A 288,358-nucleotide genomic window follows, 5' to 3' on the forward strand; every position below is an offset into this window, starting at 1 on the left:
TTACTGAGCATGTTTTTAATATTTCATTATTAAATGTGACTTTGCATCAGTTTTTACCAGATAGCTTTAATGCATTAAGAAAGTTCATACTTCTCATTTTTTGAGTTGTTACCATGAATGCATGTTAGATTTTATAAAATTTTTAATCAGCATCCATTAAAATAATCATATAATTTTTCTCCTTGAGTCTGTTAACAAAGAGATTTACCTTGATAGAATTTCTCACTTTGATCCATCTTTACAATACATGGCTAAACCTTCTTGGTCACTGTATCAGTTAGGGATTTTATTCAGCTGCTAGTAAGAGAGACCTGGCTATGGCGGTTTAAACACACGAAGGCCCATATTTCTGAAATAATCAGGTCTAGACTAAAGCAGTTGCTGGCATTGGTTCAGTAATATAAGGATATAAGGGAGGAAGTCTTTGTCTTCTCTTGGTTTTTCCTCGTTGTCCCAAGATGACCACTAGAGATGTAGGCATCATGTCCTCATTAGAGGCAGGAAAAATGAAAAAAAAGGGATTTGGATAACAGTAGTTTCCAGAAGTCCTAACCCACAATTTCTCCTTGCATTTTGTTAGCCATCCAACCTCCAAAAGATTGTGAGGGAAAGGAGTATAATTTTTAATCTGGTTATATTAGTGACTGGATTAAAATTAAGGGTTACTAGGGAAGAAGGAATCTGAGTATTTAGTAGATAACTAATTATCCTCACCACAGTTGTGATACATTGTCCTTTTAACACGTTGCTTGATTTGAATGTGGTATTTTATTGGTAATTCTGCACTGTCATCATTGGTACAACCCATCGAGCTTTTTCAGATTTCACCAGTTATACATGCACTCATTTATGCATGGTGGGAAAGGGATATAGCTCTATGCAGTTCTATCACATGCATAGCTTTAAGTGACCACTACAACAATCAAGATACTTAATTGAACCATCATCACAAGACTCCTCTATTCTACTTCTTTACAGCCACACTCACTCCTGCCTCCTCATCTTAACCTTCAACAATCACTAACCTGTTTTGCATCTCTGTGGTTTTTATTTCACAAGTGTTGCATGAATGGAATCATGCAGTATATATCCCTTTGATATTAGCTTTTTCTCTCAACCTACTTTCTTTTACGTTCATGCAAGTTATTGCAGTTTTCAATAAGAAGTTATTCCTGGGTAGTATTCTATGGCACAGATGTATCTTACTTCATTAACCATACAGTCACTGAAGGACATTTGGATAGTTTCTGGTTTGGGGCTACTTTATTAAAGCTGCTAAGAATATTCATGCACAAGTTTCTGCATGAAAAAAAGTTTTCATTACTTTGGCATATATACACCATAGTGCAATTTCTAGGTTGCATGGTAGTCCATTTTTAATTTTAAAGGGAACTACCAGACTCTTTTCCAGGGTGCCCACAACATTTAATGGTTTGCTATATCCTCACCAACATTTGGTATTATCACTATTTTTAACTTGGCTCTTCTGATAGTTGTTTAATGATACCCCACTATGGTTTTAATTTGCATTTATCTACTGGCTAATGATGTTGAACATATTTTTATATGCTTATTTTCCATTTTCATATTCTCTTTTGAAAAATGTCAGTTCAAGTCTTTCAGCCACTTTCTAATTTGATTGATGGTTTTTAAATATTGAAGTTTGAGAGTTCTTTAGATATTCTAGATACAAGTCCTTTATCATACATGTGATTTGCAAATATTTCTCTCACTGTCTGATGTGTTTTATTATCCTTTTTTAAAAATAGATTTATTTATTTTTGGCTGCGTTGCGTCTTCATTGCTGTGTGTGGGCTTTCTCTAGTTGTGGCGAACAGGGGCTACTCTTTGTTGGGGTGTGTGGGCTTCTCATTACCGTGGCTTCTTTTGTTGCGGAGCATGGGCTCTAGTTGCACAGACTTCAGTAGTTGTGGCTCACCGGCTGTAGAGCGCAGGCTCAGTAGTTGTTGCACACGGGCTTAGTTTCTCCGCAACATGTGAGATCTTCCCAGACAAAGGCTCGAACCCACGTCCCTTGCATTGGCAGGTGGATTCTTAACCACTGCACAACCAGGGAAGTCCCTATTATCCTTTTAACAGAGTCTTCCACAGAGAAAAGATTTAATTTTCACAAGGTTCAATTTATCAATTTTTTAAATTTTATGGATCATGCTTTTTGGTGTCAAATCTAAGAACTCGTTGGTGGATGTCAGCAAGAATGGTGCAGTAAGGACCTCCAACAATCCTTTCCTCCATAAAAGCAGTGATAACACTCAAAATTGTCATAATTAACATTTTCAGAAGTGTGGAAATTAGCCAAAGATATTCAGCAACCTGGAGACTGTTTATTTAAGAAAATTGGCTGAATCTTGGTAAGAACATGAGCTTTGTGTTATTTTTACTTTTCCTAGCCTCATGACTCTTCATCAACCCCACAGTAGCCTTGAAAACCAATACTTCCACAAGCATGCTGAAAGCAGCAGCCTAACAGCCTAAGAGGTGAAATAACAGGGTGGGATTGCCTTTAAAGCCCAGTTCCCAGATAGGTGTCATTATCTGACCTGTCTGGCAGTTTCCTGGGCAATCGCACCAGCAAGGCTTGTCTTTTCTTTGGCCTGACACCGAGCTGGTCCAATGCAGACAGCCTTTTCTCTGGGGGTGTTTTTCAGAATCAATCAACCACAATCATTTAATATCCCAACCTCTTGAGGCAGCAATAACAATTGAGAGAAACATCAAACAGATTGAAATTCTTAAAATAGAAAGCTTTTGAATGAGATATGTGTAGGTGACTTTGAAAAGCTCTGAAATATTCCTAGAAATCTGGAAGGCCATGTGCATACACAAGGCTGTGGGCACAGCTATGAAAGAACTGAAAGAAATCTCTGCCCAATCATTAGCTAATCATTAAGCTAACTGAGCAAAGACATCAGTGGCCACATTAAAAAGAATACAGACTGTAAAAGAATTTATCCAGGAAAGCTGCTAAACAAGGAAACAAACAAAAAAAGACAATAACAACAACAAACAGCAATGACAAATTTTAATGTTTAAATGTCCCATTTTCAAAAGAAATTAATTATAAAAACTGTAGATAAATGAGAAAATATGGCTCATACTTGGAGGAAAAAATCAATTGATAAAAATTTTCACCGAGGATACCCAGATATTGGATTTACTAGACAAAGACTTTAAATGAACTGTTTTAAATATGTTCAAAGAATAAAAGGAAACCATACCTGAAGAATTAAAGGAAAATATGCACCTGTGCTTGTCTCATAAATTTTTATTTTACTACAGATATTATACATTATGTAATGTATATTATATTATTATATATATAATGTTATTTATATAATTTTATATATTATTTATATAAATATATAATTTTATGTATTATAAATAATATATAATATTTATATATTATAAATAATATATAAATATAATAATAATGTATTATTATATTATTTTCTTTTCCTTTTATGGAAAAGAAATGCCTCTCTTTGATCCTTTTAATGCTTTGTGCCTTGAATTCTGAATGTTGTTGATAGAGTTAAACTGTTTTCTCTTTGTTAGTATTTGCTAGAATCTTTTTTCTTATTTATTTATTTTCCATCATCCTGTGTCACTTTGTATTAGACATGTGTCTAGAAAATAAATTATAGCTTTATTTTTATTTATTTATTTATTTATTATTATTATTTTTTTTTGTGGTACGCGGGCCTCTCCCGTTGCAGAGCACAGGCTCCAGATGCGCAGGCTCAGCAGCCATGGCTCACAGGCCCAGCCGCTCCGCGGCATATGGGATCCTCCTGGACCGGGGCACGAACCCGTATCCCCTGCATCGGCAGGTGGACTCTCAACCACTGCGCCACCAGGGAGGCCCTATAGCTTTATTTTTAATACAAAGAACTAATATTCTTTAAACAAACTCTATTTATTGTTATTGTTAATTTATTTGAACTTATTTCTGCCATCTTATTTCATGTTTCATATTTACAATACTCTCTTTTTCTTTCTCATTTTTAACATTTCTGCCTGTTATTGGCCTGATTACATTTTCTTTGTTCCATTTAATCCTCTATACATATAGAAGTTTTACAGTCTATTTCTAGAATGGTGGTTTGCTTTAAATTTTTAATACACATACAGGATTGGAATTTTTAATACATCAAGATTTAATCTGTTTTCAGTCTTCCTCTTATACTTAGCCTGCCATCTTGAAGCCAGATGTCTTTCCCAGATATGATACACTTCGCTGAACTTTTTGGGGAGATACATTTTATTCATATGTCAGCAATCATTTATGCCTTTAAAATCCTCTTCTTCAAATCTGCATTTCAGTTCCCAGTGCTTTGCTAAGTATGTACTTTGGTTCCTGACCTAGTAAAAATGGCAGTGAGATAAGAGGGAAATTTCTCCTCATCCTAATGAGATAGGTACTCAGAGCCAAAATTGTGGCAATTAATAAAAAGGAAAGAAAATGAGTAAGTAGGTTGTTTGACACACAAGTTTTTGGGTTAAGATAATTGCTTGCTACATACTTAAAATTCAGCAGGAAGATGTTTCAAGGAAAATATATCTTTCCTGCAGGTTGTATATAAGGATGAAAGTGAAACACCCCTAAAATTCTAGGAAGTAACCCAAAACTCAGAGATTCAATATACATTTACCAAGGACCTTTGATAGTTCAAGGACTGTGCTATGGCTGGTTGTATGAAGTAAACAAAGCAGGCATGGTCTAAAGACTTTAAACAATAATACAGAAACAAATACATTTGTAACAGGATGCCCCAGCATACATGAAATGTTTAGGGTTTTCTACTCTTTTCTGTAAAGAGAGACGCCAAAAACCACAATAGAATCATGGAAGAAAGCATTTTCTTTTCCTAAAGAATAAGTTTTGGGACCTTGTAAGCAATGAACTATCCAATTCAGTTTCCTGGGGAAAGTTAAAGTAATTTAACCTTTTGTTTCTAAGGCTTGAGAAAAAATAGTTGTCTTACCTCTAAAGAGAGAATTCCCCGGGGAGAATGTTAAAATATATATAATTCCACATTCTCCACTCCCCTCCCATAGCAAATGCATGTTCATCTGAGTTACTGAAGGTACTTCTTTTCAATAGTGGAATTGATGCCTGTGCGTACCTAGGCAGAACTTGCTAGATGTTAGTCCTTTGGAAATGTTTAGACTGAATAAAAGGCTGAGAACAGAAATGAATATAGCACTGTTTAGAGAGTATCAAATTAGCAAATCAGTGCAACATGAAATGGTGACAGGTGGGCCATGCCTTGCATTGATAAAAGATTTGCTTTCTGGGTGGGATTATGAAAAGCTGTGAAAACAGGAATCATGTATTTGTCGACATGAACAATTAATTAAACTAGTGTGGTTAGCAAATAATTAAACCAGGAAAACTAAAGCCAATTTCATTAATCATTTTAAATTAATTATGACAATGATGTTAATAACAATTTGTCATTCACATTTGTATGAACATTTTAGAAAAGAAATATGTGTATATCAGAGACTTAGAAGTGGTGGCTCACAAGATGTAACATGGATCATAATCTCCTTGGGAGAGGAGACTTGTTCAAATGTAAATTATTGGGTCCCAAATCCAGAAATTTAAATTCATTAGTTGTGAAAAAGGCCCATGAACATGGATTTAACAACCTCTCCCCTCCCTGTACACACACACATACAGACACTCACACACAGAAATGATCATTCTGATGCAATTTGCCGGGTAGATGACACTTGGAAAACATTGCTCAAGAAGTAAAACATTGATAAAAATAAGAATTGTTATATTATCTATTGTGAGTTAGCATTTGTTTGAATATTTACTTTATATATATTTTATTTTAAAATGGTTATTTCAGTGTTAGATAATGAACTTTAATTATCTATAGATGGTAGTATGAGTAAATCAATAAACAACATTATTAAAAAATAAACTAATATAATTAAGTTAAAGAGAGCTCTAGATCTGTTTTCTAGTAAGACATTAAAATGGCATTATAGTTGATTCCCTTCCCCCAAAGTAACCACAGAGAAACTAGACAGGGAAAATACCAAGAAAAGAAGAAAAGTATAAAGTTCCTCTAGGGTAATAGGGGAGATTGTTGTAAAATGGTGGGTTTGGGGGGGTCAATTCTAGACTTTAACCAGGACAGGGTTGACAGCCTGGGGTTATTGTGAGAGGGAAAGTAACAGTGGTAGAGCTAGAGTTCTACTATTGCTTCCTCCCCACCATTGCCGTGGTAAAAAGAATGCCTGTCCACAACAGGGGTGATACAGAATTCTGGTGCAAGCGTCTGCAGGAGGCAGTTCCCATAAGGGAAATAGCAGGACTTTGGGTCATCAGATTAGCTGGAGTGCCAAAAGTGGAGACTAGAGGAGCCTCAATACATGGCACATTTGCTGAATTTTGAAGCTATGTGGGGTGGGAAGCAAACGAGCTGGAATGGAAACCAGAGACGAATTGTACACGATCTCAGGAAACAAAGACCTTTCAGGGGAAGTGACTCCAGCGAATATACCAAAACCACAGTAAACTGATGATCTGAAGCCAATTTTACCATGATGGTATTTTACTGATTTGGGGGAATTGGTGCTATAGACTGAGACTTCTGGCTTGGCAGGACAGAGGGCCTCTGCAGAGGAAGCTGAGTTTTCAGCCAGCACACAGGATAGAGAGAAAGGTAGAAAACTCTGAAGTCACAAATGAAGACATTTTTTTAAAAAAATTTACATAATTCTAAAACACTTCAGTGTAGAAAACTAAAAAGGTAAGCCAAAAATCTCTCAAAAGATCACAGTACTCATGTCATTCTGCTGAGAGGACAAAGACTAACTACAGGAAGGGCCGCAATTAACATAAGCATACTCTCATTGAAAAGCTTCAGGGCTTCCCTGGTGGCGCAGTGGTTGAGAGTCCGCCTGCCAATGCAGGGGATGCGGGTTCGTGCCCCGATCTGAGAAGATCCCACATGCCGCGGAGCAGCTAGGCCCATGAGCCATGGCCACTGAGCCTGCACGTCCAGAGCCTGTGCTCTGCAATGGGAGAGGCCACAACAGTGAGAGGCCCACGTACAGCAAAAAAAAAAAAAAGCTTCAGAAGGCTAAGCCCTAATGACAGAACAAACCAGCTGTAGACTAAGCCTTATTAAAATGTCAGCCAAGCACTCAACTCCATCTGCCTAGCATAAAAAAGGGAAAATATTCTCAGGATGTGATAACATTATCAGAAAGATTCAATAAAATAGTAATTGTTATGCCAAGAAACAAGAGAATATGACCAGGCTAAGGAGGAATAAATAGACAATAATAAAAGAATAAAATGCAGTCCAGATATTGAGGTTATCAAAAACTTTAAAACAATTGTAATTAATCCACTCAGGAGAATAGAGAAAAAGTTTTAGAAAACACATGAAAATATTGACTTTCACCAGACACTTGGACTACACAAGGAAAACATATATAACGGAGATTCTAGAATTTAAAATATAATATCTGAAACTAGAAATTTATCTAATAGGTTTAACAGCAAATCAGATGTAGCAGATGACAGGATTAGTAAACTGAAGGACAATGGAGACCCAAACTTAAGCACAAAGAAAGCCTATCAAATATGTAATAAGAATCCCAGAAGAAGAAGAAAAAAAAAAAGAATGGACCAGAAGAATCACTTGAAAAAGTCATAGCTGAGTATCTTCAAAAATCTTTAGGAATCCCTGGAAGGATCTATGAAAAGATAACCTATCCCAGGCATGTCACAGTAAAACTGCTGGACAGCAATGACAAAGAGAAAGTCCTAAAAGCAGTAAGAGGTGAGAAAAGACACATTACCTTCTAAGGAGGGATAATAAGACTAATGATGGAAGCTGGAACACAGTGCAATGATGCACAATTAAGGAACTGAAAAGAAAAACTGCCAACCTAGAATTCTTTACCCAGTAAAAATATTCCTTACCTCCATGAAGGTAAAATAAAGAGGTTTTTAGACAAGCAGAAACTGCAAGAATATGTTGCCTGTAAACCTGCACTAAAAATATAAAGCAATTAAAATTTTAGAGCTCTGCTATGTAAAAAGCTTGTAAGTCATCAGTCCTGTCCTTACAACAAGACAAAAGCTAAACATACTGAAAACCAAGAATTTTTCTTAGACTCATCAGAGAAATGGGGTCACAGAGTAAACTGCCACCCTGAAATCTGGAGAGAGCCACAGCTGAGACTGGTTTATCTGGAGCAGAAGCTGCTACAGCCACAATGTAATGGAAACACTTAAATGACAATTTTGATGAATTGTTGGAGGCTGAGAGTGCACTAGCTTCAGAGTGAGAAACACTTTGGGACCCCACATTTTCCTGGGTTTTCCCTCTAGGAACCCTGCCAAGTTCTAATGGTAAAGCAGAAAAATTCCCCCTTGTTTCTGGCAGGAGATGAAGAAAAGTATCCATTTTAAAATATATCCAGAGCATTCTGCTTAAAAAAGAACTACTCTCTAAGAGAAAATATTTTACCAGAGCTTTATCTCACCTTAGGAAACAGAAATTATCCAATTCCAACCCCCTCTCGTTGTCCTGTCTCATGTCAGGGGTAGGTGGAGAGGGACTGAGAAACATTTTGAACATCATAGCCCCAAAACTCAGTCCCATAAAAAAACCAATTTTAATAAAAAGATTATAACAGACTTCCTCTCCTCACTTTACCACTACATCAATAAGCCTACAGTATAAGAACAACGAATTGCAGCTGAAAGAGCTGCAAGACTCAAATCTGATACAGAAAGAGTTCTTAGAGAAATCCAAAGACAACAGGGAAGAAAAGGACACTAGAGAAAACTGAAGCCTCTTCACCTACCTGTACAACAAACATTAAACACAGCCCAATTTTGAGCCAAATTAACATAAATCCTCACCCTTAAGGCCTATTTATCTCAGATCCTATTATCCAATATACCACACCCAGTTTTTAACAAAAAGTTACATGTATGCCAAAGAGAGGAAAAATAGTCTGAAAATGTAAAGCAAGCATCCAAACCAGACCCAAATATGACACAGATTTTGGAAATACTAGACATGGAATTTAAAATATCTATGATTAAAATGTTAAGGGCTTTATGGAAAAAGTAGACAACATGCAAGAATAGATGGGTAATTTATGCAGAAAGATGGAAACACTGAGTCAAAAGGATATGCTAGAAATTAAAAATGCTGGAAAGAATGAAGAATGCCTTTCATGGGCTCATCAGTAGACTGAATAAGGAGGAAACCAGCAGTGACTTTGAAGATACATCACTAGAAACTTCCCAAAGTGAAATGCATAGAGAATAAATGATTTAAAAAAGAATATCCAAGAATTATGAGATTGTGAGGTGTTTACAAAAGGTGTAACATATGTGTAAGTGGAATACCAGAAGAAAAAAACGAGACAGAAGAAATATTTGAAGTAATAATGGCTGTGAATTTTTCAAAATTAATGACAGACACCAAACTACACATCCAGGAATCTCAGAGAACACCAAGCAGGATGACTACCAAAAGATATAAAACTTATGCATATCATATTCAAACTTCAGAAAACCAAAGACAAAGAAAATCTTGAAAGAAGCTGGGAGGAATGTGGGTACACCTTACCTACTGAGGAAAAAGGATAAGAATTACATCAGATTTTCTCATCAGAAACAATGAAAGGAGGAAGAGAATGGAGTGATATATTTAAAATGATTGGAAGAAAAAAAGAAATACCAAACTAAAATTCTATATCCTTCTGCAATGAAGAGAAATAATGACTTTCTCAGATAAATGAAAATAAGTGAATTCATTGCAGTAAAACTTCCTTGCAAGAAAGGTTAAAAGAAGTTTCTCTGAGAGAAGGGAAATTATGTAGGTCAAAAACCCAGATCTACATAAAGAAAGGAAATGTGTCACAGAAAGAATAAGTGAAAGTAAAATAAAGCCTTTTATTTCTCCTATTTTTGAATTATCTATTAAATAACTGTTCAAAGTAATAATATTTATGGTAACAATATACTAGGTGATTATAGTTTCTGGATAAGTGAAATGAATGGCAGAAATCTTACAAGGGACGGGAGGGAGGAATTGGGACTACTCTGTTATAGTAGAGTAGTGTATATATATATATAGTATTATAGTATTCAAATGTCCTGGGATCTATTATAAAGTACCTGCACTACTCATGAAGTATTATGGTGTTATTTGAAAGTGGAATTAGATTAGTTTAAAATGTATATTACAAAGCTTAGGGCATCATCTAAAAATTTTTTTGAAGTATAATTGATGTACTAAGAGAGGATAGAAAATGGAAACATGTAAAATACTCAGTTAAAACCAGAGAAGGAAGAAAATGACAGAAAGATTTTAAAAAGAACAGTTATAATGAATAGGAAATGCTTACAAACATGCTACTTATCAATCTAACTATATCAGTGATAACTTTAAATGTGAGTGGCCTAAATTTGCCGTTATGGGGAGTGGAAAAAGAAACAAGACCCAACTATGTTGTCTACAAGCAAAAAAAAAAAAAAACCTGCTTTAATATAAAGACACAGGTTAAAGGTAAAGGAATGGAGAAAGATATTACATGCTAACACAATCAAATCAAAGTTGGAGTAGCTATGTTAATTATACAATGCAGACTTCCAGAACAAGGAAAAATTATTAAGGGTAATGAGAGGTATTGCACAATGATAAAGGGGTCAGTTCTCCAAGAACACGTAAAAATCTTTAAAGTGTATGCACCTAACAACAGAATGTCAAAATACATAATTAAAAAACTGATAGAACTGCCAGGAGAAATAGAAAAATCCACTATTACAGTTGGAGACTTCAACACCTCTTTATCAGTACTTCCAACAGTGAAAAAATCAGTAAGGATGTAGTTGAATTGAACAGCACCATCAATCACTTTATTCTAATTGACATTTATAGAATATTCCATCTGACAACAGCAGAGTACACATTCTCCTCAATCTCAAATGGAATAGACCACATTTCTGGGTTACAAAACACAGCTTGACAAATTTAATACAATAGTAATCACTCAAAGAATGTTCATAGACAACAATGGAATTAAACTGGAGATCAAGAACAGAAAAATAGCTGAAAAACAAACAGAAAAATAATGGAGAGTAAATAATACTCTTCTAAATAATGTGGGGGTCAAAGAAGTCTCAAGCAAAATTTTAAAATATTTTTAACTAAATGAAAGTGAAAATACACCTTATCAGAATTTGTGTCATGCAGCAAAAGCAAAGCTTATAGGGAAGCTTACAGCATTGAATATATATATTAGAGAAGAAAAATATCTAAAATTTAAAAATCTAAGCTTCTATCTTAGGAAATTAGAGAAAGGAAAACAATTTAAGCCAAAAGAAAGCAGAAGAAAAGAAAAATTAGGCAAGAAATCAATGAAATTGAAAACAGGAAATCAATAGAATCAATAAACCAAAAGCTGGTTCTTTGAAAATATCAGTAAAATATATTAACCTCTAGCCAGACTAACCAAGAAAAAATTATTCAGCAGAAGGAAAAGATTCCAAACAACTACTTGGAAACAGAGGAAGCAGTGAAAAGCAATGAATGGTAAATAGGTGGGTCCTTATAAAAGTATATTAACTGCACGAGATGATAATAATGTGTTGCAGAATACAAAATACATGCAGAATTGACATGCATGACAATAGTAGGGCAAAAAAGGAAAGGTAGGTAAATAGGATTCAACCATTCTAGGATCTAAGCATTATCAAGGAAATGATAAAATTAATAATTTTATTAGATTCATTAAGCTATATATCTGTTCTCTAAAGTAGAGATCTTTAAAATGACCATTAAATAATAATGAAAGAATCTATAACCAATTAAAGATGGAAAAATAAAATAATTTAACATATTAATTCAAAGAAAGACAAGAAGGGATAGAAAAGTGAACATAAGGAGATCAGTCACATATAAAGCAAACTGCAAGATGGTAGATATTGACCCAAGTATACCAATAATTAAATTTAAATGGAACAAATATTTCAATAAAAGAGTAAAATTATCAGACTCAGTATTAAGAAATAGCATGGTAATTAGAAGTAAATTCTATGACACAGAACGTTTGAGCCTAAAGGAATGAGAAGCATTACCAGAATTACGTGGAGACGTTTGGTAATGTTGTCTAATCCATTGGTTAGAAATAAAAACCCTAAGTCTATGTGTGCACAATTACATATTTGAAAATGTATCAGACAAAACCTGGCAAAAGTAAATAGTGACCTAAACAAATCTACAATCATATTGGGGATTTTATTTCATCTCTTTTAATAGCTAATAGGACAACATAAGGAGTCATCCGTCTTAATTCAACTTATACCCAAAAGACAAAACTTGAAACTCTAGTGAGAAAAGTTTTCCCAAATGAAGAATGATTATTTATGGTTTTTCTGGTCTCTAGACCTCTGTAGTCAAAGACTGTATCCATTCTCCTCCCCTGGAACGTACAGGGCTTTATAACCTGAGATCTGACCTCCCATACTCATTATCTGACAGGATATCTGATACCCCCAGAGGAAATGTCCTCAAAGAATAAAATAACAATCTATTTGAAGAGAATTATTTGCAAAGAAAAAGAACACACTGCATAAAAGTCCTTCAGAAATAGAATCATCAGAACAAAAAAAAATCAAAAATTTTAAATTAATCTAATAAAGTATATTAAAATGTAAAAACATATTTTTAATGTGAAGTAGAGTAAGACAACATTAAAAGAACAAAAAATGATTTGAAAAATAAGATAGTCAACATAAAGAGCACAATGGTTATACAGATTTGAACTGATACAACTGTGGGAAAAAATTAGTAATTGGATGACCCACTTGAGTAACTATCCAGAAGGAAGAATTAAAAGATAAAGAATAAGAAAACATTAAATGTTAAGCTATCTGGAAAGTAGAATTAGAGTAGAATAAAAAAACACAGATAATAGGGCTTCCCTGGTGGTGCAGTAGTTGAGAGTCTGCCTGCCGATGCAGGGGACATGGGTTCGTGCCACGGTCCGAGAAGATCGCACATGCCACGGAGTGGCTAGGCCCGTGAGCCATGGCCGCTGAGCTTGCGCGTCCGGAGCCTGTGCCCCACAACGGGAGAGGCCACAACAGTGAGAGGCCAGCTTACCGCAAAAAAAAAAAAAAAAAAAAAAAAAATACAGATAATAGAACCTCAAGGAGACCATAATAGAAATTGAAAGAAGGAAATGTTTTCTTAAAATAATAGAGAAGTATTTCCTGGAATTAAAAAATAAATGAAAAAAGTCATATTGCAGGCATTCATAGATTGTTAAAAGTGACAAATTAGTGGGGAGAAACACCTGGGAATTAAAGAATGTATCAAAGACAACAAGAAACTTCTAAAACTTCAGAAAGAAGGAGCAGATCAAGGAAATCATCAGATCAGCAACACATTTTTCAACAACATTCCTGGAAGCAGTATGAAGATGGAACAATATTTTCAAGCTATTGAAAGAAAAAAATTTGGACATAGATGCTTAGACCCAACCAAACTAATTCACGTATTACAGCATGATAAAAAATATTCACATGAATTCAAAACCGTAGCTTTTTCCAAAAAACACTTGCACTGAAAATTGTTTTGGATAATATTTTTAAATAGCATTTTATATATTTTCTTTAAAGATTTTTTTGATGTGAACCATTTTTAAAGTCTTTATTGAATTTGTTACACTATTGCTTCTGTTTTATGTTTTGGTTTTTTGGCTAAGAGGCATGTGGGATCTTAGCTCCCCAACCAGGGATTGAACCCGCACCCCCTGCATTGGAAGGCAATGTCTTAATCACTGGATGGCCAGGGAAGTCCCTAAATAGCATTTTAAATAATAACATTTTTATTTTTCAATAAATCTATGAGATGCTACAAGAAATATGCAGAAGAAATTAAATATGTCAGTAAAGTTTATTTTCTTTAAAATCACAGTGAGCATAATAGAAAGAAAATATATACATATTACCCCAGAATTAAAATCTAGATCACATCAAACTAAAACGGAAAGAGGGAGGGTGTGGCAAAGGGATGAGAAAGTTAGTAAGTATACCATCCTGTTTTAAATGAGAGATAAGAGTTAAAGACAATAAGTAAAAATAAGTTTTTAATTAGACACAGAAAACATGGAAAGAGAATAAACCAAAATATTAGAATTACATACAAATATACGAAGAATTAATCTGAATGTAAATTTTCTAAACTCACTATTCAAGACACATTTTCAGATTGGATTTAAAAAAAGAACAAAATCAAGATATATGTTGTTTACAAGAAAAAGATCTAAAGCATAAAGACATATGAACACCTGAAACTTTTTAGTAAGTGAAAACATTCTATCAGACACATAGTAACCAAAACCGGTTTAGGTAAATAACTATTAGAAAAGTGTACTTAAAATCTACTACTGCATACAAACAAGGTATAATCTGTCTTGGTATGTGCTACCATCTTCCAGCTTTTTGCCTGGAAACATTTTTGACCTGTGACACAGGGAAGTGGAACCAAAACAGTGGAGAGCAGTCTTACTGAGAGGAGGAGAGAGAGCTCAGAGTTCTGGGAGGCAGAAGTAGCTGGAAATCTGCAAGGCATTGTAATGAAGAAGAGAGATCCATGCAGAAAAATGGCTCCAGAAATCTTCAAGTCTCTTCAAAGAATAACCAAGACAGTGTAAACTGCATACTTCACAGAGCTCACACAGAGCTCACACAGAGCTGGACACGCGTGCATTCCAATCAGTCAAAATAGAGACTCCTTGGAGAACACCCTAGGAATTCAAAAGAGACCCTTGAAGGGTCATGTATTAGTAAACGGCTGAAATCCAGAGAAAAGCACTATAAATGCACCATAAGTCTGAAAAACAAGCTTTCAATGAAAAAATGGAAAATCTGAATAGCCCAATGTCTCCTTACAAAAATGGAATTTATACGTAAAAAGACTTTCACAAGGAGATTCCATCCCAGATGGCTTCAATACTAAATTCTATGAAATGTTACATAAGGAATAATACCATTCTTATACAAAGTCTTTCAGAAAGTAGAGGAAAGGGGGACACATGCCAGCTCACGTAATGAGAAAGCGTTGCACTGATACCAAAACCAGAAAGCTATATTACAAAAAAAATTTTTAAGGGAGAAAGTTATAGTGCCCACTTCAGTAACACATATGCTAAAATTGGAAAGATACAGAGAAGATTAGCGTAGACCCTGCCCAAGGATGACACACAAATTCGTGAAGCGGTCCATAATTTTTCAACTCTACTTCAATAAATTTTTTTTTAAATAAAAAAGTTACAAGCCAGTTGCATTCATTTATATTTAAAGGACACTTCCCTGAAACGCTATTTTATAATTGTCTCTTTGTTAAATATCCAGATTTGATGTCCTCAGGGCAATGCACCGTGTAAAATTATGGATGAGAAAAGAAGAATCAATGATTTTAGGAAACGGTATATACGGAAGTTTGTGGCCACGAAATTGATATCTTTAAAATTCTTGTTACCTCTGATGTCCTAATCTTGTAATCCTAAATTAGATTGCTAAGTAATGTACAGGTGTCTGCCCTGTTGCCTGAACAGTGTTCAAAGATTCTTTAGAAAGGAGATCTCGTCTCCAAGGACTCTCTTCTGCTCTGCCTTTTACTTAGCTTACGATTGTGCTTTATTTACCTTTCATTTCAACTAGATTGTTTTTATTCACCAACTTAATAAGCATAGAGATCAGTTCATTTTAAAAATCTCCATTATAATTTTATCTTGAAATATTTATTATAGTTGTTATTGTTAGTTCATTTAGGCATGAGAATTCTGTTCCCCATCTGATTAAATGATTATCTGATCTTGTTGTTAGAACACTGGAGCATCTGCCTCCAATAAAAGTTCTGTGCAAAGTACTTATCACAGTTCCTTAAGGATAAAGTGGAACTTAAGCAAGTCGGAAAGAATAGGTTGTTTAGTATTTTTACGCTTGCCTGCTAATAAGTATTTAATTATGTCAAAATTTGTCTGAAAATTGCTTCTATTATAATATACAACCTAGTTTAATATTTGTGTGAGAAGTCCCTAAAGCTCTCACCTACCTCGGATTATTGAAGAATGCCATAATTATAGACGGACAGCTCAGGTGACAGCAATACCTCCTTAAAATCAGAAGTAAGAAATCTGATTGTTTTTTTTACTCCTTTCTTTCCTCTTCTTTGTATTCCTTCTCCTTTCTTCCAACAAGACAGATATTTCAAAGTATGCATAGAGATATTCCCATGTATGTAATCCCTAGTAAATAGCTTCTTAATGACTTTTCTGGCTCTGAACAACCTCCTAAAAAATACAGCATTTTGGTCATTCATAGCTGGGCCATCTCTGCAGTGTTATAGTAGTCTAAAAATATACCAATATTTTTATTAATTTAATTTAATTTTTAAAATATTTAAGCATTAGTAAAATCAGTTTTTAAATGTTGATTAATTGCACTGATTTTTCAGTACCTCATTTGCAGTGATACTGCTCCTTCAAGTAGAAATCAAGAATATTTCTTTACATAAGAACACATGCCACATCTATTTCTTCTTTGAAAATGCACCCTTAGCTGCCAGCAGATGTTCCTCAGGGGTTTTAAAAATATCAATCAGTTTCACAGCTGGAGAGAAAGTACTTTCTTAGAGAAGTTTTACCCATAAGAAGAATAGGCTTTGTCATTTTCGAAGGCAGACAATGAGTTAAATTTAAGAAATGCCAAGAAATAGCGTTTCCCTTCAACTGACTTTATTTGAAGAGAAAAAGAATAGAGTAGGCATAGTGACTAAACACTTTACATCCCAGGTACTCTCAGGAAGCACACAGTGAACTGTGGTGATAGCCACTGGACAGGCTGTCTCGGGGGGACACTGCCCCTCCAATCCTGCAGAAAAGCCCTGATATACCAGTGCTTAGACAAAAGCACTTTATGACTCCTTCTTCTCCCTGAGTAAAAAGGTATTTCAGTCTCAGGTCTGAGTCTTGACAGAAAAAGAAATCTAAAATCTCAAGTGAAGCATTGCCCTTTACTTATTTTATAACTTGTGTTTTATTTACCTTTCACTTAAACTAGATTGTTTTTACTCACAAATGTAATAAACACAGATAATTTTATAAAGAGATCTAGATTATAATTTTACCTTCAAATATTTGTTATAGTTATTACTAGTTTAAGCAGAACATGTAGTGAATTAATTATATCTTCTTGGAATTTAAAGGAAAATATAGTTTTTAAAAAATGGATGATTATTTGACATATCTAATAAAGCTTGGTTCAGAGTAACTTTGTTTTTACCAGTATTTTAAATAGGATAATTTCCTTCTCTATGTCATTGTCACAATATTTTGATCAATATGCAGAAGAATCAAGGGATACTTTTAGTCAATTAAGATAAATGTAAGAATGTACTGATGAATAAAGCTTGTTCATTTTATATTGGTTCATACTTATGAAAGACAACTATTGTGCCGTATAACAGTCGAGCTATTGCTTTTTTAGAAGTTTATAAATCTGTGTGCAAAAGTGCATTCATCTCTGTGGCTAAAACATGAAATAATAATTTGGTAATTAACATTTAATTTCACTCAAAGAATTGTTTTAAATAAACCCCAGAGATTTCCCTGAAAAAAAAAAAATCTATCAAACTTGGAAGCCAAAAGAATGCTTTATTTCTTTTGTAACTTTAAATACCTTCTATAGGGCCTCCCTGGTGGCGCAGTGGTTAAGAGTCCGCCTGCCGATGCAGGGGATACGGGTTCGTGCCCCGGTCTGGGAGGATCCCATATGCCGCGGAGCGGCTGGGCCCGTGAGCCATGGCCGCTGGGCCTGCGCATCCGGAGCCTGTGCTCCGCAACGGGAGAGGCCACAACAGTGAGAGGCCCGCATACCGCAAAAAGAAAAAACAAACAAATAAATACCTTCTATGTCTGAAAGTGGGATAAAATAGCACCAATTGTGAAGATGGATTAATGCTAATAAAATCTTTTGAAATCCTCATTTATGTTGATTGTATAAATATAAAGTTATGACTACTAAGAACTCAAGTGTACTCTGAAAGAACAACTTGAGACTTTCAGTTCCCTTATTGCAAATAATTGCTCATATTATTTGTCTTGTGTTATTTGTTCTGACTGGCTTTAGTCTTTGAAATTATCCATTTTATCCAGAATTTATTTGCCAGGATTCTCTTTAAAATTCAAATGTGCTATAATTGTCATCATTTATTTAAATAGTTTACTTTTCCCATTAACAAAGAAAATATGGACTGAATTGGAAATAAAATTGGCTGATGATGAGTGAGCAGCCAGTGGGGAAGGGCAGGAAGAATAGCGAGTGCTGTAAAGAAAGAGAAAGGCTTCATTAAGCATCTATATGAAATGATTCTGGCCACTTCATTTTTAACCCTCACAGACATGTTGTCAGATAATCATCAGCTTCCAGTTTCAAAAATAATGGGGCTGGGGATGAAGATTAGGTAACTTGCCCCAGAGCTATGACATGTAAAGCCAGGTCCAGCTGACTCCAAGGCCTATGAGATGAGTAAACACAAGATTTTGACTTCTCTACAGAGTCCTGCAGAGATGAGCAAGGACCATCTCCAATAAAATATGTGAAGTGGACAGCATTTTGATTCAGTATCTCAAGGCTTTTTAATGCTTTATTTCCTGTACCATGCCCCAAATGTAAACATATCCGTTCTGACATTCACTCCAAGAGCCAGCAGAAATGCCTTCCCAGTCTTCCTATTTCTTCCTGCCCTGTCCTCCACTATTCATTCATCTAATTGTTCATTCGTTTATGTGTGCATTCATTCACCAAATATTGAGTGTTTACGATGTGCTAAGGACTGTTTTGGCACTGAGGCTACAGATGTGAACTAAAAGAACCCCATCCTTGCCTTCATGGAATTACCTCCTAATAGGATCTGAGAACAACTTTATGGAGATACTCTAATTACACAAATAATAAATATTTAAATTACAATCACCCCATTCTCCCCATCTCCATCATCAACCCAGTCAGTGTCATCTCTCAGGAAACAATCTGAAAACTCAAGTCAGATGTAAATCTCTAAATTTTATCCAACCACATTTTCATAAGAGTCTAGATACCACTTGAAAGTGCCAAGGGTAAGGGGCGGGGTGGGGAGTAGGGGAAGAAGAAGCACAGATGAGGAGGAGCCTCTAGAGTAGGGCAAGAAAGGCAGTACTAATCAAAGGAGCAAAAAGTGATAGAAAATGCATGGATAATTGGCCAGGGATGAAAGAGAAAGGCAGAAATAGAGATTACCTAGAGAAATGGATTAAGGAAGAGTCCTGATTGGCAAAGTGAGCTATGTAACATCTGTCTCTCTGCAAGACTCTAAGCCCCTTGAGGAAGGAACTAGGCCTTTTTACCATTTCCATGTGCGTCATCGCCGTTTCACCTAGCATTCTGTCTTGCACACAGTCTGCATTCCATAATATTTGCTGAAATGAAGGAAGAAAGGAAGGGAGAAATCCAACATATTGGCCTAATCTGACTTATTAATTTTAAATACTACATGGTGATAACTGATAGGCAAGTTGTTAAGTGCATATAGCTCCATGCCTTCTGACCATGCCACAGCAGCAGTGACATGAGGGATCTGCTTGTGGCTTTTAGCTCTTTGGCCTATTTTCTGTGATAATGACAAAGTCCCTGAATTAGCCAGTGCTAAGATTTTTTAGCCATGGACTCAGCAGAGGAACATGAATGTCTATCATATGTAAATTTCATAAAGCCCATGTCGGACACAGGTACCTCTTGACTCTCTACACTGATTTCTCAGAACTTTCATATGCCCAGCTGGATACAGTGCATTTAAATCAGGCTGACCCACTCAAAGGCACACTAGCCTTGCTGGAAGTAATCCCTTTGGTACTCTGCCCTTTCCAACAACCTCTACTTCCCTGTGCCTGTCCAGTACACCCCTGAGTTTTGACCTTTTTACTTGGCCTCTTGTCTCAAGCCCCATGCTCAAGCATTGCACAGCACATAATTCAACTCTCATCCTTGGACTGTAGTACTCTCCTGAACTTGCCCTTCCATTCTTCCTGCTCTTGGTTGCTCTGGATAATCCAATAATGTATAACCCAGGGCCTATTCCTGGAACTGCATTTCAGCCATTGTGACCTGATATCCTGCTCAGACCTACTCTAACTCCTCAGGAAGAGGAAGTAAACTCTCACATGCCTAGGCCTCTTTGAATTTCCTGCCTATGTGGATGAATAGCTTGAATCTTGAATGTTGTTTGGATTCTACTGTTGGATTCTCTCACCATGTATTAAGCTCATCCCTGCCTTTGTGGTCAAACACTCACTTTTTCATCTTGCTCCCTTTATCTCCTCAGGTTTGGCTTAACTGTTAGGTCAGCTTGAGAACAGGTGTCTGGCTTTTCTCAGTCAGAATTTTTCACCACCCTGGAGTCCCTCTGCTTCTTAAACTTTCTGCCTTCACACCTTATGAAAATATCTGGAAAACCAATTGACTCTCAAGTTGAGTAGAGTTGGCCAATAGGATTTCTTATACCTAAGAATTTCAGACTTCCCTCATCTATCCAGAAGTATTTAAGAAAACTTCAAATCAACCAAAGCAACATCTTTAGAAAATCTCTTAGATCTTGAGGATTCAACCTAATCCTCCCAGGAAAAATTTAGCAAAATATACAGAGTAGTTTCTACTATTTTAGAAGAATATGAATATGAGGCTTTAGCCTTAGAAAAGTGCTTGATAACTAGAGGAAGAAAGAGAAACCCTGTGCTGTCTCTTCTCTCAGATGGTATCTTGTGATCCTCAGATTAAAAAAAGATATAAGAGAAATACCAGAACTTATCTCTTTCATGACTTTCAGTGTTAGTGAGTCGAATGTTGGCCTGAATGTCTCTAACATCATTGTTGTCACTTCTCTCTCTCCGGGGATGCAGGAAATGGAAAAGAATTGACTCAATGCAGCTGTTACTTATTTCAGTGAGGCTGGTACAAATTTATCAAGGTGCAAAAATGTCTTCTTGTCCTACCTGGCATCAGAATTAAGATGTCTAAATACTTACCTGATGGACTTTATCAATTAAGACATATTTGCTTTAAAAAAGAAAAAGAGGGCTTCCCTGGTGACGCAGTGGTTGAGAGTCTGCCTGCCGATGCAGGGGACACGGGTTCGTGCCCCAGTCCGGGAAGATCCCACATGCCGCGGAGCGGCTGGGCCCGTGATCCATGGCTGCTGAGCTTGTGCGTCCGGAGCCTGTGCTCCACAACGGGAGAGGCCACAACAGTGAGAGGCCCGCGTACCGGAAAAAAAAAAAAAAAGAAAGAAATGCAAATTTATCCAAAAAATCTTTTATTTTGAATTCCAGAGTATCATCATGCCAGTGGACAAGTTACCATTTCTTCAATATATATCCATATATATATATTTATATTTCTTTATTGCCTAAGGGGAATGTTATGTCTCCTTTTCCATTGAATAAATGCATATTTGGTTGTGTTTATATAAGAACAGAAGAACTTTGGGGCAGAAAAAAAGGAGGGACTCAAGGACAAGTGTGACTTTCTGACCTAAGATTTACAGTCTCTCCTTGATGTGGAGACAGTCATGCACGTAAATCTTTGAGCACTAAGAAGTGAATCTATTCCCTATGCTCTGTGTTGGGGAGGAGGGTAAGAGAGCTCAGCAAGAACAGATGTGGCCATTCGCTCAGTTACCCAGTGAAAACAAGTAATTGCCATGGCAACTGGAGGATATCATGGGGTACACAAACTGACCTCTAAGACTCAGCGTGCTTTATGCTATAGGAATTGCATATGTATACTTGCTTGTGATGTAGATTTCCTTCCTACGTGAGAGTACTACAGCGTTAAAATACTAATTTTTTCCTGCCTCTAATACCCTCTAGTTTTATTTTGATCTGAACCTAAACACACTGGAAAGAACATATAGTCCTTGATGTCGGAACTACAAAATATACTATTAAAAGATGTAAATAAATGCTGAACTACCATAAAAAGATGAAAGGACGCCTACTTACAAAGAACTCAGGGAATAAAAAGCTCAGGTTATGCTTGAGCATTTCAGCTCCCCTTTAAAATAGGTACACACCGATCCAAAGCTGTACTCTTAGTTATATTTGTTTAATCCCTGTACCAACCACAGGTTATTTCAGCTAGAAAAGCAACAACAAAACTGAATGGATAAATTGATTCCTGTAGCAAATGGATGTGTATGTATGGTGTAGATGCACTAAAGGTAAAAGTAAGTAGTTAAGCATATGCAATGTTTACTGCTCTTCCTTTTATGGGAATTTGTTGTAAACATACGACAAACATAATTACACTGTAATTATTCTGTGGTCAACATTCTCCATATTATGAACAATATTTAAAACTTAACTTTTGCACATGGAAACCTGGGATTAGTTCAGCCTTACTAGAGAATTTCTCTAAATGACAGAACAATTTTCTAGGCGCTGAAATTCGTAACACTTCTGCCAGTTAGATTTATTTCCAGTCCCTGCCACCTGCTGAGTGGAGTTGCCAGGAAGAACAATGATGTGGTGTGTGTGCCCTTCTCACTTGTTTAAAGAGCCTAATTGAATCACGTTCTTACCTTCCCCCGTTACAAAGAAAGTTGGTATTATCGAAAATCTGAGAACTGACGGTCCAATGTTACTCATTTCTGGAAGGAAAGGAAATATGCTAGTTAGGAATACCATTAACTTTAACTCTGAAAAGTGAAATTCATCTATTTGCTCTTGGAGCTGCTTTGACTGTGGTTCAGTGGAAACTACCCCAAACTAGTAATAAATAGGCATTTATTCTGGCTGCATGTCCCCATGGATACTGGGGTTTTGGTCACTACATTCTCTGGATTTTAGTTCCAGCCTGTGTAAAGCAAGAAAAAGATGATCTCTAAGGGTCCTTTCAGTGCCAAAACATAGAAACTTTGGGAAACTAGTCCTTAATCAGTACCATATATAGTTCCATATCTTTTAAGAATTCAAAGCTCATTGATGTCATTGATCAAAGAAGCATAATAATTACAATTATTCCCAATAAGGTCAGTTTTCCAAATACATTTTTCCTAAAAGTTAAATATTACTTCTCAACTTGAATATTAAATTAGAGTTATAAGTCAAGGAGAATTGGAACACAAATTATTGATATTATACTTCTTGGTAAATCAGAAGAGACATTATAATTAACATGTTTAATAATTAACAAGTTATATATATATAATCAAAGTTAAAAGATAAACAACATACTAAAAAATATTTGCAACATATTAAATAATGATACTATTTAAATCTATAATACTTAAAGAACTCATGCAGATAAACAAGAAAAGACAAAAGATGCCATAAAACATAAACAAAATATGAATAGGGAAGTCACAAAAGAGAAAATCTGAGTATCAGAAACAGTGCAACTAATACCATAAGAAAATCTCTCACTCATTATGCTGATAAATGTTATATGTCTACCATCATTATATATTGACTAATGAATAAGGAAACTGAAACTTCATTCAGAGCTTGTGGAAGTGTGCATTGGTATAACCACGTTGTTCTACACTTTAAGGGAATCTAGTCACGTTGGAAATATCCATACCCTACAACACAACAAGTGTCATGATGTCTATCCTATTAGAAAAATACCTCCAACAGGGTTATAAAGAGACATATACAAAGTTGTTCACTGAAAAATTGTCTATAACAGCAAAAAAAATGGCTGTCAATACAGAAATGGGTTTTAAAATGTAGAAGATTAGCAGAATGGAATAGTGTACAGTAGTAAATTAAATAAAACAAGTCTATACTTTGGCGATTAAATAATAGCCATTTATATAAAATTTTTGAAACAGCTACAAATTGTATTTTATTCATTGATGCACGTATATATATGTTGAAATATAAAATAAGAACTGATAGAACATATATCAAATTTATAATAGTGAAGAGTGGAAGGAATGGGAATGGTGGACAATGGAAATTTTTTTGACAATGGAAATTTTAACTGTACTTATAATTTTTCTTTTATTAAAATTTATGAAGCAAATAACACAAAATGCTAGTATTTATTAATTTCTATATGTAATTGTCTATGATATTTCTGTGTACTTTTCTCTATTTTTAATTTTTTCAAAAATAATTTTGGAAATATGTGGTGTATAAGAACATCTAAGTACTTATATACTTTGAAGTAAGTATGAATATTTAGGAATTTAAAAATATACTTGATTGAATCAGTCATAGAATCTATGCTAAATTCTTATGTATTTGTTGACACTATTAGTTTTTGACCATACAAGTGACAACAAAAACTAAATGAACACACTGCCCCTTTACTTAATTTAATGCAGGATAGAATGAGTTCATTCAACAAAATTAATGAGAATTAAACATTAGCATGAGATACAAAATCTAAAGACTGCCAGGAAAGTGTCAGAATTCTCAACTGCACTGAGATGGCAGAGGAGGTATAGGATAATCTTCCATATATTTGCACATTAAAAAGAGCACCTACAACCTGAGGGACCAAACAATTAGTGTTCTGATAAATGAATATTTCAGATTTTTATAGTATTTCAAACTTAAAGAAGTGATAGATGTGTGACATTTACATTGTCTAAGAAAATGTAGAGAGAAACATTGCGATCCTTTGTAGGGTATTCGGATATTAAAACAGCAAATGTTAAAGTTGTAATTTATATATTAAAACAGTGAAAATTACAGCATTTCTTGGATGTTATGCACTTCAAAATAATCTGAATAATGTACCTTTAAAAAGCAAGGAAACAATTACCTGTACTTTGTGAAGAATGATAAACAAAATGACAAGAGGTGGGTGGAAGCCCAGAAGATAGCTTTAAACCTTTCTGGCTTTAAGAACTTACCTTCAAAAAGTTATAAACCATTAAGTAAGCAAGGGTGGGGGGGGAGTCCAGCAGATCCTGTCAATAGGGCAAGGTTTTTACTTTCCTGATTATCTGAAACCAGAACCAATAATCTTATTTATAATGTCAGTAAGAGTTTCTCTGAATAAGAGGAAAGAATGTCAAGAAATAAAATTGCCTATATCTCCTTCTAGAATTTTATTCATTAAACCAATAGGGGGAAAAAGTCCTTCCACGTTAAAGTTACTTGTTCTAAGACAGTGATTTTCAAACTTGAGCCTGCATCAACATCAACTGGAGAGCTTATTAAAACATAGATTCCTGGGTTCCACCCCTAGAATTTCTAATTCAGTAGATGCCGGGTGAGGTGGAGAATCTATTCCTATGTGCTGCTGCTTCTGCTCCAGGGATCTCACTTTGAAAACCATTGATGTATGAAATGCACAGTTAAACATGGTCAATTTTGTAATGGAAATTCTAAGAATTTTACCTAGATATATTAACAGAATTTTGTTTTTTCTGTTTCTAGCCTTCTACTTTTTGGTGGTGATAGTGCAGGGAACCAGAGGGACACCTAGACAGAATATCTGAAGAGTAAGGTAATTCTCCTCATTGAAGGATATTTCTCAATAATTTAACACAAAACATTTTACATTTCCCTGGTCTTAAACTGGTTATGGATTAGGTGAAAAATATCAGGTGATCCAGGTAAAATACAAAATCTAAATCCAAAAGTATATTCTCCACTACCCCTTCTCCAAATGCTACCCTTCAGACCCTTGGAAATTAATGGCGACTTTCAACCAGTAATGTGCTGGGGCTGAATCACATCGGCCCATGAGAGCTGATTGTGCACATCTCTTCCCAACTCTGAGTTCAGTGATAACCATGTCAGAAGTTTGAAACTGGCCATGGTGAGAATATCTACAAAACAGAGATGGCAAACCCTACAAATCAGGATTTCTGGTTTCCTAGAGAGCCAATTGTTAAACAATTGCCAGCACAGAACTTCTTCCAACTCAACACAATAGTACAGCATGTGTTTGTGGCAAGTCAACAAGTTTCTGGACTGATTGTCCAGAGGGTGTCCCTGTTCCTTATCTGTGTTCAAAAGAGTTCATAATATTTGGCGAAAGTACATATGCACTTCAACTAATGCACTGCTGAGCCCTGCCCAGCGGTGCTAGAAATATCAGGAAAACTCTCCCCTGCAGCATTTGTCGATTCAGCAAAGGTATGGTAGACTATCTAAATTAAAGAAGCCAATGTCAGATGTTTGTTTTATGTGTGTAGCAACAATTTATCCCCAGACTATTTAATGAATCAATTTTATTTTATACAGAAGCACTTTAGTTTATAGGAAAAGCTCAGCAATATGATCTTATGTACTTAACTTCTTTTAGATCCTTTGTTTTCCTATCTTTAAAACAGAAAAGAAAATCCATTCTTTGTTTATCTTGAAGATTTGTTGTAGGAATCAAGTAATAATATACGTAAAATGTTATGTAAACTTTAAATCAATATGCAGATATTTAGTGTGAGAGGTATTTCTTAAAAGTAGGAAAGATAGCCATGCAATTCCTCTTAATTCTAATTGACATTTTGAAAACAACACAAGTATTCCTGTAGGTAATATAAGTAAAAAATATTGCTTTTTCTACTTTACTATTTGGATACATCCATTATTAAAGTTACATAGTAACATCAGGTACTAATTATATATGGTTTACGTGAAATCATCCTAGATCAAAATAGAAATAGATAAAATAAATTTATCAATCCAATATTCATGGAGATAAGACATAGAAGGAAGGGATTAATGACAGGAGTGACATTTTCAACTTGAAGGATTTCAAAATACTTTGTAAACAAGAAAATTACTCACACCTTACAGTATTTATTGTGTTTATTCTCTTCCAACTTGCCTCATTCAATGAAATAAGCCACTTACTTAACTTCCTAGTGCACTTCATTAAATTAACTCTAAAATATCTTGTTAGAGGTATTTTAGCCAACAAAAAAGCTCAATATTGTATTTATTAACAACCATTTAGTCAAAGAGACTGTGGTGGATTTACCCATAGGCTCGTCCAGAATGTGTAGCAAAACTTCAAAGACAGAGCAGTAAATTGATTAGGGCATGAGGGAAAGAAATTAGTTTTTAAAACCTGAATCACCTAGCCAATTAGCATAAAGTCAGGCTGTGGATATGACTTTTGCAGTCAAACGATTCTTAATTCAATTTGCCAAAAGACAATTTTGCCTAAGGCTCTGAATTTACAGCTATACTCTGTATTCTGAATTTACAGCTACACTCAAATATAATTCAAATAGTGGAAATGTATGTTTTCTTTTAAACTACCACATGAATGGCACAATTATGACAAGGAAGTTTCAGAAATAAAGTGAATAATCGCTCTGATACTTCTAGACAGTCACTACGATGCTATCGACGGTTCTTTATATATTAGGGATACTAGTCTTTAGCTATGCTGTACATTTAAATTTTTCTCCAGTTTGTCATTTTTTCTTTTTCTTTCTTTTTTTTTTTTTTTTTTACATTTGCTTTATTGTGTTTCCACCATCCAAAAGTTGGGCTTTTTCTAGTATAGTAGAATTCAACAATTTTTCAATATTACATCTGGATTTTGAGTCATATTTAGAAAGCCTTATCTACACCCAGGTTTTTGAGGAACTTACACATCTTGTCTTTTTCTATTTGTATGCATTTTTTATATGTAAGTTCCTGACCCATTTGGAGTTTTTTCTTACATATGGTGTCTGACATGGATCATCCATCCTTTTTTTTTTTTGCGGTACGCGGGCCTCTTACTGTTGTGGCCTCTCCCGTTGCGGTGCACAGGCTCCGGACACGCAGGCTCAGTGGCCATGGCTCACGGGCCTAGCCGCTCCGTGGCATGTGGGATCTTCCCGGACCGGGGCACGAACCCGCGTCCCCCGCATCGGCAGGCAGACTCTCAACCACTGTGCCACCAGGGAAGCCCATCTCCATCCTTTTTAAAATGGCTAGCCAATGATCTCAGCACCATTTAAGAAAAGGCCTATCTTTGCCCAGTGATTTGTGATGCCGTCTTTATTATGTACTTAATTTCCATATGTAACTTGGTCTGTTTCTGAAATTCCTGTTATCCACTGATCTATATTTATGGGCCAATACTATACTGCTTTCATTATAGAGGCTGTTTTATGTTTTAATATTTTGTGAGTCTGTTATAGTTACTCTTTTTCTATTTTTTCCTAGTTATTCTTGCATGATTATTTTTTCGCATGAAATTTAATATCAAGTTTTCTAGCTGCGTAAACCTAGTTTATTGGTACTTTATTGAACTGTGTAAGATTTACAAATGACTTTTGGGAGAAATGACATCTTTATAATGTTGACTTCTGTTGAAGAACAGGAATGTGTTTTCTTTGTACAAATCTACATTTGTGTTTTTTAGGAATATTTCAAGCTTTTCTTCATGTTGGTTTTGCTCATTTCCTAAGTTCATTTCCAAATATTTTAATTTTCTTTAATGATTGAAAATGAGGTAAATGAGGTGATTGCTAACATTTTATTTTCTAATTGGTTATTAATATGTATGAAAATTACTGATTTTTTAATATCATTTGTATACCCTGCTACCTTACTTATTTTTTTTTGTTTGACAGTATTATAATTGATTCTCTCATGTTTTCTAGGTGTACTATTGTATCTTTTACTAATAGAGAATTATTACTTCTTTTCTAATTCAGATGTCTCTAACTGATTTATTTTATCAAATTGCCTTAGGTAATCCCTCCAGTACAGTGCTAAATAACTAAATAATAGAGAGGCAATAGAGGGGAGAGTGGGACTATTTCTCTTCTCCTAACATATATCTATATCTATATTTATATCTATATTTATATAAATAACCAATCTTGCATTCCTGAAATAAATATCACTTACTTTTCATTATATAGTGGATAATTAATATTCTATTTACTGGTTTGTAACTTTTTGTGCTATCTTTATTTGGTTTAATTATTGATTTTAAACTAGCTTCAAAAAAAAGTTGGGGCATTTTTCTTCATTTACTCCACTCAAAACATTTTATTTTGCATTGTGATTATCTGTTCTTTAGAGGTTTGTAGGTTTCTTTTGGCAAACTAACTGGGCCTGGTGCTTTATTGTAGAGTAGTTCCTTAGTAACTTTTAAGATTCCTTCTACAGAAATTAATGTTCTAAGCTTTTTGTCTCTAAAAGATCAGTTTTGGTAAAAGTTATTTTCCTAAATGTATTAACTTACACTGGGCTTTTAAATTTATTTGCATAGAGGTTTTTAAAATAGCCTCTTCAATTTTTTTTAAATAGTTCTTCTGTTTCAATGTTATTACCTTTATGCCATTTCTTACTTTGTATGTCTGTGTTTTCTTCACTTTCTTTATTAATTAGGTAGAAGTCTAGCACCATTACGTAGAAGTTCATTAAATTAGGTAAATATTCTGTTGTTTTTTCAAAGAACCACTATATTTATTATAGTTAAAGCTATCACTTTTTGTGCTTTATCACATTAAGTTCTTTTTTAAAAATACACTTTATTAAGGTATGATTGACGTACAAAAGGTGTACATATGGGCTTCCCCATATGTATATACGGACTTCCCCATATGTACCAAAAAAATAAAAGGCGTACATATTTAATACATACAAGTTAACGATTTGGAGATGCATATACACAATGAAACCATCACAATCTTTGTCATAACTGTATCCATCACCTGTATAAATTTCCTCTTGCCCTTTTTATTTGTTGTTATTATTATTTTTGTGATAAAAGCACTTAACGTAAGGTATACCCTTTCAGCAAATTTTTAAGTTGTAAAAAATTAATAGAAACCTCAGTTAAATAGAATTCAGATCAGAAGAGATCTGAAAGGGGAGATCAGAAAGGGGAGCTCTCACATCCTGTGCTGATAACAGAGCCCCACAGGAAGAAGAAAGACTCCTCCTCCTTCCTGGCAAGGATTCGGCCAATGAAAAGCCATGGACTCTTTATTTACTATTGTCACCCCAACTTCCTTTTACCCTCTGTAAAAGTGTTCTCCTTCCCTTGCTGTGTGGCAACTAACATGTAGCTTGTCATCATTGCAGATCCCAAACTGTATTCAATAATTCTCTGCTGATCCCAGATAAACTCATCTTTGCTAGAGAAATATCTGGCAGGCTATTTGTTTTAGGTCAACATTTGGTGGCCCCTGCAAGGACGGGAGAAGACCCCCAAGAACTCCGAGACCAGTGAGCAAACAGGTGTGGTACTCAAAATTGAGCCCACTGTTGCTCACCACTTTTCTCTTTGACCCTGGATTTTGAAGGTAGCTCTTTCTTTTGGATCCAAGCTCCACCCTCTTTGCTTCTGGAGCTCTCCAAGTTTTATTTGAGATCTATTTTAAGGTTTTATCTTTCTAGTTAAGGCCTTGTTCCATATGCAAGTATTCATTTGGCACTTTAGTCTGATTTTGAGATCAAACTGTTTCAACCAAAGCTGGCTGAAAATGCCTTTTTTGCTCTTTGCTTCTGGAGCAGGGGCTGCTTCTCTGAATCTGTGCCAGTTTTTCAGCCTTTGGCCTATTCTTTTGGAAGGGGCTGTTCTCTGGAAACTGGCTAAAAAAGCCTTTGGCCTGACTTCTCCCAGACTAAGCTGTCTCTTTAGAACTGGCTGGGATTAGCTTGTTTGAATTGAGCTGTTTGAGCTGTAAACTGTTTGAGCTATTTGAAAATTGTTCTTTACTCTAGAGGAAAAACCTCTGAGAAAAGAGATCACAGTTATATAAATATTTTAAGGGTGCCCCCCTACAGGGACTTGGCCGATATTCTTTTTAAAAGCCACAGTCCTTCCTGATGTGCATTTCTAACAAAATGGACCAAGGAGATCAAAGGCAATTTAGAATATCAATGGCCGTTATGGGAAACTTTTGAAATACCCAAACTTAATTTCCTTAAAACCAAATTGGACTACAGTAGCTCAAAAATTTCCAGAACTGAGTAGGATGCTTATTTCAATTGATATTTTGAGGCTTTCCAATCAGGAATCTAAAATTCCTTGCTTCAAGAGAAGATTTTAAGGTTAACTGAGGCAAACATACTATTAGAGGAAGATAAAATGGATCCTGTAGGCACGGGCTCTTCTTCCTTGGCCTCTTGGTCTCAAGCTCTGCCTCCCCTGCTGTCTTGTCTCTCTTCCTCGGCTCCGTGACGTCAGAGTCACCTCTGGCACCATCTTTCTCCTTCCCTCTACGCTATCTACACCTTCTCTTTGCCCTCAGTTTCCCTAAACTATTTTCCTATCAAACTTCCCCTTTTCTCTGAAACTCTTTCCACTCCCTTTTCCTCTGAACTTGTCAGAACCTGTCCCTTTAAAATTAAGCCTTATGAGAATCCAGGGGGGAAACCCTTAATTTCTTATATTCCCTGGACTAAAGTTGAACTGTGAGCCATAGTCAAAGATTTTCCCAAAGTAACTGAAGATCGTCACAGATTTGATGAGGATTTTCATATAGTCGTTCAAATTTATCAATCTTGTTTCTCTGACTTTTATCAGCTAGTTCATATACTTGTGGATGAATGTCAGGCCCAACATTGGATGACAACTGCTAATTGGGAAAATCCTGAAAGGCCTCTAAAATTACTACCGGGAGACCAGCCCGCAAATTATTATATGATCACACCAATATCGCTAGGCAACTCCATTGAGCAATTCCCAGGGCTTTTCAAAAGCCTGTTGATTGGAACAAAATTCAGGCTTGCATGCAAAAATCTGATGAACCTGTTCATGAATATTACAATCCACTTCAGACTGTTTTTAAAGAAAATTTTGGTCTTTCTGCAGATGTTGATTCCACCTGGGTAGCTTTTAGTTCTTATGTTTATTAGTGGGCTGAATCATGACCTTTCCCTTGTAGTAAAAAAGACCAAGATGAAATTGGAAACGGTGTGTACTCCAGATTTAGTTAATCTGGTGAGCTCTCGACCACTCTAGATGATTTATCTCAAAGGAAGACCACTAGAATACTTAATCAGCAACTCCAGCAAATGAAGGCTCCTAAATGAAACCAAAACCCTCCTAGTTTCTGCTATCATTGCAAAGAGCCAGGACATTGGAAAAGAGATTGTTACAAATTTAAGCACTTCAGTCACATTTAGCCCCCTAAACAGCCTTTCCAGCGTCCTCCCTATTCTCAATGATATGGCTCTGAAAAACTACAGGAGCTTTTCCCAACCTTCCTTCTTTTTTTTTTTTTTTTTTTTTTTTGTGTGTGTGTGTGTGTGGTACACAGGCCTCTCACTGTTGGGGCCTCGCCCGTTGAGGAGCACAGGCTTCGGTCGCGCAGGCTCAGTGGCCATGGTTCACGGGCCCAGCCGTTCCGCGGCATGTGGGATCTTCCCAGACCCGGGCACGAACCCGTGTCCCCTGCATTGGCAGGCGGACTCTCAACCACTGTGCCACCAGGGAAGCCCTCAACCTTCCTTCTTAATACCTTTAGAGAAACATTTCTCCAGATTAGGGATGAATCTCTTTCAGTCCTAATGGACATCAGAACCACACTCTCGGTGCTCAACCCCACTGCTATAATGCAGCCCCTACCTCAGAGTACGGAAACAGTTCAAATAGTTCAAATGAACTTCAAGATCTTCCTGTCTCTGATCCTATTCCTATTTTTTTAGGCCCTTTGAGAGATACACATTCTTTTCTCCTTAGTTTCTCCACCCCTATCCATTTACTAGGCCAAGAATTCTTAGAGAATTATCATACTGGAATTTATCCCAAAAGGGGACAGTAATTCTAGAAATTGACAATAGTCATCAAAGTAAGCAACCAAGTGAACGAAATGAACCTTTGACATATTTTATTTGTTCCATCTCTGATGATACTAGAACAGTTTCTGGAAACACTGATCATTTGTCCCTATTAAATTAGCTACCATTTTTCTTATGGGCAAAATATCTAACTGGTACTAGTGAAATTCACAGAGCATCTCACATCAAGATTCAAGTAGATCCCTCAAAACCTCTTCCCCAAATTAATCAATAACCTGTAAGTAAAGAAGCCCATTACAGAAGATTACAAGGGTCAAGGCCTCATTATCCCTTGTACTGGTCCTTGTAATTATCCTCTTTTACTGGTGAGAAAACCTAAAGGCTGAGGGTGGAGGTTTGTCCAGGACTTCTGAGCAATAACATTATTATCTTTCAACACCCTATCTTTCCTAAACCTCATACATTACTAACATCCATGGGAATTACCGGAAGTAAATTCTTTACTGTAATTGATTATGCAATGCATTCTTTAGTGTTCCAGTTGAGAAAGCTAACCGATACCTTTTTGCCTTCACTTGGGAAGAAAAACAATTCATCTAAACAGTAATGCTTCAAGGTTTCACCAAGAGTCCTTTTTATTTCCTGCAAATCCTGAAGGCTGATATGGATGATGTAAAGTTCCCTAGTATCTCTGCTTTCTTGCAACATGTGGATGATTTGGTTCTTTGCTTTCCTTCTCAAGGCTCCTCACAGGAAGACAGCATCCACTTGCTAAAGCTTTTAGCCTTAAAGGGACCTAAGGTCATCAAAGAAAAATTGCAGTTTGACCAAACCCAGTTTCGATATTTAGAGCACCTGTTATCAGAACAAGGGCTACACCTGGATCCAGATAGACTTCATGGTGTCCTAAGTTTCCTAAAACTTAAAGATAAGCACCAAGTGTGAGGTTTTCTCAGACTAGTTGGTTATTGCTGAAATTAGATTTCAAATTTTCCCTTATGGCCAAACGTCTGTATGTGCTATTAAATAAAAACAACCCAGACCCAATTTTATGGGTTACTGTGTCTAACACCCTCAATCCTCTGGTTTAGTTGAATTCACCAAAAGCATTATTAAGACTCATTTGGCAAAATTTGTAGAGACCCTCCAAATACCCCCAAAGCATTGTCACTGGTCCTTCTAAATCTCAAATCCACCCCTTTGGGAACTCCTAATCTCTCACCCTTTGAGACAGTCACAGGATGCCCAATGCACTTGGCTCCTGCCTCTTTTGAAATACAACCAACAGAAGGAGAGATAACTCCAATATTGCAACGGCCTAATTGCTTCTACTAAAAATGACCACATTTTGGTAGAAAAATCTTTTCATAGTTTGCTCTCAGGAGATGAAGACCCTAAGCATCACACCTTTCAAATTAGAGATTTCATCTATTGGAAAAGCTACCTCCAGAAGAACACTACTCAACCTCACTGAAAATGTCCTTATTAGGTATTCCTAACCAACTATTGTGCCTCCAAACTCCAAAGTATAGACTCTTGGATTCACGTGACATACCTAAAGAAGATGCTGAAGGCTGTCTGGACCTGCACATCATTGGGTGACCTGAAAATAAAGATTTCCCAGAATTAAAGCAGAGGACATCTGATGAGAAAGCTCTCTCAAGACAATCGGACCAGGCCTGTTGGAATTTTGTTGCCAAACCTTTGATGATGCCATAACACTTCAGGGGATATCCATTGTTTATGATCTTGATGACATGTAGAGTTTAGACCAAAAAATGCCTGAGTATTCTCCTTCCCACCCCTCCTTGTTACTCAAATGTGACATCACTAGGTTTCCAATCTGTGCACTTTCCCTCCAATGTGAGACACAACACGCAGGAAAGGTCTTTCCTGGTATTGGGATAAAAAGTCACTGAAAATAGAAAACCTGACACTCTTGATGCTTTCAGGAAAAAGATCTTGATCAAAGGGGGGAAGAGGAAAAAATTAATAAACAGAAACTTCAATTAAATAGAGTTGGGAGACCAGAAGAGGGAGCTTTCATGCCCTGTAAAGATAACAGACCCCAACAGGAAGATAAAAAGTATTCTTACCTGACAAGGACTTAAGCAATAAAAAGCCATGGATTAGAGGAGACCTTCAAGATGGCGAAGGAGTAAGACGTGGAGATCACCTTCCTCCCCACAAATACATCAGAAATACACCCACAGGTGGAACAACTCCTACAGAACACCTACTGAATGCTGGCAGAATACCTCAGACTTCCCAAAAGATTTTTTTCCTTTTTCTCTTTTTGTGAGTGTGTATGTGTATGCTTCTTTATGTGATTTTGTATAGCTTTGATTTTACAATTTGTCCTAGTGTTCTGTGTGTGTGTGTGTGTGTGTGTGTGTGTGTATAATTTTTAGCACTTGCTATCATTGGTGGATTTCTTTTTTGGTTAGGTTGCTCTCTTCTTTCTTTTTTATTACTTTTTAATTTTTAATAATTTTTTTATTTTTTATTTTAATAACTTTTATTTTATTGTACTTTTTCCTTCTTTCTTTCTTTCTTTCTCCCTTTTTTTCTGAGCCGTGTGGCTGACAGGACCTTGGTATTCTGGCCGCTTGAGTCCTGTGCCTCTGAGGAGGGAGAGCCAAGTTCAGGACATTGGTCCACCGGAAACGTCCCAGCTCCACGTAATATCAAATGGCGAAGGCTCTCCCAGAGATCACCATCTCAACTCTAAGACCCAGCTCCACTCAATGACCAGTGAGCTACACTGCTGGACACCCTATGCCAAACAACTAGCAAGACAGGAGCACAACCCCACCCATTAGCAGAGAAGCTGCCTAAAATCAAAATAAGGTCAGAGACACAAAAGAACAAACCACTGGAGGTGGTCCTGCCCAGCAGAAAGAAAAGATCCAGGCTCATCCACCAGAACACAGGCACCAGTCCCCTACACCAAGAAGCATACACAACCCACTGAACCAACCTTAACCACAGGGAGCAGATGCCAAAAACAAGGGGAACTATGAACCTGCAGCCTATGAAAAGGAGTCCCCAAACACAGTAAGTTAAGCAAAATGAGAAGACAAAGAAACACACAGCAGATGAAGGAGCCAGATAAAAACCCACCAAACCAAACAAATGAAGAGCAAATAGGCAGTCTACCTGAAAAAGAATTCAGAGTAATGATAGTAAAGATGATCAAAAGTCTTGGAAACTGAATGGAGAAAATAAAATAAACATTAAACAAGGACCTAGAAGAACTAAAGAGCAAACAAAGAATGATGAACAACACAATAAATGAAATTAAAAATTCTCTAGAAGGAATCAATAGCAGAATAACTGAGGCAGAAGAACGGATAAGTGACGTGGAAGATAAAGCAGTGGAAATAACTACCACAGAGCAGAATAAAGAAAAAAGAATAAAAAAGAATTGAGGATGGTCTCAGAGACATCTGGAACAACATTCAATGCGCCAACATTTGAATTATAGGGGTCCCAGAAGAAGAAGAGAAAAAAAAGGGACTGAGAAAATATTTGAAGAGATTATGGTTGAAAACTTCCTTAATATGGGAAAGGAAATAGTTAATCAAGTCCATGAAGTGCAGAGAGTCCCATACAGGATAAATCCAAGGAGAAACATGCCAAGACACATATTAGTCAAACTACCAAAAACTAAATACAAAGAAAAAATATTAAAAGCAGCAAGGAAAAAACAACAATTAACATACAAGGGAATCCCCATAAGGTTAACAGCTGATCTTTCAGCAGAAACTCTGCAAGCCAGAAGGGAGCGGTATGACATATTTAAAGTGATGAAAGGGAAAAACCTACAACCAAGATTACTCTACCCAGCAAGGATCTCATTCAGATTTGATGGGGAAATTGACACCTTTACAGACAAGCAAAAGCTAAGAGAGTTCAGCACCACCAAACCAGCTTTACAACAAATGTTAAAGGAACTTCTCTAGACAGGAAACATAAGAGAAGGAAAAGGCCTACAAAAAGAAACCCAAAACGATAAAGAAAATGGTAATAGGAACATACATATCGGTAATTACCTTAAATGTAAATGGAATAAATGCTCCAACCAAAAGACATAAACTGGCTGAATGGATACAAAAACAAAACCCATATATATGCTGTCTACAAGAGACCCACTTCAGACCTAGGGAAACATACAGACTGAAAGTGAGGGAATGGAAAAAGATACTCCATGCAAATGGAAATCAAAAGAAAGCTGGAGTAGCAATTCTCATATCAGACAAAATAGACTTTAAAGACTGCTACAGGAGACAAAGAAGGACACTACATAATGATCAACAGATCAATCCAAGAAGAAGATATAACAATTGTAAATATTTATGCAGTCAACATAGGAGCACCTCAATACATAAGGCAAATGCTAATGGCCATGAAAGGGGAAATTGACAGTAACACAATCACAGTAGGGGACTTTAAGACCCCACTTTCACCAATGGACAGATCATCCAAAATGAAATAAGAAAACAAAAGCTTTAAATGATACATTAAACAAGATGGACTTAACTGAACTTTATCGGACATTCCATCCAAAAACAACAGAACACACTTTCTTCTCAAGTACTCATAGAACATTCTCTGGGATAGATCATATCTTGGGTCACAAATCAAGCCTTGGAAAGTTTAAGAAAATTGAAATCATACCAAGTATCTTTTCCGATCACAATGCTATGAGACTAGATATCAATTACAGGAAACAATCTGTAAAAAATGCAAACACATGGAGGCTAAACAATACACTACTAAGTAACCAAGAGACCAGTGAAGAAATCAAAGAGGAAATCAAAAAATACCTAGAAACAAATGACAATGAAAACACGATGACCCAAAACCTATGGGATGCAGCAAAAGCAGTTCTAAGAGTAAAGTTTATAGCATTACAATCCTACCTCAAGAAACAAGAAACATCACAAATAAAAAACCTAACCTTATACCTAAAGCAATTAGAGAAAGAAGAACAAAAAAACCCCAAAGTTAGCTGAAGGAAGGAAATCATAAAGATCAGATCAGAAATAAATGAAAAACACATGAAGTAAACAAGAGCAAAGATCAATAAAACTAAAAGCTGGTTTTTTGAGAAGATAAAGCTGATAAACCATTAGCCAGACTCATCAAGAAAAAAAGGGAGTAGACTCAAATCAATAGAATTAGAAAAGGAAAAGAAGAAGTAACAGCAGACATTGCAGAAATACAAAGGATCATGAGAGGTTACTACAAGCAACTCTATGCCAATAAAATGGACAACCTGGAAGAAGTGGACAAATTCTTAGAAAAGCACAACCTTCTGAGACTGAACTAGGAAGAAATAGAAAATATAAACAGACCAATCACAAGCACTGAAATTGAGACTGTGATTAAAAATTTTCCAACAAACAAAAGCCCGGGACCAGATGGCTTCACAGGCAAATTCTATCAAACATTTAGAGAAGAGCTAACACCTATCCTTCTCAAACTCTTCCAAAATATAGCAGAGGGAGGAATACTCCAAAATTCGTTCTACAAGGCCACCAGCAGCCTGATATCAAAACCAGACAAAGATGTTACAAAGAAAGAAAACTACAGGCCAATGTCAATGATGAACATAGATGCAAAACTCCTCAACAAAATACTAGCAAACAGAATCCAACAGCACATTAAAAGGATCCTACACATGGTCAAGTGGGGTTTATCCCAGGAATGCAAAGATTCTGCAATATACACAACTCAGTCAATGTGATAAACCATATTAACAAATTGAAGGATAAAAACCATATGATAATCTCAAAAGATGCAGAAAAAGCTTTTGACAAAATTCAACACGCATTTATGAAAAAAACCCTGCAGAGAGTAGGCATAGAGGGAACTTCCTCAACATAATAAAGGCCATATACGACAAACCCACAGCCAGCATCATTTTCAATGGTGAAAAACTGAAACCGTTTCCTCTAAGATCGGGAACAAGACAAGGTTGTCCACACTCACCACTATTATTCAACATAGGTTTGGAAGTTTTAGCCACAGCAATTAGAGAAGAAAAAGGAATAAAAGGAATCCAAATCGGAAAAGAAGAAGTAAAACTGTCACTGTTTGCAGATGACATGTTACTATACATAGAGAATCCTAAAGACTCTACCAGTAAACTACTAGAGCTAATCAATGAATTTGGTAAAGTAACAGGATACAAAATTAATTCACAGAAATCTCTTGCATTCCTATACACTAATGGTGAAAAATCTGCAAGAGAAATTAAGGAAACACTCCCACTTACCATTGCAACAAAAAGAATGAAATACCTAGGAATAAACCTACCTAAGGAGACAAAAGACCTGTATGCAGAAAACTATAAGACACTGATGAAAGAAATTAAAGATGATACCAACAGATGGAGAGATATACCATGTTCTTTGATTGGAAGAATCAACATTGTGAAAATGACTCTACTACCCAAAGCAATCTACAGATTCAATGCAATCCCTATCAAACTACCAATGGCATTTTTCACAGGACGAGAACAAAAAATTTCACAATTTGTATGGAAACGCAAAAGACCCCAAATAGCCAAAGCAATCTTGAGAAAGAAAAACAGAGCTGGAGCAATCAGGCTCCCTGACTTCAGACTATACTACAAAGCTACAGTAATCAAGACAGTATGGTACTGGCACAAAAACAGAAATATAGATCAATGGAACAGGATAGAAAGCCCAGAGATAAACCCACGAACATATGGTCACCTTGTCTTTGATAAAGGAGGCAAGAATATACAATGGAGAAAAGACAGCCTCTTCAATAAGTGGTTCTGGGAAAACTGGACAGCTACATGTAAAAGAATGAAATTAGAACACTCCCTAATACCATACACAAAAATAAACTCAAAATGGATTAAATACCTAAATGTAAGGCCAGACACTATCAAACTCTTAGAGGAAAACATAGGCAGAACACTCTATGACATAAATCACAGCAAGATCCTTTTTTTTTTTTTTTTTGCTGTATGCGGGCCTCTCACTGTTGTGGCCTCTCCCATTGCAGAACACAGGCTCTGGATGCGCAGGCTCAGCGGCCATGGCTCACGGGCCCAGCCGCTCCACGGCATATGGGATCTTCCCAGACCGGGGCACGAACCCACGTCCCCTGCATCGGCAGGCAGACTCTCAACCACTGTGCCACCAGGGAAGCCCACAGTAAGATCCTTTTTGACTCCCCTTCTAGAGAAATGGAAATCAAAACAAAAATAAAGAAATGGGACCTGATGAAACTTAAAAGCTTTTGCACAGCAAAGGAAAACATAAACAAGACTAAAAGACAACCCTCAGAATAGGAGAAAATATTTGCAAATGAAGCAACTGACAAAAGATTAATCTGATTCCAGTTCTTTTGCCTTTCCATGTAAATTTTAGAAAAATTCTGTCTATGTCTACCAAAAATCTTATGTTTTTCATGCCTTCCTGTGCATATATGAAGAACTTTTAGCATTCTATTTTGATTTATTCATAGTGTTTTTTAGTGTCTCTGTATACCTTTTTTTTGTAGTTGCTCTAGCTATTACATTATATATACATAACTTGTCACAGTACTAGTGTTGAAATTTTGCCAATTCAAGTGAAACTAGAAACTTCACCTCCCTTTATTTATAATACATTCACCTTCCCTCATTTATAATAAATTGTCTCTAATATATCTACATACTATGAGAATCACATTAGACATTGTTAAAATTTTTGCTTATAATGTAAACATAATTTAGAAAACTCAAGAGAAGGAAAATCTACTGTATTTATCCCTATTTTTGCTTATTATGTTCATCCTTCCTGCCTGATATTCAAAGACTCCATCTTTTATTATTTCCTTTTTGTCTAGAGAGTTTTTATTAGGTGTTCATTTTGGGTAGGTCTGTTGGCAACAAATTCTCTTACATTTCCTCTATCTGAAAATTGTCTTCATATGGATTTTTACCTGATATGGGATTCTGGGTTAACTGTCCTTTTCTTTCAGCACTTTAGAAATATGTGTCACTTCTCTCTGGCCTCCCTGGTTCTTAAGGAACTTTGCTGTTTATTCAAATTGGTGTTACATTATAAGTAATGCATTACTTCTCTGGCTACTTTCTAAAAAAATTTTTTTTGTCTTCAGTTTTCAGAAGTTTGACTATGGTGTATTTTAGCGTGGGCTTCTTTGGGTTTGGTGTTTACACACCTTCTTTAATTTGTAGATTTTTTTCTTTTGCCAAGTTTAGGAAATTTTCAACCATTATTTCATCGAGTACTTTTTGAGCTCCACCATATTTCTTCTCTCCTTCTGGAATTCCAATACTAAATGTTAGATCTTTTGTTAAAATCTTACAAACCCTGAGTCTCTGTTCATCTCATTTTAGTCTGTTCTTTCTGTTTTTAGATTGCATAATGTCTGTTGTTCTACCCTTGAATTCTGCTATTGAGCACATCCACTGAATTTTTTATTTCAGTTATTATATATTATAGATCTAACATTTTCATTTGGTTATTATTTATATATTGTATTTCTTGCTTAGACTTTTTAGTTTTTCATTTGTTCCAAGTGTGTTTATAATTACTACTTGAAGCATTTTTATGATGACTGCTTTAAAATCTTTGCCAGATTATCCTGACACATGTGTCATCTCAGTGTTAGCATCTATTGATTGCATTTTCTTACTCAATTAAAATGTCCTTAGTCTTGGTATGAGTGATTTTTTTATGCATATCTAAAAATTTTGGCTATTATGTTAGGAGACTCTGGATCTTATTTAACTCAGATCTCTCTGACTCCAGAGCAGCTTTTACTCAGTAGTTTGCTTACTTACTGAGTTTTTGGATCTTATTTAAATTTCATGTTTTAGCAGGTCTCTTCTGTCACAGCTTTCAAGGGGTAAATGAGGACTCAGCCTTCTCACTGCCAAATAGTAGTGGAAGGTATAGGTTCTCCACTTAGCCTCTTTAACACCTTGTGGAAGGAGGGGTTCCTTGTTACTTCTGGACAGGGTGGGGGTTCAGGCTTTCTCTCCATGTAGCCTCCATCACAAGAGTATGGCTATTATCCCTGAGCTCTGGCAAAAGTCCTGACTCTTTCTTAGGCCTCTTCTGACACCATCCCAGCAGGGGAGGAAAGGGGTACCTTGGGAGTAAAGGTTCAGGCTCCCCAAGGGGTCTCCACTAACACCACAGAAATAGAAAATTTTTAACACCTGGCATGGATGAAAGTTCCAGATCTGCACTCAGTCTTTTCCGAAACAACACTGGCTTGAGGCACGGGAGGTAGGGGACAGGAGAACTTGGAGTATCTCATTATAATCAGGTGATAGGGGAAGTATAGGTTCCCCACATGGCCTTTTCTGGAATGGGTGGGGATGCAGTCACAGTTTTTTCCTGGTGGTATTTGGCTGCAATAGCATAATGATTGTCTAAAAGTGTTCTGTCTTACTAGAGTACCCCTTTCCTGTCCCTTTGGTGCGAGAGAGCAGGCCTTTGGTGGGGGGTTTTCCTGCACTCTTTGGCATTTCTGGGTAGTCTACTTCTCCAATACCCTGTTTGGGATATGTGAGAAAAAAACAAACCCAGGGAATTCATCACTTTGGGACTTGTGTCCCAAAGTTTCTAGCCAATCTTCCTCCTTCTCTCCACATTTCAGAGTCTTCTTATGTTTGTTTGTATATAATGTCCAAGGTTTTTAAACTGTACTTAGCATGAGGAATAGGAGAAAGTATGAATAATGTACTCTATCTTCCTTAAGTCTGCTGTCCTCAGAAAAAACCTCTTTATTTTATAAATAGTTTCAGTATAAGTCTAGATAGTTGGTTTTAAAAATATAAACATTTGAAATTAGATATACTTCTTCCTTTATTTACCAAATATTGAGACCTTAAAAGTAATAATGATAACTACCAGTTACTAAGTACTTAGAGTATGTTAAACACTGTGGTAAGAACTTTAAAAATAATCTATTTAATCCTCAGAGCAAATCTATGAGGTAAGGATTCAGGAAACTAAGACTCAAACTTGTTATACAACTTTCTTAGTTCACACAGGTTGTAAATGATGGAATTTGGTCAGAATCTGAAGTCTTGTTTATTCAGTAGCCCCTGTAATTCCTTTAGGAATCATAACTTAGTAGATAAAGATAAGCATGTAAAACAACTTGATAGTTACACTGAATATGAAGCTTGACTGAGTTGGTAGCTTTCATCATACTACCAATGGCTCACATTTATAATAATATCTTACAAAAGGTTAGTGCATTTATTTTCCATATTTTAATCGGCCTCTTGTTTCTTCTCTCACATGCTGCAGGCATAATAATCTCCTTCAAATTTGGAACCAGTCTTGAGTGAGGAAACAAGTATATAGTACAGCCACTGCTGCATCCTCCAATGGGTGTTGGAATAGTCACACTCATACTTGGGATATAATGGCCCGTCATGGCTACTGTGTTCCTTCATTCCCTCCCACTCCTCTCCCATCAAACTTCTCCATTATGAACTAAAACCTGATTAGGTATGCCAGGGCAAGCCCCACATGCACACTTGCCTCCTGGTTTTCAGCGTGGTCTATCTGATTGCGCTCATCTTGATTTCCAATCCGTGAGTTTCGTGGTGCAATACTCTGTTGTAATATGAATGACAATTTCTTTGAATTGACTGTTCTTGCTCTTTCTTGCCCAGTCCTCTTTCCAAAGGGCTGGATCTGCTGGGTTACTCTTAATCCTGGCAGATCTCCTGGAAAGATGCCTTCCTGAGCCCTGACCCAAAGTAAGACCTCCTGAGATACATGTTCTTCTGGGCGTATTGTATCCTGTTACTGAAGACTGCCTGAATCACACCCAAGTTTGAAAAGTCCTTTATATTTGTGGTCTCCAAAAAAAGGATGCACATGTCTCAAGGAGCATGTAAAATCACGTATTGAGGACCTGGAAACACAAATTAAATTGTCCATATTTATAACTTTTTCTGATAAAAGAAAGAAAAAGAAATAATAAATGCATTCCTATTTCTAATACTTAGAGTGATAAGGTCATGAAGAGAATGTCAGGTATCCTGAGGGAAGAGAATAAATGAAATTATATGACATGAAGAGCCTGATAGTGGCCTTCTAAATCATTGATTCAGTTTCGAGTCATTCGGTCTACTGTGAAGTAACAGACTGATGTAATAGAGTCATCCCTTGGTATCTGCAGGGGGATTGGTTCCAGGACCTCCACAGATACCAAATTCTGCAGATGCTCAAGTCCCTTATATAAAATGGCAAAGTACCATAGCTTACTGTATCCACATGGATGCAGAAGCCGTGGAGCAGAGGGCCAAGTGTACATGATTTTAAATAGCGGAATCTTGAGAACACCTTGTAAAGAAATCAGGAGTGACCATGAAAACCTTTTGTACGATACAGGAGTTTGAAGGTTATCTTAAAACAGACATTGAGCTTAAAGATGAGTTACACATTTCTTTTTTTTTTTTTGACATCTTTATTGGAGTATAATTGCTTTACAATGGTGTGCTAGTTTCTGCTTTATAACAAAGTGAATCAGTTATACATATACATATGTTCCCATATCTCTTCCCTCTTGCGTCTCCCTCCCTCCCACCCTCCCTATCCCACCCCTCTAGGTGGTCACAAAGCACTGAGCTGATCTCCCTGTGCTATGCGGCTGCTTCCCACTAGCTATCTATTTTATGTTTGGTAGTGTGTATATGTCCATGCCACTCTCTCGCTTTGTCACAGCTTACCCTTCCCCCTCCCCATATCCTCAAGTCCATTCTCTAGTAGGTCTGTGTCTTTATTCCTGTTTTACCCCTAGGTTCTTCATGACATTTTTTTCTTGAATTCCATATATATGTGTTAGCATACGGTATTTGTCTTTCTCTTTCTGACTTACTTCACTCTGTATGAGAGACTCTAGGTCCATCCACCTCATTACAAATAGCTCAATTTCGTTTCTTTTTATGGCTGAGTAATATTCCATTGTATATATGTGCCACATCTTCTTTATCCATTCATCCGATGATGGCCACTTAGGTTGTTTCCATGTCCTGGCTATTGTAAATAGAGCTGCAATGAACATTTTGGTACATGACTCTTTTTGAATTATGGTTTTCTCAGGGTATACGCTCAGTAGTGGGATTGCATTTGCTCTACTTTTGCAGGTCTTTTATGTGATATACATGGCTATGAACAGTTATAACTATATGTATATAGTTTATACATATATACATATAGTTATAGTTATTGTTTTAAGGGAGAGATATTTTTTAAAAAATAATTGAAAAAATAGCTGCTTTTCCAAAAGAATGTCATAGAATAAAAAAGATGTTGAAAATAGATGTTTGAAAATGTTCCTGTCATTAGGTGAATTTTGTTGCTGACATGATATTAAGTATTTCGACTCTAAATAAAAGATTTTCATCCTTGGTCAAATATTTAAAAAAAGAAACTTGGAAACATAATTTTCTAACCTGTTAATCTTCCAAATGAAGAATTTCAGGAATTTATTTTTAACCAATTTGCTAAAATGATTAAAATCCAGCATCTTCCAATTAGTTGGCTAAAGCAAATCATTGGCCTTATATGGAAATACATTAGTTGAACTAACACAAAACTTTGCATTCATTATTGATGAATGTGGTTGAAAATGTGCATTATCTTGGGATTGACATGTACACACTGCTATATTTAAAATAGATAACCAACAAGGACCTACTGTATAGCACAGGGAACTGTGCTCAATGTTTTGTAATAACCTAAATGGGAAAAATATTTGAAAAAGAATGGATACATGTATATGTATAACTGAATCACTTTGCTCTACACCTGAAACTAACACAACATTGTTAATCAACTATACTCCAATATAAAATAAAAATTTAAAAAAACAAAATAAATAACAAAATGTACATTATCATTTAATAAGTGCAGCCAGTGAAACTCTTCTTCCATTAGTTTTATGTGTATTTGTGAAATACCTTTTTCAGTTCTATAGCCATTAGAAACAGGACTTGAAGTAAAGCTAATTTAGAACTCAATTAGCTTTATTTCTAATTTAGTTAATTCATAAATTTAATTCAGATTTAAACTATATTTTAAAAAAAAATAAAATATTTTTAATTACATGCTGTCACTAAATCTAATTTTTTTTTTTTTTTTTTTTTTTTTTGCGGTATGCGGGCCTCTCACTGTTGTGGCCTCCCCCATTGCGGAGCACAGGCTCCGGACGCGCAGGCTCAGCGGCCATGGCTCACGGGCCCAGCCGCTCCGCGGCATATGGGATCCTCCCAGACCGGGGCACGAACCCGTATCCCCTGCATCGGCAGGCGGACTCTCAACCACTTGCGCCACCAGGGAGGCCCTAAATCTAATATTGATTAGTTGATATTTCAATGAGAACAAAAATGTTTAATATCCTTAATAAATTAACTAAATGAAAAAAGGACAAATATCTTATTTAATCTTTAGAACTTTCTTTTTATTTTGTGACTTGTGTATGTTTGACAATACATAAATCTGCTACTGTGCTGATATTCTAGACAGTACTATAGTATCACATGTAGTGAATTTCAAGATTTTAAAAAATTCTTTGGGGTGTGCACTTGGGAAAATATATTGTAAAACCACTGCATTTGAACTTGTAGATGCCCTCTAGGTGTCCCCTGAGGCTAACTGTACCTAGGACTCCACACCAATGTGAACAGGAGACCAAAAAATGCTCTTCCTCACAAACTCACAAATTTATAGCTAAAGCTATTTATACATAAAGACATAAACACACACACACAGAGCAAGTGCAAAAGTAACAATATAGCAACAATAATTATTAAATATAAGTGAACAATATTATGTGTTAATTCTTTCAACGTTTAGCTTTATTTAAACGTTTTAAGGTAAAAAGTTTGAAGAATAAAGCTCTCTATGTATACTTTATGAAAAATTAATTTTTCAATATTAATTTATTTCCTAAATATCACTTCTAGTCAACAAGTAATTATTCGGCTCCTGTGATATGAAGACATACACTTGAAAGGAAATTTTTCTATTTGCCTTAATTTCTCACTTTAATCTGCATACATATATATACACGCATAGATATATATACATATGTGTATGTATATATATATTTCTAAGTTTCAACTACAGCTGGAGTGGAATCTTCACTGAGTAAGAAATGTCATAAAAAGCATTTTTCCCTATAAAATAGTTCTAATACATTAGCAATTCTAACAGGGATTTATTCTTGGCAGAATACATTCTACAGCTGCTATTTATATTTGTTCCATTTTAATATTTTCTTTATCAATTTGTAAACAGGAGGCCAGATAAAAAAGATGAAAAATTCAAGAGGGTTGATGTTGGCCGAAAAAAGGTGCTGAATACTCTTCACCATGGGAACCATCCAGAAAAGAAAAATGTACCCAGATTTCCAAAATAGCTTTCCAAACCTTCAATGGAATTAAAGTTGAATTTTATTGGTTTTCTTCCTTCTGCATATGTATAAACTGAGAATAGAAACTATTCCCTGTAAGGAAGCTTCTATACATATAGCAAAGGATTTTGATGACATTATAATAACCAGTAGAGTGAAGCTGGGGCAGTTTGTGATGATTTTGGAATCTCAAGACATTTACTTTCTGTTATAAAATATTAATGAAACAGCTGACAAGCCAACAAAATCCTAAAGGAGCACATCTCACAGGAGAGAAATTTGTTGACATTGATTTGGACTGTGAAGTGGGTTTTATGAACTCACTTATGGACGTGCCTATTACCTTTGTGTTAATTGTGTATTCAACGAAGAGATGCAGCGCTTTCAGAGGTAGACATCATCATAACCTCTTTCATTATTCAGTGCATTTCAAAGCTGTGAGGCAGGACGGTGCTTGGGCTGGTACTATTTTTATTTGCTTTTATATAGAAGTGACTTATCCTGCAAAATGAATGTGGATAGGTTATTGTTGTTTTAGTATTAAGCATTCGTGGTTTAATTTTTTTTTTTTTTTGCTGCAAGAATTGCAAGGCATGTGTTTTTTATTAGGAAGGAAAAACTAACTGATGATGATCAGAAATACTTTCATCTAGTAGTAGTATAAGTTGCTGTAACAACAAAGTTTAGGGCAAGAGGATGACTCCTAACTGCTGGGAAAAGTGCTGGCAAAAAAAGCAGAATATATATATATATATATATATATATATATATATATATATATATATATATATATATATATACACATACATACATACATACACATATTTCTTATTCAGTTCTTCATGGCACCCTTTCCTCTAGCTCTAAGAGCTAGGATGGTGAGCTGAAGTATCAAAAGTAGCCTAAATTCTACTGAATACTGAGAAATAACAAGATGTCCAGAGTATTTAATATTTATTTGGCTACTAATCCAGCACATGTTTACGTATCTCCCGGGTATTTTTTGTTATGTTTTGTTTTCTATCAACAGGGCAATAAAGACTCACTATTTTATAATATTTTCTTTGTGGTGTTAGGTTTTACCTGAGTAAGCTATATAGAATATTTTATCATGTTATAAGCAAGTATGTGCATCTGCATGTCAGCAGGCAGAGTTAGAGTAGAAAACTGGAGAACTCCCAGCATACAGAGGCACATGTACCCAAACATTTAGTTTGTATGAATCCAAATTATTTGTCTAAGATTTAACTTCAATATTGACCTCATTAGCACCATCTTTTCAACAAGCGAGTTAACTACATACACATATTAAATAATTGTGTCTCAAATGATCTTTGACAAAGTTTCAAAGATATTTCAATGGAGAAGGAATAGTCTTTTCAACAATTGGGCATCCATATGCAAAAAAATGAACCTAGACATATTGATAGATCTTACACCTTTCACAAAAATTTCACAAAAATTAAGTCAAAATGGATCATAGATTGAAATGTAAAAGGCAATACTATAAAACTTCAGAAAAAAATAAGAGAAAAAGTCTATGTGACCCTGGATTTGGTGGTGAATTTTTAGCTACACACACACACACACACACACACACACACACAACCTACAATACATGAAAGAACAAATTGGTTTGGATTTAATTTAAAATTTACAACTTATGTCCTGAGAAATACTCTATTAAGAGAGTAAAAAGACATGACACACAGTGGGAAAAAATACCTGCAATTCATATCTGATAAAGGACATGCATCCAAAATAAACAAAGAACTCTTAAAACTCAACAATAAAATAATCAACAAAAATTGGGCAAAAGATATGCACAGACAATTCACCAAAGAAGGTATACAGATGCCAAATAAAAGCACTTAAAAGGATGCTGAATCATTTGTCATTAGAGGAATGCAAATGTAAACAACAATGAGATACCACTACATTCCTATTAGAATATCTAAAATCCAGGGGAAAAAATGACAACTGGTGAGGATGCAGAGCAACAAGGAACTCTCATTCATTGCTGGAGGGAATGAAAAATCTTACAGCCACTTTGTAGGAGAGTTTGGCTGTTTCTTACAAAATGAAATAGTAGTCTTACTGTATGATCCATCAGTTGCATTCCTAGGTGTTTACCCAAACGTGTTGACAACTTATGTCCGCACAAAACCTAAGTTTTTATGGATGTGTTCATAATTACTAAAAACTAGCAGCCACCAAGATTCCCTTTGATAATCAAACTATGGAACATCTGTATAATGGAATATTATTCAGCAATGAAAAAGGAATTAGTTATCAAACCAATAAAAGAGTTGGATGAAACTTAAACACACATTGCTAAGTGAAAAAAGCCAGTCTAAATAGGGCATATACTGTATGATTCCCCTTACATGACATTCTAGCAAAGGCAAAACTGTAGAGACAGTAAACTAATCAGTGTTTGCCAGTGGTTCAGGGGGGTTGGGTAAGAGAGGTTGGAATACATGAGGCACAGGGTATTTTTTTAAGGCAGTGAAAATATTCAGTATGATACATAATGGTGGATACATGACATAGCATGACAAAGCGGAATGTGGAATATAACAAAAGAATCTAACTTTATTACAAATGTGTGAAAGAATATCATTGAAGAGGCTGGATGGAAACATTGTTAACCTAACTAACTTTGGAGATGTGTGGAGTCTGTAAGAGTAAAGGAAAAAAGAATTGTACATGAGGATTGTACTCTACTTGTTGAAGTTTTTTTTCGCCTGGGGGTGCTGGTTAACAATTCTAATATAGCTATGCATGTATACTGGAATTGAACAATTAAGTAGATGGCAGATGGTGGGAGCTAGGTTTCTAACTGTTGGGCTGGAAGGTTATAAATAAGCAAGGAGAGGAGGCTAGAATTATTGATGTGGTAATGAATTAGTTGAAGACTAAGTGTATGAACTCGTGTTTAACTTAAATAGGTACAGATGGGTACATTTAGAAATATAGATAGTATTTATAAATAGTATATAGGTTAGTATTCACACATATATTTCCTTGCTCTTTCAGCTGAGAAGGGCTAGAAAAAAAGACCTCAGGAGCAACAAACACAGATAACACTCAGATCTTCGTTTTGCATACCCTTTTCCAATAAAAGAACCGGAGCTTCTTGGAGAAATGGCTGATTCCAAGGTTGGAGCAGGAAACATACAAGGTGAGCCTGGAGTATCTTGTAGTGTCAGAAGGAAAGGATGTAATTAAAAAAAAAAATAACCAACAAGAAAAAACAAAAAATACAGTAATAGGGGTATATCAAAAGGACACATAGGCCAACTGAAAGACTTCCCAGTGGCCAAAAGTGGAACAATTTGAGCACCAAAATAAACAAATTTGTATTGATTTGTAACCCAAAGTATAAAATATCCATGACTCCATAATGATATTAATAATGATTGAATAAATAAAACATGGAGAATGAAACAAACATTTCATGCAGAAGAATCCAGTAATGTATGCCCACCTTTCCTTAAGTGTGGGTTGCACATAGTAAAGACTTTCCAAAAAGTGCGATATGGAAAGGAGTGGGGAGAAAAGGAACTTTGCAGTGGAGAAATCTGACAAAAACTACCTCAGCCGGGTGATCAATCAGGTTGATAGTGTATACTCTGGATACAATGTGATGAAAATGGCAGTTTACCTCTGTGGTCTTAATCACAAAAACCATAACTCCAGTCTAGTCATGAGAAAAACATCAGACAAATTCCAATAGAGGGGCATCCTACAAAATACCTGAAAATATGTGTGACCGGAAGTCCTCAAGACTGTCAAGCTCATCAAAACCAAGGAAAGTCTGAGGAACTGTCACAGCCAAGAGGAGCCAAAGGAAATATGATGACTATGTGTGATATGCTATCCTTGATGGGATCCTGGAATAGAAAAAGAACATTAGGTAAAAACAATGGGAACATTTAAAAAGTATTTAGTTAATAACAATGTATCAATATTAATTCATCGATTGTCACAAATGTACCATAATGATAAAAGATACTAATAATATGGGAAACTGGGTGTGGGCTTAGGAGAACTCTTTGTAGATCTTTGCGATTTTTTTGTAAGTATAAAACTGTTCCAAAATACAAGGTTTATAAACAGGAACTTCTCAAAGGTGCTCAAGAAGTTAAGCACATGTTAGGTGTGCTTTTCTAAATAAACAGAGATATTCACACACAAACATGAAGAAAACACGGAGCCACATGCTTCTTTTACAAATATACATGGAAAATTATGTCAATAATTTAACTGATTCTGTATCTTTATTTGTGGGATATATATTTCAGTGGAATCCTAGATACAATAAGGCATGTAGCCTTAGTTTCAGTTTTTAACAAAAGAAGGAATATTTTATACTAGAAAAAAAATGTACACCGTTGTGCTGAGGTGTGTTTAGTTGGAGTAGGTAAAAGTTAAGGAATTTTGACTCACATTGCCTCAAGTTTCATCTCAGCTCTGTTACTTGCACGTTGTATGAACTTTTGCAATTTACTGGATCTCTCTGCAATCAAGCTCCCTCATCTGTAAAACAGGTATGATAATTGTACATAACTCATAATGTTCTTGCAGATAGTAAGACAAATTCTTATAACAAACCCCTATGGCATAAGCAGTGCTCAATCTATGCTGCTGTTGTTATAATTGGCATAATGCCAAGAACCATCCATTTCCATATATGTATTGTCCTTAACATAGGCAACTATTTGACTATATTGATACATAAAAATAAGTCAATAAAATTTCTCTAAATATAGCCTTGTAGATGTGACAGTCAGACAATTCCATATTGATCATTAAGAGTTTGAAAGTGAGAATCCAAGTGGATCTCCTCTCTTCTCCCCCTCCACTCCTTTCTCTCTCACTCTTTTTTCTTTTCTTTTACTTGCTTCTTTCAAGGGTGCGAGTGACAGTGATTACAAAAGAAATATAAGGAAAAATGAAGAGGTCATAGTAGAGTGTCCTGGCCTGAGATGGTTGGACTTAATTGCACAAGCTTGAGAATTATATTAATCCAAACTGGTGGATATAATCGCTTAATTATTCATAACTAATGCAGTGATATTTAGGGACACACTGCTTAATCAAAATGAGTCCAACAAATGCTGTCTTTGTTGCTTGGAAGTTCATGCAATTAGTTCATTCATATGTTATCTAACAACTAATATGTACTAAACCCTCGGCTAGTCATGGTGCTACAGTGCTGGCAAAAAAGCCATCGTTCCTTTCCTTGTAAAGAATCCAGTTAGACGGGAGAATGGCGAGGGTTAAATACTGAACAAAAAAGCCATTTGAATATATGGTTGAATTATTTCCAACTTTGGTGAAAACTATACATTCAGATGCAAGAATTTCAATGAACATCACATACAAGAAATATGAAGCAAACTCCACCCAAAAAAATTTATAATAAAATTGCTTAAAACCCACTAATAGATTTATAAAAATTTTAAAACAGTCAAGGGAAAAAAGACTCCTTATGAACAGAAGAACAAAGATGAGGATTACTGCAGATTCCTCATCAAAAAATAATGCAAGTGAAAAGACAATGGAGGGATTTGATAGGGGTGGTGTACCAGTAGCTTCTTCCCAATCCTTTCTTGGCAGAAATTGACAAACTGATTCTAACATTTATGTGAAATCTGAGGAATCTTGAATAGATTAAACAGCTTTTAAAAGGGGGAAGAAAATTGAAACTCTTACACTACCTGATTTCAAAATTTATAATACTGCAATAATTAAATCATTGTGATATTGATATAAGGATATTGGTATGTGTCCTATTGGTATGTATGTGTGTTTATAAAATACCTACATAACTATGGTCAATTGATGTTCAACAAATGTGCCAAAATACTTCAGTGGGGGAAAGGACTTTTTTTTTCAACAAATGGTACTAGAAAAATTGGGTATCCATATGCCAAAAATAATAAACAGATACCTTTACCTTACACCATACCCAAAATCCACACCATAACTCAAAATTAATCATATACAAATATTTACAAGCTGCAACTAGAAAATTTCTAGAAGAAAACATGAGAAAAATATTTGTGATCTTAGGTAAGGCAGAATTCTTAGCCATGACACCATTAAGGATACTACCTTAAAAAATTGATATATTGGATTTTATCAAAATTGAAATATTTTGCTCTTCAAAATATACCAACAAGAAAATAAGAAGATAAGTCATAGACTGGGAGAAAATATCTGTGAATCATATATCCGATAAAGGACTCATATACAGATTATATGAAGAACTCTTAAAACTCAATAATAAGAGCTTAAGTGACATGATTTTTAAAATGGGTAAAATATTTGAATACACATTTCATCAAATATAGTTTCACTTTGGAAACCAGTCTGGCAATTTCTTAAAAATGTAGACATGTACTTAAAATAAGGTGCAGCAATTTGCAAACTCAAACATATACTCAAGATGAGACAGTAATTCCACTTATAAAGCAAAATGAAAACATTTGTCTACCCAAAGATTTGTATACAAATAGTCATACAATATTATTTATAATAATTGAAAGCTGGAAACATTCCAGATGTCCTTTAACTGGTGAATGGATAAACAAAATGTTGTATAGCCATACAGTGTGGAATACTACTTAGCAATAAAAAGAAACAAAATACTGATACATGCAACAAAATTGACAAATGTAAAACAGACTATGTCTAAGTGAAAGAAACCAGATATAAAAGACTACACACTGTGTAATTCCATGTCCTGGAGGTAGGACTGGTGTTTGACTTCAACTGGGCATGAGGTTAATTTTGGGGGATGATCAAAACTTTCTAAAATTAGATTAGGTGATGATTGCACAACTGTCTAAATTTTCAAAAATAAAAACATCAGACTGTACAGTTACATTGGATAAATTTGTGGTATGTAAATTATACCTCAGTAAAACTGATAAAACTTCAATAAAATAGAATTCAAAGGAACAGTGGAGTGAATTAATAAACAGCTTTTCATATATTACAGAAATAGAATTTGCTCTCAAAAACATTTACACACACAATTATAACTCTAGTTCCAGGTGATTTTACCAGTGAATTCTACCAAATGTTTAAAGAAGAAATAACACTAATCCAAAAGAAAAAAAAAATTCTCTCAGTATTTTGGCATACAAAGGAGGAAGAAACTTTCAATTCATTTTATGAGTTCATCAATACCATGATAGCAAGATATCTCAAAAAAGCTCAAAAAATAAAATTAAAGAGCAATATTCCTCATGAACATAAAGACAAAAATAATTAACAAAATACTAGAAAAATGAATCCAGCAACATATAAAAGTATAATAAAAAAGACCAAGTGGAATTTAATGTAGAAATGCAAGCTTGATTTAACAGTAGAAAATCAGTGTAACACAGTATAACAGAATGATAAAAAATCTTATGATCATCTCAATAGATGCAGAAAAGATCTTGATAAAATTTAAAACTCACTCATAATGGGGAAGGGCAGAATTCTTAGCTTTCTAGGAAAAGGAGAAAACTTTCTCAATCAGATAAAGGGCATCTACAACAATCACACAGCTAGGATGATGCTTAAGTGAAACATGAATCTCTTTACTCCAAAGTTTGGGAACAGAGTAAGTGTGTTTACTCTCACCACTTATATTCAGAATTGCTGCAGAGGTCCTAGCCAGTACAATAAAGCAAGAAAAAGAAATAAAATATATTAAATCAGAAAAGAAGTAGAACTTCTATTATTTGTAAGCAACATAATTATAGACACAAGGACTCTACTTGAATCTGTAACACCAGTAAATGAATTTAGTGAGGTGACAGTACACAAGATCAATATTCAAAAACCAATTTTATTTCTATATATCATCAGCCAATAATCCAAAAATAAAATTAAAATATTATTTCCCAAAACATAAAAAATATCAAAACTGGGAATAAAAGATAGGAGAATATCTACTTGAAGTTAGGATAAGCAAAGATTTCTTAGACAACACTCAAAAGCCCTAATCATAAAAGAAAAAAAAATCATAAAATAGATCTCCTTAAATAGACCATTACAAAAATGAATAGACAAGCTACAGCCAGGGAAAAATATTAACAGTCCATTAACAGGCCAAACTCTTCTTTGGTGATTGAATTCTGAAAGTGGTTATTTTTGTGAGGGGTGTGGAATGACTGGAAATGACGTAAGGAAACATTCTGAGGGTGATAGAAATGTTCTATACCTTGTTGTGGATGATAATTACTGAGAAGTATACAATTATCAAAAGTCATCAGACAGAACACTTGAGACCTATGCATTTTATTTTATGATAATTATACCTCAAGTAAAAATAAAAAAGAATACAAATTTTAAAAAATATTTAAATTTTACAAAGCAAACCCTCCTTGCCTGGAAAGAGAAATCAGCAATAAGCCCACAAATAGAAAGGAAGAAGGAATTAGATTTATGAAATGGAAATTAAATAAATGATTATGGGTTAGGCAGAAGAGTTGTGATCTAGACATTTTGGATCTACTACAGAGTTAATCACCTCTGGGTGATTAAGGGGGAGAGTCTCTAGAGAAAAGAATTTTCTACTAAAAAATGCGCATTGATCAAAATTCTTACAAGCAACTCAATCCAGGTATTGTGGAAAATGCATGATTCATTATTTTGACACCTAAATGTCATAACTATCTTTGATCCTTTTCCTTGGGGATACCTTACCTAAATGTGATAGAGTGGAAGAAAATCAGGGGGAGTGGGTGAGTAAGAATCTCTTTTTCTGCATCTCTCTATTCTCACACAAAAGGTAAATATGCTTAGCTCCACCACCACCGCAAGCCTCAGGGAGGTTTGAAAATCCTGGACAGATTTCAGACATTTCAGGGTCATTGTTCTCTGAAATGCAGTCCTGCTGCTTTTCCTCACTCCTAGGTGGGTCTCTGAGTGGAGGTGGCAATTCCTGAAAACACACACACACACACACACACACACACACACACACACACACACACACACACACTTCTTTTCTGTCGTCACATAAACCAGTAGACAATTAGATGGCATTTCCCTGGCTACAATGGGGCTCCTAAGAGATCTTCCAGTTATTCCTGCTATTTAGCTAATCAATCATGTCACCCCATGGTTACTGGAAGTGTGTTGGCTAAGATGATCAGCCATGTCCCCTGCAATAAACTCAACGGGAAAGCAATAAGAATTCTTCAGTTACAAAAGGAGCCCTATCTCCCCATCACTTCAATCCATCCTTGTAAAAGTTTCAGAATGGCCTTATATCTTCCTTTGAGCTTTTAGTGCTGTGAATGGAATACAGGGGAAGTCCTACTACTAGATTAATATCCACAGTGTATACTTTATATACCTTACTGTACAACTTAAAATAGCAGCTAGGTGAAAAATTACTGGAATAAATTACTTGTTAGTGATTCCTCAGAAGCACTTTTTCTGGGAGTCTCAATTACAAAAGTTACTCTTCTGGTAAACATGGAAACTGAGGCAAGCAGAATATCAGAAACATGGCCAATATTCCTTTGAATTAGAGTCTGAGGTAGTAGTTGTAATCAGAATTCTAGTCTTCTCCCTTGTGAACTAAGAACACTCTTTCTACACAAAGATGAATTTAGCAGCATGTAATTTTCCTTCTTATCCACTAAATGTGGGATTGAATTAGAGTTTACCTAGAGAAATCTAATTTGTAGTTTTGAAAATAAGCAAAAAGCTGTTAGACTGCAATGTTGATATTCTGATCACATTACATATGCATAAGAAGACAGTATCAAGCAAAGCTTTATTTACATTTCCTAAGTGGTTTTTTTTTTTTTTCATTTTGTATAAACTAATGAGTGGTGCTGTTAGGGAATATGTGTATCCCTCTTTGTGTAATGGATTAAGTGTGAGTCCTGTTAAACACTAGGCCATAAATCAGACTGTGTTCTCTATGCCTAATTAAGGGTTTACAGGGGGAAAAGGTAAATTCTTGAATGCAGGGCTCTACTCAGAAGCAGAGTTTGTTATTTCACAAAGGAAGTAGAGAGAGAAAGCAGAAAAAGGAGCAATTTAAGAGAATGAAAGAGAGGAAAACTATGAAAATGTTTTAGCCATTTTATTCTACTTCTCCTCAGATTTAAGAATGAATTAGTTGCTAAAGGGGCTGGATATAAGGTGAAAATTTTTATTTTTTAATTAGTGACTGAAATGCAATAATACTATTAATTGACCAGAGAATTTAAAATGAGTGTCAAAATAGTTCTAATCAATTAAAAAAGGAAAACTATATGCATTGACAGGGCAAAGAAAACCAGTTACAGAAAAGTTTTGAAGAAAATTTACAATTTTTTTCTTTTTAGCTACATATATTCCTATAATTAGAGTGCATTAAAATCTTAAAATATTAAACTGTTGTAGATTTCAAAAACAAAAACAAAATAATCAGTTAATCCGCTTATTTCCTAGTGGAAGAATTGTCAATATTTTAGATAAAATTAGTCTCATAATATTATTAAAACACTTCTGTATGTTCCTGGAGTGTGGCTAATGTTTATCAGCATTCTGACTGTACTTGAGTAATAATGCTGATATTTGGCATTATTTCACTTTGCTTTGTATTACTCCTGAACTACTCAGTGAAAAATTGGTGGAGGTGGCATTTTGCTATTAAGAGAAAAAAAGGAAATATATCTTGATTGGCTGGACTTTTATTGTATTTACAATAAAAGGAATTGATTTCCTAAATTTCCGATCATTTATGTTTTACTCAGTAAATATTTACTGTGGCTTGGATTATGACAAGTAATTTGCTTAGTGCTGGAAATTCAGTCAGTTGGGCAGGGGAGAAAGAAGATAAGGTAACCACCTTCATGGAATTTCCAGACTAGTTAGATCTTAATTGAGCATTAACAAAAGATGTTTAGGAAAAACAGAATTATTAGATGTTCTTATCTGTAGAATTCAGAGATTCTCCGCGTAGGCATAATACATATATTTCAGAAATAAATATTGCATGGTCATCAAGACCACCTAAAACTTCTCCCATTTCCCCTGCAACCCTTGACTCTATTCTCTCCCTTCAACTTTTATTACTCCTTCCCCACCCCACCTTCTGTTCTGTGTTGTGCCTGCTGGTGGGCATGTATGGGGGAGGGGTATAAGAGATTTTCTTTCATTCCAGACTTCCACAGGCAATGGGCATGTGGAATGGCAATGGAAGCAATCTCAGTCCCTTATTCCTGCCTGAAACACCTAAACTCCAATCTATGGTCAACACTTTAATTAGGATCCAAGGTGAAACCTTGTATTTCCTAAGAGATCGGTCATGACACAACAACTTCTGTCCCCAGATTCTGCAGTCTCTCTTCTCTTATTATTGGAGTCTCATAGGAAGGTGAACCCTTTCCCAGTACAGCATCACCTCTATTTTGTTTTATACAAGCTGATATTGATTACTGTTTGGATTTGGTCTGTACTGAACGTTTATCAATGGTTAAATATCTTACAATATAAAATAACATTCCAGGAGACAAAAAGATCTGCTGGAAATGATGAGGAGAGACATGCACACCAAAAGGTTGAATTGTTGAATTCTGAACCTAAAAGCAGGAATGGAAATTTAAAAAGCAGGGGAATGCAGAGAAGGTGCCATTACATGCCAAATGAATTTTTGAGCTACCCCTATTGCTATATAATTGGGATGGAGATCTTAGAAAAGGAAGAATTTATAGGGCAGTTCTAACTGGAGCCTGTGCTCTTTGAGTTACCTTTCCCTCCTCGTTTAAAGGAACGGTTCTTGAAATACATGTGATCTTATATGAAATTTAAATGAATGCTAGCAGTGCTTGGTGGATGTCATCTATCTGTTTGAATATTTTCCTAGTTCTAAACTATCCTGACTATTACTTCACTTATATTTGGAAAAGCTTCTCTTCATTCCTACAAATTTGAATGTTCAAATCCTACCCATCCTTCAAATCCCATTTCAAAGGACATTTCTTTCTTAAAGCCTTCTTTAATCTCCCCAGTAGAGAGTTATTTCTCTTATTAATTTTCACAAAATTTTACTTGTACATTTCTTGTGACATTCATCACTCTCTACCTCTGTTAAAAAAGATATACATGGAATTTAGCAAACTATAAAGGATCTATAATTGATCCATATGTTTCTTCTTCTCACCACATTTATCTAGAGACTGAGTTAGTCCTAAGGAAAAGTATGGTTGAATGTAGATAGATATACGTAGAAGAAAAGAATGTAACAACAGCAACAGCATCTCTGGAATGGTGACCCATTTCTATTCTAGTGCTATATGAAATATATGTTATTTGGGCATAGAATATTGATCAAATCTTTAACCACACTTACTTACTATGGACTATTTATACTCAAATATCCAAAAGTAGAGGTAGAATCCAAAGAGTCAGTTCAGAATACTTGTCTCACTGTCCAAGAATGGATATATAAACAACAACTAGTTTTTTAAAATATAATCAATTTATACCTGCTTTAAGTGGGATGATATATTTTCTCTTCTTTAATAATCAGAATTGGTTATTAAAGAATAATAATTTACTGCAAAGCCACTGAACATGTATGTTTTCCTAAAGTTCTTAAGCACTATTTCACAAAAATAACAAATTATATGTTCATATATATATATACATATATATACATATATATGTATGTTATGGGCTGATTGCTTAAAATAGGTATTCCTTAATAGAAGAGAAAACATTGGAATGAGAATACAGATGTGAGCATAATTCAAATTTAATGTATTTGAAATGTAAAGTAAAAATATAATACTCTGGAATAGAGTTATGCAAATTGCATGGGTACATTTTTGACCTAGGGATAACTTCAGTGTGTCCTCTAAATCCATTTTAAAAAAGAAAGAAAAAATGGAGATAATCTTTTGATTTTTTTTAAAAGATGCATAGATTTTTCTTATTCTAATGAATTAATAAGTTACATATTTTTAAGAATTAGCATAATCTGCTCTTTATGATTACATACTGCCTCTGCTTAATTTCAAACATTTTTATTACTTCAGTCATTTGACACTGTTCTCAAAGGAATCACCTTACTATAATTGTTTTGTTCTTAGACATGTCTTTTCATTAGATATAAATGTTCAAGTTAGGATTATTTATTTTTAAACATTGCAGTTTAGAATAATAGAAACTATGGGATTAGGGTCAAAAGACTTGGGTTTGACTGATTTAGCAAGAGATCTTGAATGTAATGTAATGTTTTTAAGCTTCATTTCCTCTTTTGTGCAGTAGAGGGAAAACTGTATGTTTAACTGCGTTGTTTCGAGGATCAAATGATATAATGTATATGAAAAAATACGAAGTACTATTTACATACCTTATTATTACAGCCAGGAAATAACCTTACATAAATCATCCAGAATGAGTGTTCTTTTTGTTTTTTAGATACTCAAGATAAATACACACATAATTATTGTGTGGGTCATAGAGCCATTTTTTTCTTTGCCTAACAATAACTTTATTGACCTAAACACTTCACCAGCGATCTAAGAAGTTGGAAAGGTTACAGTAAACTTTCAAGGCTTAACACTTTTTTTTTTGTAGTTCGCTAACAAGGTTAACAGTCCAACTCTTCGTGCACACCAAACCTGACAATTACAAATAATTTTTAAAATACATAAGCGTTAGTTGTGCTGTTTTTTACATATTCATCATGTTTTAGAAAATGATGACGCTATCAAAAAATAACCAGTGCTAAGACACTGCATGGCATTGATCCACGGCTACGGAGCTTCGGTCTTGCATTGTTTAAGATGATGTAGGTGGCTCAACATTGTGTCAAGTTGCACCTTTAACATTAGTTGTGCATCAGAAGAGGCTTTTTTTCCCCCACAGTTTCAACAAGGCTTTAGGAATCTACTCAACCCAGCCGAAAAGGGTTAAAGGAGTCCAGCAGAGGGGAGTAGTGCAGAGTAAGTGTGTGTGTGTGAGCGCACAGGACAGAGGCATCGAGTTGCGGAGCGGACTCGTACACAAGTTCCAAAGGCCACCATGTCCGCGGTAGTCGACCCTAGGGGGGCCGGAAAGGCACGGCCTTCGCGGAGCTGGCAGCGCCCTGAGGGTCTAGGGGGCTGGGTTGGAAGGAGAGGGATTTCGTGAGGGTTTCAGGGCGTGGCTGGAGTGGGGGGGCGCGCGGCGAGTGTGCGCGGGTGTGCGCGCGCGAAAGGGCTAGTGTGAGCGCGGCGAGTGTGAGCGCGGCGAGTGTGCGGCCGCGTCGCCATTCCCCGTGACGTCAGAGTGTATTGTTGTGAGCGGGGCCGAGCGTAGCATCCCCGGAGCTGTCACCGCGGCGGCCGCGGCGGCGGCGCAGCGCGAGCCCCCGGCGAGCGAGCCAGGCCGGCGCCGCCCCCGCCCCTGTCCCCGGCTCCACCGCCCCCGCCCCCGGCCCGCCCGCCGCGCGCCGCCGTCGCCGCCGCCCGCGCGCCCCCACCCACCCCACCCCCTCGCTCCATCCCTCCCACCCGCCGCCGCCGCCCGCGCGCCTCCCCCCGCGGAGCGAGTGCGGGTCACCGGGTCACTGGGTCATTGTCTCCGCGCCCGAACCCCGAGCACCCCGTGGAATCCCCCACGTCATCATCAGAACCATCAATGAGATGCAAACATGAAAGACAAGAGGAAGAAGAAGGACCGCACCTGGGCCGAGGCTGCCCGCCTGGTACGTACCGCTCCCCGCCCGCCGCCCGCCGCCCGCCGCCCGCGCGTCCCGCCGGCCCCGCCGCACGCCCCGCGCCGGCCTGCGGCGGCGGAGACGGCCACTTCCAGCCCGAGCCGCCGCCCGCTCGCCTGGCTCTTGCTCTTTGTTATTCTGCGGGAGTGGGCTCGCCCGGGGGCCCCTGTGTGTGTGTGTGTGTATGTGTGTGTGTGTGTGTGCGTGCGTGCGCGCGCGGAGGGGCGCAGCGATTATCTCGGGGAGCCCGGCGCCCGCCGCGCCCGGGACACTTCTCCCGGTACTTCGCTCTCGAGGCTCGGCTGTACCTCCTCCACGGGTGAATTTACGAGCGCTCGGCCCCGCTCGACTTCCCTCTCTGCTGCTCCGGAGACCTTTGTGTGGCAATTACCACTCCCTCCCGGCCCCTCCACCCCCCGGAATTTCATCAATAACTCTGTGCACGGTCTGTGTGTAGGTTCGGCGTTTGTGAGTTCATACATTTTACACGTGCATGCACGGTGTGTGTCCGACCCGGACTTGTGGAGCGTGTGCATGTAGCCTAGGTCGTTGCGTGTCTGTGTGCCGTGTCGTGTGCATTATATATGCACACTGATACGTGCATGTTTTGTGTGGATCAAGTTCGTTGGTGTTTGTAGGTATTGTGCTCTGCCCGATGTTTGTGTGTACATTCCATGCACGTGTGTACAATTTTGTGAGTGTGTGTGTGTTTAGTGAAGTTGGGTCAGTGTCATTTGTAGCGGGAGGTTATTAAGAGTGTACAGCTAGGTGTGTTTCACTGCTGACTTCCTGGGCGGTGTTACTTGGCTGCTTTTCCTTTTCTTTAACCTTTCGGAGCTTACGTTTTAATCAGCGAAAGAATGTCTCTATAGAAATGCTGGTTGGCAGAGGGGCGTCGGCGACTTTGGTTTGATGCATGTGTATGTGTGGGTTTTTCTTTTTTTTCCTTCATCTTCTTCTTTTAACGGACAGCTGTAAACGGTTGTTTTTTTTTTTTTTTTAAAGGATATTTCTGTACAGTGTGTCTCACGGGAATGCAAGGCATTACATTTGAAGCTCAGCCTTTCAGGGTTTCGGCTGCATAAATTAAATATTTATTCACCAACTTACTATCAGTTATAAATTGACCAAAAGAAAGCAGACTGCATGCAGCGGGGGTGCGGGGCGGGGATGGGGGGGGAGACCCCAGGATACGTTACTGGGTTGACTTTGTAAGGGTTGTTTTACTCTAACTGTGGTCGGGGTTTTTGATTGTTTGTTTTTGCTATTTTTTTTAAAGCTTTTGAGTAACTACATCATGTTCAAGGAGAACATTTGTCAAAAGTAATTATCTGAGTTCGGTTGAAGGGCCTTGCTGGTATGTCTTTGGATTCTGGCAAAGGGTTTTAGATAATTGACCCTATTGCCCTGCGAAGAAGTGGCAAAAGTCCTTTTTAATTGAGGTCTAGTTATTGGTAGCTGAAGTGGCCAGGCCCCTTTACTTCATCTTTTAATTTGTAACAGTGTATGTTATTATTTCTCCCCTTAATCTGTGATCGTGTTAATCGCTAAATCACTCACTGTCTATGGATGAATGGGCAGGTGATAGTCATTCTCTAACGAACTACATCTGGGAGAGGAAACTTATTTGTGAGGAATACGTGAAGAGTAAGCAGGAAGCGTTAAGTAGATGCCAGATTGATGTTATCACTGAATTTTTGCTAAAGCAGAGTACATTACTTATTGTTTGCTGAGCCATTAATTCAGAATTGTGTGAGGGTGTGCAAGGCTTCTGAAAACGCCTTCTTCAGTTTCCTTGGAGTGACAATCGAGTATTATTATAGAGCTCCAGTGTATGTGTTTTAAACAAGTGAACAATGAGTTGATTTATAAATATTTTAAAATAATGATTGATGAATTAGCTGTATCTGCCTGCAGAGAGTTCTTTAATAAGTAACAGTATTCTGATGGAATTTAAAGCTAACCATTTGTATTCAATCAGTGTATGTTGCTATTCTTGAAAGTCCTGTGCTTTATTTGATCTAATTATATTGTATTGATAAATCTTGAAATAGGTTTCCGTGTTACAATTTTTTGTTAAAAGTTGTGTTTTCCTCTTGCAAAGTTCATTGGTGGGAAAAGACACACTAGGAGTCATCAACACAAAAGAATTAATGATAGACCAGATGTCTGTATTTTAACCAGACATATTGAACTAGTAGTTATGGTAATTTTTCAATTTGGTTCAAGTTATTTTTCCCCTGGTAGTTGTACAAATGTGTATGTATTCAAAATGTGACAGTTGAAATAAAATACTGAATAAAATAGCAAGTAATTGTTACTGGAAATATCTTTTTCAGAAATTTGCCGTTTGTAGTAGTGACTTATGAGCATTCTTAACTTATTTTGTGAAAAAGGAGAAATGGTTCCATTTGGGTAATAGTGACAGTTTTTCACATTTTCTTTATGGTTACATGAATGCATATAGACTTAAACTCTCTTCCAAACTTGCATGAAAAACATTTTACTCTTATAATTGATAGTATTAATTTATACTCAGTGAAAAAGGGATGCCTTTTTTTAGCATTTCTGTCTTAGAAATACTATTATGTATTTTTACACTGCCACTGCTGATTTTGCTGTCGTTGTTGTTAAGGATTTTTAGCCTTTTCTCTATCAAATGTTAAACCAGATGTCTGATTTTAAAACTAAAGACTAAAGATGGATGGAAAATATGCAACTCAGTATGTGGTTCTTGCAATATATGAACTAAAGAGAGAGTATCCAAATTAATGTTAAGAATAACCTTCCAAATCATCCAGTGTACACTATGTATTATATATCTATATCTATATACATTTATGTGTGTGTGTGTGTGTATATATATATATATATATATATATATATATATATAACCTACTGGTGTGTGTGTTTGCATGTGATTATCTTGAACGAGAGGATATCAAAGCAGAGGAAATGCAAAATAGATTTTTTGAACTGAGACCAAAAGCTTATGCTTAAATGTAGCTTGGTATTCACTTTTAAGAAAAATGTATATGGAAGAACAATTCTTTCTAGAGTAACTGAGAACTTCCATTTGACAACAGAATTTTGGTTTTCTTTGTGAGAAAAGTATCCAGCCTCCAAATCTGTAAACTCTGAGTGTCAGCTCCAGGGATTTTATTTTAGATGGAGATGCAGCTATCAAGCTCTACCAATTTTCTCATAGAAGTATGTCCTGTTTGGATGTGGTGGGCTTTTTTATCTTAGGAAAGGAGGGATGGTGGCATAATTCCCCTGTATTTTCACGAATGCGGTGATTATTAACAGGCTGCCATTTTAAAATAGTAATATGACATCTTTTATTTTCTTTCTGCCCTGCATCAGTTGCAGAAATTTCAGCCTTCAGCCTCCCCCCATCCCCCTCGGCCTTCTGCAGTTGTGGTTGTTACTTAGCGCAGGGCCATTTAATATGGAGTCTGCTCCCAAACCAGATGCATTTTCATCTGTTTTATCTGCTCTTCTGAGGTTGTAGAGTCTCAGAGGATCCCACAATCACATGGAAGTATCTTCTGTCTTAATATATGTAGCCCACAATAAGAATAAAAATCAAAACCATAACTCATGTCGAGCTGGGGCTTTGACTTTAATCCTTTTGACTTTTATCTCAAGTCTTCACTCTGTTACTATAAATACAGTTTAAACCATTGTGAAAGCATCTTCATGCTTCTTTGTAAAAAATGAGGATTTGACAGGACTTTGTTTCACTGCACTGAGGGGTTTCTTTGTTACTGGCTTACCACAGAACATACTGTTATTTATATGTTTATTCTAGGTTAATTCTTTTTTTGACATGCAAAAATGTTGTTGCTTTGAGAAGTGCTTTTTGATAGTTTAATCAGTTTGTTCTATAGGGAATGCTGCTGTTAAGATAATGGTTCAATGTATTAATTTGTTCCCTGAGTTTCCTTCTATTTGTTTCATTCCTTACAATCTTTGTTTAGTCTCACTGGCACCTGAAAATAAATCTTAATCTTCAATAGCTTTGTGCTTGGTAACATGGCTGATTTATTTGCTCATAGTTTAGATACATTCACACAGATAATGAATATCAGTGGGTGTTTTTTTTTTTTGGTAGTTCAAGGTGACCTTTGGAAAAATTTTTAGTGGCAAATTTGACTCATTGTTGGGAGAAAACAGGCACATACCCCTTTATGCCACAGCAGAGTTACTGAAGATTTTAAGTAAATTGAAGTTTTGTAAATCATAATCTATTAAAAATTAAGTAGGGGTTTATTGATTAAAGGAAATCTGTGTGAATCTTTTGCACAGTGAAGATTCTTTTGCATAATGCATTATATTCTAAACAAACTGTTAGGGTTTCTGTCAAATAAAGCTGAATGGTAATGGTAGCTGTTAAACTAGAAAACAATTCATAATTGTTAATGTACTGCTTGCCTTGCCTTTTATCTTTGTATTTCAGAAATAAATATAATTTTTCGGGGGCGGTGAACATAGGGATGGAGGGGAGAGCATTGGTCTTGCTTTTGGCATTTTCTCACTGTTCTAGTGGTGCTCAGATTTTAGGTTATGACCAGGCCTTCATAACAGTTGAGAATATTTTGACTTGTGATTTGGGGTAAGCCCCAAAGGTGCACATGAGCCATAACGGTGACAGTGCTTACTGGTTTAGGAACCTGGCTAATGTGTTTGGCAAACGGAGTTTTATTTTCCAAAGCTTACATTTTGGTTGGTTTGATTCAGCTGTTTTCTGTGATTCACACATAGCATCATCTCTTTACGTCTATATCTCATCATCTTTCTTTCAGATATGGAACCTAAATTTTCATTTTGCAATTTGAAAGATGGAAAAGAGTTGAGCAAGCTGTATGCCTCTCGAGAAAAAAGAAGGAGTTTCAAGTTGGAAAAAAAATGTGTTTGAAATAATGAGGAATGTGAACTTGGGCCCAGTGTATAGGTTGTTAATTTTTTATTTCCTGCCGACATGTAAGAGAATTTTAAGAATTCTTTCTTAAGTTTTTCTCTCTTTGACAAATTCTTTAGTAGCAGATGAGCATATGGTAGCTTTTAGACTTGGAATTTCACTACAGAAAAACTAACTGATAAAGTAATTAAATTTAATTTTTAATAATGTAATCATTTCAACACTTCACTGAACTGCATTGGAAATGTGACGTATGGTCCCTAAATATTTTGAGGGCCCCTACATAGCATATGGTTCAAATGCCAGGGACGATACAAAGATATATCCTTAAGGAGTGTAGAGTTCAGTGGTGGAGACTAGAGAACTTGGAGGGTGACTGAGCAGACACCAACCGTGGGCATCGCATGAATGGTCAAGAGGCACTAGTTTACAGATTTACAGAAGGGAGAGGTGATTGCAGAAGGCTTACTGGATTAGGCGAAGCTTGGTTTCTCCTTGAAATCTGAATAGGATTAAACAGGTGACGAGAAAGCATTCTAGGAAAAGAGAACTGCACGGGCAAAAGGTGTAGTGTCAGGTGAGAGGAAGGGTTCAGGGGACAATGAACAGGCCAGTCTAGAAATCTCAGAAGGCTTGAGGGTGTGGGCACTGAAATAAAGTTGAAAATAAAATTGTGACCCAATTGGGGAGGGTTTTGAAAGTAGTATTAAGACAGTTGGACCTCGTAAATTGTAGCATGGATCTGGTGGGGTGGGGGTGGGGTAGTAGAAACACACAGCACACACACACATACCCCACAATGACTCTTCCTTACAGAGAGGGAACCCCGGTGGTCTGAGAGTGTCTCTGAATGCTTCCATTACTTAGAAATAGAGTCTAAAAGCAAAATTGTTGTTAGAAATATTTTATTTTAAATAACACAACTTTGTTCTGTCCCATAGCCTTTGCCAAATGAGGGAAAGTAAACATTAGTAAGTACTATACATTACAGTTGTAGAAAATGTATACAGATCACTCATTTGCCAAAAATACTCTCTTGAGATCAGTAGATAGCTAGGGTTATCTCAGTAACTCATTCTCCTAGTGTGGGGTTTAATGACGTGCCCAGTATCTTCACCTTGTTTGTAAGGAGCAGGGCTGGCATAGATCTTTTTTAAAAATTCTGTGCTGTCTTTCTGATTTTTTAAAAATAATACAAGCATTTTAATGGATGTGAATTTAACAGATTTGTTGCATGGAGGCATGGGGAGGATCCAAGCCTACATCACACTTACTGCCTGCCTTTCATTTCTCTCTCTTTCTCTCTTTTTCTAAGCATCAAAACTTTGCATGGTGGTGGTGGTGGTGGTTCATTTATAATTTAAAATCCCTTCTCCCCCACCCTTGAGGTCCTCAGTTGCAGATCCTGGCTCCTTCCTGCCGGGCTGGGAGGAGGGGCATCTGTACAGAAGGACTTTCCGCTATTTGCCAGCACTGAGTGCCTTGATTGTGCTGCCTTTGTCCCGGCACAGTAGGTAGCTGTGGAAATCTAGCCCTGACTAAAACTTTCCCTGAAGAGCCCTTGGGGAACAAATAGAAACATTATATGATTAGCCACATTGTTTTCATTATTAAATAAATCTACATAAAAGGATAGCAATTAACAGCTTTATCTGCCTGAACTTAGACACCTACCTTTCCTCTTGCCTCCATATTCCCGCTTGAATTGGTAACAGTTAACTGTTGCTGGTTTTAATGTCAGCAACTGACAAAGCTAAATTGGGAATAGGCACTTCTCCTGGTTGATTGACATATAGCCCTCTGACACATTCTTCTGTAGTTTTAAGGCAAATTCATGCCCTGGGGTTAGAGCCAAAGGGCTTGTCAGAACATTGACTTTAATAGCTGAAATATATAACTTAAATGACATCCAAGACCTTAGCTTTGGTGGAACTTTTAGAACCTGAGGAATTCTCCAAGGCAGTGCAATTTATACTTAATGGACAAGCTTAGAACTTGTAAGATTTTTGTCTAAGTATAGAGATGTATAATTTACTTTATGATGCAGTTATTTACCATGGGTTTATTTTGCTTATATTTAGCATAAATTAGTCCATGAACAACTTAGATAATGATTTTTTAAATAATTCCACAACTGATTTTTTTGGCAAGTGCTCCATTCTTCTTTACTAATCCAATAGTTGATTTCGGAATATATTATTTATGACTTAAAGAAGGAAATAGGAAGGACCCTCTTCATCTTATTCAGAAGACAGATGGCATTTTCAAGATTTTGTTAACTATCATGTTTTGAAACCTGTCTTAATAAATTCAGGGAATTAGAAATTGAGATTGGACCTTTGCGCTTGTTTTTCAGCTCAGTCATAGAGAAGACATGATATAGTGAGGCTGCTGGTTATTCTTAGGGTTTTCTTTTTTAATGTCAAAAATAAATGGCTACACATGTAATTTGTGCATGTATGGAAACCTTGTTGACATAGCTGCAGAACTAAGTCGCTGTCTGGACCATCAGGACTCTGTATGACCCTCCCTGCTTCCTCTCCCTACCATGCACAAGCAATAGACACTCTCTTATTTGAAAATGTGTTTAATAAGAAAATCTCCTTCCTTTAAAATATGTGTTATCGTATCTTCAAAATATCGCAGTCAGAAATTGTCATTCCTAAATTCTCTGTTTAGTCTAATTTCTTATCTCTTTTAAGTCAATCCTAGAAATCAATTAAACTTTTTGAATTAAACTTCTTTGATATTTTCCTTGTTCCCTTTCCATCACTCTTGCTCTTTCCTGCTTGCTTGAGGGTCTCCTTTCAGTTTCCCTCTTAATGCTGGTATATCTCAGAATTCTGTCTCCCCCGTCCTTTTTATTCTCCTCTCCTTGGGCAGTCTCATCCACCTCAATGGAAGTGTCCCAGGATAAGGACTCTAGCTTTGATCCTTTCCTTAAATTTTGGACTTACACTAACAATTTCTGTTGTTTATCTCTATGTACTATGGATATTTCAAATGAAATTTATGCAGTTCAGTTAAATATTCATTAGAGACCTCCCACAACTGTACCATGCATTGGGTCCACAAAGATGAAAGGACAGCACTCCTGTCTGGAGGAGACTTATCTGTATGCACGTAAACACATGGTGTCTGTGGAGAGTGGTAAATTCTGCCTTCTAAATATAGCTCACATTTAGCTCCTCCTCTTTTCATTCTCTATATTTTACTGAGTTCTGACCTTCCAACTAATTTCATCACTAATTTATTTTACAAATCTTACTTACTGAAGCTGTATTTATCTTTCTAGAACAGACCTGATCTTACTGAATCATCCCTCTGCTTACACTCTTGTGATTACCTGTAAGTTAAAGTCCAGCAGGTCATGGGAAGCCCGTTTCAATATCAGAAATCCTTTTGTTAAGTGATGTATGATTGCTTTCCCTAATAATATGCAAAATTTAGCATGTTCTGCTAAACCTTCCCATTGTGTAATAATCTCTGCAACCTTAGATTTATTTTAAATTCTTTGAAACATAACAAAGTAGTTATTTTTAATATGAGATAGTTAAATTCATCAACGTATTTTATCAACTTCTGTGTTCAACTTTATTTCTTGTATTACACTCACTCTCCAAGTTGCCTCCTTTAACAGCTTTTTTTTTTTTTAATTGAGGGTCTCCAGGTTCATAAACAGTCTTTGTATTTCTGAAATGTTTTTGTTTTGCCCACCCCTTAAAAATTTTTCTTATTAAGATTTTGTATTTTGAGTTACTTATAGATTCACATGAAGTTATAAGAATTAAAAAAGAGTGAACAAATGGCCAAATCCTCTCCGTATCATCCATACCTTTTCCCCAAACCCTCCATATTCTCATAATTTTAATCTGAATACAGTCAAGATTGGGTATACAAAAGTGGTCAACATCAGCCTTTAGGAAGCATTATCACCCAAATATGTGGGTTATAATTCAAAAAGAGATTTTTTTTTTTCACAAAGCTCAGCACATCTTCCATTAAAAAAAAAATTGGAGAAACTTGGTAGGAAAAAACTAAGAGATCCTATGTTGCTCTCACCTTTGAGTGATAATTTAACTAGTTGTAAAAGTCTTAGTTGACAATTTTTTTTACCCTTAGTACTTCAGAAATGTTTCTTCATTATGTTCTTGCATCAGTGGTTGTAATACCTTGTCTGTGGTGAGTTTCATTGTTTATTTTTTAAGAGGTAATATGCTTTTTGTATATGAGAGTTGTTACATGTTCTCTTTATCCTTGAAGTTCTGAAGTTTTAATGCTGTGTCTTAAATGTTTGTGTTTATTCTACCTGGTACCTAGAGTATACTTTTTTTTTAGAGTGTACTTAATTGTTGCCTTTTTATGCTTTAAAATTTTAATCATGTTTTGGTATAGAACTTACTTATTGTATTGTGTCCCCAGAAGGCCATGAATTCTTTAAAGTCTTCTAAGAATTCCCACAGCATCTCATAGTTTAGCTTATGGGTTAGCATTAAAAACAATGTGGAAAGGACTCCCCTAATACGGAACAGGATACAACAATGAATGTGCTGGCTTTGTCGGTCAGAATTATGGATTGCAAGCAACAAAAAACAATTCTTGCTAACAAGCAGAAAATGAGTTTTTTTTTGGAGGCCATAAAGTAGTTTGTATAATCATCAGGAAGGATCTGGAAAAAAAAAAAAAGGCTGGAAAAATAGGCAGGGATTGGTAGAGGCTGGGCAGCAAAAACACACACAGTCATGCTATAAGAACATTCTACTTGGGATATGGCTGTGGTACCACTACCACCACTCGTGTCACCACTGTGACTTAGTGCTGATATAGGACACTGCTATTGCTCCCAGTGTATCATACGGATGTATCATAATCCACTCTGTCTTTGCATCCCAGACTCAAGATTCAAATTCACAGGCAGATGCATCTAATTGTCAGACTGTGGTTCCCAAATCTATACCTTAGCTGCTAGGGACTGATGAGAAGGTGTACATGGCCTCTTCACTACTGTAGTGGAAACATCTCCATTCGCGTTTTCATAGTGACAATAAAGTCAACAAGGTTAAAACTGAATGCCACATCTCTTCCCACCTCCTGTTCCCAGCAAGTCTGCTCCCCCTTTCTTTCTTCTCTATGAAAGCCGTCACCATCTTCATAGTTCTTCAAAGCAGGAATCTTCTTGTCATCATTAATGCCTTTTTGTATCTTTTTCCTTTTTATCCAGTAATCACTGAGTTCTGCCAGTTTTACCTCCTTTTCTTCAAGTATTCAAATTCTCAAATATATGTTACACTTATATCCATTTCCACTGTAATTTACCCTGACTCAGGCAGTATGTGGGTTTGGGAAAGAATATAGATTAATGACAGGCCTAAAAGTCAGGCAGATGTATGTTTGAGTCTCAGTTCTGCTACTTACTATGTGTTTGACTTTAGGCAAATTATTTAACATCTCTCAATTTTAGTTCAATTGTCTATTAAAGGGAATAATGGCATTACAGAGTGGTTGGAATATTTAAATAAGATAATATGCATAATGTACTTAAGTACAGTGTCTGACAAAAGAAGGTGCCAGTTAATGTTAGTGTCTGGTAGTTCCCATCTTCTTGTTAAGTTGATACAAGCACCTTGTAAGTGGTTTCACTGACTCCAGACTTGCCTCCGCTGAGAATCATTCTCCTTTTTACATCCACAGCTGCTTCTTCAAAGGTAGAACTGGTTCATGGTATCCCCTTGATTCTGACTTAGTTCCTGTGGGAAACAGATGGCATTATCTTAAAATGGGTGATTGAAGAAAGTTAGGGCACAATAAAAGAAAAGAACAAGGGATAGTGAGACAAATCGGGGATATCACCAGCAGGAAGATGTAACTATCCTTAGACTGGAAGGGCCAAGAAGAGCAAGGAGTGGTTATTGCAGTGATGTGGGCTCTGATTATAGGAGAAGGGTGACTGACAGACACTGTGACCATAGGTGGTAGAACATAGCCACTGCCAGTCCTCACCCCTGCAAGAGGGGAAAACATGCACATTGACACTCGCTCTGCTCTTCTTCCATCCACTGATCTCCAGTTGGTGCCTCCTATTGGCTGAACCCACCCATTAGTCAGAGGACAGAGGACCTCCATTGAGGAAACTCAGTTTTCAGCCTACTGGGTCACAAAGCTGGGTGGAGAAGGGTAAAAAGTGAATCTGGAGTTGCTAATGGGGAATATACAAAGTACCTCTTTTTCAAAAACCCTTTAATAGCTTCCCATTATTCTAAGAGTATTGTGCCACTTGCTTCAAGATCCTTCAGGTTTGTCTTTTGCTTATATCTCCAGTTTCATTGCTTGATTCTCTTACCATTGGCATTCTAAATGACAGTCATATAAAAGTACTGTTAGATCTTTGAATTTATCATATTGTCCCATATTTTGTCTTGACTTTGTACATGTTATTCCTTTTCTTTGTAAAATCCTCCCTCCCTACCCTTCTGTTTCTTTTCATTTGGTAAATTCCCACACTTTCTTCAGATTTCAGCTTCCTTTGATAAGTTTTTATACGTTCCCAAAGCACTTCATAGTTGGGACAGTATATTATAATTAGTTGTTTACTTTCTTGTTTATAATTTTTCCCGAGTGCCTGATACACTACCTCATGTTAAGATGGTGCTTATTATAGTTAAATAAAGTGAATGAGTCAAAGAAGATTTTTCAGAGGAGCTGTTAGAGCTAACTTTTTTAAAGTTTTCAAAAGATCTGTAGAACTGCAACACTTCTGTCTTGATTTATTTCCATGTCATTGCTGAATTGTCATTGTACAATCTAGAGAAGGGATCAAATTTCCTGAGACTCAGTTGGAACTGATAGATTTTGAAAATCTGTGTCTACTGTCAATTCACTAGCCTCTTTTATTACTCTGAGATAATAATTTAATGAAATCAATGGCAATGAAAAATATTCAGTTCCTGCCATTAATATGTTAGGAGGTACCATGTGAATGCAATAAGATATGAACCTTGACCTTTGGGAAATTATCATTAAAAAAACAAAAAACCCTTAGGGCCCAAGAAATACTTTTTTTGTAAATTTAAAGTTGCAAGGTGTAGTAGAAATTCAGTAACCTAAAAGTAATCTTCTTTTATGTTTGATTTTAGTAAGGTACAGTGATGATCTATGAAGGCTTTCTATGACTCGCAAACCAAAAAGAGAATTATCTAGTGTATTGATTTACAACACAGATTGGAAATGTTTGCAAAGTAAATAATCTCCTTTATACACATAAGTAAAATATTTATAAGCTTAATGTCATAGCCTCCTTTTGAGAGTGTAGAAATCTGATATAATGATGGAATAGACTTCGTATATCAGTTATCATAAAACATTACTATTACTAAATTAACTAATAATTAACATAACAATTACTAAAGTAATGACTAATAATGGCTAATAACAGCTAATACTTATTGGGTACTTGTATACCTGATACTACACTAACTTGTTATATGCATTATATTGTTTAATGCTAAAAGCAAACTTAGGAGACACATTGTAGTATTATCTACCTTTTTAAATAAAGAGATTGAGATTTAGAGTGTCAGTTGAGTTTCTCTCAGTTGCAAGTGAAATGAATTTAGTGAAAACTAGTTTAAGCAAAAAGGCTCACAAAACTGAGAAGTCCAAGGGTGGACTTAGGTTGTAAGTGGATGTAGAGATATAGAGAATGTCATCAAAGTATTTGCTTTCTCTCCATCTTTTGTCTTTGTTTTTTCTTGGCCTCATACTGCAGACAGGGTCCGATAGAAGTCTTGGTCAAGATAAGATGGTTACTGCACCCCAGACCTGCATCCTCCAAGCTTAGCACACCAGTCTAAAAAGAATCTCTTTCCCTCCTCCTCATTATTATTATTGTTTTTGTTGTTGTTATTTTATTCAGTAAATGCCCTCCCAGGGAAGTCTTTACTTTGTCCTACTTGGCTGATATACCCATCCCTCACCGACAGCAATGGCCAGGATGAGGTGACATGATTGATTACCATACAGGGATCACACGCAGCAGAAGAAAATTACACAAAAGCACCAATAAAGATGGAAAGTATACTGGGAAAACATTATAAATGCCATTGTCTGGGCTTTTGGAGAGGGTGAGTTAATTTGCTGAGCTAGTAAGTAGTGGAGCAATGATTAAAACCCATGTCTGCCCAACTTAAGAGCTCTAGATTAAGCATATTAAAGTTAGATACTTTCTTATTCACTTTCTGGTATTGTTTTTATGATATTTCTTTCACATTTTCAAGATGTTAAAGCCTAGGCAGCCATTGCGAAGATTCCGAAGATTTCTTTGGGGTGTTTGCTCTGGAACTAACTTTCCTGATTTAGAGGCTAGAAGTTACAATGGATGGTTTCTGTTCTGTTTTCCCTCACAGACAAGTTTCTTTAAATAGAGTTATATTCTAATGGTCTTTATATAATATTTATAACGTAGTTTAACACAATTCACAATCTGAATTCACAAAATACATAATTCTGGATGAAGCTTCCAGGTACTTTCTGGCGGCAAGTAAACATATTTATTCGCTGACTAAATGCCAAGTTTTCTTCACAGGGATGATCATGACCCTTAGAGGATGTTAGTTCAGCGAAATAGAGCAAACTGTTCTTTTCCATAATGTAAATCCTCACTCATTTCTCTGAATATTGAGATAAGATCAGCATAAGATAATGACTCCTTATTTCATATAGAATTCTGTGGACATCACAATCTTATTGCTGTCACTTCTTATTTATTCATTTAATGTCTCTTAGCCTTGTGGAAATTTAACCATACCTTTTCATTTTCTTTTTTTTTTTTTTTTTTTTTTTTTTTTGCCTCACCACACGGCATGTGGGATCTTAGTTCCCTGACCAGGGGTCGAGCCCATGCCCCCTGCATTGGAAGCGTGGAGTCTTAATCTCTGGACCAACAGGGAAATCCCCATACCTTTTCATTTTGGATGAAGGTGGATGGCACTGAGTGTTGATGTTTATTCATGGTCTGCTCTAAGCAGAGATGCTACTGTGTATAAAGAGAAAAACACATTTAACCCACCAGGATCTTTAATGAGGAAATGAGAAAAATAAATAAAGACTGTTAAATATAAACAAAAATATTATCTATCTCCTGTTCTCATCCTTTCTCCAGTTTTTATATGTCTGTTTTACCACTTTTAGCTAATGCTATCTTCACAAACCAAGTTCTAATAACTAAATGGGAATAGAGGGACTGTCAGTAGGAAAAACAAAAATCAATGAGCAAATATGGATACTGTATTACCTTTTAATCTTCTAATGACTTTTCCCCCCCTTTTTCCAGAACTCACTATTAAATGAGCTCAGCTTCATGGCAGGAAATGCAAGATTCATGAAAGTTATTTTCATTTGTTAAAAGCTTTAGTGGAGAATGAGGCCCTTTTAAAATTAGTCCAGTCTTCCTGGTCCATCTTTTCAAGAATTGTCTCTTATTCTCCTGGTACTAGGTGATAGTCATAGGCAGCTTTTAACAAATGAAAGAAGCAACTTGAAGCACATTAAAGGTGTCATCCAGAAAAATGAATGATGAAGAAACAAGCAGTAGGACTTTAATAAAGCTTAGTGTTTTGTCATAATTTTCTTTTTCTTTGTGTTTCCGCATATACCCTTGATCTTAAACACCACAGAGGTTAGGGGCACAGACCAACCGCAGATTCGAAAATCTGTTTAACTTATAGTTGGTGCTCCCTACCTGCAGTTCCTCTGCATCTGTGGTTCCATATCGATGGATTCAGCCAGCTGTGGATTGTGTCGTACTTACTGAAAAAGATCTATAAGTGGTCCTGCGCAGTTCCAACCCATGCTGCTCAAGCGTCAGCTATTTTCAGTTGTGTTGGAGAGACCCTACAGAGAGAAAAAGATTGTTTTCTACTAAATTATTATTATTTTTTAATCTCTTCCTCTGTCTTTAATGAATGGTTGACTGGCTATTTTGTTATAGGCAGTAGGTTGGCGCAGGGTGGAACTTCTTTGCCCCTTGAAGTCAGGTGTTACCAGGTGCATGGTCTTATTCCCTCTAGTCAGGGTTTGATTCACCTTTTTCTTTCCCGGCTGTGTTGATCCCAGAAGCTGCTGACAAGGTGAAATTTCCGTCATCCTGTGTCTTGATTGGACATGTAGATGTGAATGAGGAATCAACATCTGTTTTAATCCACTAAGATTTGGGGGTTGGTTTTTACTGTTTCCTATCCCTGCCTGTCCTGACAGATACAGTCCTGATAGCAAAACAGATGTTTTTGTTCCAGGCCACCTTTTCCCTTTGTTTATGAGTCACTAAATGCTTCATTACATGCTTAAGAGGTAAGGAAAGCAAACAAGGTTAAGTCCCTGTTTTCTTCTTCATTGCATTAAATTGCTTTGTAAAATCATCCTCTCCAGTAAAAATCTTTGATATTTTTAAACCAGAAAACAATAGAGAATTTTCATTCACAGAAAATTCTTTTATATTCTCTCTTAAGATAATTCTGTTTATTTTTTTCCTGATAAAATAAGTGCTTTTCCTTCCATCTGTCTACTGAGGAGGACAGTTTTCTAACCAGAAAGAGTGGAACAATTATTGTTAACAGGGAATTGAATTCTTAAATAGTTGAAGAGATAGAAAAAGGGCACCTGGACATTTTCAACAAGTTCAGGTTCCCAAGTCCAGACAAAGTCTGTTTCACATTGAAAAGGTATGGCCAGATTTCCACACCACTGAGAAAAGGAAAGCAGATACTGTAATAGTATCTCCTTTCTTTCTTTTTCTTTCTCTTTCTCTTTCTTTCTTTCTTTCTTTCTCTCTTTCTCTTTCTCTCTCTTTTTTTTTTTTTTTTGCCTAGAGGAGTGCTGGTAGAAAGGAACACCCCCACTAAGGGATTATATTTCCCAGTCTGTCGCAGAGAGTTCTGTCTCCATTTCCCTTCCATGGAGGGCTTGGTCACCCTCGGGCTATTTCCCACCAGTTTCCACTCTTCTCTAGATACAGCACACAGAAACTCCTGACAGCTGACAGATTCCCCATTGAGCCCTACCTTTTCATGTAGGAAAAGGGGGAAAAAATGAAGAAAACTTGTCTTGAAAGCCTGCAGACTTTCATACCACAAGGAATGTGTTGACCATATGCATCTTAAACCAGGCAAACAATGTTTGTCCAGCCCTTGAACTCACCAGTATGCAGCCCTATCCATTCCATGCTCAGAAGCAAAAACTCAAAACCAGATTTCCTAGAATTTTCTACCAGTCTTTTGCTCAAATGGCAGTGGAGTTGTTGATGCACAGTCCCTTACGTGTTAAACTGTAATTTTCAATACGGCATAATTTATCTGTAGGAGACATTGATTTTCACAATGAATTCCTTATCTTCAAAGTTTTTTGGCCTTTGTATGGGGATGTACCTACTTCATTATAATTATTATAAGCAAAGCCACCACTGAATTGCTAGGGTCACAAAGCAGACTTTCATCTTCTCATTTTAATTCCCAATAATATGGAGATGATACATTTTGTTTTTATCTTCCCTTTGTACCAGGTAACCTACAGAATATTCCAGTATTTGTTCTCCTATAGGTTCTCTATACCTGATGGCAGGTGTAATTAGCTCTTAAAACCTGCACGTCAAGGTGGTTAACAGAACTCTCAAAGCTTTTTCTACAGATAGTTTCTACAGGGAGGATTTGATTCCTTGTGGGCTTAGTGCCTACTGCCTTTAGTTGAGTGAATCTAGGAGAAAAACATCTGGCCTAATTTATCTGCAGGAGTAATTAAATAATGCTGAATGGCAACCTCTAGGAAAAATCTAAGTAAGAGTTTCTGTAAGCACTAATTTAGAGTTGGTTAATAGGTAACTCTTATTTGTATTTCTTTCAAAGGGATAGATATTTTGATCACATTGGAGCTAATCATTTTTCTCATTCTGACATAAACGTGCCATTGTGGTATAATGAGCTCCCAGCCTGGTTGTATGCAAAACTCAACTGGTAAAATCAGGACTGAGGATGGCTAAAAAGCAATAGGGACTATCTGATTTCATAAAGAATCTTTTGTTGGCAAAGGTAAGTTTTAATGTTCCATTGCCCCCTTAAAGAGACTCAGCCCATACTTCATATCAACAAATATGGGCTGATTGAAACCAGTTCTGTTGCTTTGTGCCCTGATAAATATGGCCTTCATTTCTCTAGCACCTAGTTTAAGAAACAGGACCAGAAAGGAGGGTTGGACGCAAACCTGGAAAATTTGGCTAATATTAAGGTGAGTAATACATCAAGTAGAATATCAAAGTAATTGCCCCAAGAATGTATTTAGTATAAACTGTGATGCAGATACTTTAATTATATCTTAATTACTTGAGTACAGTAAATCTGGTGGCAGATCTTTGACTTGGCTTTTAGTATAAATAGTTACAGTAGATTTTTATGTATGATTCCAATTAGAGACAGGAAAGCACATGTCACATTAACCTTTTGGTCTATAGAAAGCCTATAGATCGTATTGTTAAAATATTAGGATACCTGCTTCATATTTTTTAAATGTTGGCCCTCTTTCTGAAGCCTGGGATTCAGAAGTTCTTTTAACTATTATTCATCAGAGTTGAGTTCTAGGTAAAGACTTCTTACTGCTAGAATTATTCATAGCTTTGCCTGGTGAGTTCCTAATTTTATACAATTGTTTAATTTTTTAACTGTTGTCTCTGGATGTTCAAAGTGCATGCTTGACAAAAGACTAACTCTGCATTTATGATTTTTATTTGGTTAAGAATTTTTAGTAATAGCTACTCTTCTATTCATCTTCTAAAGGAATCAAAAATTAACATCAGGTTTAGAAACAATCTATTTTGTACATTTTTTTTAGGTCCTGTGAAAGGAACTGACTGAGGGCTTAATAATTGGTATAGCAGACACCTTGGTCATGAACATTTGGTCACAAACAGTGACTAAAATCCAATTCTTACCAATTTAGTGAGAAGGAGAGTTTATTAGAAGACTTGTATAAACATAACCAGTATAGGTGAATGACGGTCCTCAGTAACACCTGGAAAGAAGGAATGAGTCTTTCAGGGCTCTCTGATCTTTGCTTCTGTCTGTATAGATGCCTTATTTTCTGTGTCTGGCTTCTTCTACATGACTAGGAACATGGCTTCCAGCAAGTCTCATGGTTTCATCACATGGCGTTATTACCAGAAAGCAACCGATATTTGTTTTCTTGAGTTTTAGGCTAATGTATCCTGGGGAAGATCAATGGTTAACCCTCCCTGTGTCCCCTCCCCTTGCCATCACACCACCCCATCATTAGTAGGCAACTCTTCAGTATCTACAGGAATAGAATGGCTCCCATTCAAATAAAAGTATAAAATGGTATTTTTCAGAAGAAGAGAATAATGTGTCCACAAAACAAGATATTCAGTACATCACTTTTTCCTTGCCATTTATTTATCTTGTTTTCATTCATTAGGCAAGTTTTATTAAGTGCCTACCATGTGCCAGGTAATCAGAAATATAGCAATGACCAAAAAGAAAAAATACCATGGTGATCATCACTTCTTCCATAGAATCTGACATATAATACCATCCATCACTGGAATATGGTAGGAAAGGGTCATTTCTGTGTAGACTAAACCAGCATTTTGAATGGATATGGAAGAAGACATGGCTTAGTCTCCTTCTTTTTAAGTCATTTGTAAGTAAATTAGATGTTTCTCACCCTTCCCTCCTCAACTATAGTAAACCAGAGGTTAAGTGTCTCCAGAGATGGTGATGGCATGTTTTATTGTATTTCATTTTGGGGTGTGTGTATGTGTGTGTGTGCGTGTGTGTGTGTTTGGTAAATATTTGTTAAATCAATGAATTATCAAGGAGGTGATGCTATTGTCTAACTACAGTCAGGAGAAGAGTTACTATTAACTGTAACAAAGCAACCATCATTGTTTTTGTCATTCTTCAACATTTAAGTGGTCAGAGTCAAATAATCCCATATAACAAAGTCATTTTCTACAATTATCTCAAGATATATTTTGCAACTAATTCCTTCTGGCAGCTACATCTGGATGCTGTGTCATTTCAGGCTAGTCTTTGAGAATAACACTGAAGAATTCCCCTGACTCAGATTGAATGATGAGTAATCTTTGCTTTAGAAAAAATTCAATATACCTGCATTTTATTTTCTCCATTGTGCTTTAGAGTATAGGGCATATAACTCTTTCTTTGGTGTTTGAATATTTATTTGTATTTTGTTTTGGAACTGATTTTAAGTTAGTTATTAATATTATATGATAGATGTATCTATTATATAAGTTGCATAATATAGAGATTATCTTCATATACAGTTTAAAGATTATGAAAGTAATTTGTGCTTCTAAATACACAGATATTTTAAAAGTATAAAATTTCCTCCTTCTGCTTTTGCTTTTCTGCCACTCTCCAGGGTAACAATTGTTAAGTGTTTGAATATTTTTATCTGGTGTGAATGTGTGTGTGTGGGGGTTTGTGGGTGTATTTGTATGTATACCACATGTACTTGAATATATACCTCCTCTATACATATTGTTCTTTTTTTAAAAAAAAATTATTTCTTTGACTGAGTCGGGTCTTAGTTGCAGCATGCGGGATCTGTCGTTGCAGCGCACGGGCTTCTCTCTAGTTGCAGCACCCGGGCTCCAGAGCACATGGGCTCAGTAGTTGCAATGTGTGGGCTCTCTAGTTGTGGTACACAGGCTCTAGAGCGCATGGGCTCAGTAGTTGCGGTGTGCAAGCTTAGTTGCCCTACGGCATGTGGGATCTTAATTCCCTGACCAGGGATCGAACCCGCGTCCCCTGTGTTGGAAGGTGGATTCTTTTTTTTTTTTTTTTTTTTTTTTTTGCGGTACGCTGGCCTCTCACTGTTGTGGCCTCTCCCGTTGAGGAGCACAGGCTCTGGACGCGCAGGCTCAGCGGCCATGGCTCACCTGCCCAGCCGCTCCGTGGCATGTGGGATCTTCCTGGACCGGGACACGAACCCGTGTCCCCTGCATCGGCAGGCGGACTCTCAACCACTGCGCCACCAGGGAAGCCCCAGAAGGTGGATTCTTAACCACTGGACCACCAGGGAAGTTCCTATTGTTCTTCAGCTTGCTTATTTTTAGTCATCACTTTCTTGTGGATATCCTCCTGTATCAGTCAATACATATTTTCTTTCTAATGGCTGTGTAATATTTTGTGGTATGTATGTGCCTTCATTTATTTAACCGTCTCTCTCTTACATTATGTCTTTCAAAAAAGTGTTTTGAATGATGCTTTATTAAACATGCAGGAAGAGCTGAGGATTTCTGTAAGAAAAATACCTAAAGACAGACTAGGTTCAACAAATGGGACCACCTACCTTTTACATTTTAATAGTACTGCTAAATTACCCTCCAAGTAAGTTTGGACTGTTTGCTACAAGGTAGCATATTGTGGTAGCATATTGTGGTGGTGAAACACTTGGAGTTCAAGGGTGTGAGTTTGAATCTCTGCTCTGCTTGTTACTTGGGACTAGCCTGGAATAAGTGAATTAAAATATCTGCATCTTAATTTTCTCATCTACAGAAAAATAATACCTACCTTGATAGGTGATTTTGAGAACTAAATATGCTAACATAAGTCAAGTTCTTAGAAAAGTGCCTCGCCTATTTTTATTACAAAATGCTTTCTGGCGTTATGTAAGTACTACTTGCTATTATTAAGGTATTACTGAGCACCTTGTAAGGATTTCCAAGATAAGGAAATTTGGGGTCTCAACTGATTGCTTCTTCAGAATGTTATCCTGAGGAGAATGCTGGCTTTGACCAGAGACTTCCATATGGACAGGTGTTTAGTCTCCCACATGTGGACAAATATACACATTAAACTTCTTAATTTTTGTAATATCTTATTCTACCATCTGCAAGTCTGCTTTTCAGAGTTGTCATATCTACCTATAGTAGTAAAATATAAATAAACTCCAAGTCGTCATTAGGGTATATACTCTTAATTTAATCATATTGGACCTTGGGAATACTACCTAACTGCATTATTTCACCTAATTAGTCTCAATTATTATATTGTTATGTTATGTTTAGATTTTATGAGAGGTTCAACAATAGAATTTATATGTGTTCTGTGCTTGCCTTTGAAGGTCCTGTCTATTACCACCCAGTGCCTCTGTATGAATTTCCATATGAGATGATTCTCTTAGTTTAGGAATAGGAAAACCTATCTACTCTGATAAACCAGTGTCTCTATGCTAACAGGAGTTAACTGATTGTCTGCCTCTGCATTTTAGCTGCCTTGGAATTGGTACCATGTTCTAGTTCACAGTCACTGCAACTTGATCATCAGGCATGATTTCTCATTTTTGAAATATTTCACTGTACTTTTCTTCTTTAAACTAATGCATAGTTTTAAAAGAAGGTGTGATAAGGAAAGTAATATAAAAGTTATATCCACTGTGTTTTAGATGGGATAAGAAACGATGAAATATGAGCTTGATGACGAACAAGACACTGAAAAAATCTGCATATGTGATCAGGAGTGCTGTTGATAATCATGGGGAAAATCACAGAGAACAGGGGATCAGTTGTCCAAGAATTGAACCACTTTGTAGCTGTGTGACTTTGGGAGAGTCAAATTTAACACTTCTGCGTCTTAGTTACCTCATCTGTCATCTGTAAAATGAGGGTGATAATGGTGTCACCTAAGTATGATAAGGTGGTTGTTAGGAGGATTAAGTAAGCTTGTATGTTAGAATAAAGTTTGATGCAGAGTAACTGTTGTGTATTTTCTATTGTTATTATTATAAAAAGAAGGAAAGGAAATATTTTGAAATTACAGACTGTAGATCTTTATCTCAACTCCCAGTAAAATTCTAGAGTGCATTATTAAACAGAAATGGGAGTAGTGATCCCTGGAAGGCATTATGGATTCTCTAAGTTAATTCATGTCCAATTAAATTTATTTATTTTTGATAGGATTGTTAGACGTACAGCAGGAGGATGCGCCTGTTGGAGCTAAATTTCAGCCAGTCATTTGATGTGGTCTCTTGTGGGACTCTTTTAAAAGTGATGGGCAAATATGAACTGGGCGATAGTATAATTAAATGAATTTTTAGCAGATTGAACTTCTGTAGATGAATTATACCGATTGGCTAATGAGTATCATTCTGAAAGGAGATCCCAGTGGCAGCCACATGGTTTGTCGCTTTGTTTTTCATTGCATTATTCACCTGTCATGAATAACTTGGAGGAATCCATCAACTCATGCTTGTCAAATGTGTGGATATCAGAAAATAAAAAGGGAAACTGAACAGTTGGACAAGGGAATAATGGTTCCAAAAGAAGTTTATAAGCTTGGATGAACAGCCTGCACCTAAAAAGATGAAATTTAACTGGGATAAATATTTCTCAAATTTGTGGATAACACAAAATTTACCTGTTACCTTAAATAATCAGGTATTAGGGAATAATAGGATTTCAGAGCCTGAAAAAATGGATTGAAACAAACACTAGTGCATTAGAGATACATTTATGTCTGGCAAGTTTGGAAAATACACCACAGAATTATGCATGTGGTTTCAGAAGCAAATGTTGAACGATCTGGAAGTTTTAGTTGATTGACAGTGTGAAGACTGCTGAAAAAGAGCAAGTGTTGTGTTAGGTTGTATTAAGGTAATTATACGAGTTAGAAAAAGAGAAGTAATAGTTTTACCCTACAGATTGTTTCAATCAGACTACATTTAGAATATTTATCAATGGTATTTAGCTTATTTATCTCAATGAGTATAATTCTTAAAGATGTGATTTACAGGTGACGTTGGCAAACTCAAGAATATTCAAAGAAGGGTGATTGGGAAGGTAGTCTGCAAGCTATTTTATATGAGGACTGATGGAAGAAACCAAGGATCCATTAGCCTGGGGATAAAGGGAGGCTGGGCCCCTAATAGTGTTTTCAAATAGGTGGCAATATATCCTGTGAATAAATTATTGGATCCCATTTTAGAAATTCGTGTAACACAATTACCTTACTTTAAGCTTTTATGATAGCAAAGTGCTTGTAATTGAATATTAAATATATGTCACATTCAAAGGCAAAAACTAGGACTACATAGTAGAAGTAATAGGAAAGCAGAATTTTTACTTGACACACAGAAGAAACTTTTTTAACAATTAGTAGGTTCTGAATAGACTATTTGCATATTTTTGTGGTATAAGTATTTCTTCTTCATTAAAGGGCTGTCTGACTTTTTAAAACAGGTTTTGTATGTATCATCATTTAAATAATTATTAATATTGTTCTTTTACCTGTTTTAGAACATTGTAGAAATTCTAGGTGTCTTTCACTTTCATGTTCTTTCTGTGTGTAAAAGGAATATAAACTGTTTGTAAAGCTTAGAAACTTACTGAGGTAGAACAGGGTTGCCAAAATCCCATAGGAAATTAGAAGTCAACTCTCAATTGCATAGAATTTTATCTTCAAATTCAGGTAGTGATCACGCTCTGAACTGTTCCAGGCCTCAGAAAGCCATCTCTCTACTCTCAGCTCTCCTCGGGTTTTACAAAGCTGGGCAACCAAAATAATTTAACTGTAAGACAGAATTTCCTTCTGATGAATATTCTATGATACTATGTGTCATAGTTGCAGGAAAGTTTGTCTGTACGTATATATTGTTGGAAGTAAGTTGTTGCTGCTGATATTCTCTATTTTTACTTGATTTGTAATACATGCATAACAGGATAATTTGTCCCCGCAGGGTGCTTGTCTTCCTAGGTAACAGAGCAGTGTCCAAAAGAGTGCCGTGGTGTATAATCCCTCTTGTTAAACACAGGGAGGAAGACTGTGGGTTGATGAAACCAGGCACCACATGGTGCAGGTTTACGTCTGAATCCAGAGGGAATAAATTTGGCTGTGATCAGGTGACAGGGGGTGGCGATATGTGTCTAACCTGATTTGTAGAAACCCTAGTGCAGTTTACGCAGGAAATCTCAGAGACACCCCAGGTAATGCCCATCATATTTTTTTTATAGCTCTCTTCTTTGTGTTGGAAAGATTCCTGTTTCTAAGCCGTGCTCAAAGGGGGCTTTTTCCCCCCCAGCCAGTAGTATTAGCCAGTGTTTACTAACACATGTTGCTGTAGGCAGTCAGTTGGCATACGGAAATAATCAGTACTTTTACACTTACAATCGCATTTAGTCCTCACAACGATTTTATAAATGAGGAAATGAAGAAACTGAGTTCAGGAATGTTAAATATCTAAGATCAGACAGCTAGTGAGTAGGTGTTCCTGCTTCATCTGACTCCAAAGCTCATAACCTTCTTTATTATTCTATAAAAATTCCTAATATAAGGCAACTCCAAACTAACTTGGTCTTCATGGAAGCCTACTTAGTGGTGCTATAATCTGATGCTGCAGACATGAATGAGGACCAAGGACTTCGATCTCATGAGGCTTGCAGTGTAACTGGAAGAATATCCTTAAACAGATAATGTTAATTAACGACAGGTGCTACCACGGGAAAGTACCGTTTAAAACATTATCTGAGAGTTCAAGGAAATATCTGATTGTTCTTAAGTGTGAGATTGCTGAAATGGGGATTGTGAGGTCGATATTGCATATAATATTTTGACTGTAGGCCCACAGTTTCTGTAAAAGCCTTGTGCTCAAGACAATAAGTAACTTAACTTAGTAAAAGGAGCAGACTTCAGTATTGGCTAGACCCATCACTTCCTAGGTGCCAGGTCTCAGAGGCACTCTATCTTCTTGGACATCTCTTTTTTCTGGGTGAAATAGGCCTGATTCTCAAGGCTATTATAACAAAAATCTTTTAAGTCACACATTCACATATATTACTATAGCATGTGATTTCCCCATAAAATGCATGCAAGTAGAATAGAAAAATTGTAAACATCACCCTTAAACCCTTAACTAGTAACCACATATGTTAGGAGCAGACAGCAACCTAATTGAGGTACAGATATTAGGTGGTGGGCAAGGTGCTGTTACTTTCTATGTGTTTAATTTTCTCATCTGAATACTACCAGCCATTCAAATTCATGTCTCATCAAAATGACATGAACCTTTGAGGTATCTCAAGAACAGTGGAAATAGGGAATGTTAAATATATGAATCCAGGGGTCTATTGTAATACAAGCAAAACCTCTGGAGACTTAGCACGGAAGAGTTGTCTAATACGTATTAACTGCTTTTATTGTATTTAAACATTGTCATCATCAATATCATAATGTGTACAAGTCCTGTCCTTCCACTTGGTAGCTTTATGACCTTGGACCAATTATTTCAACTTAGTGCATCTCAGAGGAGGTTAACCCTGCCTCTTATATGCATCTCACTGAGTTGTTGTCAGGGTCAAATATATATATATATATATATATATATATATATATATATATATATATATACACACATACATACATATGTATATATATATATATGTTGTACATAAGCAAATGAAATAATATATGTTGTGTGTAAACACTCTGTAATTGTAGAGAGCTATATAATGGTTTATTGTTATAAACTCCAAATCGTTTACCTAATACATGAGACCTTAAGTAGCATTTTAATGAACTGCCAATATGGATTAAGGGAAGACACTTTAATGTTAGAGAAAGAGCTAAACATGTATCATTGCTGTGATTTTAAGTTGTAGAAATATTTTTATTTTGCAGTCGAGTAAGTAAGCTCAGAAAATTTTCTTCAGGGCCTGAAGGACCAAGACTTCAACCATTAGATGAACACTGGTCTAATGTGTTTATCTTAGGGATACTGGAAATGACTTTTCTGAGTCAGCCTGAGTAAGCTTTAAAATGTTTGATACATAGTATTCCTGGACCAGAAAAATGCTGAAAGGATGAACCTAAAACAGAAAAATACATTCTTAACATGGCCTGTGTCCTCAGTGATTTAGCAAATATCTCTTTCCTTCTCTTAACTATGTTGCTATCCTTGTCTGCAGGTTTCTTTTTCTCCTCCTACTGGGGCATGTAGAAGTCTGGGAGAAGAGGTTTCTGGGACAAGAGTCTGTCTTGCCTCAAAGTTCTATGAATCTAAATGTCTTTGAGATAGGCTCTGATATAGTTAGTCACATTAGCAAAGAAGATGACATCCAGTGGTGTGTTTGCCAGTTCTGCACATGTGTTCATATCCTCTGAAATGTACAAGCGAATCCATTGCTAGGGAGGCCACTGATGGTGTGTGTGCTTTGTGTCCTTAGCCATGGAAATTCCGCTTTTGGGAGAGCAGTGCTGAATTTGCAACCTGTTGGGAGTAAAAATGCGGAAGAAAGAAGATAGTTGAGAATTGCGAGGCCTTTAGTGCATGAGAACGAAGCATGAGAGATATATAAGACACAACTCAGGGAGACAGAGTCAAGTGGAATCACAAATATAGCTCTAACACGGCGGAACAATTTGTTTCACAAAGAAAGAAAGGGCATTTTATGTAAAGATTGAACACTGTGACAGACTCTGATTTGTATAGAAGAGACAGTGATATCTGGCCAATGGTTTCTGATTACAGCCTTTTCTTGGCAGTGCGAGCTCTAATAATTCTAGCTACAGATTTTCTTAGGGAAACAGCAGTTTTAAGAGCCTGTTTTTGAGGAAATAAATTATAAAGCATTTCCATTTTCAGCAAAAAATTTTTTGAAAGGGACTAAAAAAGATCACTTTTTTAGCCAAAGTAAATAATGTAGGAGAAAGAAAACAGAGCTATTAGAAAGGAGAAACAATTCACGGTATTTGTGGAAAATATGATCCTGTACTTCTATACTATTAGAACTATTATGAATTCAATTAGCTGTTCATATAGATAATAATTATCACAGTTCAATGGCTTTTGTATGTATTAGTGATAAAATGTGAGGATAATTTATAAAAAAAGTGTATTCATAGTTGCAACCCAAAATATAAAACACTTAATAAAAAGCTTATTACAGCTTATAAAAGAAAACTTTAACACATGGAACAATGTGTGTACATTTCCTAAAAATTTAATTAGATGTCTCGTTTAGTTCCTATCTAAATTTCATCTGGAAATATAAAGAAGTGAACAATGAAAAATTTAAGAAGGAGTAATGAGAGCTGTGTCCTATCCAGATAGTGAAGTGTATTGTAATATTACAGCAATTTAAACAGGGTGGTGCTGGCACAGGAATTGATTGAAAATCAAGGGAGCATAGCAGGACCCCTGGATGAGCCCCAAGGATAGTGGTTTGCAGTTTATTTCAGAGGCCCTGAAAATTCCCAGAAGTGCCTTCAGCCATTAGAGGAAGTAAGTTCTGGGGGCTCTGAGCCCTCTCATCTCTACCTCAGCAGCAGCTCTGCTTTTATGCATTTTATATACTGGGTTCCCACATTTATATATTGGTTTCACATCCAAAAGAGTTTTCATTGCCCTAATATTAATGTATGCCAGAGGATGCCTCACTAACCATGACCGGCTTATGAAACAAATTATGTTGGGGAATCTTGACTTAACATTAATAGGAGGTGAGAGCTTAAGTTAGTTCTTCACCTGGGTACAAAAAGATACATTCCAGATGAATTAAAAAATGAAAACATAAAATACCGGCAAGAAACATTTGCAGATATTTACATGCTCTTTGGATAAAAGGAACTTCTAAATATGAGAGCAGGTGAAGTCACGATAGAAAAGTCTGAGGAGTAGTTCATGTGAAAATAGAAAACTTTATGTATCTCCCTAAATATCCAAAAAATAACCAACAAAAGGAATAAAAATCTGTTATTAACATGCACAACAGTGAATATGTCTTACTGTATAAATAGCTTTTTACACATTAATGAGAAAGACAGAAATATCCCATGTCATATCCCATATGATATTCATTTGAAATAAAGTTTTTGTTCTCCTTAGTATTTACAAAAATATAATTAGAGTAACAATGAATTGCAACTTCTTTGTCCTACTAGGTTTGCAAATATTGCTAAAAAGATAAGATTTAATACTGGCATATTTGTGGAGAGAGAGGCAGATTCATTTCTGCTTGGTGAGAGTATAAATTGTTAAAATATTTCTGGACACAGTTGACAGTGTATCAAGAGACATGACAGAGCTCACATCCTTTTGACCCAATAATATTCTAAGAACTTTACATTCAATATATTCTTTGGAAATTTATTTTTATTAATGAAGTTTTAAAACAACATAAATGCCTATCTTCAGTTAAGTGTTAATTATGATGCCCACTTTGAAGAATTTAAATTACATGAAGAAAAGCAAGACAGCTAACTATGCATACATGTACTTTATATAATTATAATTATATTTTAAAAGTATGTATGAATAGAAAAAACCTAGAAGGAAAACACAGATATTAGCAGGGGTTAATATTCTTGGTTGTAAGCTTATGAGTGCATTTTGTTTTCTATAATATAGGTATGAGTTTGCATTTTTCCAGTTCTTACAACCAGAAAACAAGATGATTTTATTAATAAATAATTATTATCCATGGCAGACTTGGAAATTGGATTTCCTATTTTGTTACAATTGAATCATTATTGACCAAGTCAGTTTGAACCTGTTTTGATTATCCGAAATATTAATTGACCCTCTTTCTAGAAAAAGCTTATTATGATACATGACCTTAAAAATTGTGGATAACCCTACTCCCTTCCCTGCTCTATTGCATCCTTGACCCCTGTTTCTAAAGAGGTAGGTACAAGGTGGAAAACAATTGGAAGAACACGTTAAATTCAAAATAAGTGTTACATAACCAGGAAGACATATTCAAATACTGGTTGTATTTGAAAATGTCAAGAAAGATAATCCAGGGAGTATGATTTTGCAGGACGTATGAAACCGTTAACACCTCATAGCCAAGACATCAATCGTTGGGGCGTGGGCAGTTCCTCAGTTTAACATTTGGGGCTGTAGTTTCACTCTGACTGTGGCTTCTTCCCACCGTCCTGTTGGAGTATGGCTGCCTGTGAGTCTGATCCATGTCTCTGCCATGTGTCATATTATTTTGATGCTATCCATGTTTTGTTCTGTGAAAGTAATCTTTCTATCTTTTGTTCTCTAAATGTTCCCACAGCTAGTTCAGTGAAGCTTGTTCACATCCAGGACCCTCTTCTTCTCTGTCCCCTTTCTCTGTCTTGCAGGAACTGAGGGTGGCTTCTGGTGTTTGTGTGGCTTCATCATTTCCTTCCTGCCTCTCATCCACTTCACGATGTAATTCTTGGCACTTTTACTTCCTTTGTAGAGTAGGATGTGATGTCATAGAGAAGGGGACAGGGCTATCCAAATTCTCTCAATTTCTGGGAGGAGCTGCCCAGGTGTGCTGAGGGGCCTGTACTCAGGAAGAGAAACAGGGAATCCTCCACAGTGAGTAACCCCACTTTCGAGTGTGCCCAACTTTCCATTAAAGCGTTACCCAGTACACTGGAGTTTCCTCTTCGGCCCTTTCTAGATTTAATCAGTTTGCCTTTTGGACATTCCCAGTTCAGCTCAATTTTCCTCCTTTCTCTCCCTTCTCCTCTGTGTCCCTCTTTCTGCCATCCCATGCCTCTCCCCGCCAGTTTCCCTCTTCCTTGCTTGCTTACTTGTGTATGTCTGTGTCTGTTGACCTTCTGCCCATATCTTCTGTGAGAGACCATTAGTGTCCCCAGCGTTGCCTATCATTTGGGATGATACCCACCCTGTATATAGTCCATGTGACCACAGCATCTCCTTTCAGTAATTCGTAAGTATGCACTGTTCTACTTACAGTTCTTCTTATTTTAAAAATTCTGTCGGCTATTTCATTTTCATGTCTGTATCTTTCCTGCCTTTCTTTGTGACCTAATCTTTTCCCCTTTACAGCTCTATTATGCAGTTTCCTTCTTGCCTTTTTTTTTTTTTTTTTTTTTTGTGGTATGCGCGCCTCTCACTGCTGTGGCCTCCCGCGCTGCGGAGCACAGGCTCCGGATGCGCAGGCTCCGGATGCGCAGGCCCAGCGGCCATGGCTCACGGGCCCAGCCGCTCCGCGGTATATGGGATCCTCCAAGACCGGGGCACGAACCCGTATCCCCTGCATCGGCAGGCGGACTCTCAACCACTGCGCCACCAGGGAGGCCCTCTTGCCTTTTTTTTAACCAATATTTTTACCCTTTAGTCCTCTTCCTATACAGCTATGCCTATGTGTCTTCCCCCCTTGACCATTCAGCTCTCTAAAGCATTCTCTGTGAGGACAGTTTTCCTTCTTTCCTACTGACATACTTGTTGCTACACTCTCTTTCCAGCGTAGCTCATATTTCGCTATTCTTTAAAGATTTACCAACTGCAACTAAGAGACTGATCCAGACTAGGAAAAATGGGGAAATTTCCTGGGAACTAGAAAGGGGAGAACAGGAAAGTGGCCCTAATGGTGAGGTAGGGCAGGCTGTGTATGTAACTCAATGGAGAGCCTTGAGGAGCAGGACCTTTGCTAGTGACCTAGCTGAAATTTAGCCATTGATCGTAGAAGAGATCACAGAGCTCTTTTGAACATATTTGGAAGCCTTTTTAATTTTTAGTTTTTAGAGTGACCCTGTTAATTCTTAATAATTATGAGAATTCTGGTGTAATATTCATAATAATCATAAATTAGGACTCTAGAATTATTAAGTTGCATGGGGCCATGACTTGTGCAGAAGCTCCTGTACAGAAAATTTAAGTAGGTGTCATCTACCCTTGGAGGAAGTCATTGTGAAGATGTGTGTGCACTTGTTTCTTGTACCCAGAGGTGGTCCTGTAGACCTTGTTGGTGAGCAGTGTGGGCACCGTTGTTTACGGATTTCACTACATGTAAAGTCCCTGGGTAAATAAAAGGGTCTTGCTTTCCAGGGCTGATGGTCTAATGCCTGTGGAAATAATTAACTATGTCCCATATATTCCCCATACTTTGTTTTAAAAAGTTCACTTCCACTCAAAAATAAGTAGGACAGAATGGGAGAGAAAGAGAATAGGACTCAGTTCATAAAGCTGAGATGGGCTGAATGGGAAGAGGAAGGGATTTACTTGAAATGAATTGGAAAAGGCAAAAGAAAGGAAACTGAGCTGAACTGGAAAAAACACTGTAATGAGATACTTGGGTTTCTGTATGCTTTTTTTCCATTTTGGCCATGAAGTGTTTTTATTTATTTTATTAATATAAGAGAAGTTGCTCAAAATATGAATCCAGTGAGGTTATTTCTGACCAGCACTTTGTTCTCTGCTCTTGGTGGTATTCAGGCTCATGTTTCCAAGGTCTTAGAAATTTAAGAAACATTTTAACAGCCTGAAAACATGACTTTAACCATAAAATGTCAGCAATTTTTAATAAAGGAAATTATATACATTTATTAACTTGGTGTTTTTAGGTTTCACATTTCTTTTTTTGGTGTGTATGCGTTTGTGACATTTTTGCAGAATGACCCCTATATGTTGCAGAAATTGCCATAGATGTCCAGAAAAAAAATTATGTTCTCACTTTGGACACCTGATCTGTGTGATGGAACCTAATTTTGGCATAACAGCCTTTTTAAAATTTTAAGGAAACATTGCATGATTCACACACATTTTCATCTTGTATGTTTCTATGCAGTAATCTAGGAATCTTATGCTTATTTTTATTTTTTTAGGCACTAGAAAAACACCCCAACTCACCAATGACAGCAAAGCAGATATTGGAAGTCATTCAGAAAGAAGGGTTAAAAGAAACAAGGTCAGTATTCATATTTACATTTTTTGTTTTCATTGATTAATAATTGCTACTGATTGCGAAGTAATAGGGGTATCTAGATTTTGATGTTGTAGATGATTGTGAATTAAGTAACTACCTGCAGATTCTTTTGTGACTACCAAATATTTGGGTGACCCAAGATTTCCTTGGAACTACCTGTTTGCTTAATAAATTAGACAGATTGATACAGAGTGTACTTCATGAACAAAGAGCAGCACTGTGTGAATTAGCCTCTAATTGGAGTTACTCATCTTTCTCTTTCTTGTAAGAGGAGACTTTCGTTTCTGAAAGTGAGTAGTGAAAGAGAAACTTTTTTACAGTCTTAATAGATAGATCCCAAGATATAAGATGAGCTCACTCTGATAAAATTCAAAGTGCCAACGAATATGGTTGAAAATTTAGTCCTCGTATTTAGAATTACTCTACTTGGAGCATCATTAATCAATTATTGAGTCTTTAAAAAATAACAATTTTTTTGAGATAGTCATATACCATAAAATTTGCCCTTTGAAAATGTACAATTCGTTGGTTTTCAGTATATTCACAAAGCTGTGCAGTCATTACTGCTATCTAATTTTAGAACATTTTCATCACCCTGAGATGGAACTCCATACCCCTTAGCAGTCACTCCCAATTCCCTATTCCCTCCAGCCCCTGGCAACCAGTAATGTACTTTTTATGTCTGTGGTTTTGCCTATTCTGGACATTTCATATAATTGGAGTTATACGCTATGTAGCCTTTTGTGACTGGCTTCTTTCATTTAGCATCATGTTTTCAAGGTCCATCCATGTGGTAGCATGAATCAGTACTTCATTTCTTTTTGTTGCCAAATAATATTTTATTGTATGGATATACTATATTTTATCTATGAGGATTATTTTTATTTAGTGATGAATTTTACAGTTTTGGCTTTATCCAGCAGTTTAGGGTCATATAAATGATATTACTCAAGGAGGAAAAAAAGTTTGTTACAGGGTAAAATAACCATAAGGCTGTCACATGTGTATCTACTCATCCTTGTTACATAGAGTGAATTTTTTTAATTGTATGAAGTTGTCTACCTGTAAGCCATTGAGAAGGCAGTGGTCTCAGCTTGGTGAAAATTAAATCTGCTGAGTTACCTTTTGAATCTGATCTTGAGATAGAACCTGCTGAGAGAAATCAATGTCCTCCCGAGGCCAACTTTTCCTAAAAAATTGGTATTACCTGTAACTCCCATTACTGTAACATGTGAATCACATCAGCTTCTAGCTGTTTAAAATGCATCTCTTGCAAGTTTAATCCATGAACATCACAATTTAGTGGGGTAGAGGATACCTAGGCTCAATTTTTCATCTCTGTTTTGGAGGCTTTTTCTGCCTGTTCTGAAGAAAGAGCCTGAGCTAATGTAACTACCCTGTTTGCAATAATTGTTCCTCCACAACGTGGAGGTAACACTGCGGAGGGAAGTTGCTGACAGAGCCTAAGCGCTATTCAAGGGGATCCTTGCTTCTAAGCCAGACGTCAGTGTGAGGAGGTAGGGAACAAAATGGGGACACCTGGAAATTAATTTTCCCCTTACTGCCTGTCAGAAACCCTGAAAATATTTATGCCATTTAGAAAGCACTGGACATGTTTGTGCTACAGCCAAAAGAAAAAAAATGGGGTAAAAATCTAGAGATCTCAGCTCCTGTCAGATGTGGGCTCTGAGCCAGAGGAACCCGAGAATGCAGGCATAAAAAGCTTCTCCTATAAGCAGACATTTGAAATTTGTTCATCATGATATTCTTCTCCAGAGGAGTGACTAGGCCACTATCAGCTATTATGTACCTTGAGATATAAATCCCCTGTACCATGGCCATGAACAGCATCTTAATTACACTTATCATTGTAACAACATTTTTCGTATTTTTTTCAAGATGCTGGTCTTCCCAGAATGGTATATTAAAGGGCTCTAAGTATATGTTAACAAACAAAACACAAAGCAGCTTCTTTAAAGAGTAAGAACATTGAAAAGGAAAACATACCCTATTCCTCTAAATACAACCCTCCCTCTTCATCCCCTCCCCCATTATTGTGTCCTTCTGTGAATAAAAAAAAAAAAATTTGTTGTTACAAGTACTGATGAACCCGTATTGGACTATTGAAAGTACCTGCAAGGAATTCACAAGTTGAATAGGAAAGGGACCAGGCAAAGAAAGAGACCATAGTTCTATTTTAAGTTCTACTCTGTAAAATCAGCTCTGTGCAAGGGCTCCAGAATATGCATTTTATGTTCTCATTTCTTTCTGTTTCTTTGAATTCTCCCTCCTGTCAGTTGTGACAGTTACTTATGGCTGGTATATCTGTGACTACTCTCCCCTTGTTGTCTAGTTTGCTTATTAGACTCATCTCTAAAATGAAAATAGTGGGAGGGTGGGATAAATTGGGAGATTGGGATTGACGTATATACACTAGTATGTATAAAATAGATAACTAATAAGAACCTGCTGTATAGCACAGGGAATTCCACTTCACTGTACAGTAGAAACTAACACAACATTGTAACATAACTGTACCCCAATAAAAAAATAAGTAAAAAATAAAAGTAGTATGTAGATTCTGAGTGAGTTTCAGCTTTCCTACCTGTTGTGTATATTGCTTTAGGGAGCAGATTCTGACATTTATTTTGCCTACTTAATGTACTCTTTTGCTACCTTCCAAATTCTTAAATGTTTTCCAAGTATTTATGGTAGCTGAGTAAATTAAGTGTAACTGTATCTATTTTTCTTAAGTAAAGTTACATTTAGAAAGTCCATCATCATAAGGTCAAACATAGCTGTTTCATTTCTAGATGTTTATTAATGATGTGTTTTTCAAGATGTGCAGGCTTTCAGATATGCCTGATTAACTGTAGGGGAGTGACGTGTGAAAGTTACTGATGTGTCCATAACCTTCCAGTGGTCTCTATGAACGAGAGGTCACGTTAGTGGCCCTCCTCCAAACAGTCCACCACTGCGCCTGGCATTTCTGGAAAAGAGAAGATTGGCCCCTTATCCATCATCATTCCAATGCCATTTGTTTTAAAATAACACCATTTGTTTCAGATACTGGGTTGGGGGCGTGCTGGTGGCCCTTCATTCTGTGTGTCAGGCAGATCTCCTTTAACACTGACCTCACTGGACTGTACATTTGTCCTTGTTTGTCTTCCCGCTGGTCTGTGAGCTCCTTAAGGGCAGGGTACCCAACACTCCTGGCACTCAGAAGATGCTCAGTAAATATTTGGTGAGTAAATAATCTTCCTCAAGATGTTAACTTGCTGGTCCTTAGTGATGATTTTGTCTTGCATTTAGAGTTAGAAGCTTCTTTTTAACATTACAAGTTGTATTTTTCATCCTATTTTTAATTGTTTGTTTCAATCAAAAGGAATCTACCAGCTTTGTGGGAATTCCATTAAATAGATGCATGCCGATAGCCTCTGGCAGATTAGCTGTGAACTTGAAGAAGGTTATTGTGCTGTTGCCTGTTTTCATACACTGTAGGTGCCTCTGGCTTAAACTTGTAACTTGCAATAAAAAATAAACCAATAATTTTGGCAAAGCTGATATGAGTATTTGAATGTGTTCAGTATATGTGATATTGTTAATTTATTTGACTGAGATGAAATTCTTGACATTTTATGGTACCTTTTCCTCTTTTCCAGTGACACTTTAAATTGCATAATTTTCATGTAGACAGGATAAAACGAGGACAGCTTTTTATATCATGTTCTGTGTATCTTCTTCAAGTTATTGATGAAATGTATAGTATATGATTAAACTCTATTTGGAAAAGCCAGACTGAAATAAGTACTCTCTGTGTGGTTTACAAAAAGGTATATAGATAAAATAAATTGTCAGAAGGACATATGGTTTTTGTTGGGAAAAAATTAATAATATGAGCATGGCATGATTTCCTAGAAATTGTTTTAATAAAAATATATTTGGTAAGTTTTAATTCCCTTCTGTATAATAAGATAGAAGATATTTGTCAATATAATTTTATTCTGGTCCATCTACATTGTACTTGCTTTACTGATTCTGAGTATTTCCAGGCTTCTGTTACTTTGTGTTTATGAGTTGTCAACGACTGATAAGACACTGCTATTTGGAATGCTTTTCAGATGATCAGAATCTTATAATCAATCAAAGAACCGTGTTGCTTGCATAGAGAGGATAGAAGTGTGCATATTCCAGACTGCGGCTTTTATGGATGGATATTTGATATGCCTGTTTGGACTGCTTGGCTAAACATTCCCACTTCCTCAGGGAGAGAGGGTGCTACTGTAGACTATAGCCTTGTCTGCAGTAATTAAACATATGTCCATAGCAAAGGAGAAGGACTCTGGGGGTTGTCCTAATTCTGCCTTTCTGTTTTTGGTTTGCTTATTCAGAAGTTATAGTTCCTTTACAAAGAGGACTGAGGGAGTTTTGATGCCTGAGGATATGTTTTTCTCTGCTCATGTAATTTTTAAAGTGATGCTTTCAAAGAAATGTGTGCTCTGTTTTAGTGACACACCCGGGGCAGCAAGGTCAAGGAGTGAGGTCTGTAACACTTACCTAGCAAGAGCAGAGCAGCCATTTATCAGTGGGGATAATTTCTTATGTGCCAGGCATTATTATCACAGGATACCTGTTATTAATGTAGCAAGAACTGTGATATAGTTGTCATATTACTTGATAATAGGTAAATTGCTTTCTAATGGAGGTGAGGCAGTCACGAAATAAAGGCCAAAAAATCACAGAGCAATTAAAAAACCCTCTGTTGGGTTGGGGGCAGGGCAATATTTATAAGGTACACTTTTACAATACTATAGATGCCTTACTTTAAAAATAATATATGTTAGATTTCATTGACCATTTATAGAGCAGCAACCTATAATTAAATATCACAGTAGGGACATTTGAAAAGACTTATAAACAATCTCTCTCGTGCTTGGTATTATTCATTGACATATTTTTGATTTTGCAATGTGGAGCATGCACTTGACAACCCAAGATTTTGTAATTATGCCGGTATCAATGAGAACTTTTTATTCCCCCTGTAATTCATAGAATAAATTTGTTTTAAGCTACTGGTCTTAAGGTCTTTCATGATTTCTGTTTTGCAGTCTCTGTCATGATATGCTGAAATTAGGATCTCCACTTTGTACTGTGGTTTATTAAAGATTTTTCTAGGGGGATAAAATGTCAGAAAATTCCATTACCATGTATAGTGACAAACAATAAAATTTCTTGGCATTTCTCTCGGTGAGATTTACGTTTCTAATTAGCACTTTAGGAGATGATTCTTTCTGGCTGCTGAAATGTTTTGTCTAAAGATAAGAAAGAAACACAAATAATTTCAACTGCAAAATCAATTCTTATCTCCAGACTCCATGTTGGCATCGCTTCTTTCATACTGAAACGGTGGTCTCGTTTGTTTGTGTTGGGGCATTTTAGAATTACAGCGTTAACTCATGGTGTCATCCTTGCCATTTGCCAACGTCTAATTTTCTGATTGTGTAAATGGTGTGAGGGATTCATCCTTAGAGAAGGATGAATGAAACGGTGTTGTTAACCAGAATCATAGGGGAATCTGCATGTATTTATGTGTGTATATTAGGTGTGTATACATGAGTGTGTGTAAGCAAGTCTGCATGTACTTATGTGTGTATATTAGGTGTGTATACATGAGTGTGTGTAAGCAAGCCTTTAGAATAATTTATCTCTTAGTTGACATAAACTTTTACTTGTCATTACTCAGATTAGAAATCTCAATCAGGGTCATTCCTAACTCGCTTCTCCCATCCCCCCCCACCCCCATGACCAGTTGGCTCTTGCGTAGTGTTAGTTCTGTGTCCTAACTACATCTTTCTCTGTATCCCTACTCTTTGCCATTTATTCTTTGCACTTAAAAATTTTCAACTAGATTAATGCAGTATCTTCTTATCTGGTCTCTTTAAACCTGGTCTCCCGTTTTTTAAATCTATTTTTTTCTCAAACAAACACTACCCCATTTATAGTAGCATTTTTTAACTGATAGTCCAAAATATCCCAGAGAATATATTGTGCCTAGTAAGCTATGAATCAAAAGCTATTGTCAGTTGTATGTTTGGATATAATTAGAGGAAATCAAGCATGATACTTTTTTCCTAATCACATGGTATGTGAATAAATGCATGATATTCTGATTATGTAGGGTTTATGATGTGAATGGTGAATGCATACATTATACCTTACATTTAGATGAGATTTGGAATTTCTAATCTGGTCATTTTTATATACATTTGGTTCTTCCCCAAATATGTCACTTAAAATGTTGTTTGTTAGTATTATATGCTTTGTTTGTGCATAATTAATTAGTTTTAAATTAAATGGTATAAAACGGATAAAATAAGTATTCATAACTTATACATGGGTATCACTAATTGTTTAAAAAGCAACTGATGTATCATAATTAAACTTTTTTTAAACTTAAAGTTACTTTTTTTTATAGTGACATAGTGATTGAGGTAATTCTTCAGGGGATGATAAGGCGATATATTACTGTGAAAGCATTCTCTGAGTTAGAAAATAATTGTGTGAAATATTACCCTACAAGGTCAGATTTCAGCCCCTCAGCACAACCCTAACCAACCTGGACTTGGGCAACTTGAAAGCCTTTGTAGTCAAGCATCTGATGTTGGGGCCACAGTTGACTACAGCTGACCCTTGAACAACTTGGGATTTTGAAATTTGTGGGTCCACTTATACACGAATATTTTTCAATAGTAAATCCTACAGTACTACACAGTCTGTGGTTGGATGAATCCGCAGACATGGAGGAACCACAAATATGAAAGGCTGACAATAAATTATATGCAAATTAACTCCCATGTTGCTCAGGGGTCAACTATACTTGCCTTTTGCTGTGAACTCTCCCCCATAATCTTTTCATAATATGGAAAGTAGAAGTAGAGCCCACGAGTCATTCATGGAACTGTGTTTTGTGTATGTGTGTGTGTGTGTTGCGCGCTCAGCTGGCAGTTTTCACTTTGTTCCATAAAAGGACTGCCGAATGGGGAGGGAGCACTTTTCAGGTAGAATGCCTCAAACTAATGTATGAAATTTGCAACAGGACTCCTCTTGGTTCCCAGGTTGAAGTTATAATAACAGCGATTGGTTAGTCTGCTCAGGCTGCCATAACAAATCATCATACACTGGGCGGCTTAAACACCAGAAGTATATGTTCTCACATTTCTCTCTAGTTCTGGAGGCTAGAAATCCTAGATCAGTGTCCGGCAGGATAGGTTTCTGCTGTGGCCTCTCTTCCTTGCTTGCAGACAGCCACCTTCTCACTGTGTCCTCGTATGGGCTTTCCTGGGTGTTTATGTGCAGAGAGAGAGAGAAAGCTCTTCAGTGTCTCTTTTTGTGAGGATACTGCACCTATCAGATCAAGCCTCCATCCTTAGGACTTCTTTCAACCTTAATACCTTCCTTAGAGATCCCATCTCCTAATATAGCCACACTAGGGCTTCAACATAAGACTTGGGGTGGGGGAGACACAAAAATTCAGTCTACAACAGTGATTCAGAATTTGGAACTTTATTTTTTTAAAAAAGAATTCGGAACTTTACATTTCCAGAGTTCGTGGCATACCATAGAATTTTTCTAGAATTTTGAGTATCTGATTCAACTTAGAAGGTATTCATAACAATATGCTTAACACTGTACTGTGCTTCTGTTTTTACATACTCCTCATATGTGTTTTCATATATTATTCCTAACATATAAACCGATAGAATACTTGGCTTATGTTTCGTGTCCAAATATAATGTGTAGAGTCACATAACATAAATTGATTTGGATTTTATTTGAAGGCTTTGGTAAAAATAGCTGTGGTGACTGCGTATAACCCTCAAGGCATCAATATTCACTAAGGTATGCAGTAATAGCTGTGAAATGGCCATTTCTTAATACAACTTTTTATTCTGTCAAGCTTCCTTTCTCCATCCTTCCAAATAATTGAACAAAAAAGGTAATTTAGGTGATTTCAGCTTTTTTGAGATCTAGGTATAATTTACTCCAGAAATACTGAGCACTCTATAAATATTTCAGTGCAGGAATAGGAGCAGAAATGGATATAATATTACATTGTATGTGAGTCTTTCTAAGTATCCTATGCAGGTTAAGATCTTTGGGGAGAAATAGGCATTTAACTGGGGTGGTATTATTTAATTTTTTTTTCTAGGTGGTGTTTTTCTCCTTATCTCCTCATTTCATTGCTTGTGCTCTTAATTGCCACATGCCTAAATGATTTTAAGTTTCACTTCATTGTTTTGAACTTGACAACATAATTGAAATGCAAAACTGTTGTTATGCTGACATGGGGACTTTTTATAGTTGATTTGTTCTCAGAGGAATAAAAATTATGACATTTTGTTAAGCCAGGTTTTCTAAAAGCTACAAGTGCATAATTCCTAAGAATAAGTCCTAGCTCTTTCAGGACAATTAAGGACTATTTATCCTACACCTCCCGAGATGCCTTATGCAGAATCAAATAGATAATTCTGCCTGAAATTCAGATGATTTTTATGAACAGTTTTTTAAAAAGTTAAGTCCTGTTTTAGGTGCTGCATAAGGCTTGTGTTTGAGCTCTGCTCTCTCTTCAGTTTGTTGGTAACCATCTTCTGGCCAGGTTCAGGGTACTCAGGTGTGTGGGTAGAGCTTTTCCCAGGTGCTTACTAGTCAAATGAGAGAACATCAGAGAAAGGAAAACAATTGTGGACATGTAGAAGTTAATCAATTAAATACCGACTAAGTGCCTCCTTTTTGCTCACTGTGTAAAGTCCTGGGGGTTTTGTGGAAGCTTTAAGGCATGTCTTCATTCCATTAACATTTATTAAGTACATGCTATGTTCTTGAGACTGGAAGCTGCTGGGTTAATAGATGAGTGAAGTTCCTTCTTTTGAAGGTTTAACAGCATAGTTCCAGACCCTTCTCTGAGTCATTCATTTACGTCATATAACCTCTCCTCTGTGGAGTATGTCTTCAGCCTAGTACATAATGGCTTTTTATTTTTATTAAAAAAATTAAACTTAGGACTTTCTAAATTCTCTCTTGAATTCTTAATAGAATATATGATATTCTAACATAACGGGAAGTGTTGTCTTTGCATCACAAATACAAGCTCATTAAGATTAGGGACACAGATCTTTGTATTCAGTCATTTATTTTGCCTGGTGCTGAGATACCATGCTTTATGCAGTATGTCAAGCAGATTAATGAGTGGGGGCTTGATGATTAAAAGAATACCTATTTTTTTAAATCATTTACTTACACTGGACCCAATACTAAGGACTTTACATGAATTATCTTTTTAAAAAAGTGATATCAAATTTACCATTTTACAGATAGGGAAACTGAGGCAGATGAGATTAAGTAACTTGGGATAGTTCATTCAGCTAGCAAGTGACATATCTGGGATTTGATGTGTGATTCAGAATCAATTGCATTTAACCTTTTGAAATATTTGTAGCCTGAACCTAATAATATTTTGATTTTAAAAGTATTGGTTATATGATTCTATCGAGTAAATACTCCCCCACCCCCTTAGCAGCTTTTCTGGCTAACTGTTGATTGTCTATATATATATTACTCACTGGTATGAAAGTCTAGCCTGTAGATAGGTGTGTTGAGACTCTCGATTTATAGCCTATTTGTAAATAGGGTTGAAATTTTTTAAAAAATTCCATTTCCATAACCCAGATTTGGAAGATACAAAGCCTTTCCCGAACTTTCACTGTTACGCTTGTCCAACATGAAGAGGATGATCTTTAGTGAAGATTTGGGCTTATGGATAGCAGCAAGATATATTTGAATTGTAACTTCTTACTGTTTTATTTAGAAGGTGATGCTGTAAGGGTGGGAAACATACTTTAGGTAATGGTAGAACCAAGGACTTTGTAGGATTCTCACTGTTTTGTTGTTGATATTGGACTTATAGATTGTTTCTGGGGAATGCGCTAACTGACCAGTCAAAGCATTAATTGCTAACAAAAGGCAGTTTTAGGGATTGGCAGTTAACTACCTTTATGAAATAACTGAATGAAAATAGATGAGACTGATTAAACAATGCTTAGGTGGGGGGTAGAGGAGGCTAAGTTATTAACATTGTCCTGTTTTTAAGATATGCATCTAGGGAAAGGAAAAAAGGTACAAATGAACAGATAAGTAGCGTCCGAACCAACATTACTGCGTTCTTTAGGACATTTTCTTAAGCGGAGAATAATCAGATAAACTTTACTGTTATTGGTAATCTGTATCCTGACCAATTATCCATCCTTCCTCATCTCATCCATCCATTGTATTTCCGCTGGGAGATAGAAGAACACCACTCTTTCCTTTTTATTTTTATTTCTTATTTTTACAAAAGACAGATGTAAAATGTCTGGGTAGATCACTTTCTCCATCAGACCACTGCAGATAGCCTGAATCCATGACTTCATTCCTCTCTAACCAGTCTGAGTGAAATACAACATTTGTACAATGATTAGTTTTCAATTTGTTGCTTAATTTGCGTTTGTTGAAGGTGTCCTACTGGTTGCTAGATGTAGAAAAATGGCATTCACGAATATTTTTTGGAATAAGTTGTTGCTAGTGGGATAGTCTAAAGAATGGCTAGTAAATATGTGACTCATCTTTAACTTAGAAGAGGGTGATCATTTCAGAATTTGAGAAGTGCAAAAGAATGTGCAAAAGCTCAGTAGTAAGTGAAGGACAGACCATAAAAAGAGAAGAAACGTAGATAAATCTTCTATTCTAAGGTACTATTTGAAGGGACATGTCTTTCAATTGATTTTCCTGAAGTGATGGGTTTTCATTGATCCAGTCACCCTTTATTATCTGGTTTTATTTGCCTCCCATAGTACTTATTTTGGCAGGAGTTAGGGGTGCAAGAGAGATTGTACTGTAATTTGTACTTCTGATGGTTATCCAGTGTTCTTGATTCTGGCCTCGTTGGCTTTTGGTTGCCATCAAGACCTTGCCCAAAGGAGGACTATGAGAAGAACAAGGGGAGGGGTCGTGGCTGCCTTTCATTCCTGCCTCTGTGGGCTGATGTAGAGAGCCAGTGAGCTCAGTAAGACACAGTGCCATGGATCACTTTATTGAATATGCTTAATCCAGTTATTCTTTAGAATGTCTGTAATATGCGTAATTTGTGAAGCAAGGGCGAATAGATTTGCCTGCAGACAATTTGATGCACACAGTCCATCCAGCCCCCATTTTCTCTTTTCAGATTTTCCCTCTGGACTCTTGCAGCCTGCTCTGTTTCTTCATTCACACCATGATAATATATTTAATTTATGTTTACTTATTAAATTTTCCTCTGTTCTCTGTAAAAAAATGAATAGCAATATTTAAATGTAATCACAATAAAATTGAGTGGCCTGAGAAGTCCAATGGGTAAATGAAAACATTGTCAACTAGTGTGAACTTACAGTAAAAATCTAGTATTCATTTACTGATTCTTTTTTCTGGCATTAATAACTCATTTGACTTTTCTTTATAAATGGCTCTTCAGTATATCAATATAGTATGAAATATATGTAATGAATATTTTATAGATTAAATAAAGTGAAACCCAATACAATTTGGAGCTGTCAAAGATTTTTTGTAATGAATTCCTGATCTGCTGTTTTATTCTTCACCTTTAATATGATAATATTGATCTCTGACCTTTCCACTGTTTAGGGTTGTCATATAGATTAAAATTTAAAAATAGATTTGAAAACCTATTACAACAACTGCATATTGCTGATTATAATACATCCTTTGCAATGAAATATTTTCAGATTTTTTTTTCTCAAGTTTTGAGAATTGAGGTCCAAGAATATCCTTTGAATTTGTATTTATTTTATAGCAGAGGCGTTTATATAAGCTAGTGTATAGGTTTGCATGGGTGTAATGGAGTCCCAGAATAGGTGGTTAAATTAAATAAAAGTTCATTTCTCACATTACAATCTGAAAGTGGGGAGTCCCAGGAATGATAAGATAGCTTTGTTATATCAGGATATCCAAGGAGCCAGGGTCCTTTTGTCGTGTTGCTCTTTTGTCCCTAGTATTTTGTCCTCATCCCATGGTCTAACGTGACTTGCCACCAAATCCATGTTCCAAGCAGCAGGTGGAAGAAGAGGCAGACACAGTCCCTCTTTAGATATGTTCTGTTCTAAGCGTTGAGTGCATCTGTTTTTCTCATGCCCCTTTGGCCAGATACATAGTTGCACTTAGCTGAGCTGGAAGATGGAGAGAGTATAGTCTGTTGCAGGAGGCTGGTTCCCAGCTAAAAAGTGGGAGGTAGGGAAAGGTAGTTACTGGGGAATAACTACCAGCCTCTGCTGTATCTATTTTTAAGTTAATTCTCATGATTAGGCTTGATTTAGGTTAAATATGTATTATAATTTTGTGACATTTGAGAAAATACCTATATATTTTACTTTATGCAAATATTAACATATATTTCCAAGTCTCTCTGACTCTACTCAGCCTGTTAACGGCCTTCACTATTTCTTGTCCTCTACCCACCCACTCCAAAGCCAATTCAAATGTCATGTACCACCTCCTCAGTGAAGGGTTCTTTAACTCTAGCTTTAGTTCATCATTTTATCCTTGCTATTCCTTTATAACATAATATGTGTGTTCCTTTGTTGTATCTAATAAACTGTCTCAAATTTTCTCTTGTTATAATAGGACTGCACTTTCCTTAATGGTAGAGTTTATGTCTCATTGATCTTCTCTTCCCCATGGTGCCCTTTATGTAATAGGCTCATGATATTTTCTGAATGGAAATTTGAATTCCAGCTCTGTTTCTATTTCCAACATAGTATGTTATCCTGGATAAGTCACTCAGTCTTTTCTTTTCTTTCTTTCTTTCTTTTTTTTTTTTGTCTTTTCTCTCCAGTGAAATAGGGAAAATTATAGCTCTTTATCTGCATGGTAGGGCTGAAATGAGGATAAAATAATTTTTAAAATGTACCATCAACTGTATATTTGATTTGTGAGATTTCACACTTGTTGCATTAGTAGGACTTTGGAAAAATTAATCAATATTGAATGGCTTATCAAGTCAAATTTGTATTCTAAGATATTTCACAGTAGTATTTTGGCACACTGATGCCAAAAGAGTCACGTTTCAATAAGAAGTATATGATATAATTTAATACATAATTTTTAATCTAAAATTTTATGAGAAGTTAGGAAAGGGATTCTAATTAGTTTGTGTTCTTAACTCAGATTCAGTGGTTAGATTTAAAACCATTGTTACTTGATGAAGCAGAGACTGAATTGTTTTTAATATGATATCTGCCAATGACTAATTTTGGGATTCTAAGATCAGGGATTTTCCCGATTTACAATGTACCAGTGGGTAAATTGTTTTTCATTACATGAAATGCTTTGAGGACAATCTTATTTGTAACTTGGAAGGTGCATTTCTCTAGCTAGCTCTCATACTTGGGCTACTTTAGCCTTTTGAATGTACAGTATAGGTGTAGTATTTCTTCTGCTTTTCCACTCTCCAAACTTATATGTGTTAAAATGTCATATCCTGACAGTGCCTCCTATTAATTATCTAATTTGTATGTTTGAGGGAAAACGATGTGTCTCAGAGTCCTGTGTATTTGTACTCTCATCCAAATTTTGTTTCAAATTTGATTGAGAAGCTTCCAATATACAAAATGAAATTTTGGAGAAGAGACTTTGGTAAACAAAACCACTTTGCTGTCTCTGAGGAGGTCTGCATTTAAATATGTAGGAAATGATTAATTTCTGGGAAAATCTACATCATTATTTGTGTGCTTCTGTCATTAAGGTTCTCACAGTTTTGACTTTAGTATTTATTGAATGTTCATATTATACTGGGAGTTTTCCATTATACTGAAATAGTTTTGCTATCTGTAAACTAAATACTATAGGATAGAATATATTTTACTTTTGAGTAGTGATCCGATTTCCCAGATTTTGTAAATTACATATATGCTAATGCCTTAGCTTCTGTTGGTTATTACTATCACTGCCACCATAATAGTTATTCATTATTTAAGATGCAGATTTTCTCCCCTGGATACTTTCCCCTCAATTCCCAGGCAGAAATATGGTCCCTTCTTTTATAAGGGTGGTTTTTAATGTACCTTTATCACAGTTCTTTTAGTTTATATGTTTTTCTCCCAACTAAACTATGGATCCCAAGACAGCTAGTGACATATCTTACTCATGTTTGTATATCCTGTATAGTTCCTAGATCATGGCAGACATCTCAGCAGGTATTTATTTGACTGAACATACATTACTCATAGACATTGTTAGCTGATATCTGTAAAAGGGATGGTTTGAGAAGACTCTTATACTCATGGCACTTGGCCAGACCCACAGGTTATGCAACAGAGAGTCTATATGTCAAACATGAGGACTTAAAATGTTAGGAGGAAAAGCATTGTATGTTACTAAGCACCAACAGGACTGTAAGTTTGAGCTAAGCAATCAAGTGATCTATTCCTTTCAGTGTAGTGTTTTCTGAGTCCTTAGCCTAGGTGACCCATTCAGCATTTTCCTTATGAGAGACGTGTCATTTTTTATGAGATGCAGTGAAGTTAGTGGAGAGTGTCCAGAAAAGCATAATGAGTATTATGTTTGGTATAAATCTCAGGTCCAAATCTATCTATACAGTTTCTGGATATTTGACATCAATGGAATAAGTGACTTGAGAAGCAAAGTATATAATGAGTGGGTAGAGGAAATAGTACCCCCGAAGGACATCACCAAACTTTTTCATTTTAGTAACTGGCAAGGATGGGATGAGTTTGGCCAGTAGAGTAAATGAAATGGAGATTAGAAGACAATTCTATTAATTTTAAATGGAATTATATGTGATGAACACTCATATAGATAGCCATTTGCTTGATGAAGATAATATTTTAGGGTAAGCACATAGAAAATATTGCTTCAGTGATTTAACCCAATTAATTTTATTTTAGACACACTCTGGAAATTGAGAAACTTAGTAACATTTTGCGCTGGGATTGAAAGTTTTAGTTTTCAGTATTACATTAGTTCGGAGAAAGGGGCAAGCAAAAAGGAAATATATAGTCTCAAATCTTCTAACAGAAGTCTCAAGAAGATAAAAATAGTGAATTCTCTGGTTAAACTTTGAAAACTCTATATAATGTCACTTTGTTTCTAAGAAGCCTATTCATTAAGAAGTGAGAAGGAAAACTGGTATTTTTAAAGTTGGTTTGTTCTTGTTCTTTAACATATAATAGCTGTTGGGGCCCATTGATCATTTTTTTTTTAATTATTCCTATCATTCGAAGTTGTTATTCATTTAAAGGTTGCTGCCTGTGTCTGCACAGTCAGCAAGGGCAGTCAGCACAGAGCTCCTGCATCAGTAGAGTCTAGTAATGCAGTCAAGGCAATGGTAGTTAGGATTAGGAAAGTGGTGACCCCCAGTGGGATTCAGGAGGTAGAAGGCACTTTGGTAATACCAAACAAAGCTTCAGTGGTTAATCTGGCATTGCTTTCCCATCTCCTGAAAAAGCCAAGGTTTTTCTGCTTTGTTTTGTTTTTTGTTTTGTAAATATCGGAAGAGTTTGATCCTATATACCAAGTTTCAAAGACTAGCCTTGGAAACCAATATCGTGTTTTCTCTTTTCCCTTCAGGCCAAAGTATGTTCCATTTGGGACCACCTCAACTACCTTACCAGGCAGCCCCAGGTCTTCATATACTTTCAGTTTCCCTTCTACTATGGAAAGGATCTTTCCTTGAATGTTCATATTTTCACCTTGAGAAGGCTATATATATTTAGGAGGGGTTAAGCAGCTGTAAATAAATGTGACATAGTAGAAGAGTGGGTTGTGGGAGTTTTACTATATATACACATATATAATATTTTCCAGTCTGGTTTCAGACCCCGGCATGGCTTGGAGACAGCGTTGGTGTGTATGAAGGATCTTCCTCGAATGAAGGATTTGGGACAACTTTCCATGATGATTATATTAGAGCCTCAGCTGCTTTCGTGTTGGTCATGAGGTGATGCTGAACCGAATGCTTGAACTAGCAGGAGTGGCTGGGATTGCATTGGAGTGGTTCCGTTCATTCCTTCCGGGTAGGTACCAGCTAGTGATGTTGGGTGCAAAGGGACGTCGAGGGTCCCCCCGTATGGAGGAACCCCGTCGTTGTCACTCATTCCCCGGTTCACGTTTAGTGGGTTTGAGGAGACAACTGGCCACCTGGAGGCCAGGCAGTGATTTGAATGACTGTGAAGAAAGTTATGAGGGTGGCTCTCAGATTGGTGTCGCTCACATACGTTATTTTTGTTTTGTCCGTGTGATAGTGCAGATTAGAATCGAAACTGAGAAAGTGTGACTTGTTGGAAAGTGTAAAGTTGGGAGGCCCTGCTGTGCTTTCTGATTTCTCTATCTGAATTACAGTTTGTGTAAACTATGGCCATATTTTGACTCCAAATTCGTCTACACACAAAAATCCTATGGCAACATTAGATAGAAAAGTTTTATTTTCCTTTCTGGTATATATCCGGAGCCTTCTTCCCTGTGAACACTGACTGCATCTCCATGATCTTTCTTGCTGAAGTTGTAGTCTGCTTGTTCACCCTTTTGCTTGGGGCTCTTTTAAGCAGTCTGACTACATTAATAAATATTCTTGCTGGTGATGGCTGATTTTCCCCCGTGAATGTTTTGCTTTATCTTCACTGAGAGCACTTCGATATTCTAATCCTGTTTTACTGAGAATCAAATTGAGTTGCACTTTTTAGTAAATGCTGCCTCTCCTTCTCCTTAAACTGCTCAGGCATTTTAAGTTTTTATAGAGACCGTGCCAGATTTTCTTCAATTTCGAACATGTTCTTTAGAAATGTGGTTCCTCCTCTTTGCTGTTATTTATTTATGTAATATTATTTCAGTTATTTTCCTTTACGGTAATGAAAAGCTTGCTGAGTGTTGAACATGGGGGAAGTGTATTAGGATTAGGAGTAGAATACAGGTAAAGAACGGAAAAGAACAAACAGATGTGTGTGTCTGTAAATATCATCAGAACTGTCTGTTGACTGTCATTTTGGCAAAAGGGCAGGAAACTAACATTTATGCAGTAACTGATCATGTCAGGCACTGAGCCAAGCAGTTTCTATTTTTTAGCTCATTTAATCCACAGGGTAACATTGAGAAGTGGGTGTTATTTCTTCATTTTACAGATGAGGAAATTGATGCTGAGAGAAGTTAGGTATCTTGCCTAACTTCACACAATTATAAGTGGAAGCTCTGGTATTTGAGCCTGGATCTGGCTGGTTCCAAAGCTCAGTCTTTCCATCCAGTCAAATGTTAAGCCCCAGGCAAATGTTAGACTTGAAGAGGGGGTCCCAAAGGAATAAAAAAGAAGAAGAAAAACCATGCCTATTAGAAGGCATGAACAAATCAAGGAGGAAATGAGAGACATAGGAATGTACTAGCATAACATTTATTTTGAAAATTTCCAGAGTTTTCTTAAAACTCAGTTTAACAAGCCAAGTGACAAAAGGAACAATTTTACGATCATCAAATGTTTAGCATTTATGGGATGAAGAGATTTAGAATTTCAAATCTTATCTCTATGTTTGGACATTTGTTCATTCTCTGCTTGGAAATTGAAATAATGATACCCCACACTGGACCCTAGGAAACTAGAAGGACCAGTGCATGGAAGCCAATCAGGTAGTTAGTAGTTATCTGAGGAGGGACAGCAGTTGAAGACCAATACCAGGTGTTTACTGTTTATAAAAGCTTTTTATTCTTTTAAATGTGTCTACAAGCTTTTCTATGTGGAACCTCAGTTTACCATTGCCTTTCATGTATAACATAGTGCTTGTGACTGAAGACGTGGTGAATTTTTGTGTTCTGCTTAACTAGTAATATATGTGGATTTTACTAAATTCTTATTTACATCTTTAGATGAAGTTTGGATCAATATTATCAATTTTACTTTTTATATTGATAGACAGCTGTCTCACACCATCCCAATATATTTATTTTAGGCATAGCCAGGGAGAATGTTGTTTCTGTGCTTATAAACTAACATTTGGCAATAGAAAGGTATTATATTATATATTAAAGTTGTTAATGTTATCCTAACATGATATGCTCTTATCAATTATGTTAATGGTACCTTAGAAAACGCCCCACTTCCCCAAAGAAGTAAAGCTTTTTAACTGTAATGATTTTCAACTTCAGTGCTGTGTTTTATCTACTAGCAGCTCATGAAGTAATGGTCATAATTGAATTCAGCACTTTAAGATTTCCTGACTTAGCTTAAACGAAATATTGATTTCATGAAATGAGGTGGCAGGTGCATCGAGGAACTATTTCCTGAAAGTTTTAAGTGGCTATTTAAACCCTCAAGAATATTAAAGCAGATTAAATGAGTGGTTTGGAGTTGTGCTTACTTAAATAAGATGCCTGCCAACTGGACAGAAGCCATGATACCTAAAGTTTTGTTTTTTGAAACATTGAAGAATGAAGGCAGAAGACCGTTTCCTCTTATTGTTACATAAGCGTAGATAGTTCTCTATAATTTTAGTAACTGTTTAATCAGTTGCCATTTAGTTAGTTGAGTAAATAGGGCCCCAGGTTTAAAATAATTTTTCTTGAATTATTACCTTGGGTCACAAAGTCTCTTCCTTTCCACCCCGATTATATTCACATATTGTTCTCTCATTTTGTTGCTGGAGTTGTTGTTTGGAGGGTCTCTGTGCGCCTAGTTGGAACATTGATATTGTTGTTAAATAATGTACAGGAAATCTTGTTTTGTCTAAAGATAGATTTCTCCCCATGGGTCATCAAAATGCGCATTTTTTCCTAAGGAAGATGTTTATTTCTGTGAAACAGAGGTAATACATATATAACATACTAGTAGCATTACTTCTGGAATTTATTAATATGTATATGTGTATAATTTTATAGTTTTCAAAAAAAATTAGCCTGAAATAGTATTATTTATTCTCTTTTTACATTTGCATTGGTCCTAGCCATTCTTACCTTTATTTTACTGTTTTTCTCTGTACAGAATAGTATTAATTTAGGTTGCTTTTCTGCAATCCCTACTCCCAACTATGTCTCTAATGAATCATATTTCCCAGAGGGTGAAATTAAAACAAGAACTAGGTGTATTAAATTTCTTTTAAGCCTACTGCCAGATTCTTAGATGTATTTTTAGGTGTCGAATACTAAGTTTGGGGAAGGGAAGGATGCTTAAATTCACTGGCCTTTGTATTTATTCTTCCTTTTTCAAGTTTGTTTTTACTTTATAATTCTGTCTGAATTTTGTGGATGTATTTCATGCCATCTCAAGTAATTATGGTGTTTGAATTTCACAGTACTTCTATTTCATAACAAAAGGCTATGTTTATTAAATATCTTTTTATGGGAATCCTTTTAATCAAAGCAGACAACTACCACTGAACAAACTGTCTTGAGAATGCAAGTGGTCAAAGAAGATGAGGAGGAGGGAGGAAGGAAGAAGAAAGCTAAATTAAATGGACATTTGTCCTGTGGTATGAATGCCAATCTTAACAGTAGTAGTTGGTGTAGTTATTTTTAAACATTTCCTTTATCAAACATTTAAAGGTAAAAATTTTCCCATAGCCAGCAAAACTCTGAGTTGAATTCTTTTGACATTCTGCTGATCAAGGAATTTCCTAGGAGTAGTACTGGAGTCTTCTGCAGAGAAGCGGTAGGAGGATGAATTAGAGATGAAGTAATGGACAAGGAAATATTTATAAACATTTTAAGTGTTTATGGAACATGTAATGGCTAGTTGTATTTTATATTGAGGAAGTACAGACATGATTGAAAATTTAAATATGCAAAGTCATAGCATTGGAAAAACTTAGAAAAATTCAAATCTAACTTTTGAATTCACCTTTGAGAGGGAATGACGTTTTACAGAAGCTGTAAAATAAACTACAAAGGAAAAGATGAATGTAATTGCCTACATAAAATTTTATGTATTTGCAGATCAAAAACAAAACATTAAGTGACAATGGAGAAAATATTCGTAGTTAATATTTTTAGCTAATATAAGCTAGAAGTATTATATAAAAAGATTATTAAAACAAAAAGAAATGTTGACCTTAGAACATTGTGGTCAAAGGTCATGAACAGAGGACCTTCAATGCATAAAACTAGGGAATAAACAAGTATGTGGATAAGATTTGATCTTACGAATAATCACAGAAATGCAAAGTAAAGAGCCACTGGAGATTGTCTTTTGGTTTACCTAATAAATTAATCATTGCAAGCACTTCACCCTGACTCCAAATGATGCTTTCTGCTAATATACTCCTAGTGACAGTGTAAGCCAAAACAACTCACTTGAAAAGCCAGTTGGCATTATTTGCAAAAGGTCATTACATAATTTATATCTCCTGAATTAATAATGCCACTTCTGCAAGCCTATCTTAAAATATCTCTGAATGTAAGGAAAAAAGTGTCATATACCCTAAAATATTCACATCAATCCTATTTCAATTATGAATAAAGAATATAAATGCTCACCAGTAATATCAGTGATTCTCAAACTTGACAGTGCAGTAAAATCAGTTGGAAAAACATAAGAAAATGCTGAAGGCTTGGCTCCACCAAAGATGTTTATTTAATAAGTTTGGGGTTGCCTCAAAATTTGCATTTCAAAAAATTCCCCTAAAAATTCTAATGCACAGCCAGATTGAAATCCACTGGCTTGAAACAAGTTGATAGAATATTTTTAACAATTCGATATATTTATTATGGCTGTGTAGTAGTTTCGACAGGGTGTAATATAAAATAAAATATTGTGATTCAATATTTAGGTAAATTATAACTTTAACATAGAAACCTGCTAGAAACACAGGCTAGAAGAAAGTTTGTAAAATGCTCAGAGTTGTTTTAAGGAGTTGAGATTTTTTTTTAGTTATTTTTTCATTTTTTCTTCAATGGACAGATATTTTAGTAATGTTCTTATATTACTTTTTATTTTATTTATTTATTATTTTTTTAAGTTTAATACAAATTTTTTATTCTGGGTGCTTTTTAACATTTCAAACAAAAACATTGCAAAAAAAGCATTGCAAAAACAATACAAAAAGATTTAAAATATATAATTTACATATAACCATCATGTAAGTATATGTCTTCATTATATATATTTTATTCATAATTTTGCCTGTAGCTTTATTTTAGTATCTTTTATGTTTCTTGTAATATAAGTTATATCCTTTATAAAAACCTTGCAGTGTTCTTACTAGAAGTCAAGATAAAAGAATACCAAATCAAACTAGCCAAGGATCTAAGTTATCCATCTCCTGATTTTTGGTCAAAATACAGGATTAGGATTATTTTCCTGTGGAGATTCAAACCTGAGGCACTTGCCATCAGTCTGATATTTATTTTATTTTACTTATTTTTTTATGTGCATTCTTATTTATTTATTTATTTTTTTAACATCTTTATTGTATTGGAGTATAATTGCTTTACCATGCTGTGTTAGTTTCTGCTGTATAACAAAGTGAATCAGCTATATGTATACATATATCCCCATATCCCCTCCCTCTTGCATCTCCCTCCCACCCTCCCTATCCCACCCCTTTAGGTGGTCACAAAGCACCGAGCTGTTCTCCCCATGCGATGCAGCTGCTCCCCACCAGCTATCTATTTTACATTTGGTAGTGTGTATTATATTACTCTTTAAAAGAAAAACTATGTTTAAAAGAAGGGTTCCTGCTGGCTAGATCCTCTAGGTAATTTCCTACTTATGGGTTGTTTCTACCTATGAATACAGAGATTTATTCTGACTTCTAAAATAGTCATATCCTGAAGTTAGAGTTACACCTCATATTATTATAATGAAATTCTTCATGGGATTCTTTTTTTCCTTTTTTCATCTCAGAAATATTTTCTCATGTAGTTTTCTGACTTTGGAATGTAATAAGCTCAAGTCAGTCACTTTCTCTTCTTTTATTAGTCTACATCTGTGCCTTTCAATTTTCACCTTTCCAAATACCATCTATATGCTGATGGCTCCCCAGTGTTTGTCCCTAACCCTAGCATTAACTCTGTGATGCATGTGTATATCTGAATTTAGGATGCATACCTTTAAATTAGTAAGTCCAGAACTAAATTCACCATATTTTTTCCCAAACTATCTCTTCTGTGTTGCCAATTTTAATTCATCATACCACCGTTTACCCCGAGCCCCTGAAGCAATCCTAAATTCCTTCTGCTACCTCATCATACACATCTTGTCAGTTTCTGTATCCCAATGGTTTTTGTCCCCCATATTTCTTCTCATGTATTTCTTGACTCTTCCTCCACATCTCTTCCTTACCATTATTTCTCTGGCGAGGTTCTTGTTATCTTCCCTGCAGTCTAGTACTGCAGGCTCCTCATTGATCTGTCTTCTTCTAGACCTGTCTCATTCTGGATCTATCCTCATGCGTACAGCAGGACAAGGGTATTTCCTTCCTTAAAATCTTCTGGGGCTCTCCATCATCTCCTGCATGGAGTCTAAGCTCCTCACCAGGGAGTTTAAACTGAGGTATAACTGCCATGTACGTGGCATGGTGCGTACCTTCCCTTTGGAATCTGATCCCAACCCTGTTCTCCCTCCCACTCACTGCTCTGGAAATATCAAATAATCATGTTTCTGCAGACTGTGTTCACTTCTGTCCCTGTATGCCCTCTTCATGCTGCTCTCTCTGCCTGGAGTGACCTCTTTACGTTCATTTGATTAGATCAGCAAAATTTAAAGATGAATACTGTCCACCATGGACTAAGGTGGGGAAAATAGTTACTCTCAGTGAAGGTAATTCGGAAGTAACTATCAACATTTTGAAAGCGCCCTTTTATATAAAAATTCTACTTTTTGGAATCTATCCTAGAGAAATAGTTATACCTACTGTCTTAGTCTGTTGGGGCTGCTGTAACAGAATACCGTAGACTGGGTGGCTTATACACAACAGAAATTTGTTTCTCTCTGTTCTGGAGGCTGCAGAGTCCAAGGTCAAGGCACCTGTGGATTTGGAGTCTGGTGAGGGCCTGCTTTCTGGTTCATAGATGTTTGACTTCACACTGAGTCCTTACATGGGAATGGGGGGAGAGAGCTCTCCAGGGTCTCTTTTAGAAGAACAGTAATCCCATGCAAGACGGCTCCATCCTCATGACCTAATCACCTCCCAAAGGCCTCCACTTTCCAATAGTACCACGTTGGGGGTTAGGTTTCAACATATGAATTTTGGGGAGAACGCAAACATTCAGTCTATAGCATACTTACAGGAGACATATATACCAGATTCTTCATTGCAGTACCATTTGAATGGGTAAAATTAGGTGCAAGCCACATGTTAAATAATAAGGAAGTAGTTTTAAAATTACAGTACAACATATCTACTCTATCAGATAGTAAGACCATTATATGAATATTAAGAGCATTTAATATTCTATAGAACATTACGAGCAAACAATATTCTATGGGAAATTTTCTCATTCATATTATTAAGTTAAAAAGTATGCATCTACTGGTATGCACTAACAGATCTCATTTCTGTTGAAAAGAGATTTAAAATACAAAACCATAGAGTTGAATATATGCATATGTATGAATGAAAATAGGAAAAGCTCTGGGAAAAAAACATGGCACATCTTTAATAGTCATTACTTCAGAAGCAATGAGTGTGGTTGGGGGAAGTTGAGAGGGATTTATTACTTTTAACTCTGTATAATGATGTACCTTTACACTTTCATATAATTTCCATGTGTTTATTTATTTGCTTGCATAAAAGTGTTTAAACCTTAATATAAGTTGACACAGGGGAGAAGGCTCTGATAGAATCAGAGAGAAGCCAAATTATGGGTAAAAGAACAAAATCATCAACAATCTTTTTTTTTCTTTTTTGAAAATACAGCAAAATATCAGACCAACAACCACCAGCTGGAATTAACAGATGTGGACATGTTGTCATAGTTGCTTTGGATTTCTTTTAAATAAAGTGTGGCAGAAAAAGCTGGAGTTCCTTTGATTTCCTTCTTTTCTCAGAGGCAATCAGTGTCATAGATTTGCTGTGTACTATTGTGGTTCAGAATTTTATAGTTTCGCTATGTATATACAAAGTATATCTATATCTATAGTTATAACCTACTGGTGAACATTTAATTTATTGGCAGTTTTTTTCCTGAACAAATAATGACTCTTTGTGAATATGCATTGAGTTTATCTAGGGACTGTACCAAAAAGTGGAATTGCTGATCTGTAAAACATGCACACCTGTTTTTTTTTTTTTTCTTTTTTTCCACTAGATATTGCCAGATGCCTTTCCAAACTGGTTGTATCAGTTTATATTCTCACTAGAGTATTTCATAGTTCCTGTTTCTGGACATCCTCAGCCAATGTTTGGTATTGCCAAGCTTCAAATTTTGTTCTCTTCTGTAAATCATGAAATGTTAGCTTATCACCAGCCACTGAATGTTTTCTGAGCATCTGAGTCTGACAGGGCCCTATGAGGGGAACAAGTCCTAAGGAGCTGATTACCACTGAGCCAAGAGGTATTAGATAGCACAGAACTAAATTCTGCAGTCACAGGACAGGCTGTGATGCCTACAGAGGTTCAGAAACCATCATTATGGATGGGAGAGTTAATTAGGAGCTTTTAGGAGGTAAAGGCGAGACATCCTTGACAAATGAGTAGGAAGAGAGGAGAACAGACGATTTTGAAGATGAAGGGAATATAAAGGCAGGCGGCATGGCTAGAATCAACAGTATGCCAATTGTCCAACCATTATTAATTGTCCTTAAAGCCTTAACCAGAAAGATATTAGTAGAGCTTTAATGCGTACCTGTTTTGAATTCATCATTTTACAAATGAGAAAATCGAGGCCTAGAAAAATGAGATAAGCTTGTATAAATCACTTAGCCTATTAGACAAGTGTCAAAAATAAAATAAGCAGGGGATTTTTTGGCTTATTTAACTTGTACATCCAATAGGCTGAACTTTAACGTGACTAGATAATGCAGGAGTCCAAGTGATGTCATCTTTCCCTGCCATGTTTTTTCTTCCTATGTTTCGCTCTGCTTACCTGTGGTTAGCTGTGTTCTCAGCAGGCTCCATCCTTGTGGAAGCAGAGGTAGTCACTAGCTAATATTTTTTGTACCTTTACAGTAAGCTTATGTTTTTACTGAAAACAATGTATGCTCATTCCCTTTATTTCTATATCAGTTTCCCCAAAGATACTCAGACTCCCACAATTTGGCCAGATAGTTTAACGTGGCTAGCCTTTCTGGTGGGGAAATCAGGACCATTTCACTGATGGCTGAACTGGAATAAGGTAAAATTCCTAAGAGAAAGGAATGCAGGGCGTGCCAATATAAGATGGCCATGTAGCCTGTGTAGTAGGTAGGGTGTTTGAGACACATAATTGTGGTCAGGAGTTTAAATAGAATATAGATGATATTCACTGTGAGTGCTTTATGTCTACAAATCCGTGATTGTAACAGTTTTTATAACAGTGATTAAGTTCATTTCAACAAACACCTTTTGAGTACATTGGGATTGTTTGTCAGATAATACAAATAAATAAATATGTGTCTATCCCCTGTGGAGTTCCCAAACTGGTTCGAAGTTGTAAGGGCAGGAGAGTTAGAAGTGTAAACAATTTTGACGGAAGGAAACCCTGAGGGATATGCAGAGTGTTGAGATTGTAATACAGTGAGGGAGATACCCTGGTATCACAGAAGGCTATGTATATACAAAGTATATCTATATCTATAGTTATGACCTACTGGTGAACATTTAATTTATTGGCACCATACAGGTGGTAGTTAAGCACTTTATTTTGAATGGTAAATGGAGCAAGGAATGGGATGAAATTCCAGGGAGAGGGTTTCACAGGAGCCAAAATAGAGAGATGGGAAACCACAGAAGCACATGGTTTACTGAGCTGGATCAGACCAGAGGAGAGTAGTCTGGGAATCGGGGAGTAATCTGAGAGTTGGGGAAGATGAAGATGAAGGAGGTGCCAAGTGTACTGTAGAGGATCCTAATGTCAGCCAAGGGCTTTGTGCTTCCTTTGGTGGGCAGTGAAAAGCACTGATTTAAAAAAAAACAGTCAATGAATCTAGTGTATAGCATGGCCTGAAGCCTGAGCAGTGTTTCATTTGTTTGTTTTTGTTTTTTTAATACGAAAATTGCTCTGGCACCAGTGGGTAGACCAAATTGCAGCAGGGAGATATTGAAAGCAGGGGTAGGGGTAGGAGCTATAGAACTGTCTTCTTGTGATGTAAAGATTGTTTGAATTAGGATGTGAGGTAGTAAAAAATGTATATTGAAAGGTGAATGTTGTTGAGGCAGAATAATTCAAATAGTCTGAGAAATGCTCCATTCCTGGGTGATGAAAAGGCGGGTACCCGTCACTGAGTGAGAGACATAGAGAATCAGGAGAAAGATCTCCACTGGGAGAGATGAGTAAGATGACTTTTATGTTGGGTAATATAATATTGCAAATATATAGTATTTTCATTTATATGTGGATACTGTTTGTAAATTTTTCAATGCTATTTAAAGTGTCTGGGTGTTTTTCAATTTTATAAATCTACACAGGGAAAAATAATCATCACACTGCTTTATTTTTTCACAAAGAAACAAATTTTTATATACCTTTAAAATAATTTTTAAGCATTTTTCTAATAAAATATTCCTGGGAATATCCAAGCTAGGTACTTTTTCCTAATGACCCTAACCATAAATAAAGTTTAGCATTTCCCCACATATATTTCTTGGCATTCTGTAATAGGGGATGTTGCTACATATTATTGTGGGGAGGATTTGAAAATTATATATGCTTAGGAAACACTGAGTTAAGTAGGTTTCTGGAGTTATGTAAGATTTTTCAGAGACTTTAGTGTATACTGTTAATGTATTTGGTGAGTTTGCAAAGGGAGAATGCAGCTTTTCCGAAACTCCTTTGACAGTTTTTTGAGCGTCACTTGGGACTAATATCCCATAGAACACATTCAGAAACACTGTAATATTAGCCATTGCTAACAAAATGGGAGAGTAGCTACAAGTAGAACATAGAAATTAACATTTTTATATGGATCTATTTTATCATACTAAATATATTTACAATGTCTGTTCTTTAATATATGAAATCCACTGTTTTGTTTTATTTTGGAAGATATGTGGGTGTTTTGGCATAAATGAAAATATTCTCTTTGAGATTATAGTTGTGGGGAGATAGTATAAAGTCCTGAAGAGCCATCAATGGCCATGGGTTGGCTGCCTCTACATTGGAGTTAGTGATAGAAGAAATCCACACATGATCCCATCTCAGTCATCTCCTTAGAATAAACTAGGGGCAACATCTAAATTCCAAATGATTTTCTTCTTTTTGTGGCACATGCCTCAAGGCTCCTTTCTCCTGAATCCCTTGTCATTTCATATGTATTCAGAGAATTCAGTTCAGCTCAGCCTGCATTTCTGTTCTGTACAAAGCACTGTCAGAGTGCAAATTTATTTCAAGATTAGTTTGGCATATATAATGTGCTCAATAAGTATTTATTCAACTAATGGATTGTGTTATTCTTTAATGATCTAGTTCTACAAAGAGGCACCTCAATGACGGATCTGAATTCTCTACCATATTCTCTCAAAGGTCCTTCTTCCTTAGTGTTCATAGGGTAGCAGTACCTGAACAAGACAACCAACAGTGTCATCTTCTGCTATCTAGTTCTTTCTTTTTATTGTTTGAAATTTACCCTGGGGGAGTCATTGTTATAGGCAATGTTGAGTGAAGATGGAGCCAACATCTTACCATTTTCCAGCATCTGGCTTTTCTTTGTGTGTTTCCTTCAAGTGCTAAATATTCTTCTGTAGTATCCAAGGATAGTTAAGTGGAAGAAACAACTCTATGGACAGGGAATGTGGGGTGGTGGAAAGAGCACGGACATTGGAATCAGTAGAATTTGGTTCCAGCTGTGTCACTTAGTTCTTATTTGACTACACTATGATTCTTAACCTCTCAGCCTCAGTTACATCTTTAAAACTAGGAATCTTGTTTACATTTTATGGTAACTGTAAGGAATATAGATAATAGTTGTGAAAGCCCGGTTGCATTAGGGATGCTCAATAAATGGCAACTATAATAAGAGATATTTATTATTATCATTCTGTTCTCTCTACCTTTACTGAATAAGTTATTTTCAATATTTATCACATGTGAAAGGCTGTGGGATAGGGGGTGTGCACACTTGCATATCTTCACTTATTTTTACTAATGAAACAAAAATGAAACCAGACAAAATATTACCTGAACCAATTCTTTAAACAAGCTACAGAATATTTAATTTCTTTCCATTTGCCATCCTTTGTACCTCTAGATGTTGGTTACTTTGAGCCATAATAGTAATAAATAATAATACTACTAATAATAACTCACAATTTTTGAACACGTACAATATGCCAGACATAATTCTAGGTGTTTTACATGTTTTAACTCATTAAATCTTCAGAATGATCCCCTAGGCAATAGTGACTTTTGTTATCCACATTTTGTAGTTGAGAAACCTGAGACCCAGAGAGCTGAAGTCCAAAGTCCTAGAGCTAGTAAATGGTCTAGCCTCAGCTGAGCTCAGGCTGACTGGCTCCAGACGTCACAGTCTTATTCATTGTATTCCACTGCCTTTCTTAGTATAGCAGTGGTAATATGGCATGTCACGACATGCATGGTTGTAGAGATACAATCGCCAATATTCAGCTATACATGTGGTGTGTTCTTTCCTTAATGTCTATAATCAAAGATAACCATCTCACCTCATATTTTAGTTGGAGGTCTTTAAAAATTATAATTTAGATTATATGCTTTAGCTTATATGTTTTTAGGGCCAATTTCTTAATTTTCTTATAGATCCTATTCTAAAATAATACTGAGGAAACTTTTGTCCTTGTATTGATGTTTTGAAATTCTTGTCTCCTAAAACAAAAGGTCTGTTTAGTGAATATGGCTGTATGAATCACTGTAGTCTATCTAGTGGTAGCTTGGTAATGTCCATAAAGTAGATACAGAGTCTAAGTTCAAATGCCTGTTTATATTCCCCAAATAATATATTTTTCTACTGTTCAAGCCAATCAGAGATACATGTCTAGGTTTAGAGTCTGAAACTGTTTCTCTAAATTTAAAAATTAAATTGTACAACATATGTCACTTGGTAATTTTATTTCTTGCCTCAATATCCCCACCTCAAAAAAGAGTACTTCGGACTGTCTCTAATTTTACCCTACACACATGTTGAATATTGAAAATCATGTAGGTATTCTTTACATAGAAAAATGCAAACTATCTTCTTTTTAAATATGACCCATCTCTTGAGGTAACTGGTTGTTCCTATTTATTTTTATATGTTTATATGGGCTTTGAAATCAGAGTAGAATTTGGATTTCAGCTGTATCAGTTAGCTGTTTAACTGCAGAAAGATTCTTAATCTCTCAGTCTCAGTTATATCTGCAAAACTGGAAATCTTACTTAACATTTTATAACTCTAATATTTATTATTTGTTATAAGTCAGTGCCCATTAAAAACTTTCACTAGTGATCCTCTTAGAGGGACTATGAAGTTTGGGACACTGTTTTTGTCTTCAAAATCAAATTTCAGAATTGCTGTAGGTCATTTTTTGGCTAATATTTTATGTGCTGGGATTCTTCAGATAACATATATATAAAGGATTCTAACTTTTACGTTTTTATTTTTCAATCGTTTTGGGGGGGTTCCAGACTAGCAGTAATATTTCTCAAGAGTAAGAAGTTTGTTTGGCTTGACGTTCTAGGGTAGTTTTTAATCATCTAGGTTACTGATTTATCAATAGATATAAACCTTGTGTATGTGTGTTTAAGAGTCATCCACATGCAATGGTAGAAATAGTTTATTCTTCTATTAGTAGTAGTGACCTGCCCATTAAATATGTAAGTACGTAAGTAAATCCAAAGGTGCATTATTGGGTTTTTTTTTAACATTTTAAAAACATTTTTTTGTGAAATGTGACATATATAAAGTGAAATGCACAAATCCTAAGTAAACAATTTAATTTTCACATAGTGAACACTAAGATTCTGTATAAAGAACTGAAACGTTCCCTCCACCCCAGAGGCCCACATAATTTCCCCTTAAAAATATATCCTTTAAAATTAAGACATTTTCTCTAGGCTATCAACACTGGAAATACTTGAAAGGAACTATTACTAATTTTTTTGAAAGAGTAACATAAAATTGTTTCAATTAATTCATATTAATAAGACAGCACAATAACAGACTAATAATGCTGCTTAATAATTGCTCCTTAAATTTGTTGAATTTTTAGACTTCAGTTGTTCAGGATTACTTTTTTGATGTTCCCATAATTGCAAAATGAGATTTTAGAATGTTTGCAGGAAATAGCTTTCATCTAAAATTATTATTAAGAGATACTTAGTCAAGTAGTTTAAGATTTGGATTATTTAAGTACTGTCTTGTAAAGCATTATTATGTTATATGGAAAGGAACAGAGGACCACAATGATGATATTTTCTTTGTCGTGTGTAAATATTCTTTCAATTGCATTCCCCAGATATTTGTTCTGGTTTTTAAAATTATTAAAATAGACAGGCCATCCATTCTCTTCACCAAGTGTGCACTATTAGTAAAATTTTATGTGTTCTGTCAACAATTTGATGTGATAAAGCAATGGTTTTTCTGTAGTTCACACAGCACTGGGGCTCTGCAAAGCATCTCTGGGGGTTCTTTGATGTCTAGACAGTTTAAATTATGCCAGCTCCCCTGCCTCCAAATTCCACCCCGTTCTGCTTCAGGGGTTGTGGGAAATGAAAACAAACCAGAAGGGTTCCACAACCCTACAGTCTAAGGAGGAAAACAAACAAATAGAATAAGGTGTATATCTACCCTGGCAGGTGTATAGGGAAGGGCTCAATTACAGGGAACGGGAGAAAGAAAAGAATTGGGGGCAAATAGTGTCCTGCTTATTTACTCCTAATTATATCCCTAGTATGGAACTATATGAGGCTTGTGGACAAAATGAAAACATTATGGAAGTGTTAGGGAAGAAAGTAGAATTCACCTTTTACCCCAGTCCTCCAGTGTTTTCCTCCCTGCCAACAGCCAAATCTAAGAGTTTGGTGTGTTTCTTGTACACTGTCTTATTTATTGAAATGGTAAGATGTAGAATTGCATTTTAAGTTTGAAAACTAACTCTTTTTTCCTTCCTTTCTTTTTTGTTTTCTTTTTATAAATTGGGATATCGCAATTCTTCCAATTCATCATTTTAGAAAGTAAGTAACTTTTGAAATTTTAGAGTTTTTTTGGTTAAAATGTTGTTTTATTATTTCATATATTGTGTACACATGCACATATTCTATTGCAGAAATTTTAGCTTTTAAATTCTGACTGAGGTGATTAACTCTTGCGTTAAGTGTGAACAGATTTTTTTAATTAAAAATAAGAAATATTGCGTAGAAGGTGTCCATGCTCTCTAACAATACAGACTTTTAGCACATACTTGCCTCATCTTCTTTCATACCCACAGTAGGTCATTGTGCTTTTTTAATATACACAGATGTATAAATGTATGTTTGTATCTTTTTTAAAGCTGGCCTAGGTATACTTGCTAGTTCTATTTTTTCTGGATATTAAAATAATAAAAATACATAAATGAGACTTTTATTTGCTCCTGTTCAATGACAGTTAATTAAGACATTCATGTTTTCAGGGAAAGCAGTCCAAAATTTCTAGACCTTATGGAAATGTTGAGAATAATAGCCATAAGTAAAGGGTATGAAAGATTTTTAAAATTCACTTTCCTATGGATATGCAGTGGATAAAACAGTTACCTTTTTAGTAAACACTTCACTCTTTCGATGCTAATGTTTTATTGTTTTAAATAAAATGGACTATATAATTCGGGTTTTTTTCTATGAAGAAATGCAAGTGATATGTTTAAAACTAAGTGACTATATCAAGCACTGACTTGAGTAGTAAAATTTGCATTTGATTGCAAAGTATTTAATTCTTCTGAAATGCAAATGTTATATAGTTTTGAAATAAAATGAATTTCATATGTTTGTTTAGGGAAAGATTTGGGAAAATTACAGTAGTCATTGAGACTTTTGGAGATCTATTGTCATGTGATTGTAAATTACATATTTTAAAAAATATTTCTGCAGTAAATCTTGAGTTTATTGAGTTAATAAACAGTATAATTTAATAATATGTTCAACAGAGCTTATTATTTATATGAAACTGGGTGTTTATCACTTATGTTTGCAGCAGGCATAGCATTAAACTGCTATTTAATAGTCAGTTTATCTTCTACAATTATCTTTGGTTTACTGTACCTTAGAAAGAAAATGTAAATTATAGTGATAGTAAATTATATTCGTTCCTTATTTTTTAGTTGTCTTTAAATCTGTATTATTCTCTAATATTCTAAATCTGAGTTCTTGGAATTGTGTGTATTAAGACCTTAGGAATAAAGAACAGGAAGCGTGTGTGTGAGGTTTGATAGGTGCACAGTTGTATTAAGTTATATTTTTAAAACATCGACATTGTTTCATTTTTATGTATAGGATTCTATTTTACTTGCAGTGCTAACATTTTCTTGCCAAGTCCCTCCAGAAAAATCTGTGTTTCTGACAGTTTCACCAAATTAAAGCTCCACAAATCTGGCATAATAATTCCCAGCTTCAAATTGTCTGTGCTTTTTCTAAAGAGAATGATGATAAAAAAATATATATTTTGCAGTCTTCAGTATACCATGTATAGCATTATTTATCTGGAATTTATTCATGGACAGCTATTTCTGGGAGATGAATATATTTTACTTTATAAGGTATGCCTGGCCCACTTTACATATGAGCAGAACATCTTTTATGAGGAAAAATAATGAAATGAGGTCTGTAAGCTTGTAGAAGCTTCGAGAGGAAAGATATTACATAAACGTCCAGCATTGTTTCTATGTGTACTTCAGTGTTCTAACTGCATTGTTCTATGACCAAATTTATATTAGGGCTCTGGCTTCCTGTCAAACCCAATGGAATCATATTGATGTGTTGGCACAGAGAAGCTGTTTCCTAAAATAATAAAGAGTGTTCTTCTTATTACAATACTTATAAACCTTTATGACCATGATGTGTATATATGCTGCCTTGCTATTGTGTGTTGTGTCAACTCAGCAAATTTGGCTTTTTCATTTTATTGGTGAGTATTCATAGTAAGTAAGAGATTGGATAATCTTGGGTTTTAGAAAACTTTTAATTTAGTTAGTGACATAAAAATATGTTTCTATCACAGAAATTCAAACTTTAAAGCCTTAATATCCTAAAGGTTCTCTTGTCCCAGGATATCTTGGATTACATACCCAGAACCCCTCCTAGGTAAATGGGGTGGAGTAAGGCTTCTAATCTTTATTGGTTCAAACAAATATTGATCTTTTAGCATATTAGGAAGTAAAATGTATATGGAAACATAAGTAAATGAAAGTAACAATTCTACCTCTAAATTCTAGTGTACAAAAATATCAGTTTCCAAACAAAACACAAAAAAAGTTCTGAAGTCTACCCCAGGAAATACATACATATTATACATTTCATAAACATCTTTTTAAGTATATGAATACATTTCAATAATGTTTGTAGGTACGTGTTTTGATATTTGAATCAATAGTGTAATGCTGTTTGGTTTCTTAAAAAAATCTGTCTTCATAATTTAGTCACTTGCATCTTTACTACCGAACATAATTATTAGGTGGGTAGAATTCCCAAACACATATTTCTTTATCTGACAAATAAAGAACTGAGGAAAGGATGTCATTGAAGAAGTTGTATCAGTGATGTAAACACAGATATAGATTTTTATTTGACCTTGTGAGAAATGCAATCCCGTGAGTAACTTAAATACTTGTAATTTCAAATCAGTTCTTCCGTGGTTTATTATTCTTTTGTTGCTTTTCAACCTATAGGATGGAGCTGTCCTTGAACTTGGTTTATTTGATCATTCAAGTGCAACCATCAAGTTGTCTGTAATATTTAAAACCTGAGGCTTCATGGTATTATTTGCAAAATAACACCACATAAACGTTTGGGCCTTGGTTTCTTTGAAATATAGTGTTGGTTGCTTTATGAATAAAAGCATAATTTCAATTCAGGAGACTTTTTGCCTGAAGCCTATAAGACAGATGCATCTGATTAACTTTGGCGAAACTGGACTGGCCTGTTATTGTAATGTAGATGTTTTCGGGGTTGGGAGGATATTTTAAAAAGGCATGCGAGGGGTCTTTTTTTTTTTTTTTCTTAAGAGACTGAGAACAGTTTTGCCACAGAAACTGCGTCTCAGACTGCTTCATTTTTTGCACACTTTTATTTTCTAGTGGAACTTCTCCATTAGCCTGTCTGAATGCAATGCTTCACACTAACACTCGAATAGGGGATGGAACATTCTTCAAAATCCCTGGAAAGTCAGGCCTCTATGCTCTCAAAGTAAGTTGGACTGTTCTGCATATTATGTCTGTTATTACTATGTATCATGCATTTACATGTGAAGGTAAACAAAATTAGACTTGGGTGAAGGGTAGAATGACTCCTTTGCCTTTTAAATGTTTTCAGATGTCTTAAAAGTGATTTCATATTAAGAATAAACAATGACATTTTCTTTAAAGAAAACATATCTGTGGTTTCACTCTAACATATGGTAATGGAAAATAGTTGTGGCTTCCTTAAAATTCTTGATTCTTAAAAATTTACATGGAGGAGTGCCATGGTTGATCAGCCAAGTTTTAAGATGATCACAGTTGCCAAATACTATTTGACTTAATGACCGTCAGTTGATATACGGGCTTCACACCTGTATGCCTTTCTGTCTTTTACAAAAAATAAGAAATGTACCCATTCTTCTTGAAAATTTGCTGATTTAAATCAATTATTCAAATTTAAAACAACCACTGATCTCCGGGAAGTTTTTACTAATAATGCATACTTGTTATATGAGAAGAATAGAGAAATAAAAAGCTTCAGATAACTGAGTCTTAATTATTTTAGTGTAATTCCCATTTCCATCTAGAATGGAAATGCCATGTAAGATGCAAAATTCCAGAGAACAAAAGCTGATGATCTGCAAATGGTTGCATAACTTGCATCAAGCAAAATCAATGTATTATTTCTTATAAATTTAAAAAAGTCTGCTTTAATAAATGATGGGTTACATTTAAAATTCATTAATTTCCTTTGAGAAGTTTCGTTTTGTTTTGTTTTGGGGTTTTTTTAATGCTAAAAGCTATACCTGGCAAAGAAGTAGGGGTTCTTTCCCAGCTACTTAGCGTCAGGCTCTTAAACTTTGTGTGTTTCAGAAAACAATACAGGTTAATCAAAGGACTTGTATTATTTCAGTTGATTTTTGTAGCTACTTGGGTATTTAATTTATAATTAAAATTCTGAGTCATTAAGCCATTTTCTAAAGTAAGGAAAATTGAGAAAAATGGAAACAACATATGTTAAAAAAGAACTTGTTTTTTGTATGGATTTTAAAGGTTATCCAAAAAAATCAACTATGGCAATGTGCTTCCCCACCCCCACCAAGGAGTAGTTTTACATTAAAAAGTAAATCAGTACTGAAATTCCAAATCACAAGCAACTGTGATAATTCCTTAGGACTGTGGAAGTATTTTGAATGTTTTCAGTTGCTAATACATCTCCATAAATCATTATTTTTAAAATAATATAGAAAGAGGAGTCATCATGCTCAGCTGATGGAACATTGGATTTAGGCTGTGAGTCTGAATTGGAAGGCACAGAGATGGCGGAGGTCAGTGCCAATGGGGAAGGAAATGGAGGTAAGTGTGACAAATTTCAGGACACAAACCCTGTTCTCTTAAAGGTTATGTAGAATTCCAATAACTTACTAATTGAGTTCCCTACCATTACAGATACAGTTTTCTTCTAAGCTACTACCTCTTAAATTTATCATCAAACAATGCTGGTTCAAAAGGTTAGCACCTAAGAAAAGTAAACAGCTCTTTGCTTTTTGTTTTATTTTGTATTTTAGCAGGATGGATTTCCCTGGGTAGTATTCTTGAGTGTTATCAGTATATTTCTCCTGCAAGCTGAGAGGGTTACTGGGGTATGTCGTGGTTTTATTCTTATATCAGTGAGGCCTGAGAATGCCAGTGTTTTATTTCTGATCGTGCTGATTTTTTCTATGATCACAAGTAGTTTTATAATAGCTTTGTTCCTAGGTTTGTCCTTAATAAATTAAGCTTAATGTTAACATTCCTGACAGCAACACAATGACCAAATAAGTTATATTCTTCTGAAATGCTTTTGAAAAGTGAGAAACCCTTCTAGAATCCTAAGGGGGCATTTTCCACCTCTGAATTCTGTCCATGTGGATTCATTTTTATCTTTCTCAAAACATTTGCATTATGATTCTGTTGGTGTATGTAATTTCTGTACTGCAGTTTTGGCAATTCTTTGTTCCACAAAAGCTGCTGTACTTTTCTTTAACCCTACTCAGTGGTCCCCCAAGTGGACCCAGATCATGATTTGAGAGGAAGAGTGTGTCATTAAAGTCTCTGTCGGTGGACTCATAGAAATCAGTAAATTATCTTTAAACAAAGAAACCTTAAAGGATCCTTGCAGAAAAATCATATTTCAGTAATAGCCCAAAGCCATTCATTTTACTAATGGTCATAAGAGTCCCTTTGTATTCTGACTGGCCACTCCTACCCTTTAAACTGATGTGCTTTCTGATAGTCCCCAAGGGACTGGTTCTGCTCCAGTGCTATCTGACCTGCAGCCGAGGTGCTGAATTAATGTAGGAAACAGATTCTTGTCTTAGTAAAATGGCTGAAGTCGGCTTTCTAGACTTTTTTTAGCTAACTTTCATTGAATTTGCTGTCCTTATTCCTATACCTTTTGAAAACTCAACTAAGCCCCCCACCATTGTTGTAGCAGTGCTGTGAACTTTGGCAGGTCCTTGTGGTTAGAAAGAGAACAAAGCAGAGATGCATGACATTTTCTGGATTTCTGGAAGGGGCACACCCTTCTCCTTCAGTAGGATGAAGGGGAACCTTATTGGGTCACCCTTTTTGCTGTACTGCCTGCTTGTATGAGCACTTACGTGTTCCCTCTCCCTCCTCCACCACCTCTCTGTTAACGTATATCAACGTTATGTATTGAGTTTCTGCTATGTGCCAAGTACTGTTCTTGACATTATAGTTACAGCAGTGAAAAAGAAGAACAGAAAGAGACCTCTCATGGATTTTATATTGGTAGAGAGACAGACAATAAGCAAATTAAACATGTAAAATTTACAGCTTATTCAGTGCCAACAAGAGATATGGGGCAAAATAAATTAAATAAGGAGATAAGAGTGAGAGAGGGGTATTTGAGAAAACACCCGAGGCAGTGAGGGAGCAGGCATTTGATGGGAGAGAGTTCTAGGTAAAAGAAGGAGCAATTACAAAGGTCTTGAGGCAGTAGAGTGCCTGGAATGTTCCAGAAACATCAAGAGGCCAGTGTAGTTGGAGTCCAGAGTGAGCAAGGGAGAAGATGGTAAGATACAGTGTCAGAGAAGTTATGGGGCCTGGTACGGAAGTTCGCTTCTTATTGCTCCATTTTTCTCACTGAAATAGGAAACAAGTTCTTCAGCCAAGGGTGAAGATGGGGAAGTAGCTTTGTAGATCTAAGGGGAAGGTAGAAAATGTTTGTCTCAAGTCCAACAGCATTAAGGACACTCCTGAAGTGGCTAATCCTGAACTTAACATGAGATCAGCCAGCCTAGTTGTACATATTTCTCCAGTCGTGTTCATGATCGCTGTTCGGGTGTGGAGTGGGTACAGAGTTGGATTGGACCAGAACTTGGATTTTTCCAGGTGTGAATGATGAAGCCAGAGTGGGACACAGTTGAGGGTACATGACATAGAATATTGAAATCCATCTCCATTGAATTTCAGCTGGCTGTGGAGGTGAGGGAAGACACGAGTATGTGTGGGATGCTGTGAAGGAGGAGGTGGACATCTCCCTAGGGTGGACAGATTGTTTTTTGTTTTGTTTTGTTTTGTTTTTGTGGTACGCGGGCCTCTCACTGTTGTGGCCTCTCCCGTTGCGGAGCACAGGCTCCGGACGTGCAGGCTCAGCAGCCATGGCTCATGGGCCCAGCCGCTCCGCGGCCTGTGGGATCTTCCCGGACCGGGGCACGAACCCGCGTCCCCCACATCGGCAGGCGGACTCTCAACCACTGCGCCACCAGGGAAGCCGCAGATTGTTTGATGTGGTGTTCTAGAGGAAATGAGTTGGAAGGATAGGTGATGTAAGAGTGGAATGTGTGAAATCGAGGTTAGGGTGATATGGGATGCATGTCTGAGATGAAAGAGGGAGGGTAGGTTGAAGGCTGTCATGAATGCTTAGGCAGTGTGTGTACCCTCTTCAGAGTGACCTGGCTGAAGTGACCATCAGCGACTGAAACTCAGCAGGCCTTCCTCTGCCCAGCTTCGTGTCCTGGGATGGAGCAGGGTCTACCTGGAGGAAATGTTGCCTTTTCCTATTTGCACAAAGATGTTGTAAAGGCTGGTGGTGGCCCTGCCATGAAATATTAGAGAATCGTCTGTGTGGATATTGAAACAGACAATTATGACAGAACTAGCATTGAAAGGGTGTGGCACTTAGGAGCTAAAATCTCCCGAAAATGAAAGGGAGTAATCCAGGAGTTGGTAAATATTTAACAAGGAGGAGCAGTCTGTTGATGCTGGAGGCATCTAAGGAGCAGGGAAGGAGAATAGAGTCCCCTCGTCCCATTTCCAGGCCCAGCGGTACAAGATGCGTGGAAAAGAAACAGGCTGCTACCTGAGCGTGTTCCAGGGGAAGTAGTGTCCATGGGAGAGAGCCAGGTTTTGTAGATCAAGACGCAAAGGGAGTGTTCAGGGAAAAAGTTAGAGGTTAATCAGAGATTTTGCTAACAACTAATCCTGAATGTCAGAGGAAAGGGTGGGAGGGTTTTAGTGGCTGGGAAGGGGTCGGGGACAGGGTGAGAGCACTTAGCCAGTAATTAAACCAGAGCAGGGATAAGCAAACTCCCCTAATTTGAAATGTGAATAGGTACTTCACCAAATAACACATACCCCCACATCTCCAGCTAATGTGACCAAAACTAGATTGCCTGGCCTCTCCTTTGAAGTTGTATTAGCGAAATTGCTTTGAGGAATCACTGAAAGAATAGTAAATAGCTTATTTCCCTGAGTATTCCTTGACTTGCCCACTTTTACATCTCATTGCAAACCACAATTGCTTCTTATAGGACAAGTATATTTCCTCTCCGTGTGTATACCGTAGACTTATGTGTATAGTCCATTAACCTTAGGATACATTTTCAAACTTAGATATTGAAAATATGTTGAGTGCTCACAATGCCTAGGCTTTGTGAGCTGTTTACATGTAGATTGTTTAATCCTGACAACATTCCTGTGAGATATTCAGTCTTCCTAGGCTCTGTTATTGTATTTTATTTAATTTTTCTATTTTTAATTTTTATTTTATTTTATTTTTGACCAGTGAGGAAATGGACTTAGACGTTAAATATTTCATCCAAGTGTCAAGCCCAGGTAGATGTGAGTGACACCAAAAGCCAGGCTCTGACCACTGACTCTGCCTGGGACTGTAGGGAACACTCTTAGCCAGGAGTCTTTGATGCAGTTTGGTTTTTCAACATTTGTCCAGCTCTGTACTGACTATAAACTTGAGCTTATCCAAATGAAGGCGTGGGCTACCACATGATTTCTTACGAATCAATAATAAATACTATGAACCTGAACTGGTTTAGGTGATTTCCTTGCTTACTCTACTTCTAATACGTATTTGAACCAGCAGTTAGAATGGATATAATTTCCACACTTCGTACAGCTGTACAAATATACTTTGAAAATATAATTAGAGAGGGAAGGTGGGGATGTGTGGGGTTGCAGGGGCATGGGAGAAAGGGCAAGGGGAGAGGAGGAGGGGAGGGGAGGGTCCCACCATCTGTTTTTTAAATCTTTATTCCCTTCTCCTTTTCCCATTCCTCCTTTGGGATGAAAGGGTGAAAAGTATCAAGGTGAATAATAACTGTCAATTGGTAGGATATGCTTGTGGCAGTCCAAAGAGTAAGCCTCTGCTAGCATAGAGCTATTTCAAATGAACAAAGATTAGTTGACATTTGTTGCACCACTAAAGGGGAAACACAGTGAAGTATTTGAAAAGAAAGCACTTTACAAAAACTGATAACCAGAAAGAAATCTTGCAGCCTGATTCCAGTAGTAACATTTGAGTCTTTAGGGAGAGTTAAGATAATAACGGTAATGTTTTTGTCCTTTTCTTTCAATCAGTTGGCCAGCAAAATAGATTTGTTTTTAAATGAGAGGTGCTTTGCCAAGATACCTTGTTTTAACGTTTTGTTGAAAATTTTTAGAGTTCAGGAAAAGTGATACATTATCAATTATAGAATTTACAAGACACAAAACTATAGTTGTGCATTATGTTTCTTTGACTCCTAAACAGTTTTTCAAGTTAATCAGAATTAGAGACTCAAGAAAGTAAACTCTTCACATTTTACAAGCTTAGCTCTAAAGATCGAAGAGTGATTTAGGTGAATCACTTGATATATCTTTGTTGACAACCCATGACCATTTATGCCAATATAAGTATAGATCTGTGTCACCCAAAGAAAATATGTAGAATTTTATGGGCTATTTTAGTCAGAGATTTATGGTTATGTTTGTGTCTGAGTTGTTTTCTGAACATAATACATTGGTATATCATGAGTTTGCTTACACATATTAAGTTGACTTACAGTGCATTGCTGACTGCAGAAACCACACATATTTTATAAGAAATGACACACTCAGTAGATCGTCTTCACTTTCTTCCCCATCTATTTATAAATTGTTATTAACAGGGAAAAAATGAGCTTCTCTTTTTGCGGCCCTGATATATTTCATGTTTAAAATCAAAAGCAACCATCCTATTCAATCTTTTAAAATGAGGAAACTGGAGAATGTACAATTTTCATCCATAGAGATCAAAAAAGGTTCTGCTTGTTATTAACCCTAATGGCTTTCAGGGAGGAAGCAGCACTCTAGCTGGAGAATTAGTATTTTCAAAGTCTCTATTTAGGGAAAAAGATTATAGAGAACACATATCCTATGTTTTAGTCCTCAGATCCCAGGGTGAATAATGATTCCAACATTTGAAGAATTTTCTGTGGTCCTTTTCATTATTCCTTATGGCCAGTTTTATAAGCAGGTTTCTGATTGTATGATTCTTGGCAGGAGTCGTGTTAACTTAATGAAACATTATTCTGCTCACTCTTTGTTTGCATTGGCTCAGAGGCCACAGAGGGGTCTTTTTTCAAAAGTGAAAAGTGCTTTAAGATGGCCTGAAGTGTGTGCATAGGATCTCTTTTGAGACATCAATTACACACAGATGAGGAGCTTCCTGGAGGAAGTGAGAAGGGTACTAATAAAGGTTTTGGTGCCCTCAAGGAGTAGTCACACTGACAGTTTATCAGTGGCAGTTTTATACTAGGGGAGAGAAAGGAAAATGAGGGGACCCTGGAGCTGTGAAGGGAGTGTTCAACTAACTTTCGAAAATGTCGCCCAACTATTTGGTGTGTCTCTGCTCTCAGTGTTATATGTCTGGTCTTGCTGGAGGCTTTTCAGGAGCTTGTCTGCGACTGCTCCTGTGTGATTTTACATCAGATGACACATGAGCCTTCTTTGTGTTCACCATCCATTTCCACCTGACAGCCATTCCTGAGAATCTTGTAGGAGGGAAGGGAATTGTTTCAGTGACTGCGTCAGGCCCCCTGATTTTCTTAGGTTAGGCTACTTTGTCTTTTATCCAACGTCTGAATTTTCGTTAACAGCTTTGTTGGCTCGTACAGACACCTGTTCTACATTGGTGGGCCAGGGAAACTTAAGTATGTGAAAATGTTGTTTAAGTTACACATGGAAGAAAATACAGAGGAAAAAGAATACTCTTCACAGTCAGAAATGATCATTGGCAGGATATAAAACTTCCTCTGCCCACTCTTTCTCATTCTCCTTTCTTTCATTCCAGCCCACAGCTTTCCCAGTTCAGAAGTATGAGGGACTTCAGAAGTTCATGCAGGCCTGGATCCTCTCTCATGCCAGCATTTTACTTAAGCCAGTCAATTAAAGTAGACATCATTCTAATAGTAAATGCCCAGAGGGATGGGAATCTCACAGACTCATTTATATTTGTCTCTCTGTGTTTTTGATAACTTTTATAGTCAAGAAATTTTTCCTTATGCTGAAATCTCTTGAGCTTTTAATTAAACCAATTTTCGCTTGTATTTCCCTCTGATGATGGAGAACAGCTGGGCATCATCTAGATATCACCCCCTTCATCTTAACTTCTCCAAATAACTTGTCCCAGCCCTTTCAAACATTACTTATAGATACTATTTTCCATTTCTTTTACCCATTAGGGACCTCTTGTTCTTACATATTTCTCCATGAACTATGAACTTTATTCTTGTGTAAGTGGATTTTGGTCAATTTTAACAGCCCAGAGTCATGAAAGAAAAAAAAGTTTTCTTTTTAAGTGCAGATAAAGTGACCCATTTAAATGTACTTTCCCCCTCTTTTCTTGTGCTAGGAGGGAAATATTTCATAATATAAAGACTGGAAATAGAGTATGGTCTCATGATAAAAGCAAACTCCCTCTCAAATAAAACCAAAATTAAAGGTACTCCCCCAATTACCTATCCTGACAAGCCAGATTTCTTTTTGATTGATATAGTTTGTGATTGGTATAGAGGAACAAAAGCATCCATGCTCTTAAAATGAAGTACTTTTTTCCATGATGCCAGATAATCCATTCTTTCGTTTTCTCTAAAGTGACAGTGTGTAACCATTTCTCAAACAGCTAACCATGTGTTTATCTAACTCTAACCCTAACCCTAACTGTTTGGGGCATATGGATACATTACATGGTGTCCTAATCATTTTTATTCTTGAATTTTTTCCCTTTAAAATAAGTTTTAGATCCAAAGGAACATTCATACATTTTATTTTCTATTACATTTACTTTCTTTAAAGTTCTATAATTATTTTATCAGAAATAACCAATTAGGGAGAATGGTTTCTTCTCCCTTTCTTGTACACTGGAGTTCTCTTTTATATGTTGAAGAATGAAGTAGTAGTGCCCATGAATGAAGCACTTATCCTTGACCTGTACCAACCTTTTAATGATATTCTTCCTGCATGCTTTTTTCTATTTCTCATTTTCTAGGTGGGTTCCTGTATTTCTGTGTAGATGTTTCAGGAACTTGCTGCAGTGTAGAAGATCACAGGTGTTGTGCGATACAAGATAATAGCTTCTAATGTTTCCCCCCTCACAGCAGCTTACTGTGTTATTATTCTCCATAATTCTGAGAGGAATCTGTGTTCGTTCTCTGGTAGGAGCAATTAGGTGGTTAGAGGCTGGTACCTATCATATATGCTTTTCCTATTAAATATTTTCATCTCTAGTTTGAGTTTCTCTTGTCTGAGTTTAAAGGAATATTTTTATGGATATCCAGAGGTACTAGTATAACTAAATTGCCCTGATGATAAATTGAGTGCTTGTTAAGAGAGATTCCTATACCTTCAGTTCCTCCTAGTCACCTGTAGAGATTCAGTGTGCTGTCTGGTGCAAACCAAAGTGTTTGTGAACCATTTGTGGACATTGCAATTAAATCGTGATACATCTAGTTCCGGGATATCAGATGAGCATCATTTGTAGCATATGATATCAGCCACCCAAATCTTTAAGGTGTCCGGCATGATTACATCTTATGGAGCGCATTCTTACTGATACACATGGCTGGTATAATTATCATCTGATTCTTTATTCCTCCTGGTTTATTTTGCTCCCTTTTCTGTAGGCCTCTTCTGAGTAAGAAGAGGACTTCATTGGCCTAGTGAAGCAGGCTGTAAAGTATAGTAATATTTTTAGTTATATTAGATATATTTTATTCATAGAGAATGTTGAAATATTATCTAATATCAATACTTAAAATGTTTAAACACTGTCTCCCTTGAAAGTCTTCAGGGAAAATTGCTGTTTCCATTATTTTATTGCTATTGTTTCTCTATTTAAATGCTTGCCTCTCATATCCTTTGAATGTTTTGTTTTAATGCAGTAAGGAAAATTGTTTAAATCTATTTACCTAAACCTATCTTGGAATAAGGACTGCTTTTGAGAGAAGTGGTTCTCCTTAGTCTGGATCCAGAAAGGATTAAGGAATTGTCTTTTCTCTGAAAGAAATTGAGTCCTGGAAATATTTAGTTGGGGTCAAATGGGTTTGTCTGGTTGTCATTAAGTTACCTTTAACAGTTTTGGGCATGTATTTCGTTGCTGTGTATATCCACAATATCTGATATGCACAATTTCAAATGTAAGTATGATACATAAGACATATTACAATACAAACATAACCTTTTTTGATTATTTGCCAATCTTGGGATACTTTTGAATTTCCTGCTTATTGATTTTTTAAAACAAATTTTAGTTGTCACCACCAGGTCTTTGTAGACTTGGTTTTTCTCAGGCAGAATTAATAGTTCTATACCATTGTTTTTTGAAAAAAAAAGTATTTTTAAGAAACCTGTGGTCTCAAAGTCAGGTCTTAGGTCTTAATCAGTGTTTTCCTATGCATTTTATACAGTCCTTGGCATGAAGGTGCTCAATAAAAGTTCTACAATTGAATGAATGATTAATAAATAAACAATTAAGCCCCCTCTAAGACCCAGCCCTCTTTTAAAATGTGATTGAATTCTCACAGTGTGCCACGGTATTATCCCTAATATACTGTGTGCTCTTCGATTTCAATTTTATTTATAAAAACTCTATTAAGCCTATAGTGTATGTCAAGATCATTTTGATAGAAAACTGTTTTTTGATTTGAGTGCATCTAGTTTGATTGTTCAGAAAATCGAAAGGAAGTGGTCAGAGGAAGAACTGATAGAAGTGAAGTTGGTCAAAGGATGCTCTTCTCCCTGCCTTCATTAGCCCTTTGAACCCCGGTTACCTTGGATAGCCAGTCACTTAGTGTGTAGTTTAATCGACATATAAAGATTAATATCTTTGTTGCAGTGACTCTCTTGTACCCAGATCCTGGGCTTTTGTGGTTCTGCCCCCACCCAGCTCCTGCCATTTCAAGTAAGCCTTGTGATTTCTAATTTTGACTTTTAAATGATCCTTATTTCACCATGCAAAACCTCCAGACTCTTAAAATAAGGCAACGAGTAAGGATGGCAGAAGGAAACGTATCCATGTTTGGTGGCAGGTCATACGACTTCCCAACTGACTTGCATAGGATGTTCTGTAGTTTGGTTTTCGTACTTTCCCTAATTGACTGTAGGATAATTTAAAAAATTTTAATGAAGTTTCTGTTTTCAAATTTTAAAAATTCGTATTTTATGTATACTTTAGCACAGTAAAAAACTATGCATTGCTGACCTCCCCGTTCATGAATTTTTGTTAAAAACGGTAATTGAAAGTTAACTTCAGAAACAGATACTTTAGATAGATTTAATGAAAATCAGATTGGACAGTTTAGTTTAATAAACATATAGAGACCAATGGCTCTGTGCCTGTCTTTGCACAGAAGTAAGTCCCTGAGTTTCTGGGCCTGTGGGTGGCAAGGCAGATGCAAGCACCAGTATGGCAGGGACTGTCATGGATTCTTACACTAAGTTCCAAGGAAAGGGTGGGGAGGATTAAGTCTACCTCGGAGACTGGGATAGTCAGGAAAGCTTTGGGGAAGCTGTTTGAGTTTGGTCTGTCGAGTTTGCTAGGCAGAAAGGTGGAAGAGGGACGGTCAGAGCAAGTGAGACATACAGCAAGTATCTGTGTTCAGGAAATGGCACAAGGTCTCGACTGACTGGATCAGAGAGGGTGGCAGTTGGGAAGGCAACCAGATGTGAGACTAGAAATAAAGACAGAGTCAAGATTGCATTCTGCTTTCTCCCTTCTTTGTGCCTTGGGCTAAAGGTAAGATCCCTCTTGTATACCTGTCAGTGGATTAGTACTTAGATTGGGGGGAATGTCATCCATACCCTCTCTAGCACTCAACTTAAAAAATATGAGCTCTAAGCCATATTTTCCAGTTCAGTCACATTGTCAAGTTGAATGGTGAATGAAAAAGAAGGGAGAGCGGGACAACTTGGGACTCTAAGAAAAGAGGCTGAAATCCAGTCTTCTTGGAACACAGTCAGCAGTTTCTCTAGCCTTCTAGGCTGTCTCATGATTACCTGTAATCCTCCGTCTCCCTTTGGTCCCAGCCTTCTAAGTAGAATATTTTGGAGGAGGGGTTTGGGAATCTGAGGGTGAATGAGGGTAGAGGTAGATGAGCAACAGCTACTGAAAATCCCATTAACTCTTTGAATTAAAAACTAGCAGATTAGCTTTTAACTATGCCTTTGGCTTGCCTGGTTTGGGCAGGCAAGCAAAAACGTAGACAGAAATAATATTTCTATACCTTTTAGCACATGTTTTCTCGTCTTCGGCTTGTCCAGCTATGAAAAGGGCAGGCAGTCTTGTGGGGTTTCCAGGTATAAAATCCTGGCATGCGTTTTGTGATGGTGCCAGTGTACAGTTAGGAAAAAAAAGAAAAAAAGCTTCTATTCTGCCCTGAATGCCAAGAAGATATCACTTTCTAAGCTTCATGTCAGTGTTAGATATTTATCGGATAAAACATCTGTCCTAATTCTTCACTCTCCTGGCTCCTGTTGTAATTTTACATACAGGGGATTTCCCCTGGTCCTTTCTCGAACATTAATTTTTCTTTGGCTTATATATTAGAGGCCAAACTCAGCCCCTTAGATAAATATTCAGGCAACTGTTTAAAATAAGCCCTGTATTATTTATTTATCACATCTGTTAAGAAAGCTGCAAAGATAAAGTAAAAACTGTGTGTTTCGTCAGAATATGAATATGCAAGAATATGTTCAACTACCTCTCTAACTATGGCAGTTTTGAGAATCAGCCACCCTCATCAGATACATGGCAGAAGAATGAATAAAGTCACTTCGATGCTCATGTTTGGGGTCTATATTGTCAATGGACGTGCACACACACACACACACACACACACACATATGCAGGCACACTGTTTGGGGCCTATGGATGCATTACATTGTGTCCTAATCATTTTTATTCTTGAATTTTTTCCCTTTAAAATAAGTTTTAGATCCAAAGGAACATTCATACATTTTATTTTCTATTACATTTACTTTCTTTAAAGTTCTATAATTATTTTATCAGAAATAAATAATTAGGGACAATGGTTTGACCCAGAGAAATAGGACCTACTTCAGAAAGAGGCATCGGGTATCGGGTAGGAAAATGACTCTGTAGTAAAGGAATTCTCATGATGCTTCACTTGGGTCTAGGCTGGAATGTGAATGTAAGATAGAGTAAAACAGAGTTGAGGTAAAGGAAATTGAATCACCTCAAGAAAAAACTTCACAGTGTTCCTTGATGCTTGTTTCAGTTTTATTGTCCTGCCCTCCAAATGAAATTCTGGTAAAGTTGAACAGAATCTTTCTTTTGGAAACACTATATGTAAATATATGTGAATCACTCTTAACACAGTGCAGTAGTGAATTTAAACAACCATTCAGTGTATACTGAAATAGGTATCACAATACCCTGTGGTTTCCTAGGTCAGGAACAAATAGAGCAAGTCGTAACTTAGATATCTATTATCCTCAGGAAGTGACAGCTGATTGTATACTGCTTATTGTAGCAGTCACAAAATATAAGACATAAAGCTTTGATTACATCTATGCTGATTCATTATTTGTTGTTTTTTTGATCCTGCTGCATTGAAGTTTACCTTTGAAACACTTACACTTATGAAGAAAATCATTTCCTAAGAAAATTAGTAAATTTGTTTCTATGTCCAGTAAGCAGAAGCATTCTCCTGTTTTCCACAAATTTCCTGAAACCCATGTACTGTATTTGGTTATCCTTTTTAACTACCATTAAGTTTGTATTTTTCTAGGTGGCAATACTAATTTAAGAATGTGAAAGTAATGAAATGTATTTGCTAATGCACACTTTACTTCTGGCTGGGCTTACATTCAATCTATTTAGGTCTGTTCATTTGAGATCGTATATCCTATCTGCCACCTTCCTCTCACCTCCCCAGTTTGTCACACTTCGTATCGACTCCAGAACATTGAAAAGGCCATCTATGTAATCAGTACAAAAATAAATTTATCTTTAGAATATAAACCTATGATTATTTCTAATCTTTCTTGATAAGTAAGCTTCGGCAAAGTGTTACAAATTAGTGATGATTCCAAAGAGAGAAGCCTAGAAGCCATAGTTTATGCAAGCAGTGTTATAAAATGTTTCTTTACTAGAACATTTAGACTGTTTTAAGCAAAAAATGTCATATTGTATTGAATAGAAAAAAGTTACCTGGTCTTAAACTCAGGGACTTCTCTCCCTGTATCCCTGGGCAAATCCTTTTGCAGCTTCAACCTTAGTGTTTCCTGGGCCAATCGCTCTCAGTTTTTTCTTGTCAGAGCTCAACGTCTTGTTCCCTGTACCCTCATTAACTTCCTGTTTCAGGTCCTCCAACATGACGCATGTAAATTAAACTTCTTTAGACATTAAATTTTTTGTATCAGTTCTTGGCCTTGAAGCCAAATATTCTAAGCGGAAGATTATGGACCTGGCCTTGGACCCCAGCTCTGCTGTTTCACTTGGCTGTGTGACCATGGGCAAGTTATTGACCCTTTCTGAGCTCTAGTTTTCTCTCTTCAATGTGGAGATGATACTTTTCCATCTCTCAAGGAAGCTGTGAGGATGAAATGAGATCCCATATGTCCAGCACCTGGCATTAATAACTAACAATTATTTTATCTTCCAAAACGTGTTCGTTTTGGCTTCCTGATTACTTTCTGTTACTAAAACAAAACTTAACTCTTTTTTCCAAGTATGCTCTTTCATGGACCACATGTTCATTTCTAGGCAACATGAGCTTGAGTCCGTCTAAAGCAGTGCTCTCGACACTAACACGTGCATATGCCTCCATTTTTTTTAACTTATGATTTGTACATTTTATTGTATTTATGTTTCATATCAAAATAAAATATTTTAAATAAGCATTGAACTATAGTTAGTAACATGGAAGCTAAAGTATTTGGTGGGAGGTGTATAGATCTTTTTTCTTTTTAGCATCTTTATTGGAGTATAATTGCTTTACAATGTTGTATCAGTTTCTGCTGTATAACAAAGTGAATCAGATATATGCATACATATACCCCCATAACCCCTCCCTCTTACGTCTCCCTCCCACCCTCCCTATCCCAGCCCTCTAGGTGGTCACAAAGCACGGAGCTGATCTCCCTGTGCTATGCAGCTGCTTCCCACTAGCTATCTGTTTTACATTTGGTAGTGTATATATTCCCATGCCACTCTCTCACTTCGTCCCAGCTTACCCTTCCCAATCCCCATGTCCTCAAATCCATTCTCTACATCTGCATCTTTATTCCTGTCCTGCCCCTAGGTTCATCAGAACCATTTTTTTTTTAGATTCCATATATATATATATATATATATATATATATATATATATATGTATGTATTAACATACTGTATTTGTTTTTCTCTTTCTGACTTACTTTACTCTGTATGACAGACTCTAGGTCCATCCACCTCACTACAAATAACTCAATTCGTTTCCTTTTATGGCTGAGTAATATTCCATTGCATATATGTGCCACATCTTCTTTATCCACTCATCTGTTGATGGACACTTAGGTTGCTTCCATGTCCTGGCTATTGTAAATAGAGCTGCAATGAACATTGTGGTACATGACTCTTTTTGAATTATGGTTTTCTCAGGGTATATGCCCAGTAGTGGGATTACATATGCCTCCATTTTTGACTAGAATCATTTTTAACTCCTCCATCTTCCTTTAAAACTCAGGTCAGAATCCTCCCAAGTTACTGTTCCTTGGAAAATTTTCTTGGATTAGCGTAAACCCTGGTGCCCTTAAGAAGTCTTATTTTGAGATTTTACAATATGTTCTCAAGCTGTTTTCTTCCATCTAGCTTCCCCTTGCCTCCTGTATTTGACATATGCCTTCATTCTGCCACTAATCATAGTGCTTCCTCACTTTGATTTTCCAAATAAACTCCTTCTCCCATCAAGTACACAGAGAAGGCCTGTATCTACACTGCTGCCAAAGTGTGAAATCTGGTCTCCCAGGCGGAATGTCTGAGGAGGCCAGAAAGAAGCGTTGGAGCTCCAGCACAGGTGTCATAGAGCAGAAAGTGATGGTGGGCTTGACTTCTATAGACTAGGTGCCCGGAAAGCTTGACTCTGGTAAAAAAAAAAAAAAAAAAAAAAAATGAGCAGATTATATTGTAATCTGCAGAGGACATGATTTTCTTGAAAGTAATTCTCTTCAGTTGACACCCAGCATCTCAGATTTCATTTTTCCTTCTCCATGCTGTTTGCCTTGACCCATAGAAGAGGATACACACACCCCAGTAGACCATAGATTCTATAGAAGGAGGGCTATTAAATAAAAGAATCATAGTACCTCTGAGGTTGGTAGATTGAAGACAATTTCATCAATGTAGATTCTTTCTTCAGAATGCTGTGCATTGCCCAGCCTCCCTACTCAGCTCCAGGAAGTACCTACTGACTCCCAACTCTTGAGACAGATATTGTGTTCTTTTTTATGTCTATACAATAGCCCAAAACATAGAAATTTTCATCAATTAATGGGTAAGGAAACCGAGGCTTAGAGAGGTTCAGTGTAACCGTGGCCACACAATTATTAAATGATCCCGTCTTTTAAATCGAGGTACTCTTCTTTTTACTGTGCTATTTTGCCTTATTTTACGTATCCATTTTCAATTGGAGAAAAGCTCCAAGTGAGGTAATTACAGTGGCTATAAAAAAAGGAATTCAAATTAGTAATATCATTGTCTCTGTTTCTAGTTTGTGCGAAGCAGGTAACTGATGAGGCATCTTCCACTCGAGATTCAAGCCTTCCTAACACAGCAGTGCAGAGCAAGTTAGTGTCTTCCTTTCAGCAACACACCAAAAAGGCTCTCAAGCAGGTAAGGTTGCTGGCATTTCTTCTTTGTCCCTCAGTTCTACCTACTTAAGGTAATGGAAGTAATGCATAGAAAGTAAAATAAATAAGAACATAGTAATCAGAAAGCAACAGAGATGTCCTAGATTCAACTAATCCCTTAATATTCAATATGCTGATTTGAATCTATGCTAAAAACTAGGAGAGGTTTGGCTGAGACCTTTGATGTAAAATAGAAGAGGGAAAATGTGTTTGGAATCATATAGAACTAAGATTTTGTGTGTGTGTGTTTTATAGCAAGTATATTGGGTTCATACATGCGTTGCATATTTTAAAAATAATGTCTCCCTTTATGGTCTTGTGTTTATCTGATAGTCGACGTCAAAATAAATGTAATGTCTTTCTTATTACTGAAATGCATTGTTATAAATAAGAAAAATAGCAATCGTGCCTTGCTTGTATGTAGGCTTATCCATTAGTGCGTTTGGTGCTGAATAGAGGTCAACTTTGCAGTATCATCCCAACATTACGTAAGCAGTCTTGAGTTGTGTGTCCTTGTCCAGAGACAGTGCTGGGAAGTGTGGTTATAATGTTGGGCTCTGGGCTCAGACATAAGCTGCTTACAACCCTTGCTACTGTGTGACTCTGGGTAAGCTACTTCTCTCCTCTGAATCTTAAACTCCTTCTCTAGAAGATGTAGAAAATAAAAGTACCCTTCACATGGGAATGATCCAAGAATTAAGTGAGGTGATACACTGAAAGCATGTGGTAGAATGAGTGGGCCATAATAATCACTCAATAAATGTTAGCTTCTGCTACCCAGCCCAGAAATGCTGAATGTGCCCAGAAGAAAAGAAAGAGATGCTATGGTTAGAGGGGAACATTGCATGATTGTAATAGTAATAAGGTCAATAAATATAAAGCTTACATATTTAGTCCTGAATTCATGGTTTTCCCTTGTTTAACTGCTTTCTTCATTTTTTATTTTCATCCTGCTGAGACAGCCACCTCCACTTCACCCCTTGCTGACCCTTACCAAGTCTAGGAATAGAGGTGTCATTCTAACTGATATATTTATAGCAAGAAGGAGAAGCCGTGTATTTAAATAAAGTTTAAAATGTTTTTAAAGTCCCACCAGCCTGTAAAGCTACTTAATATTCAATCCAATCCCCTAGACTTAGAAAGTCTCCACCTACTCCTCTATTACAAACAAGGAAACTTAGGAAAGAAACTTAACATTTTTGTAGTGAATTCTGTTACTTTTAAATTCTGTGTTAACTACTGAAATTGCAGTATTTCCTTTTATTGGTATTATATTTAGGGTAGTAACAGTGTTTCATCCTGCAGAGGTCAAATACTCTTTACTGAGCTTGCCATTTGTATCATTGCTCTTGAGAAATGTTATAGATGCCAAAGAATAAAACTGAATTCAGTGTTGAGATCCCTTTTTAATTGGTGAAATAAAGAATGTATGATGGTAGGGAAGCCTGGAAAAAGGCTGATTCAGGTGGCAAATAGGATGCAGGTACTAAAACACTAACCAGGATGGAACGAAAGATACAAAACTGGATACTGGTAACTGGAGCATTTAAGAAACACAGATGCAATCATAAATGAAACTCATACTTCTGAAAAGCAGTGATTTAGAAAATGTGTATACACTGTGAAATCTTCCTCCATGTGAGTGTACAGATTAACATTCACATCTCTGTATTGCTATGCCTCATTATTTTTTACTTTCTTCATTTTGGTTTCATATCCTTTGAACTTTTTTTTTTTTTTTTACAACTACTGAAACATTACACAGCTTTGAGTTAGTGGGGATTTTTGTTTGTTTATTTTGTTTTGTTGTAGAGCACATGTTCGTGGAAAGTGCCACTTGCTTGATTAGGGTCTAAGCCTTGTTTTAAAAACCCTGCCCTGTAAGCTTCTCAGTGTCCTCAAAGAGCTATTTATTAATGTCTTAAAACTTCTTGTTGTATAACCAAGTAACAAATTAGTTACCCATACAATATGGCACAATATAGAGCAGATATGCTAATGTTTGATTAATAATCAAATTCATACTGGGAATACATTTAGAAGAAAAGCTGTTCTTGCAGAATTTTGCCCAGATTCCCTATAATTGCTGAGTTTCTTCAGACAGCATTTCAAAAATTGACTGAACATGCGGCATTTTAAATTGTAGCAGCCTCAGCAAATCTGCAGCTTTCTTTTTGATAGTTGAATGGCTGTGACCATGTAGAATTCTTTGTAAGTGTATGTGCCATTATATATCCATATATATATATTTTCCATGGTTGTGAATATGTTTTGTGTGTACACATACAGGAACAAATCATAATCTCACCAATGTAGGGCCAGCCAAATAACCTAATAATAATTACATTAGCTGTCATTTATTTTTATGAATTCTAGACATTATTCTCTGCATTAATAGGCCCTATGCTGTTTAATCCTCATACAAATCCTTTAAAATAATCCTTTAAAATATTTTTCAAATGAGGAAGCTACCACCCAGAGGAACTTACACAAGATTGTCCAGTGAGTATATCTTGGAGATGACATTTGAACCCAGAATCACAGTTTCAGGTTCTGCCTTCTTAACTAGTAGTTCCTTTTAGCATATGCTATATAATAGGATAGATGGATTTTTGACATTATCCAAGGAAATCTACATTCTTGAGTATTTGTATAATGCAAGGGAAACATAGTCATTAAGAATATTATTTCCTGACACAGACTGCTTATGTTCAGTATCGGCACATATTAAAGGGAGGTACTTGGGTGTGTTAGCTTTTACCATTTTACTAGAAGTATATTCTGAGTCAGTGGGGTTTTAGTAATTCAACTATAGCTTGTCCAGCATAGATTCTTAGAAAGAAGTAGGTGAAAAAAAAACCAAAAACAAAACCTAGTAGCTTTATATGCATAAGTATAGTGAAGAAAAATAATTTAAAACAAACCTCATGCAAAATAAACCAGACATAATTTCCCAGCTCTGAAGCCCTCACCCCCACCCAAAGCATGATGCTGCAGAGAGTGGGTGCTTTAACTTTGCACTGCTGTTGATTGCAGTGTAATTACAGGCTGGACAATATGGAGGCGATAATGCCCCTTGGCTATTGATGTAGAGTACTTTCATTGCTCCTAATATTTGGGTCCTTTTAACTTTCTAATCATCAAAACATTAGTTAATATCATATGTTGGGTGTAATTGCATGAATAGCATGTTGTTATTTCAGTAGTTATATTTCTGAATAGGATCTTCACGATAAGCATATTCAGAAGCCCCTGGAGAATAACAGATTGCTGATTATTACCTTGTTCCCTGTCTTCTTTCTGCCTTGGTATTTTAGCTTTAATGATCCTAAAAGGTGTGAAATGATTAGATTTTGAATTTCAAGGAAGCATAATTAAGAAAGATTAAATTTGGGAAGTTTCTAAACAGCAGAATCAAATACAAGGTTAAAAAAGGATGGGTTGAGGTCTGTTATGATGGGAGGTAACATGATGGAGAGCAGAACCTTTCTGTGTTGTTCCTGTTGGTTTCTTTGACTTCCTGCATTATTTATTTAGGGTGGTAGAGTTTATTCATAAAGTTGGAGATCCTTTTCCTTCTTCATATCGCAAAACAGACATATTCCTGGTATTTTGCTTTCGCTTTATATGTTTGACCAGTACTGTGAAATTCCAAAGGTTATGTTGCATGATAGCAGTTTCTGGACGTGGGTGTTGACATTTAGCATTCTAGCAACAATGCACATTGTTGGTGCCTGACACAGCCAGCTGTTTCATATGTGTGTATTTCTCATTATTTTAGCATTCACGGCATGTGCTATTTTCCGATTTCTCAGTGAAGGGCTTACCGCATCCAGTGCATTCTTAAGTTACATTGTTGGTATTCTTTCTCTATGAAAACAAAGAAGGTATTACTTGTTTATGCAAATTCCAAGTTAACATGAAGGCCTCTGGCTTTAGATTTTACTTTATTTTTCATTGGGGTGGAAATGAGAATTCTTCCAGGTTTTTAGAGTTATCCCACGCTTTCTGTTTAAAAAATAAAATGTTTATCTAAAGGTTTTCTGTCTCTTTTTACAAGAGAATGTTCTGATACCTCTCTAGAGGAAAGCATGCTCACTCAGCATCTTTTGATTTTCACTTGAAGCCAGAATTGTAATTGTGTGATATGATCTTTACTTTCCTAGACTGGTTTAGCTCTGTTATGTTGGTTTCCTTAAATAAGTAAGTTTATTTCCAAGTACAAGCCTGTAAATTTCCTTCATATTGAATGATACCTGGAAGTACTAAACTTGGCAAGTCCAATGTACTCTGTGTAGTTTGGGCATGAGGACATTATATGTCTGGGCAGTTTGAAAGACAAGCCTTTTAGTAGACTGCATTTACACTTGCCATCTGCTTGTTTATTTAGGTTTCGGTATTGCTTCTTTCTAGAATTGAAATTAGGATTTAAAGTTGTTCAGTAAGATATTCCGTTAGCATTCCATTGTATCCCTAAGGGTTGAGTAGTTGGAGGTACTTCATTGATATCATCTTCCTAAAATGAATCTAGGCTAATATAGTAAGACTTATTGTATAATATTAGTGTCAAAATAAAACCATGCTATAGATTGATCAACAGGGCCACCACTAGCTAATTAAAACCTTTGGTGTAGAATAGAGAAAGTCATCCCATCCCCAAGTTGTCACAACAACAAAGAAATCTCCCCTTTCAGGGTATCTTTGTGCAGAGCAAATCTTCCATGACCATCAAAAGTGGCCTTCCTGGGCTTCCCTGGTGGCGCAGTGGTTGAGAGTCCGCCTGCCGATGCAGGGGACACGGGTTCGTGCCCCGATCCCGGAAGATCCCACATGCCGCGGAGCGGCTGGGCCCGCGAGCCATGGCCGCGGAGCCTGTGTGTCCGGAGCCTGTGCTCCGCAACGGGAGAGGCCACAGCAGTGAGAGGCCCGTGTACAGAAAAAAAAAAAAAAATAATAATAATAAAAAAAAAGTGGCCTTCCTAATTGTATTTTCTTAAGCTATTACATGGATGTATATTTTCCAGGCTGGGGTACCCAAACTTAGATAATTACAAGGTAAATTGCATTTAACCTCTGTTATATTTGTAGCATAAAATAGGAAGTTTTCTTGTTCTCTTGGAATGTTAGCTACAGCTCAGAATTAAGGATAATGGGATACAGGAGTACCCTGTTGTGAAGCAGGGTGCTAGACACAGCCTCAAAGGACTTACTGAGAGGAGGCCAGGTGGCCATCGACCATCCCCCAAAAGCCTATATGAAACATAGCTCTGTAGAGTTCCTATTTAAAAAGCCTTACCAACATTGCTGTCTCTGTTTTACAGAGACATTTACCCTAGTAATTTACTCAGCATTACTCAGCTAGTTAGTTCTCTGATTCTACAGCCTCATACCGCACAGTCGTTAAGACGGCTCTGCATCAGCCCCTGTTCTGCTGCAAGTCAGCACAGTAGAAGACGGAGCTTTTAATACCTCTCTTGGGCAGTGGTCAGACTCATTTTTGGGGGGAGGTGAGGAACTTTGGGAAAGGTGTTTATTAGCAGGTATCCAAAATTGATGCCCTCAGGCTGAATTTGGCTCAGAGACCTCTGTTTTGTCTGGCACATTGTTTAAAACAGGAAAACTCACCTACAAATCCAGTTGTATTGCTTCTCTTGAGTCATTACTACCACCTCCAATAGGGTATATGTGCCCCAGTCCTCAGCCTCCCCCTTGTCATGGTCTTACCCCAGCTAGTGTGGTCCAAAAATAATTGCACATTTTTCAGGGGATTGGGAGGAGGAAACACGCAGCATGTGTGAGGGGCCCAAGGGCACGTAGTTGCAGAAATATGGGTATCTAACCAAAGCAAACAAACACACAGACCATGAGCAGCTAGCCTCTTTATTTGCAGAAGGCGTGCCCTGGAGTGAGGAACTGGGAATCACTATACTACTACCTGCCTTGTGGACATAACAGGTGCTAGAGTTCTCTTGTTTGGAGCCAGCCCAAACTATCTCAGACATCTCAGTTGAGTCAACATTGGTTTTTTCCCCTCCATCCACATTCTGATCTGCTCGGAGGGTATCCCCAGGGTCCACAGTCAAATAAATCCTGCTTTCTAGAAAGTGAATTAGAATCCTCAAGGTAGCCTAAAATGGCTACGGATCTAGTAAATGCTATCAAGTTGCCCCTTCTCATAGCTGAACTCTGATACTCCTGAGTTTGTTTACTAGCCTGCGGGCTTTACTACTGTGACTGGCGTCATATTAAAAAAGGCTTCCCAAGTTTTGCTTATTTGGCCCTAGAAATGTTATTTGGGATAAAAAAATAATGCTTGTTTTTCAGAGGTAAAGCAAAAAAAAAAAAGTGTGTATTTTTAATACACTTAAAACAATCATTGAAATGATAGGCATAGTTTTTTATCACTTACAGGCACATGGTGTTGCATTTCAGTATTTAAGAAAATGTTGTACCAGGAAATATTGTTCAAATTTCTGAGCAGGAAATACATATTCAGTAAAAAATCATTGAGACCATAGAAATGGGCTCAATATTGACTAGCATTCCTTATCCCTACCTTGGCTCCAGCTTGGCTGTTTAAAATTCAGAATAGCCTTGGGTTTTTCTTCTTATTACATTATGTATATCATGGTTTATTTCTGTCCAACTGCTAATTTTTCTATAATAGAGTCTTCTCCGCTCTAAAAATTGAGGACAAAAGTTTTGTTACTTTAATAATTATTTACTACAAACACTGTAAAAAGACATGTCATCTTTGACTTTATGATTCCAGTTTCTAAGCCTCTTGTTATATCATCTCTTTTTTTCTTAATCAACATTTTCCAAAATACACCTCCCCACCATGCCATAAAATGAGTATTTTTAAAATGCCTATTTGGATTGCCAAGGGAAAAGTTTGAAATCTATGATGTAAAGACTCCTAAAAACTAATCACTCTTTATACAGGTTTTAATTGTTTTGTGATGTCTTACATAGTGGGTAAAGATGGGCCTAATTGTAATTTCAGGTACTGTGTTGCCTCATTCTGTTTTATCATTGGATTGATAGGTTAATGTCTACAAAGTGCTCAGAGTTCTCACACAAGGCTAGAGAGATTTATGCAATTATGTACACACCTTAATGAAAGAGTAAATGTCATAAATATTTTATAGCATACATGCTCTCATTCAGAATATTATTGCCAGCAAGCTAAAGGTGAGGAGGATGGCCTCTTATTCATTTTTTTTTTTTTTTTTTTTAATTTTTTTTCTTTTTGCAGTATGTGGGCCTCTCACTGTTGTGGCCTCTCCCGTTGCGGAGCACAGGCTCCGGATGCGCAGGCCCAGCGGCCATGGCTCACGGGCCCAGCCGCTCCGCGGCACATGGGATCCTCCCAGACCGGGGCACGAACCCGTATCCCCTGCATCGGCAGGCGGACTCTCAACCACTGCGCCACCAGGGAGGCCCTCTTATTCATTTTTGTATCTCCTGTCCGCCCACAGTGCCTAGTACTTTATAAAAGGTCAATAAATGTAAGAATTGAAGGGAAGATGTATCCTGTTATTATTAGCAACAGTATCATTTGTAAGCGATTTCCCAAGCCATTCACTTTCCCACGTGGTTTTAAATCTCATCTGAATACGTCTTTTCTCATTTAAGTGATACTTAATTTTTCACATCTGCAGTTATTTGATAGTTAAATCTTATGGTCAACGAAATTTTTCACATCTGCAGTTATTTGATTGCTAAATCTTATGGTCAACGATTTGGACATTCAGGTAAAACCCTTTGCAAATGGTATTGTTTCTGTCAGCAAGGGGATAGACAGTCAATGCAGTATTTCAGGAGACTGTGACAACTATTGGTCAAAGGACATTAGTCAAGTAACTGAAATGTTATAGAATTGGTAGAAATTACACAGAAACAAGGAATTAAAAGGTTGGAGACTGTGGTCAGCCTTTTAACCTTTTGAGGAGTTTTAGTATTCCTGGAATCGTGAATTTATCTTCTCTTCAATTGTGTCTGCTTAAGACCCTTTTTATTACAGGTAATTTTCTGCATAAAACGATCAGCTAGATAAGCTGTATTTCAAAACTTTCCAGTGTCTTTTCAGTACATTATCATCACCATGGTTGATTCATTTATGAAACACAAAGCACTCCCATTTGGAGCAATTTATTCTCGTTTCGGTCTTCTTTTCCCTGGTTTTGCCAGAATGCCGTAATGTTCGTGTTCTGAAGGTTAATGCCCAAAGTCAAGCAGACAGAAGCCAAGTGCTGCAAGGTTTCCAAGATTAGGACTGATTCCCTTCACAGAAATAAATGATTCCTGCCATGTTCAGTGATTTTGTGCAGCGCTCCCCGCGGCTGAGTGAGTGCATCAATACTGTAGTCCTTACCTGCTGTACATACTGATGACACTCGGTGTTAACTTGATTGACTGAGCAGCCCACTGGAGAGGACGCACCTGCAAGAGAAGTGCAGACATATATTTTTATCCTGGTCTCGAAACATTTATTTTACATTTCTTTTCCTTGGGAGTCATGGTTTCAAATTCCATGGGCTCTCAAGCCACACTGCTCAGGTAGAGCAAACCTTTATGTGCTGCTTTGTTTTCAGAATTCTACCGAAAATGGTCTCAGGTTTATACCCTTTGCCAAAGCCTGATTTTATGCTTTTGAGGGAAAATGACAGGAAGGTGACGCTTAAGAGTCCTGACAAATGAGTGACTCTGTGGAATTTGTCTCTTAAGAGGTTCTATCTAATGATGGGCAAGTGGATCATTTAATTCAATTATGAGAAATCATTTTGACTATATTTTTCTGTTCTATTTTATTATCATGTTTTGTAGGCTTTGAGGCAACAGCAGAAGAGAAGAAATGGAGTCTCAATGATGGTAAACAAGACTGTTCCTCGTGTTGTTTTGACACCATTAAAGGTGTCTGATGAGCAGTCGGATTCGCCTTCAGGTAAAGAGCAAAAATATTGTATGCTTGGCCAGTTTCTTCCCGGAGGAGGCTTTCTCACCAAGAGAGATGTCATGAATTTTCTCTGGAACTGAATAATATTTCCACTTGAGGTTTCATTTAATTTTTTTATACCTTAGACTCTTGCAGTGATTCAAAAATAATAGGGTATTTCGCTCTTAAAAACAAAACAAAACAAAAGCTTGCTCATCATCAAAGGACTTCATTTGCTAATGTCAATAGATGCAAGAAAATGTGTAGTACTGCTAGGTGGATTTTTCTGTTGTTGCTTTGGCTTTTGTTTGAATGTTGAACTTTAATGGTGGACCCCATGCTGATGTGTAATGCCATCAAAAGCCGTCCTTCCGTGAGTGTGAATTTGTTTTTCCATCCTCTGCTGCAAAATCAGGAATCCTTTATTAGTTTTTGTGTTCTGGCAGCATTCTTCTCACCTCAGTGCAGCCCTGACCATTTCTTCTAATTTACCTCTGTCACTTTATCAGCTATGTACCATTCTGTATATTATAGAGTGGTGTTTGCGTTTTCTCTTCCTGCTTCAACATAAAGTATTAATAAAGGCATGATCTCTCCCTCTCTCCAAGCCTCCCTTCATCCTTCATCCTTCTGTCTCGGTCTTGCATCGTCTCCAAGTGGCATAGTATTGTTGAAGCTTATTCGTGTATTTTCACAAAAGATCTGAGTGCTTCTTTGAAAAGCTATCAGATCAGTGAACGTGTCTTTGACTCCACTATCAGGCCATCTGTTCATGCTTTTTGTTCTGTTTGATTGATTTATTGGGCTTTTCTCTTTATATACAGTAGAGGAATCAGATTGTGGCCAAAGGTAGTGTATTAACTCTTAGCAAAGGAGATAATATCTATGGTTTGTAAAACAATTTGAGATTTTCCTTTTCAAGGACAGCAAGAGGAAGATAATGACATAATAACTATTTCCTTTTTTTAGGATCCGAATCTAAAAATGGTGAAGCAGACAGTTCAGATAAAGAAATGAAACATGGGCAAAAATCCCCCACTGGAAAACAAACGAGTCAGCACTTAAAACGATTAAAAAAGTCTGGTTTAGGTGAGTGTTCAATATACTATAACATTTCACATTTTAGATATTTAAATCTTGTTGAATGAAGTTACGGGGACTTTTTTCTTTAATAGTTAAGGATATTTTTAAATCTTCCCAATTTATCTAAACCAAAAAGGGTGCTAAAGAAGGCAACATATTACAATGGAATGATTTTCAGCATGTTGCTAAATTTGTGAATGATACTATTGGGTGAAGCAGAGGCTAAAGATAAGAGGTTTAAAACGATCTATGTATTCAAGTAATTATCTGCCAAGTCATAATTCTGTCTAACATGCAGTGTTTTTTTCCTGCAACTGGGTTTCACTTTATCAGAATACATTGTATTGGGGGGAAAATGCAACTTTTATAAAGTGTTCATTGAACTGAAGAGTACACTGTCATTGGGGTCTGCTGCAGTAAAACTGCTCTGCCTTGCTTTTCATCTTATGCTGTTTGAAATATTCAATAGTGCTTGTCTGAAAAACAGTGTACAATTGCCGAGAAGTGTGGCAGACAGTTACTGGGTCTCGCAAGTCAGTACCAGGTTTTCTTTTGAAGATTTCCTTCCTCATAACTTTTCATCAGGAACTCAATAGCAGCATGTGGGGGGAAAAGGAATATGGGAACTAAAAAGAGGAAAATAAATGTATCCTAGGCTGAACATTAAAATTCTAGACCAAACCTGCCTTGTTGGATGTCTGGACCTAATGGCTTCATTTCTGTCTCTCAGTTATTTCATCTCTGAGTTAGGGTAATGATAATGACCTAGATCATTGTAACATTTTGTAAAATGGTGGGTAGAAAGTAAAGATTTATTGACCTGAACTTTATTATTGGTTCTACCACTTACTTTCTTGGCAACTTAGGGTAATTCTTATTTGCAGATTTTATCTGTTTGTAAAATTCAAGCAAGATTTTAACCCATTTATTTATTTATTGAGTAAAGATTTATTTGAGTGCCTACTATATACCAGGATTTTGTTAAATTCTAAGAACATATTTTCAGTAAAGTCTTTGAATGGGGTTTAGATAGCCTTATGTAAGAGATCTTTGGGAAAGCAGAATTTATGTTTGTTTTAAATTCTTTAAACACAGCATAATTATCTTTTTCATTGTTTCCAAGGCTAAATCATTTTATAGTTATTGTCTAGCCCAAAACATATGTGTTAGTTTATAAACACCTACGTATATACTGACATGTTTTTTCCTAGTCTTTTTGAGTTTTCTAAATTAAGTACTTTGAGTAGCTTCTGAAGCTGGAAACTGTAATGGGAGAGTGATATGTAAAGAATGTACTAAAAAAAGAAGCCGCCCCCCCAAATATCATGTTATGTTACCCTAAGTAATTTAAAAGTCAGTGACCTTCAGTTAAAAACAGTCTGCTACCAACCTCAGGAAAGTCAATGCCATATCATGAGTTTAAGAAAATTCAAGGCTAAATTCTTAGCTGCCTTCAGGGCTGGGGTTCAACAAGGCTCGTACTCTTGTCAGGATCCTGTCAGATGCTCAGGTCTTCAATCAGGATCTCTTGTTCTAATTGTTGTTACCTAGGAATCCTGCACGCAGCTTAACATCTTACATGTTAACAATCATACAGTAAAGGTTAACAATCATACAGTAAAGGTTTTTCAGCTAATTTGTTAGCAAATTTAAAAGGTGATAAAGGAGACCACCATGTTCTTTTTAACCTGCTTTTTTCTTTTAGACTATTAAGTAGTAGAACTAATGAAGCTACTTTAGTGAAGGAATGGAAAACTACCCGAATTTAATGCAGTGGTCTTGGTACTTTGACATATTATCTCATTTACTTCAATTATGTACAGTTGAATTATTTTTATTTTACAGCTGAGGAAACGGAGGCCCAGAGGGTTAAGAGGGTTGTCCATAATGACACAACTATTACAAGCCAAGGCACAGCTAGCTCCAAAGTCCAAACCATTATTTCGGAATATGTTCTGAATGTCTATAATCATCCAGCCTATGTTGTAGACCTGTGGGCACCACTGAGGAGTAGCATAGCATCTATGACGTGATGAGCCTGCCATGGGTGTTAAAATGCAGGTACACTAGTTACACATAGAAGGAGAGCTAGCAACTAAAAGATTTCCTGTAAAATCAGAGGAAGAAGGTGGGATTTAAGGTCAAAAGTAACCTGAAGGTGATTACTAGGAAGGAACGCTGACTGACTGAGTAACCCAACAAGCAGCTGAGTACAATGGCTTATTTTGTGCAAATGAAGTTGGTAGTACTTAAGCCTCTAATATATGCCCAGCACCATACAATGAAAAGTGAAAACACGCAAAAGGAAAGAAAGGTCCTTAAAGGTGACCATCTCCAGATAGAATCCCATGTGTCTTCTAGAAAGTAATGTTTCTAATGTCCTGTGACCTTAGGAATCTTACAGAGTAAAGGATTCTCTGTTCTGTGCAGCGTTTTAGAATCATAACTAAAATGTAAGTTCCTTGAATTAGGGGTCATTGACTTACACTTTTTAATTATGCTTCTTCCTACCCAATCACACAGTAGGAGTTTAAAAATTACTTACTAAACAAATCCAAGCTTCTAATGGATATCTCTGAGGGGTTTTTAATAAATGTCCTCGCTGAGCTCAACTTCTGGGATTCATTCCAATATATTTTATTTGGTTTAATCTTTTTGTAGTGAAGAATTACAACTTTGCTGGTTTCATAAAATGTTACATACTTTTGAAATAAATTAATGCAGGAAAATAAAAATAAATTTGAATAGTAACCGTAAATACTATCATCAAAAATAACTTTCCCCGGGCTTCCCTGGTGGCGCAGTGGTTGAGAGTCTGCCTGCCGATGTAGGGGACGGGGGTTCGTGCCCCGGTCTGGGAGGATCCCACATGCTGTGGAGTGGCTGGGCCCGTGAGCCGTGGCCGCTGAGCCTGCGTGTCCGGAGCCTGTGCTCTGCAACGGGAGAGGCCACAACAGTGAGAGGCCCACGTACCGCAAAACAAAAAAACAAAAAACAAAAAAATAACTTCCCCCAGTGTTTTATAAATAATATTTGACATCTCCTAATGTATAGCCATAGTCAGGGGTCATCTTAGAAAAATTGAATTATATCATTTTAATTAAAAGTACTAAATTTAATTAAGTTTAGCCTGAATAATAAAAAAGAATGGAAGTAAAACCAAAAACAAAATTGCTAAACATCACCACGAGATATATTCATATCTAAAAGTTCTCTCCAAAGATATGAAAAATATGAAAAACTGAAATGGGAATGATGATCTTTTTAACTACTCAAGCTTTGGACAATATATTATAAAGGATAGGGAGGTAATTATACTTATAGTCCCTCTTAACTCCATGTTTTTGTTATATTATTTTGTAAACATCAAGGTTGTTAACATTTAATAATCTTTTTTTTTTTTACCATAATCCCCATAGTTCACTAAACCCCTGGTACTATATGGTAATGGATTCAGTACTCCCTGGTAGACTGTTTACACAATTTCTTAATTTGTAAAGGGCACTTGGATTTATGTTGTAGATTATTAGATTTTGCCCTCTGATAATTTTTTTTCCTTAGACTTTGCTCTTTGAAAGCCTATTTTTCTTCTCTGAGCTCTTTCAGAATCCATTTGTCTCTAATTTCTTTGAGACAACGAAGAACTCTCATTTTGAACTCTTTCTGTATTTCTTTGGGCAGTTCCTCTTGCAACCAAAGGCCTTGGTCTGCCTCTTTCATGTGCTCCTTCCCTCTGTGTGAGTGTATGTGAGTGCATCTTGTGTGCACATTTTATGCACAAATACTGTGTGGCTTCCCTTCTGGGAAATAGGAGGCTTTAAGCCAGCAAGGTCTCCAAAGTCTGCAGCCTCTACTCAGATTGGTTCTCTTCAACTCCCATTGGTCAAAATAATAATTTCCCTGATCCTGATCAGACACTTTCCCATGATTTTTATTATGACTACAAAGTGTCGTCTTCTATAGCACAGACACTTATTGTGGCAATTTGGCAATTGTTGCTTCTCTGGACCTCAGCTACTTTATACTCTCTAGTGTCCAGGAATTAGACACTAAACTGCCTACCTCTTTTCTTCCTCTGCTTAGTGTAGAGAGATGAGATACCAGCTTTAATGAGATAAGACAATCAGATATAATGAGCTTGTTCTTAAGCCAATTAAGAGTAAGTATGTAAGGATAATTAAAATGGAATTAAACATCCTGTGTGGCAACAAATTTAGCAGTAAGTTCATCTGCTCTGTCTTTGTTCCAAAATTATAAAACATAATTTTGCTTAGATGGACATCTTTGAAATTGATCTTCTTTTGACTTTGTCATAAAACATTTAGAGAGGCACATAGTCTTTTTTTTTTCCCTGATACCCTTAAATATTTTGAACCATACCAAATAGTAACCAACAGCATAAGTTCTACTTCTCACATTGTCCATAATACATGTTTCTAAAATTTTATGATTTTCTCATTTCCCCGATACTCCTTCCCAAAGTTACTCTTGGTAAATGACCTCAACTCCCTCATATGGAGAGTATTTCGGCCATACATAAGCATTAAGCAAATTCCTTTCCTGTATTTTCAACATTTCTGTCTCTAGGTTTTGCCTTTGCCTTCTCTGCTGAGAAAATAAGCTTCTTCCTAATTCTTCTCTTCTTGTAGACTATTTTATTTCCCTGTGAAATACTTGAAACATATAGAAAAATACAGATGCTAATAAAACATACATCTATATACCTGTCACCTTGACTTGATTCCTAACAAATGTTAGGAGTTTGTTGGGCAAAAAAAATAGATAAAATTTTTGTACTTTTTTGTGTTTATAAGTGAGATTGGCCAACAGACTTTCTCTCTCATATTGTCTTTGTTTGTCCTTATTTTGGAATAAAAGTTATATTAACTTCATAAAGTGAACTGAAGAGCTTTCTTTACGTATTCACTGGAATAAGTATAAAATGAGTGGTGGGAAATTTCCTTGATGTATTGGTAAAATTCGTCTTTAGAGCTATTTGTAATATGTGCTGCGCATGTATGTGGGGAAGGAGAGGTCTATTTATTTTACAAAAGTTTTCACAAATGTATTGAGGTTTGCTATTTTTAATATAATTTGAAAATTTGCAAACTTGAAATACTTTCTGTCTTCAAAGATACTGGCTAAAGTCATAGTAGTATGATTTTTATGCATATTATACTATTTAAAATCAAATTTTAATTATAATTTTATTTGCCTTGTATATCTATACTGTATCTCAAATTATGTGCCTATCTTTCATTCCTATTCATGTTTATTTATGTCGTCTCTCACTAGATTTATACCTATTTTATTAGTTTTAAAAAAATCCTTTTTCTATTCTTGATGGTCTTCATTGTTCTTTTCTATTCATGAATATCTACTCTTATTCTTTACAATCTTTCTCCTTTCTTCTTTCTCCAGTTTTTATTCTATAGTTCAGTCATTAACTTCTTGATTTGCACACTTAACTCTTGAATTTTCAATATTTTTTCTACCCTCGAATATATACAATTTATTTTTAAAACAAATTCAGCTGCATTTTACAAATTTTGGCGTTATCATTTAGAATGTAAATATTTTGTAATTTCCATTACAAAACATTTCTTTAACTTATGAGTTACTTAGAAGTGTACTTCCAAATGTCCAAATATATAATGAGTGTGGGAAGATTGGAGAGTTGCTTTGTGTCTGTTATTGATATCTAATTTTACTTCTTTGTGGATAGAGAGATGAGGTTTTATATTATTCTTCAGTATTGTTGAGACTCCGTGGTCAGTTTTTGGGTTTTTTTGTTGGGTTTTGTTTGGGTTTTTTTGTTTTCTTTACTGTTTCCTGAGTGCTGACCAAAAAATTGCTTTCTCTTAAGGGCTCAGTGCAGTGTCCTATGTTAAATTCATTGGTTTAAGATTGATTATTGAGTTTTTAAAGTCCTTGGTATTCATAAGACAAGTTTTTTGCTTGTTATCTCAATGTGGCATTACATAGTGCCAATTTCTCTTTTTAATTCTCTCAGTTTTAAATTTTGAATGCTATGCTGTTGAAATGGATGCAGGCTCTAAGTCATTGTATCTTTCCAGTGAATTATTCCTTTTATACTCAAGGAATTACTTTCTTATCCCCAATAAGGTTTTTTTTACCTTTGTTTATCTTTGATGTTAATATTGTAGTATTGCTTTTTTTGTTGTTTTGAATGTCTGCCTGGCATTTCTTAAGTTAATCTCCTCATTTTCTTCTGTTCCATGTGATTTTTATTTCAAGTATATCTCTTGTAAAGCAGCATATAATCAGATTGTGTTACTTTTAAAATCTAATATGAAATCCATTTGTATTTTTTTACTGTGTTGGGACTTAATCAAAATTTTTTTTTCTCCTTTTATGCCTTCATGTGATTGAGTTTTCCTTCCATGAATTTATTTGGAAGTTTTAAGTCTTTTCCATTTCTCCCATTGACTACCTATAGAGTTTTTGGATGGAATGTCCTATAAATATCAATTAAGTCCATCTTGTTTAATGTATCATTTAAAGCTTGTGTTTCCTTATTAATTTTCATTTTGGATGATCTGTCCATTGGTGAAAGTGGGGTGTTAAAGTCCCCTACTATGATTATGTTACTGTCGATTTCCCCTTTTATGGCAGTTAGCATTTGCCTTATGTATCGAGGTGCTCCTATGTTGGGTGTATAAATATTTATAATTGTTAAATCTTCTTCTTGGGTTGATCCCTTGCATGCAAATGGAAATCAGCTGGAGTAGCAATTCTCATATCAGTCAAAATAGACTTTAAAATAAAGACTCTTACAAGAAACAAAGAAGGACACTACCTATAGAGTTTTAACAAACTAACAGTATCCCTCCTGTTTCCAAACAGTGCCAGGGTTATATGGTGTTCTCATTTCAGTCACACCTTCCCATCTCTCATGCAGTTGCTGTCTCCTGTTTTTTTTGTTTTTTTTTTCCATTTTGTTTTAATTCTTATTAGTTGTTAGTATTATTTTTCACTGTTAATGTTTATTTGGAGTTACTCATGTCTGTTAATCTTTTAGTTTGTCATTGCTTCTGCAACCCACTCATTCCTTCTTTGAGTTAATTTCTTTATTTGTTAAGAACATCCACTAGTACTTTTTCAGCAAGATTCTCTAAGGGATAGTTTCCATTTTGGATACTGAAAATATTCTTATATCATTAATATCATTGCCATTTAAAGGGACTTTATTATTAACGAAATTCTAGATCGATGCTTCTTTTCTTTTGGCCCTTTGAAGATATTTCATTGTCATCTGTAATTTATTGATGATAAGGTTCCTGTGTCTTATTGTGATCCCTTTAGAGGTAATCTATTTTTGTTCAAAACTGTTTTAAGGTATTCTTTTTATTTTTGATGTTTTGCTATTTCAACACATCGGATGGAGGAATGGGTATTTATCCTTTTTGAGATTTGGTATGTTGCTTTATCTGAGGACTCTTGTCATTTTTTCAGTTCTAAAACTTTCAGACATTAGCTCTTCAAATATTGCCTCTCTGCCATTTGCTGTGTTTTTTTCATTCTCAAACTCCTGTAAATGTGCATCCTGACTGCTTATTCCATTCCCTTTATTTTTTCGCTATCCTGCTTTTTTGACCATCATTTTTAATGCTACATTCTAGATATTTTCATCAATTCTATATTTATTCAATAGTTATTTCACTGTATCCATGGAATATTTTTTTTAAATTTTAAACTAAATTTTCATTTCTAGAAGTTCTATGTGTTTCTGTTTCAAATCTGCCTATTTTTAAAATTACAGTGTCCTGTTTCTTCATAATGAGTTTATTTCCTTTTTTGTTTCTATTGTTTAAAACAAGGGACAGCAAGTTTTTCTGTTAGGGGCCAGAGAGTAAATGCTGTAGGCTTTGCGAGTCATGCAATTTCTGTCACAACTATTCAACTCAGCATTGTAGTGTGAAGGCACATCTAGACAGTAGCTAAACAATTGGGCATGCCTATGTTCCAGTAAAAGTTTATTTACGAGCAGTGACTGGACTGGATATAGTTCATGGGCAATAATTTGCTGACCCTTGATTTAAATCACACTCTATTAAAATCACATTCAAGTGATTCTCTTAACTCAAGCAACTGAGAGTGGTAATTCTTCTGTTTGATGCATCAGCTGACTGTCCCTTATGGTGGATTGTTCCCTTGTGTGTCATAATCTCGAATTGGGGGCTCTATATACAGCCGTCTGTTGGAGGTCATTGTACCTGAGTTGTAGAATTATCCTACAAAGCATACTGGCATTTCAGGCCTCACAGCTAATATTTTTATAAAGGACTGCTGTTTTAAAGTATTACCCTTAAATTACCCTGAATAGGAATCTTCTGAAATACTCCAGTGCTTAGTGCTGTGCATGACACTTGGGGAGCACACAGCTATCAGCTCTAATGCTGTCATTATCTCTATTAAAACTAACATCACTCTTATTGTTATCATTGATCCTAGGTCTCATAGGATCTACAAAAACTGTAGTTGTTACCGTTTATGCTCCTAAAGTTTTTGAGGATTCTGATTAATTGGAAGACCATAATTAAAATACTTTTTTATCTAGACCTAGTGCTACTTTGAGTTAAAAATACAGATGGTATTGCGTGATGTAGAAATTATGAAAATTAAAGACAACTAAGGCAAGATAGAAACCCAAAGAAACTTTGGAGATTTCGTTCTGAAATATCATTCTTAAAAGAGATAGAATTAAATACATTATCAAATATATATATATATATATATATATATATATATATATAGTCAGTATACATATGTGTGTGTACAGGTGTATGTTTTTCCCAATCTATAGTGAATTCATACCTCTTGCTTATTTATCACAGGACACTTGAAATGGACCAAAGCTGAGGATATTGACATAGAAACCCCAGGATCTATTCTTGTCAACACTAACTTGAGGGCATTAATAAATAAACATACGTTTGCTTCCTTACCTCAGCATTTTCAACAATACCTCCTGCTTTTGCTCCCAGAAGTGGATAGGCAGGTAAGTAGAAGTTTCAGACATTTGGTATTAGTCACCAGTTATATTATTATGAACTGGCAGGTCTGTTATCAAAGATGACTGATACATGGATGGATAGTTTTCTAATAATCTAGTATATTTATGTAATTTATATACTTAAATTCTAGCATTGGTGTTTTTGCTTAATCTGCCTAAACAGACTCATTTTTCATTATCACTAGTGAGCAAATTCAAATTTTAAAATACAGCACATTGCCATAGAGTGAAAACAACAGACCTACCCACATTGGGAAGGAAAAACAAAGAAATCAAACGTTCCATTATCAAATAAATCTTTGAAGTAGCTTCCCCTTTGCCTTGAGGGAATATTGAAGTGCAGCAATAAAAAGCCAGGGTTTCTAAGAAATTATGTAAATATTCTCATTCTCAATTCTTTCCAAAAACCATTTAAAATTTATGTTTGGATTTGGCTTCTGAGAGTCTATCATCGTGAATATGATTGCCTATAAATAATCACCTTTTATCTTTTTTTTAGTATAACTAAAAATGCTTTAAGTGTATTTTTGTATTTTTTAAAAGCCTCTAAAATAAGGAAATACAAATATAGACTCATAATAGCAGACATCAATCATTTTCTAAAGCTGTTTCCTTTGAAAAGAAAAAAAATATTTCATCGCATAAACTTTTATTAAATTTCACAAAACTATTACATTCCCTTGTGATTCTCATTTCAATAAATTTTGACACTGTATATAGTTTCCAGTTGATGGACATAATGTGCATGTGTTTATGAATTTGTATCTCAAAATGATAGGTATATCCATAAATTGAAATGGGCAAGATTGATTCAATATTTCCATATTATTTTGAATAAATTTTCTTAGCTTTTTATTTGATTCTGTTTTCTCCTAACTTACCCACCCTTTCATACATACTTAAAATTTGAAAAGCTGCTGTCTTCTATCATTCTTATGTATCTCTTTGGTGGAGATTATTATTGTTCATATTTAGAAAAATACTATTTTGATTTTGAGTACATTTTTGTTTGAAAATGTGTTCAGTATTTACTATGAATATAATACATGTTTGGTGTTTTGGAATAATGGAAATATCTATTAGTAAGTGCCTATTGCATGTTTATTGAATCAATGATTAAATACACTCTAGTTGGATACAGAAGCTGTATTCCTGAATAATGAAAATATGAGGTAGAAACAGGTAAGCTTAGGGGGGAGAGCACAAAGTAAATTGAGCTTTTATATGTAGAAGGGAAAAAAATCAGAGACAAATATAAGATCCTTGAATTGGGCCTAGAGGTATAGGCAGAATTTGAATAAAATAGATGGAGATGTATTTTATGTGAAAGATTCAAAGATACAAAATCAAAAGCTAATTTTGTGGGAGTCTGGATTATAGGAACAACAGTGCAAATGAGTCTGGAAAGACAAATTAGAAGTCAATTTTGGAAGATGCCTTGAGTATGAGGCTAAACAGTGTTCACGCTGTGTTTGCAGTGCAAAGACACTGAGGGCTTTTGAACAGAGCTATAATGTAATAAGATCACTGCTTTTTAAGAAAATGATTCTGGCAATACTGAAAAGGGAATGTTAGAGATGGGAAGCATGAAAGTGTTGTTAGAAAGCAATTTTAGTTATTCCAAAAGGCAGAATGAGGGCTTGAATTTGGAGAATAGCATTGAACTTGAAGAGGAGTAGGACCATGCAGTCACCTTCATCATCACCACCATCATCATTAGCACCATCATCCAGTGGTGGCAATTTTACATTTTGTCAAATAACACTTGAAGCAAGGTATAGGGAGAAGCCACTGATCATTCTTGGGTTTCAAGCTGGTGTGACTGAGGATGGAGTTCAGGTGTTTAGAAAAACTTTATTTTTTGGCAGGGGGAGGTGGATTTATTAGCTACGTGACTATTGCCTGCACTTCAACATATGTGTGGTTTGTCTTGTTTACAGTTGTACCTCCAGATCCTGGCATAAGATTTGGCATGTATAAAGTACTCAAATCTTTTTGGAAAGAAGAAATGACAAATTGTCCTTGGATTAGCCAAATATTTCAGTAACCCAGGAGGCAGTCTCAATAAACCTAATATTGAATTCAACCTGTAGCAGTTTCTGTTACTCAGTTTTTTCCAGTCACTGTGAGAAATATAAATGAATAAGGCACAATACCTGTTCTCAAAGAACATGTAGTCCATTGGGAAATCATTTATTCAAGAAATACTTACTGAGCATGTATTATGTGCTGCAGATACTGTGCTAAATACAGAGGCTTCAGGAATGAATCTTCCAGAGGAATAACAGACGGAGGAGAAAGACAACCTCATGCTGAAATACAGTTTCCTCTTTACTAGAAAAGAAGTCTGATAACTGGATAGATCTATACCAAATTTAGTATAAGACCAGGCAGAGTAATATAAATGTCAAATAGAAATATAAAGTCCTCAGAAGGCACGAAGTTTGAAGAACTTTAATCTGAAAGTAGTATTGGAGAAGATTTTATGGTGGAACAGATACTTATCTTGAACCTTGAAGGACTAATAGGTGTTTTGTAAGTAGAGCCAAGGGAAAGTGAATTTTACAGAGGGAGAGCTTGTCATTTACAAAGACTTGCTGTGTGTGTGGTAGGATGCTGTGCTAAAGGGTAATATGGTCTAAACCTCGATGACCCTGGTTGCAGATTAAGCTCTTTTAACTTTTTCTGAAACCAGTGGGCACCATCAGAGATTTCTCAAATGAGAAACAGCATACATAAAATAATTTAAATAAATACTTTAGTCCCTGGACATAGGGCAGGAGAAGAAGATCCAAAGGATAAATAAAATATTGTCATCATTTTCTCTTAGGAGCCAGTAGCTCTGTAAAAAAATGTATTGGAGAGGCAGAAAGATAAGACCCAGGGAGACTGGGTAAGAGACAGTCACAGTAGTTGAAATAAGAGATACGAGTCTGACCTTAGACATTGGCCTTGGAAAAGAAAAGAAAGGACTGGATTCCCGGCATATTTTCAACCCAGAAGAGTGGGAATAAATGACACTGCCTATGGGATGGTCTGGAAGAAGAAGGTCTGTAGAAGGTCTGGAAGGCAAATGGAGATTTTACTTAGGGTGACTTGGGAGGACAGGAAGGCTCTGTGGGCCTATCAGCATTTGACATCAAGAAGTTTAGAGCTCTTTCTCCAGGCCCTGCTAGAGTTGAGCTCAACCCTATCTCCCAGCAGAAAGGAACAGGCAACTTGATAAAACAACCTTCCAAAACTGGTCTATTTCACTTCAGTTTATAAAAACCCCAAAATCGGTGAACATCACCATTTTCTAGGCCACAATGAGTAGGAAAGGCATGGAAATGTGAATCTGGTTACATAGATTTATTTGAGCAAGTGGAAGGTACTGTAATTATGTGAAATACCTATGAATTTCACTTGTACAAAAGCTTGTTTTCACGTATTTTTACAAAATTTGACATTCCCAGTTTTTTCATTTCCCTCCTTTGACTACCCCAGGTTTCTGCCTGATTTCTCCCCTGAAGCAGTCCTACAGGCTGTCCTCTTCTGGGCCAAATGAAGCCAAGGTTTATTTCATTATTACATCTTTAAAATAAGGGAAGCTAGGTTTCCCTTTACCTTGCCAGCGCCAACTATCATTAAGCCAACCTGTATTTTTTTCTATATTTGTACTTTTCTTTCTTTTTCTAGAGGTCTGTTTATCTTAGATTACATTTTTTACATACTTCTAGTTGTTTTATAACATTGTCACAACTAGTTTTATATTTAAGTTTGCTTTCCACACATTATGCTGCAAGTAACAGAAAACTGAACTCAAACTGACTTAAATATAAAGGGGATTTATTGGCTCAGGTAATTATAAGATGGAGGTTAGAGTGGGCTTCTGGTTGCTGGTCCTGGAATTCAGTTATTATCAAGGACCCATTTAACTGTTTAATGAATTCATTTAAAAAAATCTCTCCCTTGTTGGCACTATTCTAAACCTGAATCCCTTTATAGTAGGATGGCTACCTGAATCAAAAAATGGGTATTTTGGGGCTTCCCTGGTGGTGCAGTGGTTGAGAGTCCGCCTGCCGATGCAGGGGACACGGGTTCATGCCCCGGTCTGGGAAGATCCCACATGCCGCGGAGCGGCTGGGCCCGTGAGCCATGGCCACTGAGCCTGCGCGTCCGGAGCCTGTGCTCCACAATGGGAGAGGCCACAACAGTGAGAGGCCCACGTACCGCAAAAAAAAAAAAAAAAAAAAAAGGGTATTTGCCTATTAATTCACATTCATGGGGAAAATACTTCTGTCCCAGTATTTCAAAGATAAACCTGAGTCACATGAATGATACTATGTATCAACAGATCTCAGTGACTACTTCTTAAACAATGACTCTAGCTGAGGAATTGGAATATGCAAGTTGGTTTAAAGCAACCAGGCCTACTCCTGAATTTTAGAGTGCTCACCAACTCCTAAAGTAGAATGGTACACTGTGGAGATGTCAGGAAAACTTTAGAAATCTGGTTTTTAGGAAGTTCTATTAGAGGCTATGCAATGGAGGGTGGGAGAGAAGTCAACTATCATGTCCACTGTAGTAGGGTAGGTATTGAGTTTGGTTTTTAACACGTTGGGTTGAGATGCTTCTATAAACTATATGAAATGCCCAAATATGGCTATATATATTCAGGTTTTGTGACTGGAGAAGATGGAATTGGTGATTAAAATTTACATAGATTATACTGTTAGCTATGGGATTTGATGAGACTGTGAGATATCATGGCCATCCCAAAGGAATACATATATTTGTAAGAAAGTATTAGAAAGGGTATGGGAGGAGCCAGGGAATAGATAGAAAATAGCAAATCTATGAGAGACCATCAATGGGGAGGTTATGTACAGGCAAGTGTCTCAGATGGACATTAGGAAGTCACTGGGGAGTAAGTGGGACATCTTTTCTTTGTTCCTTTAGATCCACCCTCCACGTTCTTTACTCTGCTTTGCTCCAGGAGGCTGTATGTGGAGACTCATCCACGTATGGACTACTGCATCAAGAGAAAGGATGCCTCTGTCTTCCTTTCTTTTTTTTTTTTAATTTTGAAATAATCATAAACTTTCACAAGATTTAAACATATATTAGAGAAGAAGTTTCAAGCCTCGTTATCCATCCCACCCCCCGCCCCCAGTATATCATGCCTTTAAGCCTGTTTTTTTCTGCAAACAAGGGCGTCCTCTTGCATAAGCACAGTGCAGCCAATCAAGATCAGGAAGCTAGCATTGATCATTCTTACCGTGTGATTCTTAGACTCTATTCAAGTTTAGCCACCTGTCCCAGTAATGTCACTTTTAGCAGCAAGATTCAGTATGGAATCTGTCATTTTATTTAGTTGTCGTATCTTTTTAGTCTCCTTCCTTCTAGAATAGTTCTTTAGTCATCTCTTGACTTTCATGATTTTGACACTTTTGAAGATTATAAGCTAATGTTAGTTTGTGTCGTACTTCCTAGTGATCAGATTCAGATTGTGTACCATTGGGAGGAATACGATAAATGATGCTGTATTCTCCTTGCACCTATGAGGTAGCACACAATTTTGAGTTCTCCCAATCATTTGATAAAAATGTATCCGCCAAGTTTCTTCAGTGTAAAGTTACTTCTTCCCTCTTTGTAATTAAATAGTATTTTGTGAGGATGTTCTTTTAAACTGTGCAAATATCCTGTTCTTTAGACTCTCAATTTATCCACTTATTCCTATCTGTATGGTTTCCTTGTTTCCTAGTTTTTCAGTAGGTTATTATGCTCAGTTGTCCACATTTGGTCACTAGGAGCCTGTTCAAGCTGGCTCCTGTGTCTTCTGATGTGTCTCCATCACTCTTCGAGCACTTCATTACTTTAAAATACGTGGAATTGTTTCAGTCTCATCTCGTACTTTCCCTGTCTCAGCCCTGGAATGAACCCTTTCTCCAAGGAGCCATGGTTCCCTTTAGTGGAAGATGGTATTTAGAAGTCAATGTCTCGCGAAACATTTGCTCTTTGCTATTGGGGTGTTGCTTCTCCCAGATCTATGACAGACCTAGGAAATATACGTATGTGTATATAGGAATGCATACATCCATACATGTGTGTTCATGTATGTGTGTGTGAACACCTCCTTCTGTGTCTTGGAGATAAGGAACATCTTATAGAAGAAAGAGTATGAGCCTATATATAAACATAGCACAATTTCTATCTACATTTATTTCTATGTATTCCTCTATATCTTGTAAACCATGAATTCACACTAATACCTTCAATGCTAATCTAATACCCCATAGTTCATTCTAGTTTTCTCCCTTTCCAAAGCTGTTTGACAGTGACAGTGAGAAACTCAGTTTCTATTACCCTTAATATATCTAAGTAGTCCATTAATCCCCTTGTAGGTAACCAGTCTTCCATGTTGGCCAGCATATCTCCCCATGGGGATGGTCTCCTTACTGCCCTGAGGCTCTGACTTTCCATGACGGCCCACGTACCCACCCACCTTCCTACTTGACCCCTGACCCTGTACAGGCCTGTCCTGTACAGGTGCCCATCCCCAACCATGCTCTGTCTCTGCAGCTCCTCCCCAGGCCTCCCCTCTACCTCACCCCGCTGGGTGCTGTGATCCCACTCTGAGCCATCATGAGCCCCTCACGCAGGGGCCTATGTTAATTTTAGCTTCAGGCCTGAATTCCTCAGGAGGGGGACGAGAAGGCCTTCTGGATTCTAATAGGTTTCAGCTCTTGGGAAGCCCCAACAGGGGATTGGGTGGAGAAGAAAAGTGAGGCTGAGCCCCTCACCTGCCCTGTGTGGTCAGCACGGGCCACATCCACTGACCAGCTTCTGTCAGAAGGCCCTTGCCACACAGCTCTCTCTGTCCAAATTCCAATCACCCCCTTCTCCCCTTACCGTTCATGTCAAATACTAGCCCCCATCATTAGCTCTGGTTTACTGCACTTCCCTCTGTGGTTTTGCTGCATCCTGCCCACACCTTTATAAATAGTCACTTTAATCTACTTTCTTTGAACGATGATGACTTGAATGAGCCACCTGTACCTGCCAGGCTCCTGAATGACAGACCTTTTGAGGAAGTAGAATGGTGTGGATGTAAGCAGACTCGGGTGGTTTGGGGGAGGACTAGGATATATAGTTCATTCATTGAACCAGTGTTTATTTAACACGTATTATGTGCCAGATAAGCATTGATGATATAAACATTAATAAGTTCCACTTCCTACCTTGAGGGAAGTCATGGTTAGAGAAGAGTGGGGGTGGGCGTGAGGTGAAGGCCTGTAGGTCCAGAACTCTGCCATGGTGTTAGTATATGCATTGTATTAAGGTGACATAGAGGAGGTGATTATGTTCCGTCTGTGGGAGCTGGAGAAGGTTTCAAGAGAAGGTATTACTGAACTAGGTCCAAAACAATGGAGGAAGTTTCCCAAGTTAAGAAGTGTGTCAGGCATTTCTAGTAGAGGAAACAGATGTGCCAATAATCATACTGATTACGTACAGTGCTAGGCCTCGTACAGAGATGAGCACTAATGCTCACAGTAACTCTCCAAAGAGTCTGCATTATTAACCCCACCTCATATGTGGAAACTGCGGATCAGGGAGAGAAAAGGACTTAACCTAACTTCTTCCAAGTAAAAACGCGGGAGCCAGAATTTGATCACAGGTTTGTCTAGTGCCAAGTTGATGCTCTTTCCCTACATGATGCTCCCTGGCACCCAAGAGAGAGGCAGAGAAGTATATGATGTCTATCCACGCATAATTTTAGATGACTGGGATATAGGGTGAGAAACTTGAGGCTAGAAAGGTAGGCTGGAGCAAGCCTGTAAAAAAGGCCATGTAGAACATAGCAAGATTTTACATTTGGAGCATGACATTATTAGATTTATATTATAGAAAAAGAGCTCTATTGGAGGAATGAAGTGTGGAATAGAGGAGAGATTCCCCCATTCTCCACCTGGCTGTGGTGTAGCCACACTATCTTCCTTCCTGCCCCTCAGACCTCAGCCTGTGTTCTCTCTCAGCCTCTGTGCTTGCTCACAGCTCCACCAGGAATGTTTTCTCGGCATCATTTGCCAAGGCCAGCTCGTTCTTCTCCACCAAGTCTCAATGTCAGCTCCTCATAAAGGCTTTTCTTTCCTCCCCTCCCATCTAAAGTAGCCTCTCTGGATGTTTTCTGTCTTAGTTATCTATTTATTTCCTTTCCTGCACTTGTCATAGTCTATGATTAACTTGTTTAGGTATTTGTTCATTTGTCTTTCCTCATGAAAATAAACAGCCCCAGGACAGTGGCTCTGTTTCTCCCATTCACTGTGCCTGGCATATAGTAAGTGCTCAGTAAGTGTTTTCCTAGTGAATGAATATAGCCTGGGAAGCCACTTATAAAGCTAGTTTAACATATCTGATAAACATAAGAACTTTTGCCAAAGCCAAAGAGTGAAAAGGAAAGGCCTCATTCATGAGACATTGTATTAGTTTGCTAGGGCTACCATAACAAAATACCACAGACTGGGTGACTTAGAAACAGCAATTTATTTTCTCACAGTTCTGGAGGCTGCAAATCCAAGTTCAAGATGCTAGCATATTTCGATTCTCCTGAGGCCTCTCTACTCGGCTTTTAGACAGCCTCCTTCTCTGTGTGTCCTCACGTGACCATTTTCTGCATGCCTGCATCACCAGTGTCCCTTTCTCTTCTTATAAAGACACCCCTCATATTGGGTTGGGGCCCACCTATACGACCTCATTTAATCTTAATTACCTCTTTGAAGGCCATGTCTCCAAATATAGTCACATGGTTAGGGCTTCAACCTATGAACTTGTGCAGGGGGGCAATTCTATCCAATACAGGCATTTTAGAAATAAAATCATCATGATTTGGTAATTAGATTTGAGGGGGAGGGAAGAATTGAATACCCCTTTTAGGCAGTAAGTATTTATTACGCATTTGAGAGTAGCAAAAGATTGGTATGTTTTTAAAGCTAGGATGGGCTTAAACATGTTTTTGTCCTAAAAATTGAGGCAGTTGATAGAAGAAATTGAAGATAGAAGAGAGAGGATTTGATTTATGGATGAAAGTCTTTGAAGAGATGGAAAAGAATGGACTCTATTGATAAAGAAGCTGGTTTAAGAAAAAAATGTTGATTTCTGAGATCAGAGAGGAGAGAAGCAGGAAAGGAGTGAAGAAATAACTAAGTGTGAAGAGTATGGTGCAGAGTGAGGGGTTTTCAGCTGGGTGGTGGTGTCTGTGTCTTCTCAGAGGCTAGAGAATTAGGGGTTTCACAAGAGTTAAAGGCTTTGGAAAGCAGCTTGATGGATTGTACTGTGGATTCATCCTGGGGAAGAAGTGGCTGCTGAACAGCATTGAGGCCCCATCTGAGTTCAGATGCCAGCAGACACACTTGGTCTACTTCTGTGTTTTCCACCCCGCAGTGCTAAGTATTGGTACGCTTAGCTTGGTGCCAGGAGTTGGATTTTGCCAGGGTGTTGGAGATTTACAAAGGAGCCGAAAGGTTGTAGGGGACTTGTGAGATGCTTGTGGGGGTGGTTGATTATGGGGTCCAGGCTGGATAGGAAGAAAAGTTAGATCAGAGGAGCTAGAGTGAGTGGAGGTCTCAGGGAAAGGAAAATGTAGATTAAAGGAAGAAAGCTACATTTTGAATGAAGAGTCTCAGAATAACACACTTTGAATATGATCAGGTTTGGGTAAACGCATGAGTCAAGTGTCATCTCCTTGGCCACAGCATTTTGGTTCAGAGATCAAATACAAAGAAACAAGAGGCCAGAGCAACATTGGTCAGTGCCAGTGAACAGGCAGAATTGTAGCTAGTTCTTCCTTCAGTCCCCACGTAGGAATACTGGCTTAATAAATTCAGGGCTTGGGTTTATTTCAGGTGTGCCTTTTCTGCTTAGCTCTCTGCAAGATGTGCTTGCAGAATTCTTAGAACCTTCTAGATTATACATAACAGATGCCTTCTTTCTTTAAGAATTTGTACTTTATAAACGATGTCTACGTAGAACAATTTTGAGACCTTTTTAAAATATATGGCAGCTGGTGGAATAAATGTCAACTCAAGTGGAGTCTTATTTAGGTTTTTGTTACACTTTCAGGTTGAACGTCACTGATGAATAGGTTATTGTCATTTCTGTTGTCTGTATCATTTTTAAGTGATGTTCATCTCTTTCTCCATTCAGTGGCGTCGGCCTATCAGGGCTGTCTCTCCAAATACTTATAGGACCATCCCCCAGCTGCTTCTAAATAAATTATGCCTATTATTTTTTTGTCCAAATGGTAATTGCAGCATTTCAATCCATTCTTACTAATCTCCCGATTTGGTTCTGCATTCATATGTGTGTGTCTGTGGTCTGTTAAATGACCGGCCACTGAAGGATATGTACTCTGAAGGATATGTACTATGTAGTCTCTTTAAATCCCTATCTAGCTTTGTGCTCTTCAGGTTTTTGAGCTCACTGGTAATAATGCACATCATTTTAACTGTGGAGAATGTCATTAAACTAAAATGGAACATTTACACAGTCCCTTTTGCAGAGAATTTCGGACCAGGAAAATGAATGTGTGTGTCAGACATTTTACAGCACATGAGAATGTGATTTATTGATTTCTGATGGCTCTGTTGGCATCAGTGTATATATTTAAAGAGTCACGCAGCCTTTATAAATACAAATGGGAAAGGGCTTTCCATCTTTTTCTTCCATGGAAATAGCTCATACATTTGCAATAACTCAGGCTCCTCTTAGAGATTGCTCTATGTACTGTATATGTTGATTTTAAAATTATACCGTCATTTTATTCTACAAATAGCATATACAATGAAATGTCAGTTTACCAAACAGATTATAAAAATTCAAAACTATTAAAGATGTGAAAAAATACTCATATCTTAAGCCTTTAGGTAAAAGTAAGCACGTACCTGAGAGACGTAATTATTTTAATGTAACTGACATCTTGGCTTTTTCCCTGCTTCTGAAAGCGAATCTTAAAGTACTTAGGAAATCCAATATTCCTTCCAGACTAAGTCACTTACTGGTGATAGTAAATCATACATGACCAAAGATATCCTTGCAGACCACGCCTTGGTATTTCCATTCTCGCCATTTGAGCTTTATGCTCATGCAGGGAAGTGATTTCATCTGGATATTATTCATTTCTTAGCTAACTGGATAGTTAACATCAACTTATGTTTATCAGGATCTGCTTCAGTGTATATCAAATAATGTTTAGACTGGATTGAATTACAGATGTGCAAGTAATTGCACATAATAGGCAATCCAACAAATGGAGCCCACTCTGTCCCGTGCATAAGGTAGTTAATTGAAGAGCACAAACTTATTTAACATGGACAACATCCCATTCTGTGCATTAACTCCCTTTTTTTCTCCTTTATATTGAATACTAAGTGGCCACCCCATGGCCTGTGGGAGTGTCTTTGGCCCTGTATGATCACCAGCCATTGGCATATCAGATTAATAAATATTTACTATTGTCATCTAATATTTGCATAATCACCTTTTGTTATATAAATTATTTAGTAATATGTGTATGCTTAATTCTTAACTACCAGTTTATACAGGAATGGAGAATAAGGAACTTTAACCTTGCTTTATCATACAAATGACTAGAGTTTGAGAAAGGGAGTCATGCACATGGCAGATTATGTATCAGTGCCTCTCCTTTTTATAGGGGCGTTGTAATGCCAAGGTCACCGTGGACCATTAGGGACGGGTGTCCTACAATGACTTACCCTTAAACTAGGCTCGAGAGTAGAAAGAAGAGAACAGATTTCACTTATTAAATCACCTTTAGAACTCATAGTAGTAGTTATCAAACCCTATTCAAAAAATAAAGTTGCCTGAGAAAATATTTTGATTCCATTTGTAAAATTTATTAAAGACAAGTGTAAAGGAATAAAGAATCAATTGTAGGCAGGAAGTAAACAGTCTAATAACGTTTGAACCTCTGGATTAAGGTGGCAGTATAAGTCTGCATATTGAATTGCTTCTCTGCTTCTAGATTCCCATTAAAATGATACTGGCTTTTTCCCATCAATATATTTCTTTATCAGTTCTGGAACCTGGGGGAAGAATGCCATCCAGATTCCAGAAACTGGGAGGAGTTTCTGCTGGAGGCGATGAAGGTGAGACTAGACGGAGGTGAGAGGTGTCCAAAGTACAAGTGGCCACCTGTAGAGAGCTGCCTGTGGGATTTCACTGAAAGGGACTGTAGAAACTACCTTAGGCAAAACCAGCTGAGTTGTCAGGGCCGGAGGCAAGAGTGGAGCCTTCGGGAGAAACAAATCTCTATCTGGCTCCTGCTCTCTGGAAACGTTCCCTAGGATTTAGTCTCTCAACTGCGGACGTTTACAACACTGCAGAAAATGTTTCCAGTCTATGCTTGCCTAAGGGGTTGGCTGGTTTTCTATGTCCAAAGGCTGGCTGTTTTGCCAGCTAAAGGGAGGCCTAGCCTCACTGATGTATCCTTAAACAAGTGGTTAATACGTTTTTTATTACAGAATGAATCGCTACTCCCCACAAGTGCAAACCTCTACTTGGGGAAGCATCAGTGGGGTAAACATGCACTTTTTCCTTATCTGAGCCTGAAAGACTTCTACAGGGCCCAACAGAGTTTCTGAAGAGACCATCTCAATATCCAGTAATGATCCAGCACCTACTGACCTCCCTGTCTTATGTTGAAAAGACAGATCAATAATGCAACATAAGAAAGATGTGGCAGTTCAAAAAATAGACCCAGTGTGACAGTTCAGAGAACAAGACCCTCTGTGTGTTACTGAAACAGAATAAAAATGATTTCAACAATATCTATTAGTAAGCTGAAGACGACTGAGGAAAAAGTAGTTGTATTTAAAATAGTAATTGAAGTTTTACAGTGGGCTATGCAATGTGCTAGACATTGGGGATACTATGTTACATGAGATTGTCCTGCGTCTGCTTTCACGGAGCTTATAGTCTAACAGGAGAAACAACATTGAAGGAGGGAGTGTACAGGAAGCCCCTGGCAATATAATTTTCAGGAAGAGAGAGGAAGCTTGTGAGCAGGCATGGAAGTGAGCTTGATATAGTTAAGGTATAGGCAGACCTCAAAGATATTTTGGATTCGGTTCCAGACCACTGCTATAAAATAAATGTTGCAGTAAAGGAAGTCACGTGAACTTGTTAGTTTCCCAGTGCATATAAAAGTATGTTTATACTTAGTATCTTAAGTGCACAACAGCATTATATCCAAAATAACAATGTACATATCTTAATTAAATAATACTTTATTGCTAAAAATTGCTAACCCTCATCTGAGCCTTCAGAGGGAGCAGTCAGAACCCACACATTTATTAAGTTTACCTTCTTATATGGGTGTGGTTTGTGGTGCCCTGAAACAATTATAATAATGCCATCAAAGATCACTGGTCACAGATCACCATAACAGATATAATAATAATGGAAGTTTGAAATATTGTGAGAATTCCCAAAATAGGACACAGAGACACAAAGTGAGCAAATACTGTCAGAAAATGGCGCTGATAGACTTGCTTGATGCATGATTGCCACAAACTTTCAATTTGTAAAAAAACGCAATATCTGTGAAGTGGAGTAACACAACAAAATGAGATATGCCTGTATCTGTAAATAGCTCAATACTTTGGAACCTTAAGCTGTCTTAGGCAGAACCAGAAGTGTTCAGTCCGTGGCAGATTCTTCCCCATCACTGAGGCCTGTGTTCTTCCAGTCTGCCTGGTGAGAACAGACTTTGTGAGTAGTTCTTGCCCAGCCCCTGATAGTTTCCTCCAAGGAGAAGTCCTCTCTCTGTGGTGCTCTGGTTCTCTTCTTTGGTCCTATGATTCTCTTCCTGTGAACTATAACTGCCTTGGTTTCCTCTGATACTCAGCTTCAGTGTCTTGTTAGGCCAATAGATGAACGGATTGGTGTCATTTACTGGGGTAGGTAAAACTGGAAAAAAAGCATGATTTTAGTTTTGGCCATGTCGCATCTGAGGTGCCTTTGAGAAGTCTGTATGGAAATTTTGAATAAGAAATTGGCTCTATAGGTCTGAAGTTTAGAGTTCTAAGCAGGAGTTTAAAAAAAAATGGGAACCACCAACATATAGATGTTAATTAAGACCATGGATATAAATGACATGTACTATAGAATAGAATGAGAAGAGGGCCCAAGACTTAGCCTTGAGATTTCCATATCTTAATGGCTGAATAAAAGGGATTAAGCTTGCAAATAAAACTGAAAAGTAATAGCCAATGAAGTGAGGTAGAGGAAAACCAAGTGTTTGTATCACTGAAATCAAGGGAGTAAATATTTAAGGAGTGAGTGGTTTATATTATTAAGGCTTAAGTATTGAATAGATGACGATGGAGAGGTCACCATCAGATTTCACATGTGTAGTTCACTGGTGGTCTTGACAAGAGCAATTTTGGAGGCATGGTAGGGAGGAAAAACCAGTTAGAAGTGGCTTCAAAAGAGAATGGAAGGAGACAATTTGGATAGACTGCTTCATTTTTTCCCCTGCATGTAAATCTTAGAATTTCTTAGATCTTAGAATTCCTTGTTGAGAAAGTTCTTAGATCTAAGAATTTCTTGTTGAGTACCTTGAGGCCAGTGTTCTCTTTTAAAATTTTCTATTGTAAATGGGGTCTTTCCTTCTGTAATAGAAGTGTTGTGTATGTGAAAGCTATTTTTTTTCTTAGCCATCTTACTCAATTTTTGATAATTTTTCATTGTTTTTCATTTTATGCCCTTGAGTATTCCAGAAAATCATATCACTTACAAATGATGATCATTTTAATTCCTTGTTTCTCATTAGTGTACTTTTTAGAACCATTTCATTTATTTGATAGTGAGGAAAGCCAGATTGGAATAGGATCAGGGTTGAGTTAAAGAAGAAAGGAAGGAAAAAATAGAGACAGGCATATCTTGTAAAAAATTTGTTATGAAGTGTAAACACTCATAAGGGTAACTGGAACAGCATGATTGAAGAAGAGAGGTGGGGTTCTGTTTGATTTATTTTTTCATGTGGGGGAGGATTTAGTATGTTTATTGTCAAAGGAATAGAGGACCATTGAGAGGGAGCAGTTAAATAGTCAAAGTAAAAATGGAAACTGGTTGCCTATTATAATGATCTCTTAAAAGGCAGGGGTGGAGAAGGCAGTGATCAGAGCACTGGTGGAGAGGTGTTCCTGAGAAAGGAAGCAGAGCACCATTTCCAAGAAAACTGGAAGGAAGGAAGAAAGCCGGTGAAGAAGATGGGTGTGACACTTGGTAATAGAAAGTCTAGGGGTTTCCCATCTGATCACCACAGTTTCATCCCCCTAGAAAAGGTAGAAGTCAAAATCATGGACTGGTAGTGATGGGTATGTTGAGATAGGGAGGAAGGTAAAGAGCTTGAGGTGAATGGAGTTTGAAATAGTCACTGAAGAGTGAGAGATTGAGTTCACTGAAAGCAGCAGAATAAGCTAGCTTGAGAGTGAGTGATACGTGGCCTGGAGTTGAAGACTTCATTATCAAACCTGTCTGCTTTAAAGAGTGGATTTTTCCAAAAGTACTGGCTGTAGAATGTCAAGGTCCACCATGGATTGGGCTTTTGTCATATGGGCATATCCAGATGATGAGAAGGGCAAGAATCATAGGAACATGATGAGCCAGAAAATCTAAACTTGACAAGGAAGGGAATGATGAAAAGAGAGGAACGATGGACCGGGTGAAAGTAAAGTGATGAGTGGACAGCAGGTCATAATGAGTCCAAGATTGGTCATAGTAGGGATAGGTGAACAAGCAAACTAGAAGGAGGGAGCAGGGTCAGAATAATATATGATTAAATGCTATTGTGATAGAGAAGTTTTGGGGATTTTTCTGTTTTTCCTCAAACGTCTATAGTCTCTTTTTAAATTATCCATAGCTCTATAGAAAATTTGATTTTTCATGTATGATGTGGAGTTTCGTGTCTAGTTTACGAATATATTCTCTGTGTCAATACCTAAACTGTTCTAATCTTTTTTTTTTATATTTAAAAAAAATCCTTTAGATTTTTAGAAGTGTGAGTCCTGCAACTTTTTTTTTTTTTTTCATTTTCAAGGTGGTTTTGTCTGTTCTGGGACCCTGAATTTCCAAATGAATTTAGGATCAGCCTGTCAATTTCTGTAAAGAAGACAGTTGTAATTTTGATAGGAATTGTCTTAAATCTGTAGATCACTTTTGAGAATATTGCCATCTTAACAATATTAAGTCTTCTGATCCATAACTTGGGATGTCTTTCCATTTATTTATACCTTCTTTGATTTCTTTCAACTATTTTTTTTTTTTAGTTTTCAGAGTATGTTTTTCATTTCTTCTGTTAAATTTATCCCTTACTATTTTATTATTTTTAATGTTATTGTAAATGGATTTTTTTCCTTCATTTTATTTTTGGATTGATGTTAATGTTATTGTGGTTCCCTTGCACATAATAAGTCTTTTTTCTCTTGTTTATTTCAAACTTTTCTCTTTGGCTTGCAACATTTTTACTATGATGTGTCTGGGTGTGGATCTCTTCATATTTATCCTACTTAAAGTATGTTGAGCTTCTTCAATTTTTTAGGTCATTTTTCATTAAGTTTGGGACGTTTTGGCCATTATTCCTTTGACTATTTTTCTGCTTCCTTCTCTCTGTCCTCTCTTTATGTTACTCCTGTTACGTATTCATTGATACACTTAATTGTTTCCCATGTTTCTCTGAGGCTCTGTTCATTTTTTTCATCCTTTTTCCTCTGTTGACTTCAGAATGCATAATTTCTATTGCCATATCTTCAAGTTTGCTGATTCTTTCTTCTGCCAATTCAAATTTACTGTTGAGCCCCTCTAGTGAAATTTTCATTTTAGTTATTTTACTTTTCAATCCAGAATTTTCAGTCAGTTTATTTTCATAGTCATTATCTCTTTATTGATATTCTCTATTTGATGAAACATTGTCATCATACCTTCCTCAACTTATTTAAGAATGGTTTTGTTTAATTATTTAAAGGTAGTTATAACGACTGCTTTGAAGCCTTTTTGTGTTAAATCTAACATCAGGGCCTCTTACAAGGAGCTTTCTTGCCTGATTGTTTTCCAGCCTATGGGTCACTCTTTCCTATTTCTTTATGCTCCTCTCCCTTCCTTCCCACAACTGCCCCCCCACCCGTACATTTTACGTTATCTGCATCTGTATACTGATTCCACTCCAAACCCTTCTCCAGGGATTGTTTTCGTTGTTGTTTTCCTGTTAATTTGATTAGAGACTTGGCTGGATTATTTTAGTGAAATTGATTTTTCCTGCACTATGAAGCCTCTGATGATTCTTCTCAAAGAGCACAACCTTGGCCATGATCACAGTCATGCTTGAGTTCTATATTCCTTTCCCTGATCTCTCTATTAAACCATTATAAATGCCTATGCTGAATCTAGTTGGTATTTAAAGTATTTTTTTTCCTTAAAGAAGGAGAATATTTCTTTTGATTGTAATTTTATCATTATTTATCATAATCTTGAGGAATTTGTTTATATTTGCTTTGGGGGATGGGATAATCAATTTACATTAGGTTTTCAGTGCTCACAATAAAATTACTTTTTGCCATTCACAAACATTGTTAGCCTCTTTCTAAGTATTCTGTTTCCTTGGTAAGCAAGGGGGATAAAATTAATGGGTAGATATAATGACTGTGTTAAAGAATTTTACAATCTCATTTGGTATCACACTCAGCCCTTAGGCTCTGTTAATTGCTACCTAATTGCTTTATTGTTTTTAACAATGCTCTGGGGCATAAATTTGTCCACAGTCTGATCCAATTAAATTAGGCCACTTTGCAAGGATGGTTTTGAGGCTAGTTTTTGAGATTTGTTTGAACTCTAGGAGGGCACCTCTTACCTGTATCTTTCCCCTGGTTCTCTCTGATAAATTAGTTTATAAAAAATTAGTTTATAAAAAAAGACCTATGGTTTAGCTTGTTGCTCTTATAGAGCTAACAGTCTCCCCTTAATTGCTCACCAGCAAAATCTCCCTTTGTATCAAGAGCATCCTTCAGCTTAAGCTTCCCTGCACTCTGTTTTAAGTAAAATCAGCTTTTGGGGGGAAACCTTAGAAGGTCTCTGTTCTTATCAACTCCCTCTTGGCCTGGGAAAAATCTAGAGCCACTGTTCCAGAGCGACACTCCTGCTTTAGTAGCAGAGATTGGTGGGGGTGGTAGCCTCTGGTCTTCACATCTTGCCTCTGCTGGAATGGAACCTCCACCCCTACAGGTGGCTTAGGTGAGGACATTCAAGGTCCCAGTATTCCTGGCTTGCTTCCCCTGGTGTAACGCTACCATCATAGGGTGATCACTGGTAGAGGAAAGGTGCCACTGAACTCTTGGCTACACTTGCCAGGAATTTAACCTCTGCATGTCAGGGAAAGAAGGGGATGAGGAAAGCTGTTGACCTGCCCCTCCCATTGAGTTACTGCATTCCTTTACTGGGAGCTGAGGAAAAGGAAGCCCCTTTTCCTTCAGAAGAGGGGGCTCTCTCTGGGGAGGAGCTTCCATCACAGAGATCTGTTGGATGGAGGCATTGCTTTGGGGCTTAATTGACACACTCTTTCTGTGGTTACCAAGATTTACTAGATTTTTTGGATAATACTTTCTTCACATGCTCTATTCCCTTAGGACAGATTCCAGAAACATTAAATTTTTGTTTTGTTTTGTTTTGTTTTTTATAACATCTTTATTGGAGTATAATTGCTTTACAATGGTGTGTTAGTTTCTGCTGTATAACAAAGTGAATCAACTATAAGTACACGTATATCCCCATATCTGCTCCCTCTTGCATCTCCCTCCTACCCTCCCTATCCCACCCCTCTAGGTGGACACAAAGCACCAAGCTGATCGCCCTGTGCTATGCGGCTGCTTCGCACTAGCTATCTATTTTACATTTGGTAGTGTATATATGTCCATGGAGTTCTCTCACTTCATCCCAGCTTACCCTCTCCCTCCCTGTGTTCCCAAGTCCATTCTCTATGTCTGCGTCTTTATTTCTTTCCTGCCCCTAGGGTCTTCAGAACCTTTTTTTTTTTTTTTTTAGATTCCATATATATGTGTTAGCATACGATATTTGTTTTTCCCTTTCTGACTTACTTCACTCTGTATGACAGACTCTAGGTCCATCCACCTCACTACAAATAATTCAATTTCGTTTCTTTTTATGGCTGAGTAATATTCCATTGTATATATGTGCCACATCTTCTTTATCGATTTATCTGTCGATGGACAATTAGGTTGTTTCCATGTCCTGGCTATTGTAAATAGAGCTGCAGTGAACATTGTGGTACATGACTCTTTTCGAATTATGGTTTTCTCAGGGCATATGCCCAGTAGTGGGATTGCTGGGTCATATGGTAGTTCTATATTTAGTTTTTGAAGGAACCTCCATACTATTCTCCAAAGTGGCTGTATCAATTTACATTTCCACCAACAGTGCAAGAGGGTTCCCTTTTTTCCACACCCTCTCCAGGATTTATTGTTTGTAGATTTTTTGATGATGGCCATGCTGACTGGTGTGAGGTGAGACCTCATAGTAGTTTTGATTTGCATTTCTCTAATGGTTAGTGATGTTGAGCATCCTTTCATGTGTTTGTTGGCAGTCTGTATATCTTCTTTGAAGAAATGTCTGTTTAGGTCTTCTGTCCATTTTTGGATTGGGTTGTTTGTATTTTTGATATTGAGCTGCATGAGCTGCTTCTATATTTTGGAGATTAATCCTTTGTCAGTTGCTTCGTTTGCAAATATTTTCTTCCATACTGGGGGTTGTCTTTTCATCTTGTTTATGGTTTCCTTTGCTGTGCAAAACCTTTTAAGATTCATTACATCCCATTTGTTCATTTTTGTTTTTATTTCCCTTTCTCTAGGATGTGGGTCAAGAAGGATCTTGCTGTGATTTATGCCATGGAGTGTTCTGCCTATGTTTTCCTCTAAGAGTTTTATAGTGTCTGGCCTTACATTTAGGTCTTTAATCCATTTTGAGTTTATTTTTGTGTATAGTGTTAGGGAGTGTTCTACTTTCATTCTTTTCCATGTAGCTGTGCAGTTTTCCCAGTGCCACTTATTGAAGAGGCTGTCTTTTCTCCATTGTATATTCTTCCCTCCTTTATCAAAGATAAAGTGACCATATGTGCATGGGTTTATTCTGGGCTTTCTATCCTGTTCCACTGATCTGTATTTCTGTTTTTGTGCCAGTACCATACTGTCTTGATTACTGTAGCTTTGTAGTATAGTCTGAAGTCAGGAAGCCTGATTCCTCCAGCTCCATTTTTCCTTCTCAAGATTGCTTTCGCTATTCGTGGTCTTTTGCGTTTCCATTCAAATTGTGAAATTTTTTGTTCTAGTTCTGTAAAAAATGCCATTGGTAGTGTGATAGGGATTGCATTGTAGATACAGATTGCAACTGTAGATTGCTTTGGGTAGTATAGTCATTTTCACAGTGTTGATTCTTACAATCCAAGAACATGGTGTATCTCTCCATCTGTTTGTATCATCTTTCATTTCTTTCATCGGTGTCTTATAGTTTTCTGCATACAGGTCATTTGTCTCCTTAGGTAGGTTTATCCGTAGGTATTTTATTAATTTTGTTGCAGTGGTAAATGGGAGTGTTTCCTTAATTGCTCTTTCAGATTTTTCATCATTAGTGTATAGGAATGCAAGAGATTTCTGTGCATTAATTTTGTATCCTGCTACTTTGCCAAATTCACTGATTAGCTCTAGTAGTTTTCTGGTAGCATCTTTAGGATTCTCTATGTATAGTATCCTGTCATCTGCAAACGGTGACAGTTTTACTTCTTTTCTGATTTGGATTCGTTTTATTTCTTTTTCTACTCTGATTGCTGTGGCTAAAACTTCCAAAACTATGTTGAATAATAGTAGTGAGAGTGGGCAACCTTGTCTTGTTCCTGATCTTAGTGGAAATGGTTTCAGTTTTTCACCATTGAGAACGATGTTAGCTGTGAGTTTGTCATATATGGCCTTTATTATGTTAAGGTAGGTTCCCTCTATGCCCACTTTCTGGAGAGTTTTTATCATAAATGGGTGTTCAATTTTATCAAAAGCTTTTTCTCCATCTATTGAGATGATCATATGGTTTTTCTCCTTCAGTTTGTTAATATGGTTTTTCACATTGATTGACTTGCATATACTGAAGAATCCTTGCATTCCGGGGGTAAACCCCATTGAACATGGTATGTGCTGTTGGATTCTATTTGCTAGTATTTTGTTGAGGATTTTTGCCTCTGTGTTCATCAGTGATATTGGCCTGTAGTTTTCTTTTTTTGTGACATCTTTGTCTGGTTTTGGTATCAGGGTGATGGTGGCCTCATAGAATGAGTTTGGGAGTGTTCCTCCCTCTGCTGTATTTTGGAAGAGTTTGAGAAGGATAGGTGTTAGCTCTTCTGTAAATGTTTGATAAAGTTCACCTGTGAAGCCATCTGGTGCTGGGCTTTTGTTTGTTGGAATGTTTTAAATCACAGTCTCAATTTTAGGGCTTGTGATTGTTCTGTTTATATTTTCTATTTTTTCCTGATTCAGTCTTGGAAGGTTGTGCTTTTCTAAGAATTTGTCCATTTCTTCCAGGTTTTCCATTTTTTTGGCATGTAGTTGCTTGTAGTAACCTCTCATGATCCTTTGTATTTCTGCTGTGTCAGCTTTTACTTCTCCTTTTGATTTCTAATTCTATTGATTTGAGTCTTCTCCCTTTTTTTCTTGATGAGTCTGGCTAATGGTTTATCAGCTTTCTTTATCTTTCCAAAGAACCAGCTTATAGTTTTATTGATCTTTGCTATCGTTCCCTTCATTTCTTTTTCATTTGTTTCTGTTCTGATCTTTATGATTTCTTTCTTTCTGCTAACTTTTGCATTTCTTTGTTCTTCTTCCTCTAATTGCTTTAGGTGAAAGGTAAGGTTGTTTATTTGAGATGTTTCATGTTTCCTGAGATAGGATTGTATTGCTATAAACTTCCCTCTTAGAACTGCTTTTGCTGCATCCAATAGGTTTTGGGTCGTGTTTTCATTGTCATTTGTTTCTAAGTATTTTTTTATTTCCTCTTTGACTTCTTCAGTGATCTCTTGGTTATTAACTAGTGTAGTGTTTAGTCTCCATGTGTTTATATTTTTTACCGATTTTTTCCTGTAATTGATGTCTGGTCTCATAGCGTTGTGGTTGGAAAACAGACTTGATATGATCTCAGTTTTCTTAAATTTACCAAGTCTTTATTTGTGACCCAAGATATGATCTCTCCTGGCGAATGTTCCATGAGCACTTGAGAAGAAAGTGTATTCTGTTGTTTTTGGATGGAATGTCCTGTAAATATCAATTAAGTCCATCTTGTTTAATGTATCATTTAAAGCTCGTATTTCCTTATTTATTTTCATTTTGGATGATCTGTCCATTGCTGAAGGTGGGGTTTTAAAATCCCCTCCTATGACTGTGTTACTGTCAATTTCCCCTTTAATGGCTGTTAGCATTTGCCTTATGTATTGAGGTGCTTCTATGTTGGGTGCATAAATATTTACAGTTTTTATATCTTCTTCTTGGATTGATCCCTTGATCATTATGTAGTGTCCTTCTTTGTCTCTTCTAATAGTCTTTATTTTAAAGTCTATTTTGTCTGATATAAGAATTGCTACTCCAGCTTTCTTTTGATTTCCATTTGCATGAAATATCTTTTTCCATCGCCTCACTTTCAGTGTATATGTGTCCCTAGGTCTGAAGTGGGTGTCTTGTAGACAGCATACGTATGGGTCTTGTTTTTGTTTCCATTAAGCCAGTGTATGTCTTTTGGTTAGAGCATTTAATCCATTTATATTTAAGGTAGTTATCGATATATGTTCCTATTACCATTTTCTTCATTGTTTTGGTTTTGTTATTGTAAGTCTTTTCCTTCTGTTCTGTTTTCTGCCTAGAGAAGTTCCTTTAGCATTTGTTGTAAAGCTGGTTTGGTGGTGCTGAGTTCCCTTAGCTTTTGTTTGTCTGTAAAGTTTTTAATTTCTCTGTTGAATCTGAATGAGATCCTTTTTGGGTAGAGGAATCTTGGTTGTAGATTTTTCCCTTTCATCACTTTAAATATGTCCTGCCACTCCCTTCTGGCTTGCAGAGTTTCTGCTGAAAGATCAGCTGTTAACCTTATGTGGATTCCCTTGTATGTTAATTGTTGCTTCTCCCTTGCTGCTTTTAATATTTTTTCTTTGTATTTAATTTTTCATAGTTTGATTAATGTGTTTCTTGGCATGTTTCTCTTTGGATTTATTCTGTATGGGACTCTCTGCACTTCCTGGACTTGACTGATTATTTCCTTTCCCATATTAGGGAAGTTCTCAACTATAATCTTTTCAAATATTTTCTCAGTCCCTTTTGTTTTTCTCTTCTTCTTCTGGGACCCTTATAATTCCTATGTTGTTGCATTTAGTGTTGTTCCAGAGGGCTCTGAGAGTGTCCTCAATTCTTTTCATTCTTTTTTCTTTATTCCGCTCTGCGGTAGTTATTTCCACTATTTTATCTTCCAGGTCACTTAGCCATTCTTCTGCCTCAGTTATTCTGTTATTGATTCCTTCTAGAGAATTTTAAATTTCATTTATTGTGTTGTTCATCATCGTTTGTTTGCTCTTTAGTTCTTCTATGTCCTTGTTAAATGTTTCTTGTATTTTATCCATTCGGTTTCCAAGATTTTGGATCATCTCTACTATCATTACTCTGAATTCTTTTTCAGGTAGACTGCCTATTTCCTCTTCCTTTGTTTGGTCTGGTGGGTTTTTACCTTGATCCTTCATGTGCTGTGTGTTTCTCTGTCTTCTTATTTTGCTTAACTTACTGTGTTTGGGGTCTCCTTTTCACAGGCTGCATGTTCATAGTTGCTGTTGTTTTTGGTGTGTGCTCCCAGTGTGTAAGGTTGGTTCAGTGGGTTATTTAGGCTTCCTGTTGGAGGGGACTGGCACCTGTGTTCTGGTGGATGAGGCTGGATCTTTTCTTTCTGGTGGGCAGGACCACTTCTGCTGGTGTGTTTCAGGGTGTCTGTGAACTTATTGTGATTTTAGGCAGCCTCTCTGCTAATGGGTGGGTTTGTGTTCCTATGTTGCTAGTTGTTTGGCATGGGGTGTCCAGCACTGTAGCTTGTAGGTCGTTGCATGGAGCTGGGTCTTAGTGTTGAGATGCAGATCTCTGGGAGAGCTTTCTCCATTTGTTATTACATGGAGCCAGGAGGTCTCTGATGGACCAGTGTCCTAAACTCGGCTCTCCCACCTCAGGCTCAGCCCTGACACCCGGGCCGAGCACCAAGACCCTGCCAGCCACGTGGCTCAGAAGAAAAGGGAGAAAAAAAGCAAGGAAAGAGGGGCTTCCCTGGTGGCGCAGTGGTTGGGAGTCCGCCTGCTGATGCGGGGGACGCGGGTTCGTGCCCTGGTATGGGAGGGTCCCCCGTGCCGCAGAGCGGCTGGGCCCGTGGGCCATGGCTGCTGGGCCTGCGCGTCCGGAGCCTGTGCTCTGCAGCGAGAGAGGCCTCAGCGGTGGGAGGCCCGCATACAGAAAAAAAAAAAAAAAAAAAAAAGAAGGAAAGAAATAAAGTCATTAAAATACAAAATTATTAAATGTAATAAAAAAAGAGAGGAAGAAAAAAGAGAGCAACCAAACCAATAAACAAATCCACCAATGATAACAAGCACTAAAATCTATACTAAACTAAACAAAAACAGACAAAACCCTAGGACAGATGGCAAAAGCAAAGCTATACAGACAGGCACAAAGAAGCATATACATACACACTCACAAAAAGAGAAAAAGGAAAAAATATATATATATATATATTAAATAAAGGAAGAGAGCAACCAAATCAATAACCAAATCTACGAATGAAAATAAGCTCTAAATACTAAACTAAGATAAACATGAAAGCAGAAACAAATTGGATGCATAAAGCAAACCCCAAGTCTACAGTTCCTCCCAAATCCACTGCCTCAGTTTGGGATGATTCGTTGTCTATTCAGGTATTCCACAGATGTTGGGTACATCAAGTTGATTGTGGAGATTTAATCTGTTGCTCCTGAGGCTGCTGGGACAGATTTCCCTTTCTCTTATTTGTTCACACAGCTCCTGGGGTTCAGCTTTGGGTTTGGCCCCGTATTTGCATGTAGGTCACCTGAGGGCATCTTTTGGGAAGTCTGAGGTCTTTTGCCAGCATTTGTTTCATGTTCTGTAGGAGTTGTTCCACATGTAAATGTAGTTTTGATGTATTTGTGGGGAGGAAGGTGATCTCCATGTCTTATTCCTCGACCATCTTGAAGGCACCGCTGTTTTTTTGGTTTTTTTTCGAAATAATTTTCACCATTATAGTTGTATCACTGGGGACAGGTTCACAGACTTCCTCATACCGGCATTCTGCAGAGGGAACTCCATTACCATTAGATTTTAATGTAACTTTTATAGGTGGTAATAAATATTGGTTCAAATTGTTTTTCTCTGCTGGATTATGAAGGATGCCAGAATCATTTATTGAATAAGCCATCCTTTATCTAAAAGTGACATATTAATAATACATGGATATTTTGATATGTGTTATAAGGTAGTAGGTACTCAATAGATACTTTTTAAATGAAATTTAAATTAACATTTCTGTGAGTAAAAATACCTCAGAAAAACTGCTTTACATTCTTCCTGGCACCTTAGATTATATTTCACATTCAGACTTCAAAGAGAAAAATTGCAGTTTTGCTAAGCTCTTTTATTTTATAGAAGCTTATAAAGAGAGGGTTGTATTAAAGTATAGATTTAAAAAACAACAACCTAAAAAACAACACAGAGAACCTGACAGTATTATCAATACCTATATTATTTACCTGTAGTAATTGTTTAAAGTATTTTTTCCTCAAAGAAGCAGAATATTTCTTTTGATTGTACCTTTATTTTATCATTATTTTCCATAATTTTGAGGTGTTTGTTTATATTTGCTTTGGAGAATAGGATAGTTAATTTCTGTTAGATTTTCACTGGTCACAGTAAAATTGCATTTTGCAACTCATAAATATTGAGAGTGTTTCTAAGTACGTATCCTGTTTGGTAAGCAGTGGGGATAAAATTAATGAGTAGAGGCCTGCACTCAAGGGCTTTACGAGCTAGAAGAATCTTCAAAAATAGTGTGCTAAGTTATAAAATACAACTGTGCTATTGAAATGTGGGAGTTCAGAGGTGATAAAGATCCATAGAATATATGTTTCATTTGTTTTCCTTGCCTAGAGTAATTTTGCATCAAGCCTTTATAAATTTGTTTTTATTAATTGATGTTTTAGTGCCAAATTTTTGGTTATTTAAATCTGGTGTTTTGAGCATAAGATATCATTAAATAAACGGTGAGTGAAAGAATGAATGCCTTCATGGAGGGTTGAGGAAATGCTTCAGGTGGTTCAGTTTCCCCATTTTCTTTAACTGCCTCTTGGGATTGTTTCCAGAATGTTACTTTTTGTGCTCTGTGTTCTCATTAAAATTATTCATCTGATATTTTATCTACTCAGAGATTCTACTGAAAGAAAAAGAAGGAAGCTAGGAAAAAACCTATTAAACAGGATTGACTAAGCTCTTACTGATGCACAGGTATTGTTTGATATGTTTAATAGCTTAGAGATATTTATTATATTAATATATTTCAATATATTGATATACATTTGGTTCTTAAGAAATAAGGAATATTTTTGCCTCTGAATATCTTAAAATACACATGCATACACTTAATGTTACAAAAGGCAAAATAATTTTATAGCAATAATGAAGCTAACATTTATTGTGTTCTTAATATCAATTAAGAGTATTTCATTAGGGAAGAAAAAGTATTGGAAAATACCATCAACCAACTTTACACAGATACATTTTCAAAACTTGAAGATACACTGCAATTTTCTTTTTTTTAATTTAACTGAAAATACTTTCCTTATACCAAATGTTTGACAATTTTATTTAAATTTAATGTGGTCAGTGGACTACTATAAGCTTTCACTTTATATAAAAGGAACCATATTCAGCAGCAGCATCAAGTTTTAACTCTAGCTTTTTTTAAACATATGCCAAGCTACAGATAATTGCGGAAAATGTTAAACCTGCATTATTTTAAGCAAGCCCCCAAATTTACCTTGGCCATTTCTGATTTTATCAGTGCTAGGTCTTTCTCAGAAACCACATTTCTCTTACTTGTTGTCCTATAGGTCAGCTATTTCTTAAAATGAGGGAGTAATGGAAGGAAAACGTAATTACTTCATTTTTATGTAAACATTTTATTTGAAGTACAACATGCAGACAACTAAGTGTCCATCTGATATTTGTATATTTTATGAATTTTTGAAAAGTGAGCATATCCTTAAAACTGGCGTACAGATTTTTTACAAAGATGGAGCATATCCTAGCATTTCAGAACTCTGCTTTGCCCCCTTTAATTAACACTCACTCAGAGGAACCCGCTATCCTGACTTTTCTCACCATCAACTAGTTTTCTCTGTTTCTGAACTTTATGTAAATGAAATCATTCCGTGTGTACTCTGTTTTATTAAGCTAAATATTATGTATGTGTGTGAGATTCATTTTGTTGTGTGAGGCAGTAATTAATTTATTCTCATTGCTGTGTAGTATTCCTTTGAGTGATTACATCATTATTTCCTTATTGAATCTTTTGATGGACATTTGGATTGTTTTCAGTTTGCATTATTTTTAGTGGTACTGCTCTGAACACTATTGTATCTATTTTGGTTTGCCTAAGTACAAAAGTCTTTGGAGTATATGCCTATGGGTCTACTTGCTGGATAATAGAATTTGCACATATTCAGCTTTTTAAAATAGTATTAAACAGCTTTCCAAAGTGGTTACCCCAATTCTACCAGGAGTATGTGAACATTCAGCTATTCCACATCCTTACCAATACTGGAAATTGTCAGTGTTTATAATTTTATATTGTGGGTTTTTTTAAATTAGTTTCTGCTTTATAACAAAGTGAATCAGTCATACATATACATCTGTTCCCCCATCCCTTCCCTCTTGCGTCTCCCTCCCTCCCACCCTCCCTATCCCACCCCTCCAGGCGGTCACAAAGCACCGAGCTGATCTCCCTGTGCTATGCGGCTGCTTCCCACTATCTAAATACCTTACGTTTGGTACTGTATATATGTCCATGCCTCTCTTTCGCTTTGTCACAGCTTACCCTTCCCCCTCCCCATATCCTCAAGTCCATTCTCAAGTAGGTCTGTGTCTTTATTCCTGTTTTACCCCTAGGTTCTTCATGACATTTTTTTCCCTTAAATTCCATATATATGTGTTAGCATACGGTATTTCTCTTTCTCTTTCTGAGTTACTTCACTCTGTAAGACAGACTCTAGGTCTATCCACCTCATTACAAATAGCTCAGTTTCATTTCTTTTTATGGCTGAGTAATATTCCATTGTATGTATGTGCCACATCTTCTTTATCCATTCATCCAATGATGGACACTTAGGTTGTTTCCAGCTCCGGGCTATTGTGAATAGAGCTGCAATGAACATTTTGGTACATGTCTCTTTTTGAATTATGGTTTTCTCAGGGTATATGCCTAGTAGTGGGATTGCTGGGTCATATGGTAGTTCTATTTTTGGTTTTTTAAGGAACCTCCATACTGTTCTCCATAGTGGCTGCACCAATTCACATTCCCACCAGCAGTGCAAGAGTGTTCCCTTTTCTCCACACCCTCTCCAGCATTTATTGTTTCTAGATTTCTTGATGATGGCCATTCTGACTGGTGTGAGATGATATCTCATTGTAGTTTTGATTTGCATTTCTCTAATGATTAATGATGTTGAGCATTCTTTCATGTGTTTGTTGGCAGTCTGTATATCTTCTTTGGAGAAATGCCTATTTAAGTCTTCTGCCCATTTTTGAATTGGGTTGTTTGTTTTTTTGCTGTTGAGCTGCATGAGCTGCTTATAAATTTTGGAGATTAATCCTTTGTCAGTTGCTTCATTTGCAAATATTTTCTCCCATTCTGAGGGTTGTCTTTTGGTCTTGTTTATGGTTTCCTTTGCTGTGCAAAAGCTTTGAAGTTTCATTACATCCCATTTGTTTATCTTTGTTTTTATTTCCATTTATCTAGGAGGTGGGTCCAAAAGAATCTTGCTGTGATTTATGTCATAGAGTGTTCTGCCTATGTTTTCCTCTAAGAGTTTGATAGTTTCTGGCCTTACATTTAGGTCTTTAATCCATTTTGAGCTTATTTTTGTGTATGGTGTTAGGGAATGATCTAATCTCAAACTTTTACATGTCCCTGTCCAGTTTTCCCAGCACCACTTATTGAAGAGGCTGTCCTTTCTCCACTGTACATTCCTGCCTCCTTTATCAAAGATAAGTTGACCATATGTGCGTGGGTTTATCTCTGGGCTTTCTATCCTGTTCCATTGATCTATCTTTCTGTTTTTGTGCCAGTACCACACTGTTTTGATTACTGTAGCTTTGTAGTATAGTCTGAAGTCAGGGAGCCTGATTCCTCCAGCTCTGTTTTTGGTTCTCAAGATTGCTTTGGCTATTCGGGGTCTTTTGTTTTTGCAAACAAATTGTGAAATTTTTTGTTCTAGTTCTGTGAAAAATGCCAGTGGTAGTTTGATAGGGATTGCATTGAATCTGTAGATTGCTTTGGGTAGTAGAGTCATTTTCACAATATTGATTCTTCCAATCCAGGAGCATGGTATATCTCTCCATCTATTTGTATCATCTTTAATTTCTTTCATCAGTGTCTTATAATTTTCTGCATACAGGTCTTTTGTCTCCTTAGGTAGGTTTATTCCTAGATATTTTATTCTTTTTGTTGCAATGGTAAATGGGAGTGTTTTCTTGATTTCACTTTCAGATTTTTCATCATTAGTGTACAGGAATGCCAGAGGTTTCTGTGCATTAATTTTGTATCCTGCTACTTTACCAAATTCATTGATTAGCTCTAGTAGTTTTCTAGTAGCATCTTTAAGATTCTCTATGTATATTATCATGTCATCTGCAAACAGTGACAGCTTTACTTCTTCTTTTCCAATTTGGATTCCTTTTATTTCCTTTTCTTCTCTGATTATATTGTGGTTTTAGTTTGCATTACTATGATGACTAATGAGGCTGAACAATATTTTGTTTTTTGTATATTTGGGATAGTCCCTTTGGTGAATTACTAGTTCAAAGTCTTTAGTCCACTTAGTCATCTTTTCTTGTTGATTTTTGGCAGTTTTTGCTGGTTTCTTCTCTCACATTGTGGCTTGTCTTTTGACTCTCTAAATGGTGTTGTTTGATGAAGAGAGGTTCTTAACTTTAATGTACCCCAATTTGTTGATTTTTATTACTAGATTAAGCTTTTTTGTGTGATGATGAGAAATGTCCTTATGGTACCTTTAGATTTACATCTACAAATCATCTGGGGTTGAATAAGAGTGTTATATGAGATACAGACTTTGATTTATTTAAATGATATCCAATTTGCCAAACATAGTTTATTGAATGGAGCATTCTGTAATGTCACCTTTGTCAAAAACCACTTGACCAGAAATGTTTGTTTCTGTTATAGACACTATTCTTTTGCATTGGTCTTTTTGTCTGTTTTTGCACCCAGATCATTTTAGTTTGATTATTGGTAGCTTAATATCTGGCAGAGGCAATCCACCAACTTTATTTTTTTTTCCTTACCTATCAGAGGCCGTTTGTATTTTCGTAGAGATTCTGGAATAACAGTATCAATTTTCATAAAAGTACATGGATTTTGATTAGAGAATGCATCTAATATATAGACTAATTTAGGTAAGAATTAAAACTTTGCACACTGAATCTTCTAATCAGTGAATAATAGCTTGTCCTTCCATTGATTTAGGTCTTCTCTAACTTCTCTCAATGATTTGACAGTTTCCTTAGGAAAGATCTTATACATCTTTCAGTAGATTAGTTCCTCCATATTTGCTGAGTTTTCACTGTAAATATTTGTATGTTGATTTTTCCTAGTCAATGTACTAAGTCACTTATTAATTCTAAAAACTGTATATGGTTTCTTTTGGATTCTCTGAATATGCAATTATATTTTCTATACTACTTACAGTTTTACTTATTCTTTTAAAATTCTTTATTACATTATTGCACTGGATAATATTGATATCTTCAGTGCCGTTTCAAATAGAAGTGGTGTTAGCTGCCTTCTGTATCTTGTTTTCAGTCTCCGGGATAAAGGTTTTATGGTTTCACCTTTATGCAAGAAGCTTAATGCAGATTTTTTTTAAAAGAAGGTTTTCATCATATTAAGGAAGTTTCGTTCTTTTCCTAGTTTTCTGAGTTTTAATCACAAATGGTATTTTCTGCATCTATTAATATGATTTTCCCTTTATTATATTAATGTGATAAATGGCAAATTGCTTTTCAGACATTAAACTTTTTATTCCTAGAATAAACAAAACCCACACATACATACATATAAATGCAATTTGCTTATATTTTGCTTAGGATTTTTACATTTATGATTGAGGGAAAATTTCGCTTTTAGTAATTCCTTTCTGGTAATGTCTTTGTCAGGTTTTGCTAGTAGAAGTAATGCTGGCCTCTTAAAATTAGTTGGTAAATACCCCATTTGATGGGAAAGTTTGTATAGAATTTTTTTCCCAAAATGCTTAGAAAAATTCACTTACAAAGTTTCTAGGCATGGAAATCTCTTTGTGGGAAACTTTTAATTACAGATTCAATTTTTTTGTAGATGTAGAACTTCTCTTAAATTCAGTCAGTTTTTGTAAATTATGGTGTTTTGTTTTGAGAATTATGAAAATTTTAACAGTTCTATTGAAGTATAATTGACATAGAATAAACTGCACACATTGAAGGTGTACAAGCTGATATAGGTATTCATATATATTCATCCATGGAACCAGTACTACAGTTCAGATCATGAACATACTCGTCACCCCAGAGAATTTCCTCATGGCTTTCTGACCTGTCTACCTAGGTAAAGTCTTCTAATCCATAAGACATTGTATACCCCACTTCCCTATTTATTTAGATATTCTTTAATTTTTTTAATGTTTTGTAGTTTTCAGTGTACAGCAGGGTTTGTCTCCCTTGGCACTAATGATATGTTGTATTGGATCATCTTCTGGTAGGAGGTGGGCTTGGGGGAGGGCTGCCCTGTGCATTGGAGGCTGTTTGCCAGCACACCAGGTCTCTACCCACTAGATGTCAGTAGGATGCCACACCTCTAGTCCTAACAGTGAAAAATATTCTCTAGGTATTGCAAAATGTCCCCAGAGGGACAAATATCCTAAGGCTAAGAGGTTGAGAACAACTGGTACAGAGGATCTGTCTCACATCTTTCATTTGGATTTATTTATTCCAAAGTAGTGTTCATGCAATTGTATCATTTTAAAATTTCATTTTCTATTTGATGCTGGCATTTAGCAATGACATTGATTTCTATGGATTGTGATCCAACAATTTTGCTGAATTTACTTGTTAATGCTAATTTTTTTTTTTTTTTTTTTTTTTTGCTGTACATGGGCCTCTCACTGTTGTGGCCTCTCCCGTTGCAGAGCACAGGCTCCGGATGCGCAGGCTCAGCGGCCATGGCTCACGGGCCCAGCCGCTCTGCGGCATGTGGGATCTTCCCAGACCAGGGCACGAACCCGCGTCCCCTGCATCGGCAGGCGGACTCTCAACCACTTCGCTACCAGGGAAACCCAATGCTAATAATTTTTATAAATTTAGGGAAAAAACCTTGAGATGGCACTTCAAAAAGTATGTTATAAAAATGGCCAATAAACATATGAAAAGGTTCTCAGCTTCATTAGTCATGAAGTAAACACAAATGAAACCACAAAGAAATACACTGCACACCCAGGAAGACGGCTAGTATTTCAAGCAAATAAACATTAATTTTTTTAAAAAAATCATATATAGACAATAACAAATATTGGTGAGGAAGTGAAACACATATAACTCTTGCTTTGGTAGGAGTTTTCAACCACTTTGAAGAATGGTCAGACAATATTTATTAAAGTTCATCCAGCATTTAAATTCTTCTATACCCAATGGAATTAAATATATGTTTACCAAAAGACATGAGCAAAAATGTTTATAGCCATACTGTTTCAAAACCTAGAAAGATTCAAAACCTGGAAACTACTGAGGTACCCATAAGCCGCAGAATGTATAAATAAATGGCTGTGTAGTATTCCAGTGTTTGTATTTACCGCAATGAAAATGGATGAACTACCTCTACTCATAAGTGAATCTCACAAGCATATTGAGAATAACTGCCCAATACAAAAGTATATGTACTGTGTGGTCGATCTCCAAGGTCAAAACGGACACAACTAATCTGTCGTGTTATATTATCCTTAGGGATTAGTACTTGGGAGGTAGCACTATTCTGTTTCTTAAAGTGGATGCTGATAACGTGAAAGTGTTCAGTTTGTGAAAATGGATCAAACTATGTACTTGTAATTTGTTCGTTTTCTGTATATGTTACACTTCAATGAGAAGTTGTACAAATTAAAAAACAAACAGCTGGGGCTTCCCTGGTGGTGCAGTGGTTGAGAGTCCGCCTGCCAAAGCAGGGGACGCGGGTTCGTGCCCCAGTCCAGGAGGATCCCACATGCCGCGGAGCGGCTGGGCCCGTGAGCCATGGCCGCTGAGCCTGCGCGTCCGGAGCCTGTGCTCCGCAACGGGAGAGGCCACAACAGTGAGAGGCCCGCGTACCGCAAAAAAAAAAAAACAGAAAAAAACAAACAGTTGTTTTTCTTTCCATAATTTGGCTCTGCAATAGCCAGTCTGTTCTGTCACACATGCAAGGAGAATTCTCTTGCTTTCCTTCTCACCACCACTTCTGGTCACTCCACTCCCACCACAACCCCCAGCTACAATATCATGAAGTTTGTAGGTCTGTCTTAGAAGGTGAGCCATGGCTTTTGATCTAGACAAAGTGTGTTATTTTTCCCCTTCTTGTTGTACCTTGTTTCATTGGTAACTCATTAAGGTTAGCTAGGAAACTGTAATTAGCATTAGTGTCAGAATAAAAAATTGGGTCCACATGGGTCCACAATTGGAATGTCTTGACTGGAGAGAGTTGTTCATAATTAACTTTTTTTTTTTTCGTAATTTGAGTTTCCTCTTTCACTTGATCATATTCACTCGGGGGGGGGATGCCTATGAACGTCTGAAAACATACTGTATTCAAAGACACAAAAAGTAGGCTCTCCCTATTCATCTTACTAAAGACATATATATCTCTATAGTTAGGAAACTGTGTAAAGGGTACAGGGGATCTCTGTGTAATTTCTTATAACTGAATCTCCAGTTATCTCAAAATACAAAATTTCATTTTTAAAAAGGCAAATAATAAATGTATAGAGTCAGATCCACATTTACTATTTAAAAAAATCTGTTTAAAATAGTATTCATTCCAACCAATATAAAACTTTCCTTAAATTTTTGTACTTGATTAGAATATCTAATTTACAGTTCCCTGCTTATTAAGATATGGATCTATTGGTGAAAAATGTAACAATTTTTTTCATTCAAACATGAGAGGTTTATGCTTTAAATTATTGCCTTTAAGCATATAATGAAATATATAGATTTTCAGTTTACCTGACCATATGATACTTTTGATTCTATTTTTTTTTTTTACTGAATATTTGGGAAGTTTTGTTTGATTGTCTTTGGAAAAAAATTTACCAAGACTTTGTTTTATAAAATGTCTACAAAAATTTATGATAACCTAAATTTATATATAAAACACTACCTTATACATATCATTGTATTCTTTTCTCTAATGTTGTTTAAAGATGTTCTTCCCTTTTTCATTTTTCCAGATTTATTATTTCATTTTGATTATCTATTTGGTTTCCTGTATTATAGCCCAAGAGAGCAATTTTGTTATTTTAGAATCAATGTAGAGATCTTTTTTTCCCCTGATTTCTCAATTAACTAAATAACATATTATTTTGTAAACAGATGTTTGAATTTATTTTATTTCCATAATTTATTTACTCCTTTTGGGGAAACAGATTTTTAAAAAATTTCTAATGTTGATGGCATTCACATTTGCTCCTTTTTTTGCTTTTATATGTAAATCTGGTGAATATTCTTCCCACTTAATTTTTGATTTGATTTTGTGCCATATGCCTCAAACTGGCTTTCAAAATACACATGATTTTCTTCCAAAATTTAGTTTGGCTCCCCTGCCCTAATTGTGTAGAATATTTGTATAACTGCACTTGACTCCTGTTTATGAGGTAAGAACCATATCCTGGGCTATCCGAACTCCCAAATGACTGATTGTTCACTTACTAGCATATGGTTATTATTTATTTAGATGGAAACATTTTTCAGTTATTACAATAATGAACTGTGTCACCGGTAACTGATTTTTAAACAGCTTGGAATTTTAAAAGCCACTCTTCCTTTTTATCATTTGAATACAGTTCGGTGGTTGAGTTGATTGTTTGCATGTAGGTCATACATGTCCCATGGGTGAGAGCATATGGTGTGATTAGATCACTCTGCGTTTGTGGTGGGGTGGAGGTCTGTGGGTATCCCTCACAGAGGCAGTGCTGCATTTTTACAGTACTGCTTCCCTAAAAATTCCTCTCTGGGCTCCCATATTTTCACATTTTTGGTCTAGTCACTTGTATATTGTTCAGCAATACAGAATTTCTATCAAAAAGATTAAAATTCTATCCATTCCTGTAGTTGCTGGAAAAACAGTGATACAGTCATAAAATTTACAATCCTTATTGTCTTACATTTTCATACTATATGAAATTAATTAGTTTTGCATATTCCTGCAATTTCTAATTTATGAACAAGAGATTATTCTTTAGGCATTATTATTTGCTTGCTAAGATGAGATAGAGAATTAAAGGGAAAATAGATAGTGTTGTTTTGGAAAAAATTGAGAACTACTGTTGATCCTACAGTTGCTGTAATTTTGCTAAAATTCTCGTATTCCTTTTTAAAGTGTATTTGTTCATAGTAGTTAGTCATAAAGTATGATTTTGGCTCTTTGTTTTCCACTTTACATACTTATTGCAAGATGCTCACTTTAGTAATTCACCCTTTATTAATGACAGGAAGAGAATATGGATTATGATATGTTAGCGATTTCTCTCATTTAAAGAAAAGCTGTATTTTAGTTTTAAAGTCTAAATGATTGTTGCTCCTGATATTTACATTGGCACACCCAAGTAAGCTTGACATTCATTGAGAGTACTGGCTTGCAATCCTGAACATAGAGAGGAGAGATATGGAAGAATTTAGGTTACTGAGGAAAGAGTCAATCATTTACCATGCTTTCACATTTCAGAATGCTTTCCCATTTCACCTGTTGATTGCAATACTAGGTGACAAAATGAGTTTCCTTGTGACCACTCCACAGCAAATGCTCATCTGATGTTCTCTAAGTTAGTTTTCCTAGGAGACTTTCTACCAAAACTGCTACAAAATTACTACAAAAACTACTACAAAATTTTTGGTTCAGAGCACCACGGAAGGCTTTAGGAGTCTATGAAATTCCTGAAATTGTGTGCATTATGTTGCACGTGTGTGTGCATGCACACACCTGCTTTTGTCTCTTTATTTCCAAGATGTGTTAGTCAAGGTAGAGACTATGTTGTTGTAACAAAGAGTTCCAGAAAAGGGCAACCCAAACATAATAGCAGTTTTTTCTCTCACATAATAGTGCACAAGTAGCGTTGGTCCATGGGGATTGGGCAGTTCTACCCTTCAGAGTTATTCTTTCCCAGTGGTTGAAGCCAGCACATCTCAAGGATTGTGGAGGGCAAGCTTACAGAAGTAACATACAAGATACATCATGTTTGCTCACATTCCTTTGTTGAGAACTTAGTCTCATGGCCACATCTAACTACAAGAGAGTCTGGGAAATATCCTCTCTAATGCTGCTCCAACTCAGAGGAAGTGTGTGTAACTATGCAAAGGTAAAGGACAGAATGGATGCTGAGAGATTAGCAGCCTGCCACACAAGAGGTTTCATCTGTAGTTTCATCCATAGTTTTCATCAAATATAAAAAAGGTACCGTGAACCCCAAACATTTAAAACCACTGATGTAAAGTCCTCAGAAATAGTGACCCTATTTTAAAATGCATATTCTGTAAAGCTCTTTGACTGTCTTAAAACAAAAATTACAGAAAAATAACTTTCCTACACACATATTTTTTAAAAAATATAAATTATGTATTGTAATTATAGTATGCAAGAGAAATAAACAGAAATTGTTATTAATGAAATGTTATGTGTTCCAGTATGTAAATGGCCAGACATAAGCATCTGGGAAGACTTGCTGGGGAGTAGAATAATGCACATATATGTGGAGTGACTGTGATTGCCATGGCTGCAGTTGGAGACTGATACACATACAGCAGACTGTCGATAGAGGTTTGGAGTTAACTTTAGTGATGCAGTTTTCCATGAACAACTTTCATAGAAGTTCTGAACACAGCAAGTTGCAGTTTTCTCTCAAAATACACATTAGATGCATTTGATATCTACTGAGTTTTCCAAGAAAAAAACTCAGTAGGTGTCAAAACTCATGCGAAAAGATGGTGTTATATTCTAGCCTTGGACCAGCATAGCAGGCGTTTTCCTTGCATGCATGTCCTTTGAGTCATTTCTAAGGCATATGGGGTGCAGGGCATTTCTCTGTCGTGTGAATGTGGGCCCATTGCTGGGCCTCTGTATCTTTCCACTCTGCCCTCTAAAGGCTGGGAATATTCCCATAAATGTGAAAATACCTCCCCACGCCACTCTCCCCAACAGACACACTTCAATTGGCAATTCTTATTTCTAGAAACTTTTCTCCTAGACATCATCCTTGTCTCCCACTCTTTGCAGTTCTTCAGGGGTACCCCTATACTCACATATACACGGTGGTCCTTGCATCTCAGTGGTGTCTATTCACAGGCTTTAGGACAGACACCTTCAAGGATTCAGATCGCCTTAAGTGGCCACAAGTGCATGGAATCACGCCACTCCTTGAGCTTGTCAGCACCTACTTTCTTCCTTACTTCGTTTCACCCTATTTTCATTAACAGGTGCTCCTTTGGGCTGGATCTCAGGGATCACAGTCGTTCTTTTTTCCTTCCCTCTACCAATGTTGTAGAACCTTGGGCCTGGAAGAAACATTCGAGGCCTTCTATTTTAATCACTCCATTTTACAGACCTTGTAAATGAGTTTCATATGGTTACAGTAACTTGCCTAAGGACATATGGTTAGTTCTAACTCTAAAGCAGGCCAATTATTGCTCCCATATTTCCCTTGAGAAGCGAGCATCCTTTTTTATACTGTCCAAGTTTCCCTTCGCTCAGCTTTAGACCACAACTCATCTCCTGAGTTGATGGTATCCTCTAGACCCATGGTGTGTGCATCTCCCCGCCACCCCTCTCTCCAAGTGTCCCCCAGCCTCCTCATACTGGTCCTTCTTTCTGTGTGGCCCATGGTGAATTTACACGAGGAGGACCCATGGCAACTCTGCTCTATTTCTTTTTGCTTAAATTTGCTTGTTAGTGCTGAATTCATTTCTTGGGATCTTTCCAAGCCCCTTGTCCATTTTGTGGTGACAAGTTTAGTTAAAATTTACAGTTGGTAAAGTACCTTACCTGGAAACCAGTTGAGTGCACAGTTTGAAGTGCAGTGAGCTCGAATGAAGGTGAAGATGTTCGTCCGCTTGGCAGACGGTCCGTCTCTCCCTCCTGTTAGCACACCCCTCAACAGCAAGTGACTCAGGATGGTGGACATGAAGCTCAAGTGAGGTCTCGGTGTTTCACTTTATTTTATTTTATTCCTGCTTCCCAATGAAGCAGTTCATGGTTTCCATACTCTGGGGTCAAGTACAAACACAGAAAGTCACATAGACCTCATTTTTAAAAAGAGAATAATAGGTGTACATGTAGGAGAAACCCAACAGCATTTGAATTATGTTTCAATGGCAATTTTGTAAGAGTGACCAGGACATGGTTCAGAAAGGCCATTTTTTATTCTGGCCTTTGACAACAGTTTGAGAGTTCATTGAATTGGAGTTTTAAAGACATGTCTGTTGAGGGGTAGAGTAATAGAGTCTCACTCTGTGATTCTCGAATGCTCTGACTTGCTCTACTTTAGATACCAGGTAACCATTCCTATAGTGAACACAGTGTGCACAATATCATTCCCACAGAATATTCTATGGGGAGCAATGCTCTGAGCTTTCAGGAGTTTGAGAAAGACCACTCTCCTTGGCATAGTAAAGGCTCCAAAGTTCTGTAGTGAAGAAAATTGTTGAACTTTGTGTAAACAAAGTTAATTGAACATAAAATTATTTCCCTAGGAATATCTCAAGGATTCCTATCATAGAATGTATTGGGGAAATGAGGAAGTAAAGGAATGAAGGTTAGGTGTGTCATGTCTGTGACAGAAGTAATTCAAGTATCAGGGATGGGCAGGCATTCTCTGTTACTAACAAAAAGAGAGTTGTGTGTCTTAGGATTTTCATTTAGGTGCTTGGTGTCAGTTTGATTTAGGTGGCATGCTTGGCATTTTGTTATAAAAATTTACAAGCTGATTTAGAGTCTTATCTTTATGAAACTCTACCCTTATGATGTGCTATAAGTTGAACTGCTGGCTTGTTATTAATTTGCATTGCAGTCCAACTTTTTTCATGGTCTTTGGCCCTCTTTGCAAATGTAATTTCTTTCTCCAATGAACTGCACGCTCTCTTCAAAGTGGAAAATGTTTAATAGATTACTCAGTGTAATACTTTTTCAGCTGTATTCGTCCAGCCTTGCTCAGGTGGCAAGAAATGGAGATCTGATGAGTTGAGAGTTGGGGGACTTTAAGTAATTACGGGGGAGGAGGAAGGAGTTAAATGCATAGACCTCTCTCTTCTTTTGCTATGTGATCTGGGATATCTTGGTTCTTCTCAGGACATCTCTTATGGTATTTCAGACCTTATCTCTTTCCCTGAAACAGAGAGGAGGTGATTAATTGGTTATCCTAATTCATAGAATGTCTCTCTGTGACAGCTTTGTCTTTGACACTGATCTCTGGGCCAACAAGCTTTGGCCTGGGTAGCAGGACTGATATTGCTCAAGGCTGAGGGGCTGATTTCTCAGAAGGGAATAGTAGTGTTCAGGTGACCAGCCAGCACTAAGGCAGCAATGCCTACCTGGTACACAGGCTCTCCAGCTGTGATACCTAGTTTCAAAAGCAGATAATTCCTTCCAAATGTTGCTTCTTGGATATCATGGTGTCTGTGTTCAAGTGATGTAAACTTAATAAAGGACATACTTAAGAATTCCCAGATATAAAAGATCAGAGACTGAGCACTCAGTAAATGATGGCTAGTATTATTATATATTGATCTTTTGAAACTTCACTCTTTGTAAGTAGTATCTTTTAAAATTTCACTCACTAGGTAGTGATTGGGTTCTTTACATTTGTTATTTCTAATTCATGTAACAGCGTTGCAAGTATGTTTTGCTTTTTCCATTTGAATAATGAGACAAACAGAGACTAGGAAGCTTTTATTAAGCAACTGGAGCATCTTCAGACAGATATGAAAATACAAAACTGGGATCAGCAGCCCGATTTTCTAACTTTAAATCCAGCCCTATTTCCACTGTGACCTGCTGGGAGAATGCCAGGGACATCTTTGCACATATCAGAAGTTTGTTTTATTGTTTTTTGTTTTAATTTATTTGCACAACCTCTACATCCTACTCTGGTAGGATTTAATTTTTTTGCATATATGTAAAATTTAAATCCTACCAGAGTATTCCTTCCATTTTTTGTTTTGCTGCAGAACTGCTTGATTTAATTTGAAAATATACATTGTGCACACTTTGGGACATTGTATTACAGTAACATAACCCTGGTGTTGATAACCCCCTAGGTGAAGGCTAAAATCCGTTGTCTGCTTTTTTTCCTCTTTTCTACTTTACATCAAAAACAATAACTAAAAGTAGCTCCTGCTCTGTGTACATTCCTTATAAAATCAATTGATTATTTACCCTAACAAAAGTATCTTTGGGGTACCATCATCAAAAGACTGGATAAGGTTACATAGATGCATCAAATAGTGATCAGCTAAACCACAACAAAATTATTTTATTCAACAATATTTATTAAGTACCTACTCTATCATGGAGTGCAAATCACTGTCCCCATGGAGATTACAGTCTGTTCTTTCTTTATAACCCATCTTCTTTGATAATGCTGCTTGGAGTCTTGTATTCTCTCTTTTAATCCCCTGTACACAGATACATACACATAAACACACATACACACACACAAACACAGACACATTGGGGGTACTCTGGGGTGTGTCTGTCACACCTACTACCCAATAATAATTATTATTATAGCTAAACTTCTTGATATCTTTCCCTGAACAACCACTAGTCAAAACATTTTACATATATTTATTGATTTAATCCTCACAAAAACTCTATGAAGTGAATAGTTTGTCATCTGTAGTTTACAAGTAATGCAACTGAAGCATGTAGAGGTGGATCCTTCTCAGCTAAGAATATCCATTTTTAAAACAAAGTTAACATGCACAAACAACAACAACAATTCTAGATGCTACATAACCTTTCAGCTACCACAGTGTCACTGCATTTCTCTTCATAACAGTATTCTTTACCTCCCTTTTTGGAGTTTTGGTACCTTTACCTTTACTCACCCCAGGGCTTACTCCTTCCCATCCTTCACATACATCTTTGCCTAGAAATTAATACCTCTGAGAATCCTTCCTACGTACACATGCACTTAGAGCATTCTCTCATTGTACATGTTGCTTTCCCTCCCGGGACCTCAACACAGTTTGTCGTTATAACTTTATAGAACAGGGACCTATCTTTTTGTTTATTTTTTTTCCCCAACACCTAGCACATAAAGGTTTTTGCTTTGTTTTGTTTTTGTTTTGTTTTGTTTTGTTTTTGCAGTACGCAAGCCTCTCACTGCTGTGGCCTCTCCCGTTGCGGAGCACAGGCTCCGGACGCGCAGGCTCAGTGGCCAAGGCTCATGGGCCCAGCCACTCTGCGGCATGTGGGATCTTCCCGGACCGGGGCATGAACCCGTGTCCCCTGCATCAGCAGGCAGACTCTCAACCACTGCACCACCAGGGAAGCCCACATAAGGTTTTGAGTAGAAGAATGAATGCCTGCATGTTAATTAAAGGAAACCCCATGATATAATAGAAAAGGTATTATTTTGAGGAGTCAAATCCTGTTTCACCACTTACCTACCTCCCTGGTCATAGCTACTAAATTAATTAGAGTCATTATTATAGTTATAAATACAACTGTAACTGAACAATAGTAGATTGGGCCATTGTTTAACTGGGGAGAGGAGTAAACTTCAGGTATAGATATTAACAGACTATAAACGGGGAATTAAAGGCATACTGGTACCCAGGCCTGGGAGTTCTTATGGCATCTTTTCCTTCTCTAGGTACTTACCCTTACTTACTATTATAGCGAACATTACTTTTTTTCGGTCCCATCCTAGATACTAAGCTCTTGTGGCAGCAGAAGCCGTATGTCCGTTTCACAGTTCTTGGCAAGTAGTTATTGGCTGCTTATGAAATGTTTGTTAAAGAAATGAGTGACTAATAGTCACTTAAACACAGCTGTTCAGTGTATTAAAGTGGAAACAGTGATTCATTGACTCCCACAACCTTATAACAGAACCTTATTTTATCTCTACAAGGACATGAGCTTTTTTTCAATAAATAAAGCCCTAGTATTCTGTGGTTGCATTGGAAGTTTGCTTTTTCATTTTCCCCCCACAGAGGGAACATTGATGAAAATACAATTATGAGAGAATGTCTTTTAAGATACACACATTCTCATATTTGCTAAAATGTGTTTAAATTTTATTTATATTCATTTGGATCCAAAAAAATAAGTCAATTCTCATTAAGGCCTATCAGATTGTCCCAGTGTGTGGCCAGGGGTAGTCCACAAAGTTTAATGAAAGAGATGAACCATAAACATCAAAACATACTTCTCTAATTTTGAGAGGTTGATGAAAGCTTGATCTGTCCATGACTTGACTTCTGTCTTTAGATGTCTTTATTTCGTTATTTTTACCTATTTCACCACAGGCTACATCTCTTCTGAGCAGGATGCTGACACATTAGAGACATTATTGAATAGAGATTCCTCCCTTTGCAGTTTAAAGCAGAGTGATTCTTAGCAAAAGTGGCAGAATGTAGATGTGTAAAACAATGTCATTAGAAAATGATTTTTGTTTTTAATCCAGAAGATTAAGGGAAATCCCATGTAAGTAAAGTAATTGAAACTCAATAATTAAAGTCTTTTAAGAATCAATATCAGGATTCTTTTTTCATGTGTTTTTAATACCATATACATCCCTCAAGTGTGGATCTTCTGATTGTATATGCTGAAATTCATAGCACCAATTATGAGAATATCTTTTTCTCTTATTTCTAGGGAATTCCTTTTCCCTGTTAATTGGGTCCTGAGAAATTGCTTACCAGCAGGTCTTACCCTAGGGGATGGCCTTCCCAACCTCTAATTGAAGACCTCCCCTGCCAACCTGGAGGCTTGGGCAGGTGTCTGGTGGAAGGGAGAACAGTTCTCTTGGGAGGTGCAAGAGATTCCATTCCAAAGGCAATGGTTATCTTAGCTAAGTGGTTGGGTTGTTTACAGATTGTGTTTCTAGAGGAAGAAAACTTTATTACACACCTATAGATGTACATGAATGTATAGATATAGATATATAGATACATGCACATATATGTGTTTATATGTATTTTTTAATGAGGTGATCATCTGTTCCCACAAGACCAGCTGTTATTTTGTCATTTTATAATCTTCTTCTGTTTTCAAAGCCCTTTGCAATTTACATACTTGAACATCTCATTTAGTAATTAGATGTTGCCCACTCCTCTGCCTCAAGGACTTTATTCTAGTTAACAATTACACTGCCATCATCCTAAATACAGTGGATCTTCCACCTCCCAAATTCTTCCCTGCTGAACTTCATACCTTGTGGTTTCTGTCCCAGTGCTCAGCAGTGATTCCCAGAGCAGCAAGTAGTAGGAAGAAAAGGAACCAGCTCGACTCAGAAGAGAGGCTTTTATTATAAAATCAACTTTAATGGCCTGTCATAACAGTGATGACAAAAGCCTTCTACTTTTCCATCTAAATGTTGATTTGGGGGGGTAATGTTTTCTGAGATTCCTCTTTTGTTCACATTAGCTTAATTCCATGGACACCTAAAAAAATGAGGTGGAGGGAAGGTGAAAATGGTGTCGTGGTGTTTTTTCTTTAACCTCCATATAATTCCAGATAGTCTTGATTACAACTTTATAATGATAGTCTCTATGTATTTAAAGAAAAGTTGTTATATGTATTTATAGTGTGATATAATTTTTTAAAGTAATGTCGAATAATTGTTTTCTGCAGTGGGCTTTGAAATTGAGGTTGTTTAGGCTTATAGCATCATCCTTTACTAGTTTTCACATTTTATTTATTTATTTTTAATATTTGATTTTTGGGGTATACTGAAAATTATCCCATGTCCAGATCTTAGAAATTTGCATTCATGTTGCTTAACAAGGATTTAGTACCTAGTGTATGCAAATTCATTGTGCTAGGTTTATCTCATTTGACTGCTTCTGACAATAATACTTTCACAACTTTTAATGCATCATTTCCCAGACTGTATTCTGGAGAACACTTGTACTTGTTCTATGAGATATTGATAATTGTTCTGGAAGAGGATTACAGGGTTTAAAAGTTTGGGAAATACTGCATGATACATATATTCTTAAGGGTTTAAAGTAAATTCTAACATATTTGAGAATACTTATAGTAAAGAAAACCATTTAACCATATTTAGTAGATATAGGCTATAGTTATTGGATGGTAGAATCAATTTCCTTCTAGATAGATTACCCATTAAAATTATAATTACCCCTTAAAATTCCTATTTTGCAAAGCACAGTTTGGGAAATATTGTCTTAATGCAGTTTTAGAAGTAGCAATAAAAAATTATTGGCCAAACTGTCTTTAGTAAACCGTTGATCCTCTCTTCCTTACTGATACTGTCTTTCTCAGAAGGCCTCTTTCATTTTTTATGCCTAACTTTATGCTTAAAGAATTACATTTTCTCTTATGGATAAAACTTGAGCCGTACTTATATAGAGTCTTCTGAGCCGTCTGAATCATACTTAGTGGTAAGGTAAAAAATGAAAAATTACTCTTTAGAAAGAATGAATATACTGACTTTAATTCCTACTGGGGTATAGAATACAAGGGCACTGATGCTTGATCAGGGTATAAGAGGGTCAGTAATAACAGCTTATAGTCTCTCTGCTCATTACTCCTTTGCTTTTGCATTAGACTCCTGGTTGGCCTCTCACTGACTAGGTTGTCTTTTCTCTGAAGACCCTATTGATTGTTTTATTGGACACAACAGCTAGTATAGTGTACTGTACATGGTGTTGACCTAAGTAATTGCACATGGCTTGATAGATATTAGCACATACACAGTACAGATCTTCTTGAAACTCTTTCTTTCCTTTCAGCTATGATGCCGTCTGCTTTGATTTTCTTCCTACCTCTGGCTGCTCTTTCTCAGTCTTCCTAACAGGGTTTACTTCTTCTGCCCATTCCTCCAACGTTGGTGTTCCTCAGGGCCCTGCTTTAAGCCATCTTCTCTTTTGGTAAATCCTTTCTGGGTGTTCTCATCCATATCCATGTTTGCAGTTACACTTTCTTTGCTACTAATGACTAATTTTCTGTGTTTGATTCCTTCCTCACCATTGAGCTTCTTCCCCGAGTTTCAGCTCTTGATTAGATCATCTTTACTTGGATGCCTTCATGATGTCCTTATATTAGCATATCCAAAGAAAGACCCATCATTTCTCTGTCCAAGACACTGCCCCTCCTGTGCCTTTTCCTGTCCTGACGGCTGTTTCCAGCATCTACCAAATTATCCAAGCCTTATTCTTGGCCATCATCTTTCATGCCTTTATCTCATTCACCACCCACACACACGCTCACTCAGCCCCATCATTTCTGGTTCCCTTATTCCTCCTGGAGGACATGCATCTTTACTCCCACTGCCTGAACAGTCTTAAGACTTTTCATCATTTGTTCCATGGCCTTCTCTTGGTACTTCTTGACAGAAGTCCCTGTTTCTTGTCCTGTCTTTATCCAGGGCATTCTTTACACAGCATGCAGAATGATATATCTAAGACATCAATTTGGAATTATAATCAGCATCTCAACCTTAATTGTTTCAAAACTAAACCTCATACTCCCATAGTGTTTTCCGTTGTAATAAATAGCAATTTTATAATTTCAATTGCCAAGGCCAGAAGTCTTTGGTGTCACCCTTGCCTGCTTGCTTTCTCTCATACCACACATCCAATCCATCATCAAGTCCTGCTGGCTGAACCTTCAGAATATAATCAGAACCCAACCATTTCTCACCACCTCTACAGCTGTCAACCTAGTCAAGCTACTATTTGGATTATCTCAATAACTATATACTCAAGTCCCTGGTGAGTCTTTATCTTCTAAAACTATGCTCTCCAATACAGTAGCTGCTAGCCAGCAGTGACTACTGAGCTTTAGAACTATGGGTGATCTGAATTGAGATGTGTTATAAAAATATATACTGGATATGAAAATCACAGATGTGGCCCAATGTTTATATTGCTGTTGGACAGCTCTAAAGTCTTTTTTAAATGCAGCAGTCAGAGCTATCCTTTTGAAATGTCAGATCTTTTCATTTGTCAGGCCAAAATCCCAGAGGCTTTCCAGCTCGCTTGAGGGAAAAGCCAGTCTTTACAGTGGGCTCCGAGGCCCAGTGTGATCCTGGCCCCTCAGCCCCTGTTTCTCCTGCTTCTAAAGTCTTTCCATCTCTTAGGGCCTCCTCGCAAGCCCCACCTGAGGGCCTCTGCATTTACATCCCTCTACCAAGCATGCTCTCCCAACCATGGCTGCGTGGCTGCTTCTTCACTCATTCAGGTTTCAGCTCCGGTGTCCTGATCAACAGTGAGCATTAGAGAGGCTCATCCTGGACACACCATCTACATCAGCGGTCCACTTCCCCGCACACACTCAGCACGAACCTTTTCGTCTTGTTTTGGCTTCGCTTTGAATCGCTCCCCATTACCTGTAGGATGAAGTCCAAATTGCTGAGTATATCTAGGTGCCCCGTTATGATTTAGCCACTTTCTGACTCTCCAGCACATTTCTCACGCTTCCTCTAAGCAACCCACGTGCCACGCATTCCAAATCACTTGCAAGAAACCCCAAATTAGAAAAAAAGAGATAAAGAATCTTTTAGAGGTGCAAAGGATTATTATTAAATGTAAATATATTCTCATACAGAATTAACATTCCTCAAACTTCAAACATTGGATGGTTTGAAAGTAGCAATAACATCTTAATCCTTTGAATTCCACCGATATCCATCCCATAAAATGTACGTTAATATAATCAACCCCAAAGGCAAATGATATACTCACCAACAGAGACTTAAATCTTTGTGAAAGGATCTCTCCACAAGTAAGTTTTCCTTTAACCATACTTATTTTCTTCCACAACAGCACAGAGTTTTTCTCCTTCTAATTAAAAAAGAAGCATAGCTTATCAATAGCTTATTTGGATACTTCACTGTAAGAGAGTTAGGGGAGTTTTTAGAATGAATGTTTCTATTGTGGGTAATCAGAAAAACAAGAATTTATAGCTCCGCGATAAATAAATAAATAAAACTTTCAGAAACGTTTATTGTTCCAGCTCATTAAAATGCCATGTCTTTTGGACAGTATTTCTTAAACGCCATAAAATTAATAGTGTATTTTAAAAGTTTTATTGGCACATATTTAATTTAGCCCTAGTGTTTAATTGTGCTGTCTCAGACAGGCTGGAAGCCTGGCAGTTAATATTATTTTTCAGTTTTAAAAGAAAAACATTTTCCTCCCGGGCTAGCTTCCATACTCTTGAATGTGTTCATTTCACACTGCCTTGCATTTTCATGTGCTGAAATCTTGAGACTCTGTCAGAGCTAATCTGGATCTGGTATTTCTTTGTGTTTTAAAATTATGCTGAAATTTCAATTAATAGCTAATCATTCCCCTGGCCTGGCAGAACACACCAAACTAAAATCCTATTTGTCAGCTACTGGAGTTAAATTTTAAATCTTTCTCTTACACGAAGCAAGGACAGGCCAATAAACATTTATTGAGTACCTGCAATATAATAGGCATTGTGCATGGACTCCAAATTATAAAGCACCATGCATGTTCTCAGATGTAGAAAATCTAACCTTTTCCATTGTGCCTTCCATAACTGTACTTCATAGTAAACCAATTCCTTTTTCTCTTCAGGGCGCTTGCCTTCCACCTACTAGTCCTAACTGTTGGGGACACAGCACCAAATGGCATCCCTTGACTCAGTTCATATACTGTGTGCCAGCAGATAGTGTCCTAGGAGTGTCCAATTAAAAGGTGGGAAGGCGAGGACATTTAGCCACTCACGTCTTGGGGCTGTGGTAAGACCTTGAGGTGGGACACGTGCATGGCGATGTCACTGTACGTCACAGCTGTGCTGAGCTCAGGTGGGTGGGAGAGATGCACAGGGACCAGAACCATCTGCTGTATGGGGAATATGTTCAGAATATAAGGGCAGAGCCTTTTTCTTTACTGCCACCGTATTGCCTGCCCCCCAAAAGCGCCCGGTACACAGGTTCGTATGAGTGGCTTAATAAGTATCTATTGAATGAAGATGAAATAATTGTGAGTAAACAGTGAATCCATGAATGAACAAAGTCTTGCCTGAAATTTTCCAAGTGTATTGAATATTTTAGTATGGTTATCAGTGTCTTCTTAGATGAGGAAACTCAAGATCTCAAATCTGTGGCTGTCATGATGGCAGCATCCAGGATGTCTCACATCTGTTCAGTGTCTCTCTTTTCTGGATTTGTTGACCATTATCCGGCTTTGAGTTGCTAGTATTATATTTACTTTTAGACTCAGTATTCTCCTTTGCTCCCGAATGATGGTTTAGCTGACATATTCATGAAGGCATGATTTGAATTAAATTTTAAAAGAGGGACAGTATTTCAGTGGGTGAAAATGGGGTGTAGAGAAGACTGCAAATGAACAAAAACATGGGGCTAAGACGTGTCTGAGTGTGTTTTCAGATAGCAGTGACTTATTAGTGCTTAGGACACATGGGGTGTCTATGAGAGTAAGAGGAAATCTTTGAAATTGTAACTGGAGCTACAGTTTGCCAAACTGACTCAATAGCAGGCTAAAACATCTTCACGCCTTCACGAACGGTCCAGTTACTGATTGTTTGTGATGTTCCGCCTCTACAACAAAGCTCCCACTCTGTATTGTATGCTTTATATAAAACCATTCTGCCCCAGTCCTGTTACTTGCCCAAGACCCTAACCCATTTCACCTCTGGCATCAAGTTCTTCCTAACCACTCACGTCCACCTAGATACCCTCCCCTAGCTTCCCCCCCCTTCTTAATTCCCACTCACCTCATGCTTGGCATTGTTTAACTTTTTATGTGTTCTGTCTTCACTCCTCAACTACATGAGAAGCCAGCCAAGGACAGCACTAATTATTTTTATCCCCTGTGTCAGCAAGCAGAATACATTCACAGGGCAGATGTAGTAAATAGTTGGAAAGTTAAAAGCATCCAGTTCGATGATGCTTATCCAAATCTCTTCTATACGTACATGAATTTGAAAAATAATAAATTTGAGGAAAAAGGTTAGTAGCATATAGTTGCACAGATTTTAAACTTTGTATACCTGTTTTCTCTGTGCACCCAAAGAGGTGAGAAGAATAGAGTGAAGGGTATGTATGACAGTGTGGGTGTATTTGTTTTAATGTTTCAGAACTTTGTCATCTGAACCTCAGACAGTGGAAGAATCCAAGTGATCAGACTAGATTTATTTAGCTTCCACAAACTTTAGAGAATTTAATTAAAAAATAATCTAAAAGTGTACACATATGTAGATTTTTAATTTGGTATCATTTAAGGCATATAAAAATGACAAAGATATAAATTTTTTGATTAAATCACATACGTTTGTTATACTAACCACTAATAATGGAAATGCCTAATACAGATTTCCTTTAAGTTGATGTATTTAGTCATTATAATAGTCACTGTAAGCAGTACAGTTTTCCTACTAGGAAATTCATCTTTTGTTAGATTCCTTTCCTCCCTGCCTTTTACCCTGCTCTTTCTCTCTCTCGCTCTTTCTCTCTCTCACACACACACACTCACACCCTCAGTTTTTGCTTCTTCCCTGCATACTTTTGCTTTGAATTATTCTTAATGGAATCTTGTTTTTGTCGGCTTATTTCCTAGATGGGAAGTGATGGGATTTTACGCCTCAGTACTTCAGCTCTAAATAATGAATTCTTTGCATATGCAGCACAAGGCTGGAAACAGCGACTGGCAGAAGGTAAATTTCTGTTTTCCATTACTATTTGACATATTTAAGTCAACAGACTGTACTGAGATTTGCACCTTTCTCTGCTTCCCAAGTCGTTTTCCCCCCCTGAAGTATACTTGAGTAAAAACTCACATCCTATTTCAAATGACTTCATTAATTCTTTTGTTATACTTTGCATTTTTGATGTCCAGTATTTTTATTAATTAATTAATTTATTTATTTTTGCTGTATTGGGTCTTTGTTTCTGTGCGAGGGCTCAACTAGAGAAAGTCCAGTATTTTTGAAGAAAGCATGACGTTATCTGGAACATAATAAAAACTTTTGATATAGCAAGATTTTCTTTGGAATAATCATTTTAACTATGTGTTTGATGCATTGTGTATTCTCTAATGTCCGAGAGCCTGGAAGAATCTTCTTTTAATACAGTCTTCCCCTGAAGCCACCACTTCATCTTATCATTCCTTTAGTCACCAAGCTTCATGAAAGACTAAAAAATACCCAGTGTTACCACATTTTTACTCCCTTACCCACTCACATTTTTATGGTTGGGTGTGACCCCACCATACACAATGGGAACAGTCCCTTCTAGAGAATATGAATGGCTTTCTCATTGCAAAGTTCACTTTCCTCTTCTCAGTCCTTGGCATTTCATCTTCCTTCTCCTATGTCTCACTTGTTATCTACCCCATCTAATTTGAAATCATCTGCCTTTGACATTCATAATATATTTTAAATTGTGTCTGACAGCCTTTTCTCACCTTCCTTCAGGAGCTCCTGTTCTTTCACCTGATGGTAAATGGTGATGTCTCCACCATTCTCTTCCCTGCTATTTGCTTTTGCAACTATTCCCATGCTCTAAGAGCCTCATTCAGCTGGTTTCATTTATATAGCCCACATGCTGAGAATGTCCAAATCTGGCTGGAAGTCCTCTTTCCCAATCCTTTACTGCTCCATTCCACAAACCTGCTGGATCTTTCCAGTATCAGGCACCTTAAAACCAAAATGCCAGTATTAAACTCTCTTCCCGTTTTTTTTTTTTTTTTTTTTTTTTTTTTTGCGGTACGTGGGCCCCCCACTGCCGTGGCCTCTCCCATTGCAGAGAACAGGCTCCAGACGTGTAGGTTCAGCGGCCATGGCTCACGAGCCCAGCCGCTCCGCGACATGTGGGATCCTCCTGGACAGGGGCACGAACCCGTGTCCCCTGCATCGGCAGGTGGACTCTCAACCACTGCGCCACCAGGGAAGCCCTCTCCTCCCTTTTAATGTCTACTGTTTCTTCTGCCTTCTGTCTACTAAGGTCACCCCCTTTTCTCACAGCTCCTCACTTTGAAACCTTGATGATGTCTTTGTTCCTCTTCCTTCTCCCCAGGTCCATCTGGTTATGAACTGTTACTTGTGTCTTTGAATCTTCTTCAACATTCTCAAGATGCTGGCCTGACTGTAATCTCCATCTCTCATCTATGCTACTCAGTAGCCTCCCAGCCAGTTTCTAAGTTGCTTATTTGGCCATATTCTTCCCACACTCAACACCGCCAGGACCTCCCTCTGTCTCTTACAGGAATAATTCAGGGCTCTCTTTAAAACATTTGTTGGGTAATTGGCCACCGCCTACCTTTCCTATTTCACTTCGTCCTGTGTTCTACTCATAATTGGCCACTCAAAAGCATATAACTATACATATTCATATTTCTGTGCCTTGTGAACTAATTACTTTATGAAAGCTTGATCATCTTTCAAAAGCTAACTCAAGAATCAGGTTCTATGTATGGTCTTCCCTAATCAACTTAGGGAGGATTAAGTACTTTCCCTACACTTATTCTTATGACCTATACAGGGCTTTCCACATTGTGTTATTATACTCAACTGTGTGCTTTTTCTTTTACCAGACTGGTTTCATCAAGGACACTGAATATACACTTTCATTTAGAACCCCTAGCACAGTACATTTGCTAAATGCTTTAGAGTCTGTCTAAGAATAAATGACTGAGTGATCATAAAAAAAGAAGCTGTAGAAATATTATCAGTACTCAGCTTTTTTACCTTTTGGCATCCATAGAAGTTTATTCAAATTAGTTACATGATTTCTTTATTAACTGGCAAAACATATGACAACTTTTACTCAATATCTAAGCATTTTCTTTCTAGGGGAGTTTACTCCAGAAATGCAATTGCGGATAAGACAAGAAATTGAAAAGGAAAAGAAAACAGAACCCTGGAAAGAAAAATTCTTTGAAAGGTTTTACGGAGAAAAGTAAGTACTAGAGCATTTTCTTCTCATTTCTCTTAGAAGGAAATTAAAATGTAATTCTCTGTTTCACTTAGCACAATCATATGCTATAAAACTTTATAAACGTGTGATAAAAGGCAATAGTCTCTCAGTGTAAGAAGTTGCAGGTAAAATTATAGTGGCATATCAGCACTTAAATTTTAAAAATGCATTTCAAGGGTTTATAAATTGTCCATGAAAATTCATTCTGGACTGAAAGTAGCACATGAAATTCTATAGAAATCAATTTTGGCTTTCCTAACTGGATTTTAGTAAAAATCTCCTTTTTTTTTCTTTTTAATCTAAGCATTTTCATTAATAAATGCGTTAGAGATAAGTAGTCTTGGACACATATTTAATTCTCACATTTTTTTCCAAAAATTTTGACTCTCCATATACATTTGTTTAGTCCTTATTTGGGGGAGAGCCTGAGGTAATACCCTTTACTCTACCCATTTTCCTCTTTATGTAAAACCACTTTTTTTTTTTTTTTTTGCGGTACGCGGACCTCTTACTGTTGTGGCCTCTCCCATTGCGGAGCACAGGCTCCAGAGGCGCAGGCTCAGTGGCCATGGCTCACAGGCCCAGCCACTCCACAGCATGTGGGATCTTCCCGGACCGGGGCATGAACCCGTGTCCCCTGCATCGGCAGGCGGACTCTCAACCACTGCGCCACCAGGGAAGCCCTGTAAAACCACTTTTTAAAAAACGTATTTTATTCAAATAGTTGATTTGCAATGAGTTAATTTCTGCTGTACAGCAAAGTGATTCAGTTATACATGTATATACATTATTTTTTATATTCTTTTTCCATTATGGTTTATCATAGGATATTGAATATAGTTCCCTGTGCTATACAGTAGGACCTTGTTTATCCATTCTACATATATATAATAGTTTGCATATGCTAATCCCAAACTCCCAGTCCATCCTGCCCCCAGCCCCACTTGGCAACCAAAAGTCTGTTCTCTGTGTCTATGAATCTGTTTCATAGATAAGTTCATTTGTGTCATATTTTAGATTCCACATATAAGTGATATCATACAGTATTTGTCTTTCTCTGTGTGACTTAACTTCACTTAGTATGATAATCTCTAGGTACATCTGTGTTGCTGTAAATGACATTATATCGTTATTTTTTTATGGCTAGGTAATATTCCATTGTGTATATATACATACCACATCTTCTTTATCCATTCATCTTTTAATGGATGTTTAGGTTGTTTCCATGTCTTGGCTATTATGAATAGTGCTGCTATGAACATACGGGTGCATATATCTTTTTGAATTATAGTTTTGTCTGGATATATGCCCATGAGTGGGATTGCTGGATCATACGGCAACTCTATTTTTAGCTTTTTGAGGAACCTCCGTACTGTTCTCCATAGTGACTGCACCAATTTACATGCCCACCAATAGTATAGGAGGCTATAACCGCTTTTTAATTTATTATTTTTATTTGTGTATGTGTGTGTTTTAAAAATAATACCAGTCACACCTAAGTATGGTACTGACTGAGCTAATTTGAAAGTAGTTTCTCCTTTGCCTCATGGTTAACAGGAACATATTCTCCTTGGGCAGAATTTGAATCTCACAGACATTCAGATCCCTAAGAAAGAAAGGGATTTAAGAGCTGACAGTTGACAGCAACTTTAGATCATCATGGGTAGAAGAACTTGTGCTTTAATTCCCACATACACAATTAATGCTTGAAAGTTGTTGTTTTGTGTAAAAGACACTGAGGTGGTTGCAGGCAACACAGCCTATACCATTTGATCTAATTTCACAAAACTCTCCCTGTAAATGAGGAAGACCGTTGGGGAGCCTCACATGAGCGCTCGTCATAAAAAGACATCACGTGATGAGCAGCCTGTTTACTCTGAGCAGCCTTGCCTCTGGTGAGTCGTCCTAAGTAGCCCTCCTCTTGAGTTTGAGTAGGAAGGCTCCTTTTCAGTTGCTGCCCTAGGACTTTGGATGCATATACATATTTCAGCAAAGCTAAAAGGAGATAATTAATGTCCTTTCTCAAAAATTAACATTGTGGCAGGCTAGTTACAGGCTAGTTACCAGCAGTATTACTCAAGCCTGGCGGCGTCACAATCTTCATTGGAGCTTTTAAAAATAGGTACAGGGCTTCCCTGGTGGTGCAGTGGTTGAGAGTCCGCCTGCCGATGCAGGGGACACGGGTTCGTGCCCCTGTCTGGGAAGATCCCACATGCCGCGGAGCGGCTGGGCCCGTGAGCCATGGCCACTGAGCCTGCGCATTTGGAGCCTGTGCTCCACAACGGGAGAGGCCACAACAGTGAGAGGCCCGCGTACCGCCAAAAAAAAAAAAAAAAAAAATAGGTACAGATTTCCGACATCCACCCCAGATGTACTGATGGGTGATCTCCAGGAGTTGAGCCCAGGAATCTGTATTTTTAGATGCTTTCCCATCGTGCTCATGTACAGCAGGATTAAGAACCCTGCCTTCCTTACCTTTTCTGACAAAGGGGATGTTGGGAACACTCTTGTCAGTAATGGCAGAAGCATAACCAAGTTAGTTACCTCCAAAAAACTGGTCCTTAATTTTTGTTGAGTGTTGGGCCTGTGCTTTTATCAATTCAGTATTCATGCAGCATCGCCTCCATGCCACACATTATCCTAGATGCCAGAGAGCCTGCACTGTAGAGACCATACAGAGAGTTTTTCCTCAGTCAGCAAATAATCATTGAACATACTCCGGCTCTGATAGGTTTCTAAGAGCTTTGCAAATATTGTTTCACTTAACCCTCCCAACCATCCTATAAGGTGGGTACCATTATTATTCTTATTTTAAAAAGGGTTTAGGAAACTGAGAGGCAGTGAAACTAAGTAATTTCCCCAGTTTTACATGGTGTGGTTAAGTAATTGGCTCACCTGCAAATCCTTCTCAGAAAAATTCACACACCTACAATTTTTTACATGAAATTTGGGGGCTCCGTAGACTCTCATGGATATCAAGTTAAAGAATCCTGTCCTGGAAGGTGACAGCTACAATACTGTGAGTAAACATGACTCCCCATCAGCATCATTGAGTTCTGAATACAAACAGCTCTTTTACTTGGTTGACCCTTTTCTTGCTGTAGTTTATCCATAGAGTTTCTGTCCCCTTACATCCCTGGACTTCTTGCTTGTCTTTTCCTATCTTTGATTACATATTGGATGACTGATGTATTTTGGACATTTCATTGACTGCCCTTCTAGTTTTGTTACTTCTAGATTACCTACATTCCCTCAATATGTGAGAGATATTTTCCTAGCATCAGATAATTTTCAGTTGACTGACACCATGTGCCTTCTCATTATTCTAAGTTTTCCCAAGAATGTTAGCACTGAAATTCAGCTTTAGTTAAGATCTGTCTGATTTAGTTTTCTGCTCTTTGAGATCCTTATTTTGGTTCTTATTGGCTTATTCTGCCTATAATACAGTACTGTCCTATATTCATTTTAATTACTTGTAGGGATCCCATGTATATGCTAACTCAAAATTATAGGAGTTGGTCTGTTGATTTGCGGTCTAGATTTCAGGCGGTCAGAGTTTTCCTTTGTGTGGTTATGTGGTGTGCTGTGAACGTCTTCCTTCTATGCCTTATGCCACCTTAAGTCTATTTTCCCATGAAAATAATAAAATGTTTACACGTATGTTTTATACAGTGCTGTTTTCCATATGAGATATATATATTATATACATATATGATATTTAATAATATTAAATGTATTTAATAATATTCTTATTAATCAACTAGCTGAAATTTGGCTGCCGGTGGGTAGATTCTGTGTGTTCTCCATCTAACCTAGTATCAGTGGTATATCTGCTTGATCTGGCCCCAGGAGACCTTATTCCTAGCTGATTATTCTGCTCTAAATTCATCTGTAGTGTAGTTATATTATTCTGTTCCTCTCACTATAATATAAATTGTGGTTTAATTTGAACCCATCTTAGGGAAAGTTGAAAGAAAAGAGACTAATTATGAAGGAAGTGTCCTCTATCTTCCTTTCTCAGCCTTCTGAATTTTAGTGAAGAACGCAATGATCAAATACCCAAAAAGTGTATTCAATTTTATTTCCCTTTCATTTTGAGGATTTAATTTAACTAAAAGGTTGAAGAAGATTTTACTGAGGTATTTTCCTGTTATAGCTGTATTTCCTCACTCAAATATGTTTCTTCCTCTGGGAATGTTCTCTCTTCTGCTCATCTTTGTAATTGCCTGTACTCTAATTTAACTTCATTTAGAACAGCATATTTCCCTACCATCTGATGCTGACATTGTAACTTAGTATGACAGGAAATAGTGATTTACAATATTGTTGATTGCAAATTCTGATAAACTTTACCTTATGACCTGAACATTAGACTGGGCTATTTCTTGATATTCTACATTAACTTTTTATGGAATATCTTTACAGTAAGAGTTCTACATGAAAGAATTTTTAAAAGTCTTGCCTCACATGAATGTAATCTAGTAGAATCAACTTTGATGACCCCAAATATGTTTATTATTCTTTAGTGAAATTTCCATCTTGTCTTAGGTTAGACACTTAGATATTGTACTAAAATATGGTGATGGACACCTTTTACATTGGGTTAAGAGAACTTAATCTTTGGAAGTCATTTCCATTTCAAGATTTTACAACATACCCATCTTCCATTGATCTTAATTATTTGGTTATGTTGCATCCTTTAAGGACTATGTAATTTTCTATTATAAGGACATATTTCTACTTTCTGACTTTAAAAAATGTAGGTCTTATACATTCTTCTGCTTTTCAGCCCATATTTTTTTTAATCATTTTAGTATGCAATCTCCCTTGCTTACAGAATAAAAATCAATACTTTTTAAACAGAAGTAGAGTTTATTTTAGTTATGATTATAAAAGCAGTAGCAAAACTAATCCATCATAAACTGGTTTACATAAGCTAAACATGTTACTTAGTGATTATAAAATTAATTTTATGCATTTACTTCTATGAATACTATATTTGGTAAGAGATCCAAGTTGTACCTTTCATGTTTTGTGGTTGAACAATAATTTAATATTTCTAATTTCTGTTCAGGTTGGGCATGTCAAGAGAGGACTCTATAAAGCTCACATCTGGACCAAATAATGATGGAGCTGAAAGTAGTTCTTCATGTGGGACCTCTGGCCTTCCTGGTCTATCTTCACAGACTCCCTTGAAAGAACAACAGCCAAAAAGCATGAAAAGTCCAACTTCTCCAGAGCCTGATTTCTGTGCTACACTTTGTCCCATGGTAGACATAGGTAAAGATGTAATGACAGAGTCAGAATCAGAGGACATCTTAATCCCCGAAGAATCTGTGATTCAGGAGGAAATTGAGGAAGAGGTAGAGACTAGCATCTGTGAGTGCCAGGATGAGAATCACAAGACAATACCTGAATTTTCTGAGGAGTCAGAAAGTCCAGCCAACTCTCATGAGGAGCCCCAAATAGCACCTCCTGAAGACAACTTGGAATCCTGTGTTATAATGAATGATGTTTTAGAAACTTTGCCTCATATGGAAGTTAAAGTGGAAGAGAAATCAGAATCTCCCCAGGAAGAGATGTCAGTTGTCATTGATCAGCTAGAAGTCTGTGACTCTCTTGTTCCTTCCACTTCATCTGGGACTCATGTCAATGACACAGAACATAAGGAGCCAGAAACTGCACTAGAGACCAACGCTCCAAAAATGAAAACAGGGTCATCATCTTTAGAAGGCCAATTTCGAAGTGAAGGAATCGCTGTAGATATGGAGCTGCAGAGTGATCCTGATGAACAGCTTTCTGAAAATGCTTGCATCTCTGAAACGTCCTTCTCTTCTGAGAGCCCAGAGGGAGCCTGTACCAGCCTGACATCCCCAGGAGGGGAAACCCAATCCACTTCAGAAGAATCATGTACCCCAGCCTCCCTTGAGACAACATTTTGTTCTGAGGTGTCCAGCACTGAAAATGTGGACAAATATAATCAGCGAAATGCCACTGATGAAAATCTTCATGCATCTTTGATGTCAGAAATCTCTCCAATATCCACTTCACCTGAAATATCAGAAGCGTCTTTGATGTCCAATTTACCGTTAACATCTGAAGCATCCCCAGTATCGAATTTACCTTTAACATCAGAAACCTCGCCCATGTCTGATTTACCTTTGACATCAGAAACTTCTTCAGTGTCTTCCATGCTTCTCACATCTGAGACCACTTTTATATCCAGTTTGCCACTTCCTTCAGAAACATCTCCAATTTCCAGTTCTTCCATGAATGAAAGAATGGTGCATCAACAAAGAAAACCAACTTCCATATCTGAAGAACCACTCTCCCCCCAGAAAGATGAAGGTTCTGCCGCTGCCAAGCCCCTGGGAGAGAGCCTTACCTCTCAGCAGAAGACTCTATCAAATACTCCTGAACCTATCAAAATGGGTTCTTCTTCCATTGCTCCTGAAGCATATTCATCAGAAGAATTGCACAATAAGACCCTGAATCAGCAGCCTTGTAAATCACATGTTGAAACTGAGAAGCCCTATCCCGCTTCGATTCCAGAACTCCCTTCTACAGAAATGATAAAAGTTAAAAATCATAATGTCCTGCAAAGAACAGAAAAGAAAGCGATGTCTTCACCATTGGAATTACCTGTCTTTTCTGAAGAGACAGAGAGTAAGGGAAATGAGCTCCCATCAGCTAAATTACAGGACAAGCAATACATCTCATCGGTGGATAAGGCTTCATTTTCAGAAGGCTCTAGAAATAAAATGCATAAGCCAGGGAGCTCACAGAATCGGTTGGAGACCTCTCATACTTCCAAGTTGTCAGAGCCCTCCAAGTCCCCAGATGGGGTAAGAAATGAAAGTAGAGAATCTGAGATATCGAAGAGGAAAACCGCAGAGCATCACAGCTTTGGGATCTGTAAAGAGAAGAGGGCTAGGATAGAAGATGACCAGTCAAGCCGGAACATCTCATCCAGCAGTCCATCTGAGAAAGAACAGCCTCCAAGAGAGGAACCAAGGGTTCCACCTCTCAAGGTATGGTATTTTTTTTAAAAAAAAGGAAATTCCATAGATAGGCTTTTTCTATTTAGATACTTAATTTTTCAAAAATAAATGTAGCAGTTTATAATCTAATACTCCCAGCACCAGTCTAATATTAAATGATCCTTTTCAGACTGCGTTGAGCTCATACAGTAAGTTTAGATAGATGTACATATTTAGACCTTGGCATTTAAGGAAAAAGAAGGAGGGAGGGAGAACAGGGCCTGGAGGAGCCCACAGGCCACTGAGATACAGGGTCTCTGGGGGACTCCACAGTGTAGGACAGAGACCTGTATAAACTTGGAAAAATTTGAAAGATAATTCAGCATCCTATAAAAGTTCAGTAGGACTAGAGAAAGCAGTAGTCAAAAGTCAGAGGCTTGCACTGAAGAAATGAAGGTACGTGTTATCTCTTCATTGATTTTCCAACAAATGTTGAACACCCCCTCTGCCTAGCAGAGAGGAGCTAGCTTCTGAAAGAGCCTCATTAAATATTTCTTGAAAAATCAATGAAATCACTTCACAAACCCTGAGGAAAATGCTATAGATACGTAGGTATACAAATCCTACTATTTTATTTCCAAAATAATAAAGAAGTAGTTAACTTCACACAATAATAAAGCCTGTAGACGAACGTTCCTATTTATATATTTTATTTTGATCCCAGGTAGATTTTAACTCTCAGAAAACAACTCTTATATATAAATTGACTCTGCCTAACTAAACTAAAAATTAAGGTTAACTCAAAGAATTACAAATATACTCAAGATTTGTTTTTCTTAATCTTTCTCTTTATTTTGCTCTGCTCTGACACCTACTTTTAATATGTGACTCATGATCTCCCTAAGGTTGACTTTTAGGGGTGTGATTGTAATTATTCTATTTAATAAAGCAGTCCCTATTAAATAAGATTCTAGAGCTATAAAAGATGAATATTAAGCTCCCATTAAAACCCCGCTGTGCATTTTAATTTCTGAAGCAATGAAAAGAAAAATATAAGCATGCTTTCCATAGGAAATATTTTTAAACATTTCAGTCTAATTTTTTTGTCAGAAGCTTATTTTCAAAGTGATATATACTTTATGTAAAGACAGATGGATAGAGAGATACAATAAATATATTTAATGTTTGTTAGGCTTAATGTTTTTAATTTTTTAAACTAAGGGAAATATTTAAAAGGTAATACTGAATTCCTTTTCTAAATTCATCTATCTTTGGAACCTTTGGATTAGAAGAGAGCCATCAGAAATTTGAAAATGAGAAACGAGATAGCTCAGGAAGATAATCCATCTACCAAAGTACTAAAGCATAATTCCAAATTGACACGATCTTGTAGTATGTGTCAGGTATTTATAATGTCAATATATGTAAATGCACATATGTTAAGAAGAGAGGTGTAAGTTTTCTGGGAAGATTTTTTTCTAGAGGAAAAAATATAAGGAAATCTAGTATGTGTCAACAGTACAGAATGGGGAGCCCAAAGGCTCTGTCACTCCCTAGTTATATGAACCCAAGGCGGCCCATCTCCAGGGGCTCGGTTTTTTCAACTGTAAATGAAGGGCTTTAACTAGATCCCTGCCAGCTCTACAAATCTGTGACTCTGGGAATATTCTTAGTGACTAAAGCATCATAGGCATTGCTTTGGGATGTTTGTTGTTAGGTCTTGTGCCTCATGAATTTGGTGATGACTGAGTCTCTTAATTAGATGAGTGGGTGAACAGTGTGGGTTGAGACATTTACTAAATTCAGCAGATTGTAGATTTCCAATATCAAATAAGCTGCCCAACCCATACTCTCTTTTGGAGGCAGAAAACTAGAGTTGCCCTTGCTTTCAAGAAAACGTAATAATAATAATAAAATCCCTTTGGAAAGCAAAGCACTTTCATAAGTATAGTCTCATTCCATCTTTATAACACCTCTGTGAAAGAAATAGACCAGAAATAACTAGTCTTACTGTTTACAGTTTACAACAGTCATATTGTACGCTTATTTTACATATATATATGGCGACATGCTAGGTGGTATGGGACCACATAAAACCTACAGAGTCTCTGACTCGGGGAGATTATTGGAGAAACTGAAGTACACAGTGATTTGCCTAGGTTCACAGCATTCCTTTGTGTGAAGCCAGGCTGAGAATTCTAGTCTTCTGACCCTTGGCTAGGGCTTTTTCCTTTTTCCTTTGTGTCAAATTAAGACAGATAAATTAAGGCAGATAAATTCAAATAGAGTTTTGAATATCTCTATTCTTCCTGGCTGGTCTGAGTATCTTCATGCCAGCCAGGAAGATAAGTTGAAAGCTTACTATTTCTAACTCTTTTTAGCTCACCTCATTTTAAGAAGCCTGGGCTTTGTTTCCATTTATATGAGGCTTTAAAAGACGTTTCATTTCCATGCCAAATGAAGTCACCGGTTAATATTTTATGGATTAAAAACAGAGGTTAAAAATTTTAATTTTCACATTCGTGCTGCGTTTACTGCTGCTTTATACCCCAGAGGCCCATTCAGGGTATTAGGTGCCGTCCTTGCCCCCTCAGGAGAGGATGCGGCTACTCCCCGCCCTCGCGTGCCTGTGTCCCCACATCCTTCTGTGATCATGTACACATGCGCCTTGTCTGTGATTGTGTACACGCACTTTATCTTTCCATTTTCCCCCTTCCTGTAGATACAGCTTTCCAAAATCGGGCCACCCTTTATTATCAAGAGCCAACCAGTCTCCAAACCAGAGGCTCGCGCGTCATCTGGCACATCGGTCAGTGGCGGGAGGAACACGGGAGCCAGGACCCTGGCGGACATCAAGGCCCGAGCCCAGCAAGCAAGGGCCCAGCGAGAGGCGGCAGCAGCGGCAGCCGTGGCGGCTGCCGCAAGCATCGTTTCGGGAGCTATGGGGAGCCCAGGAGAGGGCGGAAAGGCCAGAACTCTGGCGCATATCAAAGAGCAGACGAAGGTGAAGCTCTTCGCAAAGCATCAAGCCCGAGCCCACCTCTTCCAGAACACTAAAGAGCCTCGGTTGCCTCCGCTCGGCTCAAAGGAAGGGCCTCCAAGCTTAGAAGTCTCTTCTGCCTCGGAAACAAAAATCGAAGGCTCGCCTGGTGTCATCATTGTCAATCCAAACTGCCGATCTCCCAGCAACAAGGCTGTGCACCTCCGGGAGCCCACCACTGTACTACAGCAGTCTCTCAACCCGACCAAACTTCCAGAAATTGCCACGGACTTATCTGTGCATAGTTCTGACGAAAACACACCCGTGTCGCACTTGTCTGAGAAAGTTGTTTCATCTACCTCTTCTGAAAATAGCAGCGTGCCCGTGCTTTTTAACAAAAATCCCGTCCCCGTGTCTGTCTGCAGCACTGCTATGTCGGGAGCAATTAAAGAACATCCCTTTGTGAGTTCTGTTGATAAATCCTCTGTCCTAATGTCTGTTGACAGTGCAAACACTACAATTTCTGCTTGTAACATAAGCATGTTAAAAACCATCCAGGGAACGGACACTCCATGCATAGCCATTATACCAAAATGTATTGAGAGCACCCCTCTTCCGGCCACCACGGAGGGCTCCAGCGCAGCGAGCCCCCGGGATGACACACAGTTACTGGCACCCAGCAGCAGTGCGGGCAGCCTGGTCTCCAGTCAGTACACCTCTGTGCCAACTTCCTCCATTGGAAGCAACTTGCCAAACCATCTCTCCACTAGCTCTGTCTTGATTCCCCCAACGGGAATGAACAGCAGATTTCCTTCTGAGAAGATAGCCATGCCTGGGAGCGAAGAACAGGCCACCATGTCCATGGGCACCACTGTGAGAGCCGCCCTCGGCTGCAGGGACCCTGTCACAGTCACTGACGCCCTGGTGGCACGCCCACCTGTCGCAGCGTTTACCGCAAGCATGCTGACTGTAAACTCTTATGACAGTCCTCCCACGTTAAGTGCTGAAAGCTTGGACAAAACTTCAGGGGCTCGGAACAGGGCAGACACTTCTGGGAGACCTCAGCCACCCCCGGGGGGCTTCGCGCCAGCAGCCATAAACCGCTCGATTCCGTGTAAAGTCATCGTCGACCACAGCACCACGCTGACCTCCACGTCATCTCTGACTGTCCCTCTTGAGAGCACAGAAGCCGGCGTGGACCTCCAGAGCAGGTCTGGGAGGACGGAAGCAGCCATCCAGCCCGTGGCGTGTCCGCAGGTGTCTGTCATCAGCAGGCCCGAGCCGGTTGCAAGCGAAGGCGGAGATCACGGTCCCAGTTTCATTGCTGCTTCCGCGGCAAAACAAGACAGTCAAACAATGCAGGCCACCTGCCCGGGTCTCCGTGAAGGACCCCTCGTCGTTCCAGATAACTTAAAGGCGGGGACTCCTCTGAGTCTCAGCTTTGCTGAGCAGGCGCATGGCATAACCGCATTCAAAAGTGAAGCCGACACAGCCTGTAGCCATCAGTATAACCCGGGCAGCCGGATCTGCTGGGGCGAGGACGGGGTGAGGAGTGCAGGACAGCCTCTGCTCAGTCACCCTGGTTCCAGTAAACAGAAGGAGTATCTGGAGCAGGGCTGTCCGAAGGCCATCAAGACCGAGCATGCCAGCTCCTCGCATGTGGCGGAACTTCACCCCAGGAATCTCATCACAAGCGTCCCTCTCCCCGTGAAGTCCGAACCTCACGACGTGGACAGGGGCTTTAGGATGGACGCCGACGACTTCCCTGGCCCTGAGCTGCATCCTCCAGCTGCAGGGGCAGCCCCGAGTGTGCAACAGACGCAGACCGTGCAGGCCCCCGCCTCTGGTCCCATGGAAGAGGCCATCTCTCTGGCTACGGACACCCTGAAAAGAGTTCCCAACGCAGGGAGCTCCAGCTGCCGTCTGTCATCGGTGGAGGCGAACAATCCCCTCGTCACACAGTTACTCCAGGGCAACTTGCCTTTGGAGAAAGTGTTGCCCCAGCCCAGACTGGGAGCCAAGCTCGAAATCAACAGGCTTCCTCTGCCTCTTCAAACTACCTCAGTGGGTAAAACAGCCCCCGAGAGGAGCGTGGTTGAAATGCCCCCTAGCTCTCCCAATCCAGACGGGAAAGGCTACCTGGCAGGAGCTCTCGCACCACTACAAATGAGGAAGCGGGAGAACCACCCCAAGAAGAGAGTCGCCAGGACGGGGGGGGAACACACTCAAGTGAAATGTGAGCCAGGGAAGTTGTTGGCAGACACAGATGTGAAAGCGGTGCCGTGTGTCATCAGCTCCGGCATGAATCAGCTGGGACTCAGCCAGCCGCTGAAGCAGGAGTGGCTGAACAAGCACCCTGTGCAGAGCAAGATGGCTCACAGCCCTGAGGTCAAACAGCAGAAGCGGCTGCTCCCCTCGTGTAGCTTCCAGCAGAACCTGTTTCACGTCGACAAGAAGGACGGCTTCCACCCCGACGCTGGAACCTCCCACAGACAGCAGTTTTACCAAATGCCTCTGGCTGCCAGGGGCCCCATTCCTACCGCGGCTCTGTTACCAGCCTCTGCCAAAGCCCCCGTGGGCTGTAACACGTTTTCCTTCAACAGGCATCTTGAGCAAAAGGGACTGGGAGAGGTTGGCCTCTCCTCAGCACCTCACCAGCTAAGGTTAGCCAATATGGTGCCCCCCAACATGCCCATGAAAGAAGGCGATGACATGGGGGGGACCCCGCACGGGGTGCCGCACAAAGCACTAGTGCATCCCCCGCCCCCTCCCCCCTTGGCTTTGCCCCCACCCCCGCCGCCGCCACCGCCATTACCTCCACCACCTCCACCTCTTCCTAATCCAGAAGTCCCCTCCGATCAAAAACAACCGCCAGTTACCATGGAAACCACTAAGAGACTTAGTTGGCCACAGTCCACGGGCATATGTAGCAATATAAAATCGGAACCTCTTTCTTTTGAGGAAGGTTTAAGCAGCAGCTGTGAACTGGGCATGAAACAAGTTTCCTATGACCAGAATGAAATGAAAGAACAGTTGAAGGCGTTTGCGCTGAAAAATGCAGATTTCTCTTCCTATTTGCTTTCTGAGCCACAGAAGCCTTTTACCCAATTAGCTGCTCAGAAAATGCAGGTGCAGCAACAACAGCAGCTCTGTGGAAATTATCCAACAATACACTTCGGTAGCACGAGCTTCAAAAGGGCAGCATCTGCAATTGAAAAGTCCATTGGGATTTTGGGAAGTGGCTCCAATCCCACCACGGGTCTGCCTGGTCAGAACGCTCAGATGCCCGTTCAGAACTTTGCCGACAGCAGCAACGCGGATGAGTTGGAACTGAAATGCTCTTGCCGGCTGAAAGCCATGATTGTGTGCAAAGGCTGTGGGGCCTTCTGCCACGACGACTGCATAGGGCCTTCTAAACTCTGTGTAGCTTGCCTGGTTGTGCGATAAGAGCTGAGTGAAAGATGCAGTATCCCTTTTCACCACGGAAAAGCCAAACGGCGTCAGCAACAACAAATTGAACAGCTCAGTGGTTTATAGCGTGCTAATTTATTTTACTTTGGAACAGATGATCTTTTCTCTAGATGATTATTTTCTTGCATTTCTGGGAAAGGAGAGATCACATTCCAGCCGAGGGGCTCAACAGCATGTCTTTTACATATTTAGTTGCCATTTGCAGCTTTGGAAAATTTCTATTCATGTGTATACAGGTCACTCCCAATTTGTTTCTTTCTTTTTTTAATCCAGGTGTAGATAGGAAAAGGACATTTTAAACTACTTAATGGTAACCAGAAATGGAGATGTGGAGAGAGATCGGTGACAGCAGTTTAAGGTGTTGATGCATTCTTCTGTAGATTAACCATTACAGCGAGGGTGCCAACAGTTGACTCCTTTGGACCTACCTTTACCATAGTGATTACATCATATTTGGAAAAGGGAATCTGATTTAAGTGTATGATTCCTTGTATTTACTCATATCACAAAAGATATTAAAGGAGGTATGCCATTAATGAACTCCACTGTCCTTATTCTCTTTCCTCCCTTTTGACTCTTTTCAGAGACTGGCAGATTCTCTGGCTCTGCCTTGGACATGGTACACATATTGTAGTGAAATGTCTTTTCCACCTGAAATTGCAGTGTGGGCCTCATGCCCAGCAATCTGGTTCAAGCCCTTTGACACCCGAGACTGTAAGATCAGTTGGACAACAGAGAGCCATAGGCCCAGAGGATTTCAGAGCTTCATGTGTGGCTTCTAAGAGCAAGTATGAAAAAAAAACGCCCTAAAATTCAAAGCAAACAAGTAAAATGCTGTGTATGCAAACACACCTAAATGCGTTGGCGATGTAAATATCGGTCCTTTCTATTCACTCTAATACAATTACTAGATATTAAAATTGGGGGGAAATAATCGTAACCCTTTATTGACGACACCAGTGCATTCTGGCTTCCGACTTTGCAGAGGTTGGCCACCTCTTTTTTTAAAGTGTCATTGATGATGAGAGGGACTGTAGAAGGCTGAAGTGTCAACATTTTTCTGAACAGTTTTTTCCTCATGAGTCACGATCTATGTAATTATATTTGACTCTCAACTAACCCTTATTTTAAAAAATTGTTCTGGGTGTTGCATGTTTTGTGTCCCCACCCCACCCCCCCTCAGGTGAATTCAGTGCATTCTTCATATTTGGGGGGAGTGGAACTGCTTTTGAAAAAGGGATACTGCATCTTACAACTATTGTCAGTGTTTATCCAGTAGTCTGGGTGTTGAGTATTTGAGCTCCATTCCATGTACTGTGGCCACCCTCATGCCAGAGAACAGCTGTAGTTCAGCAGGCTCTGTTCCCTAAAGCAAGTTCAAAAGCACATGCACACTGTGGGAAGGTGTAAGAACAGAGACCATGTCCATTTAACTTAAGATTACAGAGCACAAAATGTGGAATACCATTAACCCACTGGTTGATTGTGGCTGTCGAATTTTTAAAAATATGGGGGGAAAATCTTCTGTATCCAGGGTAAGAATTTGACAGATATTTTCACAAGGGATCATCCTAATCAATGTTAACTTTTGACATTCCCTTAAAATATGTCTTAAAAATTAACTGGAATGAGCAGAAATTTCATTCCTGGGGAAGAAAAAAACTTGTGATTTTTTTTATAGTAATCAACCATGGTATATTTTTTTCCTCCATATTTATTATTGTGATGTTGCAAATATCATTAGGTGATAGAGATGTCATTTTTACTAACAAATTGCTGATAGTGAAAGATAATTGATCTTAGAAAGAAAGCAAAGCAAAGAAGGCCTACCTCCGCGGCTGAGATTCGGTGCTTCAGTTGCTGTCACTTCTGTGTTTCACGTTAAAATTAACAGAATTAATGATTGAGAATATTAGCAATGCACTTAACCAGCCCTTCCCAAGGAAGGCTGCGTTAGTTCCAGCAGATCCCTAGTTCCCTGTGCACCAGGTGGTTTGGGTGGTGTCCTCATCAGCGGTGTCTCTGTGGTCTGCTTGGCTCTGATGTCATCTTGGTTCAGAAGGGCATGCTCTAGTCTCACAGAGGGGCACCCCTATACTATAGACACTTGCATGCCAGCTCCTTCTGCCGAATTCAGTTGCCGCTCTACCAGTGTCAGATACTGTCTACACCAGCAGATTCAACACTACCACATCAGTAACTGACACCGAGTTGAAACTGTGGTCTTCACAACCTTTGCACTCTGCATATGAGGCAAAATTGAGGTTGATGTGATACCGAGCTCATTATCAGTTCCATCATTGTGGGATACTGCATGCAAATTACTTACTGGGAATACAGAAAAGTATCCTTCTCTATGTTCTGATTTTTCTCATAATAAGTTTGGAAAATCAATTGCTGATCACACGTGGATTGTACCACCCTGGTCCAAAGAGCGTAATATTTCTCTGCCCTTGCTCTTTTTTGCCCCGGTTTAAATTCTTAGTGTTTGCATATGGTTTATATTACTGAAAAATTAATATCTTTGGGCTAGAAGAATGGAAAGAAAAATTCAGTAGTAAAAAGTGGGTCAGATATGTTACAAGTGGCCATTTAATATATATACAGAACCCAGTATATTTGGATTAGGCGAGCAGGTTCTTAGTTTCCTGATATCCACAGATATCTGCCTATGTGCAAATGGAGTATGTTATTTACTCCATGGTTATTGTGGTGTAATGTGCAAATTTTAGTGTGTGCATTATCCTGATGATTGGACACTGTGATATCCCTATCAGGAATAGAGCTTGCACATCTAACATGTAATTTTTAATTATTATTTTCACAAAGGATGTATTTCCCTAAGTAGCACTTTTGGAACAGGGGAAGGAAGAAAACTGCTATTCCCTGATCCCCCTCCTATACAGTATGCATATGCCTGAGATTGTATAAAGACATTTAGGTAGTTAATGGGCATGTTAATACAAACGTTCTGATGCAAATTAATTTTCAGAATGAAAATATTTTTCCTTCCCCAAAGTGAGAATAGCAGAAATGTCAGTGACCTGAGCAACGTAGCTATATGGACTATTTCCCTGCTAAGGTCTAGTTTGAAGAAAAAACTTGAAAACAAACCTTTGAGGTTGAGCCTGGTTGCTATAAAGACTTTGTGGTGGTATGTGTTTCTGGGATGAGCTATGGAAGGTTTAGCTGACTTCTAGAGCTTGGATATTCTTATTCATCCAAAATAAACAGATACAAACAAGCTGGTGTGTACAGTGCTTCATAAAGAAGCCAAGAGTAAGAATACATGATGCTACAGCCCCATGCCCTTTACAAACACTTGCACAGTTTCAAAAGGGGAAGTTACTGTGGCCTTGGTTTCCCAGTTCCTCCTGGGTCTGGTCCAGTCCCAGGTGACAGAAGCTGAAGCGCCGTTAAGGGTTGCATCCTCTCAGTGGTGTGGAAGTCAGCACCGCGCTAGCCGCCTGGAGAGAGTGAGCCCGCTGAACACGCAAAGCCCAGAGTCACTGTCCATGTTTCTAGAGAACAATGTGAAGAGTCCTAGGAAAGGAACTCGTCAGACTGTCAGGGGCCTATGTAGCCAAAATGTCACTGAATATAAAAATCTTGTCTTCAGTCCTCATGCTTTGTCACTGTAAAGCAAACAAAAAGCGTTTTTACTATAATTTAAAGGAGCTGCTTTTTTATAGCACATACTATTTCGCTTTGTACCCTATTTGATAGTTGCAGAATAATTTAGACTGTAGAAAAACTTTGTTGTATTTGTACTGTTCATGAATGTTTCCAAAAAAAAAGTGCTTTACTTGCTTGCCATAATTTTTCTTGTACTGCTGTATTTTTCCCCCTGGCTTCATGGAAACCTAATCTGATTCCTCTTTTCAGTACAGTTTTTTGTTTGTTGTTGTTGTTTTTTAATGTGTGTTTGTGAGTATTTTTTTCCTTTGGTCAGTATTCTGAATGTTTACATCTGTTTAACATTAGCCATTTAATGCCTTTTTTAAAAAGGCAGTATTACTCTTACAGTGTAACAGCAAAATGTGAATCAACCCAAACATAACATGCATGACAAACACAGATGGGGGGGCAAAGGCCCTGAACGTACAAAGACATTTTATATCAGCATACAGAAAAGTCAAACCCTTCTTCAGTCCTCTACCAAAGAATATATTATTCCCACAGGAAAAACTCAGAAAAGGTGTGTAAAATCCTCAGAAGGGGAGCAGTTGAATCAGTAAGACTGCTACAATTTAATAACTGTTATGCTTGCTTTGATACCTGACTAAATGTGACGGAGTGCAACAAGCATTGAAACGATTTTTAGACAGTGTTTTGTTTAGAATTCAGGGATCATGCATTCTTTAATGGTGCTGTTTGTTTTTTATTTCTTTTCTACAAAGAAAAAAAAAGTGTTGCCTACAAAAGTGACTGCTCACGATACCATAAGTTAAATGAAATGAAATGTTTGTCTCTTCATGTTTCTCTGTTTTTCCCTTTCTCTAAAGTAACAATTTGGGTTTCAATATTAAAATATTCTGGGAGAAAATAAAGAAATTAAACCTTCAATTATTGTCATCTTTAATTTTTTATGAAATGAGGTAGTTATATACACATAAAAGATACTAATAAATACATTCAAAATTTTACTTAACAAAAAGTTTATAAGGAGAACAAACCATATGCTCTTAAACTTTCTACCCTTCTTGGTATGGTTAATTGTCAACATACAATTATAACTATTGTTGAAACCTCTTTGCAATTAATCATGTCTATTGTACTATGCTTATTTAAAATTATATTTGAACCTTTTTGTTTTGTAAAATGTTGTTAATTCTTTATACCAGAAGACAGGTAAGTCAAGCAAATTGTTACTACCATATTTAATTTTAACTTTAAAATGAATTACCTCTCAAAATTCTTATTTAAAAGAATTGCTCTGGTTAGTTTTTCTTATCTTGCATTAAATATTACAGCTAGAGTGATTTGAATAAAATGCTGTGAACCATTAGAACAAAGTTGCCTCAGTTATATTTACATTGGTTAAGAAAATATGCATATCTTTACAGTGAGATGAATCTGAAAGCATTAAACATAACTGGCTGTTAAATCGTGAGTTCAGCTGTTTTTATCTACACGGAAAATGCTATCTTTAGCCACCAGATGGCAAAAGAGGGTGTTTACTTTGCAGGAAAAAAAGAACTAAAAACATGCTTCTTCCTCCTCATAAATTAAATTATTATAATGATGAAAGTACAACTTATTCAGGTAAGACAATGGAAGATAGATACTTCTAAGTTTCATTAAATTATTTTCACTGTAATACTGGCATTCCTTTTTTTGTCCTATTTTTTCTATTAAAATATTTAGAGAATGCATTCTTAATTTTATTTAGCATTGCGGAATTTTTTTATTGTTTTCATTACATTACTCCCCAGGCATCATCTATTCCAAAATTCATTACAGACAATTGTACAGTCAAGCATTCTTTAAGCTGACATTTCTTGAAATTTATCTGAGTACTTTATATGTTTAAATTCATTTAGTCTCATAATAGGTACAACATTAAACAATTTTTATATAAATATTTCATTATTCTTAATACACTAATGTGACCCAATTTGAATAACAATTGCTCTTAGGATCTAGGGTATGTATTTGTATCTATCATAGACTTTATCTGAGAACAGGTGATTTACCCGGTGATTCAACAAACTTATGTACGTTATTTAGAAAGAGCCTAGCCAGGAGAGTAGTTGGACTTCTTCCTGCAGAAGACAGTTGAACATAAATCCTAGACGGTGTGTCTCCTTAAAATTATTTGAAGACTTTGGTTGTAGCTTGACTAGACTTAATATTTCAAGCTCAGAGCACACACAGTTATCCACAGTGATACGCAGAAATCAGAAGTTGGAGTCCTCCAATGTCACAGCTAATCTGGAAGTCTAAATTGGGCAATGAACCCAGTATTTTTACCTGCAGAAACTTTTCTCCAGTTGCCAGTGCAATAAATTACATACATTCTCACTAACTGGAGGAAGGTCCCCTGATTTACAAAGCAAAGGCTGATTTTTTTTGCCATTTTATTTAAAATAGTTTTATCGTTTTTCAGCTATATTAAGTAATATCCCATTGTGATACCTGACTACCAGTAAAGCTGATATTGAATATATTTAGCAATCCTGCAAAGCATAGACCAATCCAAACAGATGCAGACAGATCAAAAGAGATGGCCCTATTATGACAAATCAGTGAAGAGTGGCTGAATATCAGTTTTGTGAACAAAGGAGCTCCCTGAATCTGCTTTTATCAATAGTTAGGATTTATACTTAGTATATCCATTGCACTTAGGGGAAAGTTTGTTTCTGAGGTACCTTTCTTAAGCTAAAATTTCCATCTACAATCTCTCTCTCTTTTTTTAAGGAAATCATTTAGAAGTGGTTCAAAGGTGAGCTTTAACCCAAACACAACGAAATGTCCAGGCATTTCCCCCTTTTGCTGTTTCCAAATACCTTGTTCGGTGGACACGCCCCATAAATAGCAACTTGGCTAAAGGGTGGGAACATCCAGCTGCTTCAACAGAAGGTCCTGGACACTTGAGATCAAGTAAGATTCATCTCGTTTTCTGGGTACTCATCACAACGTCTTCGTTTATCATAAGCTGGTAAGTGGAAAATAGGTTTCACCTTTTATCCAAACTTATATCTATAGTTTCAAATTATGATTTTATTTCAGGAAAACGCTGTGTTCCAAATCCTCATTCTTTTAATGACGAGGGAACGTGGAGGGATTTCAGAGGAGTGCAGAACTATGGTTCTATTTTCCTTGATTCATTTGGCTTTCAGTGTCCAATTCTGGGATGCTGGAACATCTTCCAGACACAGAGAGATAGGAGAGTGTGGTTGGCCTCAATGACTGTACGAACCACAAGAGTTTCTCCTGGATGTTCTTTTCCTATATATAAGTGGCAACATTTATGCATGTCCATTTGTATAGAAATTTTAAAAACATGATGTCTTACTGTAATATAAAATTCATTTGCCAATAAGTTTAAATTTCATAATGTGGAATTGAAAGGCTTGAGTGGGAACAGTTCTCCATGATGGCTTCTAAGTGGAAGCCACTGACACATTTTATACCTCTTCTTCCTTTAACCTATGAGCTCAGTGTAGACTTTTTTTGTACCACATAGGTTTGTTTGGTTTTATTTTTATTTTTTTGGTAAAATAATTTATATTTTCAGGGGAATAAGCTGTGAGAAATGAGTTGGCATCTTAAAAAATTCAATAATTCAAAAAAATTTTTTTAACTACATTTAGAGTAGGAATCTATGGATAATTCATTATCTCTAATCTTCAAATATGTAATTTCCTTACTGTTAGTGGGCCAGTCCAGAGCATCAGACATCTTTTTACCAAGAGAAGGACAATGTGAGATTGGTAGCAGACAGTTTCTTTTTTTCTTTTTTTTTTTTTCATATTTTGACATTGAAATGGTTCTCTGTTTTTGTTTTTGAGGTTTAATTGGCATAAAATTATATTAGTTTCAGGTAGACAACACAATGATTTGATATTTGAATATATTTTAAAACCATCACAGTAAGTGTAGTTAACATCCATCATAATACACAGTTACAAAAATTATTTTTTCTTGTGGTGAGGATTTTGAAGATCTACTCTCTTAGCAACTTTCAACTATGCAATTCAGTGTTATTAACTATGGTCACATGTTATACATTATATCCCCAAGACTTATTTATTTTATAACTGGAAGTTTGTGCCTTTTGTCTCCCTTCACCCATTTCACCCACCTCACTCCCCCGACTTCTGACAACCACCTGACCATCTGTTCTCTGTATCTGTGAGCTTGGAAACGTTCTTCTGTGGAATCTTTTTTGTCCAAAATGCTTTCCTTGGCAAAAACTGGGAGTAATCAAAGACACCACACTCTGCAATCTCAGTTTTCTAACTGTGATTCTCTTAGTAATAAATAATTCCTTTCCAAGTCTTTAGCCTTCATGATCTGAATGTGAAGGAGATTTTATAAATTCTCTTCATATAAATAAACTTTTAGAGATTTAGCTATGTACTACCCTGAATATGGCAATTTCCCAGAATTCCCAAAATACAGAGTTTCTTTATTAAAAAAAATAATAATAGATAATACTTGTGAAATGCTGTGTACCAAGTGCTGCAAAGCATTTCATAGGTGTTAATTATCTCATTTATCCTGAGAAAAATCCCATAAGGGAGGCACTGCTATTATATCTATGGAACACACAAAGAACCTGAGGCTTAGAAAGTTTAAAGAAAAGAATACACAGATCTGGAGTATGAGAAAAGGTTTTTCAGAGACCAAAGCCCATCCTCTTATTTGCCATAAGACACATGGCTGCTACACATACTGCTAAATACTGGGGATGCTGAGAAAAATCAGAGGGTCCCAAAATCTTAAAAAATTATAGGCCAATGGGAAAGATGATCAATAATTTTATTATGACAAGAGTGTAACCAAAACAGGTACAAAGTGCAGTGGGAAAAGTAACTGAGTGGATGAAGCCATTTAAGATTGCAACTGGACAAGAATGAAACATCCAGAGGGGTATCCGTTGCCACATCTGACACAGATTCAGGGCAGTCCCACCAGGAGGGAGGGCACACTTCCCTGTCAGTTTCCCTTGAACAGTGCTCATCAGTATCAGTCCTCCTGCTAATGATCTCTGCAGGGTGTATAATCCTTTACACATCTCAGAAGCCCTGTCACCAAGCCCTTCTTACATGACTCTAGGAATCTGTTTGGATGTTGGTAATATTGACAATTGATTTTGTAAAAGTTAACAGCATATTAAAACAATGTGGTACCCAGTGTTGATGATACTCTTTAATACTTTTTAAAAATCAATGTAATACATATGCCAATATTAAAAAGTCAAATCATATTACAGAGACTATAGCAAAAAATAGCAGTGCCCTGATATACATTGCATAGTGGGCTATTTTTTTTTTTAAGGAGTTGACATTTCTTCTGAGTATTCATGTTATTCAATAGGGTTCTGATAAGAAAACAAAGAGCAAGTCCTGCACCTGCAAGTTTCAGGTTTTGATTGAAGTCAGGGAACTCACAGTGTGTTGTCCAGTACTTCTGAGAAATAAAAGCTTCCCGATTTGCTGGTAATCACAAGAGGGAAACATTTTGACCATTGGGGGAAATGAAAAAACACAGAAGAGGCAGTCAACAGGTAACCCCGGGACATACAGTACCAGAGATAAACATCACCAGTATCAATATTTTTCCAAGCAAATGTTGACTGGTTAAGTGAGTCCTACTGATCCATTTATTCCCGCCCGGGGAACTGGGAACATGAGTGATAAGCTGCCACCATCCAGAGAAAAATATCTGGGAGCCCCAGTAGCCTCTGCCCCCCTGTCTGTTATGCCACTGCTGTAAGAACATGACTTGGAATTATTCTCCTCTTCAGTGTCTGACTCACCATCTTACCCCCAGGACAAAGCCATCTTTTATCACCTCTTACTTGTAAATGTTTCTTAAAGCACTCTGGCAAGCTAATATTTTAAGTATTTAATAAGCAAATATTTGAAGACATGTCAAAGTAACAATCAATTTATTTGTAAGGTTAGATTGTGTGAAAATTTTCATTTAGCTATTTCCAAAAATAGATGCTTTAACTTCCCTTTCTACTTGAGAGTGTGTCGTCTCACTGACGGTAAGCAGAGCTTACTCCCTGACCCATAATGCTTGTAAAGGGATTCTAACAATTGGGGCACTTCTAGTGCCAAGATTCATCCAACACTCAATGAGCAAACATTTTACTGATCCATATTGCTATGTTGGGTGCTGAATTATATAAGACAAATGTTCTTATTGATGACTTGATTCTTCAAGAAATATAAAAGTTACCATTTTTTTTAGTGTTTTGTGCTTCAGCATTGTGCCACGAAACATTTTCATAAGATAGAAGGAATTTTCTTTAAAAATGTCATTCAAATATACATTTCCAGGAAGCATCCTATTTCCCAGAACAGCGTGGGTGTGGATGGGAGGAATAATGAGAGAATCGAAGTTTCAGAGAGAGAAATCTCCTTTGAAGTCATAATTTAATTTATTGCCTACTTTAGGTTCAGAGTCAAAATATTTAGGCAATATAGTATGAGAGGCAAAATACTTTTCTGCAACTTCTACTGGAGGAATTACATTTTCTCACTTAAAATAGAAAAATGAAAAGCAAGAACTCCTTTGTGTGGAGAATGATTTGTCACCAAATTCGACTCATCTGGAGAAAACAGCACAGATGGTCTGGTTTGCTTCAGAATTGTGGTGTCATGTCCTGCGTGACTCACCAGAGAAGGTAAATCAGTGTCTCATTTCATTTTGGGTTCACTGTTGTACTAATAGATAGCAATGTCAATAACATTCTTTAGACTTTAGCAGAAAAATGAAATAAGAGATTATTTTTCCTATAGTTAACATTCAAGTGAATGAGGCAATGCTTTAAAAATACCTTTGCAAGCTTAATAAAATTCAGGATGACTTGACTTAAAAAGCCCTCTGGCTGAGGTCGAGCAAATCATTCCTCTTTTTTTTAGTGAATATCATGCTAATTTATCAGAAAGGAAAACCTGGGCTGGGCAATTGGCTATTCTTATACATGGTCATTTCTTAAAATATTGTCACAGGGGCTATTTCTGTGTGTAATTTGCCTGTGAGAATGGATATTTAAAACATACTTCAGCATATAGATTTGATATAAATATTACCAAGAATGAATGATCCATTTAATAACAGGAAATCTGATTTCCTAACCCCTAGTTCAGCAAATAGATTTATGCAACTCTGAAGAGGTAAGCTCCTATGTGAGAAGCAGATGTCTCTCTGGACTGTGCGCAGCACAGATTTCTACTTTCCTTCTGGTCATTTCCTGCATTACAGTTTATAGTTAGGAAGCTTCATTCATTTACAGCAAACCCCATATATGTCACTGGACTGAAACTTACTGAAGAGCAGGTTGTGGCATCTCATCTGTTTTGGTATCTCTAAAAGGTTCCATTGTGCACCAAAGAGAATAGTCCATCCATGGGCACAGCAAGCATTGTTTACATTGTTGGCTTCCTCTGTGCCACGCTCTGTCATGGCTGCTACAAGTACCAAAATGAACGAACAGCCCCAAATCCCTGAGTTTTATTTTCATGTGAGGAAACAGGTAGCAAAGAGTTGAACATATAATATACACAGTATGTTTGAAAATGCAAAGTGCTATGAAGGAAAATAAAGTCTAGTAAGGGCATAAGTAGGATTATGGTGTAGAGGTCATAAATGTAGATAGGTTTCCAGGGAAGGCCTCACTGAGAAAGTGCTATGGACTGAATTGTGTCCCCCCAAATTCATATGTTGAAGCCCTAATCCTGATTGTGACTATATTTGGAGGAGGTCCTATAAAGAGATAATTAGGATTTAATGAGGCCCTAAAGGTTGAACCCAATACTATAGGATTAGTGTTCTTGTAAGAAAAGATTACAGAGTTTCTCTCTCTCTCTGCCATGTAAGGACAAGCAAGAAGGAGGTCTCTCCAGAAACCAAGTCAGCCAACACCTTGATTTTGGACTTCCCAGCCTCCTGAACTGTAAGAAATTAATTTTTGTTGTTTAAGGCACCCAGTCCATGATCTATTGTTGTGATTTCCTGAGCTAATATAAAAGCCATATTTGAGTAGAGAACTGAAGAAAGTATGAGGGTGCAGAGGTATGCCAAGCGGGCATCTATCTGATGGAGAGCCTTCAGGGTGTAGGCAAAAGCAAATGTAACATCCTAGGTCTCTATGTTGTGGTAGATAATTTACATATAATTATCCTAATTCTCAGAATAGCCCTTAAAGAAGGGGAAGCTCTCACACAAGGCAAAATAATGAACTTCTAGGTCTTCCATTTACCAAGACTCTTGTGTGACTGATGGGATCAGCTATTTCCAAAGGCCCAACTTGAGAATAAAGTGTAACTTTCCCAGGAAATAATTAAAATCAATTATGTTTCCTTTGCCCATGTTATTAGCTTCTAATAAAAAGTTGGATTATTTATTTAGTCACCAAGCAAGATATTAAAAGTGTATCATATATCATATCATCTACTGCCTTGCTAGCTCTAAAGCCATCTCTAAGAGTTAAGAAAGTGTATGATCCGCATTTTCAGATAAGAAAAGTAAGAGTCAAACACATTAAGTCAACTGAAAAGGACCCTCTGTCTCCAAAGGCCATGCCCTTTGTAAAGCACGCAGTCCTGGGTACATGTCAACATGCGTGAACTACTCCAGAATTAGCTTCTCTGTCATAGCCCTCTTCTGGTTATGAGTAGCTGTAAATTTTAAAGAAACTGTCAGCTGGGATATGTTTTTGTCTCATAGAGCATTTTATTACATCTTTTATTCAAAACCTCTGAACAATATATACACCACTTTTTGACCTGTTGTTGATAATTGCACTATCTAAAATGCAGAAGCTTACAAAAAATCAAAAGAACAATTTTGCCTCTCAGTCATCAGCTCTGAAGTATTCCCTTGACATTTGTGAACAGCATGGGGGAGGAGACAAAGCAATAACCATGCAATAACTCTTTACTGAACCAGGAAGAAACTTCATCTGCCTACCTATATGTGCACCTTTCTGCGTATAGCCTTACAGAGTTCTAGAGATGAATGAATATAGGTCATAGCACCAGAAAGACTTCATTGAATTCAGACTTTGGTGTTGACAAAGAATGTAATCTAGGTTAATTTACTTAATCAGTCTGAACCTCGGAGCTTATCCATGTAACCTGGCAAGTTTGTTATGAGAAATAACGATACACGTAAACAGCTTAGCATAATGTTTGTTGCATGTTGCACTCAAGATACATGACCTCTTGTATTCAAAGAGACATATTCTTCCCCACAGTGTCTCCAATGCCTGCATTTTAGTTGGAAATGAACTCTTTATAAATATCAGTATTCCAGTGACCTTACCCTAACCTTAGGATTTATCATCATTTCCATTTCATATAGGAAGAAATGGAAGCAAGTGAAATGTAAATGTTTTTCCAAGTTTGTGTATTTCCTGTTAACAGTATTACTGAGGCCTCTGACCATATCGTTTTATTTAGAGTGTGAATGGTTCTGAAACTTCAGTATGCATTTAAATAGCTCAGGTAGCTTATTAAAAACTGCAGAAGTCTGGGCCTCAAACCTGGAGTTCTGATTTAGAATCAATCCAAGTAATTCTGATCGAAAATTCTGATCAGAAAGCTAAAAAACACATTGCACCAGGATCTCTCACTATATGAAATACTAATTTACCACCTCATGTTGGAAGGCTGAAAACCATCAGCTATCTAGCCTTCAAAATTAGCAACAGTTATCTATAAGAGTAAATACTAGAAAAATTGGTAAATAATTGACAAATGCTTAACAAGAAGAAACTGGTTATAAATTGTTCTAGCCATATGAGGGAATATTATTGAATAACTGAATATAATATTGCAAAAGGATATTGAATGACATGGGGAAATAATTCACATTATGTTAATAGAAAAAAAGAGCAGTTTAAAGTGTTATATAGATTAAATTTGTTATAAAGCAAAAAATAAAAAATAGGGGCCTCCCTGGTGGCGCAAGTGGTTGAGAGTCCGCCTGCCGATGCAGGGGATACGGGTTCGTGCCCCGGTCTGGGAGGATCCCATATGCCGCGGAGCGGCTGGGCCCGTGAGCCATGGCCACTGAGCCTGCGTGTCCGGAGCCTGTGCTCCGCAACGGGGGAGGCCACAACAGTGAGAGGCCCGCATAACACAAAAAAAAAATAATAATAATAAATAAATAAATAAATAAATAAATAAATAAAAGAAATAGACATTATTATTGTTGAAAAAGACAAGATAAATAATAACAAGTGACTATCAATGGTTAATTTAGGTTTAGAGATTCTGAGTAATTTTGTTCTTTCTCCTTTCTGAATCCTTCAACATTTTTTCTTTGAATAAATAAAACTTCTGTTAGTATATTTTTAAAGCTATTAAAAGTAATGGCAACTTTTAATTATTAGGAAAACAATGTATGTCCATCTACAAAATTATCCTGAGTAATGTTAAAATTTCATATTATGTTCATAGACTAATGGGTCATAAGGTTTAATGTTTTGAAGTTTTCTCATAGTCGAATATGCTAGTTTACGTTAGAGAGAAAAGTTAGATGACTATAATCTATCAAAAGATATTTTGTTGAAAAAATGTTGTCTTTTAGTATGCTAAACTGAAAGAGATAAGATAAAACAATAAGAAAGTATATTCATGCAGTATATTTATCAAATTTCTGCTGCCACCCAGTGGCTGCCCAATCTGTTTTACATATTTTGTTCACCTAGCTAATTGACCAGTAAAGTTATACTCTACATCTGTAGGTAAAATCAGCCTTCCAGGAAGAAGCCGTGATTTTCCAGCTCTGAGAATGACCAATTAAACCTTATCAAGTAATAGAAAAAAATTTCAATAGATCAGCGCTAAGATGTTTTGGATCCACATAAGTAACATTCCAACAACCCTGCTTGTTCCACAAATTCTAGAATCTCTTTCTTGCTATATTAGATTCCTTCTTAAGGTAATATTCCATGAGTCCCATGCAAGGGACAATTGCCACACAGTCGCAATTAACACCTGCTCGCTGAATTGGATCCAGTCACTTTTAACTCTCAGAGAAGAGAAAAGCTGAGGATGAGGCCAAACTACACTTGGACATCTCCAGAGGGCAGCCACCTGCTGTTCAATAAGGGCATAGCTAGACAAAACGGGACTGGCAGTTCTGCTAAGAGCTGAAGCAAGGTCCCCAGAGTATGATATAAATGAAAATATGTAAAAAATCATGAAGGAAAAATAAGAAAATAATACCTGAACAAGTTCCAGTTCCAGTGCAAAGAAGTTTTAGAAAAACAGCCACATCTAGAGAGCCAAATGAAAAATGTAAAGGTCAGATATGTAAATCAGTGTTTACATAGGTTTGCAAAAGCCTTGGGAGAAGAATGGAGAGATAAACACTAAAATATTATCATTGGTTACATGATGTCGGTGGAATAAAAGGAGAAAACTACCTTTCTCCTCTCTCTCCTTTTTTTGATTGTTACAGTGAACGTACATAACAGTAAATGTAATTTTTTGAAAAACCCTATGAAATATTTATTGTGAAATGAAGGAGAATGTGATAAGTATTGGTCTAGTGACTCCTTATATTTCTTTGAGTAGGAAGAGAAAAAAGCAAACTGAAATTGTCTTCAGGGCTGTAAAAGGGTCATTTTGCCGAAAAAAGACATGAATGTAAGAAAGGGGAATGGTAGAGATGCTCCCACACGAAGCCGGGCAACTTGGGGCCCAAATAGAACCAGGTCAACAAACGTAAGACAGAGATATCATCTGACTGAAAGGTATCTCACGAAACTGAAGCTATTACTAAATTGAACTTATGAAAGGGCAATGTCAAAAGTAATTTAGGAGCTAAAGGAAAATGAATAAAAAAGTGTTTGTATGGAATAATGGCACATTTCAAATTCTAATTGAACCACAATGTCCAACAATCATTGCTCTGAACAGGGGCAGACTGGAAAACCCTTCAGTAATTGTGAAAATCACACTCATGACTGATGCCTATGTGTCATTAATTCTAAATCAGGGAAGTGGCTTTGGAGGTTTTGAAGGGTAAAACAGGGATTGGTCAGTTGTAAAGATTTGCATCTCAAAGTCTTTCATTCATGAATAGATCTTTGCTGGCCCAGGCTGCCATTTTAAGCTCAGAGGGATAGGCATGATTTTTACTTGATTGTGTGTGTGTGTTTAGTGTGTGTGCCCCAGGACTCTTGTCTTTAAAGCACCTTTTTGGTTTAGCTTGTTCCTGACAGATTTTTGACTTTGGATGGCTGTGACATCAAAGACATAATGGAGATCTGTTGTTTATTTCTGTCTTCTTGGAGAATTAGCTTCTTACAAACCTAAAAAAGGTAGGATTTTGATTGCCTTCTTTTGACCAATTTAAACACATAAGTGATTTTTGTTATTAAATTAAGAATATGTAAAATGACCGCATTTTTGTTTAAATTATGTTTCTGAACTGTTTGAAAATCAACTATACAAAATTTATCTTCTTAGTTTCAGGACAGTAACAGTTGGTATACATTTATATTACTGATGAAACTACCAATGTTGAGTAAACAATACAGGAAATACATTAAGACCAATTAAAGTGTTAGTTTCTATGTCTTTATAAAATTGAATACTTGCTGACCACCTGTATACAGTAGCTTTCCCCAGTCACCTCTCTCTCTCTTCCCCTTACCTGCTCTATTCTCCTCTGTATAATTATCATTACCAAAGACAAAGCTTGAAGAATGGGGGATAAGAATAAAAGCTCAGTAATCAGTTATATAACGTAGATATGATGCTTTTATCTTTTTCTGATCTTAAAGTTAGCTCAATGTGAGATTGGTTCACTTAAGCAAGAAAAAAAAGAAAGAAGAAGGAAAAAAGGTCTGTTTTTCAACCACAAACTGTCTTCAACCAGTACTGAAATCCATCCGGGATTTGATTCAGATTACTACTACTTAATTTATATTGTGATATTCTTAGACATATTCTCATTTAACTTTGTAAACAAGCAAATCCAGCTGTTAGCTCATTAAACCTTTATATCTTATTTGTTTCCACTTTTACTTCCTATTTGGTAGTTATATATCTTACGCTGTAATCAATTATATTAGCTTGAAGCGAAGTTCTTAAGTATTAGTGTGGCAACAATCAACTTGGATGCTTGTTGAAAAGGTAGATTCTGGGTCTCAGCCATCAGAATTGGTATATCAGCAATAGAACCCAAGAATCTGTATATGCAGTAGGCAACTCAGGTAATTACACACATAGTCTAGAGATTTAGAGTATGTGATTGTCATCTGCTTTTATTATATCCAGACATGTAGTGTAACTCTAATAATCCCTTTAGAAGTCAGTAATTCTTGGAGAAAAGTGGACAATGCAAGCCGTAATATCAATACCTCTGAGAGGTAAGCTTACCATTGAGGAAGGTTTGTTGGATTTTTGGGAAAAAACATATGAGACTTTCCAAACATATGAAATGAGGTCATTTCACAGTTTTACACATTGGCAAATGATTTTTTTTTCCTTTCCTTTGCTTTTTCAATTTAGTTTCAGCTCCAGGGTTCTGTCTCTTCCATTTTACCTTTTTAATTTATTTGACTGTTCACCCCATAGGCTATTTGAGTACAGGGATAAAAGTAAGTTTCTGACAAGTTTTCATGTACTCAATATTATTTTCTATTAGCCTTTTCATTCAAGAACATTTCACTTGAAAAGCAAATGTGTCCTGCTGGTTAAAAGTGAAGTCTCTTAGCTTTAATTTATTTTCCAACTTATAATCAGCCCTTATGCTGAATCAACTAGAGTTATGTCATTTATCTCCCTGTGTAGAAACCAGAAGTACATATTTTTTTGAAAGGAAATTTATATAATTGAATAAATGTGTTATTCTAAGTATCTTGTATCATCTTTGTTTACATATACATGGACTCATATTACAAATTTAATATGGAGTTAACTTTACTGCACTCAATTCATAGAATTGATATTATTATATTTATAATATCCTCCAGCTAACTTTTGAATTTGCTCACAAAATCATTAAACAAGATTTTGGCAAACATTTGCCTTCATAAATACTAATACACAATTTAACAATTCAAAGTTTTGTCTTCTCAACTTTTCTAAATCATGCTGTGGGAATAAGTACAGATAGACATTTCTCCAAAGAAGATATACAGATTGCCAACAAACACATGAAAGGATGTTCAACATCACTTATCATTAGCAAAAAGCAAATCAAAACTACAATGAGGTATCACCTCACACCAGTCAGAATGGCCATCATGAAAAAATCTACAAACAATAAATGCTGAAGAGGGTGTGGAGAAAAGGGAACCCTCTTGCACTGTTGGTGGGAATGTAAATTGATACAGCCACTATCAAGAACAGTATGGAGATTCCTTAAAAAACTAAAAATAGAACTACCATATGACCCAGCAATCCCACTATTGGGCATATACCCTGAGAAAACCATAATTCAAAAAGAGTCATGTACCACAATGTTCATTGCAGCACTATTTACAATAGCCAGGACATGGAAGCAACCTAAGTGTCCATCGACAGATGAATGGATAAAGAAGATGTGGCACATATATACAATGGAATATTACTCAGCTATAAAAAGAAACGAAATTGAGTTATTTGTAGCGAGGTGGATGGACCTAGAGTCCGTCATACAGAGTGAAGTAAGTCAGAAAGAGAAAAACAAATACCGTATGCTAACATATATATGGAATCTAAAAAAAAAAAAAACGTTCTGAAGAATCTAGGGGCAGGACAGAAATAACGACGCAGACATAGAGAATGGACTTGAGGTCACGGCGAGGGGAAGGGTAAGCTGGGACGAAGTGAGAGAGTGGCATGGGAATGTATACACTACCAAATGTAAAATAGATAGCTAGTGGGAAGCAGCCGCATAGCACAGGGAGATCAGCTCTGCTTTTGACCACCTAGAGGGGTGGGATAGGGAGGGTGGGAGGGAGACGCAAGAGGGAGGGGATATGGGGATATATGTATATGTATAGCTGATTCACTTTGTTATACAGCAGCAACTAACACAACAATGTAAAGCAATTATACTCCAATAAAGATATTAAAAAAACATAAAGTACTGATGATCAGAATTTGAAAAGAAGAGGATATTTCAGATATTGGAAAATTAACTGCTGCAATGTTAAAAAATTGAATGTTGTAAAGTGAACTAATTGCATTTTTCTCATCCTTTAGATAATAAAATAGTAGCAAACCATAACAAATTAGATTACAGGTGAAGCCTTTAAGCTTTTGATCCATAGAAACCAGAAGACCCCAGACAAAGCTCATAAAAAACACAGCAAGAAAGATTCTTTTGATGTGAATGATTCAATTCATTTTGTTCTCATTCCATTCCTAAGTATGGTTCTTTGAACCATACAGATATGAATTTGACTTATTATCTTCAATATATATCTTACATGTTCTGTGTCCACACTGTGGCTCTCTTTGTACCATCCTCCTGAAATATATTTCCTGGCTTTCTCAGACTGTCTGAATTTTACTATTTCTCACATTCAAGTGTGTTTTTCATAAGCATGATGTAGCTTGTTTGAAAGAAAAGAGTGTTTTTACTTTCGGTTAACTTCCCAGAGCGCTTTTTTACATGTAAAGTGGAAAGAACTTGGAGTCTAGAGTCTGAAATCAGGGTTTTGAGTCACAGCTCTGCCATTAGGAGCTATGTGATTTTTAATTCTCTGACTCTTAATTTCTTTGCCTAATTTACATACATTACATTCAGGAGTGCAAAGAAAACTTATCATCTTTACATTCCAGCTGAAGACAGCATGAGGGAAATTTAGAAATTAAATTTAGTCAAATCTGGTAACCTCTGTCTGATCCAATTATTATAAATTATGTATTTAAGTAATGCCCTCTTTTAGAAAAGTACTTGATTTTATTTTTTAGAACAGTTTTACATTTACATAAAAATAGAAGAGACAGTAGAAAGAGTTTGCATATATCCTGTGTTCAGTTTTGCCTATTATTAACATCTTACATTGCTATGGTATATTTATTATAATTAATAAAACAATATTGATACATGATTACTAACTAAAGTCCCTGGTTTATTCATATTTCTTTAGCTTTAACTAATGTCTTTTTCTGTTCTAGGATCCCATCTAGTATATCACATTACATTTAGTCAATATGTCTTCATAGGCTCCTATTGGCTGTGATAGTTTCCTGGCTTTTTTCAGTTTGAGAAGTACTGGTAAGGTATTTTATAGAATCCCCCATGCGGGAATTTCTCTTATGTATCTGTTCAGATCATTTGTCCATTTTTTAATTGAGTTGTTTGTTTATTGTTGAGGTTTAAGAGTTGTTTGTATATTTTAATACAGGTACATTATCAAATTTGTTTTGAAGATATTTTCTCAGAAACCATGGCTGTCTTAGTTTTCTTACAATGTTTTGTGTGGAGTAGAAATTTTTAATTTTGATAAATCTAACTTTGTTCCTTTCATTAATCATTGCTTTAGTGTTATACATGAAAATTCATCTGCAAACCAAAGGTCATATAGATATTCTTCTATGTTTCTTCTAGATCTTTCGTAGTTTTGCTTTTTGCATTTAAGTATTTGATTGATTTTGAGGTGTTTTCTTTTTTCTGAAAGGTATAAGGTCTATGTCTAGTTTTACTTTTTGAACATGAACATACAATTCCAGCATAATATGTTGAAAAGAGTGTCCTTTCTCTACTTTCCCTTACTCCTTTGCCAAAGATCAGATGACTATATTTGTGTGGGTCTGTTTCTGGGCTCTTTATTCTGTTGCATTGATCAATGTGCCTATTCTTTCATGAACCCCATGCTGACTTGATTACTGTAGTTTTAGTATTGGTCTATGACTATGTTCTTCTTCCTCAGCGATGTGTTGGTGCTTCTGGATCTTTTGCCTTTTGGTATAAACCTTAGAATTAGTTTATAAATATCAACAAAATACCATTTTGGGATCATGAATGAGCTTACATTGAATCTATAAATCAGGTTGAGAAGAATTGGCAATAATATTAAAACTTCCAGTACATGAACATGCAACATCTCTCCATTTATTCAAATGTTTTTTTTTTCCATTTACTCTTTTGTTTTAACATCTTTATTGGAGTATAATTGCTTTACAATGTTGTATTAGTTGCTGCTCTATAACAAAGTGAATCAGCTATATGCATACATATATCCCCATATCTCCTCCCTCTTGCACCTCCCTCCCACCCTCCCTATCCCACCACTCTAGGTGGGAACAAAGCACCGAGCTGTTCTCCCTGTGCTATGCAGCTGCCCCTCAGTAGCTATCTATTTTACATTTGGTAGTGTGTATATGTCAATGCTACTCTCTCACTTCGTCCCAGCTTACCCTTCCTTCCCCCTCTCTGGGTCTTCAAGTCCACTCTTTACGTCTGCATCTTTATTCCTGTCCTGACCCTAGGTTCATCAAAACCATTTTTTTTTATTCCACATATATGTGTTAGCATATGGTATTTGTGTTTCTCTTTCCGACTTACTTCACTCTGTATGACAGACTCTAGGTCCATCCACCTCACTACAAATAACTCAATTTCACTTCCTTTTATGGTTGAGTAATATTCCATTATATATATGTACCACATCTTCTTTCTCCATTCATCTGCTGTTGGACACTTATGTTGCTACCATGTCTTGGCTATTGTAAATAGTGCTGCAGTGAACATTGTGGTACATGACTTTTTTTGAATTATGGTTTTTTCAAGGTGTATTCCCAGTAGGGGGATTGCTGGGTCATATGGTAGTTCTATTTTTATTTTTTTAAGAAACACCATTACTCATCTCCATAGTGGCTGTATCAATTTACATTCCCACCAACAATGCAAGAGGCTTCCCTCTTCTCCACATTCTCTTCAGCATTTGTTTGTAGATATTTTGATGACGGCCATGCTGACAAGTGTGAGGTGATATCTCATTAAAGTTTTCATTTGCATTGCTCTAGTGATTAGTGATGTTGAGCATCCTTTCATGTGTTTGTTGGCGATCTGTATATCTTCTTTGGAGAAATGTCTATTTAAGTCGTCTGCCCATTTTTGGATTGAGTTGTTTGTTTTTCTGATATTGAGTTGCATGAGCTGACTGTATATCTTGGAGATTAATCCTTTGTCAGTTGCTTCGTTTGCAAATATTTTCTCCTATTCTGAAGGTTGTCTTTTTGTCTTCTTTATGGTTTCCTTTGCTGTGCAAAAGGTTTTAAGTTTCATTAGGTCCCATTTCTTTATTTTTGTTTTTATTTCCATTTCTCTAGGAGGTGGGTCAAAAAGGATCTTGCTGTGATTTATGTCATAGGGTGTTCTGCCTATGTTATCCTCTAAGAGTTTGATAGTGTCTGGCCTTACATTTAGGTATTTAATCCATTTTGAGTTTATTTTTGTGCATGGTGTTAGGGAGTGATCTAATTTATTCTCTTACATGTAGCTGTCTAGTTTTCCCAGCACTACTTATTGAAGAAGCTGTCTGTTCTCCATTGTATACTCTTGCTTCCTTTACCAAAAATAAGGTGACCGTATGTGCATGGGTTTATTCTGGGCTTTCTATCCTGTTCCATTGATCTGTATTTCTGTTTTTGTGCCAGTAATATACTGTCTTGATTATTGTAGCTTTGTTGTATAGTCTGAAGTCAGGGAGTCTGATACCTCCAGCTTCATTTTTCTTTCTCAAGATTGCTTTGGTTATTCGGGTTCTTTTGTGTTTCCATACAAACTGTGAAATTTTGGGGGTCTCTGAGAGTGTCCTCAGTCCTTTGCATTCTTTTTTCTTTATTCTGCTCCATGGTAGTTATTTCCACTATTTCCACTATTTTATCTTCCAGGTCACTTATCCGTTCTTCTGCCTCAGTTATTCTGCTATTGATTCCTTCTAGAGAATTTTTAATTTCATTTATTGTGTTGTTCATCACTGTTTATTTGCTCTTTAGTTCTTCTACAACCTTATTAAACGTTTCCTGTATTTTCTCCATTCCGTTTCCAAGATTTTGCATCATATTTACTATCATTATTCTGAATTCTGTTTTCAGGTAGACTGTCTATTTCCTCTTCATTTGTTTGGTCTGGTGGGTTTTTACTTTGCTTGCTCATCTGCTATGTATTTCTCTGTCTTCTCATTTTGCTTAACTTACTCTGTTTGGGGTTTCACAGGCTGCAGGTTCGTACTTCCCATTATTTTTGGTGTCTGCCCCCAGAGGCTAAGGTTGGTTCAGTGGGTTGTATAGGCTTCCTGGTGGAGGGGACTGGTGCCTGTGTTCTGGTGGATGAGGCTGGATGTTTTCTTTCTGGTGGGCCAGACTGCATCCTGTGGTGTGTTTTGGGTGTCTGTGAACTGATTATCATTTTAGGCAGCCTCTCAGCTATTGGGTGGGGTTGTGTTCCTGTCTTGCTAGTTGTTTGGCATGGGGTTTCCAGAACTGTAGCTTGCTGTTCCTTGAGTGGAGCTGGACCTTAGCGTTGAAATGGAGATCTCTGGGAGATCTTTCACCATTTGATATTACAGTGGGCTGGGAGGTATCTGGTGGACCAATGTCCTGAACTCAGCCCTCCCACCTGGAGGCTGAGGCCTCATACCAGGCTGGAACACCAGATCCTGTCAGCCACACGGCTCAGAAGAAAAGGGAGGAAAAATAAAATAAAATAAAGTTATTAAAATTAAAAATAAAAAATTATTAAAAATTAAAAAGTTATAGAAAGAAAGAAAGAAGAGAGTAACCAAACCAATAAACAAATCCAACAATGATAACAAGTGCTGAAAACTATACAAAAAAAAAAGAGACAGACAGAACCCTTGGACAAATGGTAAAAGCAAAGTTATACAGACAAAATCACACAAAGAAGCATGCACATACTCACTCACAAAAAGAGAAAAAGGAAAAAATATATATATAAAAGGAAGAGAGCAACCAAATCAATAAAGAAATCTACCAATGATAATAAACTCTAAATAACTAAAGTAAGATAAACATAAAACTAGAAACAAATTAGATGTAGAAAGCAAACCCCAAGTCTACAGTTGTTCCGAAAGTCCTCTATACTGCCTCTATTTTGGGATGATTCGTTTTCTATTCAGGTATTCCACAGATGCAGGGTACATCAAGTTGATTGTGGAGATTTAATCCACTGTTCCTGAGGCTCCTGGGAGAGATTTCCCTTTCTCTTCTTTGTTCGCACAGCTACTGGGGTTCAGCTTTGGATTTGACCCCAGCTTTGCTTGTCGGTCACCTGAGGGTGTCTGTTCCCGCCCAGACAGGGTGGGGTTAAAGTAGCAGCTGATTCAGGGGCTCTGGCTCACTCAGGCCAGGGAGAGGGAGGGGTACGTAATGTGGGGTGAGCCTGTGGCGGTAGAGGCCAGCGTGACATTGCAACAGCCTGAGGTGCACTGTGTGTTCTCCCAGGGCAGTTGTCCCTGGATCACGGGACCCTGGCAGTAGCAGGCTGCACAGGCTCCCGGGAGGGGAGGTGTGGATCATGAACTGTGCTTGCACACAGGCTTCTTGGTGGCTGCAGCAGCAGCCTTAGTGTCTCATGCCCATCTCTGGTGTCTGTGCTGATAGCCGTTGCTTGCGCACGTCTCTGGATCTCTTTCAGGTGGTGCTCCAAATCCCCTCTCCTTGCACACCCTGAAACAAATGGTCTCTTGCTTCTTAGGCAGGTCCAGACTTTTTTCTGGACTCCCTCTGGGATAGCCGTGGCACACTAGCCCCCTTCAGACTGTCTTCACGCAGCCAACCCCAGCCCTCTCCCTGGGATCTGACCTCCAAAGCCCGAGCCTCAGCTCTCAGCCCCCACCCACCCTGGTGGGTGAACAGACAAGCCTCTCGGGCTGGTGAGTGCTGGTCAGCAGTGATCCTCTGTGCGGGAATCTCTCCACTTTGCCCTCTGCTCCCCTATTGCTGCACTCTCCTCCATGGCTCCGAAGCTTCCCCCCTCCAACCCCCGTCTCCCCAGTGAAGGGCCTTCCTAGTGTGTGGAAACTTTTCCTCCTTCACAGCTCCCTCCCAGAGGTGCAGGTCCCGTCCCTATTCTTTTGTCTCTGTTTTTTCATTTTTCTTTTGCCCTACCCAGGTATGTGGGGATTTTCTTGCCTTTTGGGAAGTTTGAAGTCTTCTGCCAGGGTTCAGTAGGTGTTCTGTAGGAGTTGTTCCACATGTAGATGTATTTTTGATATATCTGTGGGGAGGAAGATGATCTCCACATCTTACTCTTCAGCCATCTTGAAGGTCAACCTATTCCTAGGTTCTTGTTCTGCTTGGTGACTTATTGGGTCTTCCCTGAGGTGTGGCTTGTATACCTGGTTACTGCTTGCTCAGAAGGTGTCAGGAGTTGTGGTCTGTGACTAGTGAGTCAATGACCTTTTCTCTCCTGGCTCTGATAGTCAACTCTGCTGACCCAGCCCCACCTTAACCTTGCTGAAACTGCTAACCTCCACAGTTATGGCAATGCAGCCTATTTAATCTGCATCTGAACATCCTTCATTTAGCTCTTCAGTAGGGTAGGGACCAATCTGAGAGATAAGTCTCTCTCTGAGTCCCGAATAGTCAATGTTAAAAGCCTCTCTGCTTCTGACTCTGCTCTCAACGTATCTACCTGGAATTTTAGCTCAAAGGGAGCTAAACAACCTTGTGACAACCTCGTCTCTCCAGCAGCCTCTGCACTTTATCTCCTTTTTCATCTCAGGAACCACTCAGGGCCAAGAAGAATGGCCTAGTTTTCCCCTTGTTCTTTTTCTTTTGCATGACTCCATTCTACAACACGACCTCTTCCTTACCACTGTGTCATTTATTCTATTTCTTTTTCAGAAATTATAATGGCAGAAATGCCACCTAGAAACATGACTAAATGGAGGGAATAAAACACATTTGGGAGTAGCTTCAAGATGGCGGAAGAGTAAGACACGGAGATCATCTTCCTCTCCACAAATACATCAGAAATACATCTACATGTGGAACAACGCCTACAGAACACCTACTGAACGCTGGCAGAAGACTTCAGACCTCCCAAAAGGCAAGAAACTCCCCACGTACCTGGGTAAGGCAAAAGAAAAAATTAAAAAACAGAGACAAAAGAATAGGGGCCGTACCTGCACCTCTGGGAGGGAGCCATGAAGGAGGAAAGGTTTCCACACACCAGAAGCCCCTTCATGGGCGGAGACTGCGGGTGGCGGAGGGGGGAAGCTTCAGAGCCGCGGATGAGAGCGCAGCAACAGGGCTGCGGAGGGCAAAGCGGAGAGATTCCCGCACAGAGGATCGAGGCCGACCAGCACTCACCAGCCCAAGAGGCTTGTCTACTCACCTGCCGGGACAGGTGGGGGCTGGGAGCTGAGGCTCGGGCTTCAGTTGGATCCCAGGGAGAGGACTGGCGGTGTGAACACAGGCTGAAGGGGGCTGATGCGCCACGGCTAGCCGGGAGGGAGTCTGGGAGAAAGTCTGGAGGTGCCAAAGAGACAAGAGACTTTTTCTTGCCTCTTTGTTTCCTGGTGCACAAGGAGAGGGGATTAAGAGCACTGCTTAAAGGAGCTCCAGAGACGGGCGCGAGCTGCGGCTATCAGCGCGGACCCCAGAGACAGGCATGAGATGCTAAGGCTGCTGTTGCAGCCACCAAGAAGCCTGTGTGCGAGCACAGGTCACTATCCACAATGCCCTTCCTGGGAGCCTGTGCAGCCTGCCACTGCCAGGGTCCCGGGATCCAGGGACAACTTCCCCAGGAGAACGCACGGCGTGGCTCAGGCTGCTGCAATGTCACGCCGGCCTCTGCCACCCCAGGCTCACCCCGCATTCGCACCCCTCCTTCCCACCGGCCTGAGTGAGCCAGAGCCCCCGAATCAGCTGCTCCTTTAACCTTGTCCTATCTGAGCAAAGAACAGACGCCTCAGGTGAACTACATGCAGAGGTGGGTCCAAATCTAAAGCTGAAACCCAGGAGCTGTGCGAACAAAGAAGGGAAAGGGAAATCTCTCCCAGCAGCCTCAGGAGCAGTGGATTAAATCTCCACAATAACTTGATGTACCCTGTATCTGTGGAATACCTGAATAGACAACGAATCATCCCAAATTGGGGAGGTGGACTTTGGGAGCAACAATATATATTTCCCCCCCCCCTTTTTTTCTCGTTTTGTGAGTGTGTATATGTATGCTTCTGTGTGTGATTTTGTCTGTATAGCTTTGCTTTTACCATTTGCCCTAGGGTTCTGTCCTTTTTTGTTTTGTTTTGTTTTACTTAAAACATTTTTTTCTTAATAATTATTTTTTATTTTAATAACATGTATTTTATTTTACTTTATTTTATTTTGTCTTCTGCTTTCTTTCTTTTATCCCTTTTTTTCTGAGCCATGGTGGGGGGACATGCTCTTGGTGCTCCAGCCAGGCATCTGGGCTCTGCCACTGAGGTGAGAGAGCCAAGTTCTAGACACTGGTCCTCAAGAGAGCTCCCAGTTTCACGTAATATCAAAAGGTGAAAATCTCCCAGAGATCTCCATCTCAAGGCCAAGACCCAGCTCTACTCATCAACCAACAAGCAACAGTGCTGGACACCCTATGCCAAACAACGAGCAAGACAGGAACACAATCGCATCCATTAGCACAGAGGCCACCTAAAATCATAATAAGGCCACAGACACCCCAAAACACACCACCAGACGTGGACCTGCCCACCACAAAGACAAGATCCAGCCTCATCCATCAGAACACAGGCACTAGTCCCATCCAACAGGAAGCCTACACAACCCACTGAACCAATCTTAGCCACTGGGGACAGACACCAAAAACAATGGAAACTACGAACCTGCACCCTACGAAATGGAGACCCCAAACACAGTAAGTTAAGCAAAATGAGAAGACAGAGAAACACACAGCAGATGAAGCATCAAGGCAAAAACCCACCAGACCTAACAAATGGGAGGAAATGCGCAGTCTACCTGAAAAAGAATTCAGAATAATGATAGTAAACATGATCCAAAATCTTGGAAATAGAATGGAGAAAATACAAGAAACGTTTAACAAGGACCTAGAAGAACTAAACAGCAAAAAAACAGAGATGAACAACACAATAAATGAAATTAAAAATTCTCTGACAAAGGATTAATCTCCAAAACATACAAGCAACTCATTCAGCTCAATATCAAAAAAACAAACATCGCAATCCAAAAATGGGCAGGTGATCTAAATAGCCATTTCTCCAAAGAAGATATACAGATTGCCAACAAACACATGAAAGAATGCTCAATGTCATTAATCATTAGAGCAAAGGAAATCAAAACTACAATGAGATATCATCTCACACCGGTCAGAATGGCCATCATCAAAAATTCTACAAACAATAAATGCTGGAGAGGGTTTGGAGAAAAGGGAACCCTCTTACACTGTTGGTGGGAATGTAAATTGATACAGCCACTATGGAGAAGAGTATGGAGGTTCCTTAAAAAACTAAAAATAGAACTACCATACATCCCAGCAATCCCACAACTGGGCATATACCCTGAGAAAAACCATAATTCAAAAAGTGTCATGTACCAAAATGTTCATTGCAGCACTATTTACAATAGCCAGGACTTGGAAGCAACCTAAGTGTCCCTCAACAGATGAATGGATAAAGAAGTTGTGGCACATATATACAATGGAATATTACTCAGCCATAAATAGGAACAAAGCTGAGTTATTTGTAGTGAAGTGGATGGACCTAGAGACTGTCATACAGAGTGAAGTAAGTCAGAAAGAGAAAAACAAATACCGTATGCTAACACATATATATGGAATCTAAAAAAAAAAAAAAAAAAAAAAAAAAAGGTCAGAAGAACCTAGGGGCAAGACGGGAATAAAGATGCAGACCTACTAGAGAATGGACTTGAGGGTACGGGGAGGGGAAAGGGTAAGCTGGGACAAAGTGAGAGAGTGGCATAGACGTATATACACTACCAAATGTAAATTAGATATCTAGTGGGAAGCAGCCACACAGCACAGGGAGATCAGCTTGGTGATTTGTGACTACCTAGAGGGATGTGGGGGGGATGCTGGGAGGGAGAGAGATACAAGAGGGAAGAGATATGGGGACATATATATATGTATAACTGATTCACTTTGTTATAAAGCAGAAACTGACACACCATTGTAAAGCAGTTATACTCTAATAAAGATGTTAAAAAACACACACACATTTGGTTAATATTCTCAGTGGATTCACATCTTTACAGCTATAAAATAGGTTTATTGATAATCTATTTAAGGGCTCTCTTAAAGATTGGGATAATGTATTTGCAAACTATTTGGGAAATTCTAGTCATTATACAAATGTGAGTTTTTATTATTCAATACTCTAAAGATAATCGCTAATCACTGTCATATAAAATAATACAAATACTATAATTCAGGGGTATATGTGTATTTGGGGCATCAAATGGGAAACTTTCAGCAAAGAAATAGCCACCCTGTGGATTTTTAGAGATTCCTAAACTGGTTAGTTTAACTATGAAGGAAAAGGAGTGTAGCAAATATTAGAGAGTTGTTTAATATTTTAGCCTATTACTCACCATAAAGTTCTTTGTTTTCCCTGAAAGCATTAATAATAGATTAGTTCTGTGGTTGTTTTTTTTGGAGAAGTATGCCTTAAGCATCTTTGTGAGGATCTCAAAATAAGCCTAAGGAAGAGAGAGAATAGAGATTCCCAACAGGAAACTCATAGCAAACTACCCATGATGTGTTTGATGACTCTAAAAGTAATCAAATGAACGGTAAGCTGTTTTGGGAATGTTGTGACTCTTCCCTGTGGTTCAGCTGGACTGTAGAATTAGACTTCGTTTTAACCAACAAGCACACAAAGAACAAATTCCTCAGCACTGAAGCAGTAATGGTCATTTCAGCAAAATTTCACACTGTTCCTATCATAAGCAAGGCCTGGAGGTAGGCAATGGAGATAAACACTCAGATGAGAATGGTCAGTGTACTCAAGCTCTATATGGGAAGATGACATCTAAACAGAAATTTCAAAATAACGTGACAGATACTATGATATAGGTAGCTATGGCTGTACAGAGAATCATCACTTAAGTCAGAGCTGGGATTGGAAAGTGGCTTTTGGATGAAACAACACTAAATCTGAATCCTGACTATTGAGTAGGGCTTATCCAGGCAAAGAAAATGGAGATAAATATTTCAAGCAAAGGAAGACTAGGAAGACATATGGGAGTTTGGCATAGACAGGCAATTTTAAGCAATTTATTGTCACTGGAACCTAAAGTGTAAGTAGGGAGTAGTGGGGGATAGAGGCTGGAGAGGGATACAGGAGTCAGGTCGTGGACGGCCCCTGTGCCACACTAAGGAGTTAGTGCTTTATCCCATGGGTGAGAGCCAGCCAGTGAGGGATTTTCAGCAGGGCTGATTCACAGTTGGTTTTATGTTTTGGATGAACAACTCTGATGTCACCGTGGAGAAAAAGAGTGAGACAATGGACAGAGGCACTCACGAACTGTTACAGTTACTCAGGAAAGAGATAATGAGAATCTGGTCTCTACCAGCAGAGATAACACGGTATAGATTTGGAAGATGTGTAGAGTCTAGAACAAACAGGATTCTGGAACCCCCTTAACCTGTGTGTAGTGGGGAGGGAATGAATAAGTGGATGAGGGATGGGATGAGACTGGGATAACCTTTAGTTTTCAGGGTTAAGTACAAAACACACTGATATCTGTGTTATCCCACAAAGGAGGAGAGTCCATTTAGGGGAATGGTGTAAAAGTCAATTTGATACATATTGACTTGGATGTGTTTGTGAGGCATCAAAATTGTAGTAGGCAATTGATTAAATGATTCTGAAGCTTTGGAAAAAGATGCGGGCCAAAGCTAAATATTAGCATGTCCTCAGCTTATAAATAAATATTCATATCATTAGAATTAATGAGAATGTTCCAGGATAGTGTGTAGAGAGAAGAAACCATTGGCCCGAGGATGTAACTCTGGGAAACCCCTGTATAAATGGGGCAGGATGCGCAAGCACTCCCAAAGAAGTAATGGTTTGAGTAAAAAAAGAACAAGAAGAAACGTCATAGAAGGCAAGTGTCAGCAATATCACCTGCAGCTGAAAATACCAGCAAAAGTCAGGATGTAAAGATATCCTGTGTATTTGGAATCACGGATTTAAGATTTTCCAAAGCATTTTGGGATATGTATATTAAATGACTGAATGAGTACAAAATAAAATCCTCCAATAATTCAAGGTACTTTTTGAAGAGCCAGAGGTCACAACATAGCAGTTGAGGAATGAATAAAAAGTGATAAACTAACACATATATATGGAATCTAAAAAAAAAAAAAAAAGGTTCTGAAGAACCTAGGGGCAGGACAGGAATAAAGACAGAGACATAGAGAATGGACCTGAGGACACGAGGAGGGAGAAGGGTAAGCTGCGACAAAGTGAGAGAGTGGCATGGACATATATACACTACCAAACGTAAAACAGATAGCTAGTGGGAAAGAGCTGCATAGCCCAGGGAGATCAGCTCAGTGCTTTGTGACCACCTAGAGGGGTGGGGTAGGGAGGGTGGGAGGGAGACTCAAGAGGGAGGGAATATGGGGATATGTGTATACGTATAGCTGATTCACTTTGTTATATAGCAGAAACTAACACACCATTGTAAAGCAATTATACTCTAATAGAGATGTTTAAAAAAATAAATAAATAAAATAAAAGGAGAAACTGAATACAGCAAATACAGACAAAAACTTCCCAGAAAACTGAGGAAAATGGGAAGATAGGACCAATAGAAAAAGAGTGATGCAAAGTTAAGAGGGTTTTCTTTGGTTTCTGTTTGCTTTATTTCTTACTTTTAAATAGAAGAGACTTTAGCATGTTTATGGTTTGAATTTCCTTCAGTCAGGGGAGAGAGACTTTGAACCTACAGGAGGGAGAAAGTGCTGGAATACAAAGAACCAGAGAAAGTGGTGTGGAAGCGAGATGAAGATATTGGACTTTGAAGGGACAAGATCAGAGAGAAAGAAGTTAGGATGGCTGCAAATATAGACAGAAATCTGGGCTGGGGAAAAGTCCGGTCCATTTACTCTTGGAGGAAACATGATATGCTGAGCATAATGGGGGTTGGGTATGGAATGCATATGTAAATTTTTCATGAATCTAACTAAGTAAGGATTGACTATTAAACCATTTAATTAGAAGTGCTTATTGACGCAATGCTTCAGAGCTCTGAGGCTTTGTGTTCTCAAAGATACTCAGAATTAAAGCCTTTTATCTGGACTGTCAGGCAGAAATATAAAAACAAGCAGTCATAATATTGACTTTCCTTCTGATTAACCTGCCCATACCATTTTAGAGAGAGGAAGAAAAAAATCACATCATGCTGGAGAGTTCTTTATGTCCATCACCCTCTGGGTTGTGTTGTGCCATGTTTGCTTTCCTGTCTTTCCCACTAGAGGTAGTGTGGTAGAGTGGGAAGAACCCGAGGTTTGGAGCCACAGAGACTGGGTTGCATCTTACTCTTTCTGTTTAGAAGCTGAAACGTCCTGGGGTAAATTACTTCATGTCTCTGAGCCTCAGTGTCCTCATTTATTAAATACATACATCTCATAAACCTACTGTGTGGGTTTGGTACAAGACACAAACTTTGAATGTTGCTCAGTGCTTGGGACTCACTAGGGCTACCAGTCTCAGTTTCTTTCCTAGGCTGTGAACCCCTAAAGGGCAGGGAGTGTCTTAGTCCTGGATTCCCAGTTCTTAGCACAGTACTGGATACACACATGTGTACACACACACACATACACACTCTTAGAAAATATTGGTTGATTGGTTGAATGAACAAATAAATCAACTAAGGAAGTTCTACAGCTGTTAATATTTTATAATTAAAAAGAAAAACTTAATGAGAACAATATACATTGATTTGTTTGAATGTCTTTAAGCAGAGGCTTTGCAGGATCCTAACCTGCCCCCCGCCACCCCGTGCCTAGTACAATGATATATAGTAATTTTTTTTATTATGGTAACTTTTTGCTAAGGTTGCCTTTGACACCTAATGAAAAATAACTCTTCCCCTTTAAATCTTTTTTTTAATTTTGGTATAGACAAGTGGGCAAGTGTATCCCACAATAACAAAGACATTGACTGTGCATGTGTCTCTCTTTTTTCTGTGTAATTGTTCTCATTATGGGGTTTCCTCCCCAACCTACTTGTTAGACATAAAAACTTAACATATATAAAGGTAATGTGCAGTTCTCTGCTTTTAAAAGTTTCTTAGATGCTGTAAGACAGGGAACCCAAAGAAATCTCCTTAAAGTCTAGCTTGGTTAAAAGCTCCTGTTCCTGGGTTATCAAAAACCTGGGGGAAAAGGGTACAAAATAAAGAGGGAATATGAGCACTAAATCTCACAGAAGGCAAATTTTAAAAAAAGTATTGGCCCATATTTCCATGGTCACAGCTGATTTACTTATTCTTTATGTACAGAGAAATTTGGTAATGGCATCATTAGTCACTGAGCGGTGGTTACTGAGTTTTCCAGACACAGAACAAGGCTGAGTGGGAGGCATCATGACATTTGCTCATTAGTGGATCCTTTCATTCGCTGTTCTCTGTTTCTTTCTATCTGGACATGCAAGGTGAAATCTGACTCAGACTCTCGATTCTGATACCCATCTTCTGCTCCCACTAAAGGCAGCTGAGTGGAATTGCCACCCATATCTTTTTTTTCTCCACAGCTCAGTTTGTTGGCTCAGTGTGCAATTAATTAGCCTGTTCATGAAATTCAATCATAGCTGACACTTTGTGTGCAACACAGAGGATAGTGGAAGGGGCCTGTCAGTCTTTGCTCAGGACTCAATGGATTTCTGTCCCTCGAGGCTTGGCAGGGACATTTGAGGAGCACAGGCTCCAAGGGGCAGGAGTGGAGAGCTGAAAGTCTAAGGAGATGTTTTACCTGCAATGGGTTATTTAGGCTTCCTCCTGTCTGTCTGTCCTTGTCATATTGTATCCAGGGGAGTGTTACCACATGGCCTTATTTTAGGAAACTGTATGTCTCTAGTCATTATAACTCTGCTCTGTTCAGGAAAAGAGTTGCAGTGCAATCAGTGAGCAGTAATGATTTTGGCAGAAAATTTCTTTGAATGGATTTAAAGATGGATTCATACTACATCATCAAAAGGGGAAAATGCAATTTGTTTTGTTTGTTTGGTTTTGTTTTCTGTGGCTTAATTGACCAGTAGAATATGAAACTGAGATCTTCCTTTTTTTTTTTGGCATTTAGAGAACAAAATTATCCCTGTATATAAGGACATCATCATTTTTTTTTTTTTTTTTTTTTTTTTTTTTTTTTTTTTGCGGTATGCAGGCCTCTCACTGCTTTGGCCTCTCCCGCTGCAGAGCACAGGCTCCGGGCGCGCAGGCTCAGCGGCCATGGCACACGGGCCTAGCCGCTCCGCGGCATGTGGGATCTTCCCGGACTGGGGCACGAACCCGTGTCCCCTGCATCAGCAGGTGGACTCTCAACCACTGCGCCACCAGGGAAGCCCTCATCATTTATTTTAAAATGGCCTACTATTTTGCCAGTCATCAGCTTTTTCTACCTATGAGACAAAAAGCTTTTCTTTCCTCTTTTGAACATTCTCCCCTACCCTCCCCACCCTGCAAACTTACATTTTAGATTCTAGAAATCCTTTTTTTAGGAATGTTTAAAAGATATAATTTTAAGAATAGTAAATGTAGTGAAAATGGAAAGGACATGAATGGCTATCAATAGAGTGCTGTTAATATAAGTTGTGGTTTGTGCAATGTCGTTCCCTGTAGCAGTTAAATAAAACAAAAACCTATATATTTTGATCTGGAAGGGTGACAGAAGCAAGTTATAGGGTAATACATGTTGTATATCAATTTTTATAACAATATAGATGTGATTATATGTACATGTGGCAATGTCTGTATAAGGGCGGCAAAGAAAAAAGAAAGAAAAATTCCCAGTGGGAAAATATCTTAAACTATATTCACCAAAACATTAATAATGATTGCCTTTGAGGTCTGAAATCAGTGAAAATTTTACTTCATTGTATAAATACTTAAAAAGAAGTGGGTGGGGCTTCCCTGGTGGCGCAGTGGTTGGGAGTCCGCCTGCCGATGCAGGGGACACGGGTTCGTAGCCCGGTCCGGGAAGATCCCACATGCCGTGGAGTGGCTGGGCCCGTGAGCCATGGCCGCTGAGCCTGCATGTCCAGAGCCTGTGCTCCGCAACGGGAGAGGCCACAACAGTGAGAGGCCCGCGTACCGCAAAAAAAAAAAAAAAAAAAAAAAAAAAAAAAAAAGAAGTGGGTGATTTTAAGGGTGACTTTTGTAGCTTTTGATCTTTAAAAATTAATTTTTATTATTGTTAGTATCTGACCTTTACCTTATAAAGGTATTTTTCTGTGCTTCGGCATGGACACTCTATATATCTATAGGCCATATATAATCTTTAGATGGAATATTTACTCCCACTGAAACTAAAAGAAATCACCAGACAACAAAAATCATACATTTCTTTAAAGTTAATGAAGATCTATAGATACAAAAATATCTAAAAAACAAGCAAGCAAACAAAAAAATAGTACACTCCAGAGAGATGAGCCCTCTGAGACCAATTGCTGGAGGTGGTGGCAGGGCTCGTAGTGGTTCAAGCCTGCAGTATTTTGTTTAGACAAGGAGAAACCAGCTACCTTTGAACAAGCCCATGCACTGGCATGCTGGATGCTGGATTTGAAACTGTAGGAGTCTCAAAAGCAGAAAACAAATGTTTTCTATCAATAAATTATCTTACATAGGAATTTTAATAAGTTAAGGAAAAGCTGGGGGTGGGACTGGAGAACAGAAAGAGATCTCTGCAGGTTTCTGTTCTGCAATCCTAAGTCCTGAAGTCTTATGGTCTCACAATCTCCTGGCTTCACAGATGTGCAGTCTTGAGGTTCTCCTGTTTTGTGATTTGGTCCCAGGGCCCTACTGTAGAGAGACAGTTAACTCAAAGTCAAAGCAGTTGAAGCCAGAGATGAACTTAGTCTAATCAAAGTCATAACTAAACTCCCACTCAACTCAACTTGTGATGAGATAATGTATATCAGTGCTGCATCCATATAAGAAGTGGGGTTGAAGAGCAAAGAGGGATCTAGTAAACTCCTGGTGTTCTAATTCCAGTGATCTGTTAGAGGAATTAAAGCCACGACCCGACCTCATTCCAAACCAACTCAACCTTTGATCAAATCAAGCTGAAGTCAGGTCTAGAAACTGAACTCAGCAGAACAGTAAATCAAGTCAGATTTCTGCCTACCTTACCTAAAGTATCTTTCTGAAGACAATTATCTATCAATCAAGGTTCAAGCAGAAGACAGAAACCACAGAGAAATTTGAACAGGGAAAGTTTAATGTACAGTTTTATCACCTTTAACAGGGGATTGGAGTAATGAGGGATGGACCAGGGAGAAGTAAGAACTATTTTGACTTATTTCACTGGAGTACATACCTTGGACATGTAAACACTAGTTCATCCACAAAAAAACAAACAGGCACACAAACCAACCAAAGTATAGCTAATGAGCTGAGAGAGAGAGAGAGAGAGAGAGAGAGAGAGAGAGAGAATGAAATCATAATAGTGCTTCATTAAAACAAAGAAGAAAAACAGAAAATAGGGAATATTATGAATATTATAAATAAATTTATACTAATATACTTAATGCCTTAAATGAAAATGCTGTCCACAGATATCTGTATTTAAATATTTATAGCATGATATTCATTGTAGCCAAAAATTGGGAGCAATCCAAATATCTGTTAATAGGTGAATAAATAAACAATTTATGGCATATTAATACAATGGGATGCTAGGCAGCAATGACAGTGAATGAACTTGTGATACACACAGTCACATGGATGAATATCACAACCACGTTGGGCAAAGCAGCCTGATAAAAGAATACACACTGTATACTTCCATTTACATGAACTTCTATAACCGGTGAAATTAAGTGTAGTTGCAGAATTTAGGTGTGGTTGCCTGTTGACAGTGAGAGAGGAAACAGGAATTATTGACATGAGAGAACTTTTTTGGGTGATTGATAGAAATATTCTATATCTGGTTTATAAGGAACTGGTTAGAGAAGTGTATACATTTGTTAAAACTCACATAAATATTTAAAACGTGTGTTTTGTAGATAAATTATGATTCATTAAAACTGATAAAATATTTAATTGAATAATTATTTAGTTTCTACTGTGTGTAAGGCAAAATTCTGGGTATGAAATCTTAGCATACAATTTCACATTACTTACAAAAGACGGTCTTTCTCTTCTATGTAGATGTTAGTCTCCCCTAAAACTGTTTATTGATCCCTCTTTCCTGCCCTCCACCTTTCTCACCCACAGGCAGTATCAGTTATCTCGTTTTTTTATTCTTGAGACTGGTTTGATTAAAGTAAGAATAATGATCTTAAGATGTTTTATTTGCTTGTTTTGTTAGTTTTGAGGAGACGTAGCCACATCTATGTTTTTAAAAATCGGCACAATAGAGAGATGAACAGATAAGCATCCAACTTTCCTTGTCATCCCTATCAGTTATTTCTTACAAGAAATCATTGAATATCAGTTTGTTATTGCCTTTGTACAGATGAAGACTGATGGTCAGGCCAAATAGTGTTCTCAGATTCACATATCAAGGCCTCAAAACTCTAGGATTCAGATGTCATCATGCCCCACTTTCATGTTTATGAAAAATTTGTTTTCACTGGATAATTCCATTTATATATCTCAAAATACTCCTCTATAATTTGGGGGAATAAATAGTGTTCCTTCTGTCCTACTATAATCCAGATCACAAAACTTGCCCCTTTGAATCTAAATATCTGTTTTTCTTTTGATGTTGCTACAGATGTTAAAAGAAAGGATAGAATAAGAGAAAAAGCTGGAGTGATTTTTTTTCATTATTTCTTTATACTCCACTTATATAACATATAGATCTTGGCTAAAATTCTTTAATTGAAGTTCTTTGGAACTTCAGCAAACTGGATTCAACAAACCCTAGAGATTTCTTCATAAATTTCTGATTGTGTTTCTCTCCATTTGTACACTGCTAGTTTTTTAATGGTTAGCATGACCCAAGAGAAAGTCCAAAAGTGAAAATTTACATTCTTATATGCTTCATTAGGTAAGAGGCACGTAACTTATACGTTATTTTATTTAAAATATATATGAAGGCATGTGTTTGATATAGCACACTAACCAACTGCTTCATGTTACAGAAATTGTTATTTGCTTTAATAACAAATTTGGGGAGTTGTTATATAATTCTTAGAAATATTAAAGTAGAAAAAGAAATATATCTTGATTTTGCAGAAATGTTCTCCCAAACCAATGGTAATAAATAATTAACTTACCTCATTGGAAATATTCTTTAACCTCGGGCTAGTCCACAATTACATTATTCTTTTTGATCAAAATAGTATAAACAAGTCATAGGCAAAATACTCTGTTGGCTTTAGGATCTGAAACAGACTTTTGATCATTTGCCTTCAGGCCTATCCAATCTTTGTTCTTTTGGTTGAATTTTCTGTGTTTGTGATGAAAATGAAAGAACCTAAAACATTGCATGTTCTAGTATATTTCCACCTATGATTCACAAGACTCTTTTTTTTCTCTCTCCTTATCAAGGCTCAGCTTATATTGTTGTGTGTTCTTGTTGAAAGTGTGCTAGCTCTGATAAACCAAAGCCCTTTCCTTTACCATTTTTAGAAACAGTCAAATCTCAAGGAGACTTGTTCTGAGGATTAAACGGTGTACAAATAAATACATACTGAAGCCCAAATCATGATCATCTTCTAACTTTGAGAGTATCAAATAATTTTCTCTATGAATAAGCCTTGTGTAGTTTGACTTTTCCCACCTAGAAGTAGTGATGTGCATGTGTGTTACAGTCAAATCCAGTGCTGAGAGATTTCTACAGCTTGTAGAAGATGTGAACAAGGAGGGGGGACATTCTCATGAACACTTTGGGGTTGTATTTCTCCCTTGTCCATTTGTGTTCCATTTCTCTGGCCTTTGTTCCCTGAAGCCTGAACTGTGTTTCTTACTGAGGCTTGGAATAGATCTTGCCACAAATCGCAGAATCATGTATGTGTGTATGGGGTGGTGGTGCTCGTTTCTCTGGTCATGGAGGCTGAAAGCTTGGATCTTTGAGTGGCCATTGGTAGCATGTTCATTTGCCCACCTCCATCTTCCACTGTGGATCTCTAATAGGTATGTTGATCATGTAGAAAATGGAAAATTAGAGCTAAATCATCTTTTCTTGTTATCATCCTCAAAAGGAGTCAGAGGAGGGAAGGAGGAAGAGCAAAAAGGAACTGTCTATAGGACAAATTTAATTATCCAGATTTCATATGGAGGGGCTTGAATCAAATGCCCTCCAGAGGCAACCATGGAGCAAATATTACACATCTGAGGGAAAGACTCAATCCTGATGTACAGCTACTAATTTCCTAGGCCACTGGCATTAGGATAGGCTGCCCAAGTTACCTGGGTGTCCCATGATTGGCCAATATAGTAAGGGCAGAATTTTGCTTCAGCAGGTGTAAAACCTGTTGTTTACTTAACAGTGTTGGCAGTGGCGGCTGCTGTTTGTGCTGTTTCAAAGCAATTAAAGAGGGTGCTGTTTATAAGGTTGCCAGGTGCTGGCTTCCCTCTGTGCTGTGACAGGTGGGGCAAAATTTTATGAAAACACCTGTCAGCCTCCAAGACAGACCTGTGCTAACTGGCTATTATGTACACAACATTTAATCTTTTATGGGTTTCGCTGACAAAGCAGGAAACAGCTACAATGCCCTCCACCAAGGGCTGAAGAGATATATGTAAGCACTTTCTTGCTCACCACTGCAGACAAGCATATTTTGGATATTATGAAGATTTTATGACTTTACATTTATCGGTTGTATTTGGAGACCATAGAAAAAACACCCCAAATGGGAAAAAAAAGTGTTATCTAGAGACATCATATGTTAATAATTAATTATCATGACAAAACTGATTTATGAAACCATAAATACTATAAGACTATTTTCTCCCAGTGCTGAAAAGCTTCTCATTGTCTTTGTTTTTAGTCACAGTTTGTTTCTTCTTAGAATAGTTGACATAAGAAAAATACCTAACATTCATGCTGAAAATAAATAAATGAAAAGAATTACTACAGCTTTTGGATTTGTTTTTTGTTTTTTACATCTTTATTGGAGTATAATTGCTTTACGATGGTATGTTAGTTTCTGCTTTATAGCAAAGTGAATCAGTTATACATATACATATGTTCTCATATCTCTTCCCTCTTGCGTCTCCTTCCCTCACACCCTCCTTATCCCACCCCTCTAGGTGGTCACAAAGCACCGAGATGATCTCCCTGTGCTGTGCCGCTGCTTCCCACTAGCTATCTATTTTACATTTGGTAGTGTATATATGTCCATGCCTCTCTCTCGCTTTGTCACAGCTTACCCTTCCCCCTCCCCATATCCTCAAGTCCATTTTCTAGTAGATCTGTGTCTTTATTCCTATCTTACCCCTAGGTGAACACAAATGTGACTTAGGTCTTTAGTTTTCATTACACAAACAATGGAAAACTTCTTGTGGAAGAAATAGAAATCTAGAGATATTCCAAAGGTTAGATCACAACTATTTTCTCTTTGGTATTAAAACCTCCTCAGATGAACTCAGGAGACACATTTAGACTTCCTTTTAAAACATGCTTGACAAGTCTTAGCCATCTACCAAGAAAAAATTCTTCCATCAGTCTTAGAGCTGTGGAAACTCAATAAACTCAATAAAGTCTAATGGTGTTATCTTAGAACTATATTTTTGTGTTTTTAATTTTCCATTGAAAAAGTGCCTGATATTCTGCCCCCAGACAAGGAAGCTAAACAGAGCTAACAGTTTGTGGTATTTGAAGTGTATCTTCAACCTACTCCTCATACACCCCTTTTTTCCATTTCCTTTCTTCTATTAAAAGTTGCCTTTCTATTAGGTTATTACAAGATATTGAATATAGTTCCCTGCGCTATACAGTAAATCCTTGTTGTTTATCTAATTATATATAGTAGTGTGTATCTGTTAGTCCCAACTAATTTATCCCTTCCCCTTTGGAAACAAACTGTAAGTTTGTTTCCTATGTCATGAGTCTATTTCTGTTTTGCAAATAAGTTCACTTGTATCATTTTTTTAGATTCCACATGTAAATGATGTCATATGATAGTTGTCTTTCTCTGTCTGACTTAGTACCACAATCTCTAGGTGTAACTGAATCACTTTGCTGTACACCTGAAACATTATAAATCAACTTTAGTTCAATGAAAATTGTTTGCTTTAAAAAAATAAAATAAAATAGGGCTTCCCTGGTGGCTCAGTGGTTAAGAATCCGCCTGCCAATGCAAGAGACACGGGTTCGAGCCCTGGTCCGGGAAGATCCCACATGCCGTGGAGCAACTAAATGCGTACGCCACAACTACTAAACCTGCGCTCTAGAGCCCGCAAGCCACAATTACTGAGCCTGTGTGCTGCAACTACTGAAGTCCACGCGCCTAGAGCTTGTGCTCTGCAACAAGAGAAGCCACCGCAATGAGAATCACATGCACCACAGTGAAGAATAGAACCCGCTCGCCACAACTAGAGAAAGCAAGCGCGCAGCAACAAAGACCCAACGCAGCCAATCAATCAAACAATCAACCAATAAAATAAACCAAAAAAATTTGCCTTTCCAAAAAGAAGCTTAAGAACTTACTCATACTATTCATTCATCAATGACTGATATAGAATATTCTGTTACTTGTTCCTAGAACATTTGCATTTTAGGAGCAAGTAATAAATATTAGGTCAAGGGAAACAAACAAACAAACAAACAAAACCCTAATTCTGAAATGTGAAGGATCAGCAAAGAAAGAGGGGTGTATTGGGGAAGCAAAGGCATTTCTGGTTTGCATGCACATGCTTCATGACTGGCTCTTTCATGTCAATCCTTAATGAAGCTCACATGTGTTTTCTTAAGAGAGGCAGAAGGTTGGCTGGAGCAGTGATTTGAATCCCAGTTTGGCCATCTGCCAACTAGGTCCAGCATTTTAAAGCTCTGTTCTTTCATCTGTGAAAATGGAGAGAATATCAACACCTTCAGCTAAAAACTATTGAGGGAATTTCAATTAAATGGCAATATATAAAAGCACCTAGGATAATACTAGACGCAAGTGAAGCACTGGAGAAATTGTGATTTTTCTTTCTTTTCTTTAATTCAAATCTAGTTTAAATTTCTTCAGGAGATAAAGTTCATTCTAAGAGCACCCTTGCTGGTTCATATTCAGCGAGGTGGAAACTGACCACATCTTGGCATTTATTATTGTAGAGAACCACTCAGTAATGATTTATTACTTTTCTGTGAGAAAGGCTTTTGGATGAAATGTGAATCTTTGATACTCTCCTCCCCATCTTTCAAGGAAATATTTCATAACCATCTGATTTAATTGTGAAATGCAAAGTTAGTTTTATTAAATATATTGAGTTTCATGTGACCTTCAACTTCCCATTTCATCTGGCATGAACCTTCATTAATGTTCACCACTGTGATTAAGGTAACATTTTAAAACTGCCACAGAATAATCTAGAGGTTATTATACCTGAGAAAAAAAACGCCTCCATTTCCAAGTTTCTGCTAAGAATCTATGTTGCCCCCATTAAAAATTCTTTTAAACCATGTGGAGAAACTAATTTTTTAAATCAGAAAAGCACCATGTGGGTTTGACATGTGTTTTTTTGTTTTGTTTCATTGTGTTTTTGTTTTTTTTTAATTTTTTGGCCATGCCACGAGGCATGCGGGTTCTTAGTTCCCTGACCAGGGATGGAACCTGTGCCCCCTGCAATGGAAGTGCAGAGTCCTAACCACTGGACCACCAGGGAAGTCCCTGCATATGTTTGTTTCTGATTACATATTTACAATTTTAGTTTGTTTCATTCTTGTTTTACTGGCCGCAACTACAGATAAATAAGGATACTGGATGTGGACTGGATACTATACTACAGCACCCTTGATGTGAGTAGGATGTTGGAAGCAATGATGATAAGATTGCAAGGTCAACCTTGAGCCAGACTGATGGCTCTGATTTCTTGCAATTCCAGCTGTGTGTTTTGGGCGAGTTGGGTTCCCTGTTGATCAGTTTCATCTTAAGTAAAATGAAATGAAATTTTATATCTCATAAGGTTACTGAAAGGATTCAATAGACAAAGCAAATGTTTAAAATAGAGCCTGGCTCTCAGTAAATAATTGCTAACTCTTGTTATTAACTATTAAAATTAGATTTTAACTCATTTTCTTTTCATAGGTAATTTTTTTTGAAGAAATGATTTCTACAAAACCCACAACACACAATCTTTTTCTTTCTTGTTTATCTTCTGACCTCCAGAAAGTAAATTTTATCTCCTTCCTGGGTAAAAAAGTGAAAACCTCATATTGCAAATATAAAATCTCATAATTGGGTTTTCCTAATGTAATAATCAATGAAGATGAAATCTGAATTTATATTGGGATGTTAATGTCTTAATATTTATGGACTTTCCATGTCAGATAGTCAATAAAAAAAGGAAATGGATGCTAAGAAAAGTGATTATTATAGTTAAAAGAGTGATATTAATGATTAAGGACCTGTGGGCATGGTGGAAAAGAATAGCCAATTAGAACAGATATTTCCTCATCATAAAGAAATTACCACCCAGGTTAGTTTAAATAGTTTTGATTTACAGAAGAAAGAAATAATTAAAATTATGCCAATACACGCAGAGGATGATTTTGTGTATGATGATCAGAGAAGTTTTCAGTAAAATATAATTGTGATCTGCTAGAGACACTCTTGTATTTTATTTGTAATCTATAGGAGAAAACTAGACCCAGAGATCTTAGTGTTTTTCTAACAAAGTATCCCATAGAATTTATTTCTTGATATACAAGGCTGGTCAGTTCATTTTCAGTTTTGATGAAAATACTCCACTTTCTGTAACAAATGTATTCTATAGACTAAATTAAAAATACAGTGTTTCAGGGCCTCCCTGGTGGCGCAAGTGGTTGAGAGTCCGCCTGCCGATGCAGGGGATACGGGTTCGTGCCCCGGTCTGGGAGGATCCCATATGCCGCGGAGCGGCTGGGCCCGTGAGCCATGGCCGCTGAGCCTGCGCGTCCGGAGCCTGCGCGTCCGGAGCCTGTGCTCCGCAACGGGGGAGGCCGCAACAGTGAGAGGCCCGCATACCGCAAAAAAAAAAAAAAAAAAAAATACAGTGTTTCACATGCTTCATGAATGTTGAATGTTCTGTTTTGGGGAGGTGAAACAAGAACTATTTAGTGCCCCAGCAGAACAAACACCAAACAAACTTGCAATTCCCATTGAGTATCTCCTGAAGATATTGCTGCTTTTGTAGTATTATAACTAAGACATAGCAAGAGACAGAGCCTTCACAAATGTAAATAGAACCTTTTCCCCCTTCTGACATGTCTCTTGCCCTGCACTTACTTTGCTTTGAGTCTATGATCACCGAATAGAAATATCCCAACCTTATCATTATAACTTTGAAATGTTATTGACCAATAATATTCTTCCACAGAGATTATAAAATATTTTTGTGACCTATAGTTTATTTTACTTTTAACAACACTGGATCAAAATTTTACAGCTATGTTTTCTATCTCCAAAATGTGAATGTTAAACTGTTGTAAAACTTTAAATGTTAAGCAACCATTCAAGAACATAACCAGCTATCCTAGACAATCTCTGCCCTTTCTTAGACAAATCCAAAATATGAAGTAAATACCTCTTTGAGATTTATTAACCAACTACAAAGGAAGCAAACATTTTTCAGATGGCAGATCTCCTCCTTTGGGAGTCTCCTTAAATGAGGTGTTCATTGGGTCATATTCATGAGTATACCCTATAAACAAACAGAAAACAAAACCACTAGGCTTTTCATAAAGGTGTTATAATGCTATTCTAGGAATTTCTTTTCCAAGAAATTCAGGTCCCTGGGTTGCTGAACCATCATTTCATCCATTACTCTATTTACTGTCCACAGATTCTTGAGTCCTCTCTACCTTGACAATTCATTACCTCTCTACAGTAATGAATTTTAAAGGAGAGGGGATTCCTCATTTCCAAACCTCAGTGCTTCAGTTTGGAACTTAAAGTCTTTTTGTTACCCTGTTTACTCTCACATTCTCTTCTTATCATTCTTCCTCATTAGTTTCTTCCTCTTGCTTATATTATTAACATATACAGAGTTTAAACATTTTAGGAGAGAGAAAGAATACCATTTTGTTCTATTATGTACGTAGTGTATACATTTTATGGTAAAGTACTCAAACAATACATAAATAGGCAAAGTCTAACATGAATTTTTTTCTTTGTTTCTTTTCCTCCAAATTGAAGTTGTCCCCTCCGAGGTAACCATCACTAAAAGTTTGATATTTAAACTTTCATGTGTGTTATATCCACATATACTCACATTCAAACATGCTCATTTCATTCATATAGTTGTATGATTTGCTTTCTTAAAAAGATGTTTTGGAGATCTTTCCAATTCTGCATACATAATTCTACTTCATTCATTTTAATAGCTATATAGTATTACAGAGTATGGATGTTCATTTATTTTGTAATGTCTAAGATAAAAGGTATAAGGATTACTTCTGATAAAATCCCTGTCCAGTTTAAGAAATGATGTTACAATTTCATGGAAGCTCTCTATGAAACCCTCCATGACCCTATCCCAATCCCTCCCTGTCCCTTCCCTCCTCCAGTAACTCCAAACTTGAATTTGGAATTTACTATTCCTTCACATTTCTTTGTACTCTCTACTTTTTATTACATTATTTATGTATGCTTAAACACTATATCATATTTTTCTGCATGTTTCTAAACATTATATAAATAGTATCAAAATAAATTTAATATTTTCCCTCAGCAAAATGTTTATGATATTCATCAGTGTTGGGATAGAAATTTCTAGTTCACTAGTTGTTAATTTTTATTGATGTAAGATAATTTATTATATAACACAGTATATTTATTCACTCTCCAGGTAATGGACATTTATATGTTTTCAATTTTTCAGAACTAAAAATAACATGTTGAGAACTTCTGGTTTCTTGTCCAGCATGTAAAAAGCTTGGAAGTCATCACTCCCATCCTCACAGAGGCTGAACATATTGAAAATCAATAACTCTTCTTAGATTTATCAGAGAATTGAAGTCACAAGTCAAACTGCTGACACTAAAACTGAAGAGACAGACAGGTGGATACAGAGTATCACAGGTACTAGAGCAGAAGCCCAGCAACAGAAACATCCTCAGAAATAAGTACCAGGGTAGAAAAACCTAAATTGCAATTAACAAATTGCTAGAGGTCAGGATAGGCAAATCGAGGGGGCCCAGCCTCAGGGGGGCCTGATACTTTTGTGAGTCTTACCTCCAGAAGCCATACCAGGTTCTCACAGTAAACATCAGAAAAAAATTTCCCTTTGTTTATGGCAGGGAGAGGGGGAAAGTAGCCATACTGAAATATGTCGAGGGCCTTCTGTTCTTCTTAACAAAGCCTATCATCAAGGGAAACTATTTTACCAGAGCCTAACCAACTGGTGTCTTACCAGAGACTAATGGACCTGAGACAAGGGAAACATCTAACTCGAGACCACTCTGGCCTTTCTGTCTCACCTAAGGGGGAAACAACTGAAATGCTGGTAAAGGTCACAGACCAGGGGTACAGCTCATTAAGAGACTGAGACCTAATTCTAAGGTGATGCTATCCTCTCCCCACATCTTACATTACGTCAACAGGACTCCTGTGTAATAACAGGAAAATACAACAGAAAGAACTGCATAAATTAGACTTATTTAAAAAGTCTCTAGGAAAAACCAAAGACAGCAGCAGAGATGAAAACAAGGACACCAAAAACAAAACAAAACAAAACAAAAAACAAAAAAAACACAAGGAGACCTGAGGAAATTTTAGCCTCTGACACTCACAGTTACAGCAAACCATAAACACAGACTAACTGCTGGCCAAATAAATGTAAAACCTCACACTAAAAACTATTTCACTTAGATCTTTAACTAAGCACATCATATCTGGCTTTCAGCAAAAAGAGGCAAAAAGCACAGTTTGAAGAGGTAGAGCAAGGATCAGAACCAGACTCAGATAGTGTAGAGATGTTGGAATTATCAGACAAGAAATTTAAAACTGTCATTAACATTATGAGGACTCTAGTAGAGGAGTGGACAAAATGCAAGAATATATGGGTGATGGAAGCAGAGAAATGAAGACTCTAAGAAAGAATCAAAAGGAAATGCTAGAAATTAAAGCAACCACACTGTAACAGAAATGAAGAATGCCTTTGATAGACCCACTAATAGACTTAATATGGCCAAGAAAAAGTTCTCTGTGTTTGAAGAAATGTCAATAGAAACTTCCAAAAGTGAAAGGCAGAGAAAAAAAAAAGAATAAAAAAACAGAACAGAATATTCAAGAATATGGAACAATTACAAAAGTTGGAAGTTACACACAGTGGAACTATCAGGAGAAGAAAGAGTAAAAGGAAGATAAATATTTAAAGCAGTAATGTCTGAACATGTTCAAAACTTAATGATATACACTAAATCACAGATCCAGGAAACTCAAAGAACAACAAGCAGGATAAATACCAAAAACCACATGTAGGCATGAATATCATATTCAAACTACAGAAAATCAAAGACAAAGAAAAATCTTGAAAGAAACTGTGGAGGGGAGCAGGGAAAAGAATTACATCATACTTCTCTTCAGAAACCATGCTAGCAAGAAGAGTGTGGAGTAATATATTTAAAAGTGTTGAAAGAAAAAAAACACCAACCCAGAAATTATCTTTCAAAAGTGAAGAAGACATAAAGACTTTCTCAGACAAAAACTGAGGGAATTTGTTACCGGTAGACCAATCTTGCAAGAAATGTTAAAAGAAATTCTTAAGAAAGAAAGAAAATGACTTATGTCACAAATTCAGATCTACATAAAGAATTAGAAGATAAATAAATGAAAATGAAATCTCTTATTTTTCTTAATCTTAATTTATCTAACAGACAAAAGTTTGTTCAAAATAATAATGGCAACAGTGAATAGCTTGTATAATGATTGAAAAAATGACAGCAATGCCATTAGGAATGGGAGAGGGTTATCAGGAAGGTGCTCACACTACCTGTGAAGTGGTCTTGTGTTATCTGAAAGAGGATTTGGATTAGTTGCAAATGTATTTGCAAATTCAATGCTAACCACTGATGAAAGGAGAAAAATAGTATAATTGCTAAGAGAGGAGAAAAAATGGAATTATTTAAAAGGACAAATTTAACACCAGAGAATAAAAATATTTAGTATGAAAGACAACAAAAGAAAAAAAGAAACAAAGAACAAGGGCAATAAATATAAAACAGTAATAAGTATGGTAGCTATTAATCCAACTATATCAATAATCACTTTAAATGTCAATGGTTTAAATAAACCAATTAAAAGACAGAGACAGAGGGGATAAATAAACAAGAACTAACTCTACTTTATCTACAAAAAACCCACTTTAAATATAAAGACACAGATTAAAAGTAAAGAAGTAGAAAAATATATACCATGCTAACATTAATCAAAAGAAAGCTGGAGTAACTCAATTTCAGGCAAAGAAGATTTCAGAGCAAGTGAAATTATCAGGAATAAAGAAGAGCATCATATGATGATAAAGCAGCCAGTTCTCCAAAAAGACATAGCAGTCCTTGGGGCTCCCCTGGTGGCGCAGTGGTTGAGAGTCCACCTGCCGATGTGTGGCCGCTGAGCCTGGGCGTCCGGAGCCTGTGCTCTGCAACGGGAGAGGCCACAACAGTAAGAGGCCCGTGTACCACACACACAAAAAAAGACATAGCAGTCCTTGACATCTGTAAAATAATTCGTCCAACAGCAGAATACAGATTCTTCTGAAGCTCACACAGAGCATTCACCAAGACAGACCACATTCTGGGCCATAAAACACATCTTAGCAAATTTACAGTAGGTAAATCATTCAAAGTGTGCTCTCCTAACACGTTACAATCAAACTAGATTGGTAAAAGAAAGATAGCTGAGAAACCCTCAAATATTTGGAGATTAAACAATATACTTCTAAATAATACATGAGTCAAAAAGAAGTCTTAAGAGAAATTTTAAAATATTTTGAACTAAATGAAGATGAAAACACAAATTATCAAAATTCATGGTATGTAGCAAAAGCACAGTACATCAAGGAAATTTATAACTTTAAATACATATATTAGAACAGAACAAAAATCTAAAGTCAAATATCTAAACTTCCATCATAGGAAACCAGAAAAAGAGCAAATTAAATCCAAAGTAAGCATAAGAAAATAAGTAATAACAATAAAAGCAGAAATCAATGATATGAAAATAGACTATCAATAAAGAAAATCAATGAAATCAAGAACTGGTTATTTGAAAAGATTGATAAAATTGATAAGCTTTTACTCAGGTTTACTAAGAAAGAAAAGAGAGAAGACATAAATTCTTAATACTGATCATGAAAGAGGGGCCATCATTACTGATTCCATAGACATTAAAATACTATGAACCACTCTATGCCCACAAATTTGATAACCTAGATGAAATGAACCAATTCCTTGAAAGAGATAATCTACCAAAACTCACACAAGGAGAAATAGATAATATGAGTAGATCTATGCCAGTTTAAAAATTTAATCTGTAATTAATAGCCTACAAAAACAGAAAGCACCAGGCCCATGTGGGTACCCTCATGAATTTGCCACATCTAAGGAAGAAATTATAACAATTGTCTGAACTCTATTCCAGAAGATAGAAACAAATGGAACATCCTAACTCATTCTATGAGGAAAGAATTACTGTAATACCCTAAACAGACAAAGAAGTTGTTAGAAAGGAAAATTACAGGCCAGTATCTCTCATGCACTTGGTTGCAAAATTCCTCAGCAGAATATTAGCAAATCAACTAGCAGTGTATAAAAAGGTTTATACACCACTACCAAGTGGGATTTAGTCCAGGTATACAAGGTTGGTTTAACATTTAAAATCAATTAATGTAATCCACCACATCAATAAGCTAAAGAAGAAAAATCATATGATCATATCAACAGATATAGGGGAAAAAAAGACAAAATTCAACACCCATTATGTTGAGAATTCTGAGCAAACTAGGACTAGACAGGAACTTCCTCAACTTAATAAAGAACATCTCCAAAAACCCCCCAAACCCTAGCTGCTTCTGGATGATGGGGTCCATTGTAAGACAGGTAAAATTCAGGGCAATTATACTTTTAAACTTCTTTTGCCATAAAATGTCCCAAGGTCAAGGATGATGTCGTGTGAGATACTATGGCAGTAAATAATACATTCAGCCATTCCAAGTATTATGGTTTCGTAGTAGCATATTAGGAAGGGAAGGCAAATCCATGTCTAGAATACTGGGAATGCAATCGTTGTCAGAAGTGTTGCAAAGCAGCTAGAAAGACCAGGGGAAATACCGTGACCTATCTCTTCCCACCTCTTTTTTATTTTTATTTTTTTGCGGTACGTGGGCTTCTCACTGTTGTGGCCTCTCCCATTGCGGAGCACAGGCTCCGGACGCGCAGGCTCAGCGGCCATGGCTCACGGGCCCAGCAGCTCTGCGGCATGTGGCATCTTCCCTGACCGGGGCGTGAACCCGTGTCCCCTGCATCGGCAGGCGGACTCTCAACCACTGCGCCACCAGGGAAGCCCTCTTCCCACCTCTTGATTGCTTTCTGTGAGCCTCATTAGTCACACCCACATGAAAGCCAGAAAGCAGGGACCTCCAGTCTGCACAAAATAAGGCAGAAAAGGGGAAACTGGTTCAAGAAGGGTGGAAAACTGAGAATAATAAGACACATTGACATTCTTATATTCTTCTACTTGCACCAAATATATGATGCACTCGGAATCTCTGATTCAGTCTCTAGTACTGCATTGGGACCAGAAGACCCATTAGTTCAAACAGAAGGGGTGGGACTGCCTAGGTACAAACTGCACACCAGGCAAACCAAGGAAGAGAAGCACATCTTGATTGATTGTTCTAGTAAACTGTAGGAAAGCACGTGGCCAACATGAACTAGCAATAATAAACATAAATAGATCCTTCATGTGAAAAAACAGCTATCGTGGACCAAATATAGTTATTGACACTTGTTGCCTCTCTAAAAATAGCCAAGTACTAGAAGGCAAGTGATTATTGAGAAAGGAAATGTATTCTATTCACAATCAAATGAAATGAGGTGGGCCCAAAGCCAGAGAATATTCTTGATTGGACTCATTTTATTGCCCTAAATTTAGCGAGTTGAATTTTGGTAAGTATCATCCTATTCATTTTTTTAAGTGGAGGCTTTGGCACTTATAAAATCTCATTTCCATTGCAGAGATATCATAAGGCTCTATAATTAGCCCACAGAAAACAGTCTTTTTTTGGACACAACATACATAGCATACAGTGAAGTCTCAGATTATATTACTGTTAACAGGTTGCCCTGGAGGAATCCAGACATGAGGATTTGGAACCTTGATGAGAAGACATGGGGAAAAACTGTCATTTTCAAGTTGCCAGCAGTTCCTCTCTTCTAGAAATAGTGATTTCAACACACACTTGGGGCAGATTTTCCTTTCATGTTAAGGAAACTCCAGGAATTAGCCTTCAGTTACACAAATGTAAAACACATATCTACATGCTGTGAGGCAGAATGTCATTTCCTGCACAACTTTAATACAGTTGTAATATGTTTATTTTGGTAATGTTATATTAGTATGTCTTTGAACTTGAACTGGGTGATAAAATGTTTTTGGAGTTTATTAACTGAGCCCTTATTTTCCCTGAATACTCATGTTTCTAAAAAGATTTTAAAATTTAATATTTTGAAATAATTCTAGACTTAGAGAAAAGTTACAAAATAATACAGAGCTCCTGTTTACTCTTCAATCAGTTTTCCCTAATGTTAATATCTTGTATAACCATAGTACAGTTATCAAAACTAAGAAATGAACACTGGCATAATACTGTTAACTAAAGTCTCAATTTGGATTTACCAGTTTCTTCAATAACATCCCTTTTCTTTCCCAATATCTAATCCCACATTGCATTTTGTTGTTATGACTACTCAGTTGTCTCCAGTCAGTGACTGTTTATCAGTCTTTCCTGGATATCTTTGAAGAATATTGGTCAGTTTTTATTTTTATTTTATTTTATTTTATTTTGGCCTCACCACGTGGCATGCAGGATCTTAGTTCCCTCACCAGGGATTGAACCTGTGCCCCCTGCAGTGGAAGCATGGAGTCATAACAACAGGACCGCCAGGAAATTCTCTATTGGTCAGTTTTTAATAGACTGTATCTCAATTTGGATCTGTCTGATCATTTCTAATGATTAGGTTGAGGTTATGCATTTTTGGCAAGAATATCACACAAGTGATGTGACTTTCTTAGTGCTTCATCACATCACAGGGCATATGAGTTGGATACATCTTATCAGTAGTGATGTTAACCTTGATCACTAGACCAAGGTTGTGTCAAGTTTCACACTTCCCAGTCTGACAGTATACAAATATTCTTTCTTTTTAAACTTTTGCCCCACTGGTGGATCCTGCCTGTAATAATTATTACTGGGGCATTCTAATGGTGATTTTCTCTTATTTCTTCAACACTTATTAATTGAAAGTTTGGAAGGAAGAATCCTCCATACATTCGTAATTTATTCACTAATTTACATTTGTCAGTATGGACTTATGAGTATTTATTTTATTCTATGTGTGTTATAATCCAATATTATAGTTATTTATTATTTGCTTAAATCACTCCAGCTTTGGCCACTGGGAGCTCCTTCGGGGTGGCTCCTGTGCTTGTTCATCATGTCTACATCCTGTTTGAGAAGTTATTTACTTTCAGGCACTACACAATGCCCCAGCCTCATCTCATTTTCCCTGGCCCATTCCTGGAATCCACTTCTTCTCCAGAGAGCCCTGGTTCTATTTTTTTTTTTTTTTTTTTTTTTTTTTTGTAGAACAATATTTATAAACCAAGGCCTGGGCTCCTAGGTGTGCTCATTTTTAGTAGATAGAGTGTCACTACTTCTAAATCTGTCATCAAAAAGAGGTTGGAATATATGTATGTATACTAACCTATGCATGCAAACACATGTATATTTTCATGTATATATGTATGTATACTAACCTATGCTTGCAAATGCATATATATTGATACCTTTGATTCGAGTCTTAATGCCACAAAGTTCATTCTAGGCTTTCCCTTTTCTTTTGTAACCTTTTTCTTTTTTTGTTTTTCGGTATGTGGGCCTCTTACTGATGTGGCCTCTCCCATTGCGGAGCACAGGCTCCGGACACGCAGGCTCAGCGGCCATGGCTCACAGGCCCAGCCGCTCCGCGGCATGTGGGATCTTCCCGGACCGGGGCACGACCCCGTGTCCCCTGCATCGGCAGGCGGACTCCCAACCACTGCACCACAAGGGAAGCCCTTCCCTTTTTCTTATTTGTAACTTCCTTCTATAAGAGTGAGAAGCCTGGCTCTCATTATCTAATAATGTATTTACTTGTTTGTCCAACTCTAGTACATACATAAAGTACCTTCAGAATTTCTAACCCATATTGTTGTGAGAAACACACTTGCTAACTGCAATAGTTGTATACAAATCTTTTTGTCTTTAGCCTTTCTGCATCTGGTCAAACTATTGTTTTCCTACGTTAGTAGGTTAGTTCTTTTCTTCATCATCCTTTTCGTGCAGTCATGTTATTAATAAGTATTAGTTTAATTCCTTTAATAGATATAGAACTATTTAACTGGTTATTTCTTCTTGTGTAACATTTGGCAGCTTGTGTATTCCAAGAAGTTGATCTGTTTCATCTGGGTTTTCAAATTTATGGTTGTAGAGTTGATCATAGTATTCCTTCATTATTCTTTGAATTTTCATGGGATCAGAAGTGATATCCCCTCTTTCTGGTATTAGTATTTCTGATATTAGTAGTTTGTGTCCTCTCTTTTTTCTTAAACTTTCTAGAGGCTCATTAATTTTACTGATCTTTACAAAGTACCAGCTTTTGATATTGCTTATTTTCTCTATTGATTTCCTATTTTCAATTTCATTAATTTTGCATTAATTCTTTTTTTTTTAGTCATTGTTCCCTTTGCTTTTCTGTTTTTGAAAATTCTGTTGTATATCTTCTAGCACAGCAATTCTTTCCTCAGCTGTGTCTGATCTACTAATAAGCTTATCAAAGGCATTCTTTATTTCTGTTACAGCTTTTTTTTTAATCTCTAGGCTTTCTTTTTGTTTTTGTTTTTTTCCTTAGGATTTCTATCACTCTGCTTCCGTTGCCCATCTGTTTTTGCATGCTATTTTATCCATTAGGGTCCTTAGGATATTAATCATAGTTTAAAAAACTATTCCCAGTCTGATAATTCCAACATCCCTGCCATGTTTGATTCTGAGGTTGCTCTGTCTCTCCAAATTGTGTTTTTGGTCTTTTGGTATGCCTTGTAATATTTCTTAGTGGCCGGACTCAATGTACTATGTATAAGGAACTGTTGTAAATAGGCCTTTAATGATGTGGTTTTCAGGTGAGTAGTGGGGGAGGGGAAGCCTTCCATAGTCCTATGATTCGTTCTCAGGCTTTTAGTGAGCCTGTGCCTCTGGACTGGAAGCTTCACAAGTGTTTCTCAGTTTTTTCCTCCTCCTTAAGTGGGATGGGAGACAGGTTGTCTTGAGTGGGCTGGAATTGGGTATTTTCATCTCCCAGGCCAGTTAGGCTGTGATAAAACGCCAGCAGGTTAGGCTCTGGTTAATTAGTTTCTCCTGATAGGAGGCTATTTAAGAAGAACTGCATTTTCTAGCTTATTTCAAAATGGCTCCTTTACCTCCCCCTTCCCTGATGCCCAAGGAGGTTTTTCTCTGATATTTACTGTGGGAATCTGGTTCAGCTCCTGGAGGTAAACCTCACAGATTGCAGGGGGACCCTCTGACTGGGTCCCCCTGGATTTGGTAGCTCTCAGACTTGTGCACACCGAGCCTCCAACAATTCATCAGTTTCAGTTCCAGCACTTGTTCCTGCAGCGGATCCTTCTCATTGGTCTCTGCCCTGGTAAGTTGTTATTCTCTGTATCCCACTGTCAGTCTCTCCAATCTTGAGTCCAGCAGTTTGCTCTGTATGCTCCCCTCTCTTAGGAATCCAAGAAGAGTTGTTGATTTTTCAGTCTGTTCAGATTTTCACTTGTTAGAACAGAATGGCAATTTCTAAACTTCTTACATGAGGAATTAAAGTCCGATTTCTAAAAAAGAAAAAAATGTATATACAGTTAAAGACACTCTTTGTGGGGCACAGTTCTATGGGTTTGACAAATATATAGAACAGTTCCATCACCCACCCCCAAATTCTCTGTGCTGCCTCTTTGTAGAGTCACCATGAACCCCCATCTCTTACAACCAGTGACTAAAGTTCTCCACGTCATATAAAGGGAATCATACAGTATGCAGCCTTTTGGACCTGGCTTCTTTTTCTTAGCAAAATGCATTTAGAAGTCACCCTTTTTGTTGTGGGAACCAATAATTTGCTCCTTTTTATTGCTGAGAAGTATTCTGTTGATATGACATACCACTGGTAGTTTATCCATTCTTGGATTTAAGGGCATCTGGATTATTTCCAGATTTTGGCAATTATGAGTAAAGCTGTAATAAATATTCACACATGGATTTGTGAGTGAACATAAGTTTTTATTCTCTTTGGTCAAATACCCGGAATGCAGTTGCTGAGTCATATGGTAAATGTCTGTTTAACATTGTCCAAAACTGCCAAACTGTTTCCAGAGTAGCTATACCATTTTGCTTTCCCACCAGCAGCATATGAGAGTTCTGAATGCTTTGCACTCTCACCAGTACTTGGTATTTTAGCTTTTTCCCCCCTATATTTTTAGCCATTTTGAAGTTAGAATTGGCATGTATACCACTGTGGTTTTAATTTGCATTGCCCTAATGACTAATGATACTGAGGTGTGTGAATTTTTCTTAAATCGTTTTTAGCTGGTTGGTAGGTGCAGGGAAAGTTTGACAGTTCTCCGCAAGAGCTGGGGCGTGGAGGGGAGAAGCTGAGGGATTTTTTGCTTGTGTGTGGTGGGAAGAGGTGAAATACTAGAGGTTACCTATGATAGTTTGCTGCCCAGATTACTGCGTAGATTTTTTTCCCAGTCCCCACATAGAACCTGACACAATTCTGATGTCATGCAATAGGTGGAAATACTGAGATCATTGGAAAGCTGCACCCAAGACAAGAAATAACTCTACTGTGAGGGGTCCATTATAAGAGGTTACAGTACAAGTCCTCCAGTGGTTGCTGGAGCCCTGGGAGAATAACCCTGGGTGACTGTCACTCTTTATTTTTTTCTGATAGTGAAATTGGGAAAGTTAAATTTATTTTTTTCCAGTTTTATTGAGATTTAATTGACATACAGGACTGTGTAAGTTTATGGTGTACAGTATAATGATTTGACTTCCATCATGAAATGCTTATCACTATAAGTTTAGTGAACACCCATCATCTCACATATAAATGAAATCACACAGATATTTGTCTTTCTCTGTCTTATTTCACTTAACATAATACCTTCTAGGTCCATTCATATTATCACAAATGGCAAGATTTCATTCTTTTTTATGGCTGAGCAATATATATATATATATATATATATATACTGATATTGGTGGTGGTGGTTGATTGGTTTGTTGATTTGTATAGCCTTTCCTTCTCTAGGGCTCAGGCCTAGTCCCTGTGGGCTCAGTTAGGAGACAGAAATTGTAAATAATGTGGCAATGAACATAGGGGTGCATAAATCTTTTCAAATTTCTGTTTTCATTTTCTTTGGATAAATACTCAGGAGGAGAATTGCTGGATCATATGGTAATTTTATTTTTAAGTTTTTGAGGAACCTCCATATTGTTTTTCATAGTGGCTGAACCAATTTATATTCCCACCAACAATGAACAAGGGTTCCCTTTTCTTCACATCCTTGCCAACATCTGTTATTGGGTGTCTTTTCGATAATAGCCATGCTGTCACGTGTGAGGTGATATCTCATTGTGGTTTTGATTTGCATTTCCCTGATGATTTTAGTGATGTTGTGCATCTGTTCATGTGCCTGTTGACCATCTGTATGTCTTTTTAGAAAAATGTCTATTCAGATCCTCTGCCCATTTAAAAAACTTTTTTTTTTGATGTTGAGTTTTATGAGCTATTTTGCTTTGGATATTAACCCCATATTGGATATATCGTTTCCCTCATTTCAAATTATACTACAAAGCAACAGTAATGAAAACAGTATAGTACTGGCACAAAAACAGACATATAGATCAATGGAACAGAATAGAGAGCCTAGAAATGGACGCACACTTATACAGGCAATTAAGCTACAACAAAAGAAACAATATACAATGAAACTACATCAAACTACAAAGATTTTGCAAAGTGAAGGAAATGATCAACAAAGTGAAAAGGCCATTTACTGAATGGGAGAAGATTTGCAAAAGGTAAGTTTATTTTTAATTACTGAGAAAGGCATTACATTTTTAAAATACTTCTTTTCTAAGACTGTGAGTGCTTTTGGAAATACTGGATTAATTAGTTTGCGAAGTGTGATCTGCACTGACCCTAAATTGCAGCTCCTCAGCCCCTGCCAGTAAGTATGGGCACACTGGATCTAATGACAGTTATACTCAGTGCCTGGAGTCAGAAGTGGGAAAGCTGGGGGACCAGGGACCTCTATGATTTCTGACTCTTAACTGAGCCCACAGGGACTAGGCCTGAGCCCTAGAGAGGGAAAGGCTATAAAAATCAAGAAACCAATCAACCACCACCACCAATACCAAAAATCTTAGACTATTTTTTAAAATTAATTAATTAATTTATTTATTATTTTAGCTGCATTGGGTCTTTGTTGCTGCGCGCAGGCTTTCTTTAGTTGCGGCGAGCGGGGGGCTACTCTTCGTTGTGGTGCGCAGACTTCTCATGTGGTGGCTTCCCTTGTTGTGGAGCATGGGCTCTAGGCACATGGGCTTCAGTAGTTGTGGCATGCGGGCTTCAGTAGTTCTGCCTCGTGGGCTCTAGAGCGCAGGCTCAGTAGTTGTAGCACACGGGCTTAGTTGCTCCGTGGCATGTGGGATCTTCCTGGACCAGGGATCGAACCCCTGTCCCCTGCGGGTTCTTAACCACTGCACCACCAGGGAAGTCCCCTAGACTATTTTTAACAAGGACATTTTAGTGTAAATAGTGTTGCTTCAGATTCTGTTAAACATCAGTGCAACAGGAGTTGGGAGAAGCCCAGACTCCTAACTGTATGTGGAACATAGCGTGGATCTAGAACAATGAAGAGTGAAAGCAAAACAATGCTCACCCCAAGTTCTGCATGTTTGGGCCAGCAGAACTTGCCATGGATCATGAAAGTGCTATTGCTCCAGAAAATGAGCACCAGCCAGCATGTGACTCGAGATGTA

At 37.2% G+C, this 288,358-nt stretch overlaps 1 protein-coding gene and 1 non-coding gene across 2 annotated transcripts; both read left to right on the plus strand.

Moving 5' to 3' along the window:
• The first annotated feature begins 15,209 nt into the window (after positions 1-15,209).
• Positions 15,210-15,316, plus strand: LOC132503349 (U6 spliceosomal RNA). The gene has a single exon (XR_009534594.1). It is a non-coding gene; the product is annotated as a U6 spliceosomal RNA (small nuclear RNA).
• Positions 15,317-93,493: 78,177 nt separating this feature from the next.
• ASXL3 (ASXL transcriptional regulator 3) lies at positions 93,494-230,039 on the plus strand. Its single transcript, XM_060119591.1, has 11 exons — positions 93,494-93,570; positions 128,022-128,130; positions 129,371-129,479; positions 144,653-144,774; positions 153,621-153,738; positions 154,699-154,818; positions 163,671-163,834; positions 214,276-214,372; positions 216,509-216,614; positions 221,707-223,663; positions 226,335-230,039. The coding sequence occupies exons 1-11, from the start codon at positions 93,515-93,517 to the stop codon at positions 230,037-230,039; spliced, it is 6,663 nt and encodes a 2,220-aa protein (XP_059975574.1). The 5' UTR covers positions 93,494-93,514.
• The last annotated feature ends 58,319 nt before the right edge of the window (positions 230,040-288,358 follow it).

The sequence above is a fragment of the Mesoplodon densirostris genome, chromosome 15 (genome assembly GCF_025265405.1).
Source record: "Mesoplodon densirostris isolate mMesDen1 chromosome 15, mMesDen1 primary haplotype, whole genome shotgun sequence".
In the NCBI taxonomy this organism is placed as follows: domain Eukaryota; kingdom Metazoa; phylum Chordata; class Mammalia; order Artiodactyla; family Ziphiidae; genus Mesoplodon; species Mesoplodon densirostris.

Excerpts from the sequence above, each read along its gene's own strand:
- ASXL3 (XM_060119591.1), top strand. The coding sequence starts at position 93,515 with ATGACAGCAAAGCAGATATTGGAAGTCATTCAGAAAGAAGGGTTAAAA. Across the intron at positions 128,131-129,370 it reads CAGGCCTCTATGCTCTCAAA|AAAGAGGAGTCATCATGCTC; the intron begins GTAAGTTGGACT and ends AAAATAATATAG. Across the intron at positions 163,835-214,275 it reads TCCCAGAAGTGGATAGGCAG|ATGGGAAGTGATGGGATTTT; the intron begins GTAAGTAGAAGT and ends CTTATTTCCTAG.